The sequence below is a fragment of the Oryzias latipes genome, chromosome 15 (genome assembly GCF_053564925.1).
Source record: "Oryzias latipes strain Hd-rR chromosome 15, Olatipes_Hd-rR_3.1".
Taxonomy (NCBI): Eukaryota; Metazoa; Chordata; class Actinopteri; order Beloniformes; family Adrianichthyidae; genus Oryzias; species Oryzias latipes.
In genome coordinates, this window is record NC_136251.1 from 16,934,896 (window position 1) to 17,223,253 (window position 288,358).

At 38.4% G+C, this 288,358-nt stretch overlaps 5 protein-coding genes across 19 annotated transcripts in view; 2 read left to right on the plus strand and 3 right to left on the minus strand.

Moving 5' to 3' along the window:
• fgfbp3 (fibroblast growth factor binding protein 3) overlaps window positions 1-4,426 on the minus strand; it is a 7,104-nt gene extending 2,678 nt beyond the window's left edge. The window contains exon 1 of one of the 2 annotated variants that reach the window (XM_004084747.5): window positions 4,268-4,426. In XM_004084747.5, coding sequence (XP_004084795.2) covers window positions 4,268-4,406 — 139 coding nt within the window. In that variant the 5' untranslated portion in view covers window positions 4,407-4,426. Of the gene's footprint in view, window positions 1-4,094; window positions 4,184-4,267 lie in introns of those variants that run through there. The other variant, XM_078932507.1, reaches the window with a different exon arrangement.
• A 9,674-nt stretch (window positions 4,427-14,100) lies between these two features.
• LOC101167842 (uncharacterized) lies at window positions 14,101-14,953 on the plus strand. Its single transcript, XM_004084745.5, has 4 exons — window positions 14,101-14,256; window positions 14,337-14,395; window positions 14,464-14,841; window positions 14,908-14,953. The coding sequence occupies exons 1-3, from the start codon at window positions 14,234-14,236 to the stop codon at window positions 14,838-14,840; spliced, it is 459 nt and encodes a 152-aa protein (XP_004084793.1). The 5' UTR covers window positions 14,101-14,233; the 3' UTR covers window position 14,841; window positions 14,908-14,953.
• A 393-nt stretch (window positions 14,954-15,346) lies between these two features.
• LOC101168519 (D(1)-like dopamine receptor) lies at window positions 15,347-20,348 on the minus strand. Its single transcript, XM_020700177.3, has one exon. The coding sequence runs from the start codon at window positions 19,977-19,979 to the stop codon at window positions 18,501-18,503; it is 1,479 nt and encodes a 492-aa protein (XP_020555836.1). The 5' UTR covers window positions 19,980-20,348; the 3' UTR covers window positions 15,347-18,500.
• Window positions 20,349-24,651: 4,303 nt separating this feature from the next.
• Window positions 24,652-30,484, plus strand: LOC101167588 (uncharacterized). Of its 13 annotated transcripts, none has more exons than XM_078932419.1 (7): window positions 24,652-24,832; window positions 27,347-27,593; window positions 28,012-28,206; window positions 28,491-28,660; window positions 28,781-28,930; window positions 29,808-29,980; window positions 30,058-30,484. In XM_078932419.1, exons 2-7 carry the CDS (start codon window positions 27,408-27,410, stop codon window positions 30,423-30,425), a joined length of 1,242 nt encoding a protein of 413 aa, XP_078788545.1. In that variant the 5' UTR covers window positions 24,652-24,832; window positions 27,347-27,407; the 3' UTR covers window positions 30,426-30,484. The 13 variants fall into 13 exon arrangements, with proteins under 13 accessions (XP_078788545.1, XP_078788546.1, XP_020555833.1 ...); XM_078932420.1 differs by having other exon boundaries at window positions 27,389-27,593; XM_020700174.3 differs by having other exon boundaries at window positions 24,653-24,832; window positions 27,430-27,593.
• Window positions 30,485-65,503: 35,019 nt separating this feature from the next.
• slc8a1b (solute carrier family 8 member 1b) lies at window positions 65,504-193,948 on the minus strand. 2 transcript variants are annotated; one of them, XM_011484260.4, is made up of 11 exons: window positions 193,389-193,948; window positions 182,397-183,307; window positions 180,400-180,564; window positions 178,474-179,264; window positions 105,053-105,171; window positions 98,956-99,101; window positions 92,957-93,056; window positions 77,867-78,052; window positions 77,630-77,719; window positions 74,220-74,323; window positions 65,504-71,143 (listed from the first exon to the last, which is right to left on the minus strand). In XM_011484260.4, exons 2-11 carry the CDS (start codon window positions 183,270-183,272, stop codon window positions 70,871-70,873), a joined length of 2,850 nt encoding a protein of 949 aa, XP_011482562.1. In that variant the 5' UTR covers window positions 183,273-183,307; window positions 193,389-193,948; the 3' UTR covers window positions 65,504-70,870. The 2 variants fall into 2 exon arrangements, with proteins under 2 accessions (XP_011482562.1, XP_011482563.1); XM_011484261.4 differs by lacking the exon at window positions 105,053-105,171 and adding an exon at window positions 104,608-104,717 and having other exon boundaries at window positions 193,389-193,896.
• Between the last annotated feature and the right edge of the window lie 94,410 nt (window positions 193,949-288,358).

Sequence of the window (288,358 nt, forward strand, 5' to 3'; positions counted from 1 at the left end):
CTGAAATCGCGCTGCTACCAGACCTTTGCGCCGCACCCTTCTTTTAAATGGACCTCAGATTGCATCTGTACCACTGCCTTAACATTGGAACTGGCCGCCTCTACCGTGCGAATCGCAATCGGTGTGAACGCACCTTAGCCTTAACCCGTAATCCTAAACTTAACCCTTCCTCCGGGTCCGTGTGGCACTGGCGCTATTTGGAAAATTACCTGCGAATAGTCACTTTCTTTGTGGCATTTCATTGTTTTTGCTGTTCATGTAAATGTCAACCACTTTCACAGTGTCGCCATTGAGTCAAGCTCTTCACTCATGCAAGACACAAATTGCAGAAAGAGTGGATTGAGGGTTGAGCTACTCAGCTTAGCACCAATGGCCACGCCAATCTAGAGGAGATTTTGGCAACAGAGGCTTCAGATAAAAATGAAATGTGGCTTTTTAAGACATTTATGTTGTGGGGTTTTGGTTAAAAACGTCATAATCATAACTAAAACACCACTGGAACCTTTTTATGAAAAAAAAAATCATAGGGGGACTTTCAGAAACAGCATCACATAGCAACTCCAGATAAATGTTCATGTTAGCTAACCAAACACAACAAACTAAAGGTCTGTTAAGCCATTGTTCTATTTCTCTTACTGATAGCTGTATAGATAGTGAGGGGTATTATATTTTTTTAAAATAAACCTGGTTTATTTAAATGTGATTTTCCAATGTTATTTGGGAAAAACTGGGGCTCTCATTTCCTCATGAAATAACTTTACATACTTAGACTCAAATAATAAGCTGCTTCTTTGTGCGGGAGTTAAAAACACTTAATATTATGGTGATTAAGAGAGATTAATGAAACCATATGCAACCAAGGCTACTCTTTGTGCTGCATGGAAAAAAACCTGTTAGTAGTTCAAGACTTATGGAGTTATGTGTGTTTTTCCAGATTCAATTAGTCTCCAATTAATTTAATGTGATTGGTTTGTGTTACAAACACAATCAATAAAGTATGCAAACAAATCAGCGGGATTATATATCTTAAATTCTCATCCATTAAATCTCTTCCTTCATTAACTATAGAAGCTTCTTAAAAGCATTAGTGGTTTAGGACCAACTGTGCACACAGCATGACACAAAAGTGTGCATTACACATACCCTGAGAAATGAATAAATGCTCTGAACTGTAATTAATGCGGATGTACTGACAAGCCGAATTCATGTAAGATACACACAAATATGTTCAATTTATGCTGATGATAGGTAACTTTAAGAGTCTGGTACTACCCATTGTGCCATTGGGGTTCATCCGTTAAACCTAAAGTTCAGTGAAAGCAGATAACTTTGACATATTTTTTAGGAATTACCTTGGTCATAATTGTACAAGAAGAAACAAATTTGATCACTGTGCTATATTATCAAATTTTGTTTACATCAAAAAACAAAACAGAAAAACATGTTAAGTCTCTAAAGCTGCATTCACACCATGCTTGGAAACGCGCATTCAAGCGATCACTTTCAATGGAAAGTCTGTGTAAACATGCGTAAACAGATAGAATTCCGCATTCCAAACTCTCACGTGTCCCTATAAAAGATTTTAAGTCCGTTTTCAGGCTCAACATACAAAGAGCGCAGCAATTGAACACGCATTGAAAGTTGAACCAGTTGAACTTTGGTCAATCAGGAACTCAGGTTTGGTAGTGACATGTGGGTAGCATACATTTTAATTCACCAAAGTGCCAACCGTTTGAAAATTGAACATGGAGGAGAACTTAATGGTTGCGGTTTGTGCCTGACCAGAATTCTATGACACAAAGTCTTTCACATATGGGAATAAAGCTGGGACAAAAAAAGTCTGGAGCAAAATTTGTCAGATTTGCACCGCTTCAACATTACAAATCATCCTCTTCCAACTGTAGGTACATGTGCTGGTATCGGGAAGCAACAGTCCAGTATGAACACCATATGCTAAAAGCGTGTTCAAGAATGCACCTAAGGCGCGCTCGTGAATGTGGCCGGTGTGAATGTAGCTAAACACTTTTACACAGAAGGCCATCATGGTGCAGTGGAAGAGCGGTCGACCTCTGAGCGGAAGATTGTAGGTTCAAGTCCTGCCTTGCCCGCCTATGTGTTGAAGTGTCCTTGGGCAAGTCACTGAACCCCATCTTGCCTCTGGTGGAAGGTTGGCACCAGTGTTCAGCAGTGGAGCCACAATCAGTGTGTGAATGGATGAATACCATAATGTAGCAGTTAAAGAGTAATCAATAGGATTCAGTTCAAGTCAACTGACACCTCTTTTGTAGAGCATTTTCACACTGCACTGAGTTCTAGTGGAGATTTGGTCATCTTTGGATCGTCTGCTGGTTCAGACAAGTGTAAAAACTCATCTCTGTCCATTCAAAATAATCCCACCAAACTTTATAAGCCCATTGTCTTCTGGTCTTAAAGTTTGAGAAGTCAGTGGATGATCTGATGATAACTGCAAAACAAGCCCCCTGGAAATAAATAAAACATTCTTAACATTATAAAAAAAAACAAAATCAGCCAATGGGGTAAGAAAAAAAGTCTTATCAAGAATTCATATTTCAATGTAAGAAAAAGATTTTAGTCACTAAGACAAGTTTTCTTAAACTTCTTAAACTGCTGTTGAAAAACTTTTTTGAAAAAGTTATTTTCCTTGAAAGACATAAAATAAGACAATTTCTTTTGAAACGATAGTCTTTCTTAAACTTCGGTTTTTACAGTGTAGCTAAATGTTTTCCACATTTGATCACACTGATTGGAATATAAAAAATATATCATAAAAGGAAAAAAAAAATCACCCCTATAGGAACATCTTTTTAACCTAAAAACAACCAAATTGCCAAAAATAGTCCATATTAAAAAAAGTGCAGCCACAGAAGCCACAATATTTTTCAGCGAGAATTTTAAAAGGAATATTGGTTAGCCCATTTATAATGTGTCTTTTAGTGTTAAGAATGTGCAAAATATATTATGTTTACCTAATTTATAGCAGTTTTTCCAATATATCGATCCTGTCATGAAATTTTGTGTCCTGATAAAACTTTTTACATTTCTAGAAAAGCGTAGATTTTCTAAACTTCTTGCTGTTGAAATGTTCTTATTACTTTATGTTTATTTACATTTACCCATGTCTGAGGTTCCTTCAGATGTGAGTACAAAAAGCTGGTGTGTGCAGGACATCCATTTTTGTCACACTGCAACCTTTACTTTTTCAACTTTCTCAGTAGATGTTATAGTATTATATGTATAGTATAGATGTTATGTTATAGTATAAACAGTATTTAACCCTAAGTAGTTCATGGTAACGATATAAAAGAAGCAACTTTGCGATAGCGGTTTTTTAACATTTTGTATACTTAAAGTTCTGTTTATGAAACAAGTAACTGGACTTCCTTTGTTAGTCTAATTTCACATTTCTCAGTCTTTTTTTACAAACTCTTTGTTAATCCACACTGTTGTGTTTTAAGTTATGGACCAAATATTTGACCCCTTCCTAAAACCTGACTTGAAAAATTTGGAAAAATAAAGGACTCTTGAAATGTTTTTTTTAATGAAATCCATTAAGAGTCTTCTCTGTATCTTCAATACATGAAAGTTAGACGGACTGAGAAGCGGTCAGGTGAAGGACATATTGAAAAGGAAGGACACCCCCCCACCACCCTAAAACACACTTACTATTCTGAGTACAGACAATGTCATTTTTCGAGAAGCAGTTTCCCCACACGATACAGCATGTCTCACTTCATTAAAAAAACTGTTTATTCCGTTTTTCCAAAGTGACTTAGGCTCAGCTGCACATAAATAAAACATCATGCTTCACCTTAAAAAAAAAAGTTAGGTGAAAGAAAAGGTTGAAAGTCCTCATCTGATTTCTTTTTAGCAGTGAGTTGTTGGGGTACAAAGTTTGCTCTTGTTTTTGCATCTTGGGAAACCAAGATAACCTCATAAATACTGATTACAGGAGCAGAAAATTCACCTCTCTACCAAAACATTTCACCCAGTTTTTTGGAACATGAACAACAAAGAAACACAAGGGGAGCAAAAAAAAATAATCCCCCCTCTACACACACACACAACCCCCCTACCTCTTTTCCCCCCTTGTCCTTCAAAACACCCTCATCAATAAATCATTGTAAAACACAAGACTTTCCTCACTGCCTCAGAAGATGCAGGATTTGGTTGCATGTGTTTGTGGAAAAGTGTAAATGCAGAGCAGAGAGAAGTTTGTTTGGTGTGAGCAAAGGTCCGGCGTTCTTACCCCGTGTCTCTCCTCTGAACGAGTCGCTGTGTGAATGTGGGGGCCACAATCGCTCAGAGAAAAGAGGGAGAAGGCAAGGATAAAGGAGGAGAAAGAGGAGGAGGGGGACTGTGGGGAATGAGGAGCAGCATACGAACATGTACCCACCAAAAGCTGAAGGATCCCCCCCCCCTTCTCTTCCCAACACACACAAACACTGAAAGTGTGTGAAAAAAGAACAAAGGACACACTTGCTGTATGACTGTGGAGAACACTGACATACTTTGTAAGCGTGGACGCTTCTGTGTCACGCACACTTACGATTATTGTACACTCTTGAAGCACTTGGGTTATTCATGTTGGAATATTATTTTGGGTTACTTTTGTGAGCAATAAATATTTTAGGTTATAGTGATTTAATTTTAAACCAAATTTGTTCCTTTTTTTAGGTTTTAAACAGTAACCCAGCAAAATTACCCCTTTTTTTAACATGAAATGGAGTTTTTAGTGACTACAGATCTCTTTAATGTAAAAGTATTTTATTATTTTCTTTGTTACTGTCTATTTGCTGTTATTTTATGTCAGATTTTTGCTTATCAGTTAGTGTTGCATGTTGTTTTCTAGATTGTTTACTCATGCATTTTATTCAATTAGTTGTTTTTATAAGTATTGAATTAATTAATGTATTATTAAATAAGAATCTCTTTAATGTTTTAATCAAAGTTATTATCATTTTGTACAGTGCAAAGAGTTCGATACTTGGAAGGATTTATAACCTTGTTTGTAGACATTTAAGATATACTCATTTGTTTTAAGGTGGTTTTAACTTAAACTTTAGTTATACATCTTTCCAAGCTTTTCTGAAAACTAGAGTGTTTTTTTGTCTCATTAGGAGCTAGAAATAAAGATATTATTAACAAAATGAGTCAAACACACTTTGCTTCATACTCTTGACAGCAGAAAAGCCTTGTTTAAAACTCTGACGGTTAAAGTTGCACTGTGATGTAATGTTCAATTTTTTGAGGATGTTTTTTTATGAAAGTTGAATAATGTTGACTTGCTTTCATTGTCATTATTTTTTAAACAAAATATAGATTTATGTTCTAAGAATGAGTGTTATTTTTAGATTTTTCTTTTGTGTTCACATGTTGTTCTATTATGAGTCATTTCTATTTATTACATTATTTTTTTGTCACTGCCATCAAAACAAACTACAATAAAAGCTCAAAAAATACAAACCAGTTGCTTAGAACTAGCAACTGAAATAATTCTATCTGAGAGTAACATTTTTAGATAATTTTTCCCTTTTTGAATTCTGTGTCAAACTCCTGTCTAGATGTTCATATGTTATTATAAGATTTCTTGCTGATTAAAAGTTGCTGCATGGACAGATAACTTCAAAACTTTCTTAGGAGTTCCTTCTTAGGATTAGTGTTCCTTTCCTTTAGGCTACCTCTTTTTGAAGGGTTCCTGCTTCAGACATATGCATTGAAATTATCCATGACCAAATTGTGAGTAATAACAAATGAAACTTCATGTCTTAAAATGTTTGCAAGTGAGATAAAGGTGATGTCAACAATAGTTATATTATGAACATTAGGAAAAGCGTGAGAACTGTGGCTATGATTTCTTACAAAAGCATTTCATTTAAAAAATTAGACTATTTTAATCAAAACAGTTTTTGCGGCACTTAGATAACAGACTGAAGGTTGAAGGTAAATTACATTTGCTTTTATCTGTAGTAGTATCTAGCCATCCTTACATGTGGGTCAATTTTTATTTATCTGCTATCATCTCATTAAATAATTAAATAAATAAACAAAACAAATAAAAAATAACTTTTGGTCAGCATGACGCCTCACAGGACAAAAAGCCTTCTGCCCTAAAACAAGCTGAGTTGAGCTTTTTAGGTTTACGTAAAAGTCCAGAATCAACTGGAACCTTTTTAAAATCTGCAACCTAAGTACATAGTTTAGACCAAATCACTGTGGGCCAAAATTACTGGGATCCCAAAAAAAGATTGAATGCTTTTTTTTCTTTCTATTTGCACACATTTTTTGCACATCATTATTAAATATTTGCACATGGAGTTTTTTCCCCTCATTTCTGGGTCCCTCACTGCTTGTAGCTTTATAATCAGTTAAATTTCCCCACAGCGGGATCAATAAATTATTTTTATTTCTGGATTTGTGAGTAATTAACTAACAATGATTATGCAATGAATGACTGGTTCGATGAGGAGCTTTGAAATTGGGATTAGGTGTGTGCTATGGTTCGTGCATGTTAAATCAATCCAATGGAGAGTGGAATATGTTCACTAGGGTAATGCTAGAATAAATGAGACTGTCTGCAGCTCTTCAACATGGTTGCACAGTGTTCTCTGTTACTCAAGTGCAAAGGTGGGTGCCCTGCACTGATAATGGAAAACAACACCCTTGCGGGGAGGAGGGTAGAATCAATGATGGGGTGCAGGCAGTGGTGAAGGCTCTTAACCCTAGCTGCCCCAGGGCATAGAAACTGAGGCCTAAAGAAAAAGGAGACCAGGAGAGATCCACACTGAGAGTGAAATCCACACAAATAAAAAAAAGAGGAACATAAAAAGTTTTAATTACTGTCTGTTTCATTGGTGGCTCCATATTAATTCTTTGCTCATCCAGAGGCTTCAATGCTGGATAGGTGATTTGTCTCAATAATATTTGCCTCTGGAATTTCTTTATTTAGTATTTACATGAGAAGAAAACATGCACTTTCTAAACAGCAGCCACAATCCTCTTGTTTGTGGTTCGAAAGAATACACCCAATACAGCAAGACATATTTGATGAATGATGGATAGATGATAGATGATATCCTCTTTTTGTCACGGTTTTAGGTTCCTTGCCTTTATGTTCTAGTTGTTTTATGTTCGGGCCTGTTTGAGTTACTTCCTGTTTTATTTTGTAGCATTTCCTGTTTTGTTGTTGTCTCAAGTTTTACCTTTCCCCATCAGTCCTGAGTGTTTCCACCTGTGTCTTGTTCCCTTGTATGTATTTAAGTCTTGTCTTTCCCTTCCTCCTGTGCTGGTCCATATTGTGCTGTTCCCTGGTTTCGAGCGTTGTGTATTTTCAAGTTTCGAGTTTCTAGCCTGCTAAGCAGTGGATTTTGTTTTTTTTGTAGTTTTTGTTATTAAACCCCCATTCCCTGCATCCTCCTGCCTCCTCTCCTCTCTGCGCCTGGGTACTCACTCTTCCTCTCCCCGTAACACTTTTTTTGCCAAAGACCAAACTCCCTCGTTACTGCCACTTCACCTTTGTTTTCCCTATGTCCTTGTAACCCACATGTCTGTTAAAGTTTCCTATAATCACCACCATAGGGGTGCCCGTAATCTCCTCATCCATCTCTCTTCAGAACTAGTCCTCCTCCTCCTCTTCCAGCTCAGTTTTTACCTGGGAGGCATAACCACTGTACTTCATCTTCAACTGTTCTCGTCAAAAAAAAAAAAAATCTTCACATATTAAAATATACATTTGTTCACATCTTCAGACTCGTCACCCATTCTGACACCCTTCACCTATAGAGCATTTTAACAAAATCTGCTCATCTTTCTGTTCGTGCCATGATAAAACAGCTTCAACCAGCTCTTAATCTACAAGCTTTGCTTCTTTTACATCTGGTCTCTTGAACACACAGGTTATAAATTTTTATTCTTTCCATCATGTTGGCCAACATTCTAGATTTTCCTGTCAAAGTCTGTTTTTTCAAAGTTCCTACGTGAGAATTAAAGCCTTCCTTCTCTCCTTCTTTGAGCAACAGTAGTCAAATTTCCACCAACATCCAGTCAATGGTCAACAGTCAATAGCATTGGAGGCCACAACTGATCCATTTGTGCAAGTTTGTTTGAGATTCAGATGATCGATATGGATCGGACGGCCTTCCTGCTCTTACCTAGACTTGGGACGAGCACACTAACCACATAGACTGTGTCCTCCTCTGGGCCACAAATTACTTTCCTCTTGTACAATAAACATCGTCAGTGAGTATGTGAACTTTTTACACTTTTTCTGTGTGTTGACTTAAACGATTATAATACGTTCAATTCTAGTTGATCTAGTAAAGTGATTGCACCCTATTTCAGAAAGTGTTCCTGTTATGAAATAAGAAATATTCAATTATTGCATGTAGCCATTATGATTTGCAAAAATTAAAAAATACCACAACAGTTCACTGTATCTCTATCTACAATACCAACGCACTATTACTTGGGTTGGCTTGTCTGGTGTTCATCGTTTTTCCACTGTATTTTTTCATCTATCCTGTCAAACCTCCGTTTGGGGTCACCAGAGCCTAGCCTGGTCACTCATGGATAGGGGCAGGGTACACACCCTGGACAGGTGGCCACAATCACACACACTTGCGCACAATCTGGAGTAACCAAGTAACCCTTGTGCTCTCCTACGCACTTTAACGTTGGGTCATCTAGACCCCCTAGACAGTGCTCTAAACCTTTTTTCTTTAATGATTTGTGAACCTCGCTGGTGTCCATGGATTACATGAAATCTTTCCACCTTTATCCACCTTTGTTATGGTAGGGAGAACACATCAATGGAAGGGTGAGGTAATCTAAGATAGCACAAGGGTTAACATGAAGCATGTTGCTGGACAGTGGGAAGAGAAAACCCATACATGCTTGGGGAAAACACACCAGGACTTGATCCAACAAAGCAGTCTGGAGATGCCGGGGTGTGAACCCAGGTCCCCATACATGCGAAGCATATGCTATGCCACTGAGCTACATCCCCTTTCTATGTCCATAGAGTTGTTATTGTAATGTTAGCCATGTTATTTAATCATCTTGACATTTTGTATTTTTTGTAAAACAGTGCACCTTCAAAAACACTGCTTTGAAAAAGCCCAGCTAAAACAGTACAAAGAAAAAATGATTTCTTCCTCATTCTCTTGAGCGGTAAAATTTTCTCTTAGGGCTATAGGTAAAAAGTGACATATTTTAAAATTATTATTATATTGTTTATTTATTTGTTCCTTTTTTGCACAACTTTTGTTTTTCATTTTTTTATCCACTGACTTGTTTCAAAAACCACAAACAAGGTTTTATAACACATTGTAAAAAATATGAGACAAAAAAATCAAGAACCTCCATCGTTGCCTTCAAAAGCACCTAAGTGCTGGATGAGATGAATAAGAGGAATCTTCACTCTCCTTTAGGACAAAGGCTCCAGCAGGAAATCTGGGTCACGGCTTAACCCCCCACTGACACTGCCGTCAGTGCCCAGCTCCTTCTCATTCAGCTCATGGCTTGGTGGAGTGTCAAACTCTTTCTCCCGTGGTCGCTGCCAAAAAATCTGCCCGGCAAAAAAAAAAAAAAGAAAAAAAAAAAAGAGGATTCTCCAGAAAACAAGTCAACTATAGAAAACGTTTCGTTCCACCAAGTCTGGACCGATCAGGAACAAACATGTTACTTTGTTTTTGCTCATTAAAGATCTTCAAACTATGCAACTTGACCTGAAAATGGATTTGTCAAAAGCAGATGAGTAGTAGCAACCTTATATTAATAGGTTTTACAGCTTTGGAGGGGGTAGTCATGTCGTACTTCCACTCCTTTAGAAACTGTACAAAATACAATTTAAATCTGTACAAATAATTAGTATTTTTAACAATTCTTTTATATGAAACTGAAAGAAACTCAAATGTGTTCTTTGGGAATGAATATCAAAGTTTCAAAATAACTATCAGCTCATTTAGATTTCCACATATTGCATACAAGTGGGGCTTTTTTGTGTTCATGTGTGCAGCATTGATTTTCTCCATTATGGTGACGCCAACCCCAACCCTGATCAGTTGAAACACCTTAGTTGGAACTCTGATACCTCCTAGTGGCAAAATGTAAACAGTCACTTAGTTTAAAGTTAGTTCGTAAGCAATATTAAAAATGGTAGAACAATATGTTTTATTTTTACAATTCAAATTTGAGAAGGAAAAAAGAAATCTTTTCAATTTACGATCAAGAATAGGTTTAAATATTCTATGATAAAATAGGAAAATTACCCATTTTTTTTCAAAACAATTAGTTAATTTATAAATGGACATCTTCTGCAGTATAGTATTGTATAATGGGCTCAGGGGCTACAACTGGCTGAAAAAAATATTTAAAAAATTCAATTTTAAGACCATCCAGAAACTATTTAAGTTATTTCATATCAGGCCTGAAACATCATTAACATTTGGCACATTGATACCTGGAAAATGGAAGAATACTAACCCTTCATCGTCTATATCAGAGAAAAAAATATGTTGTTTTCTTCGGCTTTCATTTTTTATAAAACAATTTTGTTCGGAATTCAGGTTTTACTTGCTGCATACATTTATACAACTGCTAATTACCTTTAGTCTTACAATACTCAAATATGGACATCATATAAGTGTTACATTTAATTACATTTTAGACATGTACTTGTGGAATGATACTTCATAACCAAATATATTTGAATATTTACTGTCAAAACACAAACAGTGTTCATGTACGTAGAGCTCTTCTAGTTTTTCAAAAGCCCGTAGAGCTCTAAAGTCACATTCACACAGTGATGACTGTGGAGCTGCCATGTTAGCCTCTAACAAGGCCACCTGGAGGTTCAATGTCTGAATATTTGATCTTCAGATAAGTGCATAAACCCTCTTCCTCTGAACCATGGCTCCCAAGAAGAAGCCCACATAAACTGATACACACCACGAGGAATAGGGATATTGTTAGATCAATTCAATTTACACAGTGTGATGTTAACAGGTTGTGTAAGCTAAGGTGGCAGCAAAAAAAAAACAAAAAAAAAAAATGACTACACTGCTTTTGGTTTGTTGCTTGATTTATCAAAGTTCTGCAAACTTACCAAGCCAGATTGGACACCTACTGTCTTAAAATACATTCTTTTGTTTCGTTTAACTGTGGTTTACTCCCCAATGCACAAGGATCCTGTCTGCCAATTGAACGAATTAGCTCTATTGTGAAATGTTCACGCATCATTTTAAATTTTGTTTGCATGCGTGTTTGGTTATTTTTATTATGTTTTCATTATTTTAAGATCTTGGCTTTAACACAATTACATTTCTTTAATTATTTTATAGCTTCACTTTCAAGATTGAGCATTTTTCCTTTGCCTTTTTTGGATGTTGAATATTTTGGGGATTTGAATTTGTACAACAGCTGTAATGAGCTATTTTTTAAATTTTTAATTAAAGCACTCCTATTAACCCCTATATAAGGGTTAAATCAGAAAGAGCAACATACTCTGCACTCTGAAAATGAGCTTCATAATTTATGGATTAAAGGAATAGTTACCGATATTCCACTGTGGTTGTTACTGAACAGGATGTGGTAAACTGAGAGAGGACACAATGCATTCATTCCGATAGAGCCATCTCCAAACTACAAGGGTTACTTGGTTTTTCACAAACTGATGTTGCAGGAAAGAGGTTATAAGTGAAAAGAAGCTGGCATTATGACAGTATTTTTTTTTTGTCTGGAGATCAGAATATTCATGTGATTGTGTGAGGCAAATGCAGTAAATTCTAAAGTGCAACATTGATGATGTTGCCAAGGATGATCTTAAATGATCTATGAAGTTCAAAGTGATCAGATCAAAACACTGTCTTAAACTTGGTTACACAATGGGCAGGATTTTCCTCAAACCAGCTCAGTTTGACCTGTAAGGAGATATGTTTTCAAGTTGTTGGAACAGTACATTTTAAGTCACAATTATTTGGGCATGGTTGTTTATTCACACACTAAGACAGTGCTCATGTTTATATTGCCTAAATGTATCAATTTAGCATGTTTGACAGCTTTTTTAAACTCTGCTAATTATTACATTGTTCAGCGGTAGTTCTCTGATGCCAAAAATTATCATCAGATGTGATTTTGTAATTTTGTTAAACAAAGAACAAAACATCCTTTTGTTTTGATATAGTGAATCCAGACATTGACATCTTTTACAGTGCTTTGCTTTAAAGCTGCATCTGGTTTTTATCACTGTGGTTTTCTCTGTTTCTTGACTGCAACGTTTTTGCTCCGGACTGAAAGCCAGATGGAGTGTCTGCATGGTCATTTTCTTGTATCCTCATCTCTGTAAATTGCGTATGTGTGTTCATGCGAGATGAACAGGTGATGACCCTCTGAGTCCTTCATCGCAACCAGAGGCGTCCACTTTCTACTTCTGAACAGTCGTTGAGAGGAGGCTGCAATCAGGGTTCTGCCGTCGCCTCCTCTGTTGTGATTACCGTCTGTGATTATGACACTACACTACGACCTCCTGTGTGTGTGTTGCAGTGACGCAGACCGCCACTGCAGAGGTTGAAGCTGGAGGAGAAAAAAAGAAGATGGCAAAGTGCTGTCTGACATTGAAAACCCATTGAGCTGGAGCTGTGAACAGTGTTTAAACAGCTAATAATGGAAATAATTGTCGAAGGAATGAGTTTTGCTGAAATGAGTTTATTTATTCATCTGTGGTTTAAACTCATGTAAACATATGGTGAACATATTTGGCTGTGTGTTTAACTAAATTATGACAGTTTTGAGGAAAACAATGACCAATTGGGTAATTTTGTGTTGAGGAATACTTTACAAAAAACACATTTAGCCTTTTTTTTAACAGTCTTTAAGTGTAGATAGTTAAGAACTATTAAAGACAAAAGCAAATATTTGTCATTATCACAAAATTAAATGGGATTGTTTTTATTTTTTTTATTTGCACATTGATGCTAACTTATCTTACACTTTTATATTTTCATTTATAGTCAAGCATTTGAAAGCAAAAAAAAAAAGTAAAACTTACCTTTTATAAATAGATGATTATTTGAATCCAGGGTTTCTGCAGTTCTTTTTTCTTAAAGCATGTTACCATGGCAGCATGGTGGAGGATAGATCATTATACCGTAAAGCACACAGATAACACAACTTGCGCAATGATTCTAATGAACTACGCAAGAAAATTGCATTGATTTACTGCATATTTTCTTCTTTACCCTTGACTTGTCTTGCGGCTAAAAAGTGACCCACCACCATGTTTAGTCATAGAAAAAATAACGTAACCTCTCCTTTTTTCAATTTGAAATGTTATAAATTTCCCTAAACTGACTCCATCATTAGAAAAAGACACACTTTGTCTTTGTTCATTTTTTACACGTGGGCTGTACACTATTAGTTTTGTGGGTCATTCTTGATCCGTGAATTATAAAAGCATTTGAACACAAAAAAAGGTCAAAGGCCACACACAAATGCTCTAAATCACAGATGCACACACCTACACACCAGATCCCCCCCAAGGCTTCAGCTGAGTTGGTCAGAAGGAAAAGAATCCAGTAGAAGAACCACAGGACAAAAATGTGTGTGCAGTACATGTCATAATTTTAAGATCAGTCTTTCCCTACAACAATAAAGCAAAGAAAATATGAAAATGTACTTGTTCTCAATCAAAACACTTTTATGAACAAAACTTTGTATGAAGCATGATTTGTCACAAAGTCGCTTTTTTTTTTTTTTTTTTTTTACATGAAATGTATTAACATTGCATCGGATTTACACTTAACAACGTAAGCATAGTTTCCCCCTGTCCCTGTAATGATCATAGGATGTGCAGAACTAACGCATTTCAGTCTAACACTGTTGAAATGTTCCCAGGCTGAAGAAAAACTTTAAGAAAAACAGTTGAATCCAATAATTTCCAATGAAACGGCAAACCAGTCAATGGCATCAGTCGTCAGGGTGTCTTCAAAATGTGTTGTTAAAAAGTATCTAAGGTTCTAAACTGAGGAGAACACAGCATGAGCCACGGGGCTGCTGGACAGCAGGTGACATGAATTAGACTAATGGGATCAGGTGGAATCCAAAGTGACATTAACAGAACCACTGAGCATTTATAAGATCAAATTGTGTGGAAGTTTTATCAAACAGCAGCTGCTGATCTGTTCTCTGGTTCTTTGTGCTGTTTGGTGCAGAAGTAGTCATGATGGCTCTATGTGTTATGAAGTAAGTCATCTTGTTAACTTCTTACTGGTAATACTTTGTGCTTTTATTCCTTTGTTTACTCATGTTTTCTATCTAAACAGGTCCTCCTGGATTGTCTTTCTTCTCTTCAGCCTTGGAGCTTGTATTCCAGTAAAACAGGGTAAGTAGATTTTTTTTTTTTTTTTTTTTTTTTTTAAAGTGAACTACAGTCTTTCCACTTTTCTTCAGGTCAAAGTGGAACAGGTTCACTTTCTGGATTTGGAACTGCTAGCTCTGGATATTCTGGTTCTGGATCCGACATGAATCTCTTTGACCAGCAGCTTGCCAGCATTGCTCACTTTGTTGCTGAAATCTTGCGCTTCATGCCCAACCGTCCTTTCCCACGTGATGCCTGGACCTCTGACCAGGTCCCTCTTGGCACAGTTGAGCAGCGCCCTCTGTACCCTTCTTCCCATGTGGTTAAGACCAGCAGTGGCTACCAAAGAGCTCGGGACTTCAACTCTGATGCCAAGTACACCGAAGACTTCTTCGATCACATTAATGTAGATGGAGGAAAACAAGAAGGCTCCTCAGAAACTGGATCTAAAGGACAGAAGGGCTACTGAGGTAACTTTCACTATTGCTGAAAACAAGAACTTAAATATTCTATCCACTAATTTTCATCTTTTGCAGGTACTATGGCATCAATCATTGTAGATGTAATAAATTTGTCGCACTTAAGTTGAGTTGTCTCTTTACTTAACCTATGGGTCTCTGTGGATTTCTTGCCAACTGTTAAAAAGCATAGGATCTTTATTAGTGGAAACATGGGGCTGCCATATGTTCAGTCACAACCTCCAGTACCATGCCTTCTGTGCCATTTAGGCTCAAACTCTTAACTGGAGAAAATACTTCAACTCAAAGTTACCTTAAGGAGATGGATATCTTGAGGGCCAGGGTTAGCCAGTGCTGAGACTTCTACAACCTTGGTGTAGAAAAGATGACCATGTCTTTCAAACCTGGACTTAAGTCTTTGAAAATACAGAAACTTTAGTGACCCTTAGATATTACAGCACTTGGCGTAGTCAAGTGGCTAATTTTTATTTTGAGCCAAGGCACACCAGCATCCAAAAATTTGGGGGGGGTGGGAGGAGAAACCCGGTCTGTATTGTACAGTCCCAATCTCACTAGCATTTTTGTGATTGTGACAAAGCTGGGAGTTGCAGCTGTTTTCTGTAATTTTTCAACTAAATTGCTATTTTAAATTTCTGAAAAAGAGCTAAAGCTGCAGCTAAATAGGTACCGCCATTATGTCAGACTCAAAGTGTACAATCTTTTTCTTCCCAATTACTCAGGGTTTTATCAAGGCCTGTTTGGATGAACATAGAGCTGATATCCTGGAGAAAATACATTTTTTTTTTTTTTTTTTTTTTTAGATCAGTGGAAGCACAGCAGTTGAAAAACATTGTAGTCAATGTTGCCAGATTTCTCCCAAAATATCTGGCAAATTGTGCACTTAAGGTGCATATGAAATGGCAAACATATAGCAATAAAGCTCTGACAAAAGCAGTGGATCTAGGATTTTACCTCGTTTGCATAGGAGTTCTGACCACATCTGCATGCAGGTTCAGCTGGAAGTCTGAGTTTTCCTAAATCCTGAAAACTGTTTTTGTGCTCCATCTCTGTTGTGAAAACTGCCATTTTGCTGTTCAAATGGGAAAATGTACAACTCTCATCCTATTTAAAATGTTTGCCTATCACTGTGTGGTCCATAAACCTCTTGGATTGGTTACAGTTTCTGATGTTTCATCAGCTCAAAAGTTGGCAGATAAATCACATTTAACATGGAGTGGTCTCTTAGAATGTACTGTTTGATGTGACTTTGTAATATCAACAGTTTAGAGATGCATTGTGTCACAATATTACATGAAGCTCCAAAATCTACAAGTATTTTTTTCTAGTTGGTCATTAATGTCATTGTTCTTTCTGTGATCTTCAATAGTAAACATCATTTAAAAGCTGGGAAATGTACTGATAGCCTCCTTTTTTGACTCTGAGACAAAAGCAGACAAGAAAAATGAGTTTCACAGACTAAAGCGGATGAGTAACCTGGATGTTGATTGTCAGAGCTCTAATTTGTTTACCATCTCGGCCTAAAATAATAATGAAAACAAGTCTGGCTTGGGGGCAATGTTGTCACTGCTGTATCTTGATTTCACTTCTGCTTTAAGAACTTGCATCACTGTGTACTTCACATCTTTCACCGTACAAGAGTTTGATGTGTTTTTAACTCTGTTCTTTTGTCTGTTTTTCAAATCATTCAAACTTTCAGATCACATGAAACTTTTTTGTCTTTAGTTTATTATAAAAACAAGATATCCCGCAAATGTACCAGAGCTGCAGCCTGAACAACCCCTTTTTCCAGACTGCTGTGATGATGCACTCTCTGAGATTGCAGTAGCGGACACCTGTAAGGTTCAGAGGTGTGGTCCACGTGTGGTCACTAGGTGCCTCAACTCCGTTTCATCTCCAGAGCTGACTGGAAATCAAAGTAACACAAAAGGATAGTGTAGAATGAACCAAAAACATCAGATCAAGAAAACAAGAATGACAAACACAACAGTGTTATAGTATTTAATCTAACAAATGAGTCTAATCTTTTCTTGCGATTAAGTTGTTTCTTGCCTCAGAAATAGGATTCTGTTTTAAAATTCATTTAACAGGATTTTTTTATAAACATGTTTAAAATACTTTCTGGGTCTTTTCATGTAATATAATTATAAATGATATAATTTATATTATATGGTATACATTTATATGATTTATATAGTTAATGTTGAGCAATGGTTTTTTTCTAGCTAATATTTATAAAACCCATGCATTCATTCAGTAATGTTAGAAGACAAAACTACAATAATAAAAATTGTTGAATGACAACCACATGAAATCAAACCAGGAAACTAGAATCACAAGAACAAATATGAGAAATGTTTTCACAGTAATGCACACAATGGGGCAAAAAGTATTTGACAGTCACCAATTCTGCAAGTTATCCCTCTTTAAAAAAATTGACAAGTCTGTATGTTCATTATACTTCATATGTGAGAAACAGAATGTAAAAAATAAATAAATAAGCTAATTTTTTTATTATATTTCAACATTTTTTTTGTAAAGGTGCATTAAAAAATGTTTGGTCTTTAACAAAACTTCTCAATACTTTGCAATAAAAGGTCAAATGTTTCCTATTGTTCAGGGGTGTAGAACTCCAACCCTCAATCGCCAAAGTGTCTCCATGTTTTTCAAGTATCATTGCTGATTACCTGGTTCAAGTGTGTCAGACAAATTTGAAACTGCCAGATACTGTGTATGTTGAAAATCAACCAGGAAAGCGGCCATCTGTACCAGGTTTGCAAACACTATTTTCACCCATTTTTCCGTGTAGATCTTCTTAAGACTTATGATGATTTAGGGCTGTTGCTGGCAACATAGACTTTCAACTCCCTCCACAGATTCTTAATTGGACTGGGGTCTAGAAACTGGCTAGGCCAGTCAAGAATATTGACTTTTTTTGGAAGCCACACCTTTGTTGGCAGGGGGATGAGTTTGGGATCATTATCGTGCTGGAAGATCCAGCCAAGTTTCATCCTGGATACACTCACTAATGGAAGTAGGAAATTGCCCCAAATCTCTTCATATATGGTCCCATTCAATCTTTTATCAATACTGTTCAGTCACTAAGGCCTTTGCAAAACAGCATTTTCTGCATCATTTTACCAATAAAATCTTTAAAAAAAACTTTCAATGTAATTTTCTTGATTCTTTTTAACATTCTGTCCCTTACAGTTGAAGTGTACCGATGATGACAACATTTTTAATTTGCAGAATCTGTAACTGTCACATGCTTTTTTGGCTCACTGTATGAACTTGGCAGGCTAATATGCCCTATTCTCACTCAATTATCAATTCATTAAATACAGTAAATATTGTTGCATTGCAACTTTACAGTATTTATAGCAATTAAATAAAACTGCCTATCAGAGAACTTCTACACATTGCTTTTATGAAGAGCAGGAAAATCTTGCAGGAGCACTGTTTGACCTTGTAATGTTTCTACTACAGTAAAAGAAAATCCCCAACAATACAGCCTACAAGACCACTGCAAAAAATCAGTAATGTCAATTTAAACCTTATGAGATAAAAAACACAATCGTCACATGATTTTTTTCCCCTCAGAAAGTTTTCATTCTCGAGAGACTAAGAGCTGATCTTGCTATTGGTCAGCTAAGTTATTCTCTGTCCAGTCCATCTTGGGGGACTTGTCCTGGTATTATAGCCTCACTCTCCAGGCCCCCTGCTGACGTGACTGGTGTGATTGTTTCCAGTGAAATATCAGTGTCGTCCTCCAGCTGCACAGCGGCAGGAAGCAGCAGCAGCCCATCATGGCTAGGTGAGCCATTTGAGATGATTGATTCCTCATCGAAATGCGCTCCCATATCTCCCAAGGGGTCAGAACCAACGCTGAGAGTGTGAGGGCCTTTCTGTGGCTGAGCAGGGACCAGCGCCTCCTTGTGGAATGTTGTGTCATGGTGGTAAGAAACCAGCTCGTTGCTGAAGTTTACAGCTTCCACTGTGTTGTTTGAACAGATGCGGTTGCAACCCAGAATGGTGGCAAAAGCTCTCCGGAAGTCGGCGTTGAAGGCGTAGATGACAGGATTGAGAGAGGAGTTGGCCCAGCCAAACCAGACGAACACGGTGAATGTGGTGTCACTGACACACGGTGGGTCGCAGAACGGGACAGTGCAATTCAGGACAAAGAATGGCAGCCAGCAAAACACAAACACGCCCATGATGATTGAAAGTGTCTTCAGAACTTTGGTTTCCTTCTTAAACGATGACTTTAGGCAGGCTTCGTCGTTGGGCCGGTGCTGCTGCTGCAGGTTCCTGCTCATGCCGTGACCCTGGTTTTGTGCCTGCTCGGCAGCCCGCTCCAGAGACGCAATCCGACGGATTTGGGTCTGAGCAATGCGGTAGATCCGGGTGTATGTGGCGATCATAATTACCACGGGGATGTAGAAGCTGATGAGAGAGGAGGAGATGGCGTAGGTTTTATTCAGGTTGGCCACGCAGCTCATGCCAATGATGGGAGTTGCATTGAAGTTGCTGGTATTTGTGAGGTTTTTCTCACTGGTTACCTTTAGAGCTCCCACATCCTCCATCACATCCTCCTCTCCAGCACGGTGCCAGTTCAGCTGCACTGGGATAAAGGAGATAAGAATTGACAATGTCCACGCAACTCCAATCATGACAAAAGCCACCCGGTGGGTCATCTTTCGCTCATACTTAAAGGGGCTTGCAATCGCCCAGTACCGGTCCACGCTGATGATACACAGGTTGAGGATCGAAGCTGTGGAACACATGATGTCAAAGGTGATCCAGACATCACAAAAGCGTCCAAACAACCAGGTGTTGGTCACCTCAGTGATGGCCTCCCACGGCATCACCAGGACAGCCACGAACAGGTCAGACACGGCCAGAGAGATCACAAAAAAGTTGGTGACTTTGGAGCGCAAGTGGCGGAACTTGATCACAGCTGCACACACGAGTGTGTTCCCGAGCAGCGTGGACACAATGAGGAGGAAAAGGATGCAGCCAACGAGGACGCGCAATCCGCGTCTCCCACCGCCGCTTTCCTCCTCCTCACCGCTTGTCCCGTCCAGCTCCGACAGGACCTCTGAGAAATTACTCCACGTGGTGTCGTTTTCCATGGCTTTCCACCACAAATATAATGATGGCTAATACAAACGTGAGGATTTTAATATCCGCACGTAAGGGGTCCTCTCCTTTTCCAAGCTGACACAAAACATTTTACGCAAAGAAAATGCGTATATATTCTTCGTTCCGGTCAGGTGCGTCTTTGGATCCTTGCTCCGGACTCCCTTTAACGCAATACAAAAAATACATGTTTAAAAAAAGGCTTTGCCCGGATATATTAAGAAAAAATTAACAAAAAGAAAATGAACTGATGTGAGTTTTTATCCCAACTGAACGCCTTGGGTGAAAAACCTGTGCCTGCGCTCTGAGGCTCCGCGTCCGCGTGACGCGCTCAGAAGAGAAGCTGCTGTTGCGCTCGCTTCTTGTTCTTCAGCGAATGGATCAGCCTCACGCAGATCAACATTTAAATATGGATTATCAACGTAAAAGGAGAATTAAAAACAGCAAAAAATAAATAAACAAATAAATAAAGGTCGTTCACAATGTATCCCACAAAAAAGAAACATTAGGAACAGAGGAGTAGAAAAGTACAAGCCAAATGCAAACTGTAAAATTACGCAGTGCAAACACAGTGAAGGACCGGAAGAAATATCATTTAATAAATACAAAGAAGACATCTTTATTTTACTACTTTCATCTTACTTCCTCACATATGCAAAAAGTGGACAACTAAATCGAGGAACCACAATAACATGACTTAAAATAAAAAGAACTTAATTTTTTTTTTTTAAATGGGCTAAACGAGCATTAAATGACAATAGTATTTTGCCGTTTATAGTATTTTTTTTGCTAATTCTGAAAGCTTATAACTTGCCCAATTTCTGTGCCTGATGTCTGCATCTTAATTTTGTGTATTTTATTCACCTTGTGTTATTCATTATTTTTTTTATTTATTTATTTATTTTCAGTTTTTTGCCAGGAGAAAAAAAACGTTGAATGAGTGCCAAGCAAGCATAAGATATTTGTTACTTGTAGAATGATTGCAACCAACTAAAGAAACAATGAATAAATAAATAATAAAGGCCAAAAAGAGGGAAGGAGGAGGACGCAATCTAAAATGACAAGAAGTTGGAAGTTTTCTCTTAAAGTTTGATTTTCACATGTTCTGCAGAACTCATTCAAAGGAAGCCATTGTGAATAATCCATACTAGATTTTTTTTAACACCACTAATAGGGGAAATACCACACTGTAGAATAAATAATTTTATCAAAGCAAAAGTTCAAACTTCTGGGTGTTGGAATTCAAATCATTCTTCAAATGAAATTAAATTTTCAAATTTTCCAAATTGTTTATAATGTATTGAAAAGTCAAATTGGAAACATCAGAAAACAGAATTAGCTGGTTTTGTGAAGCCCTCTGCTGGCCTAGTTCTGGTATTGCAAATAGTCAGAAGAAGATTATGGCGACCAAAGGATGAAGTTAGTCCACAATATTGTAGACTAAAGTTCTGTGGGTTCTTCTAAGCTGTAGAGGAACGGTTTGCTTTGGAAAAACAAAATGTATTACAAAACAATAAAGATATAAAAACAAGGGGATCTTTTTTTAACCACCTCTTTTTTTTACAATTCAATGCATTACCTGTTACATCATCATTTTTTAAGATGCTTCACATTCTTAAAAAGTGAAAACTTCTCTGTGTTTTCCACAAAGTTTTATACCCATAACACATTTGACCAGTTACATATACTGCATTTCATGTCCAATTAAGCAAGTTAAATGCAATTCTTATTCATTCATTCATCTTCTTCTGTTTATTCCCTTTCAGGGTCACGGGGCTGCTGGAGCCTATCCCGGTCACTTGTGGGCGAAGGCAGGGGGCACCATGGACAGGTCGCCAGTCTGTCGCAGGGAACTCTTATTCAATACTATTTAACTTTATATAGTGATAACCACGTGAGCACAAAGCGTTATAAAAGTTAAAAACTAATGAGAACTACAATTATCTTACTAGTTTCAAAAAAGAAGGATTAATAATAAAACAAGAAAACTAAAGATGTTACGGAAAGGAATCATCTTTACTTGTTGATACTTGCTTTTTATAGTGTTGGTTAACATGACCCGGAAAAAAAAGCATTGTTTGTTGGGGTAAAAGAAAATACAGGTATCTATCATGTCACACTCAGAAAATCCATCCATAAAATAAATAAATACATTTATTTTTGTTAGTTTGGCAAACAGGATCTCTCCATCTTGGTTCCGCCTTGCAAGGCCTCTCTTTGACCACTCCCCAAGCAGCTTTGTCCCCAACACACATGAAAAAATGTTATCTGACCTCCCACAAGTATTTTTGCCAGGTTATTGTCAACAGATAGCAGTTTATTTCAGTTCCCACTCAGTCAGCTTGGCTTTTTATGTTTGTTTGTTTTTTTACAAATCAGCCTTTCAATTGTCTTCTTTTCCTTCTTCTGTTCAATGACTGCTTCCTCCTCTGGATCAATCACAAGTTAAAGAGGATCGGAAACTTTCTTTTAAGTTTAATGAAAGCTAGAAAGGTCACACTAAATATCACTCCCTGTCTTTAAAGTCACATTTCTGCATACAAATATAAATATCATTATTCCCAAATAAATAGGCAGCTCATGCATAGGGATGTTAATCAATGGGGAAATTTTACTTATTCTTTGCTCCTCCTTGTTCATCCACAAAAGCTTGAGCTAATGATATCACATTGTTTTTGGCTCTCAGTAGTAAAGAGGGGAGCTTCTTGCACCCCAGTGTCATCTGTGAATGAAGATTAGCGGGGCCAAAGTTTTCCTCTGTTTTCCAGGCTTGTTGATGAGGTGACCTGCACTGAAGTGCACCATCTGCATAGTCAACACCTCCACTCAACCAGCTCTACATTTGCACAGGTTATGGCGGCAGAAGACCGACTTCCACGTTAGAGGAGACAAGCTCAGCTTCATCATCAGCCTTCACCTCTGTGTCCACAGAGGAGCAGCTTTCTCCAACAAGAAAATAAATATTTATCCACTTTTATAAGTATGAGACAACTTTTTTATGTAGACTTTGAGTTTAGTCTTTGAAGAAAACTGATAAAAGTGACAAATGAATCGTTGTAGTCTGTTTGCAGGAGCCAAGAGGCTTGTGTCTGCACACCTTCCATTCCTCCCCATCAGAAGAACATCATATTACCTGTGGCCAGATAAGGACATGACCTCATGACCTTCACAGAGAAGCAGAACTCTGGACATCCAGTTGAAGGCCACAGTTTTCCCTCTGCTGACAGTCAGGATGCTGATGGAGATCACTGCTGGCAGCTCTGGCACCCTGCATGAGCAGAGCCTTCAAATCCTCTTCACTCTTGTCTTCTGCTCCCAGCAGCTGCTGTGTAGCAGCCTCTTCTGCCCCCCAGTGGAGAAACCACAACCCTACAGATCAGTAGGGTGGTGGCTAAAATGCTCTAATATGAAGCACCTCACTTTTATAATTTCAGAGGACTAGCAAACTAAAGTCTCTGGACTTGGGCCCTTCTTGAATTTAACAGGGGTGCTGCCATATTGGATAACTAGTGCTGCCATCTATGGGATAAAGCCAAACCTATGCAAAAGAGGCCCAAGTCCAGGAATTTTGCACTTAATGCGTTTTTAATGTCAAGCATAGTCAATACATTACAACGGACTTGGGAATTTTTGTAAAAAAAATCAGATAGCTTTTACTTTGAAGACCATAGAACATATAATCATATAATCTTTATTTTGAAAAATTGTGGACTTGCGCCCCTTTTGAACTAACTTATTTATTTGTATCCACAACAGCTTCATCTTCACCCTGTTAAAAGGTTTTTCCAATACAAAAATTTCACCAATGGTATAGTCAGGGAAAATGCAACGTGCAAGTGGTGTTGAAATGATCAAAAAAATGAATTTCCAACTCAGAAAACACACGTGAACATTGGAAAATTAACAAATCTTCCGACAGCATATGAATGCAGGCTAACTTTCTGCACCTAAACAAAGGTTAATTTATTTGTAGTGCAACATCTATGGGTAGAGAACAGAAATACAGAGGAAATAAAACATTAAGGATTGTCCATATAATTTATTCCAGTTTCAGGGCTGTAGTTTGCCCAAACCCTGTTCTAAACCAACAGTAATGGCAACGTAGGCAATAATTATGTGCAAAAGCCAGGAAACTATGGTTTTAGGGCAAACTGGCAGAGATAGTATGATAGTGTGGGCTCTGAATCCAGACTTAGAATGGGATTTCCTCCAAAGCAAACTTTTGTTGTGCAATATTTCATGGAAACCCTTCCTCTAAATTCCACATTCCCTATTCAGGAATTTATTTGAGGGAGTCTGGATGACATACCCGAGTTTACGTACTCCCTCCAATACTTTTTTATTTATATCATCTTTTTCTCCTTCTTTGGATCATGTTTTCACATTTACTATATTTATTGTCATCCTAGCTTCTCCATCGGATGTAACTAAAAACTTTACAAGGAGAATGAAATACAGTACCAAGGTAGAGAAGAGAGATAGAATTGTGTTTTTTATGACTGTAAAATGAAAAAAGACCCTTTTTAAGTGCTGATGGATGGATTTGTGACATGTGCATGCTTCAATATTTATTTCTGTCGGGACAGTCTATTGAGAGTGTTCAGGGCTGAAAATTCAAAGTAAAACAAAGGGCAAAATATCCCAGCAACTGATCTCAGCTGATCAACCGCAATAAGCTGACAGGCAGTTGAAATCAACAACAGGGGAAGGAATTTGGAGGATGGTGAGGAAATCAGAAAGACCTGTGGAGAGAAGGAGAAGAAAATGAAATGATGAAACACATTGTGTCAGCTCCTGTATGATTGGTCTCATACATCACAGCTGAAGGGGTGGAATTCAATTACCGGTATGTTTCTTTGTCAAATTTACTGTGACTGCTCGTGATTTAAACTCTAAACAAAAGGCTCCTTTGTTACAGTGTTTAGATTTCAGGTAAGCAATGAATTACTGATGTCATATATTTGTCACAAACCAAACAAACAAAAAATAGTAAAATTCCATGCATGTGAACAAAGGTTATAAAAACATTTAGCGAAACAAATTTTTTTCAGGTAACACACGAATAGCTTGGAGAAGGAGTAACTGAGAGTTTTAAAGCTACAATGGAGTGTTTAGACCACCATTGAGAATGTAATGAATGAATGTATGAGAAGAAAGTTTTAAAATTAAGAGACACATTTCTAAATTGTATGCAAATACAATAATACTTTAATTAATTAATAATTAATAAATAATTAATAAATTTATATTAATTATTAATTAATTATTAATAAATTTATTAATAAATAATTAATAAATAATTTTCCAAAGACTCAAAGTGATTGCAAGAATTATATACGTATATATATATGTATATACATCATGGTTTTCTGCAAAAGAGACAGAAAAATTGTTTTGTACTGTGGAAAGGATAAATGGGGTCATGTATGGTGTGATTTTAGGCAAAAACTTAATTCAACAGTGAGAGTATTGAGGATAAAATGTGGTTGGATCTCCCAGACAGTGACGAACATTACATTCCTCCTTTTGTAAGTGGCACACTTGTAGAATCGGTGACAGACAAATCATTTTTTGGCCCTGCAGTTTTTAAAAGCAAAAGACAGCACTTGTTGTTGAATCATGCTAAGGGATTAGTCTAAATCAGCATTAATTAGTGACTGAAGTTATTGTACTGGGTCAGAGCACATATGCATTTTGAAGATCTTCAGTCAAACTTCAACAAAGTAACACATTTGCACATTGTGACAGCGCACAAAGTTTTTTAAGTGAGCATTCTCAGTTGTTTTTTTTCCCTCCTTTTTTTTAAAAGACACGGGGCAAAAACATTTTCTCACATTCATTTAAGCCAAATTGACTTTTTTTTGTTCTATTGAATGTTATCACCATATGTATGTAGCGTTGCCTACATTAGGACAAAGCACAATAAAAAGCAAAGCTTCTTTTACTGTAAGGTCAGAGGCTCAGTTTGTTTAAATATGTTTAGCAGGCAATAACAATACCGTCCACCCTAAAAAACCAAAACAAACCAAAAAAAAAAAGTAATAAATCCTGGATGAGCAAGCCCCCATTGATTTTTCTTCAGTTTCCTTTTTTGGTCTAGCTAAATGGTTCATTTTGGGTCTGACGGATCCTAATCTGAATTATATTTTGCAGAAACTCTGTGCCTGCTTACAGTTTTAGGCATTTTTTTTTTAGATTCGACCTTTAAGTCCTTCATCCAGTGATTTGTTTTGCAGCACTGAGTAATAAAACTTAACGATGTCTGACAGGCTTTCTTTCCACTCCATTTACAGCCGGCTTATGAAATGGTGTATGTTGCTACACTGCAAAATAATGCTGCGGGAATCACCTAACCTGGTAAATCATCTGCAACAGAGTGAGAGACAATCAATTCAACTTCAGCTGTTGCACACGTGCAGCTATGACCTCCCAGAGGAGAAGCTCTTGTTCCACTTAAAACAGAACATCCCCCAAACAGAAGATTCCCAAAACACTGCTCCGCATATTAAATCAAATTAAATCAAGCCTTTAAAGTCCCTTTCCAATTATCTTTTGATCTATTGTAAAAGCGTTTCCAGTGGTCTTTTAGTCATAACTAGAAAAAAGCTTAGACGAGGAATACAAAGACATACATGGATCTATTCATCTACAAGTGGATGCATCAGAATGGAGAGGAGCAGGGAGCTTGTTGTCTGCTGAAGTGGCTTCTATGCAAAGCCTACAAGGTTTTTCCAACTGCACTTTTTCCTCTGCTGCTGGTTCAATGATTTAAATAAAGCAATATTCTGAATTGCACTTTTAAACTTAATTTCCTTTTTTCTGTATATGTCCTCCATCATCAGAAAATGCCACAAGAACATGTTAAAACATCCAAAACACAATTTTCATCCATGTCTAGCTGTCTTGAAGAGTAATATCCTGTGACGTAAGACTAAAAAGATTAAAAAGCTCAAAGTTTAACTTAAAAAAACACGTAATGTTATAATAATACACTCAGTTTAAGATCACTAAACCATGGTATGAAACTATTTAGTCAAAGAGGCTCGTAAACCCTTCTCAGAATGGCAAAAAAATAAATGAAAAATAAATGTAATCTCTAAATTCCACCACTGGGGGGCGGTGTGGCTTAACAACTAAGCCGTGTTTCCGGTGCGGAGAAGAGGAAGAGTGGAGCCGGAAGCGCTAGAAGCGGCTGTGAGTGAGGAGGAAGCAGAAATGTTCATATCTCAGGTGTTTAGAAATGTTAATACATGTTGGTGTTTTTCACAGGCAGGTTGTTGGATATTTTTACTAATAGCATGCACTAAGTCTCTATGCTAAAGCTGCTAATTATTTTAATAATTATTATTTTTCTTTGTAGATGCTGCAATAAGCAAGGATTTTTTTCGATGTATTTTCTTAGCAAATAAACAAAAATCCTCATGGGCCAGCTCCTCTCATCAGCAGAAGAGCTCTCCCAGCTGAAGGATGCTCTAGCCTCCGTCCTCTATGAAGCCATGTTGGGAGCCGGCGCCGGACCTGACCTCAGAGTCGTCCATCCTCTCATGTTAGCCAATCAGGATGAGTGCTTTGCCTCCCAGGTTGGCCTCATGGAGCAGCTCCAACAGGTGAACAGGTTTTGTGAGACGCTGCGACTCCAGTGCGGATGCTGCTGCAGAGAGGGGAGGCAGGTCTTTGCAGAGAGAGGCAGAGTAGGGGGAAATCATCCTCCTGAAGTGCAGATGGAGATTATCAGGAGGGCTGGCAGGACACAGTTTCCTTGAATCAGTTAAGATAGGGCAGTTGTGGAAAATGAAGCACCACTTTGTGCTGAAAAATGGCGCTCTGTTGGGATCATGAAGAGGGAGGAAATCATTACAAGGGGCCAGGAGGGACCAGGACTGTGTGACGATAACAAAATGCTATCAACTGGGTTTCCTGTAAAGAAAAGTGATAGTTCTGTTCATCAAACTGTTTGAGTCAGAGAGAGGACAGGAAACCAACAATCCTGTCGTCAGCTAACACAAAAACTGCATCTTCACTTAGTTGCAGGGTACTGTTGAGCAGCGTGCTCCCACCTACCTAAAGGATCTAATTGGCCGACTGTCGACATTCTCTGATGAACCTCGCCTGGCGGGCTTGTTGGGATTAGTGATCGCCATGGTGATGGATATAGTCTACACGACTTCTAAACAGTCATCAGGAGGAAAAGGAAAGCCAGTGGGTTCCTCATCATCTCAGGTAAGACCACCTCATCTTCAAAGGGGGATTTAAAAAAAAGTGACTTTTTAAATGTTGATCAGATTGTTTTGATGTTAATCATAAATTGTCCTTTAAGATTGTTTAAAATGTAATTTTACAGCTGAACCTCCTGTTTAATAATCTCTAGGTTGCTCGTCCTTTCTCAAAAGTTTTTTTGGAGTGGTTTTTTTGTGGTATTCCCCCCCTTACAAGAACAATGTACACTGAGATTTAAAATTAATAAACTCTGTAAATAAACTCTCTGCATGAATTTTGCTCTTCAGCAGAGAATCTGGGAGCTTCAGGAGGTGATGGAGGAGCACCTGAAGCGTTGCAGGATCAACCTGACCGATAAGAACAGGCTGATCCAGGACTTCCTCAGACTCGAGGCCCAGTTCAGCCTCATCCTCACCCAGCTGAAGACCTGTCTTCTTGGGGGGGATTGCAGTTCAAGGTACAGATGCACAGGGGGAGGGGCCTCTCACTACAGTAACACGGAGTACAGTTTTGCGGTGTAATCATGTGGTTGTGGTCAAACTGTCTTCATCGTTTCCTTTACTCCACGTCCCACCAGTTCTCTGAGACACTGGGCCAGCGGAGCCATCTTTCACACCCAGATGTTGATCCATCTCGCCCGCCTTGAGGGCAAGGCTGAGCCATTCTCTGCAAGGGCAGCGCTGGAGCAGTACAGAGAGGACCTTGCGCAGATCATACCTGCCTACAGGTGAAACTGTCAGTCACCTGTATTACTCAGAGGAGATGGAGACCCTCAGTGCAGAATAAGGGTGTCACCTGCATGTTTATATTGGGAGAATGAATCCTGAGTTCTCCCCAAATTCTGCTTGTCTGTTCCATCAAAGAATCTCTTAAGTGGAGCTCCGTTTAGCATAACTCCATCTGCTTTTCAGAAATAATCGAGTGATTTAACTCATGGGCAGTGTGAAGGTGAACAGAAAAACAAACATGTGGCATTGTTCTGAAATGTTGGGCATCATCAAAACTTCAAAAATGATTTTGTATTCTCAGATTAAATAGAATTGGTATGCTTCTATTAAAGTCCCATCCACTTATATTTTGATTTATTTTAAAAGCATATCCAGTGGTCTTTTAATTATAATTATACTGTTTTTGACCAAAATAAAAATAAAAAGCTGTGTTGTTTTCTAGGACATATTTTCTACAGAGAGGCAGGAGTTCATTCAAAAAATCACCTCTGAGTCGTGTGTGGAACCATCATTGGGGTCTCTCCTCGTTGCAGAAAGCTTTCTGTTTACACTTCCACTAGCTTGAGGGAAAAAAAGGACCAGAAGGGATTATTTTTTAGTTGCAGAGATTTTCTTCTGGCGTCCTCCGTATCAGCGCCGTTGCTCTTTCTGTTCAGGATTGACCGGGGCTTAACAAAGCATAGCATTAAGGCTCCACAAGTTCATTTGATAATCTCCCAAAAACGGAATCAGAATATGTTCTAATAATTTCCGATTTCAATTTTATGCAAAAAAATATGAAGAGATTCATTTCTTAACTTTTTTTTCAGTTTTTTTTTCTTTTTTCATTTCACAATCTTCTTACCAAACGGCAATTCTTTAATGTTGATGTTTCAGGCGGTACAAGTCCAGAACAATCAGTGTAATCAAATGTAGAGGAGGACTTGTAGCCCAATCTGACTCCCCGTGTGAGGTGCCTGAAGAGGGAGCTATGACTGGACTCACTATGGTGGATAAAGAAACAGGAAGCAGCGTGACCATCCCTCTCTCCCTCTTGGAGGCGAAAACAGGTAGAGTTTGTTGTAAGACGTCAACGTTCTGCTCGGCACAACAGAGTTGTTTTCTGACTGAAATCCTCACTGAACAGGGCAAAGATCTTCACCTGATCAGATCTCCACAACTGCCTCTCCCCAAGTGAACCTGGACCTCATCACCTCAGATCAGTACGCTCAGGCATACCTGGACCGCCTGTTCTCGGCGGGGGGACCTGTGTCAGAGTTGGAAGACTTTTTTGCAAAAGCGTGTGCAAAGCTGCAGAGTACCGAGCTCGTGTGTAAACAAGCTGAGGGAGTTCCTCCTAAAGGGAATGCAGAGGGAAGAAGTGAGAAGCAACAAGTTAACGTGATGAAAGTGGAAAACACAGAGGAGTCCAGCCAGACTAATACAAGCTTGAAACTGAGTATTGTTGAGACCCAACCTCAGCAAAGCCTCCATCATGATTCAGCATGTGCGTAAAAATACAAAAATGACAGTTCTACACTAAAAACAATTAAAAAGATGCAGTAAAAATGTCACTGTTATTCATGATTTATTCAAATAAACGTGTTAACATTACGGTGGACTGGAGCCTCTGAAACTAAAAGATAGGTTTGCAAATGTGCGTTTCCGTTGGGATCTAATGACTCCATATGGAAATTACATTAAAACCTTCATTTGTGGGCAGATGTGCACAAAAGCAGAGGATTGTCCATACACCTCATTACCCATTCAGTTTTTTTTTTTTACATGTGAATAAATGCAGACAAACACTTTCCCCCTCAATGTCATGCGTAAAAGGAAGGTTTCAGGTGTGATGTGAGACAAGAGTGTCAAAGAAGGAAAGGAAAGGTGTTAGAGGACTGTAGAGAGAGCAGCCATGTTGCTGGTTTAGACAACGGCTAGAAACCGACAGAAGGCAGAGCTACAGTTTTATATTCACCCATCCAGACACTTTCTGCTAATGTTAGTTTATGTTTCATTTCCTTTTTCTGGTCTGTTTGTAACATTTGAAATCTATAGACAGGGGTGTATGCTACCATTTTTCCACAAGCGGTTTTGACTGTCAAGACAACACTGAGTTTAAAGTCCAGCTTAGACCCATGAAAATTCAGACTAAACAGATCCAGTTTTTGAAAATGTATGCTCTGAACTGGCAACGTGGTTATTGTTTTTGGTATGAAGCGGTTTGCTAAACTAAACACGCTTACCTGCCTTTGAGAAAAAAAGTTTTCAGGGATTTAAGTACCAGCTTTTTGTCAAACCCCCCGCTGATCAGTTAAGAACAGCGACCTGTCTGCTTCCTGCACACGGCGTGCATGTTAAAGCAGGCGCCAGGTCTAACGGGCCGCTTTTGAGTGACGTTCACAAGGAGAGACGGCCCTTTTTCTTAAGTGCTTTTCACTTACAAAGGTTGAAGAGACGCTTTCTTCCTTGGAGTTGTGGTCTGTGATGCAGCAGGTGGGCGAGCAGCACAAAGCTCTTATGAGGTGCTGTTGTTGGAATGTAAGAATGTCAGAGCAAAGGAGGGAGAGTGAGCATGGAAGTGAAAGACACAAGAAAGATGAGGAAGTGAAATGAGGAATGCACTAAGTACATCCCTCAGGATGTACTTTAATCATCTTTAGGATTATTAAACTTGACAGGGATTCTGCCTCATTTTTTTATTTATTTCTTTTAACAATTTATGTGAGTTACTTTGATTATAAGGGAAGTTATTACAGTACATGCTCAGAAGACTGATGCCTTTTCAGCATGGGCAGCTGCCATTAAGGCCGCCTTTACACTGCATGGTTCAAGTGACCCAATACCGATTTTTTCCTCTCATTTGGCACAGATCGGATATGACCGGTGAACGCGTAAGCAGGACAAAAGCGCATGGATTCCGTTTTTCTCAGATCGGATACAGGCCTCCCTCATATGTGGAAATAAATCGGAGACGAATCGGATACGTGCATTTGCGTGTGCCGTGTAAGCAGACAAATCGGATATTCCCCAGTAAATGCAAGTCGTACGTCAGTGACGTCAATTCAGGACACCACCGACTAAGATCACATGACTTATTAAGATGCTTTTTGTGCGCTGATTTTGCTGTCAGCGTGTTACATTTCTGCCTCAGGCTTCAGACCGTAGTCAGAAACCGCTGTTATGTCCGCTCCGGACGCAAACGGTAACTAATGAAGCGGGACACCGTTGCTATGGAACAGGTTAGAAGCCGTTTATGTCTTTGGGGGACGTGTATGATGGGGAACGTGTGTGTGTGCGAGCGCGCGCGCGTGCTTGCGTGTGTAAGGAGAGAAGAGTGGGTGTGAACGCGGAGCGGGTGAGTGTCGGAGAACCGTAAATTAAAAATAAGGTGTCTCCCCCAAAAGTTTTGGAGTCTTTCTTAACCCACTCTGGAGGCTGAGGGTTCAGAACGGAAAAGTGAACCCCGAGGAAATCTCCCGTGTGTTTCTCTGACTACGGTCGGAAAAGAGAAGTCATCGCGCAGGAAAGGTTCAACACTTGGATCAAACTGTTAGTACAGCACGTCTGCAAACACTTCCTCATTCAAAACTCAGAGAGAGCCGAGCAGCCCTCCTTTTACTCCCCCATGCATCCCCTCTGGAGCGCCCAAGGCAACGCCTCCTTCCGTCGCCGCCTTGCCTCCATGACAACCGCAATCACAAAAGACTGAAGGAGGTCAGCGGAATGCTGAAATGCTGCTACGTAGTCCTCAGAACGTCTACGTTTGATAGTTTCAGCATTGTATAGTCTAAATGCAAAAATCGGATACGGGTCACTTTTAAAAGATGATGTAAGCCGGTCGTCAAAAAAATCGGATATAGTCAGAAAATCGGATATGAGCATCAAGACCTGCAGTGTAAATGCGGCCTTAGACACATTCAAAACTGCTGTTACAGGACTCTGTGTTTCTGTTCATGCTGTCTGAGAAGCATTGGAGTTCCTTCCTTCATATCCAACACAGCTATCTTTGATTTTGTTTTCTGTTCAGCATTTGTTCTCATTTATCAGTCTTTGATGCATAAGACATAATTTTGTTTATGTACGAACTAAGTATATTTATTTGAAGGTGATTTTTCCAATTTTAAGGTCATCTGTCAATACTGTTAAATCTCCCAACAAGCTTATTTTTAGATAACAATAGGTACCATTTACTTAGAGAAAGTGTGTTGAAAATGAATGTTTATGAAAAATATCATTTTAAAAAGTATTGAGGTAAATGCCAATGTTTTGTCATTTTGAGCCTCCTGAGACTGTTTACATCTGACAGAATACACCTAAAAATGACCAGGTAAACTTTAACTGGGATGTTTTTTTTAAAATAATATTCAGTCAAAGAAACCTGATATTAAATTAGAAGATGTAACTTCAAAAAATGCAATTTTTGATTGAAGTCTTTTTTTTTTGTACCTGCATTTTCCTTTTATCTTCATAGACAAACAACCATTCTATACATTTTCTAAGTTTGTAGTTTCATGAAGACTTTGTTTCAGTTTTTCATAAAAATAAATAAATAAAATCAGGTTGTAAAAAAAGCTTTGGGATCAATGTCCTGTTTCCCTCTGGCCTCTCTGACAGGTGTCCTTCATCCTGATGAAAACAAGTCACTCTGTTCAATGGGTTTGTGAACTTTTTGTCACATCTGGATGTGGGATGACACTTTATTAGCCTTAGCTCATCAGTCAGAATCAACATTTGTATTTTTGTCTTAAAATGTGATTATTCAACAGAATCTTCAGGTTCATGCTTGTCTTTTATCCAGGATTCATGCTTTTTTTCCCCAAAAGAGAGTTTGTTGATAAAACTGTCTAGATTGAATCTTTCTGCATTTTGAGAACAGCTGGAAAAGTGAAAGTTGACAAGAAAATTCTAGTTTGCATAAATCCAATGACAGTATGTGTTTGTACCTTTTTGTTTTAAACTGATTCAATTTCATGCAAATATCTACAAGCCATTGTTTTAGATACACGTGTTAGTTTTTTTTTAGTTAGTAATCGTCATGTCTCGTCAGTCTTATTCTTATGTTTTGAGTTGTGACAGACATTTTGGTCAATGTCTGTCACCTGTGTTGTCTCGTGTTCCACTTCCTGTTTTATTTTGAAACATTAACTCTCCTTTCGTTTCAGGCCTTGTTACTTCCTGTCCTTGTCTGTCCCGTACAGGTGTGACTGTTTAATCTTCCCTGATTGTTTCCACCTGTGTTTCCCTTCCTCGTGTCTTAAATAGGCTGTGTCAGAACTCCTACCCTAATCCCTAACTACTAAAACCCTATATAGTGCACTATATAGGGGTTAGGGCGGTAATTCGGACACAGGGTCAGTCTCCCTTTGTCCTGTGCCAGTTTGTTTGGTTGTATCATGTGCCATAGCAATCAGATTAAAGCTCTTAAACACTGAGTCCTGATTTCTGTCCTGACAGTATTTTAAGATAAAAAATTCATTTCACCCTCTTTTTAAATGGATAACTGAGAGAAAACTTAATAACTATTTGAAATTTGAGAATAATGTTCATGAGAAATGTTAGAAATAAAAGACACCAAACACTGCATTTATTGAAAAAAATATACCGTAAATTCCGGACTACAAAGCGCACCCGATTACAAGTCGCACCCACCCATTTTCACGTGTAAAATTAGTTTTATACATACACAAGCCGCGGCAGAGTACAAGCCGCGCATGTGTTAGGCGATATTGTCGTCCCGGCCAGAATCCCAGAATGAGTGCAATTCATTAGCACATTGTGGGTGGTGCCAGCTTTGCCTCTGGGTCACGTATTTGAGTGTATCGACTTCTGTCAAACAGCATGGACCTCTATTCTGTTCCTCAGTTATGGTGTTTTTATTTCATTTTTTTTTTTTTTTACTTATTGACAATCTAGGTATCATACATAAAATTACAAACAGTAACCATATAATCAACATTACATCCCTCAGTTATGATGAGGAAATTTACATCCACGATTCCACATTTCCCATGAGTCTTAGGGGCTAAAGGCGGGGCCAACGCCCGGCTCGCCATACTGTTGTACGTGTTTAAGAATGAGTATCAGCAGTGCATGGAGGGGTGAACGGGTACAGCTCTCCTTCCGCTTGTGTCGCGGCAGCGTTATGGGAGTAACAGGACTGGTTAGAAAACACACCGGTAAAATACAGCAGCGGCGACTGAAAAGCGCGCGCCTCAGCGTGATACGCGCGCCTCAGTGCGGCGCGTGCGTCAGAATTCAGAAGCCTCTGCGCTCCGCTCCCGCCCCGCGTGCTCCTTGTCTCCCCTTCCTATCTATTTCGACACCTCTGGCCAGGGCTGCTTCAAGGAGGAGCACTTCGTCCCCGTTGCGCTGGTGGATGGAGCAAATCGTTTCTGTGCAAAGCAATCGGACTTAATACTGTACGTTTTGTGTATGAGGGGCGGATGCGTTGTTACGTGTGGGAGCCATCAGACTGCCATCGGCCCCGCAGCTCAATCAGCAGGAGAAGATGTCTCCAGCTCACACGGAGGCTGTGAGTTTTTCAAAGCAAAATTCCGCTTTTACGGTTTCCTTAGAAACCGTAAATGGAGTGTAAATTCACTCCATGCGCTGTTCTCTCCGTCACGCAGCAAACCGGCTTTTCCAAACCCGTTGGTGACGGTGGACTTTTTTACGCTGCTTTTAACGATTGCTTTTAACTTGAAAGCTTCATCATATTGTAGCGGCGATCACGTGCACGTTGGGTCTAATGGCCCCAAAGGATTCTGGGATGCGGCCGGGCATGCGTGTTTCATTTTGTTGAACCATGACTGAAGTGTCTAAGACCTGAAGTCAAGTCCATGCTGTTTGGCTGCTTAGAGGTGTGTTGATTATAAATGTCTTGTGCTTGGTGTTAGATAAAGAATACAAACTATTCACTGAATTCGAAAGTACGTACATAAATTAGCCGCGTCACTGAATAAGCCGCAGGGCTGTAAGCGCAGGATAAAAGTAGCGGCTTGTAGTCCGGAAAATACGGTAAATAAAATCCAGTCAACTGAACCAAGGATTTGTTAGTGTGAATGCTACTGCAGCCCTGACCTTCAGTGTTAAAAATCTACAGAAGGCTTTTACCTATTAAACCCGATAAATCCATTTGATTTAAATTAGTCCATTTTGTAAAACACCACCCTAACCAATCAATAGGAGCACTTGTACAATGGTTTGAAAATTACCATCAGTGATGAGGCTTCAAAACGGAAAATTACACCACATCAGCATTTCAATACAATTTTAATAGTTAGAACAAACTGATGAACACATTGATGAATTCAGACCGTGGAAGAGACGTAATTCAAATGGGATTACATTTGACAATGAAAGGCAGATCAGTGCAGCATCTACAGAAACCCATACAACAGCTGTGGTGATGAAGGAGCTCAGCCCAAAAGACAGAGCTCTTAACTTGAACTCTAGGTCAATTTTAGCTCTAGATCATGACAAAAGGGCAAGAGACTTAAAGTCCCACTCTATCCACAATTTTATGTTTGGGCGGCGGTTTAGCTCGGGGTAGAGCAGGTCGTCCAACAACCGAAGAGTTGGCAGATTGATCCCCGCTCTCCCCAGCCAGCCGTCGCCCCCCGAGTGCGGCTAGTCTGCAGCTCACCGCTCCCCCCAGGGGATGGGTCAAAATGCAGAGAAGAATTTCCCCATTGTGGGATGAATAAAGTATGAATTATTATTATTATTATATGTTGTTGGGCGGCCGTGGTGCAGCGGTAGGGCGGTCGTCCCATGATCGTAAGGTTGCAGGTTCAATTCCTGCCTTGCAAGCCCATGTGTCACAGTGTCCTTGGGCAAGACACTGAACCCCACCTTGCCTCTGGTGGTAGGCAGGCACCTGTGTTTGGCAGCAGAGCTGCCACCAGTGTATGAATGTGTGTGACTGGGTGAGGCGCTATATAAGTATACGCCATTTACCATGTTGTAAAAGCATTCCTGGTGATTATGCCCGGTTAAGGCAAAATGTTGTTTTTTTGGATAAAGTTTGTGCAGGAGTTCAGAAGAAATTCCCTCTGAGTGGTGGGGGGGACTGTTGGCACGAAAATAAGCCTCCACTGAGATCCCATCATTGCTTTTTGTACAGTCTCTCCTACAACCCAAAGATAACATTAGCGGTGCAAAAAAATGGCGAGTGGTATCGTAGTTTTCCAGTCATACAGTTTTGATGAAGACATAGATGGATCTATTTGTCTGCAAGTGGATGCATCAGAATGGAGCAGATCAGGGACACTTTGGCCCGAGCATTTCACTTGCTGCGTCACAAAAGAATTTTTCAAACTGCATTTTTGTCCTCCTGATTTGAATAAAGAATACTAATCTTACATTCTTTTATATGTATATATATATATATATATATATATATATATATATATATATATATATATATATATATATATATATATATATACACACTAGACAGTGCGCTGAACCTATTTTCTTTAATGATTTGTGATCTTCACTGGTGTCCATGGATTACATGAAATCCTCTCCACCTTTATCCACCTTTGTCATGGTAGGAAGAACACGTCAATGCAAGGGTGGGGTCATCTAAGATAGCACAAGGGTTAATAATGCAAGTCACCAAATATGAGTTTCTTTTTAGGAGTGGCTGGGCCGTCCCTTGTAGGATAAAAAGGTCCGTCACTTGGGAGGAGCTTTGAGTGGAGCCATTACTTAAAATGTCAGATGTTACATCCACACCGGGCATGTGTGACGCGTTTATGGACGGACTGAATGCGGGTTTTTGAACGCACTTGTAACCTATGGTGTTCACACTGGGCTGTTCCTACCTCATACTAACACATGTATTTACACTAAGCCCTTGTGCTATCTTAGATGACCCCACCCTTACATTGACGTGTTCACCCTACCAAGACAAAGGTGGATAAAGGTGGAAAGATTTCATGTGGAATTCATGGACACCAAGATTTCATGGACACCAGTGAGGTTCAGAAATCATTGAAGAAAAAAGGTTCAGAGCACTTTTTAGTGGGTTTAGATGACCCAACTCCCAAAGTTAAAGTGCCTAGGATAGCACAAGGGTAATAGGAAGTTTGGTTTGAAATGTCAAAGTGCTATTGCTTTATCTCCCTCAAATCTCTAAACAAATATATTTTGATTAAATTCAGAAAATTTACATTTTATTCTTGAAAAGTCTGCTTTACAGTTATCCATGAAAGCACCATCTTCATTGAGTATTACAAAAATAAATGATGTGAATACAAAGTGTTTTTTTTTCTGTCAAGGTATTTCTTAAACTTGTAAGTACAGAGACTGCAGCGGACAGCTCGTGTTGATGTGAGAGTGAACTCAAGAGCTTTTATGTCTGAAGCGATGCATATGTGGGTCTTGTAATTGTGAGCACTTTGACATGCCTTTTTTTTCCTTCCCCCCTCTTCAGACCTGAGTATGGATGCAAGTCAGAGTGTATGCGCTTGTATGTTTCATTTTGTTGTCAAGAAGTCGTTGCTGCGGCAACGGAGAATCGCCACAGTAACTCGACATCATCACATCGCCCACATCCACTCAGCAGAGAACAGTAACTGACACAGAGTAACCTTCTCTCAAGTGTGTGTGGGCGTTTGCAAGTCAAAAAGAGGAGGACTTGGTGATCAACTTCTGCCAGGCGAAACAGAGGAAGACAAGCAAGGGAAGAAGAAACAAGAAGAAAGACACGGAGGAAGATGAAAGAATAAACAGAATGGGGGAAGGACAGGAGTGACTCTTTTCTTCATGGATGGTTGTCACAAAGTACATTTTTTAACTTTTAGTTTTAGGAGGTTTAGTTTGTTGCCTTTCTTCCAGTTTAGATCCACTATTTAAATATTTTTGTCTGCTCTGTGATAAATATAAAGATTTTTTGTCTTTCCTATCACATTTCAAAGATTTCTTTTCTCTTTTATGAGAATAGATGAAATGGGTTTGTCTAAGTATCCCTTGTGCTATCCCAGGCACTTTAACATTGAGAGTGGGGTCATCTAGACCAGTGTTTTTTAACCAGTGTGCCACGGCACACTAGTGTGCCGTGGGAGATGGTCAAGTGTGCCGTGGGACATTGCCCTCATTAACTGATCTAAAAACATTTCCCATCTCCAGGAAGTCAGCTCTGTGTTCATCCAAACAGGCCCTGATAAAACACTGAGTAGTTAGGAGTATAAAAGATCAGAAAATTATTTTTCTTTGTGTTTATTTAATTCTATTTAAGACATTTTGATAAGAATGACGGTACTGCGATTTAACTGCAAATAAAGCATTTTGCGGCAAAGTCACGCCCCTTTAACTGTCTCCGCCAATCATTCTTGAAGGCTTAATCACATGTCAGCAGTCTGACCAATCAGAAGTGGTTAAAGTCTTAACTTCCTTGTTCCAATTTAGCTCAAAAAGTCTCTCAGTTCCAACAAAAATACCAGCTAAAGCTCGTTTTTAGCGGTGTAGCTTTCCAAAGAATCCGGTGTCAGACCGTGGAACAAGTGAACAAAAGAATAAAGTTCAGAGACGCGAGTCTGTCTGCCCTTTTGCGGCAGTTTTCACACGACATCTCCCATGATGCATTGGGTTAAAGCGTACAATGAGTCGCCCTTGTTAAACGTCTTGAAGCCACAACAAACACATATCAAACAGTTTTTATATTTTCTAACTTAACTTTTATTTCATCTTTTAGAAAAAACAGCTGCAACTTCCTGCTTTTTCTGCCACAATTATCACAAAAATGCACGTGAGATTGCGCGCGCGTGGGGGGGGGGGTGTAGATCAATACAGACTATGAGTTTCTGCTTTTTTTTTTGGATGCTGGTGTGCCGCGAGATTTTTGTCAAGGTTAAAGTGTGCCGTGGCTCAAAAAAGGTTGACAAAACACTGATCTAGACCCACTAGACAGTGTGCTGAACTTTTTTCTTCAATGATTTGTGATCTTCACTGGTGTCCATGGATTACATGAAATCCTCTCCACCTTTATCCATCTTTGTCCTGGTAGGGAGAACACGTCAGTGGTCATCTTGACCCCATAGGATAGCACAAGGGTTAATGGAACCAACAACACCCGAGAATCACAAGTAAACGAAAAAAAAAAGAGCAATCTTTTAACGTTTTTTTTGTTGTGTTTTTTAAAGAATTACTGCCATAGCTATAGCCTGCTGGCTTCAAATTTCTTGTACTTTGTAATGTTGGAGAGTCACAGACTTTGATTGATTTACCAGCTTTGAGGCAGCAATTGAATTGAACTCATTTCACTAAAAGCAAATTGAAATTCACCCACTTGGATACAGCATGAGCTACTTAAGCAATCGCAGTGAAAATGAATTTATCAAAGGTCCAATATTGTAAGCACTGAACAAGGACCAATTGTTGTGATTCTCAGAGCCACAGGTGGATATATCAGTCACTGAAGCCTTTCAAATCCGTGTATGAATCTAAATTCACTCGTGAAACCTTTTCCTGTTGGTGTTTTGTAAAGTAACTCTCAACATACTAAACATATTTCCACTTCCTAATTTGTCTGATAGTTCTTAAAATTAACAACTTTAACCCTTTTTTTTTTTCATTCACTTTCTTAACCGTTTTTCCCTTACGGGGTCACGGGGCTGCTGGAGCCTATCCTGGCCACTTGTGGGTGAAGGCAAGGGGGACATCCTGGACAGGGCACCAGTGTGTCGCAGGGTAGAATGTCCACAAACACACACCCATTCACTCTCACGCCTATGGACAATTTAAAGTGACCAATTAACCTTTGAAGTATGTTTTTGGATGGTAGGAGGAAGCTGGAGACCCCGAAAAGAACCCATGCCTGCATGGGGAGAACATGCAAACTCCACACAGAAAGGTCCCCTGTTGATGTAATGTTTTTCATGTCCCCCAGCTGGGACTTGAACCGGAGGCCTTCTTGCTGTGAGGCAAGAGCGCCAACCACTGCGCCACCATGCAGCCCTACAACCTACAACTTTAACCCTGTGCCGTGAAAATCACTAAGTAAACTCAACACTAAGGGCTGAATATCACTGGGAAACAAAATATGGTATGACTATGGAAGTTTCCAAAATGCATTTTTAATTCCCCAGTTTAGTTGCTTTTACTTTAATTATTCATCCCAAACTAATCCGAGTGTCATCTCAAACGGTATTCTCTCAGTTTTTGCGAGTTAAAGTGTAAGACTTTTCTGTCTGTGCAAAAGAATTGCAGGACAGATACAAAAAAAAGAAAATAAATTCAAACACATGTAACTCAAAATGTTATTTTAAAGAATTTTGTGTCCATATTTTTACAGGCTATTTTTTTACTGATATTGTCTAATATAAACTGAAGTGAAAATTGGGTTATTAGACTTTTAGTCTATATCTGAGTTATTTTGCTAAATTAAAAAATACAGAGCTGAGGATGGCTAAAGTGGTGGGGAAGAAGGCAATGTCCAGTAGAATATGACACTACTGTAAACCCCTCTTTCAAAGGTGTTTTTTTCCAAACAGATGAGAGCTAAAGGCCTCTTGTGTTGGACGTGTTTTACTTTAACAACAGGGGTTATGAATCTTCTGACAAACCAGAGGTATGTCTGAATAAACCCCTTTTGTAATTGAGACCAAACTTTATTCATTTTTATCACATTTGAGAATCTTTTGTGTTGGACCGGACGGAAAAGGAAATCAGGGAGGAAGAAAGAGGGATATTAGAGGGGGGTGGGGGGGTGGTGGTGGTGGGGGGGGGTAGGAAGGTGATTATAGAAAGGGGGGGGGTAAAACCATGAAGCAGCATAAAGCAACAAGTTTCTGAATGATTATACTCATTAAAGTGAGGTTCAGATGAAATACACCTCTATAAGGGTGGGGCCTGTCCAAACACACAATCAAATGTTATAAACACACCTGTTGGCTCCAAAAATGTTCACATGTCAACATATACACAATACAAATAAAGTTCACACATGCATACTTATGCCTTAAAACCAACTAGTGTGAGATATTTCATTCAATCACGCAAATTATTTATATAAAGGGGAGCAAACACCTGTGCTCTAGTGAGTGTTTATGTTCTTCTAAGATGGATGATGGAATGTGAAAAGAGGGAGAGTGCCCAGCCATCCCCTCACCAAGACCCCCGCCGCAGCAGTAACGGCAGCCAGAACCCCCCAACGCCCGCACGGCAGCAGATAGAAAACAACCGCCCCCCGGGCCACCACATCCGCCACCCAGGCCAGGGCCAGCAGGACCGCCACAGGGGCCCCCAGAGCCAGAGAGCAGGGAGGCATGGTCGAACAGAGAGCGCAGCCCTAGCCCAACCAGGAGAGCAGTCCCCCCCGCTGCAACGGGAGGGCCCAACGCAAGGCCCCGCCCCAGAGGAGTGCCCAAAACCCCGGACGACCACCTCATCACCAGTCGGGAGTTCTGGGCATCCCTCCGCTCCAGGTACGAGCCAGGACCCCCCAAGGGAGACCCGCTCCACACTCCAGACAGCCACCCACCTGGCCCATGGTTGGTCCAGGAAGGAGCAAGGCAGGGGCCAGCGTCCCTGCCCAGGAGGAGGGCACCCAGGAGAAAAGGGGGTCCACAAGAGGTGTTGTAAACATGGCCCGACCAGGATCGGCCACACTTGGAAATTTGGCGAGGTCCAGCGCTCAGGTGTGATGTGATCCCCGGCTCCTGGCCTTGCCAGAAAGCTCAGGGATGCCTCTCCCTGCGTGGAGAAGACCACCGGGCCCAGGAAACCAGTACCCAGGGAATACGGCCGCCATTGCCAAGGGCCCAGTACCCCTATAGTTTTTTTCTGCAATGCTCTGTTCTGTTTAGCCCTTGTGCTATCCTGTGACCCCACCCTTACATTGACGTGTTATCCCTACCATGACAAAGGAGGATAAATGTAAAGAGAACACCAGTGAAGATCACAAATCATTGAAAAAAAAAGGTTCAGCGCACTGTGTAGTGGGTCTAGATGACCCAACTTCCAATGTTAAAATGCCTAGGATAGCACATGTGTTAATAAGGTCAATGACTAATTTGGAATATACTGTACTAAAGAAACTACTCAGCATTAATATTCATGATAAATGATTGATAAGGTTATAAAAAATGTAATCTTGTAAAACCAAAAAAATACCCTGAAAGTTGTGAACAGGTTGCAAAGGAAAATACTGGTCCCACTCTGACATGAATAAAAGCCCAAAAATGGAAATGTTGGCCAAATACCATGAATTTTCCCACTTCTTCTTACTTGCTTTATTTGAATTTTTTTGTTTAATTTGATATGAAGCCCACAATACATGATCTGAGAATGCCCAAACATTATGTAACATGCATTTACAGATATTAGCTTTATGACATGACACCTTATCCTGCTGGAAGTAACCATCAGAAGATGGTACACTGTGGTGATAGAGTGTTATGTCTTGCTGCCGCTGCTTTGCTGCATCCCCTTTCATTCTGCTCACCTGGCAGGTGTGGCTAATGGATCTTGATCAGCACCTGCCAGGTATTTAAGTCAGAGGAGGCAACAACCAAGGAGAGGCATGCAGAGAGAGCAGAGCAGGAGGCTGAGGAGCAGTTGTGTTGAGCTGGAGCTGGAGCTGGAGCTGGAGCTGGAGCTGGAGCTGGAGCTGGAGCTGGAGCTGGAGCTGGAGCTGGAGCTGGAGCTGGAGCTGGAGCTGGAGCTGGAGCTGTGCTGATTGGTTTGTTTCCCTTTTGATTCCCTCTTGGTCCTCAGCAGTCTTATACTGCTAGGTTTTGTTATTTTAGTTTGGGGTTGGACCTTGGTAGTCCTTATTTAACTCATTTGGTGTCCATCGTCCATATGTTTTGGCCCCTTCGTGATTTTTCCCCTAGACTGGGACAGGTTTGCCTGTCAGGGCCGTAACATAGAGGGATGGACAAGGTCAGCAACAATACTCAGGTAGGCTGTGGAGGAGTAACCATGCTCAATTGGTTCTACGAAGTGTGCCAAGACAATGTCCTCACACACAATTACACAATTACAATTACTTCTACGTTAACAAGCAGAAGGACAGCTGTATCTCATCAAGTGGCCAGTGAGTGCAGTTTAGTATTAATATACCATTATTATAAAAGAGTATAATTTCAATTACAGTTTAATTTCATACCTAACAAAGGCTGGGTTTGACATGCCTTCAAATATAGGCACACACAGGTAACAGTCTTTCAAAATGACTAAACAAACAGATAGATAGATAGATAGATAGATAGATAGATAGATAGATAGATAGATAGATAGATAGATAGATATTTCCTCTCTCTGCCTTGCTTTAGCTCTGACATTTCTATCATACAAATGTCAGCTGATCTCCTGTACCGTATGTGGCACCGCACAGCTGGAGAGAGAAAAGTCGCTGGATTAGTGCTCAGATATGTCAAAGGATTAATTACTTTGGGGAAATGTCAGCGGCCTTAAGATTTAAAAGGAGCACTGTTTTACCTTAAAAAATGGTTAACCCTACTATAACAGGAGCTATGTTGATGCTCCTGACATAATAAAGAGAGGAGGCATCTGCTTTAAATGCTTAGGTCAATGAGTATTTGAAAAACAGATGACAGATTCTGTTCATTTTCAGAAAAATGAATAGAATCTGTGATGAACTTTTTCCTGTAACAAAATTGCCAAATAACATAAAAATTCACTATGTTGCCAAAAGTGTGGAAAGATGCCTAACATTCTGCAGAATCAATCACTACAGATCTCCAAACCTCATTTGGTCTTTAAATTACTTTAATATGCTTGCGTGGAGAGCTTTCTGGGCATGTTTCCATGGTTGAGAAAGGCATCCAAGCCATGCATCACCAAGTGCAGCACAGATCACCCAGAGAACTTAGCTTGAATTGTGCTGTTGTTGTTTAGCAGCTTGGCCCCATTAAATCCTAAATTTAACCACTAAGCTGCAGGTGGTAATTCATGAGTCACTTAGCACAGTAAGACAGCCTTAGAAAGATTGTAGTGGCCATCTACAACATAGATACTAGAGACGTTAATATCAGGCAAGATTCTTTACCTGATACAGTAGTAGCTTACAGGTGAAGCCCACATGCAGAATCTCACATGATTTCAAAACTGATCTATTCTGAGTTACTAACAAATCAGCCCTTCAAAGAGCTTTCAGTAATACTGTGTTCACACCAAACGCGATGCATGCGTATAAATTTCTTCCAACGCATGTCATATTAGCTGCTGGATGCTTGCCCAAAAATGTGCCCATAAACTTGACGCTCTTGACGCTTGTGGGAGAAGCTGCTCAATCTACGATCCTTTGATCAGGGGTTGACCACTCTACCTCTGCACCATGGTCAGAAGACCAAAACCCAAAATACAGAATGCTAACTATTAACAACAATTAAATATCAACATAATTCAACAAAACTACAACATAGGAAGATGGCCCTATGCAGCGAATCCCGATCATAGTGTTGTCTACACACAAAGAAAAAATACACAATCCAAACAACACAAGAAACTACACCAATGATCAGGTAATAAAGCAACAGTGACTTCATTCATATAACTAGACCAGGGGTCGGCAACCTTTTTTACTCAAAGAGCCATTTGGGACCGCCCCTAATAAAAGAGAAAGCACCCGGAGCCACAACCCGTTTTGACATCATTATATATATTATGCATGTATATATTATTCAAAGGTGCTCATTACGTCGATCGCGATCGACCGGTCGATCTTCAATGACATGAGTGTAGATCGCGGGCCAGAAAAGATTGAAAAAACAAAACAAAAGTACTTCTTTAAAATCCATCAAAGTCCTCACTGAGAAGTACGGGACTTGATTGACATGTAGATTGGCCAATCGGACATCGTCTGAAGCATACGTCGCTGCAAATGCACATTGTGTTCTTTAAAGGATGATACCGCGGCCGCGTGTGGGAGGAGCTACTGGTTTTGGTCTGATCGCTGCATGGAGCGATGTGTTCATCAATGCATGGTAGACAATGAGAATGTGGAGAGATCAGGTTTATTATTTTGAAGAGTTCTACTTGGTAATCATGTTTCCATGTTTGAGTTCATAAAATCATCCCAGGGAAAATGCTCGTACACACCGGGATGAATATTCGCCAGGCGTTATTCGCCAGCGTTTTTCGCCACGTTTTTGTGTTCACACCCAGGCGATTTTCGCTGACGATGAGCCGCGCGAACATGCAATTTCATTCCCTGACATTAGATGGCGCTTAATGTAAAACAGAAATACTCCTGTACACAAGGTGGCGCTGCGCAACTTTACGCTTCTTAAAGTCGCTTTTCACTCAGAAGAAGAGAGCAAGTATTTACGCGTTTGTCAGAATCATACAAAGAAAACATGAATATTTCAAGCACCAGTTGCTCCAACTGGTGCTTGAAATGGTGGTTCGGGGATATTTAAGAATGTCCGTCATTATTTCTTCGCGGCAGTGTAGACGCTACTTGGTGTCTATCTTCTTCGCTGGTAGATGTGCTCAGAAAGGCAGTTTTGTGTTTGAGCGCCCCCAAGTTGTGTTTTACTGTAACTTCAGAAGCTCCAGACACGTGTGCAAAAGCGCCTCTCTCAATGGTCGTATAGTTTTCGACGCGGCGCGTCAAACCAAAAAAACGAACCCGAGGCGTTTTTTAAAAAGTGACGCTTTGACGCGTGGCGTTTTTTCGCGTCGGTGTGCACACTCAAATTGGTGCCCTTCGTTTAGTCACGAGGCGTTAAACGTCGGCGAATATTTGCGCTCGAAATTCGTCCCGGTGTGTACGGGCCTAAAGTCCCTGCTTCAACTCCCGCAGGGAAAGCTGCGTCTCAATCTGACGCCCGTGTTTGCATCTCTCTGACAAAGTTTGAAGCCAAAGCCCCTCCTCCGCGTCTTTACCTGCTTTTCCTCTTTACCTGTTCACATCCTCTGCAGCTGAGAGCTATTTCTCCCGCGCTCCTCAGTGTGTCCTACACAGAGAGCGCAAAATACGATAGTCGGGGCGCTCCAGCGCAGCACAAGGATGAAAGAGCCGGACGCAGGTTATAGCGGGGATAGAGCGGGTTAAGAAAATGAATGGAAGAAGGCGGCCCGCTGAAGAAATATTCAGTATTGTACACATTTTATTATTAGTCTGAACTATCTTTTATTTAGAAAAATCTTTTATTTTATCAGTCCAGTACGAAAAAAAACATCAGCAAAAGTTGCGTTGGGTGGTTTTTGGCTGGGTCTGGCGGTTTTCAGATGACTTTTGGGCTGGAAACCTGTGACTCCATCTGGCAACGCTGGCGCAAACTCTCAGTCTGTCATCAGTCTCTGCCCCGCGGTACGTCAAGTTCCCGGCAGAAGATCGGAGTGTTTATTGAAGCCGCCCCGCGTGTCTCCTCCTGCTATCAGCTCTGCAGGTCTCGCCCGATAAATACGAGCTCATTACAAAGCTGTTTTTTACGTGGCTCGCGCTTCGTGCAGAGCCAGTAGCGCCTTTGAAATGCCATGAAAAATGAAAAAGCTAAAATAAAATTTAATTATTATAAAATAATCATTATTTTCCAAAGTCACAGGGAGCCACAACAGATGGATGAAAGAGCCACATGTGGCTCCGGAGCCATGGGTTGCCAACCCCTGAACTAGACCATACATGAAACAGAGTGAACTTCCAAAATGCATCTTATCCACTAAATACCCATGTTTTTCTTTTTAAATAGTCGTGAGGAACCAAGAGTTTTAACCCTTGTGCTATCTTAGATGACCCCACCATTGCATTGACGTGTAATTCCTACCATGACAAAGGTGGAAAGATTTTATGTAATCCATGGACACCAGTGAAAATCACAAATCATTGAAGAAAAAAGGTTCAGCGCACTGTCTAGTGCAGGGGTGGGCAATTCCAGGCCTCGAGGGCCGGTGTGTCTGCATGATTTCCAGATACTCTTGCCGTACTCATGGCTGATTACCTGGTTCAGGTGTGTCCAGCCAATCAGAACATGCCAGAGCAGGGTATGCTGGAAAACATGCAGGACTGCGGCCCTCAGTGCCCACCTCTGGTCTAGTGGGTCTAGATGACCCAACTCCCAACGTTAAAGTGCCTGGGATAGCACAATGGTTACACTAAACTGAAACAGCAGAAGCTTTTAAAACAAGTAAAGATTTTTAAAACATGACAACACAAATTTGATTGGCAAACATGCAATAATCTAACTGAAAAAGGGAGGATGAGAAATTATTTATGACAATATAGGATATGTTTAAACCAGAACAAGGAGACACGCACAGTGACTGAATGTGCTCCAAACTGTTGCACCATTACAGGGAACATGACATATAAATATAATTATAGACCACCTTCTCCTGCGAATGCTTTGGCCTTTGTGTAAAAGTTTAACATTTTTTGCAACTTGACTTTTGAATGTCTTGGCACTGCTCGAGCTCTGACAGCCAAGACAAAGCAGAGTGAGCAGTCTGAGGAGAAAAAGCCAGATGCTGCTGACACTGACTAAGAGGCACTGTGTAGTTTGACAGCCAATGCCGTCTCTGACAGTTGTAAGCTTTATTCAGCATTCAAGGAGGGACCATGCTCGCATTCAGACACAAGTTCACAATAAATTCATAGCATTCAAAGCTCTCAAGCTGAGGAGCAACAAAACAAACCCTCCTTGAATTCAAACCCTAACAGCCAAATGAGACTTTAGACAGTACGGGTTATGACAAGAGGCAAGGCAAACATTTGTACAGAACAGGGAACACAAAACAAGCAGTTTTTTTCTCCACCATACACACTAGTTCTGCTGGCACGAAAGACTTGAACATCCAATAAACGGCACATTGAACACTTTTGTGATTAAATGTGATCAAAATGTCACTGTAATTAAATTCTCAAAGTAGGTCCATAAAAAGGTAGCAGTGTAAACTTGTGTTTATTTTATCTTATTTTGAAGTTGGTCTACCTGGTTTGAAAAAAATCCTTTTTTAGTGCAATGCATACCTGTGAATCCAATTGCTTACAGAGGAAACAGGATTTTAAAGACATCCTCAATAGGATGTTGAGGACAATCTGACAATTGAGTTTGTTGAATCATAATACTCTGAATTTGCAAAAACTATAAGCAAACATTTTAAATACATATAGTCAACAGGAATAACAGGGCAGAAAAATGCTATTTTTTGCTATTGCTATTCTTATAATTTTATTAAGTTGTAAAAATGTAATGAGGCATTGAAACAATTCATTTTCCGTGTGGAGCGCTGTATAGATGTCAGGATCAGTTCATGCAAATGTTTCAAATTTTATTAGATGTGTTAAGCCTTTCTTGTGAGCCTTGCTGACTGTGTCCCGAGTTGCTGCTTGGCTCAATTCTAAGCCTTCTAACCTTTCTTTGGCTTTTAAATACATCACTGTGACTGGCTGGGATTTAAGTTCCTGATTGGGGGAAATGATGTAAAGAAAAGGCTTATTGAAATTATTCTTCCTAAAAACATTTTTCTTTGAAAGAAAATCTTTAATCTCTTGCTTTTTTAACTACTAAGATTCTCAAAATAAAGTGTTTGCAAAAATATAAAACATTTCCTGACAAAAAAGTAAGATATTAGTCATATTCCAATGTGTTTGCGCTTGCCAAAAGATAAGACTTTTATATCATAACCGATTACTTTAGTCAGTCATGATTCATAAAGCATCTTTACTTTGTCCATTGGCCAAATAGACCTGAAGAAAGAATAAAAAAAAACTCCTTAGTCCAAACCTTATTTAGGAGAAAAAAGCAAAAGAAGGATTTAGATTTAAAAAGTTCTTGTTTAGAGAAGCAGAACTAAATCCAACAGATAAATCCGAAAAGCAGAAAACATTAAGCTTTTTCTTTTATCTTTGAGACATTGTCTATAAACATCCAACTAATGACGGGCAGCCTTTTCAAACTAACAAATGTCCTTTTAAGTCATCATCAGACTGAATAACTTAATGACATAGCCTATATTTGTAGGCATGTAGACAGAGAAGAGAGAAATGCAACATTTTGTTTAAATTTGCACACCAATCAAGTGTTATTTGATGTTTTGTTAGTTACAAACTTGTTGCAATAGCCCTTGTGCTATCTTGGATGACCCCACCTTACATTGACGTGTTCTTCCTACCATGACAAAGGTGGATAAAGGTGGAAAGATTTCATGTAATCCATGGACACCAGTGAGGTTCACAAATTATTGAAGAAAAAAGGTTCAGCGCACTGTCTAGTGGGTCTAGATGACCCAACTCCCAACGTTAAAGTGCCTAGGATAGCACAAGGGTTACATGCTGACCATAGGCCCTTTTTTTTAAACCAAACCTGCCAAAAGAATAAAGTTAGACATACATAGATGTTTATTTTATCTAAATCAGCAAGATGCAACCGTCCTGTCAGGCATTAAACTGGAACCTTCATGATGAATTTTGGTACACTAACAGAAGAGCACTACTGTGATTCAGAGTTGCATTCATATTTCTTTTAGTTTGTTTAAAATGCAACAGCTGGTGACCTGAAAGGTAAATTAATGGGAGAATCGGAAAACACTGAATTTAGACCAAGAGATGTTGAAATACATAAACATTCTCGAGAACCCTTTCACGCTGTCTAATCCAGGCAGCCACAATGAGGTACAGTGTTTTTCAGTTTTTACCTACCAAACTGCCAGACGACCAACCAACTTTGTTTGAACAGCTCTTGTCATGTTAAAATTTATAACAGAAATGTCTTTCCAAAAATGTAAAACATGTAATAAAGCAAGAAATATATATGTTGTAAAAAAAAACAACATTTTGTGATACGGCAAAATTTAATAAAAAAGGCAGAAATAATTTTTTTTCCCCACTGGCTCATTACATTGCCTGCATGCAAGAAGCGTGTAGGTAGCGCATTGAATAACAATAAAAATCTTTGAAAGATTGGCAAAAAGAAATATTAATAGATTAGGGCTGCACGATGTGAGGAAAACTCGCGATATGCAATATTGGTGATTAATATTGCGATAACGATATAATTTGCGGTATATAAACAAATAGCAAAACAACCAAAAACATCATTTCCATTTCACTGCAACAGTTTAAAAATTATACTCCAAATGACCCTCGTCGACGTAGGAGGCAAACATCAAACATAAAAGGGCTCATCTGATTGATCAAAAACGTAAACGGGCCCTTCCGATTGGTTAAATGCATAAAGTGATTTATTTCATTTGTTCAATATTTCAAGCTGCCATGAGATTGTTTTAGCACATTTAAGGTAAACATTTATTGCAATTTTCGCCGTCTTTTGCGGTATGCATATTGCACAGCTTAATGTCGCAATAACGATAAATTTGCGGTATGTTGTGCATAATAAATGATATAATAGATCATATCAAAAGAAGAAATGCATATCAAAAAAGCATTTAATGGCGTTATAATTAAAAAAAAAGTATAGGAATCTAATAAAATAATATAGATAGATAGATAAATAGATAGATAGATAAGGGGGGGTCTAAGGGCAGGGATGCCAGTATAGCTTAGTCAGTTTGTTAGTTCATTTTAGTATTTTTCTATTGAACTCTTTGTATTCGTGATCCTTTTGATTTCATGTTTTACTTCGAAGCCCATCGAGACGACTGTTGTTGTGATTTTGGGCTATACAAATAAAATTGAATTGAATTGAATTGAATTGAATTGAATTGAATTGATAGATATCCCACAATGGGCAAATTTCATTTATCTGTGGCAGCAAAAACGACATTCAGAAATAATCTATATAATATAACATCAAAAAAGGACATCACAAATGACATTCATATTAAATAACAAAAAATTATTAAAATTGTTATCAAAAATAAGATTCTTATTAAATAAATATTGAATAAATACAGCTGCAAAAGTCTAAAAAACAAAACAACAATTTTTTTAGTTTTAAGTTTTAATTAATGAACAAAATAGGACACAGGACACGTGATGCTGTAGTATCGCGAGAGCCGACGAGAGGAGTGTGGTGAGTTTACTTGGCGGCGCGTAAGTTGTGAACAAACATTTTTGATTTATTTAATTACACCGCCATATTTAAATAATCCAGAAAGTTTAAAAAATAAAAATCTGAAAAAGTTTGTCAAGCATTTGCCAGCCTGGATGACCTGGAGGACCTGGAGGATCTGGAGAATTACATCGACGAGTGTTTCAATACCTGCCTCATGAAGAAATCCAACACCGCCACTCCGTCCACCAAACGCAACCGTCCCGAAGACTCCCCGGGGGCTGCCTCCTCCCCAGGCAGCAACATGAGTGATATCCTGGATTCAATTGATAAAAGGCTCTCCAGCCTTGATTGCCGTTTAAATCTGCTGGAGATCCTCCATAAGGAATTCCAAGGTCTGCGAGAGTCTCTGGAGTTCAGCCAACAGCAGGTGCAGGAGCTCGCAGCGGAGAACCAGGCCCTCAGAGAGACCGTGAAGACCTTGGGCCACGACACCGCCCGTCTCTCTGAGGAAAACCGATCCATTAAGGAAACCCTCCTGGATCTTCAGGCGAGGAGCATGAGGGACAATCTAGTGTTCGCAGGGATTCCAGAAGAGGCAGGGGAAGTCCCGGAGAACATTGTTAAGTCCTTTATAGAGGTCCACCTGAAACTCCCCAAGGAAGAAGTCCAGAAGATCTCCTTCCACAGGGTTCACCGGCTCGGAGGAAAAAGGCCGGACAATCAGCGTCCCCGTCCCATTGTTGCTAAATTTGAACATTATAAACAAAAGATGCAGGTAAAAAGCAGAGGACGAGAGCTGAAGGACACACATTACAGCGTGAATGATCAGTTTCCAGGCGAGATCCTCCGCCGGCGGAAAATCCTCTTCCCGCTGAGGAGGAAGCACCTGTCTGCTGGAGCACGCGCGGTGGTTGCTGTTGATAAACTTTTTGTGAATGGCAAGCTGTTCCGGGACCCAGAGGTAACACCCTGGCTGTGCTGAAGGCTTTCAGAGGTGCACTGACATCTGCGCTGCCCAGAAGAAACCCGCAAACTTATCTAACTAGGAAATAATCGGATCATCAATAATCCACACCTCTCAGGAAAAGTGTTTTTTCTTTCTCTCACATTCATGTTTCTGTTGTTGTTTCGTTGTTTTTGTTTTTTGTTCTTTCTCTTTCCCTCTCTCTTTTCTCTTGTCCCCCCCCCTTCCCATGTCCTCATATGTGAATCAGGTAAAGTCAACGCAACCACGGTGAGTATTTATTTATGCACGGAACGGGCGCGCGCGCATACTAGTGCGCATAAGAGCATGCACACGCGATCCCGCACACACACGTTGATAAACTGCAAAAACCTCACTTAGGCTCACACAGGACGCACGCAACATGCAGCTCACAGCCAAGACACGTTCACCCACAACGCATAGCGCTTGTCAGTGTAGCAGGTACGCACAGCGGGCACGCGCACACGGACGGGCACACGCACTATTTAGCCTTGCACTCTCCCGGTTAGAACAGCTATGAACAGTCTTAACATCGTTAGCTGGAATGTGTGTGGACTTGGTTCTGGGCCAAAGAGATTGAAAGTGTTAAATCACCTGGATGATCTTAAAGCAGATATAGCTCTGCTGCAGGAGACCCATTTATCTTTATCAGCTGGTCAACTCCTGTGCTGTTCCCAGTATCCAGCTATGTATTCTGCCAGTTTCAACTCCAAACAAAGAGGGGTTGCAGTTTTGATTAATAAAAATGTTACATTTACTCATAAGGATACAGTTACTGACCCAGAAGGCAGATTTGTAATCATTAATATATCCATTCAGAATAAAGACTTTTGCATCGCCAGTATCTATGGCCCGAATGTTGACGACTCTTCCTTCTTTCACAGATTTTTCACCTCACTCTCAGTTCACTCTGACTCCACAATCATTATAGGAGGAGACGTCAACCTTGTTTTGGACCCTGAACTTGACAGACTCAGCACAGCAGCAAACCAGCGTACATGGCAGTCTGCAAGTATTCTAAAGCAGTACATGAATGATTTGGGTCTCTGCGACGCTTGGCGCTCATGTCATCCAAGCACTAAGGGGTTCACCTTTTTTTCTCCAGTTCACCATTCACAATCTCGTTTAGATTATTTATTAGTCAGTAACTCCCTTTTGAAAGAAATTAAAAGTTCCAACATTCATCCAATTATTATCAGTGACCATGCACCAGTTTCTGTTACTATTTCAAGGGAAGTACCCAGACCCTCGGGTTCAACCTGGAGGTTTAATACGTCTCTGTTAAAAGACCAGGAATTTATTGAATTCTTTAAAAAAGAGTGGGCAACCTTCTTAGAATTCAACGATACTTCTGAAATATCACCAAGTATTCTTTGGGAAGCAGAAAAAGCAGTCATGAGAGGGAAAATCATCTCTTATTCAACGCATAAAAAACGCAAGGAGAAAGCAGATTTATTAGAATTAGGAAATAAAATAAAAACTCTGGAGACTGCTTATGCTGCTTCTGCACAGGAACACATACTGGGGGACCTGAAAAATTTAAAGCTGCAGTTAAATGACATCATCAATAAACAAACACAATTCCAGATACAAAGGCTTCGACTGGAAAGATATGAAAACTCAAATAAATCTGGCAAATTTCTAGCTAATCAGCTTAAAATTAATAAAGAAAAATCAACAATCACTTCGATTATGGACCAAACAGGGAATGTCACCCATGACCCGGTAAAAATTAATAATGCGTTTAAAGACTTTTATCAAAACTTATACACTCCACAGATCAATCCATCAGAACAAAGCATCAACTCATTTCTCAACAATATAAACCTGCCCAAGTTAAACGAAGATCAAATCACAAATTTAGACTCTCCGCTCTCGTTGTCTGAGCTTCATGAAGCTCTGTCACTTATGCCTAATGGTAAAGCACCAGGGCCTGACGGCTTTCCTGCAGAGTTTTATAAGGAATTCTGGGAACAACTGGCACCAACGTTTTATAAAACGGTAAAATTTATCAATGAAAGCCAATCTCTACCACCTAACATGAACTCTGCCAACATTATCCTTCTTCTAAAACCAGACAAAGACCCCACGAGTCCTTCAAGCTATCGCCCCATTTCTTTAATTAATGCAGATGTAAAAATTATCTGCAAAGCACTAGCACAGAGAATAGAAAAAGTCACTCCTCACATAATTGACTTTGATCAAACTGGATTCATCAAAGGCAGACACTCGGATGACAATGTCCGCAGACTCGTTAACATAATAGACTTTGCCACCATCAAAAACCAGGAAATGACTATACTATCACTGGACGCTGAAAAAGCCTTTGATAGAGTAAACTGGAAGTTCCTCATTGCTGCCCTCCATAAGTTTGGGTTTGGAGAATCATTCATCAATTGGATCAAAATATTATATCACAACCCCAATGCATCAGTTAGAACTAATAAACAGACTTCCAACAGGTTTTTTCTTGGAAGAGGAACTAGACAGGGTTGCCCACTCTCCCCCTCTCTTTTTGCAATATTTATCGAGCCTCTAGCTGCAGCAATAAGACAGAATGAGAGTATTAAAGGAATTAAAACCAAACACAGCCATCATAAAATTAGTCTCTATGCAGATGACATATTACTGTTTTTAAGTAATATACATTCTGTAAATGAAACGGCAAGAATCATTAATGAATTCTCTTCTATATCAGACTATTCCATTAATTGGAATAAATCTGTTTTATTACCACTGAACAGTAATGCGGAGCAAGGACTCACAATACCAGTTAAATCAGGCAATATAAAATATCTAGGTATTTATTTTTCCCCCAAAATATCAGAACTGGTGCTGCTAAACTACACCCCATTATTGAAAAACATACAGGACGATCTAACACGCTGGACCAACCTGCCTTTGTCCCTTATGGGCAAGGTAGCCACGGTTAAAATGAAAATCTTACCCAAAGTTAATTATCTCTTCTCAATGATTCCCACACAACCGCCATTAAAATGGTTCAAAACATTAGACTCATCCATATCAAGCTTTCTATGGAACAATAAACCTGCAAGAATTAGTCTAAAAACTTTAAAATCTGCAAAAAGCTGTGGAGGATTAGAATTACCTAACTTCCACAATTACTTTCTTGCAAATAGATTACAATACATCTTAAAATGGTTAAAAAATAATCCAGAAACCAACTCATGGTTAGACTTGGAACAGGCGTTATGTGGAAAGATCAACCTGTCAGATCTTCCATTTATTAGTCAAATAGTTAAAAGACAGGATTGTTTCAAAAGTATTAATATAAATGCCACTTTAACAGCCTGGTGGGAATTTCTCAAAATATCAAAATCATCAATTCAACCGTGCAAAATGACACCCATCTGGAACAACCCAGACATCCTCATAAACAAAAAAATTATCCACTTCCCAGCTTGGCAAGCAGGGGGCATAAAACAACTAGAGCACATAATTATTAATAGAAGATTCATAACTCCCCAGGAACTTCAAGACAAACACGGAATATATAACTTCTTGGAATATCAGCAACTTAAATCAATTATTACTAAAAAGTTTAAATACAGAGACAACGATTTAAAGCTACCAGATGTAGTTACCACTCTGATCAATTTCTCAATGAATAAAACTCTCTCCAAAATATACAAACTTTTATGTAATTTAGATAACAATATTTCACTTCCGACAACAAAATGGGATGCGGATTTGAGCATCAGCACAGATGAAAGTTTTTGGTCAGAACTTTGTCTAAACACCTTTAAAATGACAAAAAATCCAAATCTGCAGCTAATCCATTTCAAAACTCTTCACAGAATTTACTACACTGGACAGAGGATGTTCAAGATGGGTCTCAGTAACTCAGACATTTGTCAGCACTGTGACAGTAATCTACCCGACAATTACATGCATGCACTATGGTTCTGCACGCCTGTCCAGGCTCTCTGGCAGCAGGTATGTGCCGATCTATCAGTCTGGCTTAAGGTTTCAATCACAGCTTCACCGTCACTTTGTGTGCTTGGTGACATGAGTGCCATCGATGTAGAAGGAGGATTAGCATCTATCATTTTCATAACTCTTTGCATTGCTAAAAAAACTATTTTAATAAATTGGAAAAGCAAAAAAAATATAAATATAAGTCAACACAGAAATCTGCTGCTTGATCAAATCAGCTTGGAAAAAATGTCAGCCCAAAGTTCAAGTAACTATGAAAGAATTCGGTCTCTCTGGTCTCCCATAGCTAACTCCGTGACTTAGGGGGTGGGGGGGGCATGGTCGTCGCTGCTCCTTGCCCTTCTGCCGTGGGCCGGGGTGGGGGTCGGGGCCTCCGGTGCCTGGCAGGGGTGGTGGGGGCTCCGTTGGTCGGGGGGTCGGGTCCGGCGCCTGGGTGGGGCGGCCTGGGGCGCTGCGTGGTCCTCTGGGCTTGGGTGTGGGGGTGCGTGGTGGGGGGTGGGGTGGTGGTCTGGCTTGGCTTGGGGGGGTGGTCCCTTTGCCTGTGCTGGGGGGGGTTGGCGGGGGGCGCTGCTCGGGGGGGGGGGGGGCCCAGCGGCGCTGGATGGGCTTCCCGTCTACACCTGGGGCTGGGATCGGCCCTTCCCTGGCTCTGGGGCGGGACGGGACAACCCTCTTGGGGCCCCCGGTCGCTCTGGGTGTCATCCGCTTCGGCTGCGGGGTCTGGGGGTGGGGTGGGGTGGGGGTCTTGTCGGCCCTGTCCTGTGGGGGGGCATTCTGGGGGAGGGGGGGGGGCCACTATTGGTACGGGGCAGGGGGGGTTGACGGGTCGGGGTCTCCGCTGAGGCCATCGGCGGTTTCCCCGGCCGGTTGGCTGCCTCTGTCCCGTCGAGGCCTGACCAGAGCTCTTCTAGGGCCGGCGTTTGGGGGTGGGGGCCTGGGCTTGCTCCGGGGGGGGCCGGCGCTTTCTGGCTCCCCTCTCTCTGTGTGGGGGTGGTGGTGCTGGGCCTGGGGTGTCTGCGCCTCCGGGGGTGGGGCCCCGGGGCTGGGTGGGCCTGGCCCCCTTGCTGGGGGGGGGGCGGGGGACAGCTGTTTGACCACCGGGGGACAGTCTATCATCTGTCCCCAACTCACCCCCTTCCTCATATAACCTCATAATAGGGTGAGGGGGTGGGGGGCTTAGCCTGCGATGAGCCTTGGGGGGGGGGTTTACTAGGCAGTGACCCCCCTCCTGTGGTTGCCGTATGGAGTGGGCCCCCCCTCTTTCGGTTTTATTTGCACCTTAGACATGTAGGGCCCTTGGTAGGGGGGGTGCTTGGACATCACTGCCAGCAAGCAGCGGATGTCCTCCTAGCACCCTACCCGCCAATTTTAACCGCACCTTAGACATTTAGGGCCCCTTGGTGGGGAGGGTGAGGGGACGTCACTGTGAGTAATCAGGAGACGTCCCCTTAGTGCCCTACCCGCCAATTTTAACCGCACCCCCCTTAGTACACACACCCCTCCCCCCTCAATATATACATCCCAACATAAACACACACACATGCACACACACACTCTCTCAAACACACATACACGCACACACATTTTGCAAGGAAGGTGGGACCTAGGACCATCTGTCCCCTGCCTCTTCCCTGGTGGGGGGTACGGGCCCCTTTGCAACGGCGGCTGTGTCCCCGGGGTGCTGGCCTCCTGGGCCCGGCGGTGCTCTCTCCGCGCGGTGGGGGGGTTCACATTACATCTGAGCCGGGGGTGTTCGTGTCCCTGGGGGGTGGGTTCTGGTCCTTGCTCCTGAGTGCTGGGCCCCGCCAAATTTCCAACTGTGGCCGAGCCTGGTCGGGCCATATTTATAACACCCCTTGTGGGCCCTCTTTTTTCCCCGGGGTTCCCCCCTTCTGGGCGGGGGCGGCGGGCCCCTGCCTCGCTCCTCCCTGGACCAACCGTGGGCCGGGCGGGTGGCTGCCTGGAGTGCGGAGTGGGTCTCCCTTGGGGGGTCCTGGCTCGTACCTGGGGTTGGGGCGGGGGGATGCCCGGAACTCCTGGGTGGTGGTGGGGTGCTCGTCTGGGGCTGTGGGCGTCCTTCTCCGGTGGGGCCCTGCGTTGGGTTCTCCCGGCGCGGCGGGGGGGCTGCTCTCCTGGTTGGGCTGGGGCGGCGCCCTCTTTCCCTCCGTGCCTCCCTGCTCTCTGGCTCTGGGGGCCTTGCGGCGGCCCTGCTGGCCCTGGCCTGGGTGGCGGGCTTGGTCGCCCGGGCGGCGGTTGTTCCCTGCCGGTTCCTGTGTGGCGTTGGGGGGATTCCGGCTGCCGCTGCTGGTGCGGTGGGGGTCTTGGGGTGGGGATGGCTGGGCACTCTCCCTCCTTCTTTTCACGTTCCACCATCCATTTTAGAAGAACATAAACACTCACCTGAGCACAGGTGTTAGCTCAACAGACTGAATGACTGAAATATTTCACACTAGTTGGTTTTAAGGCATAAGTATGCGTGTGAACACTATCTGTTTTGTGTACATGTCGACAGGTGGACATTTTTGCAACTAACAGGTGTGTTTATAACATTTGAGTGTGTGTGTGGACAGGCTTTTTTGTTTTTTTTGTTTTTTTTTTCATTTGAACCTTACCATAATGATTAACAACCAGTAAACTTGCTGCTTTATGCTGCTTCATGGTCTTATCCCCCTTCCCCTCCTATTATCACCCCCTACCCCCCCTCTCTCTAACGTCCCTCTCTCTTCTTCCCCTCTTTCCTTTTCCGTCCGGTCCAACACCAAAGATTTTCAGACATGTTTGAAATTAATAAAGTTTGGCCTCAATTACAAAAGGGGTTTATTCAGACATACCTTTGGTTTGTCTGAAGATTAATAACCCCTCTTGTTAAAGTAAAATATGTCCAACCCAAGAGGCCCTCAGCTCTCATCTGTCTGCCTAGCTGTTGGACAGGACAAGTTAGAAAAAAAAAAAAAAAAAAAAAAAAAAAAAAAAAAAGTTTTAATTAATGAAGTTCACACCAAAAACAACTGTTCAGGAACAAAAACAATTGAAAATTGAAAAACAACAACTACAACAAAAGAAAATAAATAAATGAGTGAATGAAAAAAACACCTGCGGGACCGTAGTGTGTCACTGTAACAGTGTGTTGTACAGTCTGATGGCTGTGGGGAGGAATGACCTGCAGTAGCGCTGCTTCTTGCACTGTGGGTGTAACAGTCTTGTGCTGAAGGAGCTAGTCAGCGCCTCTACAGTTTGGTGTAGGGGGTGGGAGGGGTTATCCATGATGGATGTTAGCTTATCTAACATCCTCCTGTCCGCCACCTCCTCGATGGACTCAAGTGTGCAGCCCAGGACAGAGCCGGCCTTCCTAACCAGTTTGTTAAGCCTCTTCAAGTCTCTGCCTGCACTGCCCCCCGCCCAGCACACAACTCCATAAAGGACCACTGAGGCCACCACAGTGTCGTAAAAGGTCCTCAGCAGCTGTCTGCACACGCCAAAGGACCTCAGTCTCCTCAGCAGGTGAAGGCGACTCTGACCCCTCCTGTACAGAGCATCCGTGTTGTTGGACCAGTCCAGTCTGTTGTTCAGGTGAACACCCAGATATTTAAATGTGTCCACGACCTCAATGTCTGAACCCTGGATGTTCACCGGTGACTGTGGTGGTGAGGAGCTCCTGAAGTCAAGGACCAGCTCCTTTGTCTTGCTAGTGTTAAGCAGCAGGTGGTTAATTTTACACCAGCCAACAAAGTCAGAGATGACCCCCCTGTACTCCTGCTCGTCCCCCCCCTGATACACAGCCCACAATGGCACTGTCATCTGAGAACTTCTGCAGGTGAAAGTGGTGGGAGTCGTAGGTGATGTGTACAGGGTGAACAGGAATGGGGAGAGCAGAGAGAACACATCAGTATGAAATATTAAAAGGTTTTAAGCTAAGACTTTTCTCTTTTTATTTTGCTTAAACTGAAAGGCAGTCTGTGCCAAGGCCTACAAAATTGAAGCACTGTTGGCTCTCCTTCTGGATCCTGTTCAAAGCTGAGATTTAAACTAATGGGAGTTTTGTCTGAAAGACTAGAGAGGAGAGCATTACAGCAATCTGTCTACATAAAATAAAATGAGAATTTATGTTTTCACTGTACACCCTGAAACCCAGATTCCACAGCTGTGGCAACAATCTTGTATCTCCTGATGCCATCACTCTGTAATAAAAAAGGACAATTTACAAAGAGTAGGGCACTAAAATAGAACCTTGTTGTACACCATATGTCAGTCTATGTGGCTTGGAGAAGGAGTTGTAAGATTAAAGATTCCTAATAAATAGGATTTGAATAAACTGAATACAGCACTGGTGAAATGAGAAAATTAAACATGGCCATCCCACAATTTTAAGACCCCTTTTTGTAGAACTGCTGCTTTATGTCATGCAGGCTGGTTAAAACTATCTAGTCATCAACTGTGTCAGAGGCTTTGGTAAGATTTAGAAGGAAAAAAGGGCAAAAAATGGCCTCCTGGATACATTAAGTCAGATATATTTGACTACTGTAACCACTACTTTCTCTGGTTTATGATGTGACCTAATTTTTGGCTAAAACTTTTCAAAAAGACAATTATTACCAAAATATTATCAGCTGGTTAAGATCACACTTGTCCCATTTCTAAGGGCAAAGTGCAAGTGTTTTCCAACTCGTATGGGAAGATCAGCACTGAATAAAGAACCATGCTGGATATAAATAAAAAGGATATCTTTTTTGATTTGAAATTAGGTTAAATATGGGAATTTTCATGGGTGTTTAACATTTTTTTTTGGCACCCTTTAAACTTTTTACTATGTCCTGCCCAGTGGGCATTTTCAGAACATTGTTGTTAGATATAATTAAGCATTGATCGAGCATGTGTCCTTGGCCAGAAAAGGCATCAAAAACTAAACCAAATCACACAATGTGTTGACTCCTAAAAAAGACAGCTGAAAGGAAAAAAAAAAATTTTCATGGTCGCTGGTTCACTTGGATCTTCTTTCCACTGGTGTTCTACAGCTCTAAATTCTAATTTGAATTTCCTAATTGCTTTAGTTCTCCAGGGATTAAGTCTGAATTTTGTAGGCTCATTTTAATAGGCTTTTGTGGCACAATTTTGTCCAAAGTTATCCATAACTTAGTGTAACAGTATTCTACTAAAAGATTGCATGAATGGGGATGTCCTCTGTACATACTGGGTAAAAATTGTAATATCTCCTTTATAGTTATCCTAAAATACTTGAACTTAATGGAGGAATAAGATGAAATGCTCATCTGCCAAATAAAAAAATCTTGACTATAGGGATCTAATGAGCTACCCACATGTAAATTAACATCCCTTGAATAATGACCTTATGCATGACTTAAATTATATCTGTAAGTGTGTTATAAATTATGTAAATTGCTTAGGTGGTCTGTGAAGTATAATATACAAGAAAAATGTGGAGCTGTTAAAAATGATTGATATTCAAACGACTGGTGACTAACATGTAGTGTCTCTAAAACTAAGTGAGGCTGAAAGATTTATGGCCTTCCACCCCTTTGTCCACTTTGTCTATCATCAGGAAAATTAAAATTATAAAGAGTTGGTCTGGTAAAGTGATGGAGTCCTCAGTAGGGAGACATGATTCAGTAAAATCCTGCTTGAGAGTTTGTAGTCCACCTGCAGGGTATCAAGGGAAGGGAATGGGATTTTAGGGATTTCCTTAAAACAACATGTTATTGCATCAAAAAGTGGTTGTAAGCTTTTTACCAGTGTGATGGTATCTATGTGCCTTGGTCAGCCTGCTAAGGAAGAGGCCAAATGAAACCAACAGACGTATCAACTCAAGGTGAGCCAAGAAAGTCCTGCCTATTTAATGCATGGACAGAGCTGTTGCAGAGGAGAATTAATGGTAACCCAGCAGTTTTCTGTGTCAACACTTTGGCCCAGTAGCACTACTCCACTCCATACCAGTCCTGGTCAGGAGCAGTGGGCCAGTGCATTTAGTTTGGTCACAGGACCACTGCCATAGGTTTTGCGCAAGCACACTTGGGACTCTGAAAGACCTGTGTGGGTTGGCACCTAAGAATTCTCAAGCTACACACTTGAGGTTGTCCTAAGCAGCACCTGGAATACACCATCTCTTACTGTCTGCACTGAAGATATCAGACAAAAAGAACACAACACAGTCAAATATTGGGATAGAATTATCATGGTTTGGGCCTGTTTTGCTGCTATGCTGTGGTAACTAAAACTATAAATTCAGATTCATAACAAGAAGAAAAAAAATGTACTTTTCTATATAGAATTCCAGTCTGTTGTTCTAAAATGTTTCAAAATTTTATCAGTCCAAATAAATTAGTGTACCATGTAAAAAAAAAAGAAGTATTTTATTATTGTGAAAAACAAGTACTGTACATGTTGTTTGACAAGTGCTTGGGCTTTGTGTGTTTCACACAAGTGAAACTTGGTCATTCAGGGTTGAAGTAGGCACAAACTAAGAGGAATGCATAATGTAAACTGCAATGTCTGTAGAATAACAAGCACTTCACAATGGTTATCTAAAAAAAGTGCATTAAGAAAAAATATGAAACAAGTCTTGATGGTAATGGGGTGTAGTAAGGAGGTGCAGATGAATTTTTTAGCAGGATCTTGCGAGTACAAGCTCATTTTTTCTTCCTTTTCTGGTCAGATATTATTTTAGGTAATACCCTTGTCAAACACACACCTGTTGGAACTACAAATTCTAGGCGTTGTTGTTCACTTTAGACTTTGGTATGCAACTAACAATGCAGAATGTGAAACGAAGCCAAACCAGACGGGGAGGTAAACTTTAATTTTGCTTTCACTGCACAATCAAAATGGGTCAGGGGGACTTAAAAAACCTTCACTCAGATCCGGTGGAAACACTCCACCCCATGTAGGTTTTGATTTATCCTTATTCAAAATTAGAGGTGGGCAAATCTACAGATGGTTTCCAGTCCAAATGTACCAAGATGAACACTAATCCCAGCAATATCTGAACCACACAAGCAAAGAGGACACGGAGACACAGAATCTCAAACAGGGTATCCCAAACTTTATTTGAATGATTTCATGAGAAGTACCATGTTTCATGGCGAGCAGTCACAGTTAATGGCGACACACGTTTAACTTTCTGCCTATCAGTTTGTGTTCAACAAAAATTATTGTTAAAAGAAAACTGAGCACACGTAAATTGAGAAGACAAACAGCAACAACAAAAAAACCTAATAACAGACATTAATACAAACATATCTGCTGTGACTATTGTACATAAAAAAAGATTAAACCACATGTGAAAAGTATAAGAGTCAAAACAATAAAAGTGGAATTTAAGTAAGATGTCCTGCAGGAAGGGAGGATTACAAAACACAAGGATGAACAGAGAGGATTTGTCAGAGAAAAATAAGAGACGGTTTCAAATGAGACAGATGGTGACATAAATATAAATAAATGATCTATTTGGAGAGTAAGACAGATGACGACACATGCAGAAAAACTGCTTGTAACCAGATCTCCATGACAGAAAGCAGGTCGTTATAGGTACTGTGGGCATGAATTTTACAATTCAATTAGTTAAAAAAAAAAAAAAAAAGCAGATAAAACTTCTTAAAAACCTAATTTCAAGAGAATTGTAAAAATTAACAAAGAAGTCAGAGGAAAAAAGTTCACAAAAAAGACAAGCAAGGCAGATCAATAGAGACATGTTTAAAACTTCTCCAAAAAGGCAATATATGTCATTCTTGAGTGTAGTGAGGGTTCATTTTTAGTTTAAATAAATATGTAGAATAATTTCTCTATAGTTAGCATGATGGCTATGTGGTCCACCTCACTGTTAATACTGTACAGTATATACACAATATTATTATTTATTTAATGACAAAATAACCTTTAGATGTACATATTCCTCAACCTCTGTTTGAGAAAACAGCCACGTATAAGAAGTAGTAGCAAGCAGTGTCTTTTTTATTTTGTACAATTACCCCATGCAACTCCCATACATTATAGATTATTTGTTTTAGATACACAACTCTTTAAAGATCTCATCCTTCATTCAATAACAGCAGATATTGCCTTTTCAACAAAAGGAAAAAAAAAACAATATTGATGAGCAATTACTCAAAACAGAACGTTTTGTCACTTTGCTTAGATTGAAAAACAAAGTCTTTTGGTAAGATTTACACTCAAAATGCAACGGAAAACTGAAACAGAAGAAAACGGAAAACCCAAATCTGTACAACATTCTTTTTTTTTGTTTGTTTTTGTTTTGTCAACACCATGGGAATGGGATACGATTCTCTATAACTATATACAGACTTGTTATCATTCATGCACAGTGTCAACAAGTAGCACATTGACATTCCAAAATGTGGAAAATGTGGCATTGGGAAAGATGGGTTAAAAACTGCTTTGGGGGGAAAAGAAAAACAACTACTGCCTATTTACTATGGCAGCAGAAGAGACAGACAGACAGACAGACAGGGGAAAAAAGGAAGATGAAAGACAAAGGGACACAAAAGACACCATAACAACAGACATGCTGGGCAGCAGGAGGAGTACATTTAATCTCACTGACCAAGAAATCAATTTATGGCTGTAATTTTTTTTTTTAATATTTGTCCTTCTAGGATCTTCGTTTACCATCTTCTCTCATCTCTTTTTACAGGATTCTTGTAAGGTGTTCCTTTGAGATTTGTAAAGATCTCTTTCGGTCCAGGACATTTTTGTTTGGTTTCTAGTAGGCTGGTTGGGGCAGGGATTGTCCTTACATTTTTCTACTTTAATTGCTTGTGTTTCAGTTATTTATACCTCAGTTGGATATACACACAGATAATAAGGGAGACAGAGACTTTTCAAAAGCCTTTACATTGGAAGCAACATCCTTTAAAAATCAGAACTGACTTGACGGCACTGGATTATTATCGCTTTTCTCTAGGAACGTCTGTCCTAAAAAAGAAGTTTGTCAATTTTATTTTCGTTAACATTGTAGCCTTTTTAAAAAACAGTGAAAACCAGTGCAATGTCTTCTCATTCATTTCAAAACCTACTGAAGATAAAGAACAAACATAACAAACAAAAAGATAAACAAAACCAAAAAAACAAACTAATGCCATCGACAGCTTGTTTGTGTACTTTGTGGTTATGGGCAGCGGTGGACTGGGTAACCTTGTGGCGCGTCTTTACTTCATAGCACAGGTTGACTTGTTGGTTTTCAAACAGGCATGGAAACGGGAGCTCCAAACTTGTTTTTTAATTGTTTTTTTCTTTTTTCTTATTAGTTTCGTCTTTGTGACCATAGCAACCACAATTCAAGCATCAAACACAATCCACCTTCCACATAACCTGGCTCTGTTTATGCTGCATCAAAATGATGTCTTAAGAGGTTGAAAGTTGCAACACTTCAAAAACAAAACAAAAACATCTTCCCTACACCAGCACAGTAACTTACCTTACGTGAAAAAAAAGTCCATCTACCCGTACCTAGACTTGCCAAACAGCAGCATGCTATGCTCTACTATGAGCTTTATTTTAAACCTCAGCGCTCAAATGTCACAGCCAAGGCAGGAAGCTAAATTCAAGTGTCAGTATGTTTTTTTTCAATGGCCCAATTTGGCTAACGAAGGAGCCAAGTTGGTATTTACAATCATGAGGGGTTAAGCAAGAACAGGTGGTTAGCGCATTAGCATGCTATATTGTGTTGTCATGCATAGCACTTTTTCTTGCAAGTCAGATTTGCCTAATTCTAGGCTAGAAATCTATGCAGAAAAGCTGTCTGAATTCAGATTTCTATTACAAAAAGTTAAAGAGAGACCACCATTTTGATATAGAAAATCAATATGGCTACTATATAGATCAACAAATAAAAAAAACAAAACAGCATATTTTAGTATTTTTCTACGATTTATAACAGTGCTTAATATACTTAAGTTAAGTTAAACATATACACAGTAATTATCCCTTTTTGATCAATAAAAGTTGTATTCTGCTGTTTTTATTAAAATACAGCATGCACTGTTGCTGAATGTTTTGCCAAATAATCTGTTGAAGTGGTCATGGCAAAATTAAATACCTTCTTTTTAACAAGCTCTTGTCTTCTCAGGGAGCCCATTTAATTTAGAGTGACATCATTTTAACGTCCCAATTCATCAATAAATGAAATGCACCACCTCAGCCATTATTGTTCTGCAATTAGCCTTATGTATGATCAAGATAATCAAAGTAGATACATGGGGTACACTGATTTAAAGTCAGGTGTAGCAAAAACGCTATGGTACCTTTGAAAATTATATTACTGCAACCACATAATCCCATTTTAAAATAATCCATATCTTGTTGTATGCACAGTTTAAGCAAATCTAACCAAATTTAGCAATATATAAGATAATTTATTCACTGTTGAATTTATTTAAAAAAGGTATGCGCACTACTTTCATAAAACTTTTTTTTGCACAAGCAAGGATTAGCTTTCTTGTTTTTACAGTGCAAGAGTTTTCAACTTCATGCCAATGAAGAGAAGGACATACAGTTTGTATTTGACTCAAGAGTAAATAGCATCAAGGCTTTTTCTATTTTTTAAACACATGACATATTGTTTTTGACATATGAATATTTATAGTTTTCAGAATTTTATAAAAAAAAAAAAAAAGGGTTCACAAATGTTGGTACAAAGATTTCCCTTTGGCAAAAGAGGGGTAAACTGCACTTTGTAGAACAGCTACTTTTCTGTAAAGCGTCGTCCATTGGTGAGTCGAAAAAATGCAGTGAACGCAGAATCTGTTTCCTAATTTTTCCTTTTAAAGCTGGCAAAATATTTGAGCATTTGTGTCACACCAGTTAAATGTCTGCTGAAACAATGAACTTTAGCTGTTGTGACCCATGTTTTTGGTACACATTGTTTTATCTAATTTAGTTTAATTATTCCTTTATTAAAGTCTATGACCTTAAACCTAGATTAATCAGATCCCATTCCATTTTTATATTTCCGCCAGATAAACAATCCGATTCAATCCAATCTAATCCAGAGTCTATCTTTACTCTTGGTTGAAAGCTGTCTATGACAACAGTACAGAAAAATCAACAATGGATTATCTCTAGATTAGACAACCTGCTTTACAGATGACATTATGTATATTGTACATTGGTTAAAAGAAAAAGCATCAGCAGGGAATTTGTATCCAAATTAATTGCATACTGTTGTGTTGTAAAATGTCAACATAGCAAGTTAGTGTACACTGAGATCTCTGTGTTTTAAGTTCAGCAAATAAAATAGTTAACAGTCTCAAGTCTAGACTTTTCTCACAGTTAAAACAGGCTTTAAGGTTTTTATCTTTTATTTAGGCTCTTCTTTTCCTGCATATGAATGTAAGTTCGTCAGTCTTGTGTTTTGAAAGGGAAATCTCAACAAAATCTTACTGAAAAACTTGGTGTTCTAGCGGATGGGTTTTTTCAGAAGCCTATGAGTATTACAGCTGTGCACAGAGACAGCTCACAGAGTGATTTTACAACCTCTACTGACCTTTTCAGTGCCAGATTTCTTGTAAATGGCAGCAACTGCTGTCAGTTTTTCTTTGCACCACGCACACACTGAGAGGGAAAATTCAAGCTCCAAAGTAAGTCATGATTGGGTGTTGAATTAAAATATCTTCGTAGTTTGAAAGGAATTTACGGCACAACCTTATTTGGCCCTGTATCAAATAGACAGTGGATGTTCCAGTATTTTAACAGGTTGCCCCTAGAATAGATCACAGTGTCACAGCTAAAGAGCATCAACTCACTACGCCAATATCCATCCCACACAATCTTTTTTCTGAGGAATTTTGTCAAACGGTTCCCAACAGAACTTCTGATAGAAGTTTTATTTAACCTTATTCATAATTTTAAATCCCAGCTGAAGTCACATCAGTGATTAATACTGCCACTTTCTGACACCAAAGATGACCTTTTACTTCCACTGGGTTCATTCAAAAATCCCTTCATTTTGTTTAGAACAGAGCACTTTTGATCTGTTCATATTACACATTTGACTGCCTTTTTGGAGCTGCCAAATTATCCATGTTTAAGGACATGACTGTTTCATGAACTCACTTTTGAAAAACGGCTTTTTATGGATTCCAGCAGCAACCCAAATACACAAGCTTTCTGAATTTCTGAAACCTCCTGTGATATGCTTTTCTCTCCATACCTCTGTAATTTAACTGAGCAGAGGATGGTTGTATTTTTTAAGATCAAATAACCTTTTTTTGTTCCAATACAGTCTTTATCTTCAACAGAAATACTGTACAACAGTTTCTCTAATGGCTTTTATTTTATGAATAAATATTAGCTGATGAATTTAAAAAAACACATATTTCCTACCTATAAATGTTTTTTAATACAGATGAGTGGTCTCTAAGGTTTGACAAAAGAAAAAAAAAGATTTCTATAATTTAAAAATCTTCCAATCCAACTACAACAAAAGTAAACAAATATGCGTTACAATGGATTGAAAATCTGTGGCTAGATTTTTGTAATAAACTGAAACAAAGGCTCCCTCCAGGGGAGGTTAAAAACAGAACTGATTGGAAAAATAGGAATAGCAAGCTATATTTTCATCAATATTTATTTCCTTTTAGATAATTGGTCTTGCACTATAATTAATATCACTGTTAGGTTTATGTAGTTTTTAATGCGATTGCAAAGAGTCAGAAAACTTAGATTAAGGTCCTGGCTTTAGCATTTCAAAACCCTGTTAAGATGCTTCTTAATGACTCATTCTGGTAATTGAAAAGCAATTTTCAGAGTCAGGAGTTCATGGTTGTTTCTTTGACAAAGCCCTTAAGGATGTTGATCCACAGACCAGCCAGCAGAAGATGTCAAGAGACACCATTTAATTTTTTAAGCTAATAGGTGAACCAAGATGTGTCCAAATCAGTTACTGGCAGGGGAAAAATTTTTTTTTCCCCAAATGATAATGCACTTTTATGTAAAAAAAAAAAAAAAAAACAACTAAAAACTAAACATGGTATTCATCTGGATGTTAATGCAATGAATTGAGTTGTTCTAACAGTTTTGAACGGTAAAGTGGCCAGATTAATGGCCACATTAAAGGTAAGAGCACACTATCCCCTTATACGTTTAAATAAGAAGTTGAAAATCATTTACATCTACAGTTTAAAGCAACAGAACGAGGTCCCGTTCAGAAGAGCATGGCGTAACCAAGACATTCAGGAGGAATTCTGATGAGCTATATTGTACACTTACCTCTTATTTACAAATTAATTTAACCTCAATGGACTTTTCACTTCACTTTATCTCTCTTCCCAGAAATAGAGTCCAACCTGACGTTTCTACAATCTGGGAGAGCAAGAGTTAAGAATACCTTGAATACGAAAACATTTAGTTTTACGCTGTGACAGTAAAAACAAGAGGCATATATATATATTTTTTTTCACAGTACTTGACCATCTTCCCACAGCACACAAGCACAGAAACGAACCATCATATACCAGCACGCACACCGTTTGTTGTCGTTATACAGTTATGGCAATGACTCCCATTTTTTTCTGATTGCATTGTCAGTGTTTTCTAACCATGCACATACACACTGACGTTTTAGTCACTTGACACAGAAACTGTCCCAGAGCTCTGATAGTGTCTTATGGACTTCCTGTCATTTGGATATTTGATTTCCTTGAACCACTTATGACATATTTTTTATTCAGTGTCATCTATATTTTTTAATCATTGGTTGGGGTTAGATCAACTAGATAGGTATAGATTGGTTGAGTTAGGCAAAAAAACACATTTATTTGTAATCCCTTTTCCAATAAATCTCGATTTCTTGAGAGTTCTCCAGGTGCTATGCTTCTTCTGCTTATTGTCGTCTTTCCATGCATCCTTATTTTCTTCCATTGTGTTTTCATTGCTTTAGTGCATCTTCAAGTCGTTCATCTGTACATCCGTCCATTCACTTGTCATTCGATTTGTTGCAAACAGGTAGGGATTGAACAGATCAATGAGACAGCCTTAAATTTCAAAATCTGCCGCATGGCTTCTATTGTCTCACCGTCTCGCTTCCCCATCATTCTTTACCCTTCATCAACAACACCTTAAAAACCTTGGATGTGGCAGTAGGCCTCCAGTGAGGAGAAGAGAATGTAGAGGAGCCACAGGCTGATGAACAGCATGGTGGTCAGGATCTTCGCAGTCCGGGGCCCACCCAGCTCTCCACCGATCTCTGGTCGCCGTCGGTACATCAGAGTAGCAACACAGATAAAGGCAAATATGGTGAAGAGTGTGACGGAAAAAGCAAGCGTGCCAGGATCTACTCTGAACTCATCCCCTTTACTCTGATGATAGATAGCAGCGATGGACCATGCCACCTGTTGATCAGAAACAGATTAAATATTCATGAGAAAAAAATAAAGACACCTCCTGTCACATGGCAATTAAGTTTGATAAAAAGAGAAACACATACAAGAAAAAAACATTTATAATTGAAATATTAGAGTCAGTTTGTAAAAACATTTAGAGCTCAAAATGACTTAAGTTTTACAACATATTATCCCATTTAAAAAATACATATATTCTTTTTTTTTCAGAAATAGGTAATGATAATAATGGATTTTCATACATTATTATTTGATTTATCTGCGCTTTTCCAGACTCTCAAAGCGCTTACAATGTGTCCATTTTTCATTCACCCTTTTTTCATTCTTGGTGATGGTAGAGGCGTGGCTGGCAGTTCGCGCCTACGGTTCCTCTGACCATCAGTGGGAGCATTCATGCACATTCATGCTGGTAGGCAGTAGCGTTAAGGGTCTTGCCCAAAGGCCCTCACTGGATGATGTTAATTGCTTACCATTGATATGGTAATTGCCATTGTTCATCCGGGAATCAAACCCTAGTTTCCTGGGAGGTAGTCTCTCACCTAACCAACCAAGGTAAGGCCTTATCCCATGAACGTATGCATTGTTCTTTAAAAGTTTTACCTTCATTTTACCCAGTCTGAGATCTAAACTTTTAACAGACCATAACACATAAATTCACCTAACTTTCAGTGTTTTTAATGCTGATTAACTACAGTTGATATTTACCCATTTTTGAATTGTCTTTCAAGCTCTTGAAAGCTGGAATTAAACATCGTTTGAGATTGTTGAGCTAGTTATATCATTACTTTTGCTTTACTTCCTAGTTTTTGTGTTAATGCTGAATATTGCAATACCGAATTTTTCCGATGTGACACTGAAGAATGTATTAATAGTAGACGTGTGCAGTGTGCAAAGGGTGTGGCATGTACTACATTATCTAAGACAGTACAGACTTGCAACTTATGTGTAACATTGTTACATTCATGGAGCCGTGAGGCTGTATTCTAAACTGACAGCAGTGAACCCTATAGACAGACATTTCACAGATCTTTAACGCATCGCTGTACTGTTCTTTGTTCCACCACACCTTAAGTCAACAGTTGTTTCTCTGCTAGAAAAGACCACCAACAGTGGCGCTGATGATAGCAATAATAATTCATAAATACCATATTTTCTGCACTATAGGATGCTCTATGTTATAAGGTGCACTGTCAATGAATGGTCTATTTTTGTACTTATGTCATAAGCACATCAAACTATAAAGCTACGTTCACACCACTCTCTGCAATGCACATCAAGCGACCACTATGTAAACATGCATGAATGCGCTTTGGGCAACTGTGTTCAAAACTCACATGTTCTGTTGTCTCTAAGCAAGTTTCTATTAACATTTTCAGGCTCTACACACAAAACGCTAGCCCAGTGAACAGGCATGAAAGTTTGACCAATCAGGGACTCAGATTTGGTAGTGACGTATAGACAGTGCCTTTTTTAACTCACAACCCTGTCAATAATTTAAACATTGATCACAAAGGAGAAATAAATAATTAATTTTATTTTTCATATATCAGAATAGAGCAGTGAAAGAAAAAGTCAGGAGCAAGATTTGAGAGATTTGCACCACTTCAACACAGGTGCCAATAGGTCCCTAACCTTGTTGTGAAAAAAAAAAAAGCCATTTTGACAGAGCACCATGTACTTCTTAAAATCACTTTGGAATAAATAAGCACAACCACAATGAACGCACTGTCATTAAAAAAAAGGCTTCTAAGTGTGAAAAATACGGTATGTGGTTTGAGAAACGGGTCCGAAGTTCTATCTTGCCTCTCTTCCACACTTCAATTTAAAGCCAGAACCAACAGATCCAAAAAGGAGATGGATGTCAGATAGACGACATGCTGAGCTGCTATTTGTTAACTTCAGCTCCACCTTCAAAAAAATACTTCCAGATAGACCAGTGGGGCCGATGGGGTAGTGTGTTAAAAATAACCGGGTTTTTGACACTTCTAAGACAAAAGGAAAAGATCATGGCCTTCAGGAAGAGAAGGCTGCTAACTTTTTAATTCTTATGAGTCTATACAGATGTAAACCTACAGTGGAACTCCAGCTCCTCAAATGCTGTGAAGCTGGCCCAAAAGCATCTTCCCTTTTTGAGGATCCTTGGTACAATTAAGCTAAAGAGAGCTGCTGACTCCCTTCTTAAGAGCATGTTTGCATACTGTTTCTCCTCATGGCTATCAAGCTGCACCACAGCACATGAGAAGGCACTACAGAGGGATGTTCACAACTCTCAGAAAGGCACTGGCCCTCCCTGATAGAGCTCTACAGTCTTCACTGTCTCAACAGCATTTTGAAGGGCTACACAAATCCCTGACAACACATGTTCAAGCTGCTGCCCTCTGGCTGGAGCTCACACAAAAAAACACACCAGAAATATATTTAAACAGTAATCGCATCAGCTGCCCTTAAGTGCAATAAACGACACACCGCAGTAATACTTGCACATTAAATTAGCGTTTTTTTTTTTTTTTTTTTAATAATATAATATTAAAACATATATTATTTTATGTTTTTAGTTATTTTGCAGACTTTGCAGACTGTTAAGTAACTGTATTGTAAATGTATACATTTTTATATACATACTTGCACATATGCATTGTATTGCTTGTTGCTTTATGTAGCACCGATTTAGAGGAGCATTCTCAATTTCATTATTTAATTTGTATGATCTGCATTGATGATATAACTGTATATTTTATCATACTTTGCTTTAAAATTAATTGTAATTTATTTATAATATAGAAGGAACAGTTTTTCATGTTAGTCTCAGGTTGATTTTTTTTTTTACATTTCAACTAATAACCAGAAATGTTTATTTTTTCACCTTTTAGGTCTAAGGCCAAAGCTGAAAACATATGGAGGCTGCCTTGTCTTTCTGTTTGAACACCTAACTGTAACAATCACAGTCGTTCATGCACAACTGAACGGTGCCGTCATGGCTGCATGTGCGAGATAATTACTACTACAGCATGACAAGAACCACTGACATGTCAGTCATTCAAACACTAATTAAGTAAGCTGGACTCACCCCAATGCCCAGGAAAACATTGACAGCGTTGGAGCCTGTCACATTGCCAATGGAGGCGTCGGCATACTGATCTTGGGTGGCAGCTACCTTACTGGCAAATGTATCTGGTTGGAAACAAAAAGCAAGGAAGAACATAGTTAGGCAATCAGCTCTTGCTTTTAGGAAGTAATACTTACAAAGAAGCTTTTCTAAGTTTCACCAGTTTCTTCCAACAAATATTTTTTTGGATGTTCAAAGTAGGCTGATGCACCAAAATGATCTTTTAAGTAAAAAAAAGATGGGAGCTAACTAACAAAACCTAAATGTGGAGCTGTGTGCTGACTTGGGTCTAAAGTTCAGTCTGTTCTGTTTAGTAACATTGACATCTGCTTTCTGACAGAAAGAAAAGTGCAAATTGAATAAACAAAAACACTCTTAAATTCTAAATGGTTAAGATATCCAAACTAATTTGATAAAAAAAGACTTATTATACTGCCCTATCATTTGATAATGACAGATAAACCCAATTTCACAGTCAAGCATTAAATTAGAAAGCTGTGCTTTTATTAATTGTGTAAATTAGTGACCTTTTGTCTACTGGCACAAACACACACATTTGAATCAAGCCTGAGCTGTGATAATATGACGAACAAGAGGGATTATTCAACTAACCTTGTTGAATTTCTAAACAACTAAAGATAGCACAATTGTACATTTTTTCATTGAAATAAACAGAACTTCTTCAACCTTAAATCTGTAGGAAAAAAATGTAACTTATGTGTTAAACAGCATTTTTCAGAGAATCCCAAATTGAAAACCTCATTCATTTTTTGTTGTTGTTGCTTTGTGGGAGGCTGTGTGTCCAGGATTTCATCCAAAGTTTACTATTGTTTTGAGATTGATTCCCTGTTTGCTCAGACAAACTAGTCTTGGGCTCACTTCTAAGCAGCTCCCTCTAAGCAGTCCCTTCTTCTAAGCAGTCCCTCTCAAATTTCTCCTGGTTATTTTATTGCCAAACAGCACCTGCTCCTGGGATGTTCTTCATTATGATCTATGCAGTAAAGACCATGGCAAATATGAACAGGCTCTTCCGCAAACAGGTAGACAAATGGTTGGCATTCTTCTCTCCCTTTAACATGCAATCGGTCCTGTTTTTTTAGGTGATTTCATTGTGTTTGAATTTTGGCAGGTAGACTAAAAAAGAAACAAAGTTATTTGGAATTTAAAGGAAATCCCTCCCACACCCTACAGCCCTTTGGAGCTTCTCCAATGGGCAGAGCCCTTTGCACTTTTGTCCAAGCTGGGATTGTTTTTTTTCTTTCCTGTAAGCCTTTGTGAGTTTGTTTTTGAAGAGCCAACATCCGCGCTGTCTGTGTATTTGTTAATGCCACCTGGGTTCAGTCTGATGCCATGCTTCCACCAGCTGGCAAAGGCGCCTGTGTCTGTGTTCCAGTTACTGGTTGAGAGCCTGTGAGTCTGATGGAGTGGGAGAGTGCGTGGGCGCCTGCATGTTCAGCAGCGGCTTTCGTGTTTGTGTCAAACAGGTTCCAGCGCAGCTTCTTCTGTGACAGGCTCCCTCGAGAGCTCCATGCCCTTTTCTCGTCAATCTCCTGTCAATCTGTTTTCTCTCCCGACCTCGTCCTTCAACGTTCCCCTCTGCCACTTAAAATGCAGGGATGTATTGTTGCAAATCTCTGATGTGAGCAAATTTCTGTATAATTGCAAGGTGATAATACATTAAGTAAGGCTGAGACCACCTCAAGAAACCATTTTTTGGGTTTTGTGGTCAGAGACACAAAAAGTGTACCAAAATTTTCCATGGAAAATCATGTTCTTGATTCATGAATATGTGTTTAACAATAGTACAATACTGTGGCAAATAAGTCAGAATGCCAGGTCTTCAAGCAAATAAAAGGCACCTGGTGTGCCGTTCTTTACCTGTTTAGCATGGCTTAATGAGATATCTGGTTAAGATTTCTGTGTCTGTGTCTCGGGACTTGACACCAGGAGTTGCCCATCCTGGTCTAGTTAAACATTTAGAATTGTGCTGATTTAACTTCTGATGTAAAAAATGCTAAATAAAACCACTCTTCATATTTATCATTATCATAGCCACTCTTAACTCAGGCAGAGATGTTTTTAAAAATATGTTTAAATTGAACCTTCTTTACAAATGTAATTTTAATTCTCAGGTTTCTCCTCTTTTCTCCATCTGTTTATTTCATTTCCAAATATCTCATACACTATATGTATGTGTGTATATTTGTGTGTGTGTGTGCAGCCGTTTAGAGAGGCTAACCATGATAAATGAGGTTAATCACAATGGAGCTGCGGCACAGGATGGGTTTTATTAACTGTAATGCGACAGTGCTAGGGCTGGGCTGTCTTGTGGGAGCGTGTTCTTGTTTGTGTGTGAACGCTTCCAGGGAGGCTCAGCTAATAAGACGGAGAAGCTCTGAAAGGCTCAAGCACTTTCTTCCTATTTGGTAGGTCTTCCCATTGTGTGCAGTATTTGTCCATGCGCACGTTTTGTGTTTTCCCAAGCAGAAGCATTTTGGGCATTTTTTTCCTTAAATTCAGCTGTTGCCAGTCATGTAATTGTTTATGTCTGTGTACAATTTTGTGGATGTGTGTGTGAAATACTGGAGCATGTTCTGTTTATCCCTAAGCTCTCTAAAAAGGAGGTTAAAGACCACCTGAGCCTGACATAACAGACTTGTGCTAATGGAACACAGAAGCATGTATGACTCTTTTTTAGTCTTATTCCAATACATCTAGCATGTTAAGACAAAGTGTCTTTGGCAGATGTTTGCGTACATGCAAAGAAAAGAGGTTTTACCCATTAAAATCCACACTGATCGTCAAAAAGTGAAATGACTGAAGAAATAGAAGACAACAGTAATGTCATAGAAAGCCACCAGAACGATAGCCAGAAAATGCAGAGATCCTCGTAAGAATTTGCTTTTTTACGCTAAGATTCACCAAACATGACGCGCTACGTTTTTAAACCTGAAAGAAAAGACACTCTACAAATGTGTAAAGGTAATTATTGAATTACCTTTACACATTTGAATTAATACCTATTCCTTTGTTCATCACAGAATCCACAAAATCCTATTCTGCCCAATTTCCCGATAATGATACTACCACCACCATGACACCAGTCAAGATGAAATTCTTTTGAATGTTGGGTGTGCACCACATAGTGTTTTCCTAGAGGTTTAAAACTCATTTTTCTTATAAAAAAACCCAAAAACAAAATAAAAGAAGGTAGGTAACTTTTTTAGCTTCTGGAGGATTTTTTTTCAATCTAAATATTATTCTCTGTTTTGTTGACCTTTTTTTAATAAAATATATTGAGGAGCAGCTGAGATTCTTTTTTTGTTTTTTCACATAGAGATAACTGTTACAGCAGAGGCTGAAATGCTCACCTGGCACAGACGTTCCTAATGCAACAAATACAACCGCTGTGACAGAGTCCTTCAGGCCAACTGTGCAGCCAAAATGAGAGGCCAGGTCACCTGTGATCATATCAAAGTAAACATCACCATCATCGGTCCTTATAGTTAGCATATACAGAAGTTCTACATATTTTTATACAGGTTATGAATAAAAATACAATTTTTATTTGCCCGTATAATTTGTTTGTTTTGCGACGTTGTGCTCACCAATGACAGCAGTGAGCAGTCCAATCATGCAGATAGAGACCACAAAACAGGCCCAGCCACTCCAGTAATCAGTGGGAGGGACGAAGGCAAACAGAACTTTCCAGAAGACGGTGAGAAAGTGCATGACGTAGTCGAAACAGGACGGCAGTTTCTCCTCACCACACTCCTCATCATCGTCATCTTCACCTGGAAAAAGAAAGGAAAACTTTAGGGTATTCTGTATTCTGCCACTGTACATATAAGGCTGCAGGAATCCAGCACTGGCACTTCCACCAAAATACCTCAAGTGAAAAAAAGGATATTATTGCGAAAAAACTGGGCATCAATGTAACATTCCTAACCTCTGACCGGTTGCAGAATGTGACTGTGAACAGAATGTCAGTTACAGAGTTTAATTCTCGCCAAAGGGCATGAACTACAGCCTTTGCTGGTGGACTTTCACTTGTTTAATCCGACTGTGTGTTATCTGTCAGGTGGAATGAGCGAGTCTTAGAAACATGGAATTCAAATGACTTTTCCCGCTCCAAACACACGCAGCAGTCGCTGTTGTTCTGCTCCATTAATCAATGAGAAAATGAGAAGACCTACTACTTCATTCAAACATGCTGACTGGGTAAATCCCACGGAGAGGCAGGTTTCCCTGTCATTTCTTTTAACAATGTCAGTTATTCAGTATACACCACAATATGCAAAAGCAGAAAATTTAGTCATTAAAACTGTGAAAACATCAAACACTAAGGGTGCAGAGGTTGGAGATCTTTTTGCTCTCATTAGGCCTACAAAACCTACAAAGTAGTTGCACATTTATAGTTATTTAAATGATTCAAACCAGCAATAGCACGGAAATGCTTTTGATTTATATCATCATTTAGCCAAGCTCCTTTTAGAGTTTTATGTACACACTGACCACAGAGGTAACTTGAAGCCATTTTGTCTGTAGTTACATATTAACTTAGTATTTCCAGGAACCGTCTGCTTTGAAGAAATGTTTAATATTCAAAAAAAGAAATTCCTTCTTTCAATAATCTACAAAATATTCAGTTTTCAATAGATTTGAGCTATTTACAAAAGAGACTATTATTTTAAGAGTGATGTTTTTTTTTTTTTCTGTACCCCAGAATCTTGATTCTATGAAATTACTTAAACTTAAAATATTACACCATTTAAAACCAATCTATGCCGAAACTACGGTTAAGTAAAAAAACAATACAAAAACATAACACATTTAACTGCACATGTTTTTGGCTATATTCAAAGGCAAAAAAAAAAAAATATATATATCTCAGACATCTATTCATGTTATATTACAAAGATGTACATCTCAAAATTTGAATATTGTAAAAAGAAAAATTCTATATAAACTCAATATTCAATTTAATCTTGAAGTAAAATTCCCACTTTGTAAAGAATCATACGTTGTTTCTCTTTTGGCTTTTCCCATCAGGGGTCGCCACAGCGAACGAGTCGCATGGTAAACTTGGCAATGTTTTACGCCGGATGCCCTCCCTGATGCAACCCTCTCAAAGCAACCGGGCTTGGGACCGGCACAGAAGTGGAGAAGGGAACAGGGAGCAGCCCGGAGTCGAACCCTGGTTTCACGGACAGAAGGCGCTGCAAACCAGCACGAGCTAAACCGGCTCCACTTTGTAAAGAATCATATATAGTGTCAAATGTCTATTTTATTTAACTTTTTGTATTTATTTGAAGCTATAGGTAATGTAAATATTAGATTCCTCAGTGAATTGTAGTACAGTTTTCTTTTGCTGTATCGTGGTCATGTTTTATTTGCAGATTTTTCTCAGCGCAACTTGGCATGCTGTTTTTTTGAGGATTTCACATATTGTGAGTTATTTATGGAATGTATTCCCAATGATAAACGATGGAACACTATACTGGGAAGGAATTCAATGTTGGAACGCTTAGATGAATACCTCAACAAATTAACTCAAATCTCAAATTAAATGGTCTCTCTGACTGGGACAGTAAGCTACACAATCATGAGGAAGCTGAGAACTAGACAAATTTACAGAAGATAAACATAAACATATTTATAAGAATGGCAAGCCACAAAAGGCTGTTCCAAAAGTGCGGTTTGCCAGCATTTTAACAGAAGACTTGATGCAAGGTAGACTGTTAAGCAAAGTCCATTCAATAACTTTGAGGACCAAAACAAGAAGTGGACTGAGGCTGGAGTCAGTTCATCAAGAGCTATCGCACACAGACAAATAACTAAACATGGGCTACAACTGTCACATTCTTTGTGTCAAGCCACTTTCCAGCTAGATCCTTTCTCAGAAGTACTGTATCTATTCTAGGATAAGGAGAACAAGAATTAGACTGGTACTCCTTTGTCCAATGTCTTCTATTGAGATGAAAGTTCATTTTATATTTCATTTGAAAATTAAGGCCATTGAGTTTGGAAGAAGAGTAAAGTAGGACACAGAACTTTACTTGAAGTCAACTGTGAAGTTCCCACTATAATTGATGGCTTGAATTATGTCAATTCAAGCCAACATCCTCTTCTCCTCTTTAACAGTAAAGGTTTAGAAGGTGAACAGACTGAATTATGAAGCACATCCTTCTACCTGAGCAAGCCGTTTTTCTGCTGTTGGTAGCTCTCCTTCCTTCAGCACAGTCGGCAATGGTTCAACGGAGACCTTTCTTTATCATTTCTTTTCAGCTTCTCCTAATCCATGCACCCTCTTGTCACAGCATTGAGGCGTTCTTTAATGTTCACATACTTGTCGGCTTTACATTTTTCTCACTGTGGAAATTCTACAACCAGAATGCTGAGTAGAATTGTATTAATTGAATCATGTCTATGAAAATGTCATACGTTATAATAAAATGTACCTAAAATGACAATGTCAAAACCGTATATTTACATAAAAGTTTAAAAGTAACACACATCTTCTTATATTGTACTTGAAAAATTTAAATATTTGACATTTTCACACATACTTCCCATTCTGTCCCTTAGAGGTGGTAGACTGTGATCTCTACTCACTGAATGTGCCCAGAAGCTGCATTCTCACAGGACTGACAGATGATAGACTGCAACTCTTCTCCACGGACTGCTGGCTAAGGGAGGTGTGTGTCCATGAGTGTCTCTACATGTGAGCATTTTGTACTTGAAGCGTTAATGTTTCTCTACTGGAGAATCGTAGGAATCATTCATGTTGATATGGAGAAAACTCAGGATAATTTACGTGTCTCAAACCACTGCTATCTGCAGTGCCGGTTCTACACTGAATTATTACACGGGCAAGGCTCTCCCTAGGCAACCCCCCAACCCCATTAGAATCCCAACTGCATTTTGTTCATCCATGTCAACTTGATCCAAAAAACGTATAACAATATATGATATGTAATATATCAATCTTTACTTTAACTCGTGTTTACTGTTTTCAATCCTATCAGCACATTTTTTAGTTATGACTGGTTAAATAAGGTTTTGTTACTACTGAGTTATAGTAAATGGTAAATATTCATCTTTAAAACTACCAACCGATTTAGGAACATTACATGGAGTAATTATATAATCCAACATGATGGAAATAAATTTAAAAAAGTTTAACCTTTTCCCTCCATCCTTCCCCTTTTTTTACACACCTTTCCAGTGCCTTCTCAGTCCACAGCGTGCAGCTGCAAGTGCTCCTATAGGCTGAGTACGAGCAGCTGTGCGTCACAGGAGCGCAAGCAGCTGTAGAGGGCGTTGATTTGCTGGTTTCAGGCCATTCCAAACACCATGATATAACAGAAAATAGAAAACCATTGTGGCACATATATTTTTCTCCAAGTGCTGAGTTGGAACCCTATTTGAATTGGCGCCCTGGGCAAACGCCCGTACTGCCCGTACTACCCATACCACTCGTACATAAAACCACTAGTGGCTATAGAGGTGGTATGATCAAAAGAAAAAAAATAGGATATCCTATTGGAAGCAGTACATCATTAGAAGGCTGAGGGGAAATTTTGCCTGTGAAAAGACATAAATACATGCAGACATGAATGATGCAAGAGAATTTTTGCAAATGCAATAGAGCAGATAACATTCAGAGCTTTGCAGCCATTGTTACCCATCTGTCATTTGTCTGTGCATTTTGGAAAGCACTCCTTTAATATTTTTCCCTCTCATTGACGTTTCCTCCACATTGAAGCACTTTGAATCCCAGAAATGTGTCTCAGCTGTTTTCGTATATAAATGAAAGTCACTTCTTTGACAAGCCCTTTGGTCTTTTAACAAACCACACAGTTAATCTGGTGACATTTCCAAAGACTTCAAAGCTGCTGTTGATAGAAAAAAAAAATGCTTTCTCAATTTTTATAGAAGACAAACACGTTAATGTTACAGGCATCACTGCCTACAACTTTACAGAATGACAGTTGTGCTGCTAATTGCGTGTATGTGGGATGTCTGTCAGAACACATGCTGACATGCCTATATTCATGTTCCACTGGTCTCATCATTCTGCCTATCTAAGGCACACACTGTAGCAAACACAGTGTCTGGCTGCCAAGCACCAAAGTCACCGGAGAGCTTCTAACAGACATTTGAATATAGCATTGCTAACCTAAAGAATTTGTTTTCAATTAAAAAAAAAAGAAAAACCTTTTCATCCATAAGAAGCTTTATTTAATTTCTTCAGATGTTCTCAATTTTGGTCAAAGAGTTTATTAGTAAAGGATCCAGCCCGATCACATTTGACAAGACAGTTTACGGATTCAAAAAATCTGTAAAATAACCACTCATCCATGAGTCATCATCATTCATCATCTTCAAAATGCAAAAGACAGAGCAGACAGCTGCTGGCGCTCAGAATTAATTCAGGGTATTTGATTTTATTAGTGTCTATAAATCAATACCTTTAGGAAGAAAAAGTGACCTCTACTTGTTCTCAGTCTGTGTACTCTTTGTTGACGAAGATCCCTTGGCTACAAAGCCCCAGTCTTTCTACATTTGTTTTGTCTCAATGATTTTTCCTGAAAGCCACATTACCTACATTTCCCTTGGGTTAGAACACAAAGATATACCTCCGTAAATAACTCACCCACTCAGAGGAGTAGGTGATTGAACAACATGGTGTGGAGTTAGTAATTAGAGGGCAGTGGAGTGTGGAATGGTTGGACATTAATCTTTTTCTTTCTTTCACTTTCCTCACTCATTCTTTGCCCTAACAGTCCACTTGATTTCCTTTCCATTGATTCCTCTTCTTTTTTTCTGTCCTTGGCCTGTGCCTTTCAGACAGTCCTGTTCATCATTTTTAGTAAAGTAAAAAATGTGTTTTTATCATTCACAGAACATCAATGGGGGACCTTTTTGTGTAGAGTTTGCATGTTCTCCCCGCGCATGCGTGGGTTTTCTCCGGGCTCTCCGGCTTCCTCCCACCATCCAAAAACATGCTTCATAGGTCAATTGGCAGCACTAAATTGTCCATAGGTGTTGTGGTTTATTGTTATCATTATTTACGATTGAAAATAACTGATTATTTTCCTAAAACATTTCTCTAAGAAAATCTTTCACTTTGAAAACATCCTACCTCAAACTGTCCCTGTTCTCAACTTCTTTTCTTCTTCATTTCTTTAATATCTCACAGAGATGAGTCAGCTCTAAAGCAAGTCAAGACACTTAAATCTGTAACAAATATGACTGTGAAAACAAATTTTTCTTGACATTTTGGTCGACTTCCCTTTTTATTACTTACACTTAACAGTAAAAATCCAATCAAAATATATATTTTTTCATTTTAAGACAACCTTCATTTAAGTTTCGGCAACATGATTGTACACTGCAATATATACAATATCTGCTTAATTTTTAAAGTTGTTCTTGATACACAAATTTTATGGACAGATCTTTTACTAAGTTCATCCGTTCAACATTCAGAACCCGCTAAATCCCTTTCGGGGTCATATGCCTGGTGCAGCCTATCCCAGCAACTGCTGGGCAAAGGCGGGATACACCCTGAACAGGTTGCCAGTCTGTTGCAGGGCTACACACTATCATACACATATGCACACCTAAGGGCAAATTATAGAGATACCATGGGTTTAGACTGTGAGAATAAGCTGGAGTGTCCAGAGAAAACATGCACACTCTACACAAAAGGGTCCCAGCTAGGATACAAACTGGGGCCTTCCATTGTAAAGCGAGAGAGCTAACCACTGCATGTGAATGCTCTTCCTAGTTGTTGTGAGGCATACAGACAGGACAGTGAAATGAACAAATGAGGAAGATATGAGTGTGCGGGCAGATCCAGTGACACGAGGAGGTCAGTGAGGTGGGCAAGGTTGTGAATGACCTAACAGATAAAAAAAAATATTTTGTTGTATTGGATGTTATATTGGATTGGGAGCCAGAAGAGCTAATGGAGAATAGACGTGGACATGTGATTGGAGTTCTTGTTATCATGTGTGGTGCTGAGTTTTGAACAAGTTGGAGTTTGTGGACTTTTCTGGGGGAGAAAAACAGTAAAGAGTTGGACTGGCGGAGTTGAGAGGAGAACAGACAGCAAGCCAGATTGGCAAAATTGCGGATGATGGATGGAAATAGGTGGAAGGGGTGATGCTATGTGAAAGGAAAGAAAAGTGTACTGTCAAGGATGATTCGTAACATGAGGGGAGGGAGATGTGGAGGAGTATCAACAAATACTGATAAAGTAGGAACTGGAATTGGGGCCAACAAGTAGCATTTCCATTCTATAACCATTTAGTTCCAGAAAATTGCATATAAACCAGGATTTTATTTCATGGAGGCAGTCAATGAGGTGTGAAGGAGGGAAGGGTGGCGATGCAGAGCTGGGTGTCATCAGCATAAAAGTGAAAATAAAAAAAAAATTTCTATTAGCCTTTCAACAAAAACTGAAATACACACACAAGGAAAAACAAGTCTATATACCCATTCCACACCAGAACACTGACATTTAAGGCAACTTTGAGGGATTGCCAAATGCATTTATTTATTTATGGCTTTGTGATGAATGTCGTAGTCCCAATCATTTTCTTTGCTTGCAAGACCCAGATTGATGTTATGATGTAGTGACCTCAAGGTCAGGCCTTAGCAGGTTTTTAAATGTCTTTTCAAAGCTGAAGTCTTTAAAGAAAGGCTGCTTGAAGTCTGCACTCTTCCCCAGAGTTTTAGCCAAAATAGGAGCACACGATTTAGATATCACACTACAGACCTGGGGATCAGAAAGACAATAGGTCGTTTCAGTCCAGATCAAAGCATATTTCAGCTTCTCTAAAATGATTAATCTTCATTTCGATCTAATTCTTCTGAGAGGCGATACGGGAATGGGAGCTTGGATAAAAAGGAAGATAAGGCACAGAAAAAAAAGAGATTAGATAAAGCTTATTGCTGCATGTATTAAATCCACCATAGTCTCAGTGGCAGACTCTCTGGACTTTTTTTAACCTTTAACCTATCAGCAGGTCCTAAACGATGATCCAGCAAGTGCAGCATGTGGAGATGTTGGCTGTTGCATAAAAGTGTTGGTGGTGATCGTATGTGCTACTGCTGTAACAGATTTACTTCTTTCTCAACAAAAACAGTCAAATGGAAGGGTTAAACTGGACTTGTTACATGCTGAAAAAAGGATTCACCCAAATTAGTTTGTAGAGACAAAATTCAAATGATTTCTGCTTTTGGTCTTGCAATAAACATAAAGCACCACAGAAAAAACAACTGCACATTGTTTCCCCTTTTTTTACTTGTTTGTAAAATTTACCATAACCCAATTTGTATCCTAGCCCTTTTAAGTTTTTAAGACTATACTCAGTACATACGTGGCATTGGATTGTTGCTACCCAATACTAGCCCATGTCCACCACCTACAGTTGGGAAAGGCTTGATGTGAAATGTCAAAGGAGTGCAAATCTTGTAGATCTTGCTCCAGGCTTTTTTCACAGTTATTACGATAAATTAAAGACTTGGTGTCATGTAATTGCGACGGCCCACAAACTGCAATTATTAATTAATCCTTCCTGATCAGTTTGCAAACAGTTGTGTTGTGTATTCAATTGCCCTTTCATGTAAAGAAAGGACTGTCAAAGTTTCACGCCCCAGCCAGAGTGATGAAGAAGGCAGGTGAGAGTTCGTATGTGCTGGAGTATGGACACACATGGAATGCTTCTCACCTGTCTCTGGTTCCAGAAAGTGCACAAGACACAGCCACAGGCCCTGCAGATGCAATGCCTGGACCAGAGGTCAGACCCCCGCTGGGTGATAGGATACCCAGACCCACAAGGGTTAGAAAAAAACCTGCATGGCTTAATGATTATGAACATTAGTCATGGCTCATGATTAGTGTAAAAAAAAGTAGGGGTGAGAAGAAGTGTTACTTAATGCAGATTTCTTGAGATATTGTCATTTAAATGTTGTTAGAGAGTATCCGAGTTAGAGGTTATGTGGGGACGCACACAAAAAAATATATACCGGTATATATTTTACTTGAAAGTTTCAGTGTTTCCATTACAGGTCTGTTAAGCTCTTAAATAAGGGGGGAAATATGTTGTGTATTCAATTGCTGCACCACGACACTAGAGGGCGCATTGCATGACTGACTGTGAGTTCTGTATGTTACGTTGTGAAAAAGAAGCATTAAAAAAGAAGAGAGTGGGAAAAGCCTTATGAGTTACGTCCTGATTTCTGTCAAAAGCACTTCCCTGAATTAAAAGAGACTCCATCCATACAACACTCCCAAATCTAAATGCCAGATTTGTCAAAGTTTGACCTGGTTTAACTTTAAATGCGTGTTCAATGGATGCACGTTTTGTACGCAGAGCCCAGAAACTGACTTGAAAATGTGTGTCGTGACACATGAATGCAAGAATTTTGAAGACATGAATTTACATAGACTTTTAATTAAAAGTGGTTGCTTAAAAGCATGTTGCCAAGGGCAATGTGAACTAAGCTTATTGGTTAAAATTACAGAAGAAATGAAAGAACACACCTAACGTGCGCTTGGATTTTTTTTTATTTTTAAAAAGCATGTTGTCAGGATATTAACATCCAAAAAGGTTGGGAATGCCAACTTGTGTATTGTTTTTTTCTTTTTTTTGGAGTAAACAAACCTTCGCCTCACCTAAGATCATCTCACTTAATTTTCTTTCTTGTATTGAATTACAAATCACTCTGTGTTAACACAATTTCTTCTTCAGTCTTGTATTTTTTCAATCCACTTATTTCTTAGTCTCAATCTCACTTTTCCCTTAACTTTTAAACTTTAAATTCAATTATTTAAAGATTATGCTTTTCCACCTTTCATTAATTCAATAATCCATCAATAGCTGGACCTAAGAGAGGTGACCTGGCATGCTTTTATGCCCCAGTCAGTGGTCACCCCCCCCCCCCCCCCCCCCCAGCCGGCATCATGGATTTGCGTTTCTTTGAGTAGGAGAAGTAATTAATCTTTGACCTTTTTCCCCTGTAAAATACTTCAAGTGCTAAAGTCGAGTTGTGAACTGAATGAATCAGGATCAGGAATACTTTATTGATCCCACACGTGGGAAATTTGGAATGACGAATGATCTTAAAAATGTAAATATACAAATAGTAAATGAAAGTCATTTTTTAGGGTATTTTTAACATAACCAATTAAATATTAAAAAATGAAGACATTTATGTAAGAGCTTATAAAAAATGTTTTCTTACTACAGCACCATAGGCTGATCCATCAGTTTTACATCTAAAATCCTACTCCAATCACCTTTTGATCTATTTCAATGCATTCCCAGCAATCTTTTAGCTTATAATAATGAAATAAATAAATATATATGTAGTTGGCTAGGACATAGTTTCTGCAGAGCAGCAGGAGTTCATTAGAAATTTCCCTCTGAGTTTGGGCAAAAGTTGTGGGCATGTTGTGGCCCACCCAGCGTGTTTTCTGACACAAATAAACTCTTTTTCAAACAGCAACTTCCTACTTGTTACTAATCTTTACTCTTTTAATTTTATACATTGCTGTAACACCTTTCTAATTTTAAGAAACATTTTTGCATCATTGGATCTTTTGTACAACCGCATATTAGCACGCTGTAACTACCTCCTATCTTTGCACAAATGATGCCCTGTTTTTTTGAGCTGCTTGAATCTTGTTACAGTTTACAATTGTAATGACAATAAATTATTCTGATTCAGATTTTTTACTCTGCCTCTGATTTACCACAGTTTGAATGAAGAAATACTCAGAAATGCAATCTTAAGCTTAATTTTCAGAAAATTGCCACAAGAACATGTTAAAAACATCAAAAACAAAATTTGTGGCAAAGTGGGTGTCATGTTTAAGGAACTCAATTGTTGGTGTTCTAAACTGCGGCTTCGAGAATTCTTTAAATTTCCTACATCTGAAGGTTTTTTTTTTGAAAAAATGATGGCAGTACAGTAATAATGCTACTTTCGTGACAGAATGATCACTCATTTCTATATCTGTAAATATTAACTCTGCACAATAATCCTACTCATCAATTCCACACACTGTTAAGAGTTTATTACTTTCTGAAGCCTTACGTGAAAATGGATTTATCTGTATTTTTCTATAATTGGTTTTAACTGCATCAGCATGATCTTAATTTGTCTCATCAGTTTATTTAGCTTCCTCCTGTTCAGTGCCCTCTCTTCAGTTTTTCTTTTATGCCATTTCACAGCTGGATGTAAACCACCTCTTTGATCCACAAGCATCCAATCAGCCCCTAATCTCCAACACTTTTAGCTCTCACATTTCAATCAGGCTTAAAGAGCAACCAAAGGAGAGGAATCCTTCAATATTCAGTAAGTGAATAAATATAAAAAGTATTGTATTAAAAAGACACACAGGTTAATATTAGAACAGCAAAAGTGGGTCAAAACATACGACAAAATTATTGTTTTTACACCATAGTGCAACAATGCAATATTGACATTAGCAGAAGATTATATTTTTCTAGTGTATTCTGATGTTGTCAGTGATGTCATTTTTAAATCTCTACATGTTTAACTGCTTTGAGAAGCAGGGAAACAGAGAAAAAAAGTTTTTTTTTTCTGCAAACATTAACATTTGCAAAAAGAGAAATTAAGTTTGCCTAAACTAACATCCACATGGAATTCTTTTTTTTTACTACCCAAATTTAAGATCCATCGAATAAACTGCTTTGTTGATGCAAGAAATAATGGAGAGCTTAGATGGCTGATAGCATCCAAAGAGAACAACAAGTACCACTACTATAAAGTCCCGTTCTGATCGTCTTTTGATCTATTGCAAAAGTGTTCCCAGTGGTCTTTTAATCATGATTATGCCATTTTAGCCAAAAAAAAAAAAGTCTGTGTCTTTTTCTTGGACATAGTTTCTGCAGAGCGACAGGAGTTAATAATAATTCACCTCTAAGTTGTGGGCGGGACTGTTGGCACGTAGTAGGCCTACCCTCTTCCCATCATCCATATGTTTATACTCTCTCCCTAGTTTACAGCCAGCCCCTCACAACCCTAACCTAACATTACCACTACAACAAAAAGGACAAGCAATATTAAAGCTATCAAGACGTACAGTTTTGAACAAAATACCAGCTTGGATGAGGCAAACAAAGACGTACATAGATCTAGTCATCTACAAGAGGATGCATCAGAATGGAACAGAGCAGGGAGCTTGTGGATTTTCGTAATACCTTGTACGTCACAAACAGCTTTTTCCAAGTGCATTTTTGTGTCTATTTCTCAATATAATTTGAGAAATATTTTAAGCTTAATTGTCTTCATATACTTTCTCCATCATGAGACAAATTCCACAGGAAGGTGAAAATATTGGAATATCAGTTTTTGCTCTTCATTTTATTAGTTAAAAGTACCACACTTCCCTTTTAACCACATCTTTCTCTTTTCCCTCTTCTGACCTGTGTTCTCTTTGATCTCTGCTGTTGCTTTGTTCGTTTCTTGAGGCGCATCTTCACTTCATGTATCATTGTTTTCCACGTCGAGCGTGTTTCTCCGAGGCATTTTCACACTGCTGGGCTGCTCTCTCTCTCTCTGTCACTTTCCGTTTGCTTGACATATTCTCTGCTGCTCTCTTCTTTCTCCGTCTTCACGTGACATTAAATATTATCCTGGCTTAAAGCAGATTTTGACAAGGAGGGTGACATTACTTTAAAATCTTCTTGTCTTTAAGGATCGACATCAGTACGTGCTTTATTTATATCCTTGTTTAAACTGTGCACTTTAGCAACAATAAGGGAATAGGGAGCATTAAAACCAAAGGTAGCTCTCAAAGAACCATTGTTAAAATGGCATTTTTGCTCAACTAAAGCCTTAAATACTGAGATAACATTTGTTAGAGTTACCAGACAACAGGGATTTTCATACAAGATTTATTTATGTAACCAGAAAAAGAGTTTAAATAAACGTCATTGTAATCATTTCATCATCATAAATGGTTTTTCTATCACATGTTACTTCCATCAATTGCATCACCTCCCATCTGGTCTGTCCAAACAACCAAAGGAGGTCCATCATTTATCACCACACACATGCACACCTACACATCTCAGTGTGGCCTTTAAATCTCCTTTTTTCATGTATAAGAGTTCTAATATTTTAAATCTAATGATCACTAAAGTTTTTCCAGAGGAAAACACATCACAATAAAAATAAATAAAATCCGGCTGTTTACTCCAAAATGTGCAAATTTTGCAAAAGTGATTAAAGGTTTATTGGTTAATAATTAAATGTTTTAAAAGTAAAATCAGCATATTCTATTGAATATTTGCAATTAACCACTTTCATCAACAATGAAAGATTTTAAATACTAAGTCAAATAAATAGTATCAACTATATTTTTGTTACTGTTTTAGCAACAATATTTCCACTACAGTAGTAGTAAATGTCAAACAATATAATCAAAGCAAATGGAAAAGTAGGCTGTTACATTATTTGCCCTCATTAATGCTTTATCTTGTGAGCTATAAAATTAAATTGCCCACAGGATTGTAAGCCACAGTCACAACAATGTATTGTCTGTGTAACATTAATGTTCTGAACAAGTAGCCAAAACATTACAGTTTTTGAACAGGGAGCAGAGTAATACTATTTTCCTTTTACGGTTAAGTTGTCCATGCACATATTATCTCAGTGATTCACTGTTAACTCTGAGGTTATTCTAGTTTCCCATCAGTGGCCAAAAATCTCCAGTGAGAGCAGCAGATGGTGCACGTTGTGCTGCTGTCACTTCTGTAATTGTCTCTTTCATACGCCTCCTGTCTCCTTCTTGTAATAGTGGGACTTAAGGGAGCATCTCCTGTGCCATCATTTGCTGCAAATTTATGAGCTTCCCTCTAAATGACACCATTTAATACCAATTGTTCTGCAATCGGCTGCCATCCAATCCAAGTTATCTTGTCTTGCTTTTATTTATCTACACTTCCTCCATTTGCTATATCTATATAGTATACAGTGGCCTAACTCCATTGTTTGTTTAACAGAAATATTTTTGTGAACATATTTTTCTCTGAAAAGGGAGTAGCAAAGGATTACATCTAAGAGAGGTGGGAGGAGCACACGAGTTAATTAAATCTTGCGCTGACATTCTATTCTGAGAGTGGCCACTGGAAAGTTGTGGCTGGGGAATGTGTGACAGCATAGGATGGGGGGGTGTAAGATGACTCTGGTGGTGAGGAAGGTGAAGAGGACAAAGGCAGAGCAAAGGACTATGTGGTGACAGGAAGACTTAGTTGTGTGTGGCTTTTGGGGAGGAAATGAAGTAGACAGATGATCAGGAAGTTCTTCCAGATGACTGGACTGCTACAGCTAAAGTGATCAGGGAGACTGAGAGGAAGGTGTGTCATCTAGAATAAGCAATGAATATAAGGAGACTTAGTGATGGAACAAGTGAGTTATGAGGAAAATGCTGGCAAAGAAAATGTTGGACACTTAGAGGACAGAAGACAAGAGTACAGGGAGACGCTGCAAAAGATAGAGGTAACAAAGGCCAAAACAAAAAGAATTTGAGGACTTGGATGAAAACTTAGCCACAAAGGAGGCAAAGGTGGATGTGTACAGATTAGCAACAAAGAGAGAGAGTGATGTTAATTGTTAATTCGTAGACAGGTTCCACAAACATGAAGGCAGGGCCAAGGTTCAGCTTTGAGTCCCTACTTTGCTGTGGTAATAGACTGACAGACAAGGATCTCTGTGGGTCATGATGTTTGCAGATGACATTGTGATCTATAATGAGAGCAGGAAGCAACTGAAAAGCATCTAGAGAGGTGGGTGTTGTTTTGGAAATGGGGGAATGAAGGTCAGCTTCAGCAAGTCAAAGAATCTGTGTGTAAATGTGACTCAAGTGGAACGGTGAGGTTACATGAAACAAAGACCTAAGAAGGTGGAGGACTTTATGTATGTATGTATGTATGTATGTAGGATCAACAGCCAGAGTAAGAGAGAGTGTGGGAATGATGTAAGGAAGTGTGTGCAAACTGGTTAAAATGGGTGGAGGTGGGTTAATTGACTAAAACTTTTCATCAAAAATTAAAAGAAATGTGTAGAAGATGGTAGTGAGAGCAACCACAGTGTTGGTTTAGAGACTCTGAGAAAGAGACAGAACGCAGAGCTGAAGATGTTGAAGTTCTATTTGGGAGTGAAAAGGATGGATAGAATCAGGAATAAAAACATCAAAAGAACAGATCCTGTTAGATGTTTTGGAGATAAATGCAGGGAAGTCTATAGATTGAGATAGTTTAGAAATATTGAGGGAACTGAAAATAGAGTAAGACCAAAGAAGATAATCATGGACATAGTAAAGAAAGGACATGAGGTTGCTTAGGGTGAGCGATGAGGATAAAGAGTATAGAATTAGACAGAGGTGGATGATTCAATGTAGTGACCCCTAAAGGCAGCAGCCAAAAGTCAAACAAGTCAAACTGCAATCTCTGGAGGTAGTTTTAAAATAAAATTGTTGTGTAAAAGATCAATTAATTCTCCACGTTGTTTCTCACTTCTTGAGAGTGTGGCATTGGCTTCAGTATACCCGATATAGGCTAACTGAGAACATTCCATGTAGTAATAGAGAAGTAGAGAGCGTCCAGACTGACGCATTAGCCATGCAAAATGTATGCTTGCATTAGCCTTACCTGCGCTCACAGTGATGGCTTCTATGAACTGATCTCTCCAACTGTTGGTTCCTACCAGCAGAGCCAGGTTGGTCTTCTTTATGAGCTTGTCTACTGTGTTCTGCCAAAGAAAAACAAAAGGACATTTGCTTAATAGACGATGGCAAAAAGAGAAAAGTCGTATTATCAACCTTTATTTAGTCAATTCAATTCAATTTCATTTACAGTATATAACCAAATATTACAACAAGAGTCGTCTCAATGGGCTTCATACAGGTAATTGTATAATAAACATGAAATCATAAAGAACATGAAGACATAGAATTCAATAGGTATTTGCTAAACAGACTAAGCCAAACTGGCCATCCCTGCCCTTAGACCCTCCTTCCTATTAAGGAAAAACTCTTAAAAAAAGGGATTCCGGAAAAAAAGAAGAAACCTCAGGGATGTCCACATGAAGGAGGGATCGTCTCCCCAGACGAATAGGTGATGTACCAGAACTCTTAGAGAAGAATGAGCTTATGTAACTATGTAACTGCCACTACATGTTTACATAGCCCAGCAGATGGGCTTCATCCAGAAGGAGTTGGTGGACGGCCGGGGCCACGAGACGAGCCAGAGGCAGGGTTCAGGACCAAGTGCGAAAGAATGAATTAAATCTTAAGCAACAAAGACCTAAATGTTTGCTGTAAGATATTCTTTCAAGGAAACACTTAAGATTAAGAGAAAATCCCAGCAAATTATACAATGGACCAGCTTCAGCATTCCATCCTTCGTTTTAACTTCAATCTCCTTAAAATTTCCATTTCATCCGTCTTTGTTTGTCTGTTGTCTGTTGAAGATTAAGACTACATAGGCAGCATTATAGCCTTTACACACACACACACACACACACACACACACACACACACACACACACACACACACTAATATGTAAAGCAGTAGGGGATTGCTGTTACTCTATTTCAGTACACTATAGAAAGAAACTGGGGTGTTAATTGTGCTAAAAAGAGCTTAGGGATCTTAATAGTGACTTGCCGTTGCAGTGGACCCAACACACACACAGCTTTATTCTGCCTTTTGAATGTGTAGCATTTGTTTAATCGCTCACAGCTGGGTTTTTAGAAAACTGCCTTTTCTTTTCTGTGCTTCACCACTATTTTCTATCTTGTTTGTGTTCATTCTCTTAAGTTCCTTCATGTTAATACTTAAGACTCAGCATGAATATGCATGTTTGTAGCATTCTATTACCAGGATATGGTGCTTCAAACCTTCAAAGCATCAATAGTCGGAGCCACATTGGCAGATAGTTGTCCTGTTTGGTCTTGTTTTTTCCCAACATATTGATATGTGTGTTCATCTTGTCAGGAAATCATTTGGAACACATTAATTATACATGTTTGTAATCTAAAAACTTAAATGCACAGTCATGGAATTTTAAAACAGTTGTACAATCTTTACCCTACATTCACCTTGCACTCTCACTGGCTTGTGTCCAGACATCACATCCACTGGCAGCTGAGGAGACTTAATGTAATAATACTGCAGGTTCAAAATGGTTTTTGAGTCGGACTACTGAAATCCTCTGCAGACCACTTGAATTATTATCCCGAGTTAGGAAACAAATCCTTTGCTGTCTGAAACGGTGTTCAAACCGTTTCCCCAACACAAGAATGTGTTCCACCCAGATAACAGACATGATGTCTGATGATGGCTTTTTCGCTCCACTCTAAGCATCCTCTTGACCACACACTGATCTCCCCTGAAGGGATGACACCCCATTGTAATAGATCATTTTACAGATCTAAAGAGGCATGACTGAGCATCACACACTGCATTGTGATGCCCTAACATTTCTTTATTTTATATTATAAAACCTGGTCTTGTTTTCTTGTCAGTCACATACAGTTTCTCGGCCTACAAATACAAAGTTGTGTATATTGCCCAACAGTCATTGACATAAACTGTCTATTTTTAAAGAGACAAAAAAAAGTTAATAAATGTGTGTTGGGGGACATTTAAGGGGCAAAAAAATGCAATCGTTTTTGCCATCTCAGCAGAAAGACTTGTTCTACGATTGTATGCTCTGCTAAAAGTTTCTCTGTGTAGAAGGTGTCATGTGCAAGAACTATCAAATGATATATCAGCCAAAAAATGAAGCACATCTTTAAGGAACTGTATGGAGATTCTGTTCCTTGGTTCCTTGGAATTTTATCTATTGTAAAAACATACCTTTTTGTGGTGTAACCAGGACAGGGACTGAGCTGCTGCTTAATCTCATTCTAAAACCACTATGTGCTACAATGTTTTTTTTATGTTTCTTTTAAGTAATTTACCTAAGTGTCAGACATCTTGTGTCATCAGCTTCCTCCATTACTGCTTGCAGATTTACAAAGTCCCCATCTGCTGCTACCTTTGAGGTTGCTATAGAGGTGTCACAAAGGCCGAATATTAAATTGCTGTGACAATTCAGTTCAATCAACACACCACAGCAGAAAAAGGGGATTGGCCAAAATTTGCGTTCAGTTGCTCTGACATCACGCGTCATGAAAATCACTTTCACCTGTAAGAAAACCAGCAGGCACCTTTCAGGACCTGCTAGCGTTAAGGTGTTGAGATAAGGTTGAAATCATTTGCTTGCTTCAGAGAAGTGACTTTCATATAAGGTGATCAGGAGCACAGGAGAACCTCAAAGCATTGTACTCCACACCCCATTTATTTTGTTCTTGGTTTTTAGACATTACAAATATTGTCACATAATTCTGCAGGTTCTGTGTATGACCAGTCATTTTATTTCAATTACCCAACCACAAAAGATGTTGGCATGTTTTAGGAAATGTTTTGGAATGATCACAAATATTTTTATCCTGGAACAACAGCAAGAGATGGAAGAAATAAATACATTGTAGCTGAAAATGTGGAAAAGCTAAACTGAAAATGCAACACAAAAACAACTGTTTACAAAAACGATACAGCAAAAAGTACCTCTAAAGACTTTCGATGTGTAAAACAAAATGTTGTTCTACCCGCGAGGTAGAGTGAAGCTGTGTAGTGTCAGCTATTGGGACATCAACTTCAGAACAAAGGACTGAACAAATTGACAGAAAAGGCTGTTTTTGTGTTGACGATTAGTCTAGTCCTGGAGATATTTTTGTCACATATGGTGCACCATAAAACAAAAAACACTGCACACCATCTGAAACAACCGTGTTTTTAAGGACCGGTTTAGAACCAATTAATAATTAGAAAAATGTATTTTTCCTTCAGGGATGAATGACACATATTTTTAATTACATTTTTATTGAAAAAACGATTTAAATGTATATTTTAGGAGAGTAGGAGCTCTATTTTTATCAAGCCTATTAAATAATAAAGCGTAGACAAAATGAAAATGGCAGTTATGTATTTCTTACAGTCCTAAAAAAACTATATGTCCTTAAGAACATGATCAACTTCATGCTGCTTTAATACGAGAGAAGAAGACAAATTAATCTTTCGTTTATCATTCTGTCTTTCTTTCACTGAGGGCTCCGTTATCTGCTGCCCGATCTAAATCTCATCTCGGACTGAAATGGAGCTTTTCCTTCTCTAAGTAAACTCTCCACTTCCTCTAAGTTTACACCTTTTCTTTCCTCTCCTTTTAATGTCAAACACTTTGGCACTCCATTGCTTACCAATGGGCAGTGCTTCAGATAACCATAGGCTCCCATTCCACTCAGACACACACAAAAGGATAATTTCATGCACTGAAGCTCTTTAAAAAGTATGGGATCCTGTCAAGTGGCAAGCTATTACTGGGAGCTATTCATTGTCTGTCTAGAATGAGCGTGTAGGTGGAGTGGCGGCAAAGAACATGCATTAGCACACACAGAGACATGCAATACGTAACATGAGTGGTAATTACATTTAAGTTTGTCTTAAGAGTATGCGTGGGAGGAAGATAGCAAGGATGCAACCCGGACCCATTACACAATTATTTCCTGGATGTGTTAGGAAGGTTTGTGAGCATACAATACATGTGGGAGGTATAGCTTTGTGCAGTTTTTGTGAGTATATGTGTTTTTTGTGTGGCACTATATCAGGATTTTCAATGCGGGACTAACCAGAAAATTATTCTATATTATTTAATGCTTCACTTTGAGGCAACTGCTTCCATATGCGACCAATTCAACAAAGCCTTGTCTGCAGCATCTGCCGTCCAAACCTTTTCTAAAAAATTTGAAATACGGTCAGGAAGGCAGAAGAACAAATTGTTTCATTTGAAGAATTTATTAATGAAACATTTTGCTGGAATAGAGGATAGATTGAATTGATGCATTATGAGGTCTTAAATATGTTTAAGACTTTTTATTCAATTCAATAAACTTTTTTAGTCCCCATGGGGGGCAAGTTAAAAGGCAAAATGGAGCACCATGACCAAAACCTTAAAGAATAGTGCAAAATACAGCTAAACAAGTAATAAACTTTTGAGTACAAACAAAATGAGAAAAAAACAAAAGCAAAAAAATGAAAACATTAAAAGACTGTCATTTTTGGAGGCCGGTAATTTAATTGGTTTTCCCACAAATAAGCCACGAATGCAAACATTCCATTGTCTCATCATATTCCAATTAACTCATGGGATAACTGGGTTATGTCGATTTTATTATATTAGTTCGTTTATTTATTTTTGCATTACGTAGTAAAATCATAGAGGAACTCAGTCTACCTTTAAAATTAACATAAATGCATGTATTGGGCTTCCTTGTTCATAATTGTCATGTTCACATGTAGCTACGCACAAATTTAAAACCGTTTTTGTGTGGCCTTGTACAGGCGTTGCCACTTAAACCAGGTCGAACTTTGGGGACTCTGATTTGGTAGTGGTGCAATGAAAATTCCCAAACTCAGAGCGTGGCTGGCTTATCTGTGAGACCAGACATTGCCACGAGCCTGATGGCATCTATGTTTGTTTTTTCAAATAAAAATAAACCAAGGCCGATCTCCTGGCATGATGGTAATCCATATGCGCTATTGCAAAGACACTAGCAATGAACTACACCATTTTGTGCCCAAACTGCATGATTTGCACCACTTCGACATTTCAAACTAAGCTTATTCCAACTGTAAGTTGTGGACATGTGCTAATAAAAAGCACAAAAGAAAAAGAAAAAGAAGCCTAACCCTACTTGTCCAGTGTGAACACCATGGGCTAAATGCACATTAAAGAATGCTTGTTTAGCTCCGTAAATGTCAGATTTCACTGGATCTTTATGGATTTTCTCGCAGGCTACCTTTAAATATGATTTCCCTTTGATTTTGATTATAAATTCTATAACAAAAAACACAAACTCTCCATTAGTCATTTTTTCCGGTAATGATGAGATTTGCAAATGGGAATGAATGCATTAGAGTTTATTAGCCTTCCCCAGATCTAAAGTAACTGAAGCTGTTTATACAAATTGCTTTAAAAACGATGCCTCTATTTTGTCAATTCAGGGACATCTTTTTTCCTCCCCTTTTAACATCTCCTGTAGAAATGATATAATAGTCATAACAAAAACCCCTTTGCCTTGTGGTTTATATTAATGGTGAATTGGTCTTATTTGACACATTCATTCAGTCTGGTACAAATACTCTATAAACTAGCTGTCAATGTGAAATTTATGGAATGAATCAACTTCTATACAAGGATGTGTGTTGCATCATAAGAAATACATGTTTATGTTTCCAGGCGTAATGTATAACTATAAAATTATAATAAAAACACAGACAGTTAGTTCAGAAAATAAAAAATAAATAAATAAACGGGAAAGACAATGCTTCGCTGTTCCAGTATTTCTTTGTCTGTTTGTTTTGTTCTGGAGGGTTTTTTAGGATTATACTAAGCATGCCAGTATAACACTGACAGGTTTCATAGAGTTTCTGTCAGGAGAATTACATACTCGTTTGACAAATGCAGACATAAATGAGTTCAGTCAGACAGAGTACCAAACTGGTACAATGTTTTGGTGACCAGATAAACAAATGAAGTGCCACACCTTGAATTCATACGATTCCTCGATGACCACCTCCAGCTTGACATGATCTCCCAGCATAGGACGGCCCATCTCTGCTATACGCCGTTTCTCTTCATCGTTTCCTGTCAGCGGCTCCTCTTCCTCCTCATTTTCCTCCTGCTTTTCCTCTAAAAAAGTTTCAAGACAACAATCTCTGTTAGCATAAACAACAACAACCTAAAGGATTTTAAGCAGCATGAGAAATTCTTTATCTTTAAAGCCTCGGGGGAGTAAAAATCAGTGGCTTTTGTAGGTAAAGAAGCCATTTAAAAAGTGCTGAAATGTTTTTTTTTTTTCTTTTTTAGTGGATGTGTTTAAGGTCATTTTGTCTGTATGAAATTTGCTTGGTTAAAATGTGAACGGAACCAGCAGCCTGAACGAAACTATCAGTTTCCATTATCTGTGACATTTCCTTATGTAAGAGATTCTTAAATTCCCTCAGAGAACCAGCATTTCTGTTAAAATTAAATGTCTGAGTTTGTTTTTTCCATGTAACTCAGTTTACAGTTACACGTCATTTTTGGGTCTCAATAAATTAATCTTCAGCACTCCTCATTGACCACTTCTCTCCTCCGTCCTAATCTTCTGCCTCTGTAATTGAGATTCTCTATGGAGCCAGAACTCTCTGCTGGGATCAAACAGAAGCACAGAGAACAGGCAGTGATCAAAATTTCCATGGGGAACAGTTATCCATACCATTGGCATCTATTATCACTCAGAGCATTGCGGGTCCACAGAAACTCCTCAGTCAGTTCCCTTGGGCTAAATTACAGCATGGAGTGCATATGTGAAATCACACAACTGCAACGCAATGTTGGTCATGATTATCAAAAATATGTTTGCTACACTCCATTTTTGCCAAATGTGGTGCTAGTTTAGCTATGACCTAAGTATTTCTTAAATTTTTTCTGTTTGTATTTGCAGCTAAAAAAAACAGAAAAAAGCTGTGTATTTGTTTTATTATTTTGATTAATTCAAATAATTATCTTAGGCAGTTATTTGTTAATGGGGTTTTCCTTTGTGTTAATGATTTATTTGTGGAGATTATTTTTATTCATTTTTTTTAATTATTTACTTTCTCATAAAGAAACAGCATACATTTTTTTTAAATAACATTTTTAACCAACATTTCATGTAGTCAACAGAAATTAGATTTTTGTTTCTATATAGCAGTGTTTTTCAACCAGTTTGCTGTGCCGCAGGGGATGGTCAGGTGTGCCGTGGGAAATTGCCCTCATTAACTGATCTAAAAACATTTCCCATCTCCAGGATATCAGCTCTGTGTTCATCCAAACAGGCCCTGATAAAACACTGACTAGTTAGGGATATGAAAGATCATAAAATACTTTTTTTGTGTGTTTATTTGATTCTATTAAAGACATTTTGATAAGAATGACGGTGCCGCGATTTAGCCGTAGCTTCAGACGTTTTCGGAAAAGTCCCGCCCCTTTAAGTGTCTACACCAATCATTCTTGGAGGCTTAATCACACGTCATCAGTCTGACCAATCCAAAGTAGTTAAAGTCTTCACTTCCTTGTTCTGATTCTGCTCATAACGTCTCTCAGTTCTAACAAAATACCAGCTAAAGCTCGTCTTTAGCGGTGTAGATTTCCACAGAATCCGGTATCAGACCGTGGAACAAGTGAACAAAACAATGAAGATCAGAGAAGCGAGTCCATCTCCAGTTCATCATCCAGTTCGGCGGCTGTTTGCACTACATCTCCCATGATGCATTGGGTTAAAGTGACAGCATCTCAGCGCACAATGATTCTTCGTTTTTAAACGTCTTAAAATGACAACGAACACACATCAAACAATTTTTAAATCTTCTAACTTAACTTTTATTACATCTTTTAGAAAAAACAGCTGCAACTTCCAGCTTTTTCTGCCAGAATTATCACACAAATGCATGTGAGATTGCGGAGGGGCTGTAGATCAATACAGACTATGAGTTTCTCCTTTTTTTTTTGGATGCTGGTGTGCCGCAGGGTTTTTGTCAAGTTTAAAGTGTGCCGTGGCTCAAAAAAGGTTGAAAAACACTGCTATATAGTACTCGCTGCCATTGCTTGTCAGATAATTAATTAAAGCAACTGCATTGGTTTCCATTGCTCATTGGAATCGTAATGGTTATGGATTACAAGATAACTAATGCAAAAGACAAATTGATTCATGTGTCTACCTCTTTGTTCAAAAATAATCCAGAGCAGATCTAATTTATCAAAAAAAAAAAAACTCTCCAAATATGCAAACTAATAATGGAAACTGATTTGGGGAATCTGATGAAGACGACCACATCACAGACAGCTTGGAGACTTTAATTACTTGCTAATATTTTGACACCATCTTCAGTTCTGGGGTTAATTATGATGTAGCGTAGCAACCCATAATTAAAAACTTACAGATAAATAAACAAGAGTTCGTAATATTTTGCTTCCCAAATTAACCTTAAAAAAATAATTTAATCATGGCTTTAAAGTCTATGTTACTGTTTTTCTTTTTCAAATGTACATTTTGCCCTTTCACATGCTTTAATGGAGGATGAACACAATGCGGTTAGGAGTATGTCGTTACAGCGGAGTGAGTCTGGGCAACTATGACCTTACTGAGTGTGTCCATGCATGCCTGGCTCCGTGTGTGCATGTGGGATTGTTCGGACATGGGGTCACCACCCTCCACTGGGTGCTTGTGTTTTCAGCTGTTCTCACTCTGGGCACTGCTCTGTCCTAATGCTGTGCTTTCTTTGCAGCCGGATGACTGACGGAGGTTCAGCGCACTCGGCCTCCTGCTGTCCGGAGGCTCTGCCGGTCCAAATCAAAAACCAAAAGAAATGCTGGAAAGTTCAGAAGCTTTGAAGAAAAAGTTGGATGTTACCCCTGATTTTTGAAGAACTTTACGTTTCTGGGCTTCTTTATACTGATTTTTTTCTGTTAAATTTGAGAATTATTGGTAGTGATTTTAGTATGACTGCTTCCTTCACAAGCAGAACAGAAATTAGTTTTAAACCTCGACTTCTTACTGGATGTTTTTGCAACAAAAAAAGTCACCATAGTTTAAAAACGAACATGTAAACATTAAAAATTAAAGTTGCAGTTTCTTTTATTGTTTTATTTGTAATAAATGAAAAGAGTTACTGGAAGACATATTTTGAAATATTTAATTAAAAAAAACTGAAGCCACAGACAGGGAATACTGGACGCGTTTCAAATTGTATTTTAGGGCTTAATTTGGTAGTTCAATTCAATTCTATTGAATTCACAGCAAATCCCTATTTACTTTATCTTCATGTTCATAAACTGTTTAATGATTCACAAACCCTAGATTTTAACGAGACTTTCTAAAAAAGAAAAAAGAAAAAACTTTCAAACTAAAAGCATAAAAAATAACAATTAGATTGTAAAAAATAAATCTAAATATTATTGGCAGCAAAAGTAAAAAATGCAAAAAACACACAACAAAATTATTCTGTGAATAGAAAAAGCCGACATAAACGTGCTTGACAGAGCCACAAACATGAGCTGGTAATAATGACTACATGCACAACATAGTCAAATGCACAGTCACACAAACACAAATGGGTCAAGGCCATAATGCATTAAGCATGGCTCATTTAGCACTGAGAAGAACCACATCAGTTCATAAGTACACTCATTAAACACACTAACTGCAGTGTGTGCGTGCGTGTTTGGATCCCCGAGGTGTTTGATCTCCTGACTGACATAATGTGATTTACAGCCTTTGATCACTATGAGCACTGCTGAAGGCTCATAAACACACACTGCCTTTAAAACAGTGATGGAAAACCCTAGTGTGTGGGAAAGTAAATGATAAATGTGAGGGTTGCAAAAAGGGCAAGTGTCCTAAAATGACTACATTATTTCTACAAGATATTAGTTATGAACTCCTTTTATTCTGTATTTGCTTCCATGGTTTTTGATTCTGGATCACCAATCATAAACGGTATCATTATTATCATTATTATTATTATTATTGTTGTTGTTGTTGTTTTTATTATTATCTATTTATTTATTTTTCATTTAGTTAGGATTGATACCAATCACATCCAAAAACTGAATTCTCAGGACTGTAGGGGGCGCTGCACTGGGTCTCTTTATGCCTGAGTCATATTTTATCCCAGAAATATAATTGAATCTGTTACACATTCAATTAATCATGCTAATATTTTATAAATATTGTTTTTTTATGCAAACAAAAGGCATTTTTAAAACAAATTGTACATGAATTAACTACATTTATCTTTTAATAAGGTGGCTTGTTGCATATGAATTGGTATTTACATGACCTATGAAAACTGCAGCCTATCAAGCCCTAGCAAAAACAGATAGCAGCGAACCAAAAGCAAATAAAAAAAAAGCTGAAATAAGAAAAAAAAAGTAAATAGAGGATAGGAGGGGAACAAAAGTAATCCCCCCTTTTGCAAACCCCTGGAAAATATAACTTAAAAAATAAGAATAAGAGAGAAAAGAGTGGAGCTGGAGCAGAGCTCTTGAGTGTTTAACAGAACTCCCAGATCAACAGGCCTGCAGAACAAAAGTGATCACGACGGAAGGGTTCTGCATTTTGTCACTCAGGAAATTCCTTGCATGTGTTTTGATAAGGTTTATTTTGTCATTTAGATGTGAAGATCTTTATTCATTTCTCTGATATTATCTTTTTATTGACAACTGGGTAAATCAACAAAAGGCCAGATAAATTATTCTGAAGTTGCTTCAAAAGATTCATTTTGATTTGATTTGCTCCAGAAACTTACAAATTACTGCGCACTGTGACTTTACACAACTAACTATGCTATCTGTGTCATGTGCATTTACAAAACAGCTACGATCTAAAAGTTTGTCTGTGGATAAAAAAGGAACTTTAAATTAAAAATCAGAAAAAAGGACATTAGTCACTAAGCTCTTGCATGTAAAAAATAATTTAGTTTAATTTAATTAATGATTAAGATAAATACATTTTACCTACTGTGAGCAGCATATGTCATTGTGATCTTTTAGCATCACATAAACATTATTTAGTTTTTATAAAACATTTATACCTTTAGCCAAATAAATAAAAAAAAATGTCAAAGGTACATTTTAGGAAACAAAAGTGTGTTTGTTTATCTTTTGAAACCTTTTCATTCCTGCTGCATTTAAGAAAATTTGAACTTTCCACAGTTACAAATGTTTGCAAAAACATTAATATTTATTATGATCAAATGTAAGAAAATGAGCCCAGATGTAATTCTACTGTTAATGTTACCCATGGTAAAAAAAAAAAAAAAGGTTGGATAAAATAGTTGAAGTCCTGCTTAACCATTCCTGAAGTTACTCCAAGCATGATTTATGGTTTCAGATTAGTGCAGTAACAAAAGTGTCATTTATCATGCGATGCTCTATAAAAGTCAAACTATGAATGCAGCTCACATTAACGGTTATAAATGGATGCAGAGACACTAGACTTTGCAATAGATCCCACATAAATCTACACAAGTGGGACTTGTAAAGCATTTTTTACCAACCTAATTAAAGTTGTTTTAAATGAATGCATGAGAGATGATGTTTTGTTTTGTTAGTAACCCGAATATTTCACTAACAACCCATGACGTGCATTCTTTGTGGTGATTGGCTGTCACACCTGTCTGGTTCTTCCTGCTGCGTCTCCATTGGGGGGTTTCAAGCACAATGTAGAAGGAGGATTGCTTATTGTACTCCTCCCGGTCTAAGATCCTAATGGTTATGGTCTTCCTGTATGGGACAACACACATACACACACACAGAGGGAGGTGGTAAATGCATGCATGATGAACGAAAAGCATGACAAACTTAATACTGAAGATGCGCACGCAAGCACACTCACACACACACACACACACAGAAGGTGGAGTCATGGATGCAGTGAGATGAGGTGGCCCACAGCTTGCTGCATGTTCGCTGTCGGAACACATCAGGAGGAGAGCAGCGGGAGCTCAAAGACGATTTTTCCAGAAAAAAGTCTCCTCCGGTGTGTTGTTGTTGAAAACATGCAGCCTCTGCAGTGTGGCGGACACTCGGGGGGGGGTTTAACATTCACAGGTGCTCACCCTCTTCCTGAACTTTGTTGTCACTCCCCTCCACCAGACGAGGCTCTCCAAGCTCTACATAGAAGGTTTTGTTCTTCTCGTATTCCTCGTCGTCAATTATTTTCACCTTGATGGTTTTACTGAAGGCGGGAGGAAGGGAAGGGGTGGAGAAAGGGACAACAGAGAAGGTAGAACAGTAAGAAAAGAACAGCCCGGAAACCAGAAAATAGCAGAGAAACAGAAGAAAAAGCTGCATTTCCCACAAGCACCTATAAGGATCTTGAGCTGATGTCACCTCTGATGTCAACCTAATCTTTGATGTTATCAGAGCAGCTCACATCGGAGAGAAAGGATTAATCTGATAACTCTGCTGCCAGGTTGTAGGCTAATCAAGGCTTGATTCACTTTAAAGCCTCAGTTTCATATCAGGTTCATTTTTATAATTGAAAAGATAGAACTTAATGATTTTGACCAAATGAAATCTGGCAGCAACTGCGGAGTCCATCAACTCATCTATTCACTTGATAAGTCCAATTATGTTACATCTTTTATCAAAACGGTCTACTAATTCTAACATGCATCTAGATGAAACACCAACAGTTAATGTCCATAAGTACAGTATACACTGTGTTTTCTTTTAGTAAGAATAATGCATTTTTCCTTTATCAAAACACCAGTTTATTTTGCAGATTTGGCAAATTCCATGATACTTATACAGATGGGATCATGGCTGCATAAATGTAAACAAGGATGCAGTTTCTAACTTGGTCCAGATTAGGTTCTGGTACATGGGTTGGCATTGGACCTACTCACTCCATTAAAAAAAAGAAAAACAACTAATGAGAAATGGTTGAAAAATACAAATTTGACAATAACCACAAACTCAATCAGATCTAATCTGACGGATTATCTGTAAATTTCAGGAAAATTGAGCAAATCCAAAGAGTGCCCATCCAATTTCTCACAAAGGCAACTAAAGCTGCACATTCCCCTATTGGCAGCACTCAACAGAGGATGGATGCTTTCTCCTAATATGTATAAAACAACAGTGTTGGGCATTACAATGCACCTCCTATAGCTCAATGTGATTTGTGATAAATAATCTCACGCCATAAAACATGGGGGGAGGGAGTCTGCTCCACGCCAACAGTCCAGCCTGTAACTCCTGCCCCAATTTTCAGAGAACCACTGCCGCTCTGCAGAGACTATGTCCTAGCATCCTAAATAAATAACAACTTTGAACGCTTTGAAAGCAAAACAAAATATGATCGGAGTGGGACTTCGAGAATTTTTAAGCAAATTCTATATGATGATTGTTTCTTTTGGGAGTATTATGTTAAACAACACATTGCCATAATCTCTGTTTTCATCAGGTCTTCGTCCTACATGTGCAAAACCAAGTTAATAAAAAAAAAAAAAAACTACATAAAACAGTCTGGCACAATTTTTAAAAGTTCCACTATATGGATTCTTTGCAGCCAAGTGAGATGCTGCATCCAACTTTTTCTTACTTCATCTCAAGTTCTTGTCAAATATTCTTTACTTGTCTATTCAGTGCCAGCATTTTCAAACCAGCCAGTTTATCACTTCAGGAGAGTCGAGTATAAAAGAGAAAGGATGTCGGCTGCTGAAGTGAATCATGTTACAAAAAAATTGGCACTGATGAGGTTTAGTCCATTCAAAATAGATCTGTAATCAGAGAAAAATGCACTGAAAACTGTTACTTCTACAGCAAAGAAACCATGCCAACAAAAATGTGTTCTGTAACCTGCTGGAATAAACATCAATGATCCAAATGAAACCATTTATCACTTCAAAAATACACAACAAGAACTGTACGGCATGTGATTCCAATTAATAACTTGGCTCACTTTGCCCTTCATCTGAACCTGATATGACAAAAAGGCAACAACATATCTTTAATATCTTATCTTTACTGAAACTGCACATAATCGATAAAACATCAGACGACCAACTTTTCACCAATAAGTGTAGCAGCAAGTAATCAAAGGGGCCTCTCAGAGAGCCGACCAACTAACTGACTATTTATTGCAGCAGTTAGTCTTTGTAATATTTGCCAGGGCAGTTCCCATTCCAGGTCATGGCAGCGACAGAGCGGGATGGAGTGTCCATAATGTGAGTGTGTGTGAGTGAATGAGAGCCCGCAGACATGCGTGTTTATCTTCTGTTTCCAGTCTGGAACAAAGCCCCCATCCTCATCCAAATTCCCTACAGGCAATCACAAAGGCAGCTGAGAGAATGCTTGTAATCTGTCCTTGAGGGCTTCAAATGGGAACACGGCATACACACACCTTACATAAGCATTATCTCTAATCACAGGCTTGCAACTTGTGTCAAATCATCTTTCCACCATTGCATTAGCATCATCACGCTTTCATAGTGGCTATTTATGCGCTTTTTCATGCAACACATCAGTCTGGACCAAAGTGTTTCCACTGGTGGGAGTCACTAATACTAAGTTAAAAGTGGAACAATTTAATTATAATCATTTTCCGAAAGGTCGGTCTGTTGACTGGATCATGGAAGCAAAGTTAATGCGTTCAAATCCAACCTCAAATGTTAGGGGTTATCCCATTACCCTGGAGATTTTGCCACATAGCTGTGTCCTGCAGTAACAGATGGGAAGCAGATTTCCCCTTTTGGCTGCAGAGATGCTCGTGGCCACCAGGCCGGGGCTAACACAGCAGCTGAGGAGCAGTTAAGGTAGAGCTGCTGCAGATGGTACCTTCCAGCTGGTAGAAGGGTTAGGTTATGCTTTACCTTGGTTACTAAAAGGCATGTGCATTAATAATAATCGGCTGTTTTAAATGATATATTCTCAAAGCCCATTAAATATTTTTTCAAATCAATTTAAGTGCAAATTTTTAAAAAGAATCCACTTTACACAGAAATATGAAACAGCATAATTTCCATGTGACAAGGGTTTAGTTTTTTTTGTTTTTTACGTCAATCAAAATCCATTTTCACCCATTTGAGGTGCCTTCGTGTTGCAATATTTTTAAAATGTAAAGATTCATTGCAATAATGATGGGGTTCAGAGAAGCGGGGTTCCAAAGACGAGCATCTAAGTGTTAAAAAGGCCAAATAATTTGCCAAGTTAAATGCTAGATTTATTAGCAGATGATGATTTAAATTGATATAAAATGTGGCGCTCTGTTCTGCACTTTGTTTGAGAGAGCAGCCAAGGAATAAGCAGAAAAAAATGTGGTATTTCTAGAAGAAAATAGGATAAAAGTTCACTTTTAAAGTTTTGAAATGATTTTAAGTTCTTTCAACTCATTGACAATAAAATATCGTAAATATACCTGAATCTTCAGTAGCTTTACTTTATGCCAAACAATAAATAGAAAAAAAAAGCATTTTTTTCATTAAAGTTTCATACCTGGAGCAATAACGTCAGAAGAATGCCTTCAGAAGCTCTTTGCACAGATCCCACCCAAAGATTAAGAGTTACTGTAAACCCCAAAGATGACTGCCATGCAGGGAAACACGCATTCACTCCCATTTATTTCATTAAACCAGCATATCCAGACAGCACATCAGCAGACACACACAAATAATGGTCTGGATTTATCATCCAGATCTGCACTCTGAACTCTCACTCACCCGAGAACACTCAGAAAATGCACACATACGGTCTTCCTGCATGACAAACATGCAGGCATACGACGCCCCGTCTGGTTGCTATGGAAACACTTTGTTTGAGTAACCAACAGTGGTAAGGAAGATTGTTTCCAGAGCTGTGATGTGTGTTTAGGGGACAGATGCTGCGCAAACTCAGTCCCATTTGTATCCATCAATGTGTGGGTGTAATAAAGTGCGTGAGAAATTGATATTGCTCTGTAATATTAGAGGGAGGTGGTTTCTTTTACTGCATCTGCGCTTCATCAACTATATTTAGATTTAATCAAGTTACAATAAGAAAAAGAATGCATGAAGCTGTATTTCTGCCTATTTTAAAGCAGTTGCTTCATTAAAAAAGTGTAAAAATCTTGACGTACCGCTTTCTTTAGACCTTTACCTTAATCACCAGCGAGCTTCACTCGCACCTTTTCCTTCCTTGTGAAGACAAGCGTGACTTCGAAGCCAAGCAGCAGGCTCTCAAACAGAGGTGGTATCACACTTGCATGGCAAGCATTCACAGATTTTTCACACTGAAGTGCTTTTCCGCCCACAGATGAGCACAAATGCATTTTGGCAAGATCAATCCAAAAAGGCTTACACACACACACACACACACACACACACACATTTTACTTTAGAAACCACAGTTCTGTCCTTACACAGAGATGCCCTCCATCTGACTTTGCTTCAAAGCATAAAAAAACAAGCAAGTGTCTGAGCAGCTGTGACAAATTTCCTACTTTGGAGAATCTTCATCACATGCATCGCATTTGTTCTCTCCATTCATCAGAGGTTTGTCTCACTCTTCTTTTAATGTGAAAGGCCTTAGTCAAGATTTGGAAAATGTTTTACTGGAACTGCCTGAGGAAACTCCTCAGACTAATAAGAAATGGAAAAAAATGACACAATTTTCACATTTTCTCTTGGTTGGTTACATTTAGTTCAAAAGGCAAACAGTTTTCGTGGGTTCTTGCTCATCCTGTGATTTGGATGACAAATATGTGGTTTCATGCAAGATCAGATGTTTATTAACTGTTCAGATTTGTGTGCTAACTGAAAGTGATGACAATTGTGTTGTTAACATGCTCTTGTGGCTTTTTTGTCATAATGGAGTACATAATAAGGATATAATCTTAAAATTGCATTTTTGAGTATTTCTTTATTCAAATCGTGTGAATTTGTTTTCCTCATCCGAGTTGGCATCTGGCTTAAAACTGTACAGCCGAAGGACTCCAAAATTGCCCGCCGTTTTTGTTGCATCACTAATGCTAGGTTGGGTTTTTGAGGTGCTGTAAGCTAGTGGACGAACACGGAAACAAATGGATGACAAGAAGGTGGGAAGGCTTATTCTGCACCAAAGATCCCGCCCACAACTTAGAGGGAAATTTCTAATGAACTACTGCAACTCTGCAAACTATGTCCTAGAAAATGAAAAATGAAAGGTTTTTTATTTTTGGCTTAAAAAACCCAATCAAAATTAAAAGATTACTTTTACACTATATCAATAGATTATTAGAGAGGGACTTTAAATACACAAAAAAACCAAAGACAAAAATCACTTAATTCTAACTGATTTCGATAGAAATCTGATTGCAGCTTTGGTTATCTGCATTTGTATTTTAAAACCCATTAAAAATACAATAAATCGATTATGCAAATACTAATTTCCTTTTAATGTTTACATACTTTGAACAACTTTTTTACATCTCTTTCAAAAGAAAATTCGAATAACTAAAATATACATGTCTATAATATATGTACTTTTTTTTTAATAACTAATGCATTATTAATTACTTGACGGGCGCTGTTAATGACTTAACATATATTGTGGAACTTCAAAGTAAAAGTTTTCCCAATTGCTGATTTTGACTTTACGGTGAGTGAAAACCTAAATGAAACAGCCACTTTGGGTTTTCCACAGAGCGTGTTCCATGGCATCAGCTCTTTCCCTTACTTGAAACACGGAACAAGCTCACACAGGAAGTTGCAGAGCAGTCACTCCCTCTCTCCTCAGCAACCTGCCTTCCTGCCACAGCTGCGTATTTGGATCGGAAAGTTTGAGTTTGGAATCACCCCTTTCTTGTGAAAAAGGAAAATGCAGCTTCTGTGTGTGTGTGTGTGTGTGCGTGCGTGGGGGTGTGCGTGTGTGTGTGTGTGTGTGTCTGTGGGAGGAATAAAAGCAGTGGACATCACTATAATGGAACAAACCTTCATGTTTGTCGTTTTTTATGGCTGTTGCTGTGATACAAACCCAACGTAACATTAGAAAATCCTCTTAAAATGACATTTACATGCCCAATGTCAAAATACGAGTGGATTTTTTTTTCTGCTTCTGCGCGTGTTTGTATGCCCTAATTCAACCCGATTGGTAAAGTGGGAGTTGTTTGTGTGCGTTTGTGTAAAGTTCTGCCCTCTCAGTCTGTGAACTGCTTTATTTGTGTGAAACAGATTGCTGGTGGGTGGATTTTTGGTCACAGACTACAAAAGAAATGTGTGTGTAGAAAAACTCAACAGTGAATAGTCCAGTCATCAGGGATTGCTTGTTTGTAAGTTTATCAATTTACATTTAAATGAAAAGTCTCTAAAAAAGCAGGCAGAGAGTTGAGTGTACTGTTACACAGATTTCTATGAGGGAGCTGCGAGGTTTTTAAGTGAACCACTATGCTGTTTCATATGGCAAAGCTGATAATAAGGCAGGGCAAGTTGGAAACCGCAACAACAGGCCTCCACTAACAAGAACAAGTCGACTCACTATTGCACACCACATTGACTTCACAGCAGACACACACACCTGGAGTACAGCTGCTGTCACTCACATAGATCAGTCTATTTCAAATAGACCCTTTGTGTATCAAATCCACCTATCATACTTTTTTTGTGGACTTGTTTTCTTTTCTTTTTATTACAATCTATTTTTTATTGTTTCATTCATATTCAGTTTAAATTTTAAATTTAGATAAACCGGATGATGTAAAACATAAAATTAGATGGTCTTGAGTTGGATTTGTAATCTAGACAGAAACATTCTTGAAAAAAAGAGGATTGCAGATTAGATTACAATTGACCAATTTAGAGGATTTAAATGACACTTTTTGTCTTTAATTGTTAAATATTTTTATTGCTCAACAATATGAAGTTTGGTTGATAAAACATTAAAACAAACGTGTTAAGTTTTAGAAATGCATCTAAAAATATAGGAAAGACCGTCTAATGTTTGGGGTCTAGATGTTACATGTCACTACCACTGCAACCACAGGGGGCGCCACATGAGTGTTGAATGGTGGAACTGTATCAGTTCCAACAAAAAGTGTGGGCATTTTTTTTTACCCATAATTCAAAGTAATATGCAATTCTCAATCAACAATTTAATATGCAATTCAGGCTTGCAATCTAAAAAAAAACATTTTAGAATTAGAATTCAATCTGAAAACTTACCTCAGTTTGACAATTTTAAAAATAAAACCAGTTGAATTTTAAATTGTCATGAATTATGGGTCTACAACAGTGGATGTGTTGTTCACACGTCAAGGCAAGGCTGCTGTATTTCTACTCCCACAATGCATCTGCTTTTAAACAAAATTAAGTAGTGAAATACATAAAACAGCAAACAATGACTGGGGAAACTCAGGTCCTTTATTGTTTGCAAAAAATAGAAAATAAAGGTGTGATTCATATTAGTATATCTACAGGTTATTTTCTTCTTTTAAATTTAGTGGGGGAAAAAAGAAAACTAAACTTTTCTATTTCACACATTCAACACTTTGTTTTTGGGACCAATATAAGGTGCTTTCTAATAGCCGGCTGTCATCCATATTGGCAAAAATTTATAACATAAAAACATTATTCAAATCTTTTTTTAAACCGTTTTTTTGTTTTGTTTTTTTGCTATTTAAATTTCCTGAAAACATAAGCAAAGTGAAAGACTGTGGTGAATCAGGAAATGTATCTCTGCTCCTTTAAGCTTGTGCAAGTTAGGTTTCCATTCGACAATAGCATGACATCAGAGCTGGCAGGGGAGATGGGAAAATCAATTTTAAACCTTTAAAAATAAGCCAAGTAAGTGTCCAAGGATGGTTCCTTAAAATGTGCACAGAACAAGTGCCCTAATCAGCTTCTGTTTACTTTGAGAAACACTTACAGCTCTCCAGAAGTTTGGCCAGGAACCACAGTGACTGTTTTAATCTGCTCATACATACAGATAGTACTGAACGGAGCTGTAAAAATCCTGTTTATAATGACGGTCCTTACTGAACAGTACAAAACAGAGCGGCTGAAAAAGTAACTCTCCATTTTTGTCAAACCAGTGAAAGTGTGTGCGTGTGTCAAGTCTTGCATCATGTCCTTTCCTGTCTTATTTAAACAATTTTCTATCAAAGGGAGTTTCCCTATCATCTATTTGACTCCCCATATCTCGTTGAGCTGTCTTGCTCTCCCATCATTCCTCTTTGCAGTAGCTTATATCTTGTTAACCAAATAAGGAGTCTGGAAAATCCATGGGACTCCCTCACAATCGCACACAGCTTTACACAGGAAATGTCTCTCAGGAGCTTGTAAACTTTATCGAAAAAACACAAATGAGCATATGCCCGTGTATGGACTCGTGCTGTCAGGAACCTAAATCTGTCCGACCAGTCAGTTGCCTCACTTCTGCAAATTAAAAGCAGGAGCATCAATTATTGAAGTCACCGGTAAAAGGCCCACTGTCATGGTGGGAGAGACATTGTAAGTATTTCTAGTTCAGGCAAAGTCCTTTAAGAAAACCTGTTGATTTTACTCCCTTCAAACCATTTCCTCACTTTCAAAACACTTTTGTTTGGTTATTTCAGTCTGGATAAAGTGAGAGGGTGCAAAGCTCAGCATCTTTATAGTATAAGACAAAGTCACACTCAATCTGCAGCCTCCAGACAAACTCAATGGAGCTTATTGACAAAGACGAAGAGGAGTGACAGATGGCGAAGCCACAAAAAAAAAGTGTATATCTTAAATATATATATATATATATTTAGCACATGTATCGTGTTCTGCATGTTCAAACCGAACTCTACATAATGAGACAGGAGTGAAAGAGTGCAGGAAAGGAGCAGCAGAGGATATGAATGCTAATAGGCTGATGCTGCCAACACCGCTGCAATGCTTCATCCTTTCCAGGATATCTATGAGATCTAAACGGCGTGATGGGAGCAGGGCGTGCGGAAAATGACGCAGGGTCAAATGGACTAAGTGGCCCCTGGAGCTGCGAGCCAAACTGCGGCACAGAGAGCTCCTACTCTCTACCGAGACTTGATGAAATTCCAGAAGACCACCAAAGAAGAAAATTAGGCTTTCAGTGCAGCAGGCACTGCAGTGTTGTTTGATATCATCATCTTTTGGGCTGTTTTATTCTTAGATTCAAGTCTTATTTTCTGGCTGTAAAAGACATAAATGCTATAAATTTGCCATAAATCTGTTTTCCTTGTTTCTTTAAATAAAGTTATTTGAACATAAAGCAGTTTAAGTAAATGTAACTTAACAATCATCTTATATAGGAAAGTTAGAGATACATCAAATTGACATCACCATTATCCTGTTTTTAACTTAGTTATTTACCTAAATAGTTTTGTACTTTTGTATTTGATTGTAGTTGTCCTCATCAATTCTATTCAGATTCTCATTAAATCTTTTTTTTATTCTGATTTAATCTGTATTGGGATTTTTCAATAATACTGTATTATTTAATTTTGTCTTTCAAAACAATTTTTTCCTTATTATAATATACAAATGAATTACATATATATTCTATTCCAAAATACAAGAGTTGTCACAAAAAGAAAGATAAATACATTGAATAACCATTTTACATGGTTAAAATCAGGTTTTCTAACTTTCTATTTTTCTAGTTCACCTTATCAGGATTGTTTTCCTAATTTGAAAAACTATAACAGAACATGTCTTTGCTTTCAATAAAGTATATACAAAAGATAAAATAAAATAAAATTACAAAAACTCTCATGAATGTGTATGTTAAAGCTTATTCTACGAAATGGACTTTTGTATTGGGATTTCTTCACTGCACAAGTGTCATTTCTGATCAGTACTGATATGTACCAAAACAGTTTCTCCTCTATTTTCCTCCCTAAATTACTTTAAATGGAAGACACAATTCAGTACGATTTGATTTTCTAATGTATTAAAAATTAAGTGTTTTGTTTTAATCACTGTGCACCAATAAGCAGGGAACACGTGCAGCAGTATTGAAAGCTTGAGTCATTTTCCTTGTAAAAGCAATTTAAGGTTTTAATATTGTCGTTCAACTGTTCCCGTTTCAGTTCATTAGTTTCTCATGAAGTCTAATTACAAATGATTCTTTGTGGCTTTATTATTTTACTGACTCTGGCTTTTTAATGAGTTTCATCGAGATCTGTGCACAAGTATTTCCCCACTTGCACCTCTTCCCCTTTTTTTAATAGCCTGTAATTTTGATTCATTCTCATACGTGAGAATGGATGAATGTGCATGAATATGCTGCTTAGTAAGGCACAGCAGGGGCCAAATACCAAACAAAGTGCAGAGGATTAGCTGTCATAAAGGAGGTTGAAACAAAATGTGGTAAAATAAAGAAGACAACATTTCCCAGATTAATATTAAGCGTTTCCTTATTTTTTGTCTTTTTTCCAATACTTGTTTTGCTTTAACAAGGTGCAATAAACTTTTTATCTGTCTCCAGACTCTATCTGTAAAAAAAAAAAAAAAGGCCACAAAAGGTAAGAAAAGTTATCTCTGTATGTCAACACCTGAATACTTTCATTGAAGACCTCTTTAAACTAACAGGACCACCCGTGCGGCCTGATTGAATATCTACCTCTTCAAACACCAGGAGAGCAGATTTAAAAAGACTACAGGCAAAAAAAAAGGCAAACTAACCTCATAGTTTATACTCACATTTTAACAGGTTTGAAGATGTCAAAAATAACACATAATGCAGACTAAAAATGAAGGTCTGCTTGTATTTCAAGATTAAATAGCATCTGGCTTAATCTCACTGAGGATGAAAAATCCTGGTTACATAAACACAGAGACAATGCATATTAGCAAATAAAGAAGCAGCGGTGGTTAAACAGGACTGTTTACTAAAATCTGCATTGGAAAGCTTAAAGCCAGAGATGTACCTCCTTATGCAGCATTTGTCTCTGATTTAAACATAGCATATTTGGTGAGAACACTGGACCAATTTCTTTTTTTTGTTTTTTTTTTTTGCGCATGTTTATAGCTGATCTCCAATTTGGAATTCACTTGTTTGCCAAAATAGATCTCCCACCAGCGACAGTTTCTTTTCAGAGCACGATTTAAACCATGGCCCTCCTACAGTACCAACCGCCTCTGTTACTGTTCTGTTTAGCATTTTACATCTTGAAGGAAAAAAACACTTCCTCAACTACGTAGCAAAAAACTTTGTTTCCAACAGCATGTTTTTATTTGCTTCTGATCCACAACAATTTGAAAAAGAAGTACTAAGAAATGCAATTTTAAGCAGAATTTTCTTCATATATGTCCTCCATCATCGGGAAAATGCCACAAAAACATGCTAAAAACACCAAAAACACAATTTTCATTGGAGTGGGTCTTTAAAACCTGCAGTCTTACAATTAACACAGAGGGGAAGGAAATTGTGTGGGGAGAACAGTCAGAAGTTCTTTTTCAAAAATTGGTTTTAGAAGAAACACTTAAGAGCGGCAGAGCAAAAAGTCCTAATCGCCAATAAAACTTTACTGGCAGCTGAATTTTTTTCAAAAGCAAACTACAGAGAACTACGGAGAAAGTAAATAACCATGTGTTGTAGTATGCAGAGAAAAAAATGATTCACTGGAAAAAGTACTTTTGCTTTTGTGTTATATCATAACATTGTGTAAGCAAATACAAGAACAGAAAAACACTTCTGTAACAAAACAACAGATAATCCCCAGTTCCTCAAATTAGCCATTTCAAATTTCCTCTGCGACATATGCTGTACAAATAAAGTTGAAAGGGCAATGGACTTGTAGACATAATTTTCAAAAAGCAAGTGTCTATTGTCTTACTTACTGTTTGAACCTCTTTTTGCCATTAAGGTTGTAAAGATAAAACCTATTTTTTTTTCCCTTAGTGCAGGCTGCATGTGGTACAACAATTATTTTGTCCTCCAGCACTCAGCTACACACTTAAACCTTGCAGTTCCTCAATTGACCACTAAAGGCTGGTTGCAAAATGGTAAAAACCTGACTTTACACCCAAACTAATATATGTATGGTATGGTTGCAACAAATAAATGTTTCTTACTTAATTTTTGGTTTATGAAACCTGAGATGAGTTTTTTTTTTAAGTAACTATGTATTTATGAAGCACGTGGGTGAAAGGATGGTTGGACTCAAAAAAGTGACTTTACTTTGTCCTGCTCAATTGGTAAATTTAGTTACATTATTGAGGTGGCATGAGGAAACTCCTGGAAACAAAATCGTCATTTTCACTATTTTGTACCCTAAGGGTTAAAGTGAGAGATTATTGGTCCAGTTTGTATATACGTCTATAGTATCCTTTCACCACCTCTCCCTTGAGGTCGTCATGATTTCCTCTATTGATCTTTGAAGCTGTAAAACACTAAGACACCATTTCACCACTCGGCCTCCATGTGATTCAACCCGTGCCTCGGAAGTGTTTGCAACATACTCCATTTAATCCCTTCTTTTCCTGTGATTAAATGCTTAAACTCAGCGAGTCAACACAATGGATGTATGAGTGTGCATGAGAGAAAGTGCAGTGTAGACCATGAAAGTGTCGGAAAATTAAAAGAAAACCACTGCTCTGATATCAATTGTAAGAAGCGAATACAAGCATCCTTTGAAATGTACTGAAAACTGAGACATTTGTATCTGGAGGTGAATTATTTTTTTTCAATTTTGGATTGTCAGAATTATATATATATTGTTGTTGTGTACCTTAACCTGATATCAGTTTTTTCAACAAATTGTTTATAAAATTCTTTATTTCCCTCCAAATTTGATGCATTTCACCACAATAAAGTGCTGTAATTTCAAAGTAAAAGTCAATTTTCTTTGAGTTTGAAGATTACTTCAAAATTTGCAGATGGAAAGTACCCCGTGGAGTTTTAAATTACCCCGCAATGTGGAAAAACAAACATTGAGAGAAGCCCAGTTGTTAACACTTTGAAAAAACAGTTTAATTAAAGACTATAAAATGTGCAGCATTGAGCTATGTAGCATTGAATCAGCAATTGAAATGTTTTACAGCTTGACCACACAAAGGCATCATGGGGAAATGTAGCAAAAGCAGGCCACTCCAGACAGCTGGAAACCATACAATAGAGCGCATGAAATCTCTATTCATCACTTCCTCTTTGCCATTTCCTATTAAAACTTTTTCAATAGTTAAAACTGTACAAAAACCTTTTGCCCTCCTTCCTCCTGATGACATTTCCTCTCAATCTACATCTTCTGACAGCTTCTGCGGTGACTCTCCCTCCTTCTCCTTATTCTCTTTTCCTTCCTGTTGTTGTCGGATTACATTTAGCAGAGGAGCATGGCTCCGGTTGGCACTGTCAGCCTCTCTTGTGTGCCACTTATGCACCAAACTCAAATCTCTTTCATTTTCTCTCCAACTTTCTAATGAGTTTAACTGGCAGGAAGCAAAAAAGCCCATTCAACTCTCCAGTCAGCTGCTCTGTGGTTCCGTTTTGTGTTCATTTCATGGCAATTTTTTGATCTATCAGTCACAATTATTGTATATGTCTCCTTTTTTATGCTTTTATGCCGTTCTTTAACAATGGAAATAGTATTTTTGTGGGTTTTTTGACATAATCTTTAGACTCATCTATAACCTATACACATTTGAAAATGTGACAAATATGCTGTTTTTTCTACTCTTTTGTGTATAACTTCAACTACCAATATTTAAATCTTTAATTCTTTTTTTTATCTACCAGTAGCACAAACAATTTGTACATAAAAGCCACTATGTGATAGAAAGGCGTCCATTCAGTTAAACACAGCAAGTTTACTGCTCTCCTTTGCATCCTGCAGTGATAGATAGTTACCATGACAACATGAAGCCAGCTCAGCATAGTTTCTGAGGTCCTGTATTAGCCATCCTTCCATTTTTTTTTTAATAGCTTAGCCTGCGGATACCCTCAGGCAGGACAGGATATTTAGAAAGGGGTTGGAAGAAGAGACGCAGAGAAAAGAAAAGATAACACCATGAAAAAAAACTGCACCAACTCTTGTTTCCATTTCCTGCTCTTGATTAGATCAAGAGTCATTTGGGCGAACTGTGGTCAGGTGTTGGTCCCGGTGGAAAAGTGATATTTAATGTTCAAGGGGGAAGCACAAACAGTTATAATTTGCTTTTTCCTTCATCCACTTTGCAAAGTGATCTTGTTAGCCAGTCTTGATCAACAGTGACAAGAGAAAGTGCCTCAGAATTAAATAATTCCTGTTTTTGTTTCTTTCTATGTCTAGATAGAGAAGCATTTTTAGAAAGATATGAAATCCTCATTTCTGCATCTTTCAGTTTGCATCTTAAATATTCACAAACATATTCCACAACAATCAACATCCAGGAAAAGACAGATATGTTATGCAGTCAATACTAAGAGAATAAGAACTGCCTTTTAGTGAAGTATATATTTTTGTGTGTCTGCCATGCTTCTAATTATCTACCACTATCTGTCTCCTTTATTCCAGTAAAAGCAGCCTAATCTTAGTCAAAGGATCAAATAGTTTCAGGAATTTGAAGGAAATAGTGTCGGCAGTTTTCGACTCATTCATGCTTAAAACAAGGAGCAACATTCTGTTTTCTGTGCAACAGAACCGTGCAGCAACTGTTGATTCAAACACACACGTTGCTATCTCTGTATTTGTTTTCCATTGACACAATTTTCCAGACCCTAAGTCTAACTAACCATGACACATAAGGGTAACCTGACACCAACCATAATTTTATTTTAACTCTAACCATGAAGCTAAACTTTGGCCATTACAGGTTATACTTTATGTCAGGGGTTGGTCCTCACAGTTATAGAAGAGCATACAAATACACACTCAGTGTAACAAAATAATACTAATAATTAGGACTCATTCGAGGTCAGTTTTTGAAGAAACACTGATGAAAATTGCGTTGTTGGTGTTTTTAACATGTTTTTTTGTGGCATTTGATTATGGACGACTTGTTTAGAGAAAATTAAGATTAAAATAGCATTTTGGGGTATTTCTTTCAATAAATTGTTGTAAATCAGGAGCAAAAGATTTTTTGATTTTGTCTAAAAAACAGCATAATGATAATTTAAAGACCATTGGGAAAGCTTTTAAATGAGATCAAAAGATGACCAGAGTGAGACTTTAAAATGTCACAAAAACAAATGTCATGCTTCTATGGAACTATTCATCTTCAAATATGTTGGTGTCCTTCACATTTGTTTTCGCTCTAATCTTAATTGAATCCATTCCTAAACCTATAGCCAGGAGCCTAGAAATAAAATTTATTTGAATCAAGACTTTCAAAATGTGTCGTTAAGGACGACTGGTCTCCTAAAGGTCAATGATTACAACATAAATAGTCCTAAAAAAGCAGTTGAAACAACACACACACAACCACCCGCACACATCTTGTACTGTAAAATATGAGAGACATCTGACACATAAGACGTGTCAGGCACTTGGCAGCAGTCCTTTCTGAATGTGAATACACACTGTCTCAATGTCAAGACTTTAGTGAGACTTTAGAAGAGAAACCAGGCTACGCACTAACACACTATTTGGAAAGTGCACATACACACACATTTATGAGTAAAACCCGCAGGAAGAATTATAAACAGTAGATGACAAAGGCTGGTATTGTAAATGCTGTGAGGGAGTGCAGCTGCTCTCAGCTACTAAAACATATAAAACACTTTGACAAGTGCAGCGGAAAAACTCCAACCTACAGAAATTCAACCGACAAAGACAACAGGACATAAATCAATTTTGCTGAGGTGAAAGAAGACTGAGAGCTTAAGTTCTTCTTTTTCCTAGGTTGAAGCTGTACCATCAGTAAATCTGATGGTATGTTCACACCACCCTTGGCAACGCGCATTCAAGTGACTACTTCCAATGAAAAGTCTATGTAAATGCATGTAAATGCGCATTCTGTGTTCATCCGTCCCGACGCAAGTTTTGAAGTCCATTTAGGTACAAAATGTGTGGCCATTGAACGCACGTTGAAAGTTAAACCAGTTAAACTTCGACCAATCAGGGACTCAGATTGTATGGATGGCATCCTCTATAATTCACAGAAAATTAACCATGGAGGAGAATTATATGACACCAAGTCTTTCATGTATTGGAATAGAGCTGTGGAAGAAAAAGCCTGGACCATGATTTGCAAGATTTGCAGTGCTACGGCATTTCGCGCCAAGCCTCTTCCAACTGTGAGTACATATCGGGTAGCGACAGTGTGAACATGGTATGCTTAAGTGCGTTCAAGAACGCAGGTTCGTTGAACACATGCATTATTACATTATTTTAGATGTAATGTTGTCACTTGTTGGGATTTGTATGGCTCAACGGATTTAAAAGAGTGTGAATAACAAAGAAAAGCTGTTGTATCTATTTCTGAGCTGGTAGTAATAAGAGGAAGATATATTAAAACAATTAACTGATATGAAGCAACTTCAGATTTTCCAGACCACCCACCCTCTTCTGTTCAAAAGCGTTCCTTATCCCAGAAATGAAAGAATAAATAGAAAAAAAAGGAATAACTACTTATTAAAAATTTTCAACATGTGTCATGATTTTATGCATGTTTTATAACTGACTGGATATGACGAAACAGCAAACCCAACAGTTTAAACATTCACGTTTCAGAAGGTACTCCTAGCCTGCTTGGCATTTAGGAGCTCAAAGTCTGTTATCTCTCAGACCCCATTGCATAGGCGCTTTGCTTTTACAGGATGAAATATTTACTGCACAGAATACAAATAGGACACTGCGGTCTTTCCATTTACAGGGCCGTGCAGATTTAACCCACGTTGTAAGGAAGAGGACAATGAAGTCTTTGGAGAAAAAAAAACAGTAAAGAGGAAGCTTAAAAGCACAAATAAAGTGCAGCACGTATACATCAATAGAAATTAATTACTGCAGCTATTGTAGAGCATTGAAACTCAGTCAAATCAAACACAGTGGGTGGAAAACTGAACCCTACCAACAAGAAACACGGCTGCTATCAGCTCTGAAAACTCCCTGCGCTCATAACTGCAGGGTGAATCTAATGTTCAGAGGTCATTTTAAGCAGAAAGTGGTTGCAGTAATGCAGGACACAATCACCTCTCTATATAACACAACTCTCATCTACTTCTGTGCTTTTCCTTGGCTGAACGAGCATGGGAGACTGAGAAACGACAGGGTCTGTCATTATCTTTAGATGGATCAATATTAGAACAAGAGGGAAGCAACCAAAGGCTTTTTTCCACTCTGCTTCCCATGCCTGTTTCATCTTAGCATTATTATCATTTTTACAGAAAAGTGAAAAAACTAAAATAACAATTCGACTTCTATCTCTACGGTTCAAGATTCAACATAACTACAGAAAAAGTCCAACCAAACAGCACTGAAGACAAGCGCAGGAAATAAAAGCCTCCCTTAAACAATACCATCTATTGATATTGTAAAAAAAGAAAAGACAAATAGCTGTATTGTGTTGAATGTTGCACTTTTTACACAAGATTTATTTAAGACAATCGCACAATCCAAAACTAAACAGTGTTTTCTTAAATTAAAGTGTATCATAAAGGATGACAATGTTAAGAAGAGCTGATGGGATTTATGGCTTTTGAAATGAATAAAACTTTTAATTGATTGTGATGCAGTTAAAATTCACAGTGTTGTGTGTTTCGAACTATAAGACTCACAGGATAATAAGGAGCAAAATCAACAAATTCAGAAGGTACGCTTACAGTATATAGGGGTTATGGAGCGCAAAGTAAAACAAACCAGTCAGATAATGTTACATGAATATACTGCCCAGAATGCCCAGAGGGGTCAAGAGGTAGCAGCTGATTAATCAGAGCTGTGGATGGGAAGTTCTGTATGTTTTCTGGCCAACTGTGTTGATATTCATGTGTGCCTCTATTATCTAGAATAACTAGGCATTCATAGGGTTGCACGGTGGCGCAGTGGTTAGCGCTCTTGCCTCACAGCAAGAAGGCCCCCAGTTCAAGTCATGAAAAACACAACATCAATGGGGGACCTTTCTGTGTGGAGTTTGCATGTTCTCCCCGTGTATGCGTGGGTTTTCTCCAGGATCTCCGGCTTCCTCCCACAGACCAAAAACATGCTACATAGGTTGATGGGCAACTCTAAACTGTCCATAGGTGTGAGTGTGAGAGTGAATGGATGTGTGATTGATGATATTCTACCCTGCGACAGACTGGCGACCAGTCCAGGGTATCCCTTGCCTACGCCCAAGTGGCCGGGATAGGCTCCGGCAACCCCGTGACCCCGAAAGGGAATAAACGGTAAAGAAGATGAATGAATGAACTAGGCATTCTCATAAGAATGCCATACAACTGAAAAGTCAAACTTTATTCACAATACCTCAATATTGTTCAGTTATAGCATATTAAGTTCAAAACAACCCGTGATATTATCTTGAAGCACAGTACGTTTCACTCGTTGAGGCTCTTGACATATTAGCCGTAATGTTTGGACAGACCATTAAGCCGTGCGGCTAACCCAAATTATAATAATATATTTTGACATACTTTTGAGTGTTGTGTACTGTATAAAATCAAGTAAAGGTCAGTAAGCGCAACCAAAATCCATATGCACACAGGACACACCAGGTTATAAGAAGAACAAGACTTTTCTCACAGGACTTTCAACAGTAGTGCCTGGTTGTGGTTGCTTTAATTTTTTTTCTATTTAAATTATTAAATGAAGTAAACCAATGAAGTAAACCAGGGCAAAAAGATAGTTCTTTCTTCTGGAGGGCAACAACATAGTCAAGATTGTGACCAACTCACAAACTGGTTGAAATTGTCAACACCGTCGCCATTTTCATCCAGCATTTTGGAAGAAATAAAGTCAAATTCTGCTTGGTTATAAGAGCTACTGTTATTTTTTGAGAAAATAAAGGGAATATGTGCCCTGCAGTCTGAAGAAGATGGTATATAGTGCTTTGATGTCTCTACAAGAATACTCCTGCTCTAAAGAAAAGTATTAATTATTAAAAAGTATTTTGTCTTCACAGGTTGGCATCTCACAGAGGCTGATAAAAAATAAGTAATACATTTTATGCTTCAATTTAACATTTTTATTTAAAAACAAAAGTGTAAAAAATACTAATGACTCCATAGCTGAAGCTGTGAACAAACAAGAAACTAAAAACATTTTTTTTATATTAAGTGAAAAGCAATAACAGACATCTAGAGCCCAAATTGACTCTTTCTTCATTCTGTTTCGCCTTTTCTGCCTTTCTTAAGCTTGTTTGACCGACAGAGATGCCTCTTTTCTCATACAGACACACACTCATAAACACACCCAGAGCTGACCTGCAGTCATTTCCCTCGAGGCAGAATTGAGTGAGATGGCACACAGACTCCAGACTTCACGTGCTGCAGATGGCAGGCAAATCATATCAAGGAATTGACACAAGGAACCGCAACAGCAAATGGAGTTAAATCAAAATCAAATGAGTGCTTATGGTAATAATAGTAACAGCTCAGCCCAAGATGACATTCTGATGTTCCATAAGTTAAATGAACTGTTAAATGTATAAAAATAGCAGGACTGCATCAACTACTGCCTAATGGCAAAATAAAACAATTTGGATCAAAGTAAAGATGGAAGTCAGGCGTGTGTTTGCCATTTTATGTGTGAATTCTAAATGGAAAAAAATTTATATATACATTAAAAAAAAAAAAAAAAAAACATTGTTGTGTTTTAAAATGTTCTTGGGTAATTTTGTTAAGCAGACATATGGAAAAATCCCTGAAAAATTATGCTGCCTATTAAACAAGTCAAGTGATTTGATTTGATTTTAAGGGACAATCTTTTTCAGTTTAGGACATGTTTAAAAACCCAAAAGCCAAGACAGCTCACTAAACAACCACTAGGGGATTTTTTTTATGTATTATTTTTTACACAATCAATCTATTCTATTGTAAAATCTCTCAATTTTAAAATAGAAAAGTGTACCACCTCTATATTTTGCAATTTATAGTTAAATCTAGTTCACCTTAGAACCAATGGGTCATGTGACTAGCATCATCCATTTCTTTCTACAGTCATTCATTCATATTTACAGAGATCTACCACTAGGCTGAACAAGTGTTTGGTAAATACTGCAACTTCAAAGACTTTTAAAATGAAAAACTGATTGTTATTTGACTTTTCTCAAAGTCTTATTAGTCAAAGGCCAAGAATTTAAATGTATAGTGTGTATGTAGGTTAGAGTATATGGGTCCAGTTAAGCCTGCATGTTTTCCATACAGAGTCTAGCTCACGCCACGTGCTTGGTAAATGTGTATAAGTCAAAGTTCGTGTGCCTGTGCATCAAAGTCCGTTCAAAATGCTGGCTCAGCATATGGGCATCAACAAAAGTGATCAATAAAAGTGAATTCCAGCTTTCTAGTCATCACTAAATGTCAGTCCTGACAGGGAGTTAATTTCTTTTTGCTGCCTCTGCTAATAGATTCCACTCTTGCATTGATCAGGGGAAGCTCTATTGATTAGGTTTACTGGGCTTTCCTATATGGAATACTATTGATAAAAAGAAGAAGAATCATCTCTATTTATTTAAGTCTGTCTTTTTAAAGAACCATTGCTTACATTCCCCTTATGGCATTTTTTTTAATAAAAATGTTTCCAGTTTTGTTTTAATTGTTATTATGAAGTTTTTTGCCTTAACATGGATGACGGTCTACAGTTGAGCTGCGTTCTCACCGAACGAGATTCACGTGTCAGCAACGGCACAGCTGGAACTTTAATTTAAATACGAGCAGCAAACAACAAAATCCAGCCTTGGACGCACTTAAAACTTGTGCGGGTAATGCAGCAATGTGCCATCTTTTCCTCTACGACACCTGAGCTGATGTGCTCGCTGGACGGGGCAATTCAAGGAGCATGCGCATGAGCTAACTCAATTATCCAAACAGCGTCTTTGCGACAGTTTGATTTGACGGCCATTTAAAAGGAGAAAAACTCAGAAAAATGAAATTATTTCTTATAGCATTTGTTCTGTTTCATAAGAAAAGTGCCACACGTACATGTTTCACCGGAGGGGTACTTCAAATTTGTATGTGAATCTACAGTACATGAAGGCAGAAAATACATACCATCAGATTTAATACATTTCTTTATGACACACTCCCTCTGTCACAGTTTACAGTTTTTAAAGTTAAAATCCCATTAGTTGTCATTCACCTCGGTGTGTGAAATGTGTTCTCAGCATTTGACACGCCCCCTGGGGGAGCGGTGAACTGCAGACACAGGAACCACACGCTGGAACCATTTGGTGGTTTAACCCTCTAATCCAACCCCTTAAAATGGATAGCGGGGATTGAGTGTCAAGCTTGTCGATTTGAATGAGTTACCTAAAGGATGATCTTAATCTTTAGGTCAAAGTGTCAGATCAGTGCAGTTACATCTATGAGACTCATACACCTCATCATATTTCCTTCACCTCATGTGACCAAAGTCCTTAGAAGGTAATGAGGCCACAATGGCATGAACCTACAATGTATTTTTATTGAAGGTTCTTTTTCAACAGAGATTTATGTACCGGTAAGCATTTGCCATAGAAAACAAAAACATTAAACAAATCTGACCTGAGAAATTTTGTACAATTTTCTGTTGAAATCCATCCTTCCTTGTTTGCGTAGCATACAACCTTACATGAAAACAACAACAAAAAAGCTTATATTTGGAAGTCCTCTACACACAATTATGTAACATCCGTGTGCTTTACTGTGAAATAGGGGCACTGACCTTGCCCTGAAGGTAAACAGCTCGTGACTTGGCACCTTCTATTTTCCACAAAAGGTGTAAACGCACACACATATTTGCCTCTCCCACTGCTTGCTTTGTGTGTTCTACCTAGAAACACACATGCTACTACCTGACTGAAGGAAAACAATGCCTCTTTAAGTGAGTTAAACACTCAAAAAAGGACAACATAGTGGATTTAAATAGGGACCCTTTTCTTCTCTAACCAGACAGGGTTTTATTTTTATGATTTTTGTAGATTCTGTTTATCACCTCCAGGATATATGATGATTAGCTGACAGATTTCCACTATGATGTATTTGGTAATGTTCATATTAAAATAAAAAATATTTTTTGTTTTTTTAGTACAGCAACAAATTGAAATTGTTTCATATAATTAAGTGTATAGGTTTTGTAATTGCACTGCAGGCTCTGCCTGTTTATGCAGCTGTGCAACCAACTGAGAAATTGTTTCCTCTTTGCAAAGTTTCATCAGTCATGCAGCCTCCGACCCATCTGCTCACAGACTTGTCTCCTAATTTTACTTTTGATCCACTTTTTCAAATACAAAAAACTGTCACAGTAAAGGATTAGCCAAATCAACTGATTTGAGTCTAAGAGTTTAAAAGTCTTCTTAAAACATGTGGTTTTAGTCAAATATATTATTAAATGTGCAGATGAAGAAAAACTTTATTGAGTCATTCATGCCTGTCTTTTATTTGAACCTATTTTTTAGATAGGATTCTCTAAGACAAACTATTCAAGACTGACTTGGACGAAATGCATTTGCATGACGAAATAATGGAAAACCAACAACAAGATTGGAGTCTAATGCAAAGAGTGCAGGTTGATAAGAGCAAGCGGATTCTTAGTGGGACGAAAGCGTAGCATTCCACTTATTTTTCAGAAAAGTCAGACTCTGAGTGGGCTTGAAAATTAACAATGCAATGTTACTAATTGCCTGTTAAATTACATTTGGAGCAAAGCATCATCCTGCTGTGCATATGTAAAATGGGTTTGTATGCGTGAAAACTCAGCAGGACTGGCAGCAAGACATCATTGGCATTAAGATCTCAGAATAGAAGTGCTGACATTTCAGAAGTGAAACCCGAGAGGTGTAGCAGACTGATGGACTTGTGTGGCTTCAAGTGTAAACGGAGTACCAACATGACAAAATTCACATGGAGACAAGTTTTAACAAGTCTTGCTTCTATTCTGGCATGGAATTCAATGGTGGTGAACAGCTTGGGAAAAAAACACATACAATGACAAAACCTGCGTTTAAAAAAAAACAAAAAAAACAAAACACTTAAGTATAACCACCATCAAAATGGTTCACCCATTGATCATATATGAGAACTGGACTGAGTGAGTGTGACGTCACCCATAGAAATGGACTTACTTCCGGTCTGAGTCAGTCTGAGTCAACGTTTCTATGGCAACCACTTTTGCCAATCAGGAGTGAGCAAACTTGGAAGTTTAGACCCCTATCACATGAAAGTGGGGTCACAAGAACGTGTCAAAAGATAATTTTGTAGGTTTGTAATGAAACCACATTTCAATGAATTGAATTAATGAATTTGAAAAACTTGCATGACAACAAAAAATATTGTGAAAAAAAAGGATTAGCAAGAACCTTAAAAAAATGGATCAGAATGGTTATTCTGACAAATATAATGACTGAGTTATAGATTTTTATTTCTTAATAAAAGTCTATGGGATTTTGGCTTTTTGGGACCAGCAGGTACTTCCTACTTTGAAAGCGAGGAGGTTAACAGTTAACATATACAGTTAATGGTTTCACCACAAAATAGATACAAGCAGGTTTTCAAACATCCATGTCCAGATTGGTCTGGAACAGGTGTCACCTACTGGAATTATAGTGATTATCCCCCTCCCCAACTCTGAAATTCTCTTGGCATCTGTGTGTGTCTGAAAAACAGTTTCCTGTTACCATTTACAACTTGCACAGCTGGTGTGTCAGTAATCATTGCCGGAAGCAAAATGAAAAGAAGGGCTCTTGATCAGTTTGTGACGAGCAGGGAAAGAAAATAGGCTGAACTGATACGCTTTTTCCTTAACATGAAAGGAGATGTACAAACAAGGATAGAGAACACATTTTTCCTAGAAACCACTTTAACTTAACACATTGTGCATTAACTCTTTTTTGTTATTGTTGAAAAGTAGAAGAATCTTTCAGTTTTTCAAGTCTCCAAAGCCAACATCTCGATCCAGTTTGCATTTTGTCATGTTTTCATCCAAAATCTGAAGCTTTGTTACAACATGTTGCTCATGACGGCTACCTGCTGTAATTGAAAACGCAAAAACTCCAGTGTGCGTCTAAGCGCAGCTGTTTCCCTGGTAACCCTTTGTTTTGATATGACTCGATAGTTTGGGGGAATTATTGCCGCTTCCACAGAATTATGGTGTCTCATGAGACTGCAAAGTGTTCCACAAAGGGCAGATCTCAACACATGCACTATATTGCACTGCAGCATCAAAAGAAAAATAACCAATCAAAGCAACAGGTTTAACGAGGCTTTGCTATCATTTCCCGACAGTCTTAAACATATTGCCCAAATCTCACCAATGGGCCTGCCAGGTAAAATAGCTGCTGACATCATCACTTCATTTGGAGTTTACAGATATCCCCCGGCCTCAAAGGGACATAAAGCGAGTCAAGAGAATAAAGGAATGCCCTTTAGGATAGGTTACAGCCTTCATGCGCTACAAAGCCAATGAGTTATTTCATCTGCATTATGTCTCTTTGGCACTGCTGCCAAAATTTAAATAACTTCTGGTTCCACTAATCACAGTTGTGTTGGTTAGGGTAGAAATCCTGGAGGACACAGTTTTAAGTGCAAATGCGATGTGCTTTGCTATGAGGAAATGGTATGAAACTGCCATTACGGTTACAGAAAATAATGCAAAATACATTGTTATAACATTTCTTTTTAGGGAAAGATGCTATAATAACAGCATTAATCATTGCTATTATAAATATTATAATGGCGTAAACAGGCTACAAATGTATTTTATGCTGTGAACAAATCAGAAACTATTGCCACTATAACAATGCTGATCAAAACAAGAGATGAACACAAAAAATGACCTGTAGTCCTCCGACTGTCATGTAATACTTATTATGTTTGCCAGTAATATTTTCGTACCATTATGTAATTTGTTTTTCTTTAGATTGTGGCACTGCTGTTACTTTTCTACTTTGTAACTTTTACTATTGACTCTCCTCCACTCTTAGATCGTCCTTCTGCTTTCACATAGTGGCTTAACTGACTTGTTTGGTTAATATTTGAGCTTTTATTTTAAGCTGCAGGTTTCATTCTTGGAAAATGAAATAAAACCAACTCTACTGTGGACTAAAGCAGTTTGAAAGTGTCCCAAACTTTCTTGGAACATGTAACAATTATCCCTGCTAATAAACTGGAAGTCCTTTTTTTAGTCCGTACCGGATAGTCTTTTGAAGGTTCTGTAGGTCGTGTCGTGATGATGTGTACCAGCTCACTAAAACAAGAGTGCAAGTGTTTCTACAGGGATCTGTAATCTGACCCTGATTGTGAGTATCAGTCATGAAAGTGCTCAGGTCCAACCAGATGCGGCTAAAAAGTAGAATCTCTGCTGACAATCGATAGTGTCTTGTGTGACCCTGACTGCTGAGTCGTTTTTGTTGAAGGATCAATGAAGTTCAGGCTGGACTTACTGGATCATATGAGATCATCTAACACAAGCACACATCTGAAGACATATTTACTTTTTAAGGTCTGTTAGATTTCTAAAAAGTCCACTTGAACTAGTCTACTAGACTAATTCAGGTAATTTACAAAGATCTTACATATCTATTGTTAAGGGTCAATTCTGAATCCTTGTTACATGATGATACAATTAACGGTTGAGTAAAGGTGTTGAACATTAATCACTGATGGATTCCAGTAAAGGAGAAACTCATGGTAGTCCACACTTACAGCAGTGAACATTGTAGATGGGCTATTAGAGCCTACATGGAGGTTATCAGACTCAAAAAGCCTGAGGTGGTAAAAGTACAAAATCCAGCTAAAAGCTTCTTCAGATTAAAGTCATCAGGTTGGAATGGTGACTTCTGGTGGAACTATGGGGGTTGTACAAACAGCGAGATCGACTGTTTTCTACGATGACCCCAGCTGTGCTTGACCTTTTGATGAACGACAGCCAGTATTTACACCACAGCAAGACCTATAGCCTCTACTTTCTTTGACATTTACGGCACCAGGCTTCAGGTTGCCTCAAGCTAAAGACTCATGGAGTCAGAGGGTGAAGAACAAGAGAAATGGCTGGAAACTTATGAAAGGTTCATTCCTGCTAAGACCTGCAGTCACATGGCTGAATGCTTCATTAAGATTGAATTTTCGAGCTGGATGCTGGTTTATTTTGTGTTTAAGCTGGCAGTAGATGACAGATTCACAGAATCTATGAAAATAAAGAAAAAGTACCACTTTTAATAGGTGAAATGAGAACTTTTTAAATGTTGTCATCATTTTTCTGTGATTTTATTTAAATGTCTGTAACCTGTTTGGTTTAAAATACAAAAGATGAACAGTTTAGAGGGTCCTTCCAAGGCTGTTTACATCTGGTTTTAGAAAGCCCTGGCATAATTTGTGAGGCGTGTCTACATGAAAATCAGTGTTTCATCTTTGCCCATACCAACTTGTGCGTTACAATAAACAAAGCATAACGTGAATCAGGGAGGAGATGAAGTGAAGCTTCATAAATCTAATCTCATCTGGGACTGTGATGTTGCAGAATCCACCTAATCTGAGCCGCTCAGTAAATAACAGATTTTCAGATTTAAGATTAACAGGGAAGTAAGACCGGAAACAACTATGTAATCATCCTCTGGTGAGCCGCTCTTGTTTCTACCATTATGATATGCTGTGTGGCTAACACTGAAGTGTCGCCTCTGTACGTGGAGCCTAAATCCTGGGTTAGTTCTTGGTTCACGTACATCTTGGATGCTTTTTTAAAATATTTTTTATACTTTATGTCTCACAAAGCTGTGCTGGAAGCACCTTTCTCATTAATAATCTGAACTTTTTATTTATTTATCAATCATATTTTTTTTAATAAAGATGAAAATCCTTCAAGGGTTTGATTTTATCTCAATTTCTGCATGAGAGAAATTGATCATTTCATCATAAATGAATTTTTTATCCTATAGCCCTATTTGTCACCAATGCTGAGGGTTCATTTCTTGTGTTTTACCTGTGAATTCAAACGTCTTTACTTGTTTGCAAATGTAGGAGTGAATGCATTTTTTATTATCCTCCTGTTTTCTCTTCTGTTTACTGCTTGATTATGAAACTACTGACCTTTGTGCCAGGCTTGCAATCTAAACAAGAGTCTTTTCTTCATTTGTTTGTCTTGCTTCTTCCCTCTCTGATCCTAACCGGCCACGGCAGACGATCAGCTTTACTGTGAATCCGGTTCTGCTGGAGGGTATTTACTACTCATCCATTTCTAAAAGTGCCTTTCTTCTTCACAGCTGAATGCTTAGATTTATGCAAAAAAAAGTATTCCATGCAAACTGCTGGTATTTATACAAAAATAGAATTTAGGTTTATAAGAATAATCAGAATAAAATTGCAATACATTCATCCTGAGTTAGGCATATTTAAAATGTATAGATATTGACAGGTTTCAATAGTTTGGTGTATGTCTTGCACTTTAATTAAAAAATTCTCAGCAGTTAAAATGTTGTTACTGTCTGTAATGTCCAAGTGCTTGAAAAGTTTGTAGTTCATCAATTACTTTGAAGAAGCATCTTATTTTTTATTTTAATTAACAATTAAGGTTTTCTACAATTTACATTTTTGATATGCATTTATCATTTTGGAACTAAATGTTATTTTAACACATTTTTTATGGCCATTTTCTCTGCAAAGCTGCTTTTTGATATCGTTGTTCTGAGAAGTAAACTTTTCCCCTGTGTTTGTGTTTTTAAAGGTTAGCAATTTAAATTTCCAACTTAAATGTAAAATCCCATTGTTTAGCAGAAAACAAAGAATTAATTATTTTAGGTAAAAGTAAAAGATGTATTTATTTTTATTCTATTTTGCCTCGGCAATGAAGTCTTTAAGTAATTTACTTCTTTCATGGCAACTTTATGGCAGAAAGAAGGAAGACTAAAAGAAGAAATTGCTATTTCTAAAGGACAAAAAAAATCATTTTTGAAAATCTTTATTTTTGATTTTAGCTTTGTGTTATGGCAGCAAAACATTTCAATATATTTCTTCGCCCTTTTCCTTTTCAAAAGCAAAAAAAAAAAACTTTTCAAAATAGATCCCAATCGACAGATACAGCCTGGAGAATAAAGACTTTCAATCGTATTCTTGTTCTCCACAATGTCTGCCATCTTCCTCTAAGCATCTTTGATTTTTTTCAAAAAAAGACTTTGTAACATGCAAACACTGAGAAAGATAAAATTCTTTACCTTCTCAGCACAATGATTTGGACTTGTATGGATCAAAATAAAATAAAAAAAGAATGAAAACACTGAGATACACCAATAAGTTTCCTTTCTTTAGTTTTCTTCTTCCTCTCAGGTGCAGGTATATGTGCAAGATCCAATTTATGAAAGAACCACTAGATATATCCTCTCTGGGGTTCTGATGGTCAAGGCCCATGTCTGTGATGCAATCTGGGAGAAACGCTCAAAAAGGGTTGAATGAAGAAACGATGAAAGGCAATCTATGAGCTAAAGTAAATCATCTTCCTAAAAAGACAAAAAGTTTCCTAACATTAAGCTAAGTCAAAATAATCACATTCATCATTTTTAAAGGACCCCGATGAATTCTAATATATCTACAAAATTCCTTATATTTTTCTTTGAAACCTCAAGTTGAACAGGATTGTTGTGGCTCATATGGCTCAGCTCCACATTCTGACCAATGCACCAAGTTCATGCTGAGAAGCATTATTTGCATTTCAATTCAGCCATAACATCTTGTGATTCACAAACCCCACATAGTGATGCAACACGAATACCAAAGCAGACTTCCACAGACAACACCTCCAGCTGCAGTGGCAGCAGAGATAATTTAGCTCCTGCATTAAAGGTTTCTTGGCTCTGTGTGCACTTTGTCTGACTGAATGTGTTTGTTGACTTGCACAGTTATCCTCAGGGACCTTCAGACACAATATCTGTTTACTGCCACTGAATATGCTAATTTGAGCTCTGCCTCAGAGTGCATTTAAACATTTGAGCCTTCCGGTTGAAGCAGGAAGCTGCCTTTTTTTTATTTATTTTTTCCTGTTTCAGCTGCTTTAGTTCGAAGCATCCTTAAGGAAAGCCTTAACCTCAATCTGTCGTAGCAAATCTGGTGCAGTTTTACCGTGGAGAATGTTTTAGTCAGCATCAATGATGCCTCAGGGCTCTAGATGAACTTTTTGCACTGGTTGCATCGGTGCACCCGACTTCTTTTCACCAGTTCAAATGTTAGGTTTCAATTGCATAACGTACATTTAAAAGCACAGTTTAACAGGGTCACTTTTTGTTCAATTGCTGCTGCCTGCCACTGAAAGGAAGAGGGGACAGCATGAAATGTGTTTCATAAATACTTTGAGCCTTTTATCAGTGTCTCCACTAAAAATGAATTAGAATTAATCACAAATGTTCTATCAAGCCATCATCTTCCCACGGTCTTCACAATAAATGCAGTACATTCTATCATGAGTATAACTGTATCGGAGTCAGGGAAACTGCCCACGTTGATGTGACACTGGAGGTCATTTTAGGCATCCCTCCCCCCCAGTACTCCAAGGATTCCAAATACTTCTCTTTTGTAGAAGTAAAAACTTAGAATTTGGTTTAATCATCATCCTCACAACATTTGTTTTGAAACTTTTTGGCTCTCTGCACTGAAATTTGCATTAAAAACAGCTATGACTAATTTAAATAGAGAAAAATAATGCAAACACATCATTTATTACATCATAAATTCGATTTTCCAGACCATCAAAATGCCTTGTCAGCTGCTTCATTCTCTTCTCTCTTTATTTCTCTTTTTGTGCTGTCAAAAGAAGAACTGTCACTAGATATAATATTAGCCCACAATGCAATGGTTGTTATTTTTTCAAACCATTCAATCTTTTTTTACTGGAACTTGTTTTCAAAAAAAAAATAATCATTTGAGAGTAGGCCTGCACGATAAATCGCAAATTTATCGTTATCGCGATACCAAGCTGTGCAATACGGATATCGCAAATGTCATCAAAAATTGTAATCTCTAGAACATTTGGGCACATTTGTGCGGCCTTAGATTTTAATTGATCGCAGCCTTGAGATATAAGGTCCTTCATCCAATCAAATGAGGTACACTGTAGAACAGTGGTAGCATCCAGAAGGTGGCATGTCTGCTTGTCATCCAGCAAACCTTGTTCTGGCATGTTCTGATATACTGGGCACACCATGTCAGTCACCTGTGAGTATCAGGAAAACATATACACACACCGGCCCATTGAAGCCTGGAGGTGATCATCCAAGGCACTTTAACATTGGGAGTTGGGTCATATAGACCCACTAGACAGTGCGCTGAACCTTTTTTTCTTCAATGATTTGTGATCTTCACTGGTGTCCATGGATTACATGAAATCCTCTTCACCTTTATCCACCATTGTCATGGTAGGGGTAACACGTCAATGTAAAGGTGGGGTCATCTGGATCCCATAGGATAGCACAAGGGCTAGAGCCATGCAGCTATTTCTGCATGCGCTTGCTGTAAAGCTTCAGCAAAACTACAATGTGCAAGTCACAGTGTTCAATAAAGTCAATAAAAGTGTACAAGGAGTCTGAAGATCTCCTTCCAACCAATCATGTTGGGCCAGCATGGTTTTTGACTAAAATATGCTTTGAACTTTTTTGTATTCATTTTATAGACTTAAAATTTTATAGCTCATCAGAAAAAAAGATCCATAACACTTAAAAAATTCATGGATTTTTGATGCACTTGCAAAGATACAAAATAAGGATGAACTGTGTTGAAAGCTCTGAAAAAATTGACCACCAGTGGGATAATCCTTTGTTCATATATGTGTAAATCTAACCTTAAACATATATGAAAGATGGTGTATGCATCTTTTTATGCGCAGTATTCTCAAAAGTCAAAAACGTCTATCGTGCGCATACGTGTGTGTGCTTAGAGGAACATAGAAAGCTCCAGCAACAATCAGTGTTTGTCATGCTCAAGCTAAACATGGAAACTTTTCACTCTGTTGTGTGTCTGTGCATGTGTGTGCGTCTCATATGGAAGTACTTAACCCCTAATACGGCACACACTTAAACACATCGACATAGAATATGCAAGAAGAGATTGGCTTCACATGTGGTTTTGTTTTATTTGAGTTTGCGAGGGATTCCCTCTGTTTTAACACCCAAGCCACCTAATGTATTCCTGCTGCTCTCTTTGCTCCTTTAGGTTTAAAAAAAGTAGGAGAAAACAATCGGATCTGGTCTAAGTTAAAGAGTAAACACGCCTTATTCATCATATTTAACCTAGCGGCTTTAAATAGCCCCAACCAGGCTACTGAATTTTTAATGAACATGGACAAAAAAATAAGAAAAGGAGAACAGAAAGAGAGAAAAAGAGGGGCGGTCAAAGATAAGGAGTTAAAGGATGACAGATGGTAAAGAAAAGAAAAAAAAAGGGAATGGTTTCACTGATTTGCATTAAAGTAAGTATTTTTCCAACATTCAGAATTCACACACTGTATTCTAACAAAATGAGAGACAACTTATGTAGCTGTAAGGGGAGCTGCCAAGACAATTCTCTATCCAAAGCTTACCAACTTGCCACAGAAAAATAGAATTGCATTAATTTTATTACAGCATAACAGTTATAATGGTCATAAGTCAGAAGGTAATGGGATGGACATGCGCAGTAGCCTCTCTGCTGCAGTGAACTGATGCAGACTCAGCACGCAGCAGGGAAATGGTCTGCATGTTCGCGAGCGTGCTGCTTAGTCTCCTCACAGGCAAGTGTGTGCGTGAGAGCAGCTTGATATAATATTAATGCTCCCTGATGTGGTGTTGCACCAGTCCCACATCAAAGGGAGGCGGAGTGGAGAAACAGCTGGATACAAGCTCCCAAAGAGCACAACAAACCACTCGCAGGAACAAGATGCAAGTCTGAGTGGTGTGGGAATCATCAAGTGCTTTAAAATTTGCATGACTTAATTAAAACTACATTAAATGTACTGGTGGATAACCTATGAAAAACATTTCAAAAGGGTTTTGAGTCACTGGAACTTAGTGATTAAAGGGGCATTTTTGTTGGTATGTTACAGTCTTACAGTAAGTCATTACCATTAGCTCCAATGATTTATTTTTATTCTTTGGCTGTATGGATTTTAGCATTTATTAAAAAAACACTGCTAAACAGTAACAGGTGAATCATGGTCAATTCAGTAGAAGGGCTACTACTCTAAACTAAACTCTCTAGCCACTTTATTAGGTACACCTGTCCACTAACGCACATTTCTAAAAAGCCGATCACATGGCAGCAATTTGATGCATTTGCAACTGATCTGCTACAGTTCAGACCGAGCATCAGAATGGTAAAGAAGGGTGATGTAAGTGACTTTGAATGTGGCATAGTTGTTAGATACATAGTTGTTTGTCAGACTGGCTGGTCTGAGTATTTCAGAAACTGCTGATCTACTAGTATTTTCACCCACAACCATCTCTAGGGTTTACAGAGAATGGTCTGAAAAAAAACAAAATATCCACTGAGCAGCAGTTCTGTGGGCGGAAATGCCTTGTTGATGCCAGAGGTCAGGGGAGAATGGCCAGACTGGTTCCAGCTGATAGAAAGGCAAGAGTAACTCAAATAACCACTGGTTACGACTAAGGTCTGCAGAGGAGCATCTCTGAATGCACAACATGTCCAACCTTGAGGGAGATGAGCTACAGCAACAGAACACCACACCAGGTGCTACTCCTGTCAGCTAAGAACATAAAACTGAGGCTACAATTCACACAGGCTCACCAAAATTAGACATGCCCATCCCTCTATCACCACAGTGTACCATCTTCTGATGGTTACTTCCAGCAGGACAAGGCACCATTTCATAATGCTGGAATCATGTCAGACTGATTTCTTGAACGTGGCTATGAATTCACTGACTCAAATGGCCTCCACAGTTACCAGATCTCAACCCAATAGAGAACCTTTGAGATGTGGTGGAACGGGAGATTGCCATCATGGATGCGCAGCCGACAAATCTGCAGCATCTGTGTGATGCTTTCATGTCAACAATGGACCAAACTCTCTGAGGAATGTTTCCAGTACCTTGTCGAATCTATGCCACAAAGGATAAAAGCAGTTCTTAAGGTAAAAAGGAGCTTTAACCACCAGCGCTGAAATGCTTCACTTAGTATTCCTCACTTTTCAGGAGGGTAAAAAACAAACAATATCATCACCTACAAAGCAATGTTTGTCCACTGACAAGGACCATGTGTATGTTTACTGCAGGATGGCAGGTACAGTTTTTACTGTGTCTTACTCCATTTATTGTGATTGACTCTGTTTTTGTGTTCAAAGATACAATTAGAATTGTGTATATCCAGTGTGCAGGCTAGTGTGGCAGGCTGTTCTGCAGCGAGAGTTTGAAGTCATGGAAAGTATGCAGCTAGTTTACCCTGCTTCTTTAAACAATGAGAGGCTGTGTGTGTGTGTAGGTGTGTGTGTACATATGTGGGAGAAGCAGTGTGTGTGAAGCAAAGTAAAAAAAAAGTCAGAGGAAAATAAGCCACAGCAATTACAAATTACTTAATGGATACCCGTGAAAACAAACACAATTTTGGGTAAATTCTTATTTCTACACACTAAATGTGACCTCAATGCACATCTGGTTCCATAACAGCTAAGCAAATGTTGTTTTGGTTATTTTATTAAAAAAAAAAAAAAAACTCCCCTCAATACACTGCTACTGTCAAATCTGAAAAAATAAAAAGGTGATGCAATAGATGTGCAATAATCCTCAGTCTATGACAAATGTCTAAAACTACATGAAACAAAAGCTTTCTAGACATCCATGATGAAAGACACAATACAACACAACTTGTGGAAATAGAAATGTTCAAAGATCCACTTCGATCATCTCTTGATCTATTTGTAAAGAGTTCCCAAAAGGTCTTTTGATTAGGATTCAGCTGGTTTTAGGAAACCTAAAAAAAAAAGCTGTTTTGCTTACAGCTCCTCACAACCCCAACCAAACATTACTGGTGCAACAAAATAGTGAGCAATAACGCAGCTATCCAGCCGTACAGTTTTGAGCGAGATACCAGCTCAGATAAGGAAAATGAAAATGTACATGAATCGATTTGTATGCAAGTGGATGCATCCGAATGGAGTGGAGCAGGGAGCTTGTAGCTCCCTGACGTAGTTTTACGTCACTGTGACAATCTTTTTCCGACGACATTTATTTTCTGCAACTGAATCACTATGATTTGAAAAAAGAAAAACTCACAAATGCAATTTTAAGCTTCATTTTCTTTAAATTGGTCTTTCATCATCAGAAAAATGCCACAAAGACCAAAAACACAATTTTCATCAAAGTGGGTCTTTAAACGTTTAACTTGATGAAACATAACAGACTTACCTCTCAACCAATTTTAAAAAACAGAAAAAAATTGTAAATAGGAGGAATACATAAACACATCAACACACAATTTCCTCTAAAACCTATTTTAATCTAGTGAAGACACTTGGTTAAATTCTAAATCTGATCTTTGGGAACTTTTACAAACATAGGTTGACTGTAACAGTCTTCTACTCATTTATATCATCCTATTTAAACTTTTTTTTTTTTTGTAATTGGCCTGTTTTGTCTGTTGTTGTCAAAAAAAGCTGTGAATTCAATTGGATCTGAACACCAGATGGTTTCAACAACAAATAAAGTTATTCCTTTTTTCAATATACAATATTAAGAAATATTTTAACATATAAAAAACATTTTAGACTGATGATAACACTCTTATATGAATAATTTTGTAGCACATAGAGGAAATTGCTCAACTATAAACCAGATAGTGCTGATCTGTTGAATCACTGACAGCCACATGAACAAGGGTTGCAATGGTAAACCTCCATCATGTTTCAGGTGTGGATTGACAATAATAAATACAGATGTAAGTTGTGTAAAGAAATGTTCTTTTTTCTGCTATTTAAAATAGTCTACAGATGAAACAAACAGTTGAAGGACCCCATCCGGGGCTGTCCAGTCCAGCTGCCTGTCTGCATGAACAAGTTTCTCTGACAACAGCTGCCAATCATCTTCCCAGGCCAACGGCCAATTAGGATGCGGTTACTATAGTTACAGGCACACACTCTCACTCTCTTTTCACACCTCCAACAGTGTCCGCCTACTCATAGCATGGAGAGAGATATAGAAGAAAGACGAAAGGAGTGAGTGTGAAAGAGAGGGAGATGCAGACATGAAGTCTTCTGAATACGTCTGCAGATGACAGCAGAATGAGACTCAGGCATTGGTGCCATTTACTTCAGTGAGGAAAAATGTGCTAAGAAAGCAAAGCTGTGAGGCTGACCAACATCACTTTTTTGTAATGATAATTGATCTTTTAACCAGATTTATAAACGCTTACATATTGATTACCTTCCTTGTTAGAAACAGAGTAAAAATATCCTAAAAAGAATAGACAGAAGACTGTTTTATCAACAGGTAAGACCAAAATATTAAACAACAGAATGTCAGAAAGTTACTTCATTAAAATTGACTTGATCAACAGATGGAAATGGTTGATAAATTCAAAACATTTACCAGTGATAAGGTATTCAACCTGGAAACAGAACTCTTTTTTGGGCTGATCTTTCTAATAATGGCAGTGTTGACACCTCTTGTTACTGCAGTTTTAAGCTATTACAGAGCAATTTAAAGAGGCCATGTCACACTGTTTTAAGTCTACCTAATCTTAATCATACATACCAAAATACCAGCATTAATAGTGTGTTTGATTAAAAGGCTTTATGAAGCCTTTTAACCAAACACAATAGACTAACTACACACTATTCCTCTTGCATTGATTGTTAGAGAGAAGCAACACACACAAAAAATGACCCCTTTTTTCAGCAGACTCTTGGCATGTGATTTTAAGAAGAAGGTTTATGGCAAGTCCAAGATTCTATTGAGTTCCATTCTCCAAGCTGTCTTTAGGTAAATTAACTGATTTGTTGTTAAACGCCTCCACAAAGTAATGAAACAAAATGCAAATGTCTGATTAAAATGCAGAGATGATTGCCACTGCTGCATGTTGCAGTGCACTCCTGTAGGCCTACTTGGCTTATCATCCTTCAAGCAGTTCAGACATCAGGGGTTTCAAAAAGAAAAGGAGGATCATTAAAATGAGATCATTTCAGCGGGGCAATAGAACTCTCATAAAGGCATACCAAGAAAAAATAGCCAGTTTTTTTATGAATATTTATCAATTTAGCAGGAAATAAAAATAGTATCCAACAAGTAGATTATACCAAAACGGCAGATCCTTAACACTAGAGTCATATCGGATGTGAGTGAACTGCTTTCTGTTTTAATCAGTTCAACAACTGACACTTGGAATGTCATACACACACCTCAAGAATGGCTCACTGCAAGACAATTCACAATTTAGATCAAAGTTTTATATTTTCAGCAACCCTCCTTTGACATGCTGAGCTACTCAGGAAACAAGTTCCAAGCTTCAAAATAAACTCGGTCTGCATAAATCAAAAAAAAAAAAAAACAATTACATTATTTATCTATTAAAGAAGTCAGCAAAAACTCAGATGTCTGTGATTTAAATTGATGCATTTGATTCCAAAGTAAAACTGAGTTAAGAAGTATGTATATGTCTAAAAAAATAGTCTTCAACTAAAAAAGTGAATAACTTATTGCTTATTTTTCCGACCGGTGACTAAGGAATTGCACTTTAATTTGATTGAAAAACAGCTTGCACAACAAGCAGCCAACGTCACTGCTTCAATGTGCGGTCTTTTCTGACCACAGTTCTTCTGAATGTTAATCCTTACTTTTCCTTGAGCTTAGGATGTTTTCCATTCAGGACAGTGAACATGTTTCGGTTTAATTTGAAGTCTGGTTTTTTTCAGATGTTCACCATGTTACCCAGAAGTCTGTTATCAAGGTGAAATGAATCTTTTATATGATGCCTCCAAGTTGGTGCTTTCAATGTAATGTAAAGGCCTGTTCACACCGGGACGAATTTCGCCGGCGATTTTCGCCGACGTTTAACGCCTCGTGACTAAACAAAGGGCACCAATGTGAGTGTGCACACCGACGCGAAAAAACGCCACACGCCAAAGCGTCAAAAAAAAAAAACGCCTCGGGTTCGTTTTTTTTTTTCGACGCGTCGCGTCGAAATCTATTCGACCAATGAGAATGGCGCTTTTGAACACGTGTCTGGAGCTTCTGAAGTTACAGTAAAACACAACTTGGGGGCGCTCAAACACAAAACTGCCTTGCTGAGCACACATACCAGCGAAGAAGATAGACGCCAAGTAGCATCTACACTGCCGCGAAGAAATAATGACGGACATTCTTAAATATCCCCTTACCAAGTACCAGTTGGAGCTACTGATGCTTGAAATATTCATGTTTTCTTTGTATGATTCTGACAAGCGCGTAAATACTTGCTCTCTTCTTCTGCGTGAAAAGCGAGTTTAAGAAGCGTAAAGTTGCGCAGCGCCACCTTGTGTACAGGAGTATTTCTGTTTACATTAAGCGCCATCTAATGTCAGGGAAGGAAATTGCATGTTCGCTCGGCTCATCGTCAGCGAAAATCGCCTGGGTGTGAACACAAAAGACGTGGCGACAAACGCTGGCGAATAACGCCTGGCGAATATTCGTCCTGGTGTGTACGGGCCTTAACACTGCTGCAATGTGATGTTAGGTTGGGGGTGTCAGGGGCTGAAAGCTAACAGGAGTGCAAACAAAGGGATGATGGGAAATGAAGGTAAGCTCACTCCACGCCAACATTCCCACCCACAACCCAAAGGGGAGTTTCTGATGAACTCCTCCCACTTTGCAGAAATAATCTCCAAAAAAGCAAAACATTTCAACAAGAATGGCCTAATAATAATAATGAAAAGGCTACCGGCAACGCTTTGAACAAAAGATCAACAGATGATAGGATTGGGACTTTGAACAAAGACTGCTGACATTTTTGCGTCACTTTTTTACAGTGAAAACCATTTCTTTCACATCTTCATGGAATTCAGTTGTTTTTATACCAATGTATCCAAAAGGAAAATTAAAAGTTTGCCTTTGGTTTATAATGTTTGTTTTTTTTTATTGTTAAATGGAAAACACTTTCCACTGCAAGGACACACAGGTTCACACTCATGCGGCTTCGCATATCATCAGTAAAATGTGAACACAACCAAGTAGCAGAATCTGCTCACAAACACACACAAGCACACCCACTCTCCCTCCTTCAAATGCTGCCTTGAGGGACAATCAATAAAATGCTTCTTAAATTCCTCCGTCTCTCAGAGAGCAAGTCAGAGAGATAGAGACCTCGTCTGACAGCTCTTCCCACTCCCCCTTCATCCGATCTTTGATCAGCATAGAGGAAAGGTGTGAGGTAAGATAATAAAGAGAGGAGACAGATAAGACGATGAGGAGTCTGTAGGAGGTGTTGAGGTGAAAATGGGGGGAGAGAAAGTAAAACAGGGAATGGAGTCACTATTTACTTTGAGTATTGTAAAGTTAAAAAAAATGGGTGGGGGATGATCACTGCACTGATGATAAGAAAGAGACACAAGAAGAAGGAGTAGATAAGGAAGTGACAAACCTTTAAATCAAAAATGACTGAAGGAACGGAGTAAAAGGCAGAATCTGAAACAAAACAGGAGTGAAACAGATATCTAAAACCCATGGAGTGATGAGGGACAACCGAGAAGAGTTAAGGCTGGAGAAAGATGAAGAAAAGAACTGCTGGATGGAACTAAGACATTTTGAGAAGAGAAGCAATAAAGAAAAAAGACAGAAAAGAAAAAGCCAGTAAATTTCAGAAGTATTGAAGTACTGCATTGAACTAATTAATTCATATATTAGGTACTCCGGATTATAAGGCGCATTATTGTTTAAAAAAAAAAAAAACAAGCTTTTAGGAGTGCCTCATAGTGTGGAAAATACAGTAAATAGGAGCACAACTGAGTAACAGAACCAACGAATTAGGTCGAAATGATAAAAGAAAGGAAAAAAAGAAAAAAGATGAGGCAGAGACAAAACAAAAAAAATAAACTGAGCACAATGACAGAAATAGTTCAGGGGTTGAAGAAAACAGTAGAACTGGTGTGAAGAATAAAAAATGAATAGGCAGGGATCCCAAAAAGACATTAATGATAAATTATCTAAAGCTCAGAAGGGGAAAAAAAGGGATGGTAATCAGTGTGATGGAGGAAGATGAAGGAAACTCTGAGGGCTTACACATAAAACCTGAGATATCCAAGTAAGGGAGGAGGAGAAGGAGAGGACAGAAGAGCATAAAAGGATCAAAGGAAATTAAATTTGGGGTCATTCCTCACTTTATTGGCTGTCAACTTTAGCCCTTTAGTTCATCATACTTTGTTCAGCCGCTAACACCTATTTCTTACACTTGTACAAAGTTGCTGTGACCTTGCAAAAAAAAAAAAAAGTTTAATAAGTTTGACATAAATCCACATTTAGTGAGTATCGTGCATGTAATGGGAACCAAGTGGTGCTTTTGTCTTTGAGGGCAGATCAACCTATCAAAGCGCCACAAATCAAGCTAACAAATAGAACTGTAGCTGCTTTGCTTTCCCAAATTCCCCCTGGTGTTTTACTGCTGTCAGAGAGGTAAGAGCTCAGCATTCCACCTCCGATTTTCAGTAATTGAAGGCATCTGAGATTGATTGTACACACTTGCGGGGAAACTGGGATTAAAACCCACAGCGGATTCTGTAGATTGAGGTAATGATTATAGTATATGGTTTAGAGATTGCTAGACATGCAGAGAGATAATAAATGGCTTTAGACTAACTACTTCTCAACTGCAAACATTGTAAACAGCATCCGAAGAAAATAAAGCAAAAAAAAACCATTACATCCACTTCAGTTCCCACTGATTTCAGTCTGAGCCATCAATCACAGAAAGCTGGAAACGGCAGCACATTGTGAAGATAGATGTGTCAATTTGACTGAATTACAGAGCGCTTCAGAGGCATGTGGGCCTTTTTTCAGAGACAGGAGAAGTCTGAACTCAAACATAGGTGATCATGACAGACGGCAAAACCTGTTTTAGGTGATCAGGAAAATAATAACTTGAAGTGTTTCCTCGATAGGGCGCCCAGTTGACAGAAGGTCGAGCAAATGCTCTCCTTTGTCAGAGGACTACGAAATGAGTGGCGAACATGAGGCAATTTTAACTGTCAATCAAGTCGTCAGTGTTCCGCTTTCCAAAAGTAGCCCTAGCCTCATTTAAACACACCCTTTCTGCAGTGCTCACATGGACATGCTTGACAGCTGAGCTAGTTTAGAGTTAATTGGTTCTCCATTGATTGCTGGGGTTGGTCACTAAACGAAACCACCCAGCCTAAGTGATTAGCGCTGCTTCATGGTCATTTGTCTCAGCCCCCGCACTGATGAACATCAAAAGCCATGACGCTGCATGACATCGTTCTGTGTTTGATTTAACACGTTTTGAATCGTGAAATTACTCGATGAGGTTAACACGAGGGAGAAATGCTGCAAACATTTGGGTTAAAAAAATGAAACCTGGGAAAACTCTGTTGGCCCTGAACACACCGTCTGAGCGGCACATTTACCCACAGTTTGCCGCAGCTTAGGGACATTCTGCAGGAGATGTATGCAGAAGTACCCATCATGAACCTTTAGCTTCCTGATACAGTGCAGCTGTAAGCCTTCTCGCCTCCAAATCTGTCCATGCGTTTCCACACAAAAACACGCCATGGTGGATATAAAAAATAAATTTGCAGAGTGGCAGATGAATAAAAGATGACAGCAGAGGCAGTGTCAAGGGACCTGTACTGTCACACCTTGGTAAAATCAAATCTTAGCCAGGATTTTCCTCTTTTTTTCTCTTCGTGTTTTATGGGCAAATGTCAGAGGCGATCCATCCTTAGTCATAAGCCCTCTGCTCCAGCCTGCCTGGCTGACACCTAACAAACCTAGATCCAACTGACAAGAATCTAAAAATGCCAGAGGGGAGCTTGGACTTTTTGTGCGCCTTCTTGCTCACCATTCACCTCACCAGCATGAAAAATCTGCAAATCCGATAAGCTATTTCGTTGCCAGGAGCAAAATCTCCCAGTCTTCTTTCCCAGTTTTCATCTCCGAAGAGATCAATTGAATGTTCTTACTTTGAGAACATCTCTTTCTGGATTATGGTAATGCCTCATATACAATGGTGTGTGTTGTGTTTCCTAAATACAATTTGTCAAAGTCACCTAGTTAATGTGGCATTTACAGTGATGGCAGATGCCTGAGCTTAGGGCCTTCCTGCTCTCAGTACAGTCATGTTCAGTAATCCTGTGCAGCTAAGTGTTGAGAAGAAAACACAATGTATGGCTCATATCCTGCACAGAGAAACAATGACTAATAAAGTAATTCCTTTTTTTTTTTGCCTTTATATTTGATTTTTGAAAGATTTACCTAGAGAAACCATATAAAAAAAGGGAAAAGTTAGGAAAAAATGCATAAAAAAGAGAATTGACGGACAGGCCTTTTTGCTGTTCAGCCAGATGGCCCCATCTGGTCCCGTAAAAGCAACTACAGAGTCCTCTTTTTAATGATCAGTATCCTGACAGCCTGACAATAAATGCATCCAATACTTTTCTTACAGAAAAACTAGTTGCTACAAAAGCTATCCTGTGGAGCAATTTTGAACGAAACTTATTTTATAAAGAAAAAAAAAATCCTTTAATCCGAACTGTAAGGGGCACTTTATTGTAGTCCACCTTGATAGCTCTATTGTATTTGAAAGAGCCAGAGGCATGTTACCAACACTGCATTACATAACTGGACCAATTCATGTTTCCCTGTAGAGACTTAAATTTTATTGGATAGACCAATGAACTGATTCATATGAATACTTTAATTTGATCAGGAGAATGAGGTGAGTTATTGATTACTTTTAACAGCAGAATCTGTTGCAAAATTATTGTGAAGTTTAGGACAGTTATTATTATTAATATTATTTTTTTGTTAGCAGGCACAGCAGAACTATGTTAGATCTTATTTTGAATGATTTGCAGTAGAAGGGCTTTTCATGTGTATCTTGCCAATCCAGATCTGTCATCCTATAAAATATTGCAGATATTAAAAAATAAACCCTGAAGACAAGCGTTACTAACAAACCTGGAATCATTTGTACCTATTTCAACATGTTGGATTTTTTTTCTTATAAAATGAAATACAATGAAAAGTATTTATTAGTTTTCACTGACATTTCAGAAACAGGGTTTTCAAATTCGTTGAGTCAAGATTTCCCCAGCTTGTTCATTGAGAGTCAAATTTGAGCAGCTGCAGAGCACAACCGATTCTACAGACTTATAAATTCTCTTTAGCATTTTCCTCATACTAAATGGATTTTTATGAGCTTTTATGGGAAATATTCAAGCAGTTGTTTTGGAAAGTTTGCTGGGTAGCTCAGACTATAGCAGTTTCTATCTTCTTTGCCAGAAACTAAAATATGCTCTTTAAATTTTCTGCTGTTTTATGTAAATCATTTTAATTTTCCCAAACAATGGTAACCCGCTTGAGCAAAGTCCTTGATTGAGGAAGCGCTGGGGGTCAGTTCTAACTATGGGAGGAATCAGTGAGTCAAAACTATGGGTCTTCCACGTCACTGCATGTATGTGCATTTTTGGCTTATCCGGCAGCCTACACAGTCATCTACTTAGTCTAGACTTGGCTATTTATGTCCATGCATTCATCCATGTATGTAAATTGCATATACACACAGACTCTTTCAGGCTCCACAATAACAAAAATGACTTTCCTTTAGTTATGGTCTGTTAACTTTCACCATGAGGACATGACGTATGTTTGCAAACATGCCAACCACTGCACATATACACCGGTGCTCTTGCACATACGCACAACGGCAAGGGAGGCATCTGGTCCACTGGCTTACATCTACATTATGACCTCATGTAAATAAATAAATAAATAAATAAATAAATAAATAAATAAATAAAGCACACCTCATTTCAGTTGTGCGCCTGCATTGATACATCGAAATCTCAACACTGGAGACTTTTCAAGACATTTGAGAGAAAGATTCCCAGGATGCAACAGCATATAGGAATCAGATGAAACCAAAAAGGTGAGGACTTTTCCATATTTTCCTCTGGTTTTATAGCGACATATTCTTTTCATTCTACAATAATCTATATTAATAAATTAAATGTATGTCCTCATCCTTTGATAAACCAAAACACAGCTGCATCACTTACTCCTGTTTCTTTTATCATTATTTTACACTTGAAAGTTACCAACAAACTGCATGCAATGCTGCAGTGAAAGATCATTCAACAAACCATTGCGTAAGCCTGCATTCAGCGATAATTGCCCTTGAAGCTGTTAGCCTGATAGAGTGAAACAAGAGAATAGAGGAGATTAGACTTGGATTATCAGTGCATCAGATGGAAGCATGATAATGTCAGCACAAACAGTTTCAGGACTTTCAACGTCTTACATTTTTGCTGTCCTGTAAGGATTGAATCTTTGTATTACTTTAGGTACTGGTTTATTATCAAAAGTAAGGTAGCATATCTTCAAAAATAAATTTCAATTATTTTGCTTCTCTAAGGAAGGAAAAAATCTATCCAATACTAACAAGACCATCTATAGCTGATGCTTTTTGTGCATTTACACTGAGATGTATTAAATAGGGCAGTTTTTGATTTTTCCAGCAGCTGTTGGTTTAGTGAAGAAAATGAGAGAAACGTGGGAATGTACACAAACACACGTCATAAGGCAGGTTTATGCTGAGCATCATCTCTTCTCCTGATTAATATCTGCACTCTGTTAGTTTGTATTTGTGTTTCTCAAATGTGTTTGTGTGTGTGTGAGTCTGCTCCTCACCCACTGCACCCTGTGAATTTGCATTTTAGAGGTCAAATCCATACACACAGGCTGTGTTCCAGAGATTAATGCCTCCAGCACACTGCATCTGTGTGCAGCCATGATGCAGGATTCTGTGTTGATGATACCCCTATTGCATCAGATGTTCACACAATTGCAAAAAAAAAAAATGTACACAAAAGCACACATTGCAAACCACAGTCGAAAAAAGACGGTGTCCCTGTGGAATTCCTAACAGCTGATAAAAGTAACATCATGAAACTACAGTCAAATAAATGTTAGTTAGCTTGTTTGCTAAAATTAGTCACAATTTCTCTGAGGACTGCTTGCAATTTTGAGCATCAGATCAAGTTTAGTTCTTTTAATGAGGCTTAGATCAAACATGTTTAAATCAAAAACAGTTTAGCTTGAACAAAAGATTTGGCACATTATCCATAGAATTTACTGATTTGACAGAAAAATAATTTTCTTTGAATGAAACCTACCATGACTTTCTTTTTTTATGAACAAGCATTCTTTTTTTCCAACAAGCATTCTCTTTTCAACAAGGATTGTAGTGTATATGTAAATATTTATAATCATATTTACAATATTATCTATAAGTAGATATTTACAATTGTCTATGAGGCAAAATCCAAATTTCTCCTGTTTCTGAGTGCAATTGTGTAATAGGTTCACACTGCCCCCCTGCATTTTTTCAAACTTCACACAATCCATGCACTTATTTGACAAATATCTGACAATGCCAAGCAGAGACGACAATAGGAGAGAGAAACAGCACACAGTATAATTGGTCATCCCTCAACTGTTACACAATAAAGTCCATATGTGCCTGCTGTGCTCCTTAGAAGCAACTTTTAAGATGTTTTGGCTGACATTCTTTTTTAGTGGAACTGGTTGTTAAAATAATTGTTCATTTTGTGGTACAAGCATTAAATCTGGCATGGATGTAGCTTAGGATCCCCTCTTTCAGAAAAGCATGTTTGCCATATTATATAAAATACATAATAGTATGTTGTGGGTACCCCTGAAGTTAAAAGATTGCATTTATATTGTTGAGACCAGGCAATTAGAAATTGAATAGTTTTGTAACAATTGAATGTATGGTTGCCATCTCTAAAAATGGCAGCCACTTTGGATTTTTCTGTGGCAAACATGCTTTTCTGATAGAGGGGATCCTAAAGTCTATTCATAGCAAATTTCGTGCTTGTACTTCAAAATGCACAATTTGTCTGAAATATCAACCTAACCGGCTCTGCTATTTCTCTGTGCCAAACATGCAGAGTGCTTACACCAAGTTGCAGTGGATGCAGTTAATTTATTTCAATAATCGGGATTTGTTGGTCTTACAATGGATCACAAGGCAAACAAAACATAGTGAGAAGCTAAATTTGCTACAATCCTGCTTTTTATTATTTCAAGTCTCTTGAAGGAAAGCAGGGAGAGTGCATGTGTTACAACTCTGTAACAAATTGCAGTTATACTTCTAAATGTAATGAAAGTGTGGTGAGGGATCAGTGTTTTTATGTCCTTCCATAATTACCTAGGATGGAAGATAAACACCAATAACTTTATATTGATGTGTTGAAAATAGCTGCTGTCCAACACAAAAGAATTTCAAAACAATTAAAATGAATACAGTTTGGCCTCGATTACAAAAAGGGTTTATTCAGACATACCTCTGGTTTGTCAGAAGATTCATAACCCCTGTTGTAAAAGTAAAATATGTCCAACACAAAAGGCCTTCAGCTCTCATCTGTCTGCCCAGCTGTTGGACAGGACAAGTTAAAAAAAAAGAAAATAGCTGCTGAAATAGTGATCACCCTAGTCTTTCTGTTTATGAACACCCCTCCCCCGTTTCAGGATGAAAGAGACATTCAGTTGTCGTTTCATTGATCCAGGCCTATATTTAGCATTGTAAGAACTGAAAATGCACATTTCAGGAAGACAGTAGTACAATTTGATGCACTCCATGAAACTATTCAAGCGTGTACATTAGCTATTAAATCATCCATACATACATACATCCATCCATACATTCATACATCAATCCATTTTCTTATCCCGCTGTATCCCTTTCGGTATCCTGGGGTTGCCGGAGCCTGTTCCAGCTACTGTTGGGCGAAAAGGTACACTGGACAGGTTGCAAGTGCTATTAAATAATGTAGGAAAAATCTAAAAAAAAATGCACTTAAATGTTTCCTATTGCTCCACTTAAAAGTACATGTGATCTAGCTTGCAAAATTAATGACAAAACACAAATCAAATAATAGGCTTTTTTATGATAAAAAAAAATGTTTTACTTTTATGATTGCAAGGTTACAACTTTTTTTTTTTTCATTCTAGTCCACAGTCAGTGATTGGTTTAATTAGGTGGCCAGACACACAGAGACATCACTGGAGGTAGATGCTATTATTATGTGGCTGAACCAGGACAGTGGAAGTAGGGAATGGAAGCAGGCCAATGGTGTCCACTGGGAAACAGATCGCTTCCCCCGTTTTTAGCCAAAATACTGCTGGGATTGTCAGTGGGAATAACGTGTGGGAATAACAGACCGGAAAGCTGTGAGGAAATCTGTGATCCAGACGTAGAAGACAAGGTATATGCTAATCTTACTCACTGTGATGGAACTTAACAGTTACCCACAGCAAGAACAATAACCATCAAACAGCTCAACAACCTAGAGTGTTCAAGCTAAGTCATGTAATACACTAGCCACACACATGATACTTAAAAAAATAATCTTAAAATAATTTGAAATTTTTGCTTATTGAGTCTGTAAGCATAAAAAAATTACAAAGAAGGCAATGGAGAGAAGAAAAAAAAACATTCGACACACTGGACAAGAGGCGAGTTGCTCTGTTAAAGCGATCCTGAAAATATCGTTTGTCCTTGCTGTAATGGACATGTTGAAGGCTCATTATGGCACCATTTGAAGCCTTTCTGTTACATTTTTTTGGAAAGTGAGCCTTTTGTTCAGAAAAATACCACTATAATTTTCAGATCTTTGTGTAAAGCTGAAAGAGCTACCTTTGACAGAGAGGATACTGGCAGGGCAAAGATTCCAGAAAAGCCATTCCAGAATTCAAAAAATGTTGTATTTACTCTAAATACTTTTGTAGGTTTACAACATTTTATAAACCACATTAACGTCTTCCAAAAATTAGCTCATAGTTTTAAGGACAGTTTTAGTTTTCAGATGTAGAGATAGTTTAAAGACTCGGAGTAAGCCTCCCCTCATTTCCCATCATCCCTTTGTTTATTCAATCTTCAGCAAGTTTACAGACCCTCACACCACCAAACCAACCTTACTGGTGCAACAAAAATGACAAGCAATATTGGAGCATTCCAGCTGGTTTAAGCCTGGAATGGGTTTCCAGGGAATCTCAAGAAAATAGCCGACTTGTGCAATTTTTCCTAAGCTGCCAAAAAATAGATTCTGGAGCATCAATGTATGTTTCTTTTGTAATTTTTTTTAACTTCTTTTAAATTGATAAACATGTTTATAATGTTTAACCATAATGTTTTTGTAAAGGGACCAAAGATGGAAATTAGCCATTAATCTACAATCTGGTGCAAGAACCTTTGCTTTTTAAACTGTATGTATTTGTACTCTGTAAACTAGAAAACTAAAAGATGCAGCTCAGACAAAGTAAACAAAGACGTACCTGGATCTATTTGTCTACAAGTGGTTGCATCGAAATGGATTATAACAGGATTATAACAGGTAGCTTGTGGCCCACTGATTGTAGCTTCTACATCTCAGCTACAGGCTTTTTCAAACTGAAAATTTTCATCTGTTTCTGATTCACAATGATTTGAATAAAAAAAATAGTCAAATACATTTTCAAGCTTAATTCCCATTAAATATCTTCCCCATCATGAGAAAAATGCCACAAGAACATGTTAAAAACACAGAAAAACACATTGTTCATGGGAGTGGGTCTTTAGAAAATGATAATAAAAAATAATGTGTAAACTGAAGCAAAGTATGAAAGTCAAAAGTGGAAAAAAAATGAATTTTATAGAACAAAGGGGTGCAATAGAAAAGTCGGCTGCCCTGCTCTTTCTGTCTCCTTATGTGTGCATGATATGTGTCATGGTGTTTGTTATAACAGATGTTGTACCACGCTGCTTCACAGCAGAGAATAGGATTAAAGTTCATTAGAAAGGCCACTTGACATTCAGCTTCTGATACAAGATACTTTTAAAACACTGGGGACTGCTGCTAGAATAATAAATACCAACCCAACACATGTGTTTGTGATCTAGTTTGCGAGCTTGTTAAGTGTCACTTTAAGAGAACAGATGAGTGCCGATCTGTTAATTATTTTAGGCTGTAAATGTGTGCCTCAAAACAAATCAAATAAATGATAATGGTGAATGATATTGCATTATTACAGAGTGAAAAAGCATTAACTGGGTTAAACCAGATCACAAAGTCCATTTATTTACACTAGTTCAGCTGACCTGCAGAAAAAAAAGGCAAAAGCAACTGCGTGTTTAAGGTTGAACTCTATTGTATATAATGTCAGTCTAATTCATTTTAAAACCACTTGAGAGGCCAGACGGGACCTTTTGACTAAGCATCATAATGAGCCAAACCATTGTGGTACATGCACATTAGAAGCAGAGCAGAAATTTACGTTGATATCACGAGATGTGACCCCTATAAAGTGCAAGTCAGGTTTACAGGAAAGCAGAACCTTTAGTTTTGAGACTATACCCGACCGACTAATCAAGTTTCTGAAAGTGTACTGAAAGTCATCTGTACAGTCAGGAAACATGGGGTTAGCGGAGCTGGCAAAACATTTCAACCTTCTGTCACGTCCCTTGTTCTCGTAGGGATTAAACATCTGCTTCTTCCATAAACAAGTAATGAAAAAAACTGCACAGTTAATGGTAAACACTAAAGCAGAATGGATTTGTTTATCAATGTCATAATTTGATTTGAAACACACTCCTCTGTGTATTTATGTAGTTAATATGTTCTCTGCAACGCGTCTATCTTTCTCAAATAACACATTTGCACTTCAAATTTTATACTGCAATAATTCCACTTCCCTATTCTGCTTTATTGTGTACTGTACTAAAACACAAAGTATCTGCCAGATGAAGAAAAAAAATTGGTCTGAAATCAATCATTACTGCTCAATCATACAGTAAAGCCAGACTTTAGGAGTCCCTACCAATCACCAGGCCGTAAAGAACCTACAAAGCAATTCGGGCCATCTTTGCCGTCTCACTTAGCTTTAGTCTTCAAAGAGTCCACTTAAGGGTAGGCATTTAGCTCGTGCCACCTGAATTACAACCATGTGTAGCATCTAGAGGTCTTTTCAACTCCTGCCTGCCATCTACAAAGAGTTCTAAGTAGAACTTTCAGCAATCATAACGAAGCTAGTGTGCCATTCTTTCTACACATTTTCTTTATTATGTGTTTCATTGTTTTCTTCTTATACATAGAAACACTTTTTTCATCTTAACATATTCATTAAAAAGTTATACTTTTTTTTAATGGTCATTTGAGTTGAAAATGCAGCTTCTTGTATTGTGAAGTTAGAGTTTCTCTGACATTATTGTTGTGCACAATGCCTCCCAAGATTCATCATGTCTTAAAAGCATCACGCTAGCCAAGAAGCAGTGCCTAGTGTTATTTCTATACTTTTTCATTAGTATGAAAACATTTTCCTAGTAATGTAACGTTTAATAGTCACAAGCTTTGTATGTAGGAAATAGGCTTTACATCGACTTTTCATTAGAAGTGGTCGCTTAAATACTTTTACCAAGGCCGGTGTGAATGTAGCATCAGAGAGAAGGACCACCTTCAAAACCTTATCTGGGATTCTTGTTACCCGATGCGTTACCTTTCAGGGTGGACAAATGTTCACGCTGTATCAGCATGTCCACACTCATTTTAAATTTGGGCTTATATCCCTGCAAAGTCAACCGAATACAAAAGATTTAATTTCATAAAAAATATTGGATGCTTTTATCAGAAAATCCATGTTCTGTTGGACCATTTTTAAATGACAGAGGATAGGTTTTGTTTAGCATCTTTTTAGAATGCCATTCCATGGTTTCCCTCATGTTTGTCTGAGTTTCCCTCACTGCCATTTCAACAGAAGCACAATGTGTGTAGCTTTCCATCTAAAAATCACCAGGGGTGAGTGCAGAGGAATGCTCCAGCCTGTCATTGATTTCCTCTTTAGAACAACTTCATATCTTCAGCAGAATATGAAGGGCTAAGTCAAAGAGCCAGACTGACATTAGGGCCAAATGGGAAAATAGAACAAAATTGATCGCAAACAAATTCTGTTTGAAAGGATGCTACAGATAGTTCTGATCATGAACTATCCCAAAGGGTATAACGCCTGAACATCTTCTCTTTTCTCGGGATCCAATCAAGTAGATTTAGATGTTTGATTTAGCTTTTATTTGAATAAAGTGTGTTTTGTTTAAGGGAAATCTCTCCACAAAAACACGCACACACACACTGAGAAAGCCATTCTGCATGTGTGGACACTGATCTATGTGAAGCAGTGTGCGGGGCCTGCTGCCTTCCGTGATAACCAATGATGGAGGAGAGCCCTGATCGATAACACACACACACACACAAACTCTTTCACCATTCTTCTTTACAGACAGGAATAGTTCAGACAAGCAGAAAAACACACACACACACAGACACACACACACATTGACCCTTGCCACTTCGTCTTTTTTTGAAAGCTTGGGAATGGAAACATTCTTCTGAGAGTCCCTTGAGACAGAAGGAAAGCAGGAATGAAAGGCAAAAGGAAAAGGAGAGTAGGGTGGCAATCATGATCCAGGGTAGCCCAAGTCATGGGATTTACGGAACAAACGCATCTTGTCTCAGACCTCCATGTCAGTGACTTTGGAAATATGTAATTGCTACCCAACCTCCTCCATGTTTCCCCTCATGTCATCCAATACAATTGCATCAGTGTGTCACTTCTCTTTCTGCAGTATCTTTTATTTTCCTTTCATGTCAACACTGGGCTTAAAATAGACCTGGAATTGTGGAAACTACGTGCATGCAAACAGTATTAAAGCATACATCCATGCACAAACATCTCACACAAACAAGTGCCCCAAGTGCCAGTGGAAATTATAAGTAAAGCCTTTTTATGTTTTTTTTGTTTTGTTTTGTTTTTTCCCAGCAGTTGTTATGGGTTGTACTACTAAAATATTAATTGAAGCAGATGCTTTGCTGTCTTTTGTGCACTATGAGCACCTTTTCTGAGAGCAGGCCATGAAAGAAGATAATTGCCAACCCTGCTCTTTTTTTGAGGAATAGCAGACTGTGGCCAAATATAAAAGGGTTGACGAAAGGAATTATTTAAGGATATAGGGGAACAAAAGAATGGAGTAGCGAAGAAACACTGAAAAGTTGGTAGTGATAACATTAGCTAAGGCTATAGCAAGAACAGAAACAGACACATTATGTTTGCTAAAATAGCATTAATGTTTCATTGTACATGTGACAACAAAAACAATAAATTTAATCTAATCTATTAGGAATTTTAACACAATGAAAATTACTTTATGTAGAAAATTAAACAAGAAATGTTTCTGGAAGCTACATAGTGTTTAGCCAGTATTTTAGGCGACTGTACAGTATTTCAAGAAAATGTGACTTCTCTTTTTTTATGTTCATTGCTTTATTTCCATTTTACATTTGAGGAAATGCACAAGTCTAATTAAGTTTTTTTTTCTTTTTTTAAATTCCCTTTTGGCTTCTCCATCAGAGATCACTACATGCAATTCACACGTTTTTTGGCTATAGTTGGCACCGGATGCCCTTCCTTACCCAGCCCTCTGCTTTCCCAGTCTTGGGACAAGCACATGGACAAACTGGAAAAGCCCCTAATGTAGTCGTAGTCTCCAAGGACGAAATAAACCCAACCCAGTTTAGCATCTGCAATCAGATTAGATCAGGCATGGTCAGGCCTGTGCTACTGTACCGTTCAATGTAAAATATCTAATTCTTGGCAAAACAACAAAGTTTACATGAACATTTTCTGCAGAGATACAGTGCCTTTATTTAACAGGCAATAGGCTGATTCTACCTAATCAACCAAAAACTTAAAAAATGTGTTTAGCCATAGCTGTATTTACGTCACAACTGAACAGATCAATACTGAAAAGCGACATTCTGTTCAGCAGAAATAGCCAAGCCATGAACTCACTGATCTTATATCAATACACAGAACTATCAGGGACTAAATGGCACTTTGACTCACATCAACAGCTATTGCTGAGTTTATTCTTTTTTTCCTTCTTTTCTTTCTTTCCAAGCCATTTCTATAGAACAACAATGAATGGTAGCAATGGAGGAAAATGAGGAATGTATGTTTGATACAATCTAAACACTGTTTAACAAAACCCTATACAGGAATACATACCAACTCACAAATAATCTCTCATCCACTCAATGAAGTAGCTGATGTCATTACAGTTTCCAGGGATGCAGAAGATGCCAAATCCAATAGAACCAACTGGGAGAAATGATTTCAGACCCCAGTAATCACAGATTGTATTCTCTATTCTGCACTCCCTCATAGTCTCTCACTCTTGCTTCATTTCTTCCTCTTCAGAGCCCTCTCCTTTTGGCTTCAGTTTATGGCCAGACGTTTGTCACTTTGCCATCTTCCTTATGGCTTCCTCTCCTTCTCTCACTGTGAAGCAATGGAAACAGGATTTTTCTGTTCCGTCTTTCTTTCCATCTCCTTTTCCTTCCACTTCTTTATTTAACATACCTTGTTCACCTTCTCCTCCAAGTCGGGAATAATTCATACATCACTGTAAATTAGATTTTTGCACAGAACAGTGTAAGGATGTCCGTGTGTGAGGTTCTCTCATCACAACATGAATTTATCTAATGGGAGATTAAGTATTTGGATTAGCGATTAGCCTTTCTTAAAATATGAAGACTAAGTTTATATTCAAAACTGACAATGTTTTATGTTTTACTACATTTTTTTAAACACTTGCAAAGCAAATCATAGAATTGCTCTTTAAATAAAATATACTTCGTTTAGTGTTTTTAAAAGAACATCTAATATCCTGAAAAAATTTGGCTACTTGAAATTACCTAGATTTTTGATGCATTGTCAAAAACAAAAATTTTCAAGGGATCACACATCTTAAATGCCTGCTCTTGCTAGTTTATGTTCATTAGCAAAATGTTCACTATGACCTCGTACTATGACCTCGTCCCTTAGCATTTGACTATTAGAAGGTCTAAGGATTTCAGATCCTTGGGAAAATAAAAAGCTGGGTCCTGGCAGTATAAAAGTGTGGGATGCTAAAGAGGAAGGTTGCTGTTTTTGCACAAAACAGAGGAGGCAGAGGAAAGTGTGTAAAAAGGTTTTTTGAAGACTTGAAAGTCATGAAGAGATCAACACACACTGCCATAAGACTTTAGAGACTTTCCATTAGATGCAAACAAAAAAAGAGACACAATAAATCACATTTTAAATGCAGATAAACAGACTTGGCAAACAGCATGAATATAACTGCTAGTCAGATCTCTGTGCAAACAGCAGGGCATGGCTAGTGTCTACATGTCCCTGTTTGTTTTCGGTGAGACATGCAACAGACAGAAGGGCAACTGTGGGCCAATCACTGTGTGTATTTGTACATGCGTGCATTTGTGTGTGTTGCAGAGTAAGTTAATAAAACAATGTCCATCCAATGCTACCTGCTGACCGTCTGTCACATGCTGTTTAGCTTGACAGCATCTCTGATCAATTAAAACTGAACAGCAAAACAGGGCGGCACTTTCCTAAAATCTGTAACAGAAGATGACTTATTTAAGCTTTAATAATCCTGTTTAATACCAGGCTCCTCATGTTTTGTGAAAGTGTGCTTTCAAAAATGATATTTGCATGCCACAACGCCACTTTCTGAACTAAAATTAGCATTTATTTTACATTTCTTGTTTCTCCAGAAAGTCAGCAGGCCCACTGGAAGATCCCGCATTCCTTTTTATTTCATACAGCACTGGTTGCTTTATCCTTTTTTTCTGATGCAGTGCTATTGATTGTCATTTACTCCCACCTGCACCAAGTGGTGCCAGTGATCCTAACTGCCTCAGGCTGCCTCCTTTTTGAATCAAATGTAATCAAAATTCTCATGCAGCAAATAAAAACATGAACAAGACTCCCACAAACCTCCTACACTGATCCATGGAGGACAGTGGCCAACTGACACATAGATATCTGATACAAATAAAATATCCAGCAGTGAAATTCATAAAAAGTGTGAACATGATCATTAAAACTTTTAAATCCACGTGGTTGTGATTTGACAAGCATCTCCTGGATCTGTTTAATTTTCCTTGCAAGCCTTGGAAAAAAGGAATTCATTCCATGTGCTACTTTAAAAGAAAAACTGCAGGGATTTTCACTAATCACTTAGTTTCCTGTTTCCATAAACCTACCCAGAACTCTACAAGAAAAAAGGACCTTTTAACAACTTTTTTTGTGCTGCTTTTATTAAGATTAATCAGCATCATGGGAGAGAAATCCAATTTTTGTTCTGCACCATAGGGCACACAAGATCATAAGGCGCACCGTCAATGAATGGTCTATTTATGAACTTATGTCAAAAAGAAATGTGAATGGGACTGTGACTGTACAGCACATTGGCTTTTCGGGGAAAGTAGAAAAGCACAGTACAAGTTTACGCCATTTACCATTTTACAAAGACTATTTATCATTTACTGTGTTTAAAAAACTTTAATGATTTATTAAAAACTAAATGTAAATACGTTTTTTAACATGAAAAATCATTTAAATTTGATGCATTGTGGTCCATATTCGCCAATCTAGTGAACATCAGTGCACATTGTTCTTTTGCAGAGATTTCCTTGAGCACTGGATTTTGAAATTGAAGATTTGGACAGCTCTACAAAATGATGAACACTATAATACATTAAGTAGTGAGTAGTGAAGGAATTCAGACACAGCCTAGAACTTGTTTGTGACACGGTATACATTAGCCACATCAGAATCGTTACCTGCATTAAAATACCATTCACAATAGGCCTATGTGTAACTCCCACATTGTTTGCAACACATACAAAAACAGACTAAATACCACTAAAACAGACGTAAGTGTGGACACCTAGGGTGGGACCCCATAGCAAGATTAAAGGAGGTACAGGAAAGGGATGGATGAATAGATCATGACTGAAGCCTCCTGTGTACACTTGATCTACATCCTTCCTTTCTTCTCAAGTTTGGCTGCTTTAGGTCTACAAAGCCAGGGCATAATTAAGGCAGCTTCCGACTCTTATTTCACATCTGTAAATGCATTTGTTACTCTGTAAACTGTTAGCATTGCTTTTGAGGTTTGGCCCCAATCAAATCTGGTTCCATTGGAGTTTTTATTTTGTCTTATTTATTTATTTATTTATTTATTTATTTATTTATTTATTTATTTATTTATTTAATTTATGGGGGTGGTATTGGTGGTTTAAATGAGCCATTATTAAAATGTAGTGGAAAAACATGGACTTTTCTGAATAATGAAGACCTCTCTGGATAATATCCTTGAATCATTTGAAACAATTTTTTTTTTACAAACAAAACTAATAATAGCTCTACTTGGTTTAAATGGTTTTCCTGCATTCTGCCTTGAAATGGCAGCAGCTGGGAATGTTCCCATTACAAATAAACAAAATTGAAAATCGAAATGGATACAATACTTCATATTTTTTCTTTTCTTTTTTTGCAATGCTCAGGGGACAAAACCAGACTTGGACTCATGGATAAAGGTAGAACCTTGAATAAAACTGGGACACTAATACCACAGGTTTACAGAGCTCACAGAGACATGCAACTTTTTTATGTCTGATATAAAAGGTTAAATAGTTGTAAATTGCATTATCTGGAGTTCAAAGTTGAGTTTCTGAATGATATAGTCATTAAAACACAAAAAAGTTTGTTTTACCATTAAAGCAATACCTTCTTTCTAGTGTATCATTGTGTGTGAGCATCTCTTTCCATGTGTGCAATTTTGTTCTTCATGAGATAATCTGAAAACTATTGAAATGTATGAAGCATGAACAGCAATAAGTATATAGAACATACTGTAGGTTGGAATGAACGTGAATTTGTGAAAGGGGCACAAAATTAAACGAAAAAAGAAAGAAGAAGAGCCTGAGGCTTTCATCACTCCCCTTTCTTGTTCTCCACAGCATCATGGGAGTCAGTGTGCTACATTGGAAACAAGATCAGCTGATATCCCTCATTCAGAGAGAGCCAGACTAACAGTGTCACAGCTTAGATCCTGTTTATTAAATCAATAATCTAATCTTCTGATGGGAATGTTTAAGTAATGGAAAGGCTAACATGTGTGACTCCTGGACAAACCAAACACATAATTCAGCACACAACATAATCAAATGATTAACCCCTCACTCTGAGATGTTTGCTTCAAAGACAACACCAAACTTTTGTTGCTATGATGGCCATATTGCACTATTGATATGACAGTCAATATCTGATAAATAGGGGAACTTTGAATGTTCTTTTTTTTAATTTAGCAATAGATAATGCATTTCCCACTATTGAGTATTGGGAGATTGTTGCAATGATGTTCCAACTGTAGTAGAATATGTGTCCCAAACATATTATGTTGCCCCGGAGTATAAGTCGCAGGAGCCAAAAAATGCATACTAAAGAAGAAAATATATATATCGAAATTGCTTCAGTGTATAAGTCGCACTTTTAAGAGAAAAGTCCAACATTTATGAACACATTTGCCAAGTTCGGCGTTATGCTGCGTTCACACCAAATGGGATTCATGTGTCAACTTTAGGTCTGCTGCCTCTTTTGAATGCACCACAGCTTTCCTTTCTAAAAATCAATACATGTATAACAGTGTATGGGTGTGTATTTGCAGGTACATGTGTTTCCAAATCCCCCCTCTATACAGTCTGTGAACAGCACCTCAACAGCACCATTTGGACCAAAAGACAGTTTATCATTGATAGGAAGTACCAAACCCCAACATTTACTGATATCCTGTGAGATTTAGTTAGCTAATGGTATTCACAAGCATTCAAAAAACAGATAATAAAACATTCCCAATGTTTAGTTTCAGGAACCTATTTTGCCATCTTCAGAATCACAATTTTGGAAGAATTTGTGAAAATGATTGGAATTTTACACTGCTAATATGTGAAATCGCATAGCGTTCTGAAAGAGCACACAATATCACACAGTGCCTCTCCTCACTGACAGTCCATTCAATCACGGTTCACTGGGGAGATGCTTGTCACCACGGAGACAAGCAGCAGGGCCACCAGGGCTCTGTGGGACAGTGTGGTCCTCCAGCATATAAGGAACCTGACACTTTGTTTTCCCTCTCCTTCTCTGACTCTCTCTTTTTGTATGCATATTTTCCAACTGCCCTCTGAAATGCTGTTATTTTAAAATGACTTATATTTTGAATTCATTTGAGGATCATGGTTAAACTTAACATAAGAATTATTAGACATTTGCATAATTTCTTATGAGCTTGATCGTTGAATTAATCTTGATATGTTCCAAAGCTACAAAAAGGAACAAGCAAATTCATTAAACATTTACAGTGTCGTAATGTTTCTGATATAGAGTAACATCAATAATAAAATAATGTTTTAAATTAAGTTTATTGACTCTTTTTCATTTTCGAAATTGTTTACTGAAAAAATATTGTTAATATTGCTAGAACATATATAACTGTACTTTGTTCATTTTAGTTTGCTGACGTAATTAGGCAGCTGTCAATTGTATGACTATGTGGTCAACTGAGATGCAAGTGAATGAAATTGCGTGTTTTATCTGTAAGTTAGGTTAGATACCAAAATGTGATTATTGCTTCTCAATTTAAAATCACCCGGAAATGGAGTTTACATATGAGCTTATGTGCCTTCATAGGTATAATCAGCACTTCAACCGAGACAAGTAACGTTTAGAAGTGAATGAGGATTCTACAACTGAATACAGTTACCAGTAATGTGCATCAATATGATGTGTTATATGAGCTACAGGGTGCTAATCCAGAGAGAATCTTTTCTTTTTTATATAATCCAACACTATATGATCCCAATAGTGGAGTCAAATGGAGGAATCTAAAGCCCTACCAGATGTCCTATCAATTGGCTAAAGAAAGACCTTTCCTTGTTTAAGACGTACCACAATTTGGGCCAAAACTATGTATTTTTTAAGGCTATAGTTGAGGTTTTCAAGCAATAAATCAAACTCTACTTATACCTCAGTTAATTATCACTGTATTTAATTAAGCATATATGATTTAAGTGACATTTTTGTTTTTGTTTCTGTCTTTTTAATCTATGCATTTCATCATTTCTGTAATGAGTTTGATAAATATGTGTAAATTCTTTGTTGCTTTGACTACAATGCTTGAAATAAATCAATAAATCAAATCAAAAAATCAGGTTTGGGCTCAAACAATTTAGTAAAGATGTTGTCACAAAATATTATTTTACCCATAAAAGCTGTTTATGCATTGACTAAACTAATACTAGTTTCTTCTCGTATGGCTACCATATTTGAAATTCATTGTCTGGTGACATGAGAGCAGGAAGGTAATTCTCTCACACAGAAAACCCCTCTCCTGGGTCTCTACCAGTACATCCATAAGGGAATTCCCTCACTGCTTTTCTGTTCCTGGAATTGGATGGAGAGAGAGAAACAGAGAGTGGGGTTGGATCCCAATGGGTCCAGAACTGACAAAGATTTATGTCTGCCTTATCTGCTGCATTAGTGTGAACAAATGTTAAACGGGCTGCATTTATATGGAGATTTTTTTATTTTTTTGGGGTGTAGCGTATCATTTAAAGCATTAAATTTAAAGTCTAATTCAATTTTCATTGGTTCTATTAAGAATTGACCTGCCAACTTTTCAAAAAACTAACGAATGCTCTTTAACCACCTTCAATATAATGCATGAGAAGAAGAAATGTCAATTTTAAACACATTAGAGTTTTAATTATTTAATATAGATATTGCCCTAAAAAAATAGATACAAATATTCAATTAAATGACATCTTCTAAATATAATTCATTTCAAATTATCATTTTTTTTAACATCCTGTTTGACATCAAAGTTTTTGACCTAAAAAAATATAACTACACATTTAATAGACTGAGATAACATTTATTTTAAATCATGGCATGATGAATATTTGAAGCAATGCAGAAGACATTAGTTAAAGTAATAGGTCAAAAGAGTTTGAGCTTTCGTGCAAACTGTTACTTTTGCACAAATTCTCAAAAACTGAGATGATGACAGAAAAAAACATGCTCACTTTTGAGTTTCTTACACTGGATGAATCTGACTGCTCACCTGTTAGCACAAATTCACTGACTTGACTGAATTTTTTGACCTTCAATACATATGTCCCAAAAAACGAATAAATATAAAGCAAGCTTTTTCACCTTGCCACACAATTTTGCTTCGACCATGTTTGCTTAAATGTAAAATAGTGGTATTTCCAAAAGCTCCTGTTTCTTTACAAGGCATCTTTAAAATCCAGAAGATAAAAAGTCGAGGATTTGGTGCCTTCAACACACAAAATGTGTTGTGGAAAATGAGGTAAACTAAAAAAAATTGATAAAGTACAGTATGCCCACTATTGTGGAGAAAAAAAGACCTAACCCTGTCCCAGCTGGTGAGGAAAGATACAGAAAAGGATCAGTGAGTATTTTAATTAACGATATATAAAATATTACTAATATTGATTCAGTAATGTGGTTTTATGTTTAGGGGTTTAGTATACTCTAAACAAATTTGCATTGGTAAAACATATACAAACAGTTAGTGACAGTTTGCATGTCTGGCGCAAATTTCAATGAAATACATTCCGAAATTTCTTTAATCTGAAGTTAAAAATTTCAATGAGTGAGTGTAAAACTACAAACTGGATAAATAATAAAGTAAACTAAGCCATGTGTAGTAAATCCAGATTTTGATTGCACAGATAACCTGTTTTTAAAAAGGAGAAGGATTTATATTTACATATTTGATGAACGAAACTTGCTTAACCGAAGCACTTTTTGCAACAATATGAAGGAAATGCTCTGCTGCGTTTTACTAGGTGAAGCTTTAAATCTTAAAGTGTACCACCATTTCTTAGTAAATCTGAGATTTTGTGTTCTTGCAGCTTTGAAAATCTCCAGGCTTTACCCACCCCTTTACCCAAATTCCCCTAAAGACTTGAGAGGATTTAATAGGTGAAATCTAATACAGATCAGGGCCTGTATTCTTCTTATCAGCTGCTTTCCATGAGGGAGCATATGGGATATAATATTTACAGCTTAGGATACTACAGAAAGAGAGACAAGGAGGGGAGATGAAAGAGACTGGTGAATTGGAATCAGATCTCAGTAAGCCCAGGATTTTGCAGAGGAGTTTGCATAGATTAGCTCTTACTGCAGCCACTGCAGTGTGTGTTTGTGCTCTTGTGTGTGTGTGTGTTGTGTTCAGCTCAGCAGTTGACCGGGCGGCATGATGCGTCTTTCTTTTTTGCTCATGCAGCAAGTCATGCAGCTATCACAGGACCAGGAACTACTGTCAGTGACATTGCTATCAGATACATTTATTCCAGCTAATACGTCCAGAGAAGACATCCTCCTCTGCATCAAGTCCAGCACTGTGATATGAGCTAGAAGCCCCACAAATCAGTTTAACTTCCCCTGGAAAGCCAAAGCTCTCAGCTTATCTTGCTGCTCATCTACAAACAGCCTTTGTTCACCTGTAGCAGTCAAAGCACAAGTGTTCAACAGACCGTTAGTATCTTTTCACACTTCAGCTGCGGTGGCAGTCTTGGTGCAGAACGTCAAGGGACTTACGATTCACATGGCAGAATGTTGGGCTCAAGATTGTAAAAAGGAGGACACGTAGACATAAAAAGATGAAGAACACATACAAATTTAATAACAACAGATACCTTGTTACTAAATAATAACCAGCAAATACAACTCATCCCTTCCTAATTAAAATTGATCGAATACATTTAAACAATTTAAGGTGAGGTTTCCTCTTACAGAGCTAATCTGATAAATGTTGGTTGGAGAAGATGGATGGTGATAAATTTGGCTTTTTTTTGTCATTTGATATCAAGTGTTGCAATGCATATTTGTTTTGTCATGGGTTATGTATTTTTATAATAGTAACATTTTTTGTAAGCTTTTTAATGTTTTTCATATGCTTTCACAGGTCCCACTCTGATCATATTTTGATCTATTGTAAAATAATTTCCAGCTGTCTCTTATTTATGAATATGTCATTCTTAGCCAAAAAAAAAAAACCTGTGTTGCTTTTTAGAACATAGTTTCTGCAGAGCCGCATGAGTTCACAAGAAATGTGCCTCTGAGTTGAGGGCGGGACCTTTGGCGCAAAGTAAGCCTGTCCCATGTCCCTTTGTTTACACTCCCTCAAAACACCTACCTAACATTAACGGCGCAAATAAAATGGTGAACATTTGGTGAGCAATCCTTGAGCCAGATGCCAATTCAGATGAGGAAAATGAAGACATACATGGATGTATTTGTCTACAAGTAGATGCATCAGAATGGAGCAGAGAAGGAAGCTTGTGGCTTGTCATTTGAGGACCTGTCACATCAACAAGATGTTTTTCCAACAGCATTCAGGAGGAATCTGCTCCTGATTCGAAACAACTTGAATAAAGAAATCCTAAGAAATGCTACTTTGAGTTCATATTTTTTTATCCCTTGTGCTATCCTATGGGGTCCAGATGACCCGATCCTTACATTGAGGTGTTATCCGCACCATGACAAAGGTGGATAAAGGTTTAGCGCACTGTCTTGTGGGGTCTAGATGACCCCACTTCCAATGTTAAAGTGCCTAGAATGGCACAAGGGTTATAAATGTCCTCCAGAACGAGAAAAATTGTCACGGTGCCTGTGTCAGCCACCTCCCCCTCCAAGCTCACCTGCTCCTGCTCTGCTGATTGGAACCAGCTGTCCTGCATCTCCTCATCTCCTGCCTGCCTTCATAAGGGTTCTTCTCTTCAGTATCCAGCGCCAGTTTGTTATACTCACTCCGGTGCATACGTCTGGCCTTTTAAACTTCGCTAACCAAGCTAAGTTGTTTTTGCTCACGACTCTTGTGCTCACCCTCAGGTCCACTTACCATTGGTCACGCTGGTTCCTTCATCCAGAGCTTCTCTTCACCCTGGTCTCGCTGTCCTCAGCGCTCACGTCCTTCCTCAAGTTGGTTTCGCCGTCCTCGGCGCCCACGCCTTCCTCAAGTTGGTTTTGCCGTCCTCGACGTTCACGTCGCTGGATCCACGGATCACCTCGCTCGTGGGAAATACTCCACCAGTTCTCGTCGTCCACATCTCCGGTGACGTCAGACCTTCACCCGAGGATTACTCCACGCACCTTGAAACTGTTTATTCTCCTCTAAGAAAATAAACCACCTTCAAGCTAATCCTGTCCGAGAGTTACTTCCGGGTTACAGCTTCTGGGTCTGCCGCGTCCACGACGCCATGACAAAAATGTCAAAGAACATGTTAAAAAAATCAAAAACACAAGAGGCCACATGATTTTTTTAATACTTCCATTCTTTTAAAGGTTATCTGTAAAGCATTACAAAATGGCTCACAATCACTCTAAAGCCAAAATTAGCAATGGCTTGATATGGCCACACTCAAGCTCATCCTTTTTTGGAAGAATTCTTAGCTGCATTCAGGCTGAAATTGAACTGGCCGTGTTTACATGCTGTAAACAGAAAATAGTCGCAGCACATGAAAGAGCAGGAGATAAAAAAAGACAGGAAAAAAAAGCTTTCAGGCAGTCAACGAATGAGCAATGCTGTACAGTCGTGTCGATGCGGCCAGGAGTCAAAGTTAGCCTTAGCAGAACTGTAGCCACAGTAAGTGGTCCCATCCATGATTCATCATCTACGATTACATTCTAGAGGATGTGTTAGTACTGCTGGATCTCTGCAAAAGCGCCTGGCTCCATTTATCACAATGAAAGACAAGGATGGAGGGAGTTAAATAGAACGAACAGCCCATGGTTCATCTCTAAGGAGGCCTCAACTGTTTAAGTCCAATGCTAATACATCAGATAGTTGTTTCTTCGCATTAATGCATTTATATTAGCTACTTATTAGCTACTGTAACTCCCGCATGTGAGCTAAGAATATCAATTTAAAATAAAAAAAGGGACAAAATGAAAGTACACGTAGTTTAGATTTATTTTTGCACTTTTCCTACTTGTATGTTGGAAAACCGTCTCTGGGCTTACACTGCATCCATGACACTGAAGCCACAAACGTTCATTACTTTCTTGCTTTTATAAAATTAGGGAAATAGCAGTAGCATGATCATATGATGTCTAAATGCTTCAACAGGCTCTGCAGATAAATGGATGATTGGATGCTATGTAAAATAGATGGTGGGTGGAGGAGAACAGAAAGGTAACATCGATTAGAAAAAAAACATGTTCCATTATGGAAAATGCAGATCAGTCAGATGCTTCTCTAATTAGGTTTATCTAACCATGTTATCTTTTATACAAAGCCCTCTGCTGTCTCCCCCCTTACTGCCCTTCATGCACTCTTATAAGCCAACTTTTTCTTTACATCAGTTGATTTCTAGTTTTTTTTTTCCTCTTCAAACTTCTCTCCCTTTCTTGCTTTTTCCTGTCCAAACAGCACAATAGGCGGAGGAGAAAAGGAGAGAGGCCCATCTGAGCGTGAAATAGTCTGAGCTTTTACTACTACTGGCAGTGTTTGACCGCATACTGCACCAGCCATGGCTGCGGTTACCCGCAGCAACAGCGCACTAATAGAAGGGCATTTTTAAGGAAGAGGAGAAAAAAAAACTCAGAAGAAAGGAGAAGTCAAGCCAGAGTCCTCAGCTGGTGGGGTAATGAGTTAATTAGAAACGCGAACAAATTATCGCAAACACACACAAGAGATGTGGACTTGACTCTGTAAGAACACAAATATGATTTGTCTGTGCCTCATAACTAAATTACATCCCCTGTTGCACACTTGCACAAATGGATACAGACCAGAATGTGCGCCAACCCCAGATTTAATCTCTAAACTGCAGGACTAAGGGAGTTTTTTTAAATGGAGACAAGTGTGCTGAAGCAACTTTTAATTAAAAAATGACTTCCAGTTCTAATAAGCACCCTCTATAGGTGCAAATAATTTAAAGGTTTTTATTTTCTATGTATTCATTAAGAGGTCAAAACTTCCATGGCGGGTCAGGGAATTTTTTATAACATTCTTTGTAAACAAAACAAAAAGAAAACACCCCATCAAACTTAAAACAAAGGCTAAATGCCACATCCATCAGCTAAAGGTGGCTGTAGTCTGGTGACTGAGAAGACGTCTGCCTATCAGTTAGTTTGCGAGTCACTGTGCCCCCAACACTAAAAGCAAGCTCTAAATTGCTTTCAAAAAAGTGTCTGTTAAATGCTGTGGGGTGTCATCACATCATCTTTTGGATGAGTCCCAGTCCAGGCTGAGTGTTTCACAGCGCTCCCCTGGGGAGTTCTGCATTTTTGAATGTTTAAACCGCAGAAAAATGCTATAAAATAAACGTGTGGTGTTACAGCCGCAGCCTAACACACACAGCTGAAATGATGCAGAATATAAACTACAACGATCTGTTTCTCCTAACCTGTCAGTTTTGCATACACAGACACAAATCTGGCAGTTCTTCAGCCTCCGTGGAGCCTCTGCGACAAACTGAGAGGACAAACGGCAGATGAGTCCAGTTTTAATACCACATATCAGGTCTACAAAAAAGAAAATCTCACATTGAAAAGCATGTTGTCAGATTTCAACTGAATGAAGGGCAGAAAGTCATTCGGACCAAGACACCAACGGTCTGATCAGGGCTTACAAAGCCGTATCCATTTATGTAATTTGATAAGTCTGTTAATATTCACAAACGTCAAAGAAAGAGGGAGAACTGAAAACAAGAGTGTGATAGTGAGACTTGATTTTTGGGAGTTCCTCAATCCTAAATCAGGGGTCAATTGCTTAATTGGCTAAAACAGGGGTCCTCAAATCCAGTGTCCTGCTGGTTTTCCAGAAACCTTGCCTTATTTGCTGCTGATTACCTGGATCAGGGGTGTTTAGCCAATAAGGGGCTTCAATGGCAGATTGGTTAGAAAACATGTAGGAAACCGGCCCTCGAGGCCTGGATTTGGAGACCCCTGGACTAAGAAATGCTTCATTGAAGCTGATGAGTAATATATATTTAGGAGCAAGGCTCTAGAAGCCTTTTGTCAACACTTAAAACCAATCTGAGACTAACAAGAAACTCTTGGGATTTACTACAAGATTTGAATGAAGCTGATGTGACAGATTTCCAGTAAAGGTCAGAAAAAAATATAATGCTGCAAGGAATGCAAATATTCTGATTAATGGAGAATTCTTCATAGATTAAAGTTATAAATAAAAACCGGAGTATCACCTTTTGGTATTTGCAGCTTGAACTGATTTTCCTTTATCTTTAAACAATCAGTGTTTGATAAATCCCAAGATTCATCTTTAAACAAAAAGTAAGAAGCTTTTATTTGAACCATTTTTTTTGTTTCCACTCAACGTAGACCCAAGTGCTCTATCAGGTTGGCGACATTACTATTTTATACTGTCACTAATCTCAGTGTTTTCTTAAAATTTTTTTTTTTTTAAAAACATGAAAGAAATAGGGGTTACAAAAATAAGTGGTCGTTACCCAAATCATATTGTGATTACTTTAACAAACAAAAATATTCTAGGACATAGTTTCTGCAGAGATGCAGAATTATATCAGAAATTTGCCTCTGAGTTGTGAGCGGGACCTTCGGTGCAGAGTAGGCCTGTCCCCATCTATCTGTTTACACTTTCTCCCGCTAGCTTACAACCCCTCCCAACTACAACCTAACAGAAGCGCTGCAACAAAAATGGCAATATTGAAGCTATCCAGGCTATCCAAGCTTTTACCAACAGCACTTTTTCATCTGCTCCTGTTTCACAACGATTTCAATAAAGATGTATTCAGAACTGCAATTTTAAGCTATATTTTCTTTATTTATGTCGACAAAAAATGCCACTAGAACATATTAAAAACACAGAAAACACATTTTTCACTGGAATGGATCTTTAGAGGCAAACAGCTGAATCTGAAGATATGGTGGATGCTTTAGGCACAGTCTGTTCCCTTACAGAACAAACTGAAGCAGTGACTGATGGAAGCTGTCATTTTAGCATCTGTCATTTGAAATATGTGAGGTGGGGCAAACACATTTATAGTCACAGATTTAGAAAGTTTCCCCACTTAAAAATGGTGGGGTAAGTCTGTAATGTTTTTAATAGATACACTTCAACTGTCAGAGATAGAATGTAAAAAAATGCATGATTTATGAAGGATTTACTTGTATAAAGGTGCAGATAATAAGGAGGAGAACTGATTAAATGTCATCTGGTCAGATGGGACCAAAGTAATTGCTGCAAATGATCATGTTCAGATAATTTTGGACTAGAAAAATAGTGAGCTTCATCCAAAATCATTTTAAGATATAAAAAAAGAATTGGATTTTTTATGTTCGATGTTCACTTTATGTTCAAAAGACAAAAAGGAGGTAAAAGAAAGACCATTCCCTCAGAGTGATTCAGATGTGATTGACTTTCCATTGTTATTAAGCTTCCCTGCAAAATAAAAACAAGGCTTTTAACGTAATCCAAATGAGTGTCTCAGTTCCCTTGCGATGGAATATAAAAGGTTTTAAAAAAAAAAGGAACCAAAGCTGAAATGGAGAAATGTCAGCACAGAAAATGGAATCGCCCATTTTCAGGGTTCTTCACCAAAGTGTCATCCAATTCATCAACTCTGTTTGGTGCATCAGCAGCAGGAAGCAAGCGTGTTATTTTTTGCAGATGAATTTATTTCACTGAATCCAACCTCACATCTGGCAGCAGTAGCAGCAGGTATGAATATTTAGTCTCTGACTGTCTGCTCAGCCTCTTTTCATTCTGCGATTCTCACTTACATCTAATCACTTGCATACCTGAGAGTCTCTGAGTGACTCTTTCCAGCAGTTACCAGGGCAGTTGTGTGTTGTGAAGGCAGCTGGGTAAGGCTCATCTGTCAGGCAACTGACCAGCCCTAACTACTAATTCATTCTGTGTGCTGATTTTTCTAATTCCCCCTTTTTTTTCAATTCTTAAGAAAGACTAGTGGGATCATAAAAAGGCACCTTTGAGTTATTTTGTTCCTTCTTCTGTGCATTGCCATAATTTAATTTTCCTAAGTGGAGTCTAAAAAATGGTTACTGGATTAGTAAAGGCTTCATAAAGACATCAGAGTCCGATCTCATCTGTCAAGCATTTCAGTTGTATAAGCAGAAACACAGTTGCTCCTCTGCTCACCCACAAACACAAGCTCAGTAACAGGTGTGAGTCTTTCTACCAAGAGAGGCGGCATTACAACGTTCTCTGTAACATGAGAACGTAACCTTCACACCCCAGGAAGCACAGCCAGCCTGTGTGTGCCTATGCAGGCAGATATTGTTCAGCGGACCCACAAAATGGACTAAAAACAAAAGCAGAGCAGCACAAAGCCCAGTCGAGTGCACAAACCGTTTCAATTAACCGTGCTCAGTTAGTGATAAATGCGGCTCTCCCATAAGACTTGTTGTCCTCCTCTGCTAATTATTTCTTCAGTTTCCAGCAATGATACTGCTGTCACAGATGATGGGTGTATTGGAGCCGGATTTGCAGCTAACCCTAATATGAAATGAGTGAACTTTATTGCATCTGTTTGCTCCTGTGGAAATCTAGGCAACAGAGTATTACAAATCAAGGTGATTGGGAACTGTTCTAAAAAGATGAGGGCACACATTTCTCTTTTTGGTCCTGCTGTTTGCTCGTTTTTCAAAAATCAATTCTTTTTTCCATTTTTCCACTTTTTGTTATTCTTCAATGCCTCAACTGAGACTATAAAATCCTTCCTTCATACAGCTATGCTTTTGGATTTAGGGCAGCTACTTTTGGCAATTTGTGTAACTTGAGACAAACAATTTGACATACACACCTGCTTCGTGTGGTCATTTATAAAGAATGAAATGGTGTTTTTTGATGTTTATTTCTTGCTGTTGTGGCATTTTGTTTCTGATATTCAGACATATAAAGAAAGTTAAGCTGAATATTTTATTTCTGAGTTTTATTTATTCAAATTTTTTTGAATCAGGAGCAGTTGTAAAAAGCTCGTGGGTGTGACAGAAGCTACTACAGCAAGCCACAGGCTTCTTGCTCCGCTCCATTCCGATGCATCCACTTGCTGACAAAAAGATCCACAAACAGTACGTCTTCGTTTTCCTTGTTTGAGCAGGCATCTGGCTCAAAACTGTACGACCGAGTAGCTCCAATTTTTCCTGTTATTTTTGTTGCACAGGTATGTGGTCAAACGGCTGTAGGCTAGCGGAAAATATAAAGGGGCGGGCTTACTTCGCACCAATGGTCCCTCCTACAACTCAGGCAAATTTCAAATGAAATACTACCGCTCTGCAAAAATTGTCTTAGAAAACAACACCGTGTTTTGTTTTTTTTTGCCTTAAAACTGAGTAATCATAATTAAAAGACCAGTGGGAACGCTTTTAAAATCGATCAAATATTGATTAGAGTGGGACCTTAAGCAGATCAAATCTGAAAAGATGCCTGTTCTTACATCCAAACTATATACAATTTAAACAGTTTTTTCCCCTTTATGTTGTACAGGAAACCTAGTTTAAAAAAAGGTACATTTCAAGAAACAAAAAGAAATAAACACGTGCAAACACATCCTCGTATTCCTACATTTTTAATGAAATCTCTCAACTGGCCAATCTGTGCTGGTTATTGAAGTATGAAGTCCCAATCTGCTCGCTGTGTGTGCCTGTGCATGTAGGAGGAAGCCTGATTTCATTTCCCAGCCGTACAAAGTTTCTCCACTTAAAAAACAACCTCAGACGGTCTCAAATTCACTCAGAGCATATCCGAGTTGATGCATGAGTTATGTCCAAATGTCAACATGCACCCGGGTACTTGCCTTCGAACACCTGTGTCGGTGTGCATCCACATTCCTTTTTACTTCATTCACTTTTCCCACCACTGAGTCACTTCATTCTCAGCGGAAGTGCCTGCTCCATGCTCCATTCATAAGTAATAAAGCATGTGTGCAATATTTTACTTTTTGCTCTGTTTATTTTAGCAGATAACATCTCACCTGTCTGTTCTTTCCCAGTCTAGAAATCATGTTCCAACTCGACAGCTTGGGGGGAAAAAGGCACCGAAAAGCTTGGCCCATTTTGCATTAAGTGGTCTGCTAATTCCATCTGGACTGTCTACAACAAAAATAGAGCCACTTAAGGGGGGTAGTAAGGGCTCTGGACAAAATCACACACAGAAGGGCAAATAGGATGACAATTGTTTGTTATTGTAATTCTGTAATAGCAAGGAACTGAGAAAGTGCATTAACTCGTAAAACATTTGGCGCAGTCTTAGGTTCAGCTGTAAAACTTAAAGCAGGTTTAGATGGAAAAATGTGTTAAACAGGTCATCTACACTTCAGCTGCTCTTTCTTTTGGTTTGTTTTTAATGCTTTCAGTTGTATTTTTGTCTCTTTGATTGGTCCTGTATGGTCTCAGGCTAATACTCTACTAAAAGCCTTTACAACAGAAAACTGTCTTTCCATGTTTATTTCATGCTTGTGTTTCCTTTCGATCATGAGTGGCAGTTTTTAACCAGTGTTTTGTGGGAAAAAAAAAAAAAATCAAGACATGTTTATTTTAAAAAGCTTGGTCCAAAATGCAACACTAACATTAAGGACAGCTCATGAAATGCCAATTTAAGTTTATTTCATACAAACTCCAACGGCCCTGCTGCACTATTGAAGAAACAGTGATAATCATGCATGCGTTTCATTGAAGTTTGATTTGTTTTGTCACCTGCAATATTGTTAGAAATCAACTGTTACGTTAGCTTTGGTTAATCAGATTCTTTTACAGGCCAGCAGTGACAGTAGAAATAATAATTACAATTTAATAAGGTAAAGCTTTATTGCAGTGAATCCCTGCAGCACTGGCATTATTAGTTTGAACATTTTGGAAGAAACAGAAATCACAGAATGCTAACCTTGATCACTTCAAAAGCTGAAAACATGTAAAAGGTCTTTGTTTGGGAGTGACATTAATAAAAGGTCAGAGAGCAAGAAAACAACAGTCAAAACAACAAAAAGCAAACAAATAATAAAAACTGTCTAATAGTGATTAATCACTTTAACATCTATAGTAACAACATCAAAATCCACACAAATAAGGTAGGACAGGCGTATTTAGTGAAGGGGCTACAAACTGCATCCATCAGCAATGTTCTCCTCATTTTCCTGGTCTAAAACAGAAACACCTTTCTGGATTTGTTTCAACAGCAGTTATTTTTATCTTAAGGGAGTGAAGTCAGTATGGAATGCTCCTTTTATGTGCACCAGCTCTCGGAAGAGTGTGTAATATTCTACATTTCAAATAAGCCACCCATGCACACATTTTTTTTCTAAATCGGCTCACTCCTGTTTGGGGTCACAAGATTGTTGGAGCCTACCCAGCTACTGTCTAATGAAGGCGGGGTACACCCTTGATACTTTACCAGTCAATTTCAGGGCCAAATTTCAAATGATTCAACATAAGAGTTCCTGAAGAGTGATTTAAAGGACACAAAATTATCTTTGACTTTTCAGAGGCTACTGATGCTGCCTGCTACCAACAGAAAAACATAAAAACTTGTCTTTGTCTTATCTTCCTTGGACCACTTTCACATTGAGGAAAACACACACCGAGAAGGCAGACATCTGATTTATTTATACTTTTGGAAATAAAACCAGTTTCCCCACTTTGCATCAGTGAGTTTGCAGTTACTGATCCCTGCAAGAAAAAAGTGGAAATAAAAAATAAAAAGTCTGCAAAATAAAAGTTTGAACAAAGATTGTGTGCTGGCTGGTATCTTGAACGCAACACTTCAGGTTAGATTCCAACTTGGATATGTTAAGACGAAAAGAGAGGTAGAACATATTGGCAGCAACGCAAACCCAAAATAATTAGGCTGTTGTCTTAAAACAAATTGTTTCTATAATTAGCTTTGTGAAAGTCCTAATATGCAGCCTTGCTGTGGACATCCATTAGGTAGATATTCACTGCCGGAGAGGAAAGCAGAGAACATTGGGCTGATGCTCCCACAGGGGGGACAATGGGTTTGGGAACACAATATCCCATGCATCTCCACCTGTTGTATTTTATATCATCCATTAAGTGTTTGCTAATGTAAACGCTGACATTTTGTCCTATGATGTAACCTCACTGTGCCTTCCCACATTAGTGATTTGAAGGAAACTGTGAAGATCACACTCTCTTGGTCACAAAATGGCCCCTTCCACTCACAGCACCATGACTAAAGTGACATCTCTTTGGGCTGCATCATCACCACCACTGAGAAGCACCTTTCTTCACATAACCACACACACACACACACACACACACACCCACACCCACACACACACACGGACCGTATGCAGGTAAAGTACTTTATTTAGTTGGACAACATATTAAAACCTAATTTACCTAGACTAAAAGGCTGTGGAAGCGAGAACTGCAGATATGTGATTCTGTGTCACACTTCTGATTAAATCAAAAACAGTGGAAAAAAATAATATGAATAAACATTGTTTTTTGTTTTTTTTCAGTCATCCCAATTTGAATTCAGAAGTACTCAGAAATGCAATTTTAATTCCAATAAAAAAAATGTCCTCCAACCTCCATCATTAAAAGTGGTTCAACAACATTTTAAAAACACCAGAAACATGATTTCCATTGGCGTGTGTCTTAAAATTGCAGTTAACAGTTTTTTAAGGATTCATAAATGTGCCTTGTTAATTGGTAAGAGATAATGAAGCTGATGGTAGTACATTTTTTATTAAGTATTATGTAATAGTTTGTATATGTTACTGGGCCATTATTGTAAAGTTGCAACTATTCCTCATTTATACCTGTTAGCAAATGAGGAACATTTCCAACATTCTAGATTGATCAACTTTATACTTCAGCACTGTTATTCATTTTATGCTTGAAAGCAACGTCCCCGCCCTACCAATTTCAAAGAATTGCATACAATCTGACAGTCTTTTGACTCCTTGAATGTTCTGCACCAAAAGAGCAATCAGGATGTTTAGAGCAAAAACTGTGAAGTATGAATGCACCATCAGCCACTGTTGCTAAGACAACACCCCTTTACAAACATGATCACAGACAGCTTGTGCCATGTCATCACAATGCCTCCTCCAAATATCTCCAAACAGAATGCAAAAAGGCCAAACTACTACTACACTACCAGCCAATACAGCATTTGTGATATCATTGCTAAAAATACGAGATTAGCAAGCCATGAGTAGAGGACTTCAGCAAAAGCAATAATTTAGCTTGACACTGGGCACACCCACTGCGTGTGTGGAGAAAGACAAAAGTATGAGCGGAACCAGCAGCCAACCTTGTTGGGTGGAAAACAATGATTTTGCACAAAGCAATCTGCTCCACCTCAACGAGGGCATTGAAACTCATCAGGAGGGTGTCATCTGTCAAAGTCTGCACCGCTTGAAAACCCACCTGCATGATGACATCACGGTACCAAACAATCCAACTAAAGCTTCATAGTTAACCATCATTTCAATTGCTACAATATATAATAGTCTGAAAGTTCATAACAGTGTTATGTACAAGCAGTTCTTTCCAAGCATCGCTATGACAACTGGAGTGAACTTTTTGCTCTGTGTGAAGGTCAGCGAGATTTAAGCGGTTTTATGTTAGTGAAATCATTAGTGTTGAGGAGGCCTCCTGAAATGTGGTCAAACAGCAATCAGAACCCTTACCATGAGTCACTATTAAACAAGATTGTGGCTAAGCTGAGCTTTGAGCTGCTGCTGCATCATTTCACAGCAGGGATACTTCAACAGAGCCGCAAGCCCTTTACGTGAACAAAACAGAACAAAAAGCCTCCAGCTGAAAGCGACTGGTTGCTCTGGGATGTTCTCACACTCCATGAAGTAGGCTAAAAGGGCAACTAGATTTCCCCTTTGAAGCAGCTTTTGTGCAACCAAATTAAGTTGACTGAATAGATGTTCTTCACATTTTCCTGATCTCCTGCTACTTAAATTCTTGAACTGTCTCCAGCGACAAGCATTTTCCATTACATGTTTTATTTAGGGAGATCTAAATGGCTGTCCCTAAGTTTCCACAACTAGTTAAAATTCAAACCGTGGATCATCCAACCACTGACTCAGTTTTCCGAGGCAAAAAGTATATATATGATAAAACAATATCTCAACAGACTCAAACAGCAGCTTGTCAGGACAATGACAGAAAGGGTCAGAACACAGGTTAAAGTAGAAAATGGAGAGAAGGTAAAAAGCATAAAGAGATGGGGGATTGCTGATTTTGCCAGATGTTCTGTGAGCAGTCCACCACACTGCTCATTGTACTCACCACATCCCACCAACACTTCTGCTTTCTCACACCATCAACAGCAAGACGTTGATAAGTACTGTACTATATCATTTCAGGCAATATTAATTTTTAATGATCAAATTTACTCACAAGATTTCATCATTTTGAAATTCAAGGACGCCGTGGGTGTCTTCAAAGTCCTCTCCACCTCCCCGAGCAGTTCCCTCCACCGTCTTGTATGGCAGCATGACCACGCCGCGAGCTCCAGATGTTCTCAGCACCTTCACCTCCATGGTGCCGACACTTTCACTGACGTGGAAAACAGGCTCTTCAAATGTAAAGATACCAGCGTGGTCGTCATCAAATATGGTCACGGTTGCTGTAGCCGGCAAGCCGAGGCAGGCCACAGAGTCCACGTGGTTAGCTGATTCGCCCTCTTGCGGTTCTTCACCTTCTGGTGGCAACACTTTGACATTGGAAAGGTGAATGAGGAAGTTTTCATCTTCTTCAAAAATGTCGTCATCAATGATCCCCACGCGGATTTCCTTCATTGTCTCGCCGGATTTGAACACCACGACGCCCTCCGTGAACTCATAGTCAGAACCGGCGTTTGCGGTGCCGTCTTCCGTCCGGTACTCCACAGAAACAGTTTTGCCAAGGTCGCCGCCCCGCCTCACCACGTTCACAGCCACTGTGCCACAGTTCTCAAGACACTGGTAGGACCCAGGCTCAAAAAAAATCTTAGAGATAGGATCGTTATCATCATTCTCAGAGCGGACCTCGTGCATGCTGACAGCCTTTCGTGCTTGATCGGCAGCATGTTTTTTCAGGATGTTGCCAGCACCCGTCATCAGTCGGGTGGCCTGGCAACGGTAGAAAGCTCGGCTCTTCTGCTGCTGGCTCAGGACTTGATAGTTGGCAAGTTCAATGAGTTGTTCCACCTGGTAGGAAAAAAAACATGTTATGACACAAGTATTAAAAATATTGATTTATGTTATACATTAAAGCTGCTGTTCCCTTACTAGAATCCATAATTAGCAGCAAAATAATGTTGTATAAGCATCTTCAATTTGTAAATATCATAACGACCACATAGCAGCTGGGCCATGGCCATGGTCTTTCAAACAGATATAACCGTGACATTAGTACAACCATAAGTGAGCTAAATTATTGTGTTCAATAAATAGTTAAAATATATGTATGAATAAGGTTTTGTGTTGCAGAGGCAAGAGAATAGTAAATACAATTCCTTGTATTTCTCATACATTATTATTATTCTCAAATGTTTCTGTCGATATCCTGTGTGGGATTGTTCAAACTAGGATAGTTACATGTAGAATGATCAAAGATTTTACACATTTATATGGTTGTGTTTGCCACACATTTACAACACAAGGTTGTCTGGAATCAGAATATCCAAAACACACTTCAATCAAAACATAAAAAATAACTCATAGTCCATAGTCGTCTCCTCTCTGGCATCTACATCTATGAAAAAGCATTCATTGGTTGATTCACCTGTCTTTGAATTCATGCTCTACTCTTTATTTTAAACTCAAAAGGCAAAGTGCTTACACCAATTTGCCCTCTTGGCTTACTTCTTTTCTGTTTTTTCTTGATAGCTTAATAGAGCTTAGATTGTAATACATTGCACTCTAGTTGAAATGCAAGCAGACCAACATGTGGTTTTTAGGGTTTTTAGCAAACTCTAGTCTCAAAGAGACAATGTTAGTGGATGAGTCCAGATAAAACTATTCCTGACAGTGACCACATGAGCAAATTATTTCACAACACGCTGAGGTTTTATATGTAATCTAGAGTTTAACCATTTAAATAACTGCTTATGATAGAGTGGCATCCAATAGAAAAAGGTTAATTTGGTTCCTGTATTACGCCTAGGAAGCTTAAAAATTCCTACAGTTGCTACAATTGCTACAGATCTCACAATTTATAGTAAGTTGTTTGCGTCATTTAAAGTTGCAGCATTTGTTCAACCCGTTGAGAATGTGGTAACTTTTGTCATCCTCATTACTGAGTAGATAGAAAAAAAAATTCATAAAGGAAAACTTCACCAACCTCCTTGTCTGGGTGCTTCTGTTTAAGCTCCTTCAGGATCTTTGCCATGTCTCTACGGGTCTCCTCTTCATCCAGATCCTTCTCATCTATATCCATGCCCAGTGGACCATCCAGGAAGTCAACACCGTGAGAGTTCAACATCTTTCCATCCATCTCGATGTCCACCTTGAAATTTAAATGAGTAACAGTAATATTACTGCTACTGATCAACATCTTTGGAACAAAGACAAAGATTTTTTTCCCCCACTGTCAGAAGGCTTTTTTTAATGCTTTTATTGTGTAAAATTCTCCTGGGATTTTTAAAAAAGAAAGAAATCCACTATGAGATTGTAACATGCATTTAAACATAAGTAGTAATAGTATTTAGTATTATTACTAAAAAGAAGCATATTGACAGCTAGGCTAATTTGCATTATTTTATATTGAAATAAAGCATTAATCTTAAACCATAATCTATTTTTATCTATTCTTCTTCTACCCTAATGAAAATAATTATGAAGTTCATTTTTTAATTAAACACTTTTGATATTTCTACCAATATGTTACTAATAGCCTACATACTATTATCATCAAAACCTTTACATGCAGTAGCATCACAAACTGTGAATTAGGAAAAAGCACAGGAGTCACTGACTTACACAAACACCCTCTTGTTTTCCTAATGAAATTGTCATTTGCTGTGCTGCACTGCATCATCACTCAAAGCATCAGATAACAGTAAAAACAGGAAATTAAATGAAGAAAATATACCTAATGACATTTGTGCTGTTAGTGATTTCCGTGTTGCCATCTCTTAACCTTGATCATTACAGTCTGTTATTGCACATATGTGTTATAAATATGAGCAGTTATTGGCTCATTATAGTCTGTGACAACTATTACAACAATTGTTACAGATTGGATAGATTATAAATCTCTGCAACTAAAGCCATGCAAATTTATATAAAAAGCTTGACAATCAAGAAAAACAAATGAATTTTTGTAAAAAATATCAGTTTCTGCTTCCATGTAATTCTCCTTTTCTGTTTTATAATTGGTAAGGATATTTTTTCCTGGCATTTTTTACCCTAGCTCTCTTATCAGATTCTTGACATTTTGTTTGCACTTCTGTCACCAATCCTCTATGTGGCACACAGTTTTGAGACGTTAGTTTCCATCGATTTTAGAGTCTTTTGATTGACAGCTCAGTGACTTGCGCATTGCTCTGAGCAGCAGGCAAGAATCCTGTCATTATTCACCCTTATATTTTAGATATGTTAGTTTTTACTGTATGAAAGAAAGGTTCGTTCTTTGTGCCTTTTTTCAAATAAATAATAGCTACATGTAGCCCATGATCTACTTTGAACTGGCCTAGTCTTATTTGACATCATAATATTTCAATTAAAATAATGTTTCATTTCACTTGATTTTCATTTAAAAGCCAAGTATCTGCCCTACTTTTTTTCTTTTTTTTTACTTTTTTAACATTCAAACACAGCTATATATTGGGTAATTTTGAACTATTGATTGCATTAAAACTTGAATTAATCTTGGTAGAATAAATGCTACAATTGAAATAATGTTATTATTATTAACTATTAACTATATTATTATTGTTTTAAATTCCATTAATATTTTCATATATTGCTGCAATGAAGAAACTAGGAATAGTTTAAGTTTCATGATTGTACCAAGGCACTGACTTTTAAAGGCCGGTAAAAGGAATTTGCTTCAGAAAATGTGCAAATCTGTTTGCAAAATATTAAATAGCTTTTTAGAACTTTTAATGTTAATTTGCAATTCAACTTTCATACTTCAGTTTAATTCAAATGAGCCAGCGCTGTAACCTTGATGTAAAAAAAAGAGGACAATTCAGTGGAGTGAAGGCAAAAACTGCACACTGATTTAACACTGCTTTAATAAACTATAATGGAAAGATTTTTTTTTCATTGAAATTAATCATGTTAGTGGATATTACACAAACTGTACGAAAAAGCTGTTATTTCCTGTGACTTTACCTTTGAGGGGAGTGGTCTGTCGCCTTCGGTCTCAATGATCATTCCGCGCTGCTTTCCAGTGCGGTAGCGCTTGTACACATACTTATAAAACAGCAGGCGTCGATCAGCCACCCAGGCAAACACCACACAGACGGGGAAGAAGAGGAACGTGAGCAGACCCTCCCACACTTGCACGACCCCAGGAGAGATCACTGACAGGATCAGGTACAGCCAGATGTAGGCAAAGATACTCCAGGTGGCTGTGACGAAGAAGACTCGTAGATGCTTGACTTTCCTCGTCTCGCCATCAGGCACGACGTAGACGCAGATCCCGATGATGACAAACATGTTGAATGCTGCAGAACCAACTATAGTGGAAGGGCCCAGTGTGCCGGCATGAAACCCATGACCCACAACCTCGATGACGGACAGAAGGATTTCAGGAGCAGAGGAGCCCAGAGCCATGAGGGTGAGGTTGGAGACAGTCTCGTTCCAGATCCGAACAGTAGTTTTGGTTGTTTCTCCATTGGGCTTCTTAATGGTGATCTCTTTCTCTTGTGATGTGATGACCTCTATTGACGCCATGAAGCGGTCTGCAATGATTGAAACGCCAAGAAACATGTATGCCAGAGCCACAAAGTAAACTGTTGCCCGGGCAACCTTGTCGCCAAAAGATGGGTTCTGGGGTTCCCAAATAGGCAAGATCACCCCATTTGAACATTTTTCTGGTTTGCTGCATTCGCTTTTGTTTGTGGCAATCGCCAGAACGGACCCATCCAAGCTCGGCTCAGGGGGGGCGCCACCCAGCGAGGGGTGGAGCTTTAGGAGAAGAATCACCGCGACAACCGCCAGCCTCAGAGTAGGGGACAGGAAGGACGAGCGCTCCCAACAGCCCATGTTGATCAGATTGACAAGTGATGAGGATTTAAACCCTAAAAGAGAAGAAAAGAGAAAAAAGTTTGATTTTTAATAGACATAAACCAAAAAATAAAAGGATAATCGTGAAGGATTAAACTTGTTTTCTCTTTTTTAAATATTCCCTTAAAAAAAGACTGACTTTGAGAACTTAAAAATGTTGTATAACCAGTTAGGCAGTTCAGTTATTCAGGCTTCTGTAACTTTCCACAAAGACTAAAGCAGATCAGATTAGAGGGGAAAACAATTCTATTTATGTAAACTTTTAAGAGCCAGAAGGACAACACCAATGAAAATAGCAGCCCAGCTCACCTAAAAAATCAACCACATCATCGAAATAGGAAAACATGAAAGTATTTTTTAAGAGGCTGCATGTTCATTAAACCAAACTAAAGAATTGAGTCTCAGCTCAAGTCACCATTGAGAATTTCCTAAAAGTTAGCTCCAAATCTATTTACTTCCAAGCTTGCAAGAATACTTTCATGCTCCGAGTAAAATATTGAAACAAGATGTATCCTGTATTTCATCAGACTGTCGAACATTCAACACCCCCAGACACACACACGCGCACACAAACACCTAGGGACAATTTAGAGTGACCAATAAAACTATGAAGCATGTTTTTGGACTGTGGGAGGGTTAGAGTTTATTATGTTTTTCTGCAAAGCAAGGAAAAGCTGCACACTGATTGTTTTTAGACTGGAACTGGCCAGGTTTTAACTGGAAAGAAACAGAGACCAGAAAACATCTCTTTTTTCACAGGTCAAATGAAGACATCATGCAAAAACCAGTTTGTTGACTCTCATCTTTGTCCAGTGTGGAAGTTTTCAGTGCAAGACATCACTCATAACTAATTTCTGTTAACCAAAGTGTAAAGAAAATCAAAATAAAAGCAGCAACACAAGTTAAAAGATTTAATTTTTTCCGTTTTTTTTTTTTCTTTTTTCTTTTTACAATATGGACAGTTTTCTATAAACGGCAGTAAAACAGACAACACTTTGAACTCCAGCTGTTTACAACTCATAAAGATTTTATTGTCTGAAGGTGGCTATTTGCCTTAAATGCATTTCCAAGCACTTGATTTTACTTTAGGAGAAAGTGTCTTTCCCATTTCCATGTGCTTAAACTGCAGGTTTCTATCATTTAGTGCTGGTTCTCCAACTTTATCTCTTTAATGGTGACACAGAAAAACATAAAATTTGCTTTAGAAAATTGACAGATTTTACAACTACACAATTTAGCAGAACAGCAGTTTTTTAGGGAAAAACATTTAACTAATCCCTAAAAGTTACGTTTTGAGTCAAGATGATAACCAACCCTACAAATCCTATGCAGTTTTTTTGTGTTTCATCTTCGAGAAAAACTACATCGCCAAAAAAATGTAAAGTAGGAATTGGAATCATTACATAAATTTAGCATTGTGAGCGTAGTTAAAACCAAATTGTTTTCACTACAGTTACCAAAGCAATAAGCAAACCGCTCTACGCTGGGTCATTTCCCCACAGGGAATACAATCCATCTGTACTAGCTTTATGTGCTAATGAGTCTGGACTAGTATGCACAATGATTCAAGTCTGAAACAAACAAAAACTAGGTTTAGAATGCCATACTCACTAAAAATATATATTTGTCAGGAAAAAAAAAATCAAACACAGCAATGAAATCCATTTTTATTAACATACTTTAAACAACATTTTGGTGAGTTTTGTGGTTTAAAAAGACAAATAAATGTGATGGCTGGACTTGCAGCTTAACAAACTTGAAGAAATGTGCTTGACTTCAACAACAAAAATCAAATAAAATCATAAAAAACAATTATTGTTTAAATATAAAGAAAAACTTTAAAGTATGTTATAGAAGGCAAAATAAATTGAATAAACTATATATCATGAGACAGATTTCTGCAGTGTTTCACTTTAACATTTAGAAACGTTTTTGTTCCTTTATAGCTGGAGGAAAACTTTATCTAAAATTATGTTTCATTTTCAGACTTTGAAGTCTGCAGAAGTCAATTGTTTAAACTCGATCACTGTATTCTTTTCCTAATTAAAAAAATGTTTTGACTTACTTTTTGCCTTTCCTACAGCTCGTTTAGAGCAAAGTATCTCTGCCCTCGATGGCAAATTCAAAAATAATTCAACTCAAGATGTGTCACACACTGCCACTGCCAGACTGCAGTCAAATGTGTCAAAGCAGTTGGGAAACAGTTCCTAATGCAAAATAAATCCTAAATGAATGCAGCTGCATGTGTGTACTTGCCCATTGATGACGGAATGCAAACTTGTAACCAGTTAGACATAATGGGTAAAGACTTAACCACGATCTTAAAATCAATTCCTAAATAAAGCTATACATCAAAATGATTGGTAATGCAGACCTCATGTTGTGTTAACCAGATGCACAGCAGTGAATTTACATTTGCAAACAGAAAATAATCAATCAAAGGGTCCTAAAGCTCTAATCTGACAACAAATCACCTTTACATAAAATTATATAGAAATGTGAGTGACTTCACAGCATTAGAAATAAAGAGTCAGGTTTATGAAAGGGCTCGAGGTCGGAGATGCTCCCGGAGAGTCTGCATGATTCTGAAAGTGAGCTTCTTGAATTTTTTTTCAAAATGCATAACCAGAATATTTCCATGGCAACCAAAGCAGTCTACTATTAGAAACCCTGATTAGTATGCATTTTAAAACTAATGCTCATCGACATAAAAACCTTTTCTAAAGACTTTTACTTGAATTTCATGTATTTCAATTTTATCTCCCAATAAGAATGCCATTTTTTTAAGGGCTGCTCATTTTGACTGAAAAAAGCATTAATTAAAATGATTAAAAGGAATTCTCAAAAGTAAACCTGCCTGTAATAAAATAAAAGATTTTGTTTTCTAAAAAAACAATTTTCTTTTGTTTTGGCATTTTCTGGGTTCAATTTTATTCAATGATTTCTTCACACGTACAGATCCAGATGCAAAAAACAATGCATTACTCTTTCTGTACCTGCACTGAGCATATAGCAATTACATTTGAATTTTTAATAAAACGCAGGCAGCTCCTTTAATATGATCATTAAACTGTATGCATCTTCATCAAACTTGGATCTCCTGGTACTTTAATGCATATCACCAAAAACCATCTAAAAGAGGACTGAAATGAAGAAACTTCAACTTAGATTTATAAAATATATAGCCAGCACACACAAAGAAACTGACCAAAACAAGGGTTTATCCCTTAAGGCATAAACAAAAATCACAAAATATAAACTTCAGGAAACTAACTATGTGCAGCAATGAGACAAGCTGTTCCCTGAGTTGCAGTGTTGTCACATCCAAAAGTCTCTGAGGGCAAAAGCCCAAGGTGAGAAAATCAAGCCCAATTAGACCAAGATCTCACAAAGAAAGGCAAATATCCAACCTGATGTAGAGTCTACAAAAAAGGAACATGACTTTATGTGAAATTGAGTCATATGTCAGCATTCTCATCACTGGCTGTAATCCAATCTTTATATTTTAAAAAAGGCAAAAAGAAGTCTGGTGGTGGGAGTTATCAATGTGATACAGAGCACAAAGACATGTCTCAGCCTGCTGCTCTGATGATCAGTCACTCTGCAATGTCCAAATGCGCTTCAATGCAGGGAGCGGTGGAGATGGAAAGAGAACAAAGGCAGCAAGGGAGAAATCACACTAAAGTAGAGGGATGCAAATGTAGGAATCATTATGGCTGAAGGTGGGAGAAAAGAACCCACATAACAATCCTTCACCTCTGAATGAATTCAAACCTTAGGCACACTCCAGTGTGTGCCCTTGTGGAAACCCAGCATAAAAAAGAAACACATTTACAGCAGCCCCTGCTTACAACTCAGGAATAATGGTCCAAATGTTCCATCACAACAATGACTTGGAGCTATTTCAGCCCGATTCTGCACTGCAGCCATTTCTCAAGCCAAGATGTCTTCTCCTATTAAAGCACTTAAAGGACATTATCAAACAGTAACACTCATGCTCATATTGATGTCCCAGTGCCTGGCATGGTGTCTTTGCCTCTATTGACATTATCTGTATGAGTGTCAATCCGGAATCTAAAAAGGTGCAGGATGACGTGGGAAGACAGTGATGAGCAAACAATGGGAGAGAAAATCAATAGGAGCAGAGTGGTCAAATCACTTCCCTTAGCTCCTGTTCACTTGCCATTCAAAGGAAAGCTTTTTTCAAGGTAAACATTCAGCTCCACTGCTGTACGCTACAGGCCCAAGTGTTGGTTAAAAGAATTTAATCTAATAGAAATTATTTAGAACATTTCATAGAAACTTTTTCAGCTATGATATTGATCTTGTTTTTTAATATTTCCATTTTATTTATTTATTTCTGCTCAAACAGAATTAATTCTGAAACATGTTTATTCTGTCACAGTCAGCCAACTTCCAGAGAAAAAACTGATGCAAACCTTTCAGATTTACAAAATGTCCTGAAGCTGAAGAAGTTTTTTTGGACTAAAATTGGGCTAAACAATTCAATGTCAGGTCAAACTGGTCTCCTTGGGCAAGACACTAAACCCCATATTGCTCCTGGTGGTTATTGGTTGGAGTCTGTGTTAGGCAGCAGAGCCCCCACCAATGTGTGAATGTGTGTATGAATGGGTGAATGGGACTGACTGGAATGCACTTTGGGACTTATAAGAAGGCAATAAATTGTTTTATGAGTATACCTCATTTACAATTTTTGACAAGTTTTTAACTTACAAATAAATCTGCTTCTAGTAGAGATGCTCTGATAAATCAGTTGTGATAAACAGTTTTGATAAGATTGATAAAAAATGCTTAAAATAGGAGGTTGTCCTCAGTTTGTGTATCACAACTGAACCATTTTAGCCAAAAACTAAACCTATTTTGAGATAAATAAGGGCAAACTCTCATCAGTCAATCTGTATCGCCAATTGCTACACTTTTACGAACCTTATACCAGGGGTTAGCAACCTGCAGCTCCGGAGCCGCATGTGGCTCTTTCATTCCTGTGCTGCGACTCTCTGTGGTTTTGTAAAATAACTACTATGTTCTAAGATTGTCGTGGTACCTTTAACACAGTCAGGGTGTGCGAGCGGGAAGGAGGAAAGAAAGCAACGTGAACATGCAAAGGGGCCGTGTCTGTGAACGCGGACCAGAGTCTGTTATGGGATGGAAGGTTCTTCTAAAAAGACAGTACATGTTGAATGAGGTTGAATGAGAAGTGAAAAAAAGCCTCTTCGTGCAGAACCTTTCCGGGTCGTCTGTCGACCAGCTGTTGTATTTTTGTGAGCAGCTCTGAACCAGGAGCGGGTCGGAACCAGGCGAACTGTTCGTCGCAGGAGCGGCTCCCCTGTGCTGACGACAACTGTCGGCAAGCAGTAAACAGGAAAGGTTCATAAAAAGAATCGTAAAAAACAAAACAGAAAAAATTAACGGCCTGAGTATTAAGTTTAAAAGAAATTCTATATGTGGACATTTTCTAAGTTAAGTTCTATGTGACTATGGACCTGCGTCACCGCCACAACTCCCGCCGGTGAGTAATCCCAACAATGTTTCGACCCAGGTAGGACAACGATGAAGAATTTAGAGAAAATTGAAGTTCCTAAAGAAAACAGTACATTTAATAGCACCTGGGCAGATTTGTTTGCTTTCAACGACTTCACCAGTATTAATAATATGTAATGAGGAATTGGCAAACAACAAAGTCTCAAATGTGGCAAGACATCCCAGAATAATCATGCAGCTTTTGCCCAAAAACATACTGATCGAGATGAGAAAAAAAGTTGTTTGTTGACAAAAATCTATTGGAGGAGCAGATTAACTGCTATTTACCGATAATTACGACATATTTGCTATTTTTTTGGCCTCTTGGGAAATAGCTCTCATCAGAACCCATTAAATAACACAGGATACAAAAAAAGAACATCTCTTCACGAACTTTAAAAACGAGTGAAATTATGTCATTTACTGGAAACACTGGGTTTTCCAAAGGGTGTTGCGGCTCCCTGTGTTTTAATTTCTGCAGGAAACTGATCCAAATGGCTCTTTGAGTGGTAAAGGTTGCCAACCCCTGCCCTTTACAGAAGGTGATGGTATAAACTATTTCTACAAGGGGTGCATTTTTACAAAAGGCTTAAAGCTAAATGCACATTTGATTATTTCATCGTCTAGTAGATCACATGTGGTTTGAAATTTACGCTGTGACCTGACATTTACAGCAACTGACTGAAGCACAGGTTGTCACATAACTGACATGACAAAATCTCTTCACTATGTTTGATATATCAATGTGTACATATATATTTCTTTGATTGTTTGTCTCCTTTTCTTTGTTTCTTTGTTTTTGATTGTTTAAATTAAACCAATTCCTACAGTCTTGGAAATTTTTGTCCCAGCATGTTTAGCAATCATCCATCCCCTAATCCCTTTCAGAGCTAGGGGAATGCTGGAGCCTATCCTAACCACTAGTGGGCGAAGGCTGGGCATACCCTGCAGGGTTCGCCAGTTCATCACAGGGCTGTTTAGGAGTCAAACCCAATTCCAACTGCACCAGTCAATTGATCATGACCCAAAACAAAAAAGAAAAGGCAACAGAGGTTGCCACCTGTTTTAATGTCACAGCAGGTTTTTGATAGTAGACTGACAAGTTGACATTCACATCCTTAGGTCTGGCAACCAGTCAGCTTTATTGCTGCCGGCCAGCAGTGCTCTTCACTTAAAAAAAATTCTTGACTGCAGAAGGATGTTCTCTGTGATCTGGAAGTGTTTGACCAGCACAGTGGAGAGAACACACAGCTTCTTTGACTCTCTCTGGAGCATTTAGTCTTGAACACACAGCTTTGTTGTCAATGTTTTCTACCAAAAGCCTTATGTACAACAGGGAGGACCTCATGTGTTACAGCTGATGAGGGTCTTTTTGTCAAAATCCAATACGTCAAAATCTGCATAAAACCTGTCTAATAAAACTCTGTGACAATTTATTGAAGCTGGGAGATATAGAACGAGGAAAAACAGCACAACCCCACAATAGTTTTTGTAATTTTATGGTTTTAGTAGTGGGTTTGTTCAACATAAAGAAGACATGCTGGTGTTTTTTTTAGCTCGGTTTCTTATAATGTCTTGCATTTACCATTGAGAAAAAGAAACGTTTATTAAAGGCTTTATTTAATTTCGTCTTGAGGTTGATTTACTAATTTAAACTGAGAGTGTTTTGTTTAGCAGCCAATACCATTTGTATAAAGAAATAAATTAATTGCTTGCAGTATTCATAAGGTGCTCCCTTTTCATTTAGTAAAATTTTTTAGAAGCACTTAATGAAAAATATTGATGTATATTTCTAGTGAGACTGTTTTAATGATACTCAGTTGCTTCTCTTTCATATTTTTAATCATGTAAATCCATCATTATGCAGATTCACCTTTAAAAGTGGCAGAGATGTTTGACCCAAGGGTTGCTGGTTCAGATCTGGGTATCAAAGCTGGAACAGATGCCCAGAAGTGTTTGTGCCACTTTGATCAATTGTAGTGCATTTGACCCTAATGGGCTCCATGGAGCAACTCAAGATCTGTAGCTGTCCAGGCAGCTTTCATGTCCAAATGTTGAAATTATTACTATCACAGATAAAAAAGGTCAATAAGAAACCAAACAGGATTTACATATTTTAGTATCACTTGTCAAATTCTTTGACTACCATATGTCTTCAACTATTTAAGCAAAAGCGGCTTTGTGTTGTTATGCAACACTTTACTACAGTCATATAGTGTTGCATCTCTGTGCAAAGCCGATACGAAAAGCTGCTTTTCTTTGCATCAGAACCAGCTGATTCACGTTGATCACGTAAACAGTCGCTGATTTACAGTATGTCAAAGAGTGTGGATTATTTAGGTGTCATCCTCAGTGTTAAAGAGTTAAATATTGATACCTGTGTCTAAAGAATAACATCTGCACATCTGCCACTAACACTGACACTGACACTGAGTGTTGGTACAAAGCCCAAATGTGCTCCAGCTTTTCCTCTAACTGGCTAATAAGTTCATTCTTTTTTCTTACATATAAAAATATAGAGATCTATTCTGCATTTTAAATCTAATGCAGGTAGCTGCAACAATTAGAGAGAACTGATTTTATATCACTTTTCTAATTTCCCCCAATACAGTATTTTTTTTTGGACATAATTGTTTAAGCACTTGAAGTTCATATAGGTCAGTTTGGTCTAGTTTGGAAGGGCTTTTGTGCTGGGGTTATTATGCAATCTCCCATCCATCTGTACAGTCTGTGCTGAGGGTGACAACATAGGGATCGCACACAATCAACTTTATATAGTTGGTAAATGGTGGTGGATGGGGAGTCCACGGCAACCACACAAATACACAAGTCTTTTGCAGAAGAACTTTACCTTAAAGGTACTTATTGCCACACAACGTCAGCATAAAAGGCTTGATGACAAACAGCATGTGTGGTCAGCTTCCACTTTTATTCTCTTGTTTTGATTATTAGGGATTTAACATTAGTATTTGTGCATACTTATACTGTGACATTTTAACATTTACTATTTAAATATGTGAAAATAGATGATATATAGTCAGATTTAGAGGAGATTTGCATAATTGATGTGTGCCAGGATATTATGAGCCATTTTCCTCAGTATTGGCTGAACCAAACCTGTCCATGTTGTTGGACACGACTACTTGCTGTGAGCAGTAATCCCCTTTAGAGTGGTACGCATCTTGGATTTGCATAAAATGTGCCTTTATAGAAAGTTTTTTAGTAATAAAACGGAAGAAGTGTGTTAAAACAAGTGCACCTCAGAATGGTAACTAAACGTCGAGTAATCATGTAGGTGTTCAGAAAAATTACAGAAATAAAAAAAAAATTAGTGTTTGATTTCATCGTCCATCTTATCCGCCTACTCTGACTTCTTATGTAATGCCATAGCTTGCCACCATTGCACTGCAGTGACTATCATGCTAGAAAAGTTGTGTACATTGCATCGACTTTCAAAACAGTGAGTGACCCCCCCAAAAGATAAACCCACATTAAGGGAAAATACAGTTAATTTAGTACAGATTCTCAGAACATTGATGCTTAAGCATCACTACTGGAAACAAACACAAGAACCCTTAAATTTGTTTTTTCTTTAATTATTTTCCTGAATGAACATTTCATTCATTGTGTTTCAGACTTTCATGTGATGACTGTCAAACAAGGATTAAGATGAGCTGGAGAAGACAGGGCTGCAAATCCAAGCTCTTATTTGGTTTCACATGAAGCCCTTTCTGTGTCAACCCTGATTTAGTGACACCTTTAAAATCTGGCGTGTGTGCTTCTGTCATTAAACGGCTCAACATGTGACAGGCGATTGGGTTTTTACAGAGAAGAATATTGATGCGTAAAGTCCACTAAGGTATGCATTTTTATTTTTATGAATATTATTATTATTTCCGAGCATCTCGCTCATTACTTAAGACACTGCGGTTCTCTTCACCATCCCAATTGAACTGCACAGTTTGGCGCAAAGGATGAGGGGCCTGCAAAAAATGCGCAAATGTGTCGCCTTAATGCATGCTCCTTGCTTTGGACAGCCACAGGCGCTGCGCACCCTGGACAACTTTCCCACTCAATGCCAAAGAAACCGTAGGAGCGCGGTTATCTGGACGTGATCCGAATCTGTAAGTCACTCCTCTATAAATAGGTGAGGCTGCTCTTAAACATGCGAGGAGCAAAGTAGTAAAAGGGGAGCAGATCGGAAGGAAACAAGGGGGAAAGCCCCCGGAGCGTAAAACATCAGTCTCTCACTTTTTTTTAAACCTGCTGTTCAGGTTTTTGTTTTTCGAAAAAAATTGTGACTGCAGTTGAAAGCTCCCTCTGTGAACATCACAAAATCGTAAAATATGAAAAGCGCGCGCAGCGCGCCGGGCGAGGACTGCCTCCACAAACGCATCGGACGCCTGGTGCCTCCGGAGCTCCTTGGGGCTCCTAGATCAGAGAGTCTTCCTCACCCTGGCATCCCACTCAGCCCGCCTTCAGAACTTGCTTGCCCCAAACAATTCACGGATCCCCGCATTCATGGAGCACCCAGGAAGCCGCATCATGTCCTACCTTTATGATCGTGTCCTCGATCCACAGACGACCAGTCAGGAACAGCTCAAATCAGTGTTTTTCAGCTCTTCTTGTTGTGGTCCAAGCAGGCAGAAGGAGTGCCGGGAGGAGGAGGAGTGGTAGTCGAGGTAAAAGCCAGCAGTTTGGGAACGGTAATGGAGACGCAGGGAGGTCTTATACGCCAGCCAAGACGGCGTTTCCACCAACCGAGACGCACAAAGGGAGGGCAGAGTGGTCCGGATTCCCATGCACAGACAGTTTTTTATCTGCTATTATGCTCTGCCCTTGCCTACTCCTCTTTTCCATTAAGACCTGTGTGACCTGTATGATCGAATGACCGGAGCGGTGCTTCATCAGCAGACCCGCATTCGCTGGATCGAGGCGCGCAGCGCAGCGGACTTCTTCCTCATTCTTCCCTTGTGCCCTGTCCCCCCCTCGCTCCGCGCAGAGAAAGAGAGTGAGTGTGTGTGTGAGAGAGCAGGTCTCTCCTTTCGTCTGTTTCCCTCACACACACCAACCGAGGATCAACTCACCCTCTTCCTCCGACTCCACCCCTCCTTGAGCGCGCGTCTCCTTTGGTGCGTGTCCACTCACAAAACCCTCATCATCATACTTTACTTGTCTGCACACCTCTAACACCTTTTCTACAATGGAATGGTACCACAATGTCTCCATTCAACTACCCTGTTTATGGTGACTGGCAGAACTGAAGGTTGGTTAATGTGAAAATAAATATGATATATGGTTGGCATATATAAAGAAAGTTAGGCTTACATTTGCGTTTCCAAGTATTTCTTTATTCATATAGCTGTGAATCAGGAGCAGAAGAAAAGAAAAACGCTCCATACCGATGCATCCACTTGGAGACAATTAAATCCATGTATGTCTTTGTTTCCCTCATCCAAGCTGGCATCTGACTCAAAACTCCATGACTGCATTGTTCCAATATTGCTCGCCTTTTTTTGCTGCGCCAGTAATGTTAGGTTGGGGTTGTGAGGGGCTGTAAGCCTACGAGAGAGTACATACACAAAAGGAAAATGGGAAATGAAATGGGCTTACTCTGGGCTAATGATCAACTCAGAGGCGAAATTTGTGATGAAATACTGCTGCTCTGCTGAAACGGTCCTAAAAAAACTTTTTTTTTTTTGCCTAAAAACGTCAAACATAATTTCGAAAACACTTTGAACGCTTTTACAATAGATCAAAAGATGATTGGACTGGTATTTCAATGCCCTTTCTGCCCAAAGCCACAATTGTCTAATTTTAACTAAGTTGCACATCATAACATTGGAGTTACCTCAAAAATCTTGTTTTAATCATTATTGCAAACTATTTCTCGACTTTTAACAATATTCAGGTAGTAGGTTTCCTCTTAGACAGAAGCCTTCAGTCAAAGTTCACTTCTTATTGCGTTTTATGACAGGTGTCACTTTTTCCCTTCTGGGTTTATTACTGAGGTGTTGTGACAGGGCCAAATGGATTTATTTATGGCAACAACAACAAAATAATAATAAAAACATCACAAAGACCTTTAAGCCCTGGGGTGTCTAAACAGATCAAACATGTAAGGAAAACGTGTATTATTGTCAGAACCTAAAATATGTCAAAACTTTAATTTTTTATGCAGTTGGCAGAATTGGATGTTGGAATATTTATTAATTTCCTGCACTTCCACTAGATATGATAGAGAGATTTCTTTTTTAACTTTTTGTCTTAATAATCAAGCAGGTACAAAAATCAGATGTAGAAAAAAAGATGACTTATTTAGACTGAGTCGTAGTTGTCTCTGAACTTTTATGCAGTAGCCCTCATATCTGTGTTACACTAAACTTGTGATTTTCCTAAACATTTAACCCGAAATGCAAGAATGACCTCAGTTTTCCCCAAGTGTGTCAAAAAAAAACATGTAAAAAATGATTGTATTGTTGTGCAATTGTTTTTAGTTTGGGTAGATTAAATCTTTTTGGTGTTTTCTTTCAGGAAAATAAACAATAATTTCAATATTTTTGTGTTTTCTGAATGAAATAAAAACTAATCTTTGAATCCTGAACATTTCTGACCATTTGAAGAACAGTTGGAAGTTATTTGGACAACAGACTTTTTTTTAAATCCGAGTTGAAATCAAGCTATATTTGCATTTATGACACATCTATGTTTTTTTAATCATTACATGTTATTTGCTTAGACAAATCTCACACTAAAGAGGTTGTTTTATTGGACTTTTTTTTTATGACTCTATTGTGTTACTGAGTTGTGGTTTTTTCCACTCTTCTTTCCAACACTTCAAAAATTAGGTTTGTTGTTGGAAGAAAGCTTGTATTTGACCCCTCATGGTTATCAAGACCACTAAAGCAGTTCTTGCTAAATCTCTGTATTTCACGTGTTTAATATTCAAATGACTTTACTCAGATTTAACTTTGTTCCAGCCAAGGTAACCACAAAACACATTTAGATGTCTTATTCAAGAGATGAATTTATCTGGGACGAGCATTGTGACATCTCTCAGGAATTTGCAGTTTTGATTACTAAAAAAAACAAGGAGTAATGGCCAGAATATGGTCCACCACAGGTCTGTTTATTACCTCATGTGAAGATTTTATTACATATACCTTAACACCATTCCACTGTTCTTTCTGTTGCAAACGAGGCACAAACATTTCTTAGAGAGGAAGAAAAACATAAATACAATGGAACGCACAGCTAAGATGTAACGGTTCCGTGTGATGCCTAAAAGTTTGTAAATCACAATTTAAAAGAATCCAATTGAAATTCCACAGGAAATGGAGACAGATTATATTTGACTCATATGGTAGTTATAGTTACAATTAAAAAAATACAATGTAAAACGTTTTCAAAAGTATTTAAATGATTTTTTTTAATCAATTGTTTGTTTTGTTTCAGTCATTCCTGAAATATTAAGTATGACATAATTAACATAATGGAGTAAATACTTTTTTCTTGCATCTCATTCAAACAGGCAATGGGCTTTACAAGTCCTTTTATTCTGAAAGGTACATTAATTTTTTTAAACACATTGTCTGATCTGACACAAGAATGTATTTCCTGGTTTTACCCATTTGCTTGCACAGTGCTATTTTTGTTTTTGAGTATTTACACACACAAAAAAAAGAGAAACAGGTTAAATTAAACTGAATAATATGTGGAACTTTTTGGCTGTTTACCAAAGGGGAAAAAGAAAAGAATAAAAAAAAGTGACAAAAAAGACATACACATAAGAGAAGAAAACATCACCTTCCAGCTCATACTAAAGAACTAGCACGTTACGAACGACAAAAGGCTAATTTGTAAAGATTGAGAAACTCAGTCAGGCTAATCAATAATTATCTCAACTCATATAATTGCTTGAAAATTGCGTCTAATTTTCTGTATGTGTTGGGGGTTGTGACTTTAAAAGGTTGGGAGTGGTGGAAAAGGCCTTCTGCATCGTTTGCATGCATGCACACGTACAGATTACCTGCAGTTATCTCACATCTGGTGACTGCCGCATTTTATTTCTTCCATAGACGACCGCTTTGCCAGACTTCTTCAGATACAAACGCCTGTAGCAAACAGATGGATGGTCCATGGTTCCCAAAAAGTGATCAGCACAGTCATTTCATTCATTTCAGAATAAACACATGGACAGAGACAAAATTCTACCCTGATTATTTGTATCTCTATAATAATCTATTTATAAGGGGGAGGGACAAATGTAAAAGTGTCGTATTTTTTTATGTATTAATTTTTTTGTTCATTTTCTCTAAACTGTAATATTTAAGAACCTGTGCAAAATTGAATATAATTAACTGAATTTGACAGTTAAGCAGTAGAAAATCAATAATGACAACAATGAGAGCAATCATTAAAACGATGACCTCATTTAGGGAAAGAATCATATAAAAATCACATAAAAGTGTAACGCTAAGCTCTGTATAGAATTATATTCAGCCAGCACAAGAAAATCGTTTTTTAGTTGCTGGCAGTCCAGTACCTTAGACTGGTGACTACATTGACTTCAAGGGTCAGTTTGTCCCCTTTGAGTTATGCCACAAAATTAATATCTTTCTGTTTTTCCCAGATTATGATAATAGTACCGCATGGCTTACCAAAAACCTTGTTACCTCTGGCATTAATGGGAGATGTGGGGTAAGTCAGTTTAGGCAGAATTTTTTTAATTTTATTTTTTAGTCATCATTCACCAACCTAAAAAAAAAAATAATCAATGGAAACTATTCTGTAAAAATGATGCTGGATTAATAACAAAACAGTTCTAAAAATGGAATTTAGCAGTCTTAATTTATTTATTTTTTATTCTCTTAATTGTATTCTTAGTGTTTTCTAATGTTTAATACAATATATATATATATATATATATATATATATATATATATATATATATATATATATATATATATATATATATATAAGATTAGAATGCTGTATTTCAGTAAAGCTCAGATGAACAAATTCAATACTTTTTTTACTACATAAAAACTACACCCAATATCAAGTTTTCAGTTCTGGTTTTAGAATTTTACAATGCAGCAAAAGTTTTCATAAAAACATGCTAAATTGAACACATGGATTCTCAGCTGTGATTATAAATAATATGACTTTAAATTTACCAAGACTTTGCTGACTAGAACATAAATGTCCAGTGGATTCAAATGATAGTTTTAACCAAAACTGAATAAATATCAATGAAAGAAAAATAGCAGAAATAGATTAAGTTGGCACACAAAAGGACAGACCTCACAGACTGTTCCTTTTTAACTGAATTAAAAATTAGCAACAGCCGACTCAACAGCTAATAAGTGTCTAACTCCTTGCAACAATGTTCTAGGCAAGTTAATAGGAATATGTATAACTTTATTACCTCAACTTTTTGACAAATTGACTGAATTACTGAACTAATTTCAGTAAGTCTGGGGAAATCTTATGTTTTTACAGCAGTTTGTTGCGTCCTGAAACTGAAACATTGAGATATGCTTGTTTTTTGTGACTATTATAATATATTTATATTTATATATTTTTTATTTTATTTGTAATTTTTTAAGATAAACTGGTACTGAATCTGTCTATAATTACATTAGCTACAAAATCTCATTTTTAACTTAACTTTCCCTTATCTGAGAATTTGCTTTTCTTTCCTTTTTTAATCCTTTAAGGATCACTTTGAGTGAGCCTGTTGCACTGAATTCTGATAGGCATTTAGCTTCAGTGGAATCACTGCTTAGCAGACAGCTCAACAACAACCTTTGAGAAAATCACAGGTTGGAAGCACATTTAATCTCTCTAAATCAGGGGTCTACAACCTTAACCTTAACACTTAAGAGCCATTTGGGCCAGTTTCTTATATATACTGACCAAAAAGAGCCATACAGTCTCATTTCAATGTTTAATTTTTTTTGTATATATTTTTGCGGTCATTGACACATTTATTTTAACAAATTTAGTTAGCTTTTAAATATTTACAATAATTGAATTATATAGTCACTTTATATTAATCTATGTATAAATAATTTTGATTTATTTTATTACATATGGCAGCACATCTTCAGTTTCTTTCAAAATAAAATACATACAATGTAAAACAACTAACCAATTTATTATTTTAGCATTTCTTTTTAAAGCCAAAGAGCAACAACGGAGATAAAAAAAAAGAGCCACATGTAGATCCAGAGCGTTAGGTTGTAGCCCCCTGGTCTAAATAAACCTTTTTCTGCACTTTTAATTTTTTCCTTTGATTTTCAGACCACAAAACCTAGGTGAGGTTTCTATCAATGGGACTAAAGTTCATCTGAAAATTCTTTAAATTAACTTTTTCTGACTCATAAAGGTTTAGTAAATTAGTAAATGAAAGGTCACCAACATTATGCCATTGCTTTATGCATTTTTTTAGCTTTATAGCTTCTTTGTCCTTTGCTTTTTTTTTTTTTTTTACCATTTTCTTTAACTTTTTTTTTCCTGCCTCTTCATCCCAACCACAGCAGGTTTGAGTTTGTAATTATCACAGCTGCTGCTGTTTGAGTTAATGAGTGTCCTCAGTGCTGTTTACAGTATGGTTTCAGTCATTTCATGTTAGTACTTGTGCCTTTAAACCTTTCTGTTCGTGTGTCGATGAAGACTCATTCATCCACGTTGATGCCATCATCGGAGTATAACTCGTTTGTCAATTCAGAATTCACAAAGCCTTTTGGATAAGAGGTAAAACATCTTCCAACTTTAAAAACTAAGTCCAGATGACAGCCCCTACTTTGTGTTCATGACTTTCTTCAGGTCTTGTCACACATTTGCCATGTTTGCAAACTATTGCGAAAAAAATAAAAAAATAAATGAGGCTTACAAGATAGACAAACACTAATCAGAATCATCACTGTAGGGTTAAAGGTTATTAGGAAAATGTAGTCAATATTGGGAAAAAAAAAAGGGTGAGGATTTAGTTTAATTAATGCATTGGAAGCAATGTAAGATTTTTAATTGCCTATCAAATGAAAAGAAAAAGACAGGGTTTGAACAGTTAAAAAATTTTTTTGAATTCCATACTATTTAGCCTTTAAACGTTTTACCCCAAAGCATCTATTAAACTACTGGAGAAGTCAGTATTTGAAATGTACCCAGCAATTGTTTCAATAAATAAGCTGAAACTTTATCAGTCTTGGCATTGATATAGGGCTCTTTATCTATCAGCTGTTGTACGGTTTTATGTAAGTATTATTTTAGTTGAATCGGTTCACAAAATCCTCTTTGCACCTCAAGCTGCTTCCAAATCAGAATTTGGACCAATTTGTCTTCTGTGTTTTGACAGTACATTTTACTGAACTGACAATTCTGTTCACTCCAAGCATGCTTCCAGCAAAATCCTATTTTCACTCGTTTTGTTCCCCTTAAAAGCTACAAGTGAACATTTAAACACTACAGAAAGTTGATTATGTCATGCCATATAGAAACCAAATCCATAGATTGAGAGTAAAGGCAGGTAAAACTCTACATCTGGTGGGTTTTCATTATGCTAATGTGCCTAGTTGGCTCCCTCAGTGGCATTTACCTCCTTATTATGCTCCTGCAAGAGAGTAATGAGAGGAAGGAAATGCCTCACTTCAGCTCCTCCAGCCTCGAGAGGCTCCACCTTTGCATGCTGTGAAAGAGGAATGAATTTTGGATTGCGAGAGGACAGGCAAAGCAAGGATTCATGGACCGCAGCTGAAAAAATGCAGTTCTCTTTTTGGAACTTCTTTTTAATGTTTTTGATCGATTACAAGCAAATTAAATCGATTATAATGGCAACTGTTCCCGTTCCTACCTAACAAGTTTGGATGCGAGCTGGTAATGGTATACTTCTTAATTTGTTAACAAAGGTTGTTAAAAAATCTTATTAAGCTTATTAACACTGACACATTTGTTAGGCACCTATAATATCAGTAAATGCATCATTAGCATCTTGAAAACATCCTAATAATAATGCTTGTATATGTGTTAACTAAGTAATTTAATAAACCTTGTTAGACTTATTGTACTAATAAATGTCTTACTAACACCCTATAAATTCATTTATAATGCTTGCTAATGTGTTAACAAAGCTTGTTAAGGAATCTTAATATAAAGTGTTACCAAGACGGTTAATTTTAAGCAGTGCTTCTCAATTATTTTTTGCCAGGCCCCCCCTTGGAAAAAGAAAATGTCCCCCCCCCCAGTATCTAAAAAAATGTGTAAGCATACCGAAAATTGTATCTTTTAATATTAATAAAAGAAAAAAGAAATATAAGTCCACTTATAACAGATATTACCTTTATTTTGCTGCACAGAAACCCTGTTATAGTCTAAAACAGAAAAGTAGCTTTTAGTGCCGGAAATAAAAAAAATCTGTCAGTCCTTATTTAAACTAGAGACATTTTGACCAACTGAACCATTTGATGCTGAGAAAAATAATTCAATCAATAAATAATATTAAATCTAAATTGATCTGAAACATTAACACAACAGCACCAATATATTAAACTTTTTTTTCTTCTTCAGAAATAGGTAAAAAAACATTTTTTTTCTGAATGACCGATTATTTATGATCTCAAAAAGTGCAGCTGTTTTCCTGCATTACCTGCTGTCTTTATGTCAAATACTGACACCAACTAAACGACAGACAAAGAATACATTCATGGAAAATAAAGACACCTCATCAAAATGTCTACAATAGTTCATAAAGAATAACATTATTAGCATGAGCTGAGTCATCTAAAGGCACGTGATAATCCTGGTGTTGCGCAATCTAGCGCTCAGCGTGCGCTGTTCCACCTGGCAGCTTGAGCCCACTACCCCTCCCTTCTCCTTCTCACACACGCAGCCATGTGTGACAGGAAACGGGAGCAGCTGCCACGGACGGCAGTTCACAGGTTTCAGGCTGTTACAAACGCACTCATATAACAGATAATAGGAAACAAATAGAGGCGCAGATTTTTTTCCAAGCACTGAGCACGTTGTCACCACCACCCCCCACTCCCACCCGTTAATTTTGCGCCCCGGACAATTGCCCGTATTACCTTTGCCTAAAACTGCCACTACTAGGCGCCCCCCCTGGCATCACATCGCCCCACTATTTGAGAAGCACTGCTTTAAAGGAATGCTGGGATGGAAATTTCCGGTGTCTAACAGTCTGGTGTTTTTTGGGTTTAGGACATATCAACACAGAAGCTCCTTCCATGCTGTTTTAAACATAGATGGCTAAGTTTCTGACCTGTCAGTATTATGAGAAGCAGCCCAACAATCCAATGATCTTGAACACACATGCAGGGCATGATGATAAACAGTATAGGGTTTCCAGAAAAAATTGAGGAGGAAACTTGCATTATTTCATCCTGTGGAAGTTTGATGAAGCTGAAAATCTCCGGCTGGCAAAAATCCCCATAAACTGGGCTGTCAGCATGTAGGACAGGTAACAGACAGGCTGTGTCGTCACACAGGATATAACAAGGAGCCCCAATTCGGGGACTGTAGCTCTGACTTCTAATTTGTGGAAGAAAAGTTATTTTAGTCGTCCAACCAAACTGATTTATAGGACAATGAGAAAAGAGAAGGGCTAAAAGACATGCTTTTTTTCCTCCTTAAAATAAAGAAAATAAACAAACAGAACACTGCAAAACATCACAAATTTTCAAACTGTTTTATTCATAAATATATATATATATAGAAACATTTCCTCTCACCCTCCGCGGGTGGTTTCTCCTCCAAGCTCGGGTCCTCTACCAGAGGCCTGGGAGCTTGAGGGTCCTACGCAGTATCTTAGCTGTTCCTAGCACTGCGCTTTTCTGGATAGATAGTGTCATGGTCCCGTGGGGATTCGAAAGGACCCAGGCGCTGGAACCCGGAAGAAACTCGGAAACGAGGTGTAAGTATAAGAAAGATTTAATTTCTCTGAAGGAGAGTCTGTGACCAAGTCTTTGTTGCTGCGTGGCGGCTGACTGGAGGGTGGAGGCAGACGGAGCTCGAGACTGAGGCTTGCTGGATCCGAAGGGAAGACGTAGAGGGGAACTGGAGAACTGTAGCCCGAGGAGCACACTCGTGAGGATGATTCCTGAGAGCAGAACGGAGAAGCAAAATCAGCGTGATCAAGCCAAGGTAAGGCACAAGACATGCGAGAGCCAGACTATGCACCGTGGTAAGAACAACGGACTGGCGTTGACGTCAGGTCCTGGATCTCCTGAAGTAGGCGGTTTAACGAGGTGATGATTGGAACCAGCTGGTCGCGTCCAGAGCCGAGCAGGAGAGGGAGGGGGGAAGGTGACTGACAGAGGCGCCATGACAGTACCCCCCCCTCAACGACCGCCTCCAGGCGGTCCAGGACGACGGTCCGGATGGGCGCGGAAAAAGTCGTCGATGAGGGAACGGTCCAGGATGAGGGAGCGGGAGATCCAGGAGCGCTCCTCCGGACCGTAACCCTCCCAGTCCACGAGAAACTGAAAACCCCGACCCCGGCGCCGGACGTCCAACACCCGGCTGGCGGCGAAGGCCGGCGCGCCGTCAATGATACGGGCGGGCGGAGGGGAAGCGGACGGCGGGCACAACGGGCTTTCGTGGACAGGCTTGATTTGAGAAATATGGAATGCGGGATGTACCTTCAAAGCAGCAGGTAGGCGCAGCCGGACGCAGGAGGGGTTGATGATGTGGTCGATCTCGTAAGGGCCGATGTATCTGGGTGCCAGCTTACGAGAGGACGCCTGAACAGGAATATTGCGGGATGACAGCCATACCCTCTGCCCCGGTAGATAGACGGGTCCCACCACCCTGCGACGATTAGCGATCTGGCAGTTGCTCTCCTTGGTGCGGAGGAGAGCCGCCCTGGCCTGCCGCCAAATGTCCTGACACCGTTGAAGATGGAGCTGGACCGAGGGCACTGCCAGATCGAGTTCCTGAGAGGGAAACAGAGGGGGTGAGAACCCTAAGGAGGCTTCAAAGGGGGACATGCCAGTAGCGGTAGAGGAGTGAGTGTTGTGAGCATACTCCACCCAGATGAGGTATTTGGACCAGTCTGCTTCATTTTGCGCCACCAAGCATCGAAGAGCTGCTTCCAACTCTTGGTTTGCCCTCTCAGCTTGCCCGTTGGACTGCGGATGGTAACCAGAACTAAGACTGACCGTGGCCCCGAGGGCGGAGCAGAACGACCTCCAAACTTGAGACGTGAATTGGGGTCCGCGGTCGGACACGATATCACTAGGAATTCCATGGTAACGAAACACATGATGGACCAGGATATCCGCAGTTTCGGAGGCAGAGGGGAGTTGTGCTAGTGGAATGAAATGGACAGCCTTGGAAAAGCGATCAATGACCGTTAGAATTACAGTGTGCCCTTGGGACGGAGGCAGACCGGTAACAAAATCTAGTGCAATGTGTGACCAAGGGCGACTAGGTGTGGGCAGAGGCAACAGATGTCCGGAGGGGGGTGAATTAGAGTTCTTAGAGCGAGCACAAACTGAGCAAGCTGCCACGTACTCACGGACGTCTTTCTCCAAGGAAGGCCAGAAAAACCGTCGACGTAGCAGGTTGGTGGTTCTACGAACCCCCCCATGACAGGCAATCTTAGAGGCGTGCCCCCACGTCAACACCTCAGATCTCAGAGAGTCGGGTACATACAAAGTTCCAGGAGGACAGGTAGCATGATCAGGTATCTCACCTTGGGCTTGTTGGACTTTGTTCTCGATCTCCCAGGTGAGATTACCTATAAAACAGGAGGTGGGGATGATAGTGGATTCAGAGGTAGGTTCCGTAACTGAGTATTTTCTGGATAAGGCGTCTGGCTTGATGTTACGACTGCCGGGTCGATAAGTGATGTTGAAATTGAATCGATCGAAGAACAGACACCAGCGGGCTTGACGGGAGTTTAGGCGTTTTGCACTGCGTAAGTATGCGAGGTTCTTATGATCAGTCCAAACAATAAAGGGTTGTTCTGCCCCCTCCAGCCAGTGACGCCACTCTTCCAGAGCCAGTTTAATTGCCAGAAGCTCTCGGTTGCCCACGTCATAATTCCGCTCGGCTGGGCTCAGTTTACGAGAAAAATAAGCGCATGGTTTTAATTTGTTGGAGGTTCCTTCGCGCTGAGATAGCACGGCTCCCACACCGGAATCGGAGGCGTCTACTTCAACAATGAATTGTTTCTTGCCATCAGGTTGTATCAGAATGGGTGCCGTGACAAAAAGTCCTTTGAGTCTTTTAAAAGCCATGTCGGCAGCAGGGGTCCAAACAAAGGGCTTATTAACAGAAGTGAGCTGAGTGAGTGGAGCCGCGATGCTGCTGTAATTTCGGATGAACCTTCTGTAGAAATTTGCGAAGCCCAGAAATTGCTGTAACTTTTTGCGGGTTTGTGGGACCTCCCATTGAGTGACGGCGTCTATCTTTGCCGGATCGGGCCGAATGTTACCGGCTTCAATAATATACCCCAAAAAGGGGATAGAAGAAGTATGGAATTCGCATTTTTCCGCTTTTACAAATAGTTGGTTCTCCAGTAGTCTTTCCAGAACCAAGCGAACGTGATGCTCATGCTGGGTTTGACTGGACGAATAAATTAAGATATCGTCCAGATAAACGAAAACAAACCAATTTAGGAAATCACGAAGTACGTCATTCACGAGCCGTTGGAAAACAGCAGGGGCGTTCGTGAGGCCGAATGGCATGACCTGGTATTCATAGTGACCCCAAGGGGTGTTGAAAGCGGTTTTCCATTCATCACCCTCACGGACGCGGACCAGATGGTAGGCATTACGGAGATCAAGTTTGGAAAATATTTTAGCCTCCTGGACAGAATCAAAAACAGAATTAATGAGTGGAAGTGAATACTTGTCCTTAACAGTAATCTGATTTAACTCACGGTAGTCGATGCAGGGTCTCAGGGTTTTGTCCTTTTTCTGCACGAAGAAAAATCCTGCACCGACTGGAGATGTAGAGGGACGGATGTGGTGGAGGGAAAGGGCTTCCTGAATGTAGTTTTCCATGGCCTCCTTTTCAGGACCGGAAAGATTGAACAGTCTTCCCTTAGGGAGTGGGGCGCCGTTGAGCAGTTCTATGGCACAGTCATATGGTCTATGGGGTGGTAGTGTACTGGCTTTGGATTTACAAAAAACAGTTCTGAGGTCGTGATAGCAGGAAGGAACGTTGGACAGGTCGATATTCATTTCGGACTCCGAGGTGATGGAAACAGAGGAGGGAATGGCGGAATGAAGACAGTTTGCCATGCAATAAGTACTCCAGTTGGTGATGCGAGGAACGGCCCAATCGATGCGTGGATTATGAGTTTGGAGCCAGGAGAAACCCAGGATGATGGGGGTCTGAGGGCATTGTGTGATAAAAAACTGGTGGTATTCTCGATGGTTGCCGGAGGTGAGAATGAGGACCGGTTTGGTACGAGACGTGATGCGAAAAAGTTGTTTACCACCTAATCCGGCAGCGTTAATAGGGGACTCGAGAGGTTCGAAAGGCAACGAGAGGTGGTTAACGAGCTGTGAGTCGATAAGACTATGTTCAGCGCCAGAATCGATGAGAGCACTAAATTCACTGACTTGACCCTGATGAGTAATTTTGACAGGTACATACAAAAACCTGATTTCTTTGACGTGAACGTTTTCGACCCCCCGTGGCCTGTCATCTAACGAGGGGCTCTGGAGTTTAAACGTTTTCCACATTGGGAAATTACATGACCGGGACGCCCGCAATAGAAGCACAAACCTTCGTTGCGACGTTTCTGACGTTCCTCTGCCGTTAGTTTTGAATGGCCTATCTGCATGGGCTCCTCCAAAACATGTGTGGGGGACTCGTGTGCGGGAAAAGAAAAAACCTGACCCGGAGCTCCGGGGTTCCGAGGGAAACTGGTTGGTTTGTGGCTCCGTTCGGCTTGACGTTCACGCAGCCGCACATCAGATCGGAGGGCTGCTGAGACTAGCTCCTCAAAAGAGTCAGGTTCGGGTTGTGAACATAAATGATCCTTAATTTTCTCATTAAGGGACTGGTAGAAAATACCCTTGAGTGCGGGGTCAGGCCAGCCGGCCTCCACCGCTAAAATGCGAAAATCGATCAAATGTTCACTCACCGAGCGATTGCCTTGTTTTAAGCTAAGCAACCGTCGGGTGGCTTCCTCTTGTTTGCGAGGCTGATCAAACACGAGGCGAAATTCTCCGATGAAACGATCGAATGGCAGATGAGAAATGGGATTAGAAGCCAAAAAAGCCTGGGCCCACTGGAGTGCTTTGTTACGGAGGGCGTTTACAATTAATGATATTCTGCTGTGGTCTGACTGGTAGAATCTGGGGGCCTGCTGAAAGATAAGCTGACACTGTAGGAGGAATCCTCCGCAGGCTGCAACATCGCCGCTGAATGGTTCCGGCTGCAGGCGGAAGTTTTCGGGGGTCATGGCGTCAGCGGAAGTCGGGTTGTTGCCGGAAGCAGCAGTTTGAGCTGAGACTGTGGGATTCGAGGGTTGCCTTGTTAATTCTGCGAGAGTATGAGTAATACTGTCGAGTCTGCGGAAAAGGTCCTGTTGAACTGCGGACAGTTGAGTAAGGGCGTCTGCTTGACGACTAAGGAGAGTACCTTGAACAGATATGGCGTGGCGGAGTCCTTCCGGGTCAGCTGGGTCCGGAGTATGGCCAGTCCGTTCTGTCATGGTCCCGTGGGGATTCGAAAGGACCCAGGCGCTGGAACCCGGAAGAAACTCGGAAACGAGGTGTAAGTATAAGAAAGATTTAATTTCTCTGAAGGAGAGTCTGTGACCAAGTCTTTGTTGCTGCGTGGCGGCTGACTGGAGGGTGGAGGCAGACGGAGCTCGAGACTGAGGCTTGCTGGATCCGAAGGGAAGACGTAGAGGGGAACTGGAGAACTGTAGCCCGAGGAGCACACTCGTGAGGATGATTCCTGAGAGCAGAACGGAGAAGCAAAATCAGCGTGATCAAGCCAAGGTAAGGCACAAGACATGCGAGAGCCAGACTATGCACCGTGGTAAGAACAACGGACTGGCGTTGACGTCAGGTCCTGGATCTCCTGAAGTAGGCGGTTTAACGAGGTGATGATTGGAACCAGCTGGTCGCGTCCAGAGCCGAGCAGGAGAGGGAGGGGGGAAGGTGACTGACAGAGGCGCCATGACAGATAGATAGATAGATAGATAGATAGATAGATAGATAGATAGATAGATAGATAGATAGATAGATAGATAGATAGATAGATAGATAGATAGATAGATAGATAGATAGATAGATAGATAGATAGATATACAACTTTATTTATCCATTTGGGAGGTTCCCGCATGGAAATTGACATCTCCATCACATACAGCACTGGTTCACATACATATAGGAAAAAGGAAAAAGCAGCACAGTGACTAGAAAATTAGAACAGTAGGAAACAATTTAAATATCTGAAAAACAGCATATACAAAAACAAAAAAAATAATAAAAAAAGGTCATTCAGGCCCTTTCCCTTTCCTTTTCCGTCTTCCTCCCCCCTCCTGAGTGGAGGTTAAAGAGTTTGATGGCACGGGGGACAAAGGAGATTCTGAATTGAGATGTCTGAGATCTTTCCAGGTATCTGTTGTAGCCACTCCTCCAGCTTGGGGGTTACTGCCCCGAGTGCTCCAATAACCACAGGCACCACTGTCACCTTAATTTTCCAGGCTTTCTCCAGTTCTACTCTGAGTCCCTGGTATTTCTCCAGTTTCTCATGTTCCTTCTTCCTGATGTTCCCATCGCTTGGCACTGCCACATCCACCACAACGGCTTTCCTCTGTTCTTTATCCACCACTACAATGTCTGGTTGGTTCGCCATTACCATCCTATCAGTCTGGATCTGGAAGTCCCACAGGATTTTTGCCCTTTCATTCTCTACCACCTTCGGGGGTGTTTCCCATTTTGACCTTGGGGTTTCCAGTCCATATTCTGCACACATGTTCCTGTATATTATTCCAGCCGCTTGATTGTGGCGCTCCATGTATGATTTACCTGCCAGCATCTTACACCCTGCAGTTATGTGCTGGATTGTTTCAGGTGCCCCTTTGCACAGCCTACACCTTGGGTCTTGTCTGGTGTGGTAGATCTGAGCCTCTATTGCTCTGGTGCTCAGGGCTTGTTCCTGAGCTGCCAGGATGAGTGCCTCAGTGCTGTCCTGTAGGCCAGCCCTCTCTAGCCATTGGTAGGACTTCTTGATATCAGCCACTTCAGTTATGGTCCGGTGGTACATCCCATGCAGGGGTTTGTCCTCCCATGAGGATCTGTCCTCCAGCACTGTATCCTCTGCTCTCCATTGCCTGAGACATTCACTGAGCACACTGTCAGTTGGGGCCTTGAGCTTGATGTACTCATGCATCTTGGATGTTTCATCCTGGATAGTGGCTTCTACGCTCACTAGTCCTCGGCCTCCTTCCTTGCGGCTAGCATACAGTCTCAGGGTGCTGGATTTGGGATGGAACCCTCCATGCATGGTGAGGAGCTTTCGTGTCTTAACATCCGTGGTCTGTACCTCTTCCTTTGGCCATCTTATTATTCCTGCAGGGTATCTGATAACTGGCAGTGCGTAGCTGTTTATTGCCCGGGTGTTATTTTTGCCATTGAGCTGGCAGGACTTGCCTTACCCGTTGGAGGTATTTAGCTGTTGCAGCTTTCCTTGTTGCCTGCTCCAGGTTGCCATTTGCCTGTGGAATTCCGAGGTACTTGTAACTGTCCTCGATGTCTGCTATTGTTCCTTCTGGGAGTAAGACCCCTCCTGTGTGGACTACCTTGCCTCTCTTTGTCACCATCCGGCTGCATTTCTCGAGCCCGAATGACATCCCAATGTCAGTACTGTAGATCCTGGTGGTGTGGATCAGGGAGTCAATGTCACGCTCGCTCTTAGCATATAGCTTGATGTCATCCATGTAGAGGAGGTGACTGATGTTGGCCCCATTTCTGAGTCGGTATCCATAGCCAGTCTTGTTGATTATTTGGCTGAGGGGGTTCAGACCTATGCAGAACAGCAGTGGGGACAGAGCATCACCTTGGTATATCCCACATTTGATGGACACTTGTGCAAGTGGCTTCCCATTGGCTTCAAGGGTGGTTTTCCACAGCTTCATTGAGTTTCCTATGAAGGCTCTTAGAGTCCTGTTTATGTTGTACAGCTCCAAGCATTCAGTGATCCACGTGTGTGGCATTGAGTCATAGGCTTTCTTGTAACCAATCTAGGCTGTGCACAGGTTGGTGTGTCGTGACTTGCAGTCTTGAGCGACTGTTCTGTCAACCAGGAGTTGGTGTTTCGCTCCTCTGGAGTCTCTACCAATGCCTTTCTGTGTGTTACTCATGAATTAATCCATGTGCCTATTTATCTTGGTTGCAATGATGCCTGACATGAGCTTCCATGTTGTGGAGAGAGACAGGTTATTGGCCGGTAGTTGGATGGGACTGCACCCTTTGAGGGATCCTTCTGGATCAGGATCGTTCGGCCTTCTGTTAGCCATTCGGGATGAGTCCCATCTCTTAGCAGCTGGTTCATTTGTGCTGCCAGGTGCTCGTGGAGTGCTGTGAGCTTCTTTAGCCAGTAGGCATGTATCATGTCAGGGCCCGGTGCTGTCCAGTTCTTCATACCTGAGACTCTTTCTTGGATGTCTGCCACTGTGATGGTTACTGGATTCTGTTCAGGGAGGTTGCTATGTTCTTCTCTCAGAGAGACCAGCCACTGGGCATTGCTGTTATGTGCTGTTATGTGTTGTACCGCCTGAAAGTCTACTGGACATATATATATATATATATATATATATATATATATATATATATATATATATATATATATATATATATATATATATATATTAATATATTAATAAAAGTTATGTACAATATATGTTGAAGTAAAAGTTGTTCGATTACACTTAAACACAGTGTGCCACAGTTTAAGTCCCTTTGTTTTTCTTACTGTCCAAGCCTAGATTTAATTTTATACAAGAAAATATTATTCTGTTATGTCTCCTGCTTGTTCCCTCCATTTAACCCAACTCTCAACCCATCACATTTTAGACGTGTCTGTGTTTAGTCAGAGCAGTCTCCAGAGCTTGGAAAGTCATTGACAGAGCAGCAGGTGTAAATCTAAAGAAGAGTCAGTGCTACCAATTGAGGGACATTTGGTGGCCTTGATGTCAGTCACATGAAAAAAAGACAGAGTAGAAAAGCACAGAAACAGAAAAGCAGGTTGACTGAAGTTGACTTATAGTTAATGAGGTTAGCAAGTCTGTGCTTTCAAATGGAGACATGAGGCTGACAGAAGCTATGGGGCCTGTCAATCGATGGCATTGTTAGATCATGGGTCAGCTTCTCTACAGGGTCGCAGGTGGATACAGGTGCTGACGTTGAGGCTCTGTGCTTTTAAAAATTCAAAATTTGACAAATCTCACTTTTTTAGAGTGAGTTTGTCTGTTCCTCTGTAAATTAAGAATGCAGCCTTTGTGTTTTTTCAAACGTTCTGTAAAATGGTAGATTTATTTACCAACTTTAATTTCTGTGATGGCAATTTAACTGCTGCTGATACCACAGAAGTAAGATTGACACAGAATAAGCCAAGAAGCATGAAAACCCAACTTTACGGCTTTAAATATTTACTGTTGAAAAAACTCGGAACGAACAAATGAATATTATTTGACTTGGCAGGCTTTTCACACCCAGAAGAAGAAAGGCGTGCAGACTACAGAGGCGTGCAGCATCTCTGTGGGGATTTGTTCCATGTTCCACTGTACTCATAATTATAGTAATGACAGACTGCTGTTAAAAAAAAAAGAAAAGATCACTTTCATTACAGTGTAATTTGGTTGTCAAAGTTTAATTTATGCTCCTAAAGATAGAAATTTATCACACAATGACAAAACAGGGCTTATATTTGTGCACAAATACAAAAACGTAGCAGTATTGGGTACAGGAAAGGCAACAGGGTGCAGCCCTTAATTTCTTTAATCTGAACTCTTCTAGACTATGCTTGAAATTCTTTACTTTAGCAACTCAAATTGCCATATACGAATGGGGTATGAGCTTAATATTCTTACATTTCTGCACCTGTAAAATAAGGTTTGCATTTGGAAACTATAGTGTAACTGACACATTTTTCCACTATCGATTGTCGACTGGGTTTTTCAAATGAAAAATAGAAATATAGATAATATAGAAATATAATAAATGCACTGAGAAGACTACAAGCTCCCTGCTCCGCTCCATTCTGATGCATCCACTTGAAGGCAAATGGATACATGTACGCCGTTGTTTTCCTTGTCTGAGCTGGAATCTGACTCAAAGCTGCACAAGTGGATAGCTTCAATATTGCTCACCATTTTTGTTGCACCAGTAATGTTAGTTGGGGATGTGAGGGCTATAAGTTAGTAAGAGAGAGTGTAAACAGATGGATGAGGGGAATTGGTGACAGGCTTACTCTGCTCCAACACTCCCGCCTGCAACTCAAAGACGATTTTTTGATAAATTACTGCCGCCGTGCATCAACTATGTCCTTGGCAATTCAGAGGCGTTCAGAGTGTTATCAGGAAGAACACAGTCTTAGTTTTTAATATCCATTCAATGATTTGCGAGGAAAGGATCAAGAAAAAAAAGATTTCTGGTTTAGAATCAACAACTTAAATACTATATAATGATTGCAGGGGCAATTAAACCGTTTAATATTAAGCATTAATTACAAGAAAACAAATTTGAAAGAGTCTGACACACAACTGGTCTTAGTTAAAAAAATAAAAAATAGAAAAAATAAAAATAAAAAGTTTTCCAAGTTATCAGTGAAAGTCAAGTTGGAGGGAAAAACAAAAGTGGTGAGTTTGGTGAAGAGATGACTTTCATTTCATTAAGGGAAGAAATCATATTTTTAATTTACAAAGGAATACCTGTCAGTTAAGACCATTTTTGCAAGAATCTTGTCTAAAACTAGGCTCTTGGCATTTTTTTTTCTTTGTCCAGTTTAAATTTTGAGTAGTTTAAATTTACTAAATTGAAACTTTTCTATCTCCACACGAAATTTAGACTCTAGGTTTTTTTCAGAATAGCCACGGATTACCCATCCATTAAAAAGTGGCAAGGTTTGCATTTTTGTTCAGGTAAAATGAAGAATGCAAATTATGAAAAAACCCAAACATTTTAATGAAAGAAAAAACAGACATATATGCCTCATGCATCAACCAGTTTTACATACACAAAGGATTATGACCAGGGAAAGTAAAGAAGAAAAGCAGTCCTCCAAAGCTTGGTTAAAAACACATCAAATGTTCTGTCGGAGTAGGTTACAGTGAGATTTTTAGACTGTGGCCAAAATGAACCCAAAATACTTCCACTCACTCCACTATGCACACTCAAACACACTTGTTAACAGCCTTAAGCTGCACAGTGATGCACAAAAAGCCCTGAGGGAAAATACTTTGTCTGGATAACACTGTACTCCAAGTGCAGATTATACCTTTATGCTTTCATTTTTTCTTTATACCCAAAGTAAGAAGCCACTAATGGTTTGTTTGTGTTACAGGACACAAACTATTAAAGTGTTTATTAGGAGAGCGGTTAAACTTAAACTCTGTTGACAGCAGAAGCAGAAAGTTTCATTACACTTTATGCAAAGTGACAGTTGTTTTTGTTTACATAAGTTACTTTTCATTCAAAGTCACGTTTGGTTCCATGCTGTTTTACATTGTGCCAGGGTGTAGCCAGAAATATAACACATTTTCTGTCTTTTTAGCAAAGCTAGAAGCTGTTTTTGATGTCACATGTGCATGGGGTAATCACATTTGGCCTCATACTCTCCCATTACATATGGTTTGGCTCAGATATAGAATTGAAGGACCTAATCTTGCTAAGAACACTGGTACCCACATACACAGGCACACAGAAACAGGCCAAAAGTAATCTTTTTAATAGTGCTCTCCCTTACACCACTGTAGTGGGGTTTTAAATGAACCAATTTCAAGCTTTTAAATACAATCTTCATTAATTAAGTGCACAAATGAGGCAAAGTTGCAGTGTGTACTTTGGAACTTTAGAAACAATGTTACTTCTTTTAGGCCATCATTGAATAAAGTGATCGGCTGCACAGGGTGTTAAGAGTTGAACACACCAAGTGCCCTTCAGCTTAAAATGTTATTAGATACCCATTGTTAGATTATGACAACACTTATCCAACTGGACCATATAAATAAATGAGCCTATTGGTTTATTTGACATATTCAGTAAACATTAAAAAAATCAAGACAAATATCAATTGTGAGTAAAACAAGGGCAAATGAACCAGTTTATTCTTTAACATCAACTATGTCCCTGAGACCTGGATAACACAGATTATTTAGATGTCAAAGAGTTATGGCATTTAATAACTCTTTGAGTGTAATGCGATCAACGTGAATCAGCTGATTCTGACGCAGAGATGAGCGGGAAACTTGCCTTTCGTTGTGACGAAATCAGCTGTTTTACATGGATTGTGCATGCACTACCCTACTGTAAAGTCTTGCATATCAGCGCAAAGTTGCTTTTCTCAGCGTCAGAATCCACTTGAATTACTTTAAATGTTTTTGGCTGAGGAAAGAATGAAATAACACTTCACCTTTAACCCCTTAACAACGGAGCTTAAGGGTTAAGCTGATTGAAAGGGTTAACAGTGGACCATCATCATGCAGTGATCTATGTTTGCCTTAGCTGCCTGTGCTCCCACAGGGTTGTGTCCCTGACTACAGCATAAGATAATTGTTAAAGCCATTGGGCTGTCAATATTCCCTATATAACTCATTTACGAAAAAGAAAATTTAGCTCATTTGGAATTCTGGATTTCAACAGTTACGTCTAAAAGCTTACCAAAATAGTAACAAATGCTACAGAAGGTAATAAAAAGGGTTACAAATTTTAAAATTGTAGAATATTGACGAATGACAAAATTTAAAAAATAGGACAGTGATTTGATCAAGACAGCTGAACAGAGGTAACTTAACATAATGTACATTACACTGGTATGCTGGCATGCATAGCCATTTGAACAGCAATTACAGCATAATTAGTGAGAAACCGTCTCTTCTTTGTCTGAATACTTTAACTTGTTGTGTCTTGTGTATTGGTGTAAGTTATAATCTATTCTTTATTAAAGTAATTTTGTTTGCATTTAAAAAAAACGTTTTCCTAAACATGTTTAACACATCTTAAACATTGTGTAGGATAAAAACAAAGCAAGGTAAAAATAAAAGAAGTCCACGAGAAGTTTAAGTTGAAATGTTTGGAGGTTTTCCTTGTGGAGTCCTGAGGTTTCTGGGGGCAGTAATGATCTACCGGCCTTCCCAGCTGGATTAGTCGGAGATGTCAGGAGGGAAAAACGGTGACAGAAGTCAAATAAAAGAGGAAAAAAAATCTGAATATGAAGAGATCAGCCTACAGTCAGTCGGCTGTTTCCTTTAAAAGCAGAAACCAACGTATCTAAACACACGACTGCATGCCATGTCTGCTCATCTTTACTTCCTTAGCTAAAGCGATGCCAAGCTATTCCAATGCTCAACTGTCATCCAACCATAGTTTTGTGGCCAGACATAAAAGCACATCTGCTATGTGACTCACCAGTCTGAGTCTCGAGGCTGGCAAGGCTTTAATCTAGGTCATGTTAGTGTACACTGTAGCTCAGGTTTAAACTATGATGCTGCACGTTAATGCAGAAACGCAAACAAGGCTTCCTGGTTAAGACATCATTTGATCTGGGTTAAAATTATGTTAACAAACAGAATTTCAAAGGCTCCAATGTATTTTATAACTTTAATGGTTTCCTTGGTGACGCAATGACCAAAACTCAGCCTAATTAGGGTTGTAAAAAAATAGTTACTTTTCCCCCCAATAATACCTGTTTTCTTCAAATATTTGTGTTAATGATGGCTTAAAAAAAAGGTGTAGTATATTATTAAGTATATTATTACGTTAGAGCAGTGCCTCTTAAATAGTGGGGCAGAAAGGTCAGAAACTTGGCCATCTATGTTTAAAACAGCATGGAAGGAGCTTCTGTGTTGATATGTCCTAAACCCAAAAAACACTAGACTGTCAGACACCTGAAAATTCCATCCCAGCATTCCTTTATAGTGCTTCTCAAATAGTGGGGCGATGTGATGCCAGGGTGGGCGCGCAGTAGCAGCGGTTTTAGGCACAGGTAATACGGGCAATTGTCCGGGACGCGGTGGTGACAGCGGCTTAGTGCCTGGAAAAAAAATCTGCGCCACTATTGATTTACTCCCCTGTTTTATGACAGAGTTTGTAACAGCCTGAAACTTATGAACTGCCGTCCCTGCAGCTACTCCTGTCACACGCGGCTGCGTGTGAGAAGGAAAAGGGAGGGGTAGTGGGCTCAGACTGCAGGTGGAACGTGCACGTGGAGCGCTAGATTGCGCAACACCAGGATAGTCACGTGCCTTCAGATTACTCAGCTCATGCTAATAATGTCATTCTTTATGAACTATTGTAGACATTTTGATGACGTGTCTTTATTTTCCATAAATGTATTCTTTGTCTGCCTGTCGTTTAGTTGGTGTCAGTATTTGACATAAAGACAGCAGGTAATGCAGGAAAACAGCTGCACTTTATGAAATCATAAAAATAGAATAGATCATTCAGAAAAAAAATCAGCACAATGTTTTTTACTTATTTCTTCAGACTAAAAACGTTAAATATATTGGTGCTGTTGTGTTAATGTTTCAGATCAATTTAGAATTAATAATATTTATTGATTGAATTATTTTTATTAGCATCAAATGGTTCAGTTGGTCAAAAATGTTTCTAGTTTAAATAAGGACTGACAGATTTTTTTATTTCAGGCATTTTGAGCTACTTTCCTGTTTTAGACTATAACAGGGTTTCTGTGCCTAAATAACGTTAATATTAGTTGACAGTGGATTTATATTGCTTTTTTCTTTTGTTAATGTTAAGAGTTACAATTTTAGGTTTCTTACACAATTTTTATAGATACTAACCTATATCTTGTCACCGCAAGAGTGTGTGTGTGTGTGTGTGTGTGTGTGTGTGTGTGTGTGTGGGGGGGGGTTATGGGGGGCACGAAACATTGGGGGGGCCTTGCAATAAATAATTGAGAAACACAGCGTTAGAGTGAAGATTTATGCTATATTTATTATAATGATATAGAGTCATAAACACAATGTTACTCTTGTAATAAAAAATGCATTCATTTTTCTTTGACTACTCAACATTTGCAGTTACCCAGAGCATCCTCGTCATCGGTTCTCTGGCTCACACCTGCAGCCATCATACGGTTATTGGGGACACCTTAAAATAAAGCAACTATTTTTGGGGATGGGAAGAAGTTGTGCTGAAAACTACAGCCTCAGGCTCTTTTTTTCTTTCCTTTGTCCTTGTTTTCTCCTCTTCTTTATGACAAAAAAAAGAAAGAAGGAAGGCATTAAAAGGAGAAAACATGTAAAAACATCCACAAAGGGAAAGTATTCCAACCTAAAAACTATAGTAATTGCATACTATATGGGATTGATGGGAAATATTAAGACTTAAACACCAAAAAAGTTAGAAATAAACTGTAAAAATATTTCATATATTTCTAAAACAAAAAATATTTTCAACAACAAACTTTCATCAAACATACAATGATTTAAATGGTATCACATCCTCAGCAGTTCTGAACACATTAAGCATGATTTTGGGGAAAAAAAGTGTGAATTAAAAAAAATTATCATTTGAATGCTCAATCAAATCTAAAACTAAAAGGAATACAGTGATCCCTTGCTATAACGCGGTTTACTTTTCACGGTTTCGCCACTTCACGGATTTGCATCGTGCATTGTGTTCTGCATTCTGATTGGCTAAAAATTCACTCCGCTTCTTCTCTACCTGTGCGTCAATAACGTTGCAGTTTAATATGTACACGTACTTAGAACAGCTTGCCAAATTTAAATTACATACATGCAAATTCTCTAGCAATTTCGAGTTTCTCTAAAACCCAAAGGAAAAAGAGCGACAACAACTGCCAATCACTATGTTCTTCCCCCGAACAAACACAGCTGCACCGCGGGCTTCAAAAGAAGAAAACACTGCAGAGCGGAGTCAGGATGCAGCGACTCAGTCTGAAGAGCAGTGAAATCCACCCGAGTCACTATTAGTCCGACTGTACTGTATTTTTTTAATAATCATTTTAAATTTTCTCCCGTTTAATCCAAATACTCGGGTCGTGGTGGGCGGGGCTAATCTCCGCAATTTGAAGCCTTCTGTTCACATTCATTAAAATTATTATTTGACAGTACAGTACAGAAGTTATTTGTTGAAAAAAAAAACGTTTTTAAAGTACTTTGATTTCTGAAACAAATGCTTGAGCCTGTAAAATGGTTTGTTCTTTCTTTTCAATGCATAATAGAGTATTTAATTGTATAATAATTGTAAAAAAAAAAAAGGATTCTACTTCACGGATTTTGTCTATCACGGGTTCTTTTTGGAACGTAACCCCCGCGAAAAACAAGGGTTTACTGTACATAAAACAAAGACAGTTGTTCGCATATGGCAAACTTAAGGCAGGGTCTAAAATCCCTTTCATCTTTCCACAAAGAAAACTCAAGATGTTTGAGAAGCTGGATGTTTTCTTAGATTTTTCTTAGTCTTTAATAAAGCAAAGACAACATGGTGTAATCTGTGCAGCATAAAACAAAATAGCTTTTTGTATTGCATTATTGCTCCTGCCTGATTGACACAGTGAAAAAAAGGAAGTTTACCCCAAATTGTGAGCATTGGATGGTATCACTTTTTTTGTTCTTTTTAATATGATTTCTATTAGGCCATAAGCTGCGTGATAAAAAAAAAAATATTCATTTAAAATAAACAGAATAACACAGAAAAGCAATAGCAGCCTTTTGCGACTGTCAGAGGAGCAGAATACGGAAAAGAGAAGAATTGGTAGAAAATAGGATGCAGGGCAGGTGCAGTGTAGCCCAATTAAGAAGAGCTGGCTCAGGAGGGCGGGTAGAGAGGAAACATGCCTGAGCTACAAGCACAGCTCACTGGCATCTTTACTGTCACCGAACAGGAGGAGAGCAGAAGGAAGAAAGAGCCAGTACTCTGAGGAGAGAAACTTCTGGGAGGAAGAGAAGAAGAAATGTCAGGCAACTGCTGAAGAAAGCTGCATAAAGGAAGGCTGAGAAAAGCAGCAACACACAATTTTATGACTGTTTATTGGAATAAAAAACGTTATTTTAAGCCTGGAGCCCATTTTATTCATTTTTTCAACAATCGTGTTTTCCATACTATAGGATGCACCTACTGCATCATATGTTTTACTTTCCCTCGTCTTTATCAACCTCTGTAACTATTTTGTTTTCTTCAACCCTTTCACTTTTACATCACACTTTATCACTTTTCTCCTCTTCATTTCCAAGCCATCTTCTTTCTTCTTGTCTGATTTTGCTTCGCCCTCCTGCTTCCCCTTCCTGACACCATCTTGCACTCTTACAATCTAATCTCTTCTCATCTCTCCAATCTTTAATATTCTCCTGTGTAACATGTTATTTTTCATTTCCCCCTTATCTGGCGCCTATCTTTTTATTTTCCCTTTCTTCCCTCTCCTAAATCTTTCTGTTCACAGCTTTGTTCATTACCCGCACTACAAACAAGGTTGACATTTAAACAAGTGCTAATCACACTGGACGTGTCTCTGGAAAATTTTCCAGGCAGTCTGAAAGCACACACTCGTACACATGTGCCATGTTTGTGAGAACATTTCAATGTGTTACAAGATACAATCCATTTTAAGCCTTTCTCTTAAATATATTTATCAAAAGTAGGCCACAATTGCTAACTTTGTTTTGTCTCCAACTTAAATTCATCTATTTAAAAAAACACATTTCTTTTAATTTGTTTCATAAATCCAGAGATTTCCATTAAAAACACTTGACACCCTCTGTAAAACTACAAGTTCACAAGTGTTTTGATAAAAGATTATGGGAGTTTAATTCTCATGCAGCTTTTTCTGCTTGTATGTAAATCCATGTAGAAATTATTAACATCATTTAGCAAAAACAAGGATTTTGTAAAATAAAATAAAATACAATAAAAAACATGTAAGGAATAACTTCTCAAAAGTAAAAATGGTATTTGCATTAAAATGCGTCTGTGTGAATGATTTTCTTTTCTAACAAATATAACAGCTTTGCCCTGTTACAGCGCTTGAAATATACGACAGGACACAGCCGCCCTGCTGTGAACTTAAAGTGTGGGTGACATGGCCTATTTTAATAAGCCAAAATATAGTAAATAGTTTCTATTTCATGTTGCGATTGTTTTTAATATTTTTCGAAAAAGAATAAATAGCGAAAAACGCAATATAAACAACGAGGACGGCCGCCGGCTTCACGCATTCCGCCGAATTCGCGCCGCCCTGTTTGTGACGTAACGAAAGGAAGACAAGGCAGACAACATGGCTAGCACCGATAGCGAAGCACAGAGTGATGCTACCGTCTCTATTAGCGATTTATCATCAGATGAACAGAAAGATGAAGAGGAAAGTTGCGGAGATTATCATGATGATGAGTCACTTTTGCAACCGTATCGATTCGAACCCTTTTGCGAAAGTGAGGAGGATATAGCAGAAAGTAGTAGGTCTAGTGATCATGCCGATCATGACGATAGCCAGCATGAAGATTCGGCTAGACTCCAGTAAGTCTAAAAAATGTATAAAATTAAATTACTCCACTTACCCTAAAATATACTCAAAATGTCCCCTTTTGGCCTAATCTAAACAAAGGTAAACACTGGTTTTCAACCCAATTTACAAAATAAATGTCACAAAATAAAAGTTTCCCAGATGGTACTACTCTTTAGTTAACAAAGTCACTGTATACCATTAACAACTGTGGAACATTAACAGTTTTACCCGTTTGAACCCGTTTGAAACCTTTTCTCGTGCGCGCGCGCGCGCTCACACACACACAGTTCAGTTTACTCACGGTACCGGCACCTCAAAAGCAAAAGAAAAAAAACGTTGCAGGCCTGTTGCTTCTCTTGCAAAACATTGAGTGCGTTGAAATACTCCAGTTGGATCCAAGGACAACAGAAAACACGACTACTTCGCCTCAATGTGATCCATCGTGATGCACACTAGCTTAGCAGCCTCCGCTCCCGACTCCAGCGCCGTCCTCTCCGACCCAGAAAACGGCTCGCTCGCTTCCAGCTCACCCGCCTTTCCTCGACTCAGAAGCCAAGATCCTCCTCCCAACTCTCCGTTCAAAATTCTTCGTTTGTGTCCCGGTTTTTGTCCCTTCGAAAACGCAGACTTCTCTCCTGCAGATCTGGAGGGAAAAATCCTTCGCCGTCCACCTTCTTGAACTTTCCCCTTTTCAGCAGCGTTTCTTGTTTGGGAATTTTATACACAGATACACTTTCAGTAGATGTATTGCTACATCCAGCTGCCACACAACGACTTGGCATGTTGATGATTAACAGATTTAAACACGAGAGAAACGAAGACTACCGGTTTTGTTTACATGCTGTCCGAAGCGGAACTGCGAAAATCAACGCCTTTCATGACGTCACAGGTCATATCGGGTTCACTTCCAGCCTGCGCTCTAGCGGCAGATCCAAATCTCTGATTCCTTCGAAAGATGTCTATTATTCATATGCTTCGGATTTTTTTCGACGCGAACTATTGGTATCAATAGAATCAGCGTTTAAAGGGCTTTTTTATTTGACAAAGTTGTTCAAAGCATGGCATCCACACTTTAATGTTGCTTTCACTCCAGTTTAGTTCAGTGGACTAGGTTCACATGGGCAGAGAATGCTGAGATATTTCACATCTTCAATTTGTCTGGATTAAACCAAAGACTGAAATGGACCAGACCATCTAAAAAAATCATTCAGTTCTAACTCAGTTGAGAATTGACCGGAAAAATATTAAGAAAAAATTGCAGCTTGTCCAACTAGCTCTGATTTGTGCAAGATAATAATTCCTGCGCTGACACTTACCACACATTTTAAAATGTTATTATTTAAGTTCTCACTTCACACAGTTTCATGGTGTAATTTAGTCCCCCTTGGTTCGCTATTATTCTCTGACATATATTCACATTAAAGTCAAACACTTTAATTCATTTGCAAGTAAACTGAAACCCTGGTTCTCAAGTTGACCGGATCTCTTCTGGGTTTTCTTCTTTTTCATCACTGTGTTTAAAAAAAAGCTTGTTCTCCCCTTTCCTTTGGTGCATTGACAAATCTGAAATAAACCAGGTCTCTTAGCAAACACAACTGGTTTTAGATGAAGAGTACAAGCTCACCAAGTCTCGGAAAAATTAATTTACTGATCAGAAAGTGGGTGGTGTTACAAAGTTCACGATATTCATATGCAAAAAGCTGGGAGGAGACATTAAATCCAGACTTTAGTACCTCCTCCTTTAAATTATCATCTCTGGCCCAGACACAGCATTCTTTATGGAGGATAGTCGCCAAGTCAAGGTCATATAGCATCTCCTTTGGTTACTATGCAGGTTGAAATTGTGAAAATTAACCATAAAATATATGAAAAAAAGGAATAATGATCCAGGCCTGAACATGTCTGAGATGTTGTAATAAAAACAACAACAACATACAATAGGAACATGGACAGCTAAGGCAGTGATTCATGATACAATCATCATCAACTTAATTCAACCCTTGTCAGAAATATGTGTTCTTGATTTATCCTCAATTTTCCTACTTGGTTGAAAATAACAATTATAGCAAAAGGGTTCATAGAAAGTGATGCACACATTAGGACTTTGTAAACTATTGTGGGTCCTTCAAGGTGTTGATTCAGGAGTAACAAAGTTTTCAACTATATCTGATCATGTTAAGTACTATCACTTGGTTTTTAACATTAGCATTTTTCAAAAGCAACTTCACAGAAAAAAATTAACAGCTGAAACATGGCATAAAAATGTTTTGCAAATCTATTGATTGCACTTTGCAAACTTTGTTGCAGCTTGAACATTAAAGATACATCTTTCATAATTCATTTTCTCCCCTCTTCACATGTCTGCATACATATCTGATTAAATTCTTTACTGGTAGCTCGTAGGGCTTCTCTACTTCTTAACTGCATTACTGGTCACATTAAAAGTAATTCAATAGAATGTATTAATATGAACTGGGAATTTGAATCGCAACTTGGGATTTTTAAGTCTTAGAGTAAAAAAAACAAACTAATAAAGATTAGTTTTGTTTGGGAAACTGTCCTTCAGGGCACTTGAAAATACTGTACGTAAACACAATTCAGAAGGTTATACTTAAATATAAAGCTTTAAGTAGAAACAAACACCAAAGAATGAATCCTTGAGCTTAACCCAGATATCAGTAGCTGAGCAAACGTCACACATTTTCTCTTGTGACTGTTGAGCCAGCTCTTGTTGTTTGAACCTGCCAGGCTCCTTTGCATGATGAGGCCCAGGAAAAGAGCTGGAAATAAGCTGCTTTATTCAGCTGCCAGGATAGGTTTTCTAAAAGACAGAGGGTCCACATGTTCTTCTTACTCAGTCAAGCAACTAAATTACTCACTGATCGTGAAATGCTTCAAATGCAAAAGGGAAATGCATAAAGGGATTTATTTGAGTCGTGAAATACTTCAAGCTGCCAAGATCGTTTTAGCATATTTAAGGTTACCATATATTGTAATTTTCACTGACTTTTGCAATGAGCACATTGCACCGCTTGATATTGCGATAACAATAAATTTGCGATTTATTGTGCAAGCCTAGTGATGAGTCAAACTTTGCGAGCTGCCTGTGTATCTCTGACCTTTGTTTTTCAGTGTGACCTCTGTGACAACAGCCTTCTGGGGTTCTTTCAATGGCAGCTGATCTACTGAAAAATATAAACACATGTAATAAATAATAAATAAAAAGTGACAGAAAAAAAAAACACAAGTAAGCACTTTAAATCAAACTTTGGTAATCTTTAGCTTTGGCAGAATAAGTTAAAACTTTAGCTGCACTCAGACTTTTTTGATGCTAAAAAGGAGGGCATTGCAGGTGTGCTGGCAAGATAAAGAATGGGCAGTAGTGTTTGCAGTTTGTGCTTGTTAAGAACAAAGTAAAGGGTGTTGCGATGGGTAAACTCACTTCAATGTGCAGAACTCATTTAATCTAAAAGCCATGCAGCTGCTGACACATTTCCCCAACACTTTTCTAAATTCTTTTGTTTAAATTTCAACAAGTTTTCCACCAAGGTAATAATTGAATGAGTTTTTTTATGCCTTTCATTTTTCATCTGCTGTGTATTCAGGCTCTTTACTGCTCTTTTCTCTTTCGCTGTCTGCAGCTTGTTTGCTGTTGCTGAGGAGCCAGAAAGCAACCAATGCTTCATCAATTCCACCTCATTACTGTAACAGGCGCCACAAACCGTAAAAACACGAGAATCATAAAGGGAAGACAGCTGAAACAGGAGTAGAAGACAATGAGGTTTTTTTCTGAAGCCAAATGAAGAGTAAAATAAATAAAGAACAGCCAGAAGTAAAAAAAAATTAGGCAGAGGTAGATTTGCTGGGATTTTATAACTGTTATAGTGTTTTGAAATGTATTCTTTTCAAAGTTAGTTGCCAGGGAAATTCATGATTTACTGTACAGACTGATCAGTGTATCTTGCTAGAACTTGCAAGAAAGTCGTGCTCTAGTTTTCACCTTGATGTTCAAAATGACTTAAAAAGAAATGATGCCAAAATGCAAATTAAGTAAGCCAAATAAAATAACTGATTATTTAAGCAAGGTTTTAAACAATGTGATCCACAAATAGTCTTTAAAGGTGGATTTAGACTGGAAAAATCATTTGCTCTGGATTGCGTCCTCTTAATTTGGTTCAGATTTAGTCCCGAACCAGTCTGAACCTGTATTCAGACTGGCATCAAGCGGCCCATTCTGTTACAGACCAAAGCTTGTAAACAAAACCATGTGACTAAAGATCATGTCAGTCATTGGCCAATAACTACAAGGATGGGTCAAAACAACAAGAGAATAGAAAAACTGATGTGCTGTGCTTTCCAATTATTATTGGGACAGTTAACTTATTGAAACGCTTTATTTCGATTACCAGTTTTAAACGTCAGGAACAACACTTTTTACCTTGGTACAGCGGAGGCAGTGCAAGGCGGTTACTGGCAAGAAGACATTCCGTGTGTACTTTATATCAAAGGATGCTAAGAACTGCAGCGCTGAGGAGATGTTGGGTGTAAAGGTACGCTGATAAGTATTTGTGACATTTAGAAAAAACCATGTCAGAAAAACCATCAGAAGCGATGTGTGTCACGTTAAAAGTTGTTTTAATGAGCCTGCATTTATCCGACCACTTTTCAATGAGTTACTGTGCCTCATTGTTCTTGTCTTATGGCTCTACACTCTATTTTTATCAAGATTATTATTAGAGATGTAAAATGATTGCGTTAATCACGATTTATGGATTACAGATAAATTAGTTTGTTTTCTTTATTGCGTTAATCTATAACTATTGTCATGTTCTCAAATTTTAAAAACAAAGGTACAACTGTTTAGTTGCACAAATGTTTTATCTGAGAGCACTTATTCTTACTCTTTTGTTAAATATATTTGCTCATCTGGTAAATTAAAATTATGTTCGGTTTTCAGGCTTTGTTTTTTTTTTTTCCGTCACGCTCACTCTTGGTTTAAGAGCAGGCTATTATGTAAAGATGATTGTATAAATCTCCAGTGATTTTTTATTCATATATATTTTTTAGATTTTTTTCTTCCCTGCTTTGTTTTATGGTTCAGGTTCGGGGTTTGACATATTTCATTTAATTGATTAATTACCTGACATTTGTCAATGTCTCTCAAAATCCCTAACATGAATTTCTGTGAGTAAGTAAGTATTATTATTATGTAAAAGCAGTAAAGAACAAGAGATTGTTTCCTTCAGTTGTATATGTGCTGATGCAATCAACCTGACAGTACCAGGTTGATTAATATTCAAAGCACAATGGCTCTTTACAGTGGCTGCAATGTATATATTGACTAACTCAGCCAACTGCTTAAATTTTATTTCCCTCTAGGATTACAGCAAAATTCTGAATCTGAGTTAAATAACTTCAAACTTTAAAAAAAATGTAACTTTAAACAAATGTCTGCATAAATTATTACAATTTTATTAGAAGCTCAGCAGTCTGCTATGCCATTGAGAGTAGTAGGAAGGAAGCACTCCTAGCCATTCCTGTCTTTCGTAATGCAGTGTGTATGTGCATGATTGTTCTCCTTCCTCATCTGTGATAATTCTGTGTTACACTAACCCTTGTGGGTGTAAGGGCACAGAAAGGTCACTGAGGTTTTCTTGCTGACATTCTTTGAAGAATCTGTCTTCTGTGTGAGTGACTTTTCCTTTTCAGTCAAATTAAATTCGAGAGTAAAGCACCTAGGTCATCTGCTTTTGATCCTCAAAAATAATCACTAAAACAACAAGAATATATCTTTCTTATTTTTAACCAAATTGGTCAACAAAAACAGAAAGTTAAGTGTATTTAATGCTCATTGTTTAAACAAAAAATGTAATCAATTCTTTTTTTTTTTGATACTACAACTGAATTCCATCAGTTTTCCTCTTTCAGTGACTGTTTCTTTTTCAGTGTGTCATATAAACAATCAAAAAGGTCCTTTCTTATAATTATTATAAACATTAACCTAACCTCCAATTTTGTCAATTCAGTTTTTTCTCATTTTTGCAGAGGACAATATTCATTTTGTTTGTTATCTCAACAAATATACTTTAGTTGCAAATATAGTCAAACATTTAATAAACAATTGGAGGATGAGCCCCTTGAGATGGCACACACACACACACACACACATATATATATATATATATATATATATATATATATATATATATATATATATATATATATATATATATATATATATATATATATATATATATATTATATTATATTATATTATATATTTTTTTAATGTTTTTACAGAACTGTCTGTAAAAATAAAAACGTATTTTGAAATTACTTTACAGATATTCTATCCTGTGTAAGTCTATGAAGACTCTCATTCATCCAGGTTGATTCCATCATAGTAGTAAGTTTAGGGGCTGTCATTTAGACTTAGTTTTTAAGTTAGATTACATTTCACCTCTTATCCAAAAGGCTTTGTCAAGTCTAAATTAGCTGGTAAAAGAGCTGGTTATATGCGCTCATGGGGGAGGAGTCAGACCTGAAACTGGATGGTATTGTCAACTTAGCCTACATGGTTTCGGGTCGTTAAGAGTCCTTTGTCCTCAGCTGGGGGTTGGGGAGCCAGTGACTCCCTCCCCAAACTGGTCATCTCTTTCAGCTGTTTACGACCCAGGTGGAACTGGTTCGGTTTGTTTGGGTTTCAGAACACTGGCGTAGATGGATAGAAGAATAAACCTGAAACCACCATTCTTATTAAGAGAAGGTTTATCCTTCATGACAAAGATTGGTTCTTTCACTCCTCGCTCAAACCATCCTTTCTCTCTGGCTAGAATTCAGACTTCACTGTCCTTGAACAAGGTGGAGGTGCACTGCAGACTCAGGTCCAGTTGGGTTGGCTCTGCGATGTTGGTAAAGCCGTTTGTGTAGAGGTTGTTTGGTTTCTCCTATATCCTGTTCATTGCAGTTCTCTTTGCAGTGGATAGAGTACACAACAGTACTCTGTTTGTAGCTAGGGATTTTGTCCTTTGTATGAACCAGTCTGAGAGTATTAACTGGTTTGACATGAACTGGGATGTTATGTTGTCTGAAAATCCTTTTTTGTTTTTCAGACAGGCCTGAGATAGAAGGAATTGAAATACTGTTCCCTTTCGGCTTGTTTTCTTGTATGTTGGGATCTGGTGAATGCCCAGTTGGGATATCCACACGTATATGTTGCTCTTCTTTCCTATGTAAGGTTTTTTTTTTTTTTTTTTGCCAGACCTGGAGGAAATCCCAGCTAGTGGTGGACATACACAACAACTGTGGTCAATAGCTTTTCTTGTATTGAACTGGCCTTGGTCCAAGCACTTAAACCCAGAAAGTTTAGTAATCAGCTGAAAAGCACAAGTCAGATCAGAGCAGCTCCAAGGACAAATAAATTAAATATGTGAAGAGATGTCACCCCACAAAGATCCTCCCCGGTTACAAATTCTACTGAGAAGATATAGATCCTTACACAAATAATGTTAGGAAAGCTATTTTTTCTGGTTTAGCTTTAATGTTGGAACAAAAGTCACATTTAGGATTATTCTCTAAATAAGATTAACCTCAACATCAGAAAACTAATGACCCTAACTTTTTGACAAAGTTATTAAAGTCTGTTGACTGATCTTCTCCAGATGTCTTTCGTCCTGTCTATTTTTGTTTAGTGTTGAGACCACCTTATATATTTATAGTACTTTGATCAATGGTCAAAACATTTGAGTTTCCTTAAAATGTTTTTTCTACACAGTTGCGAATAAAAAATCTGCTAAATCAACTGCTTTTCACTGCCAAACCTGTTGTCAGATTTTAGGTGTTTTACATAATAGGTGTGTTTCTTTCTTGTGATGGCATTTGCAAATGAGACTTGTTGAAAATTTGACATTTTTAATTAACAAACTTCTAATTATGCTCTCTTAAAGGTAAATGTTAAGGCATTTTGCTCCATGCCTTGATGAGCATCTCTGCTGGTTTGAGTAAAACTAAGTTGAAATAGATAAATAAATAAAATAAAACGAAGCATTTGTGGAGATGTTCAACTAATATCTGATTGTGGAAAAAAGCACATATTTCTTTTTTGTTGGCTTTGTAAAGTGTAATTATATTCATCAAAACATGAGTAGGAACAATATTTCAACCCACATAAGACATCTAAAGGGGAAAAGAGGATAACTGAAGGAGATGCATGTCTGCTTTTGGCCACACTGATATCTTAGCTTAATTTTAAGAAGATACAATAAATTCATACCTGCTTTTGTTTGGATTTGCATTCACCGAAATATCTGAGAGTAAAGTGTTTCTGATAAAAAGTTTCATCACTTAAAAACCCAACTGACATATCCATTACGCTTGACCGTAATGTGGAAACTGGCAGAGAAATCCTGCTGCAAACATAGCAGTGTTTGCCGCAGGGCGGTTTATTAGAGTTGATCTATCCATCAAATGCACAACTGAACATTACATTTTTTTGCAAATTAAACTGTCATCTAACCTCATTTCTGGAGACCAGCTCACTGAAGGAGTGAAATTGGGTAAATCTTGCTGCTGCAGCAGTGTACGGTTAGAACATGGCAGAAACGTTAAGCCTGAACAACTAAACCATCTGCATCTCTGTAGTAAATCTATTTATGTGTCACCAGGATTCCTGTTAAGCAGCACTCTACTCAGGTGCTGGACAAATTCAAATTAATCACTCAAAAGGTTATATAATCATAATGTGAATGAAAAGTTGTTTGTTTTCTGCGACCAATTGGTATACAAAGACACGTTTTGAAGATGAATCTAGATTTTTTAAGGTTTTCTCTGACATTTGTGTTCAGTTCAGTCAGTTAAAAAGCACAGCATGACTGTCACTATTCAATTTTAATATAATATACATTAGTAACATCTTAAATAAGGTTACTAATTGACGGACTCCCTCTTTTTAAATGTAGTTCTCTTAAAAATATGTAACAATGTCTCTCTTTAGTCATTTATTTTTGGTGGCATCATTTAGATTTTTTGTAATACAGTTTAATCAGTGTACAGTAAGTGTCAATCTGAACTCATGAACAAATCACAAATTTATATATTCAACCTTTTAACATCGGCAGCAATGGAAAAAAAAGATTTTAGTTTTCAACACAGAAAAATAAAAGTAAAAGCAATAAAAGCAGCTCCTCCAACCCCCAATCTAACAATACTGGTGCAATAAAAAAGGCGAGCAATGTTGAAGCTATGCAATTGTACAGCTTTGTGCCAGAAGAAGGAAGAAAAAGACATACATGATCTATAAGTCTGCAAGTGGATTCTTTGTAGCAACTCTGTCACTACAGGCTTTTTCAAACTGCATTCTTTAGTCTGCTCCTGATTCACAATGATTTGAATAAAAAGGCTCACCAAAATTCTGATTTAATCTTATTTTTTTTATATATGTGTTCCATAATTAGAAAAGTGTGACTAGAACTTATAAAAACACAATTTTCATTGGAGTGGGTCTTTAATAATTTATCCATTATTCCAGTATCCAAGTCAAATTCCCTGTACATTCACTGTACTTGGCAAATAAAGTGATTCTGATTCTGATTCTGATCCATCTTTTAAATGAATCAAATACCTGTCCTGACCATTAGGAAGGTAAAGAGCTGGCAAAATGTTGTTGTCCTTTAGTTACAAAAAGATATCCCCATAATTACACATTTAAAATTTGAGGTTTTTTTCTATATAAAACCCCTTTAATATATTCACTGGTTACAGTTGAAGGAGAATAGAAAATCAAGCCCCTGGCTTTATTTTTGTCATATGTGATGTACTTCCTATCTCTCGCTAAAAAAGTTGTCACAAGCTTTTAATGTGAGAAAAGAACTGGGTTAGAAAAAAGTGAGTGGGGAGAAGGTCATTTCCAAAGAGTGAAAACTTTTTTGTGCTACATCTATTTATAACTTTGTGTGGTCAGAAGTAAGAGCTCTGTCTCCCCTCTGGTCACGGGCAGGAGCTGTCCCCAGAGTTCTAGCCATGTAACAACTCCCAGCAACCCCCATCGCACACTTCCTGGATGCCGCACACCATATTTAAACTCTGCACTGAGTGAAGCTTGGTGTGAAGTATTGTTTGTGCCACTCTGCCTTCATTACTGAGCGTTGCATTTGGACCTGATCTTCTGTCTCCTGACCCTGTTTCTGACTCAGTTTGCCTGCCCCCCCGCCCCCGACTCTCGCCTGGATTTTGACCACTCTGTCTCTCGTCCGATGAGCTCATGCCTGTTATCGACTCCTGTCTGACCCTGATTTAACTTTGTGGACTTTAAGCTGAGCTAATAAACCTGCTGCATTTGGATCCAGCCGTCTGCCTGTTCTTGTGACAGTGGTGTTGAAGTCAGGACTGGCTTTTCTCTTTTAGGACTTCTTTTTTTTTCCACTGCAGATTTATAATCTAAGATTAGCATTTTCTTGTGTAACATGTAGATTGAACCTCCAATGCAAGCAAATGAGCTTTAAAAACCGAACAGAGAATCAGAACAGAAAATAGTTTTGCTGTTCATGGTAATAGTTAAATTAGACCATTTAGTTAAGTTTAAGCTAAATGATCATAAGGCATGGGTGTCTGATTTGAGTAAGTTATCTATTTGCCAGCATTCGACCATAGTTTTAGTCCATTTTAAGACGGTTAACTCCAATTTAATATTATTGGTTTAAATAATAACCATAAATTAAATAAATCATATAACAAATAATATCATATAATTAAATTAAAAGATTTTTTTTAATTGCTCAAAACTATAAAGAATCTAAATTAGAACTTACTGAAACTCCCTACCTCTAAAGATATAGAAAACAATCATAAAACTTTGATGTGTCTTTGTCCTGTCATCGAGTGTAATTTTTATTCAAAACACCATCATTAGACCTTATAGTAAAGGAAAAAGGTACATATTTTTTATACCATTTAAAATATATCTTATTTTTCTGATGCTGTTTTAAAAGTGAGAATAAAAAATGTTTTTTGAACCATAAATTTGATTTCCATTTTTTTATTTATTAAGGAGGTAAATATTGTTTAACCAGGAAAGCAAAAAAATAGAAAATTAGACTGTTTATTTTTGTTGACGTAAGTATGTTTTAGGGATAATATGGTTATAATAAGTGACAGCTGGGTTTTCAGGTGCACATTTTTGGAAGCGTTTTGTCATTCGTTTCAGTTGTGTTCAAGCTTTTTTACTGCTGTTGTCAGTTCTAGTTGATATCAGACCAAAGTTAGCCTTCATCCAAATGTAGAGATGGACAGTCGTGCAGAATCGCCAACGTGCGAGAAACAATTCTGCTGTTTCAGGCGTCGTCTTCCTCCCAGGTCAGATCATTGTGAGGGCGGCAACACAAACAAAATATACAAACAGTCTTCAAGTTTAAAGAATTTTGTGCTGCAGCTCGGACGATGTCTGTTAGCACTTGTCTTCTGATGCACTGCAGAATGTTTGAAGAAAACATGTTTTAAGATCTCCTTTGTTTCACTTATTAAAAGTGGTCTTCTTTTAAAAATATTGTTAATACAAACAATTAGAAAATTATTGAAAAAGGGGGAACAAGTAGAAGTCTTCTTGATGCAAAACTTTGCTAGTGTTCTTTTTTTTAATTGATGCTGGAACTTTTTTTTGAATTTTTTTAAGTTTTCAGCTTTACAGTACAAAACAGTACAATATGCATAGAATTTCTTAATACAAACATTGAAAAAAAGTTTCTTTTTTTTTTTACAAAATATATATAACATTGAACTATTGTGAGTGACCAATATTTATCCATTTGTTTGTATTTTTGAAATAATATGTGACGTGTAAATGAGCATATTGGACCCACTTTTTGATGCTAGAACATTTTATTTAATTATTTTGATTTTTAACTGAGACAAAAGTAGTTCATGGCATGAAAATGCACACATACTGTACAGTTTAGCTATAGCTGAAAGTTTGACAGCTCTTACCTTAATGTAACAGCTTTTGATTATTCGAAATCTAATCGTGAATTTAAAACAGAAAACAAAGGTTTTGTAGCTTTTAACTTTCATAAATTTAAAACATTAATTGAATTTGTGCAGACATAATCCAATTTTCTTATATCTCAGTGGGTTAAAGAAATTTACAAATTTCCAACTGTGGGCAAGCCTGGTCGGGCCATGTTTACAACACTTCTTGTGGACCCCCTCTTCCCCTGGGTGTCCTCCTTCTGGGTGGGGATGGCTGACCCCTGCCTTGCTTTATCCAGGACCAACTGTGGGCCGGGTGGGTGGCTGCCTGGAGCGCAGGGTGGGTCTCCCTAGGGGGGTCCTGGCTCGAACCTGGGGTTTGGGCGGGGGGATGCCCAGAACTCCTAGGCGGTGGTGGGGTGCTCGTCTGGGGCTGTGGGCACTCTTCTGGGGCAGGAGCCTGCTTTGGGCCTTCCCAGCGCGGCGGGGGGGCTGCTCTCCTAGTTGGGCTGGAGCTTGCACTCTCTGTCCCCCCATGCCTCCCTGCTCTCTGGCTCTGGGGGCCCTGTGACGGACCTGCTGACCCTGGCCTGGGTGGCGGATGGGATCACCTGGGGGGCGGTTTTTCTCTATCTGCTACCGTGCGGGTGTTGGAGGGTTCTAGCTGCTGCTGCTGTAGGTGTGTGGATGGCTGGGCACTCTCCCTACGTCTTTTTGCATTACATCATCTATTTTAGAAGAACATAAACACTCACTTGAGCACAGGTGTTGGTTCACCTTTGCACAAACACTTTGCGTGATTGAATGATATATTTGACACTAGTTGCTTAGAATTCATAAGTATGCGTGTGTGAACATTATCTGTATTGTGTACATGTTAACATGTGAACATTTTTGGAGCCAACAGGTGTGTTTATAACATTTGAGTGTGTGTGTGTGGACAGGCACAGCCCTTATTAACGTGTATTACATCTGAACCTCACCTTAATGAGTATAACCATCCAGAAACTTGTTGCTTTATGCTTTTTCATGGTTTTACCCCCCCCCCCCCTTCTATAATCACCCTCCTATCCCCCCTCTCTAACACCCCTCTCTCTTCTTCCCTCCTTTCCTTTTCCGTCCGGTCCAACCCAAAAAGATTTTCAAATATGATTACCACCAAGATTTTACTGATGAAAATGTCATGTACCGCTACACCTCCACCACACTGTTGGTTATTTCAGTGATCTAAAATGGCAATGGGCACCTGAAGATCTAAGCTAAACCAAACTCAGTATAGCATGATGTGATTACAGTGGTTCCCCCATTTTCATTTGTAAAGCCCTAATTAACAAATCTGACAGTGGAAATATGGTTGTATTGTTCCACCCCATTACAGTCCAAGATGTGTTGTGACAGTTGATGGCATCTGTAAGGTCTTCACAAGGTGACCTTTGGGTTTAATGTTCTTATGCAAACATGCTCATACACTACAAAGCACCGGTCCCAGTGAGCATGCTTTGACTGGATGTGCAGTGGCACGGATTAAAAGCAGCAGTGCTTCAATTATAAAAGGTTGTAATCAGTGAAAGCAGTGGTCTGAAGGTCTGATGTGCACCGTCAGATATGCAGTTAGGTTCGGTTTTCCCAGCATGCTACACAGGCATGCACATACAAAAAGAAAGGAGATGCTGTTTTCTCCTTTATATTAGAACTGTCAAACTGATCACATTTTTCAAAGATGAACTCAAATTGTCTGTAATGTTTTATATTTATGTACATTCTTCATTTAAAAAAACAGAGGAACAAAGGAGAGCTTTTCATGAAAAAAAAGTTAAAATTCAAATCCTAAACAAAGACTATTTACCTTTCTTTTTTAAAGTTAAGGGTATCTAACACTTTCTTTCTTCTATCACTATTAAAAACAATAACATGCAATTCCATCCATGCATCCACATACAAGTCTGTAAAATAAAAATATAAAAACAAACATTTCTTGTTGGTACAAGGCACATATATACCGTTTGTTTAATCAAATTTCAGAATTTGCCTCCAGCTCTTTCTTCAAAACCATCTTAAATTCATGTCTCAGGTCTGCTCACCTCATCTTCTTGGAATAATCCAGACTGATGGTGAGTATTCAAAATGCTTAAAAACCACAGACCGGATGAACAACTGTGGGTTCAGGTTACTGAGCTATTAATATACATCCAACCAAGTTATTTTTGTTGTTTCGTTATTTTTTCCTCTTCTTTGTTCAACAGCTGTGCAGCCATTATAAATGGGCACATATGGAGAGGAGCATTTAAACACAGGGGGTTCACATGAACTTTCCAAAACATAATTGAGCCTTTTTTCCATGACAGCAATATCAGAGACTAAAAGACAAGCAACACTTGTCTTTTAGTCTGTGTAGTAACACAAACTTTCTATTCAAATCAGTTTTTAAAATCCAATTTGAATTTTCTTTCATGTTTAAAATTTAAAATTAGTACAATTTTGATTTCTCCTGTGAGTCTAAAATATGATCATTTTGTTTCATTTATGTAGTACTAAATATGGAAACTACAGTTACCAAGTTTCTTTTGCCAAAAATATCAGATTATCACTGCAACGTGTATTTTGTGTAATTTAAGCTTGATGTGGCATTATGTCTGCATTTCTCATGCAATTCAAAATAGTCGATGATGGAAGCAAAGGGTTTCCTTCCTACATGTCGCATAGGCCCCTTCACTTTGTGAGTGTTTGGTGTTGTTTTAGGATGCAGATTGTCCCATGACATTAATGCTTATTGTGAGATTTCAAAGTAGGTCAAGCACCACTGATCACCTCAGGCTGCAGTAAAACGGCGTCACTGCATGTGCATTTGATCTATTGTTAGTCCTTAGGCTCTGATGCCAACCAGGCAAGATCTCTCTGGAACAAATGAGAAAAACGGCAATTTAGGGACAAACATAATGGACGCTAGCCACAACGCTCCATGTTGCACTTTCCCTCCTGGGCAAGCAGAGGAGCTACACCCAGATTTGTGGATTATAGCTCACCATTTAATGCCATTCTTCCCACCAGACTGATGGATAAACACTGGGAGCTTGGATACGCCACCTGCATGTAAATTCATAGCTTTCTGTCTAATCGTACTCAAAGGGTTAGTCAGCTGACACACCTCATATCTGTCTCAGCACTGACTACCCAAACTGTGCCACCTGCTGTACCTTCTTTGCTCCCACACACCATACCAACACCATAAAGAACAACTTGGACATGATACTCCAGTGGATACATTTTAAGGATTGGGTGAGTCAGTTTTCAGGGATGTGGTGGAGCAGCCCTCAAGGTGGTGTAAGTCACACAACATCCTCCTCAACACCAAAAAGAGCAAAAAACTGGTTACTTATGGCAGGGGAAAAAAAGCAGACATTATTCTACTGCCCATCATCCATGTAGAGAGAAAACGTTACTTTGGCTTTCTTGGAGTCCAGATAGAGGAGGACGTGACATGGGGCACAAACATGTCTGAGCTTCATGAAAAGGCTCATAGATGCGATCTCCTTAGAACGTTGAAGATCAATGTCGCTCAGAAACCATCCATCCAACAATCGATTTTCATTCTTCTATTTACTAAGTGCATGCATATAATAATACATTTATGTATGATTGCCTTTCCAAGACTAGTTGGCACTCTTTTTGATTATGCTGTATTATGGTACAATGACAAATTCTAGTCTATTAAAATTTCTTTTAGATTATACCGTCAACAAAAAACTACTTTGTAAAGTTTTTCTTCCTTTAGTACAGTTTCACACCTAGTTTTATTTGTCAACTTTTTCCATCATCTTAAAATGACTCACAGATTTCATAATACATCAGAAAGTTCTCTACATCAAGTCACCCAGCTAACTTCAAAACGCAGTTTTAGCATTGATTGAACTATATCCTTTCCATCCTCCGAGGTCACTGGAGCAGTCAGAACCATTTAACTCCCCAGCGTACAATTCCAGCCCCAGGCCAGAGCAAGGAAATCAAGGCTCACAGGGTGAACCAAGTCGAGAGGATGAAGTTCACGAAAGAATAAAAAATGGTACTTACGAAAACACAAAAGGCAGAGGAAGCAAAAAAAAAAGCTAATGGAAAACTGAAGGATATGTGATATATTTATTTTAGTGTGGTGTTGCTTTTGGGAAGGACTGTCAACAGTCAGTTGTCAGTATTCGACAAGCTCCAGGCTCCTCAGGGGCCTGTGTCACCAACCCCAAACCCCTCGGAGGAACACTGCAGGACAGAAAGAAGGAATGGGAGTGAGACAGAAATGGAGGAAGAAAGAGAAAGGGCTTTGCTTGCATCCTGTCATTGATTGTAATCAGCCTCTAGTATATGTGTGTGTGTGCATGTGTGTGAGCATGACAGCAGATGTGAAAGTGCCTTGGCTTGCGTTGGGCGAAACTGTCACTAACCCAAAGTGCTAAGGGCTCTTGTCTGTGGAAGCTGTCAAAGACGCTGGGGTCTGTGTGTGTCCTTGTACATTTACCCTTGTGATAGCTTTACCACATCAAATATACAGTACAGGCTCTTTTTCCAGACTTCTCTTTCACTCCCTCTCATAACTTCTGCATAAACAGACGGCCTTGACTGATCAATAAACCAGCACCATCTCAATCCCTACAAGTTGGATTTACATGGAAGAATGTTCTGTTCAGACAAGTTTTTCTTTCTGCAAAGATGATCACTTTGCAGTAAAAATGCAACATTTTTGGCGATTTGAATTTTGCGGCCATAGTTTTAATTTTAGGTCCTCTACAAAGCATTTCTCATGATCTGCTGACATTGTGATCCACTATATCAAATGGTGGGAAAACACAACTTGGATTAAAATCCGGTATTAAGATGAAAATGTACACACTTTGGAACACCCCTTTGTACTGTGAGATAAAGAAAGCATTTTGCTTTTACACTTTAGAGCTTTGCATGGACAAACTCCTGCTTACATTATTGCTGATCTTTTAACCCCTTAGTCTTCAGCCCAGTCCCTGGGATCTTTAAACCAAAAACTTTTACAGACCTGCAAATCTTTTGAACACTCACCCTATGTCATGACAACAGATTACCGTAATTCCATTGAGTGTTTTAAAAGTCAGGTAAAGAAGTTTTTATTCAGAAGAGCTTTCAGTTGATCTAATTTTCTCTGTGTTTTACATTGTTTATAGTGTCTTTTACCCTGTTTAGTCTGTGATGCGTTTATGATGAATGGTTGTAATTTTACAAGTTTTTACCATTGTGAATCACTTTGTGATTTTTATCTGAGAAAATAGCTACAGAAATAAACTTTTACTTATATTAAAATGCACAGAACGGTGTGCTTAAGGGTTATCATTTTCAACATATTCACACAGTATACATGTGTGACGATGTGATAGTGTGACTTTCTTGAGAAGGCCAGTTGGCGTAGTGATGCCCTTATGACTCATTTGCAGAGAACCTGGTGTGTTCAACATCTTAGATTCCAGGACAAATCTCACCGTGTTTTCCCTGAACCCACATGGAATGTGTGACGAGCTAGACTTTGATGTGTTTCAGAGATGTGCATTTAATAAATGCAGCAGAGTGGAAATTACACACGCAGGGGACAACAGATGTGCTGTGTAACCCGAAAATAATGATTTGAAGTTGTCTCTGCAGTAGTGTTGTGTTTTTTGTGCCTTATATTTGTGAAGCAGAAACTACATGAAGTGAGTTGTGGTTACACTGTCTAATTCCCTGAAGGGGGACAAAAAAAAAACTTAAGTTTCTAAATATTTTAACTCATTTCTATTGTCAATGTTGATCAGTGAGATTATTGAAAGTTTTCAGTGGCTATAGGAGGCAAAAAAGAAAAATAATTAATATATTACTCTATATTTAAAACAAACCGCTCATGTATCAGGTAACATTTTTAATATTTAGAAATATAAATGCAAATTTTCTTTTTAAATGAACACAGTCAGACATTGTGCTTAAAAAGGCAGCAACTAAAAGAAAAACAAGCAGAGCACATCCACTGCCTGAAGAATTTTGTTAAAATCAATCATTAAGTTTAGAGTTTAGAGTCTAGTTTAGAATCTCCATTGCCAAATAACTAAACACTAACATTATTTACTATAGTTAGAGTGTTTTTCCACTAATCATCATCAGTGTTGTACCTGAAAGCAAGACTAGTCTCATGATAGTGTTTGGTTCCTTTACCCCTTTTTTTGCCATCTGGACTGCTTTTCATGAATTTTTATATTAAATAAGGCTAAAAAAAAACATATGTTGGTATTTTAACATGATTTAATCTTTTAACCCCCCTGTTATGTTACGGGTCAATTTGACCCATTTTAAAATTGGAACATTTAGGAAAAATAGTTAAAATATTTTTTTTTCAGTATGAAACTTTCTCTGCTTGCCTTTATTAATGTAATCAACATATAATATGAAAATGGTTCATCTCACATATTTGCATCCACCCCCTGCATGTTTATGTCTCTTACTGCCTAGTTCAATTTCACACAGCAGTCAAACTAGAGGTACAAGGGTGTCAGAAATATTGGAGTATTTCTTTCTTTGCAGCTGTGAGACATATTTCACCCCAATCACACACATACACACATTTCTGGTTCACAATGCATGTATGTAAGACAAAATTTCAATTTTATGTTTCAATGTTATGTAAAACTATTGTATTTTATATGGTAGCCTTTCAAAAGTAATAAAGTAGTGAAACATGAAAAAAAAAATTGTAAATGAATATTTTTTTTGAAAAACGAGTGAATTATTGAACAATTGAACCATTAACTGTTAGAAGTAAGGAACACCATTGCAGTAAATATTGATAAACATGTATCGGGTCAAATTGACCCGGGGACACCATTTCTGTTCTTCACAAATAAATAAATATTCACATTCATTCTTTTTTATAATGCTCAACTCTACAATTAAAGTTGAATGCAATACACAAAATGTAGGAAAACAAATCAGTCCAACCATAAAATTCATGACGGTATGTTTTGATCCAGTTCAGACCCAACCATTCAAAAAAACAAACAAACAAAAAAAAAAACGCCACATTGTCCGAACTGTATGTAACTATAACTGTAACTGTAACTGTGAGTGATCAACAGATCATGAGCTACCAAAGTGTGACAGTAGATAGGAAAAGTTTCTAAATGGAAGAAATTTCCAGAAAAACAAACTCAATGGGACAACTATCTGCCTGGATGAGGTAGAATATAAAAAAGGAACAAAAAGACAAACAACAAAATACTGGAACATCTGGTTTATTGGAAAAAAAAACAAAAAATTTTAGAATGACCTAGCAAAATAAAAATAAAAAAGACTCACAAAAGCAAAAAACAGGAGCAAAAATAAGAAAAACAAAACAAACAAACAAAATTAATAAAGGCATCAGATCAAGTACTGTGACTCAATCACCCCTGCTGTCTGCTGTTTCAACCAACTGTTTGTGGCTGGAGCAATTGTCTCTTCCTTCTTTTCATTATTATGATTAACAAACAGTGTAACTGTCGCTCAAACATCTTTTTGCAATCAGACAAAGTGTGGAAATGAGCCACAAACTGATTGTAAACACCCAAACCATGGAGGAGATGGAGTCCAAATGATTAAAGACACGTTCACAGTGGAAACTGCCAGAAAAGTGTGGAACAATGTGATCCAGACTCGCGTCGTATTTGCCCTTCATGCAAGGCTGCTTGCAGCTCCATACTGTTGTGTCACAGCTGCAAATGCAAAAGGAGAGAGCAGGGGGTAACAGCTGTGTGCAATGCATGAAAGACATGATGCATGAAAAAAAAGGAAAAAATTTGAACTTAATGCAATGATCTTTGTAATTGTCTGATGTATGTAGCAGCCCTAACAAGTGACTGGAAAACATCACAGTACTGAGAACAGCTCAGATGACAACACAGTCAAATACATGTTATATCAATGCCTGTCAACTGCACTGTATGAAAATTCTTCTTCTTCAAAAAAAAAGTATAATACCTCAAAAATGCTTCACAAGTAGCCAAAGAGAGAATCACATTTTTCTATCTTTAGAAAGATAACAAGGTTACAAATTTTCCCCAAATACCAAGGTTGTACAAAAGGTTCAGCTGATGGAGCATTAGATTGTTAAAGGGGTTAAGCAAAGAGATTATCAGATTCTAACCTATCTAGTTATTTAAAGTAACATAATTAGACAACACAATTATATGAAAAAACACACTTTTTTTGTTCTGAAAATGGGTGCAGCAAAGTACAACGTGTTTCCAGTTATCAGATAAAAATTGACTTCAAAAACGTTTTCTCACAAGCATGGCTTAGGTTGGCTGCTGTTTTGTGGAGCACATGCTGATATGTGTCTTGAGTGTAATGAGCTTGTAAAATCTTCCTCAGTCTGCTGACCTCCGAGCGATACCGCTATTGATGACAAGAGAGCGTATCTGTCACAAAGAGGGAAAGATGAAAAGATGATAGCTCAGTTAGAGCTGGCAGCTGCAGGGGGGAAACAATCAATGGGGAAAGAAAAAAAGACTGTTTGGATGGTCTGTTATGTTTTAAAATGGCGAGAAAGGTGAGGAGGAGATTGTGGTTCATCAATATTCATTTCAGAACAGTGACAGATTTGGTTTAGAGAAAAAAAAAGGGTTTCAGAATGCTGTTTCCGCCAAATTATGTTATATTTCATACATTTTTTTTGGAATGGTTTATAGCAACTCAGTGTTTTAGTGTTAGGACTTTGTACATAACGCTTACTTTTATCTCCACCACTTTTGTCTCCAACAATTAATTTGAAACATTGATATTGTGGCGCGGGCTTTTTTTTATTGTCCAAACAATAAAACAGATCTACACCCAATGACATCCACACAAAATGTAAGCATAAAGAAAAAAAAAGTAACAAAAAAACAATTTAGCCTTAATATAGAACATGACGGATTCATACAGAAAAGTCATAAATAACTCAACTGCATGAAAGCAGGGACTTAATTGTATACCCAACATGTCCTCTGTGTTCAGCCTCAGGAAACTGTACACAGCAAGTGATAGTGTGTTGTTCTTGTTTTTTTGTGTGTTGACTTGTCAGTACATAGCAGTCACTGCTGTGCTCCAAGCCCTGTGTTTGTTTTCTGATGGGGATAAGAGCCGCATATGTAGTGCTGTGGAGAAGGTAGCCTTTCATAATCAAGCTGACACCATGACGCTTGTGTTGCTGCTCCTTCGCCACAAGATGCAAGTTTCACTCCCAGCGGCTTCACTGCACATGGGCTCCCTGATTAGGAAAAACGATTTTCTCTTTGCCACACACACATAATTTCAGACTTTGCTCGTTACATATTTCACGGGATATTTTCTTCATGTCATGGGTTTCACCAACAGCATTTGACCTGTAAACCTATTAATGACTAATAATCTTCAGAAATTGTTGAGCATTAAACCATTTCGTTTGCTTGAATAACCTGCTTAATGTCCCCTAAGAAGATGTCATCATATGACTTTGTAGAGCAGATCTGCTTGATAACATTTTCAGAATTATTACATTAGGAAAACTGTGTGTCAAATTATGAGTTGAACTGCAATTACTTTAAATGGCCTCACAGTCATTCAGCGAGCACACAGTCTCTGGAAAGTCTTGACACATTTGCCATGGTTCTCAATTTCCATAGGTCAGATGAAGAGCCCCATGCATGGGTAGTATGTGTTATAACTGAACTCTGAAGCAAAATCAGGCAGGGGGATGACTGTTGTGACACATGATGCGTTGTAACAATGACACGTGTGAGTGTTGCACGAATGTTGATATGTAGCTGTGATTTCACAACATCGTGCATTCTCTTGATGGGGCATGTCCTGCTAATCCAGAATGTACATGAGTTTAGTGCAACCCGCTAATTACTGGCGCCATGAAAACTGCAGTACAGATTTCAGGTAAGTAGAAATAATTTGAAGATCACTGTGATTTCTTTGGTACCATATGATTGTAGATGTATGCAACTGTTTGGGTTTTCCATGATTACACATTCCATTCATGCAAGTCCTAAGTTTGTCTCCCTATAACATACATTGTCACATATTTCTGTCAAGGCTTGTTAGAAGTGCAATCAAGTCCAGCACTAGCTAGGCAGCGTGTAAACAGAGAGCTCTCAGCCATGAGGAAGGTAAGTGGGGTGAGGTTGTTCCATGCCAACGGTTCTGCGCACAACTTAGAGGCAAAAAAAACAAACAGTAGTGGTCAAGAGTTTGATCATGTTTTGAAATAAAGAGAAATAATCTGACAAAGGCAGCATCCACGATTTAGGCTGTAATGTTCTAAACTCTGGTACTTGAATCGAAGTGTTTCCACTTTATCTGGGATCCATAAGTAAGTAATAAAACATAACTGTTGATTCTTGTCAATGATTTTGCCAAAGCTTCATTTAGTTTGAACCTGGAAGTCATCGAGGCAAAACAACAGCAGTGAAGTTTGTCATCTTTATTTGCACAAAGGAGTGGAATTGCACACTAGGCATGTGCGACTGTGCGCACATGTCTGCTGCTATCTCAGTCAAACAGAGGGATGGGGCTGCACTGTCACACATAAATTAGGTTTGTTATCCTGCATTGGTATGTTCAATGCTTTTAATAGGTATGAGATCACACGGCTGGTATTGTTGGTGATTTCGACAAAGTGGTGCAATGCCATAAAGATGCTGGTAAAATAAAATATACTGCCATAAAAAGCTGCATACTACTCATGCTGTCTAACATTAGGCAAGTAACAGCAATAACATTTGTCTTTTATCTAAAGGATGATAGTTTACTTTGATTTAAGGGTATCCAATCTAAATCATACTTTTATACCACTGTTAATTGTTGTGTTTGTTTAAATGGTCCATTTATTAATAACCAATCCTGGTTGCTCTCCTTGCATTCTCCCCATCTAACACAAGTATTTTGTTCTAGCTGTTTTTTTCAGTAGAGGTGGAACATGGCATGTTCTGTTTACAAAAACACAGTGGGGGTGATAGAATTGGAAGCCAATTTATGGATTTTTAGGTTAAACTATTTTACTGATCTGTTTTGCTCATTTTTCTTATCTCCATGAGCTTATGTGTACTTACCATTGGTTTTTGTAAATGTTAAAAACCCCACTCAATTGATCCCATTTGCTTACAACACATACTTAGAAAAATACTTTTGGAAAACAAGTTTACCTTATTTATCTTTACCTGTTTTTAGGCAGACTCCGGGCCAGCAAAAAACACTCCATTTCTTAAAAGCAACTTCATGTAAATTTAGTTTTATAATCAGTTTTGCTCATAATGTTGACCTAAAATCGTGATAACAAATGCTGCACAAGGCATTCCTAAATGTAATTCCATTTTTTTCTTTCAAAGTCACATAAAAGAAAATAAAACAATGGCAGACATGGATTTTTTGCCTTTAAATTGTGGTTCTTTTTGATCAGACATGTTGGGGTATTTAGTTAAAACATAACAAAAAAACGTGAGTCTCCTTTTGGAAATTTACAGGATTGAAGCAGTGGAAGAGACTTGTGCTGACTTCTAACATGTGCAATAATTAAGAAGTTGGTCAGTTGTTTTAACCTGTAAAATACTCAGGAGAGATTGTTTTCAACATTTTCAATGACTTTCTGATTACACACATATGCATTGGAATAGATAGTGCATGATACTATATCTAATGAAAAAATAGAATATCTTACTAATGGGCTAACTGTAGCAAATTTAAATTGTTACTTTGTGAATAAAAAGAACAAAGAAAAACAACAGCAAATTGACTTAACATGGCAGGGAGTTGGTCTTAAAAAACACAAGCTTCAAGTTTTATTGATTTGATTCTGACAGGTGGCAGTTCTAGGATAGATTAAAAAAAAGTCAATTACTTCAAAAAGTATCACCATTTAAAAAATACATGGGTTTTTGTTTTAGGATTTTTGTTCAAAAGTGATTTTTTAAAGCTGAGGAAAAATACCTTTTAGCAAACACTTCTATTGTTTTGTGAGCTTCACAGATTCACAAGGCATTCCTACAGTTTAGTGATTATGAATGGCGGTGGAGATCAGGCTTGAGCATTTTTCTGTACAATCATATCTGTAAAAAACATGCATGTGCTGCCTTTATAATGCTGATTCTTGGAATAAAAGAATGAAAATGCAATTTTATTCTTTGTTTAACACTCTTCATGTGAAACTATTATTTTTCTGATTAATGCCATCAACTTCAAACATACTAGTTTAATTACTTATCCTTCATCCTTAATTAGAAAAAAAAGATCAAATATTAGGGTAATTTTCCAGGTTGTCAATCAGTAAAGTGGTTTAATAAAGTTTAAAGTTAAAGCATTTTAATTTAAGCTTGCAAACCCATTTCATCTAGAGATGATTTTGAAATCTGGATTGGACAGTCACAGTGCACAGAAGCAGATGTGTCAGTGATGACAAAAAGCCTAACTAGGTGCTGCTGAAATGGAAAAAAAAAGTGAACCTGACAAATTGGCTTTTCCCTGGGGAACAAGAGAAACATTTACACACATGCTCCTGCAGGTATGCACATCTGTAATATGGAGAACAAGTCTGACATTGTCCAGGCCACATTTGTTATCCAAACAGTGCTGCTTTTTCAGAACTCATGCATCCTTTTGAAATAGGAACTGTAATACATTGAGCTGCCTCATGAAGCTTGAGAAAGTAAAAAAAAAAAGTAGGTTACTTTATAAGAAAAAAAAGCAAATGACAATTAAGATCACAAGGTACTAACTAACTAGTATAAAATAAATCTTGCTGGAAAATGCAACTCAATATTTGTGTAGAATCACCTACCTGCATTGTGTTGTTTTTCTGTATCAGGCTTTGAAGTCCAAACAAGACCGGCCTGCTGCTCCATGCCAGTGAACCGTATCTCTAAGCAGAGCAGCCGGACTCGTAGCTTCGTGTTTGCGGACAGGGGAGGATGAGCTCCGGGGTTCGTTCGGCCAAGAAGAAAGCACTGGCCAGACATATTTAGAAACTAATGAGCAACAGGCACTTAATAATAATCATACCAATAATTAAAACACTTTTAGAAGCCAAAGCTTTGTTTTTTACAATGGTACTCGCCATTCCTTATACGGCAGTTTCTGGTAATTTAAATAGTTCTGCGCATTTTAAAATGAAAGTGTGGCGAATGTAAACGTTCGTTATAATCAGAAGAAATTTTTCTGGGCCAATGTACACAGTTAAATAATAATGCAATCTTTGATCCAATCAAAGACATTTTGCACATGTAACCGCAGCTACTGCAAAATAATAGTAATTCTGCATAGCCAACCGCTGAGGTAGACAAAAGCCCTGCAGAAAGAGGGCCGCACAGCCTTCAGTGCAATCAAACAAGCAGAATGTTGACTGTTCTTGAGGTCGGCAGCAAACATGCAGCAAAGGACCTTCAGACGTAACCAGTTCTCTCACCTCGATGCATCCGACCAGTTCCTGACGGTGTGTGATTGACTGCTTTGGGGGGTTTTAAGTTACCAAACCTGAATCTGAAACACGTGAGGATTTTTTTTTCTGGTTTTGTAATTTCAGAGGAAAAAAAAACATTAGTTTGAAGCATTTCTTCCAATATTACATTGGACTGGAATGTGGAGAAAAAAAAGAAAAACTTTTTCACACCTGTAAGTCGTTCGAGTTTGTTCATCTGTTTGTAGTTGTAAAAACGGTTTTTCAAAGCTCTTCCAGGATTTGAGAAACTATGTTCTCTACATTCATTTGTTTCTTATTTTTATTGCTCAACCTGTAATTTATTTATTTTACAGCAGCATTCTGGAGGTAATTTTAGCCTTTCCTGTTGGTCCATTTAATGCAATAAGCTCCAAATATTTAAAAGAAAGCAAAAAAAAAAAAACAGAATAAGTAATGGGGAAGATTAATGAAACGTACACACTTGTCCTCCTACCAAACAAGCAGGCCCCTTTGCACTTGAGAACAAGTTTGTAAATGAACGCTTTTGCAGTTCAACTCAAGGTAAAAACATACAAACCCTTTGTGATGACTACTGAAAACAGCAAGAAGAAAAAAAAGAAGACCCCAACATGAATATGATGAAGTGCAATGCACCACAAAGTTTGGAAATCGCTCTTTGAGAAAGCATTGTTAAGAAAGTGCAGACACTTTTTAATGCATGAAAGTCAGAAGAGAAGCTGGATTTGATCTGGCTTTGTGCTTTTATTTATTTCTTGATTTAGGGACAATACTGCCCTAAGTGAGCTTTTGTTGATTTTGATTTTGGTGAACTCAACCCATTTTAGTTTGTTTCTGAGAGTGGGGTGTGATAATGAACTAAATGAATGTAATGTATGCTCACACACACACAAAAAAAACACTAAATTCTGCTGGATCCAAGTGTTATCCCAACAGTTTGATAAGACCTTAAAGGAAAGATCTACTTTAGCACAGTTGAAACATTGATCTCCATTTCCTATCCATCAAAAACACTTCTATGAAAACAGTGTTTTCAATTTTCTAAAAGGAAAAGTTTCAGTGACTTTATATGAAACCACTTAGACCACCCTATTAAACCACCTTTTGTTGCACATAAGAGTTGTTTGTCAGAAAAAAAAAATCTAATTTTTGAAGTCCTCAATGCGTCCTAACACAGCCACCTTCTTTTAAAAAAGTAAGCAGGAAATTTAAATGAAACTGTCACATAACAATAAGATAACGACAGATAATGTGACATCAGCTGTTTATTGTTGTGGTAAATTACTCAGGTTCTGGATTCCCCTACAAAAAAAGGGCTTTTTAGAAACAGAGAAAATGAGCAATTTGAGGGATGTAGTTTATAAAATGGTGATTGTAAACATGAAGATGTGAGGCATGTGTGCAGCTGCTTGGTCATGCAAATAAAACCCACTTTTGAATATTAGGTCCAAATAGAATTACATCTCTTTTTTATTGTAAATGGAGACTTGGTCCATAGTTCATTTATTTCAGTAATGTGGTCTACTTCTAAAATAAATCCCACAGACATAAGACGTAACATTTTTTCATAAAGGGTACTTTAAAAAGCATGTTAAAATGTCGTGCTGCAGTAGAGAAACCACTAGAAATTGAATTTGTCATGGCAGTTTTTATCAAAATATCAGTATAATTTAATCTTCAAATGGTCCACAGATCCAATGCTGCTTCTTTTGGTTCATTATGATTTCATTTGTAGAGCCTTATTTAATTAGCTAGGAGTGTGGCCTCTTTTGGTTTCTGGTACTATTTGGATTATCCTTTGTCAACTTTGTGGATAAGGACCGAAGAAAAAGGTGCTATCACTATTCTGCTGACAAAACAATAAAATAAGGAAATGGAAAAACATTCCCCTGAACCTATAGTGCTTTTATAGACGAGGGACCCTTGTCGACGTGTTTTAAGAAACTGTAAAATGTTGGAAATTGTGGACTGCAATTTTTTTCTTTAAGTCCCTCTGGTAACTTCCCAAAAATAATTAGTCATCAAGTCACAATCCATACAAAGAAAAAGAAAAAAGATATCTCAACATAAAAGTTAATGATGCGCTTAGTGCAGAAACCTAAACTTAAAGCAATGAAGTTAAGGTTTTATGTGTTTGAGATTAGGAATGCATCAGCACATTGGTGTTCTCTGATCTCTGTAAGGCACTTGCTACTTCATCAGAAATTGATAAAATGCATTATGGAAATATGAAATAAAGTCATTCATCCAAGGGTTTTTTTTTTCCTCTGATCCAAACTTTAATGTAATTACATCTCAGCTTGTAAGTGTCAAAGCAACAATTTACAAGGACATCACTGTGAGAACCAGATATTACCTTCATTGTTAGATTATCTGAGGTCATTTGTTTTGGCTAAAATATCTTCTCAAACAGTGAAGAAATATTGTAAATTGAAGAATAGCTTTAATAAGTTGAATGTGTAGGCCAATTATAGGGGCAATTACGTTATAACTTGAGAGTCTACAATTTAGTAAATAATTACCAAATATTTACAATTTCATCCTATTGGTGCCTCTTCCAGCTGTGTGTGTGTGTGACGTGGGTACAAATCCCAGAGGAAAAACACCAAAAAATTAAAAATAAAACCTTGCTCGTGGTGGTTCTCTAACTTTGACTGACAAAAATTAGTCAAAATTAATTTAAACAGGTATGTTTTGAGTCTGGATTTAAAAATTTAAAAGGAGTCATTGAAAAGCAACTAAAGCATTTATTTCAAAAAAGGTACAACACTATGCAGTTTTGATGCAATCTATTTTTGCAACTAATTGGGATTAGTTCTAGATACTTTTCTGCCATTAACAAATGTACCTAATTAAATAAAATAAAAAGACCATTGGACATATTACAACATAAAAATAAGCTGAGCTTTTTACCTTTACGGGTTAATGAGGCCTGACACCAGATGGTTACCTGCTCTGGCAAAACCCTCCAAAGTCCAGAGACACAAATACTTTGAGTTTGAAGTGTGACCCCAGCTGGTTATCTGGGATTTAGCTCTTAAACTTAGGTTTTATTGGACATTGTTGCAAGACTGGTAGAAGAAAAGACCTCAGACGCAGGAGGAGGGCTGAATAATTGAGCAGCCTCCCAAGGTCATCCTTGTGTTATCCCTCTCGAGACTTAAACCTGAAGGATAAGTAAAGGCAATCACAACCTCTTATGTGACGGCATAATAGGGAGAGGGAAAAATAATTAAATGAAAGCGCTCGTGTGTAAAAAGATTATCCACTTGGTCTGGCTCAGAAAAAAAAAAAAAAAAACATGAGTGACGACAACAGAGTTATTATGAATGGCATATTTATGCTTAATTGTGATTTTTTTTTCTGACAGTTCCTGAGTCTGATCACGTATTTTACTTTATTTTTTTTACTTTTTTTAGTCACTTGAATGACAATAAATTTAACCCTTTTCATAACCAAAATGTTTATTAGGCACAGATGGCAAATACAATTTTTAATTAAAAATCTTTTTTCAGATTGAATTGGCCTTCATAAATAACCCTTAACTACCCAATTCTTTTACATCATCTTCATAAAATAAATGTTTAATATTCAAAATTGTAAATTCATGCTAAGATGATTTTAAAGATTTGTGAGTATTGAACAATTATATTGAAAGACATAGGTATTCAGACAAAAATCGACAAAAGAATCCATTGGGATGACCAAATGCAAGAGCATCTAACAAAGAAAGATCCGTCCTGTCGCAGAGGGCAGACACTAAAGTCATACATCTGTAATGATCAAGAATGAAAGCCTCATAAAATAAAATAAAAATGTGAACAGCAGTTCCATTTATGAATGAATAACAACAATCAGCAGCAGTTTAATTGCCTAAACACCACAAAATTTTATTCTGCTTCCCACATTGACACAAATCCATTGAATATTTAAGCTGCATGGTTTCTGGGAGCAATTCACTACTTTTCCGTACTTCCAGTCAGTTTTAAACAGTATTTCAAAGTCAGAAATAGAAGTCACAGAGCAAAAGTTTGAATCTTTAGAATTGTAAATAATGCATGATGGCTGGGAAAATAAATAATGATAAATCTATAATTATTGGAGTTAAAAAAAAGGTCAGATGTCTCTACAGCAGACAGACAATCCTGAATTCTGAAGTTAGAGAGATGAATGAAGAAGCACAGCACATGTGCAGTGCGCTAAGAAAATGTTTAGATAGAATTTCTAAAAAGGGTTTTTTTTCTTCTTATTGTAAAAAAAATGCTCTGGATTTTCTCTTTTGTTTGTTTTTTTAAATTCACATTTCTTTATAATTTATTTCAGCAATCTTTGTATTGCCTAATGGTAACTCAACTTTGGCTCAGCAAAGAACGGTGGCTTTTGAAAGAAAAAACTGACTGCATACTTATTTTGAACCCTGTTTTTGTACAGCTTAATGTAGCACAGATTAATTTCCACTCTAAAATGATTTACTTCTCCTGCCTGAAAAACTGCATCATCTTTGCTCACTTTTCTGGATCAGATTTTTGAAATCCCAGTGTTATGGATGGCCTGACACACTAAACCATCACAGTTACTGACTGTTGACAAGTCAACCTGCGGATCAAAGCAGGCCATAGCTGAAAAAGCAGCACTCTTATGCAGGATTTAGGATCCCGCTCTGGTTTGCATGTGACATCACAACCTGTCAGCGTCTCCGTGATATCATGCCCATGCAGACAAATCAAACGTGGTTGAGGAAGTGTTGCCTTACAATCCAAACTGAGGACTTCTAGGTTTATTGATTTCGGATATTAGTTCAAGGCAACAAGGTTGAGTGAAAAAAAACTGAAAAAGGAAGATTCAGTTTTTTTCTGGTTTTATTGTGCTAGTATAAACACACACACACACACACAAAAAACAGTATTATTCTGTGGAAAAAAAGCCTTTAAATCTAAACATACATGAATTATAAAGGGTAATTTTTAAAGGGTTCTAAAATGGTATTTGAAAATGTTCCTGAAACAAATATTTGATTTCCTGGTGCTAGAAAAAAAGCAACTTTAATACACAGTTGTCCCTTTGTTAAAAAACAGGTTTTTCCTTAGAATTTCTCTTGATAGTCCACCTTAAAACAGTGGAAATAATCCAAGTAAACAATACTTCATTACGAGCCCAAAGTATGACCTAATGTTTGCTCTTTTTTTTAAAGTAAAATGAGCTAAAAAAAATAACAAGGTGATAGGGGACTGAGGGTTGCAGCAGTCAACATGCAGGCGTAAATGCATGCTAGAAGTCCTGCATGTCGCCTGCATATCCACTGGTTTTCCCCATGATAAAGCATTTTCTCCAATCCAGCAATCTAACACAAAAACATGCCTTTTTTGAAATATCTGCTGTTAAGAAAAATGTAACAAACAACAAAATTAAAACAAATTTTTGTTGATTACTTCTACTATGGAGCAAAACAGCTATATCTTATTTATACTTGGAAGGAGGACAGAGCATTTTCTGCTATGTTTTTAATAGTTTTCATAAAAGTAACAGAAATCTGGGCAGAAAAGAAGCGAACATAGTGACAAACCAAAGGTTTTGTTGTTAAGGTTAACGTTTACTTATATCTTGTTTACACAGGTTAAAGTTTACTTAACAATAACTTGTGCAAACTAAGTTAAAGTTTTTAAAATCAAACTTTTGTTTTAACTTGCTGCATAGCAATGCATATTATTTCACATTGACTTTTGTTGATAGACAAGTCCAGTAATGTTCTATTAAATCATTTGATTTATTCCAGGTTTTAATCCAGACATTTTACCCCATTAGGTCCACTTTTGAGACTTTTGCAAAATAATTCTTGATTAACATATAGTAAAAATAGACTTCAGGCTTTTCCATTTGTGAGGATAGTAATTTTAAAATAAAAGCTAGTGGGCACTGACATGTACTAAAGATGACTTTATAAATAGGAAAAAATAAGAGTTACACAAAAATTAGAAACCATGTATGAATAGTCATAATGGTAAAACTGTTACCACATGACTGCAACTCTCTAAAAAATCGAATTATTACATTCTACTAACAATTCCATTTCATGTAAAATAACATCTTCAATGTAAATGTGATGACCTCTTTTCTTTCTGCACTTCATTGCATGCCCCTGACTTCAGCTAACTGCTTTTACTAAGGCCGTGGTCAATATTTAATCGTTTTTAATGGTCCTAAAAACCTAACAAATATCAATTTTACTACAAGCAGCAGCCACCTGGGTGTGTCAGAGTTTAAGATCCCAACCATTAATATGTAAGGGTTGCAGATGAAACCACAAAACTTTTGAGAAGGAACAAGCCGACTGACTGACAGAAGCAACACATGTTTATTTAGTCAAAACTATTTGCATTTATGCTTTAATCTGGCATTTGGAGTGCATTAATGGCTCGCTGTCTCTCATGACTGTGGGGTGACCTTTAATAAATTCAGTACAACTTCATTACCTGACATGTTGATGTCATCTAAGCAAACAATTGAAATGCCGAGCAGAGGCCTGGTATGCTTGTTTAATAAGGATGCGGATTATCAGAAAAAAAAGAAAAAAAAGAAAATGTGTTTTTGCCCTTCCACAAGTGAACACACATGTTTGTGTTGTGTAGAAAGATATTAGCAGCTCCAGGAGATTAACTGGATTACTGCGACAGTTTCATTTTAGTTCCCTTCCATGTTCCTGTGGGGCATCAAAGGAGCCCCTGCCCTGAACAAAATTGGGGTTAAATTACCTACAAATCAGGATACAAGGAGGTATACTAAGGATGGATGACCTTGGAAAGTACCCATCATCAGGAGCTTTGAAATGGGGGCAGATACTAAGGAGGCATTGGCGGCCAGGGCTTTGCACAGGGGGTTAACACAGGTAGTGATCATATCTACCCTGGAGATGTTGCAGTACACGTTTCGACCGAGTAAACAGGAATATAAGATAAATTATTGCACCTTTGTCCCATCAGTGCTTGCAATTTCTCTCTTTTATGTGACTAAGTTAAACACAAAAAAATACTTCTTATTCTACCTATACAGAAAAAATACATGTAAATGACAACTGGTCAATACTAAGAGGCAACAAGAGGTGATAAATGCATAGTAGCATCAATAGAAATTAAAGATCACTGCTTTGACCAGGAACAATTAAAGTGAAAATACATTTGAGCTCATGTTAACAAGGAATATTATCAGAGCATCACACAAGAAAAGCTAGTACATTATTCTGTGTTTCTGATAAAAACATTTTTGCGTGATGAAATTGTATGTATAGAAACCATGGGAATGGGACTTAGAATTTTTTTTTTTTTTACTATTTTCCTTCCTCATCTGTCATGGAGACGGGTGTCAGAAACACAGTCAGTGCAATCTGTAAAACACAGCCTTTTTTCCTTATTTTGATCTCAACAATGCCTGAGTTTTATGACCCATTTAAGATATTCCAAATGTGGTACGTACAGAGGATAGTAGTTTATATATATATATAAAAATGTATATGTATATATCAACTGGGAAATAGAAGATAATAGGGCATTTAGAATGTAAAGTCTTGCTAAATCAGTTCATTATCTGACCTGATCAAAAATATTCCTTCCTTTGTGTCATCAGAAAGAAAAAAAAAGAAAAAGCTGAATAAATAGTGTGTTACAATGATCTTCTATAACAGCATCAGCCATGGTTCATTAATGAACTCATACAGAACTAAAATCAACTCGTTATTTTTCTGATCCTCTTGTCCTCAGTGGTAAAATGATTCTTTTCACGCTGTCTGACTGCTGAATATTTTATTTTTCTTATTCATTTAAATAGCAAAAAGCAGGATACAATACGACAGCCTTTCACTCTGTTATGCACAAAAGGCTGCAACTAAAATCTTTTCACTCCCTGTTCCATCTCTTTTCAGAGAAATTATTGTGTTTGTCATCACTGCTTGCCTGTTTGTCAGCACCAGCAGGCTTTTGAACTGCACTGATTTTGTCTGAATGTGTTCATCACAACTAAACAACTGAGGACGGCACATGTCTGCATCAATAGATACTAAAAGTGTGAACAGGAGTTTATGATGTGTGGGCTTCACATTTAACCTGATTTTGTTCTTACTCCAAAGCACTAAAATACTCCCATTTATTATTGGATGAGAACATTTGAAACATTTTTTTTGATAAGTGAGCAAAAATATAGATTTGTGTATTTTCAAATGAGTCCTGGATAGTTTAAATATCTTCATACTGTAGTGGCAGTCACATGCACATTGGGTCTGCGGTCGGAGCTGGAAGCACTGGGAATTGTGGGATACAATCCCCTTTGCCTGCTCTGGTTGAATTTGGGTTAAGCATGGGTTTCCTTTTGCCTATGTGTCCTGTCATCTGGCTTGGTTTTACGTTGTTTCACCCTTACTTATTTCATCCTTCTGTGGTTTGCACCATGAGCGCCGGGGTGCGTGTGTGTGTGTGTGTGTGTGTGTGTGTGACTCCAATCCAATGCACAACGTTATGCGTTCCAAAATACAAGCCTAAAGTTGCTTCTATCTCGTCTCCCCGTCTCTTTCATTATAGCGTTGCTACAATATTTATAGTGGAAATTAGTGCTCCAAGGAGTATCATCAATCCAGCGAATGCTTTTATTTTCATGCTTTCATGTTAAAAGCGTTTTATAGATCAGTCAAGAAAATGAACACTTAATTTCTGGAGTCGTCAAGAACTTGTCTAACTCCAAAATTTTCCCTATTTTCTAAATCATACAAAAAAAAACAAAGTGCAGTTGGTTGACTTTTACATGGCAAGAATGGCAAACTTCAATAAACTCAAAAAACGTTAAGAAAGGTAGGACCACTAAAGGTGATAAAGCAGATGACCTGTAAAACCAGACACTCTGATACACTGAAGGTCATTGACCTAAATGAAGACAGCTGTGGATGATTAGCAATGTGACCCTGGTGTGACTGTGACATGGACACACACAAAGCCTGATAACAGAACGCGGCAAGAACCAAGAAAACACAAACCAAACTGAAACAATCTTCACAATAAAAGGACAACAGACTAGACAGGATGAATTCAGTTTTGAAATACAGTCACTGCTATTCAGAATGAAAAACAGTGTATTTAAATAAAGTGTGTAAATGTGTGCTCAACAATCTTTTTTTTGGGTTTGTTTTATGAAAATTTATCAAAAAAGTTAAGTAAAGTAAAATGTTTCAGCCTAAGCTTCTGCATTCTCTAAACTTTATGTCAATCAATTTCATAAATCGATTTATTTTTGGTAACACGCACTTTCTAATCCTTGATCCACAAACTAATTCTGGACCCCGTCCCCCTCATATTCACTTCAAGACTTGATAAAAAATAGGTAAGATGAATAGGTTTTGCAACTTACAGTTATATAAAGTTTTATATTTTACATTTTTTTTATATTTTATATATTTACATTTGAAAATACATGTTTGTTATTAAAATGACATTTATTAAAACTGTGGCAATAGAACCGGCCTGAGTGACAGCCAAAGAAAAGAGACTTGAGGACCGGTGAGAGAAAATGGGGCTAAATGTAATCCTTTTTTCTTTTATTATTTTTCACTTCTAAACCAATTATCGTAGGGTGTATTCAGACTGAAAAAATCTGTTGGCCCGGATGTCGTGTAACGAGACACAGAAAAGCATGTAAAAAAGCATTTTTAGCTGTGTTAAAATAAACATTCCAACAAGTAAGGAATTGGACCCTTTTTTCCTCTTTGATGACATGACAATCGTTGCTTTATATTTATTCGCGGGTCCGATACTGTTTCTGGTCCCGGACCACGGTCCGCTTGGGTGTAGTCGGAGTGAAGGTTTGTTCCAGATTATCAAGGGAAATAAACTCTGGTTCACTTTAAGCAGACCAAAATTGTCCAGTCTGAATACACCCTCAGAGTTCCATGACTTTTCATGTTGTGGTATATAAGTTACTTTACATTTCTTTAGATCTATCAGTTCAGCCAAGTATTAAATACAGAAATGTATGTACTATGAAAACTACATCTCTTTTTCACTCTATATTTGATATATATATATATATATATATATTTGCTGATTCCTTTTTTTTAATATGACATTTTGAGAGCCAAATTGTCTTAAAATTTAGCTTTGTGTCATCTTAATCAAACTTGTTTTTAAAAACTTCAGCGTTTAGAATGTTCAGAAAACAAAATCAATCTTTCTTCTCCAGGTCACTTTTTGACATGGATCATGTCTGTACTTTAGAACAATCAAATAAAGTTGTTTGTCATTGAACTTGCAATATTGGTCTTAATCTCTAAAATAGGCAACTCAATGATGATGTTATTTTGCATCTTAATGTATGTTTACTGTATGCAAAAACAAAAAAAAGATAAATTGCAGGCAGCAAGAAGTGTTTGCATTGTTTTTCATTTTAATTAAGTTGTGTGAAATGAAGTGTATAGACAGAAAATGTTGACAAAGTGGAAACTGTAGATGTCAGAACTAAAACATCCTGCTGACAAGGCAAACATCCATTGTGTCATTTAATGATGATGAAGCGGAAAAAAGTTAGGAACGCTTGTTTTGGGTTGGTTTGCCAGCATAAAGATGGGTTGGTGAGATTAATAAACAATTACGGTGCTGGAAACCTGCAGGATTAGTGTTGACTCTGCTAACTAAGAGGTATGAGATCACTATACATTCAACAAGATCTGTCAGTAAATGTTCAGGCCAAAGCCAGTGCGGGTAAAGGGTTGTAAAGATAGTGATTAAAAAAAAAGGGGGGGGGGTCACAAATATTACATGGGTGTAAAACCTCATAGCATATTTTGTCAGGATGAAAGGATTTTCCGTGTTTTGTGCAGTTCCTTACCTTCCAGCTTAACTTGCACAGCTGACATTTTCCAAAGGTATCTCTAGCTGTTTCTGACTAACCCGGACCCTTGAGCCGCAAGAGAACAACGCCGAAATTAAGCTTGTTTCCTCTCGTTTATTTCTCTTAGGCTGCAGTGTCAAACTGCATGTTTATTTTCAAGGTCACAGCAAGGCTTTCAAGGGATTTTCACGAATCAGATTGCATTGAGAAAGTTATGATGACATGTTTGTCTTATTGGTAACCCAAGAGAAAACCTCATCTGACAAAACATTTTATGAATACATTAATTATTTCTCTTGTATAAAAAAAGAGTGACACAATCAGCAAAGGATCCACACTGCTTGAACCAGAGAACAGAAAACCAGATGTTTAGACATTGTAGGTTTGGTTCTCGCCTTGCCCGCCCATGTGTCGAAGTGTCCCTGACCAAGACACTAAACCCCACATTTCTCCTGGTGGTTATAGGTTGGCGCCAGTCCTCAGCAGCGGAGCCGCCATCATTGTGTGAATGTGTGTGTGCCGGGCGAATGGGTCTGTGACTGTATAAAGACTTTGGGCCTTTTAAGAAGGTAGAAACAGGCTATATATGCCATCATCTATTTGGATTCTTTAAAAGGAAAACCGGTAAAGCAATAAGTGTAGAATAGAGCAAGGTTTTATAGGGGTGGACTATCAACAAATAAGGCAGTATATTTTACTCTAAATTCTAGTACGGCACGGTTTAAATCTTACTACTATATAAATTGACATTTTTTAAGGAAAATGGTGCAATCCCATTCCATCTGTAACTCTTGTTTAAGGACCTGTTGATGGGATTGTTGTGTGGGCTACAGTGGCTGTACTGGCACTGTGCGCTTTCTGTACTGACGCTGTATACTACAGTGTCAGTACAGCAAGCGCACAGAAAGTATTCTTCCAAAAAGGATCCAGATTACTGGTCTTTCTGACTGCAGCCTGTTTCCATTCATTCCTGATGAAACTGGTTGGTTGCATAGGGCTTACTTCTTTCATTTATGTTTTGCAGTAAAAGTCTTAGTTGTTTCTAGTATGGCAATGACCTCGCAAATTAAATTCAACTGTGCATAAAATAATATGGGCCCTGCGACCTGTCCAGGGTGTCCCCTGCCTTCGCCCACAAGTAGGCTCCGGCAGCCCCGTGACCCCGAAAGGGATAAAACGGCAGAAGGTAAATGAATGAATAATAAGTACTTACAACAACAGTAATAGCAATATACAGTATACATTTATAAAGCAAAATTTTACAAAAACTGAAATTCGATTAACCTTTTTCTTTCATCTTTTGGGGAAAATGTGTTTTAGTTTCATAGAACAACTCATTTTGAAGTTAAAAAATTGTTTCTAATATTTTTTTTCTTTTTGCGTGACTTCCAGAATCTTGAGGGACTCAAGGCAGATCCATCCACCCCTTCTGGCTTGCCATTAAAGAACTCTTTGACTACTTTGGTGAGTTCACCTTGGATGATCGACAAAGTGGGCCTTTTTTTTTACATTTCCATACGGAGTATTTGAACTAGTCTGTTTTGTCATCTAGGACCTTACTGCTGTTGGAGACCCTACCAGGGGCCCTTGCCCAGGCAACATATTTCAATGGAATCTATCTGTTTTAAAGGGTTGATTTTGCATAGTAATGTGGGCTTCGGTAAATATTTTAGATGCATTCATCCATCCATTGCCCATTCGGCGTGACAGGAATGCCAAAACCTACTCAAATACTGAAGGGCAGTGGGAGGGCACACCCAGTCTATCAAATCTATCATTCAGTGACTTTTAATTATATTTATATATATATATATATATATATATATATATATATATATATATATATATATATATATATATATTATGATTAGAATTCAAAATAATGTCTTCCAAACAAAATGTAACATTTTCCTGTCACCAATTAGAAAATGCCTAAAATGATAATATAGCAAATCATCAAAGTAATTATGTCAAAAGGTAATATTTTATGGGAAGATCCTCATCCTGCTAAACCCTCTGCTATGGGTAAAATTTTAACTGTAATAAGCTTGTGAGCAATGAAGTCAATGAACTAGTGAATCTAGCTTTTGTCTGCTTCTGGGTGTATTTTCTGTGTGTCTGTATTTTGTGTGTCCACGTGTGTGTGTGATTGTGTAACAGAGCTACAAAGGCGTCAGGGGATTTGAGCAGTCTTGAAGATTAGGCCGGCTCTTGTCACAGTTTTATCTTTACAACACGGCTCGACCATGAAAGAAAGGACTGTTTCATTTGAACCACTCTGCTTTCAGTGGTTAATCCATCCTACCTTACCATCCCACCATCCATGCTTTACATGCAGGGCTTTATTGTTTGTCCTATTCATCATTTAGTTCACTCATCCATCCGTGCATCAACCTATCTCCTCTATAATCCCTTTAAGAAAATAACGAAAACCTTTCGGACCATTTCCACCAACTGCATTTATCTTTTTCTGTTTGTATTTTGTGATTTAAGATCTTTGGACTGAATATCTCCCCATGAATAATGGTGTACACTTCGATTATTCAATCTTTTTAAAAGAGCTACAAATACTTTATATGTTCCTAAAAAATCCTTATAGAGCAATTAATAGATTAGTTTATTTAAATGGGATAACGCAATGCCATGATAGCATGATAAACATCAGCAAAAAAGCCAGAATCACTCATAAGTATTTTTTTTATTAGTAGCCCCCTTGTCTTGAGATTAAGAAAGCAAGAAAATACTTTAAGGATTCTGTGGTTTTGTTTTGTTCTTGGTCATGTTTTTGGTTTTCTTTTTGTCGGTCACTCCAGTTTCAGGGTTCATGATCCACAGCTGTCTTCAGTTCAGTTAATTACCCTCAGCCAATTTGAGTGTCTTGGTTTCTGTTCATCCAATGTAAAAGATTTTACATTGATCTAACTTAATTATTTGCTTTAGTTAAGATAAATCATTTTTTGGAGTTCAGTCAACTTAAAAATAACACAAAATTATCAGACAGTTATTTTACTTAAGTAGGTGTAACTTTGGTGCTGATGTTAGATCGGCAGTTGCTAGGAATTGTGGGATACCCTTCCCTTTCCCTGTTTGGACGGATTTGGGTTTAAGTGTGGATTTTTGACCAAATGTGTTTAGTTGTTTAGCCGTTTTACTGTGTTTTGCTGAGTTATTTTATCCTGTTATGTTTAATTCTTTCGGTGCTATGAGTGAGAGGGAGGGAGAGGATAATGAGATTATTTAACACCCATAGTACTGCTGGATGTTGTAAGTACTGAAGTTAAAGTTAGTCATGATAATATTTCATGCTTCAAACTTCAATTTCACTTTACATTTTTCATTTTAATGTTATAAAATGAGAATATCTGTGGCCTCAAATTTAGACATATGAGTGTTAAAGAAGTACAATAAATTAAGATGGAAACACATTTAATTGAATTGGAGTAATGCCTTTTAGTTAGATAAATATGTCAATTTGAGTTGTATAAACAATTATTGAGTTGGATAGACATAATAAATTAGGTTGAAGAAATTTAACTCAACTACTTGTTACCAACTAAAGTAATTCATTTAATTTGGATAAGTTATATATATATAAAACGCCCCTCTCACCCTTCCGTGGGTGGTTCCTCACACAAGCTCGGGTCCTCTACCAGAGGGCTGAGAGATGCGCAGGGTCCTGCGCAGTATTTTAGCTGTTCCTAGCACTGCGCTTTTCTAGACTGAGAGGTCCGAGGTCTTTCCAGGTATCTGTTGTAGCCACTCCTCCAGCTTGGGGCTTACCGCCCTGAGTGCTCCAATTACCACAGGCACCACTGTCACCTTCATTTTCCAGGCTTTCTCCAGTTCTTCTCTGAGTCCCTGGTATTTCTCCAGTTTCTCATGTTCCTTCTTCCTGATGTTCCCATCGCTTGGCACTGCCACATCCACCACAACGGCTTTCCTCTGTTCTTTATCCACCACAACAATGTCTGGTTGGTTCGCCATTACCATCCTATCAGTCTGGATCTGGAAGTCCCACAGGATCTTTGCCCTCTCATTCTCTATCACCTTCAGAGGTGTTTCCCATTTTGATCTTGGGGTTTCCAGTTCATATTCTGCACACATGTTCCTGTATATTATTCCAGCCACTTGATTGTGGCGCTCCATGTATGCTTTACCTGCCAGCATCTTACACCCTGCAGTTATGTGCTGGATTGTTTCAGGTGCCCCTTTGCACAGCCTACACCTTGGGTCTTGTCTGGTGTGGTAGATCTGAGCCTCTATTGCTCTGGTGCTCAGGGCTTGTTCCTGGGCTGCCAGGATGAGCGCTTCGGTGCTGTCCTGTAGGCCAGCCCTTTCTAGCCATTGGTAGGACTTCTTGATATCAGCTACTTCAGTTATGGTCCGGTGGTACATCCCATGGAAGGGTTTGTCCTCCCATGAGGATCTGTTCTCCAGCACTGTATCCTGTGCTCTCCATTGCCTGAGACATCACTGAGCACACTGTCATTTGCCTTGAGCTTGATGTACCCATGCATCTTGGATGCTTCATCCTGGATGGTGGCTTCTATGCTCACTAGTCCTCGGCCTCCTTCCTTGCGGCTAGTCTACAGTCTCAGGGTGCTGGATTTGGGATGGAACCCTCCATGCATGGTGAACAGCTTTCGTGTTTTAACATCCGTGGTCTGTATCTCTTCCTTTGGCCTTCTTATTATTCCTGCAGGGTATCTGATAACTGGCAGTACGTAGCTGTTTATTGCCTGGGTCTTATTTCTGCCATTAAGCTGGCTTCTCAGGACTTGCCTTACTCGTTGAGGGTATTTAGTTGTTGCAGCTTTCCTTGTTGCCTGCTCCAGGTTGCCATTTGCCAGCGGATTTCCAAGGTATTGTGACTGTCCTCAATGTCTGCTATTGTTCCTTCTGGGAGTGAGATCCCTCCTGTGTGGACTACCTTGCCTCTCTTTGTCACCATCCGGCTGCATTTCTCGAGCCCGAATGACATCCCAATGCCAGTACTGTAGATCCTGGTGGTGTGGATCAGGGAGTCAATGTCACGCTCGCTCTTAGCATATAGCTTGATGTCATCAGTGTAGAGGAGGTGACTGATGTTGGCCCCATTTGTGAGTCGGTATCCATAGCCAGTCTTGTTGATTATTTGGCTGAGGGGGTTCACACCTATGCAGAACAACAGTGGGGACAGAGCATCACCTTGATATATCCCACATTTGATGGACACTTGTGCATTGGCTTCAAGGGTGGTTTTCCACAGCTTCATTGAGTTTCCTATGAAGGCTCTTAGAGTCCTGTTGATGTTGTAGAGCTCCAAGCATTCAGTGATCCATGTGTGTGGCATTGTGTCATAAGCTTTCTTACAATCAATCCAGGCTGTGCACAGGTTGGTGTGTCGTGACCTGCAGTCTTGAGCGACTGTTCTGTCAACCAGGAGTTGGTGTTTGGGTCCTCTGGAGTCTCTACCAATGCCCTTCTGTGTGTTGCTCATGTATTGATCCATGTGCCTATTTATCTTGGATGCAATGATGCCTGACATGCAATGATGCCTGACATGAGCTTTCATGATGTGGAGAGACAGGTTAATGGCCAGTAGTTGAATGGGACTGCGCCTTTTGAGGGATCCTTCTGGATCAGGATCGTTCGCCCTTCCGGTAGCCGTTCGGGGTGAGTCCCATCTCTTAGCAGCTGGTTCATTACGCTGCCAGGCGCTCGTGGAGTGTGGTGAGTTTCTTTAGTAAAGTAGGCATGTATCAAGCTGTCCGTATATATATATATACATATTTGGAACCGACATACCCAGAGTAAGCAAGTTCAGGCGGATTTCACCCAGAGTTCAGGGTTAAAGTCAGGGTAGTTTAAACGTGCCTTCTGGAATACCCCCCTGCTCTGCTGTGTCACAGTTTTCTTTCTCCCCATAGTTTTGTTATGTTTCAGTTTGTTAATTGTTTTAGTTTCTGTCACCAAGCCCGGTTTTATGCATTTTGGATCCTCCACCACCAGTTCATGACAAATACATAAGATAGCACAGGAATACAAATAAATTAGAGATACAAAATAAAGTTTCTGACCTGTTACAAACAAAACAGCAATAGACAAACATATAGTTAACACTGACTATGATGCATGAAGACAAAAGGCCATATAAAAAAATTCAAAATAAAACTACCCAAATTAACACAACAGGTTCTGGTTTAGTCCTGGTAGGTGCATGTGTTCTTGAGGTATTGTTTTAAGTGTTTTTAAATGGCATGAAAATTAGGACTGCTATTTGCAGATAAACCATGAACTCACTTAGACGTCAACAAGTTTAATTGAACTGCACAAAAATTGCTTAATAAAAATATTTCAGCCTCTGTGGCCGTTTAGCGGTTGAGGTGCATTGTTGCATTTCAATTTTTTAGTGTCACTTTTCTATACTAGTTCCATTTAAGGTTGTTTGAGATGGATAAAATTAGTTTGAGTTGTGTGTTTGAAGATAGAATAAAGGCATGGACAGGGCTCTGTACGAGACAGACTTGTCAACTTTTAAAATCAACAATAAATATGTAGACTTGATTTGAATGAAAGATGTATGTCGTTGAAAAACCTTAATCAAAATTTTGCCTATTGAAACATTTGTACAGTATCAAAACTTACCTGCAATCCAAGTTTTTCTCAGTCACCTTCAGGAGTAGATTGTAACAGCAAGGAGTCACCATCCATCACAAAACAATGGGGGCTTTATTTTGAGATTGAAAAGATGTCCACAATGACCAAAATAGAAATTTAATAACAGAGGTGTGGGAATATCAATAGTAGATGTCGGGGAAAAGAGGTTGTCTCTTGTAACACTCTGCACCCTGGGGGACCATCGTAGGGACTTGAATGCAACTTACAATTGCATGGCTTGGACATCTTTTTGCACAGGGGGCAGTTTAAATTTTAAATTGGCAGGAGTGATTAAGAAGGTGGTATTTTCTTTAACATTCCATAACTCCCAAGCCCTGTTATTATCTTACATAAGCTATTTTAAATTGTTTTATTATTAAAAATAAATGTCATTATCCATCAATATCATTTTTAAAGACTTGATCAACTTTTTTCCTGAATGTTGTTTATTATCCTTTTTGTACTGTTTAAAGGCTATACATGTAAGACATGGCTGTTTTAAAATACTAAATTGACTGAATGAACATACACTTTTTGGGAAAACAGTATTTGCTGTGGGTCACTAACCATGACTGCTCGCTACTGCATGAAATCAATCATCAAATAAACATGAAAAAGCAAAGTATGCCTTGATGTGAGCTCATCCTGGCTTTGGTTGCACTGACCATAAAGAAGCACAATTACCTCTATACCATTACTGTCATTCTTAGTGGCATGTATAGCTGAACATTGTGCAAATCATGAAAAAAAAAAGGATGTCAGATTAGTGAATTGTAAATTTACCGTAGATATACTACCATTTAGAATAAATATGTTACCTGTACCTGAAATGTATGATCTCATTCTAAAACATATAGAAGTAGTCACGTCATCACCATAGACATATTTTTATTTAGAAAGGTGTATAAATTTAAAAGTAAGTACAGTATTAAATACCCCAGTTCCTGGTAATAGTAATGTTTAAGAGGGTTGAAATGATCAATAAATGTGCAGATGTCAATAAAAAAACTGTTTTTCAGATCACTGGTTCGGAGTAATCAGATGTGCAAATAGGCAAGAAAGATAGCAACAATTTTAGGAAAACAGTTGTTACAGTTGTTGCAACACACAAACAAAGAACAGCATTAAGGCAATAACCAAAATGTAAAAAAATAAAAATAAAAAAAAGAAGTCCACTGTTGTACGGAAAGTTGGATTTTTTTTATAAGCATCTACCTTTCTTCTTCTACAGGGTTTCTCATGAGTACCAATCTCAACCATTTTGCTCCAATATTAGCTTTCTGTTCGGAGAATTAAAAAAAAAGAAGCAACCACATCTCAAAGTCAACAGAGCATTATTGTTAGAGTTAAAAATTGCAGTCAATAACAGCACATGGCAGAAACAACAACAAAACAAGTAGCATTTGTTTTAAGGGTTACCATGTAGACATGCCAATAATTCAATTTTTTCAACCTACTTAAACTCTTTCTGGGTCATGGGGTTGTTGGAGCCTGCACAAATTATTAGTCAATTTGTCAAGGTGCTAATATACTGTTGCTTTTTTGCATTAGATTTAGGAAGTATGATGGTCCGGTTGCAACTACTCTGGGGGTCTGTTTGATCAAAATGACCCAAAAATGCTGAAGGCCAAGCAGGGAGGCTATATTTTTATTATATAAATGAAAAATCAGCATGTAAGGAGAATGAAATGCAGGATTTAGGAGATAAAGTCTGGACTTTTATGAGAAAAAAATACAACTCTCTAAGCTGGTGCTTTCGTTATAAAAGTATCTTATGTAATGCTGGCTTCAAGGCTCACACCCTGCATCATCACATGATGTTATACTCTGTGACTCTCTCCCTGTTGGTAGCCCTGAAACTAACACTATCGCCAAAAGAGGTTTGCCTAAAAGAGACAGTGCCTTAGGTTGGCCCAATTACAGAATGTGATTCATGATTTTAATAATTAATTGTCCTCAAAGACGCCAAAACTCTGAAGCAGTGATGATTTCAGAGCTACTCTGAAGGAATCTTGGCAAAATGTGTCATTCTCTACGTAAGAGTCACAAGAGGACACTATTTTCTTCAGAGTTTAAGAAAGATCTTTCTGTCAAGTGGCTGTTAGTTTAGGCTCCAATTATGCCCAAAGTGAGCTGTGTTTGCATGGTGCCATGTTTCCTTTGTGGCTGAGGGACTGTAGTGGGATTTTAGGGAAAAAGAAAAGAAAGTAAACTGAAGAAGCAGAGTGAAACCTATTTTCTAACGCTCATTAAATCTGAACTTTAGTCATCCACCATTTTCCTCTCATTTTGAGTACTTTATCTAACCTTCTTTAGCAAAGCTACCACATAATCACAGATCACACTAGAGTGGCGAATAAAAATAAAAAAGATTGCCTTAAAGAAAAACAGGGAATGAAATATAAAAATTAAAGAAAAAAGGACTGTGTTACTCCTTTGTTTTTTGTCAGTATGTATACCCTAACACTAAAGATGTCACCAGAGACACCTAAAAAACACACGCTCTTTGATATACCATTGAAATTAACGTGAATATGCTGATTTTGACTTAAAGAAAGTCGGCTTTTCATTTCGGTTTTTCGCCGTTATGCAACACTTTATGTTAATAGAACATTAGTAAAGCATTTATAAATGTAAAGGTGTATAGAGACTTTTTACAACAGCAGAGTCAGCTGATTTACATGATTGCCTACACACTTCACTACGGTGTTGCATATCAGCATAAGGCTGCTTTACATTTCAAATTCTGATGGCATAATGTTAATCTCATGAAGATTTATGGTAATCGAAAAAAAAAAAAGTAAACACTGGAGCTAAAGCTCAGGTGTCGAAAGGTTCAGTGAACAAAAATCCTTTAGGTCGGGGGTGCTAATTACATCAATCACAATCAACAATATGACAGTAGATTGCAGGCCATCAGATATAAATAAACAATCATCTCAAAATTAACTTCCATGCCAAAAAAGTTTGAGCACCTCTGCTTTAGGTCCAAAAAGCAAATGTACAGTCCAAATCCTTTGCAACAAATCTAAAGAATCAGATCAGTAAAAAAACAGAAAGTCAGAGTCGTTGCTCCGCCAGAAATGACATCCACCGCAGTTTAAAAAACCTGGCTGGAGGGGATTATAGAGAATAGAACTCCTCATAACAAACCTCAGGTCCAGCAGTCTGAGATTTACCCTGAGCAGATGGAGGGAGGCTCCGGATTATAAAGTGCCAAAGCCAGTATCAAGGATAAAACAAGCAGCCTACAGGAGTGTATTAGGAAGACAGCCTTCTGTGATGAACTAGGAAGTGATCGCCTCAGGCAGTTAACACACACATGTAGTAAGTGGAAAGAGGAGGAACTATTGCTGAAGAACAAGGATGCACCAATTACTGCAAGCCATGGCACAAAGTTGGAGGTACAACTTTTTAAACCAAGGATTACAAAACAATTTTCATTAAAAAGGCACAAGGCTTTAAGTTGGTCACGAAACTTCCTTTTGATGTGGAGAAAGAGCCGAACAAGAATTCTCATTAAACAAAACAAAAACAAAAAAAATACTTGAGTATGATCAGCACTGACACACAGACAGCAATCAGTCATAGACAGTCATGGACCTAGAATTTACCACTGCCTTTTATTTGAGAGAGGATAATCATTTCCACCTTTTTTCTGGATCTCCATTAGTAAAAAAATTCACACCATGTTGGAATGTTGCCGATAAAGTAACCATGATGGTGGCTGAAGCGGTGGATAAACAAACTTAGAGGAGAGGTTTCCCTCAGTGTCACAGATTTTGGACAGTAATAAATGTGCAAAAATACAACAGACTGGCAAATGGTTCAGGCTATTCCTTGCATCCGCCCCACAGTTGCAGAGTTGGCTCCAACCCCATAACCCTGAAAAGGATTCAGGGGATTCAGAAAATGGATTGATGGATGGATGGATAGAAATTTTTCTAAAAGCACTTTAATTGTGTTATCTTTCAAAAAAACAAAAATTGAGGTGATGTGTAACAAAAAAAACAACTTTGAAAATATCACACAGGATTTTTATTAGATTATATGACAATTTGAAATGCACACTCTTTTAAAGGACCTGTATCATGCAAAAATCAATTGTTGAACTTTTAATTGTATTTTAATGTTCATTCCTTTAAAAAAGCAACCCTGAAGCCATATTTTGATCCTTTCACGCATTTCTAAGTATTCCTCTAAAACCCTGTTCTTTAAGTACAAAAACACATCAATTAAGGGTAAACCTTCTGGGTAAAACACTCTGTGACAACCACCACACTTTTGGATTTTAAAGAAATTTTAAAATAAAATAAGAAATAAACTAAACTGTTAATTAATGCAAAATACTATTGTTTTTTGTTTGTTTGTTTTTTGGTAATTATTCAAGCAAATAGAATTTTTTTTTTTGTTGTTTTTGTCAGAGAGTGCAAAATTCAAATTATACTTTCAGATTAAATAACATTCACACACAAAAGAAATACAATGAAAAATACTACGGAAAAATACTAGGTCAACAAACTTTGCAGAGTGATGCAACCTGATATGCAAGGGAACAAACAAATGTGAAGACTATGACATACCACCATAACATTACCTCAACTGTTTGCTGTGAGCTGACAGAACATGAAATTCAACTTTATCACCTGCTTCTTATGTTTTTTTCTTCTTTCTATACTTCTTCTCTCTTACCATTGTTTTTTTCTTAATTCCACTCATCTCAAGGAGTGGAAATGTTGTAAATGGCAAATGTAAAATTATCCAAAAACTAATCTACCAACTATGGAAAGTCATAGATTCTCTCATGCACACCATTTAAAAAAATACACGTATGGGACAGCTTTCCTTCTATGTTATATCCACTGTTCCAGATTAGGATTATGTAAACATCAGTATTAGAATATAATTTCTCTCCTTAACTGTCAGTCAGAAGCAGAAGCAGGCAGCTTTGATATGCAGAGAAAGCTGAAGACATTTTACATTCTCAATGTGCCATGTGGTACAAGAAGCGGCCACTTTAATCACTGTCATGTGTAAAGCTGCTGATATGAGATAACAGCAAATTTTAAATGTATTCATATTCAGACGCTGTAAGCCTTACATGGGCTCACTGGATCGGATGCATTCGTGTTGAGAGGCTTTTTAAAGGAGAAAATCTTGGGCTCGGAGCAGCCAGCATGTCCTTGACTCACCTCTACGGCTGAAATAAATAATGTATCTCCTGTTTCAGGCAATTAACCCCACTGTGACTGGAAACGGATTTTATTATGACTAAGTGTGGGGTGAGACAGGATAGGCTGCATGCATGGTGCAGTTAAGAGCATGCTTTATTGAAAACTTGGCACAGAAAATGTCCTGCAGGACTGCAATGTCAGATTCTGAAGATCCTGCTTGTGCTTAGCTGTGAGGAACACTTGAAAAAGATGAAAAATTAAAACAAAAGGAGCATTATTCATCACTGGTCATTTCTGAGTGTGCTTGGTCGTGAAGGAGAAAACCAAAGAAACAAAGCGCTGCAGCAATTTCCTCTGTAGTTGAGCAGATTTGGTTGCAGCTGTTGTTTGGTGCTGCTCATCAGTAACAGAGACACGTACGAGCAGAAACCCAGGATTTGTGAATGAATCCACATTCTTGCTGAGCACAGCAAAAGGGTGGCGAGTCATCAGAGAATTGAATGAATTCCGGGGTTACAAGTGGAAAGAAAGAGAAGTGAGAACTAAAATTGCAGAAATAAGCAAGCTGGAATTCATGGATGCCACAAAGATTTAGCAGGGGGAAGGGAAAACACGACTTGACGTTGCATTAAGGCTTTTTGTCTAGGCTTTGCAGCTAAAACACAAGTTAGATGTGTCTCTTAATAGGATTCCTTCCCATCAAACAAAACCAAACAGCTTCTTTTTTTCAGTTTTGAATTTTTTATTGTAAAAACAAAAGGAAATTATTTTAAAGACATTTTTAAAAGAAATGATCAAATTAAGCAATTATTGATTGTTTTTGTTGTTTCCAAAGAAGTTCCGCAAATAATATATTTTAAAAATGTATACCAAACTTTGCTATGGTTTAAATAATTATCGGTAAAAATAGATACTTGCCAATAGCTGACAACCAATTTTCAATTTGAAAAAAATGCTGCTGTGGTGTTGAATGATATTTATACAGAAAAATACTTCAATTGATCTTCACAGACCTCATAATTAATTCAAATCTAAGTTTCTCCATGAATTGGCTTTTTAATAAAATTGTTCTGAGCAGAGATGTTTTTTGTTGCTGTTGTTGTTGTGGGGTGGGTTGCTGTATGATATGGAAGTAAGATTGATGGATTTACCTTTGAATCCCATTTTCCCAAATCTTTTTTTTTATTCATTACATTTTCCTGTTTTCTTTTTTTTCTTTTTATGTTTATTCCTTAATCAAAGCTAAAATAAACAAATTACATCATTCTTAAACCCAGGTGAGACTGGATGTGTCCAGACACTTATGTGTGATGAGTTTCTGTTATAATAAATAGGGTTAAACCAACTTTTATGTTAACTTTTCCTTTGTTTTTCTTCATCAAAATCATGTATTGGTACTAAATCAAACTATATAAGATCTTTAAATATGAATGGAAAGTCGCAGTGCTGTGATCTTTGTGCATGTCTGACTTCAGACCGGCTCCATGTTCCTCATTAGCTCAGTTCTGTTCAGCAGAGCACACAGTCATTAGCCAAAGCATCATGTCCACACACACCCCCGAAACCCACCTCACCCCAGTGTGGCTCAACACCAATTAAAGTGTCACTTCTGAAATTAGCTTTGTGCATGTGGGTTTGTGTCAGGGCTAACTTCCCAAAAGTGAGACGGAAATGTTCCATTACAAAAAACAGATAATAAGTAATATAACACATTTTAAAGTGTTGTGTAGAAAAGCGAAAGTGTGAGGATTACTGAATGTTTTTTTTCTCTAATATGACAAGTTTTTAAAGCCCCCTTACAATTAATTTACAATAATAAATTAGTGAAAAAGAAACCGTTTTTGGTAGCGATATTTTAGCTTTGCTTCTTTATTTATGCATTTTGAATGATATATTATAAAACAGGAAGACGTTAATGTTTGTAGATGGAGTCTAAGTGAAACATCTACACAATGATAGATTCAAAGGAGTCTCATATCACTTTTTTATGAACGGAAGTGTTTACTACATTTGTATGTTCTACTTTATTTCTGCTTTTCCTCTTACTTTGCATGCTGTGCATCCAAAACACAAATGCTTGTTTTGATGTCAACCGAGTGTCAGTAATGGATTAAAACAGAAAGGTGTGCAGGCCTGAAAGCTATTGATCTGGTAAAGCTTTTCTCAGCTCAGCAACAAACCCATGCTTGTGTCAAGTGAAAGAGTGAGTTTACGATTGTGTATGCATTTCTTTAGAAGATTAAAAATATATTTGGAACCACAATTTCATATTTGTTTGGAATTACGGTTCCTTCATTTTTTGCAAGATACATAAAAAAAACACTTGAGTGTTTTTTTTTTTTGTAGTTTTACTATGTTGTTTCTTTAAGTAAAAATTGAAAGTATTTTATTAATGTAGTCAACTATTTCCCCACTAAATCCCCTGATTAATCTTTGCTTTCTCCATCAATAAAATATGCACAAATTCAATGCAAACTGAGGTACTGTGATGTATACTGACTTAAATAGGGATCTTAATAAATCAACTTGCTTTGGGTTACTTCTCTTTTTGTTATTCATAATTTTTCCAAATTATCCCACGGCACGCTGAATGCTTCCATCCACTGATATTTTTTTATGTTTTATTTTTAGCATGTTCAAATGGGAAAATACGAGTGTCCTTTCTTTCAAAATTAACCAGAGAGATCATGGTACAAAAGAGTGATCAAAACTTTTTTTTTGTTTTTCCATCCTTATTTACAATGGCTGTCACACTCTGGAATGTGTTGCCCTCTCGTTTGCAGCTGTTGAACAGTTCCCAGTTACTTTATGCTGCTTCATCCTGTACAGCTCTTCTGTTTTTGCTGCAACCACATTTTCAGTTTGGTTGTAGAATCTTTGCAGCCTGTCAAAAGGGCTGTTCTACGGGATTTTGACCTTCTGAATAAACTTTGGAGATTATGGCTACCAATCAAAACTTGCACCTCTGTAGTTTTTATTGCTGGTTGATCTGAACACCACAAACTCTCTGGTCTTCTGTCAAATGTCTTCTATGAATTGGATTTAACTGAACAATCAGACAAAGTGCAAGGGTAAAACAGAAAACAAGGCGGAGGCTCAGCAGCTGAGTCATGTTGCCAATTTCAAAGTGTGTCCGTCAAAATTGCTGCTGTTAATTTCCTTTTTACAAAAACCACAAGCTTTTTAATTATTTTGGTAATTAGACAGACTAATGTCTGCATCTGATAGACAACGAGACTTTTGTGGGCTTTTGTAGTTTACTCCAAACCCTGTTAATCAGTTAAGAGGCTCAGTATACTTGGCACCACTAAAACAAGTGTTTATTACTTAATATATTAGAGTGACATGACACAGAGTTTAGAATATTGATTGTTTTATATTGTAAAAGATCAACAATTCAAAGACTCACATAAGTTTTGCATGCCATCTTTGTGGCTCAGGGTCGTGGGTTTGATTATGTCAAGATAATGAGGTGTCAGTCAGTCAGCCACCCATTATGGCTGACAAGTCCTGAAGCAAAACACCAAAGCCTTTACCCCTCCACTGGACATATATTGGAACTGTATTAAATTAGGAAATTTAAAAAAAATATATATATATTTCAAAAAAGAAATAAAAGGGGACAAAAAGACTTATCAGCCAATGGACGCAGGAAAGTCTACCATTTTTTAAACCCAATTTCTTTGATAAAAAACATATTTTTAATTTGTTTAAGTGATAGTTTTCAAATTCATGAAAAAAGGTGGCATTACATTAAAATGCACTGTTTACATGAGGTTTAACATATTCTCTGGCTCTTTAGTCTGTGTCTGACTGTCCAATATTTCTGTCCAAAAGCTGTTTTCTCATTTACTTCACAAACAAAACTTCAATAAAAGTCACATGAAAATATTGGACAGCTGTGACTTTAAATAACCACAGTGGATTAGGTTGTTTAGACATCTTCTCACAACAGCACGGTAGAACGGGTAGCCCAGTGCATGAACTCCTAAAGCCCAAATCATATGATAGTGAAGCTATCTGGCTGTACTTATTGAAACCTGAGTTTAAGTAGTGAACTCCAACTGTGAGTCTTCACACTCAGACCCCTGCTAAATGTCTGAGTGTTCAAGGACGTCTGACTGTTAAATCATCATGTACATTAGGGCTCAGAGGCAGAGATGTTCATGCTATGTAACCTCTGTGTAAGTCATTCAGAACGTTTATGTCTGTATTTGTGCATAGCTTGTTACAAAACAGACGAGCTGGCCCACAGTCTATTACAGGGGTGGGCTCTGAAGGCCACCTTCTTGTTTGTTTTCCAGCATACCCTGCTCTGGCAGGTTCTAATAGTCTGGACACACCTGCTACAGGTTATCAGCTGTGAATAGGACAAAAGTATCATGAAACAAAACCATAAAGATGCCCACCCTTGGTCCAAAACAATACAAATAACGGACACTTGGATAGCAAAAATCTAAATGCAGCAACACTGATCTCCAACTTATGCAAAGAAACCTAATTTATATTGGCTTCCAAATGTCTACAAAGTAAAATCTTCTTCTGGCAAGGGGAGGTCTAATATTTCCCACAAGCTCCTTTAACATGATAAACTGATCCCTATCAGACCAACTTGGGGCCTCAGGAGGCCACAGCAAGAGCAAAAAGCCTTTCTCAATCAAAGCCTCAAAAATGATGACTCTGATAACTGGCTTCTAATCCTGCAGAACAGTAAACATCAACCAGCAACATGTTGCCCTTTGAAGACATGTCCAGCAACTAAAGAGAGCACAAAAGCCATTATCTTAAACGCTATGCCAAACACAGTCACCTGGACAGTCACCTGGACAAGCTCCAGCAACCCCCTGACCCCTTGTGGGGTCAAGGGGTTGCTGGAGCTTGTCCAAGCTACTGTTTGGCAAAGGCTGGGTACCGGTCACCATGTCTGTCGGAGGGAACAAAATAACTCTTATAAAATCTCAAAAGTGAAAATATTTTTAATTGTTATCATTCAAAACATAATTGACTAAGGCATTTGCTGCTTTGATCTCTGCTCCAACAATCTGCAATTGTTACTTTTCCTTAACATTCTGTCCAAAAACAAAATCAGCCAGTAGAAATTGTAAATTTTATGTACCTGTTACCATTCATGAATTTGCTTCCCTGGGAGGATTACCTGCAGCCCCCTGCTAAGATGCACATCTGGGAGGATGTTAACCATCACAGCTGTCAGCTTTTAAATTGAGTGTTCTTAAAAATTTCCATGATGACACACCAGAAGCATGATGCAGTGTGTTTTTGTTCAAAACAATTACACCAGGCCAGTCAGTTCATCCTTTCAGCAAATGAAAAGACAATAGATGTGTCATTTTTGTGTGCACGTGAACACATTTCGTTGTTTTTCAGCTTCCTTATCTATTTGATTAGTCAACATCAACCTTTCCAGAGCGGTTACTGTCAGAGTCCCCAACTGCACATATTGTTCATCTTAGCCTCTCTGTAACTTGCTTTACTTTCAGGTGAAAACATGCAGATCTGTGTTGGTTCTGACTGCTGCCAGGATGAAAAGACTCAAAAATAGTCAAACACTTTCAGCGGCTTTAGGCAGCCCAATCAAAAAACAATCAAAAACAACATTTGGGGAATAATTCTACCAAAGTTTCCCTGAGTGTTTTTCTCAGGGAATCTAAACCGCAATCAGCTGAATTCATCTCTTTGCTTTGTACACATAAAAGTCCTGACTCAGCATTAAAAGTTAGGGGAGTAAAACTTGTTCCTTGCATTTTTACAGCCAGTATTTCCAACTTTAAAATAGTTTGAACTTACCAAGCCTTAAAATACTTACAGCTACAAAAGGTTTCATAAAGTTCCTATTTTACCTTTTTCTTTATTTTGGATAAAAGTGCCCTTTCACACCATCATAAAGGAGAAAATAGAAGACCAGTCACAGGGCACACTGACAATAAAGCTTCCAAATATCATGCAATAAAAAATATTAAAACTAATAGGTCCATAGAACTCATTTTTCTGCAAGAATAAGATTACAAGCACGAATAAAGTTTCTGTGACCTTTTTAGACTCATGTCAGTGTCACTGCATGCCCTAGGGGATTTTAAAGTTTTTCCAAAAGCAGTGATATTCAAACAGAAATAAAGTTACCGCAAAAGGGCAAATGTTTTCCTGAAGTTGGGCAATGTGAAGAAATCCCCACAGCAGCAGAAATTTCACTGAATCAATATCATTTTATACAAACCACAGGAGATTGTTTTGGAAGACTTTTGGCCACTTTTTGCTTTGATTACTGCTTTGCACACTCTTGGCATTCTCTTGATGAGCTTCAAAAGGTAGTCACTTGAAATGGTCTTGAAAGAGTTCCCAGAGATGATTAGCACTTGTTTGCACTAGCCCTAGCACTAGCCCTTTTGCCTTCACTCTGCGGTCCAGCTCACCCCAAACCATTTTAATTGGGTTCAGGTCGGGTGACTGTGGAGGCCAGGTCGTCTGGCGCAGCACCCCATCACTCTCCTTCTTGGTCAAATAGCTCTTACACAGCTTGGAGGTGTGTTGGGGTCATTGTCCTGTTGAAAAACAAATGATGGTCCAACTAAACGCAAACCGGATGGAATAGCATGCCGCTGCAAGATGCTGTGGTAGCCATGCCAGGTTCAGTATGCCTTCAATTTGGAATAAATTCCCAACAGTGTCACCTGCATAGCACCCCCACACCATCACACCTCCTCTTCAATGCGTCACGGTGGGAACTAGGCATGTAGAGTCCATCCTTTCACCTTTTCTGCGTCGCACAAAGACACGGTGGGTGGAACCAAAAATCTCCAATTTGGACTCATCAGACCAAAGCACAGATTTCCACTGGTCTAATGTCCATTCCTTGTGTTCTTTAGCCCAAACAAGTCTCTTCTGCTTGTTGCCTTTCTTTATAAGTGGTTTCCTAGCAGATATTCCACCATGAAGGCCTGATTCACACAGTCTCCTTTTAACAGTTGTTGTAGAGATGTGTCTGCTGCTAGAACTCTGTGTGCCACTGACCTGCTCTCTAATCTGAGCTGCTGTTAACCTGCCATTTCTGAGGCTGGTGACTCGGATGAACTTTTCCTCCACAGCAGAGGTGACTCTTGGTCTTCTTTTCCTGGGGCGGTCCGCATGTGAACCAGTTTCTTTGTAGCGCTCGATGGTCTTTGTGACTGGACTTGGGGACACTTTCAAAGTTTTCCCAATTTTTCGGACTGACTGACCTTCATTTCTTAAAGTAATGATGGCCAATCGTTTTTCTGTACTTAGCTCCTTTTTTCTTGCCCTAATAATACAATTTCCAACAGTCTATTCAGTAGGGCTAACACGACTGATGGTCCCAACCCCATTTGTAAGGCAAGAAATCACAATAATTCACACCTGACAGGGCACGCCTGTGAAGTGAAAAACATTTCAGGTGACTACCTCTTGAAGCTCATCAAGAGATTGCCAAGAGTGTGCAAAGCAGTAATCAAATCAATAGGTTTTGATGCCTTCAATGTGAATCTACAATTTTCATAGTCATGAAAATAAAGAAAACTCTTTGAATGAGAAGGTGTGTCCAAACCTTTGGTCTGTATTGTGTTTATATATATATATATATATATATATATATATATATATATATATATATATATATATATATATATATATATATATATACATTAAAAAAAAAAAAAACGCCCCTCTCACCCTCCGCGGGTGGTTTCTCCTCTAAGCTTGGGTCCTCTACCAGAGGCCTGGGAGCTTGAGGGTCCTGCGCAGTATCTTAGCTGTTCCTAGCACTGCGCTTTTCTGGACTGAGAGGTCTGAGGTCTTTCCAGGTATCTGTTGAAGCCACTCCTCCAGCTTGGGGGTTACTGCCCCGAGTGCTCCAATTACCACAGGCACCACTGTCACCTTCACTTTCCAGGCTTTCTCCAGTTCTTCTCTGAGTCCCTGGTATTTCTCCAGTTTCTCATGTTCCTTCTTCCTGATGTTCCCATCGCTTGGCACTGCCACATCCACCACAACGGCTTTCCTCTGTTCTTTATCCACCACAACAATGTCTGGTTGGTTCGCCATTACCATCCTATCAGTCTGGATCTGGAAGTCCCACAGGATCTTTGCCCTCTCATTCTCTATCACCTTCGGAGGTGTTTCCCATTTTGATCTTGGGGTTTCCAGTTCATATTCTGCACACATGTTCCTGTATATTATTCCAGCCGCTTGATTGTGGCGCTCCATGTATGCTTTCCCTGCCAGCATCTTACACCCTGCAGTTATGTGCTGGATTGTTTCAGGTGCTTCTTTGCACAGCCTACACCTTGGGTCTTGTCTGGTGTGGTAGATCTGAGCCTCTATTGCTCTGGTGCTCAGGGCTTGTTCCTGGGCTGCCAGGATGAGCGCTTCTGTGCTGTCCTGTAGGCCAGCCCTTTCTAGCCATTGGTAGGACTTCTTGATATCAGCCACTTCAGTTATGGTCCGGTGCTACATCCCATGCAGGGGTTTGTCCTCCCATGAAGATCTGTCCTCCAGCACTGTATCCTCTGCTCTCCATTGCCTGAGACATTCACTGAGCACACTGTCAGTTGGGGCCTTGAGCTTGATGTACTCATGGATCTTGGATGGTTCATCCTGGATAGTGGCTTCTATGCTTACTAGTCCTCGGCCTCCTTCCTTGCGGCTAGTATACAGTCTCAGGGTACTGGATTTGGGATGGAACCCTCCATGCATGGTGAGGAGCTTTCGTGTTTTAACATCCGTGGTCTGTATCTCTTCCTTTGGCCATCTTATTATTCCTGCAGGGTATCTGATAACTGGCAGTGTGTAGCTGTTTATTGCCCGGGTCTTATTTTTGCCATTGAGCTGGCTCCTCAGGACTTGCCTTACTCGTTGGAGGTATTTAGCTGTTGCAGCTTTCCTTGTTGCCTGCTCCAGGTTGCCATTTTCCTGTGGAATTCCAAGGTATTGGGTTGCTCGGTTGGTAAGGTGCAGGACTGTCATGCAGGAAACCCGGGTTCGATTCCCAGGGCGGAATGAACAATTAATGGCAATGAAAAATGGGGCAATTACCATGACAATGGAAATGGGGCAATTACCATAACAATGACGGGCAATTAACATCACCCAGTGAGGGTCCTTGGGCAAGACCTTTAACGCTACCGCCTACCTCACAACATGAGAGACAATGAACCACATGTCATGCCGGCTCAGACGTCGCCCGGCCAAACAAGGTCTGCGTCAAGTGCTGAGGGACCAGAGCACCCTGATGGAAAGTGGGCTACTGGAACAAGACGGAAATGGACTAGATGTGAGAACAAGGTTCTGTTAGAATGCTACTACTCAAGTAATCCCACCCAGAGGGGCTACATGCAGAGAATGTGGAATAAATGGATGCTTCGACACAATCAGGGCTAACTGCCAAACAACTGGTAGCCCAGTGCTCTAACATCCACAAACAGCAACTCCTATCACAACTTGAGATTGAAGCAATACAATACAATGCCACGGGAGAGCCAGAACAACAGGTCAGAGAGGAGGTTATACCACACTCCCACCCTGAGATTGGGTACACAGCCCCAACAACCACAATTACACTGAGCGAGGCAGCAACTGACCTGAAAGACAAGATCATGTCTACAATGAACACTAGGCAACCCCGACACCAGCTACAACAGTTAAGTGATGGACCGCCTGAAAGTCTACTGGAAACTGTGAATGAAGCATTGAGGGCAATTCCTACCACAACCATCACAGAAACCAATGAACTGGTTTACACTTCAGCAGCAGTGATCCTTGACATGCTTGGCTATAAGAGCAACCATGGAAGAAAACAGTACCCACCATGGAAGCAACGGTTAGAGGCCAAAATCAAGGCAACTCGGAAGGATGTGAGTAAGCTGACAGAGGCTCAAAGAGGTACAATGAGAAAGCAAGTACCTAAGAGATACAGCCAGATGTCCATACCTGAAGCACTGGAAACTGCCAAACAAAGGCTCCTAGCCTTGAGCAGCCGCCTAAAGAGGTACACAAGAGACAATGAAGCCAGACGAATAAACAGGCTCTTCGCAACTCAACCTGCAAAAGTGTACGCTCAGTGGCAGGGTCAAAACAGCCGAGCAGACCCACCAAGGCTGGAAACTGAACAGTACTGGAAAAGTATATGGGAGAAAGAGACAGCACATAACAGCAATGCCCAGTGGCTGGTCTCTCTGAGAAAAGAACATAGCAACCTCCCTGAACAGAATCCAGTAACCATCACAGTGGCTGACATCCAAGAAAGAGTCTCAGGTATGAAGAACTGGACAGCACCGGGCCCTGACATGATACATGCCTACTGGCTAAAGAAGCTTACCGCACTCCACGAGCGCCTGGCAGCACAAATGAACCAGCTGCTTAGGGATTGGACTCACCCCGAATGGCTAACGGAAAGGCGAACGATCCTGATCCAGAAGGATTCCTCAAAGGGTGCAATCCCATCCAACTACCGGCCAATAACCTGTCTGTCCACACCATGGAAGCTCATGTCAGGCATCATTGCAACCAAGATAAACTTCATGAGTAACACAAAGAAGGGCATTGGTAGAGACTCCAGAGGACACAAACATCAACTTCTGGTGGACAGAACAGTCGCCCAAGACTGCAAGTCACGACACACCAACCTGTGCACAGCCTGGATTGATTACAAGAAGGCCTATGACTCAATGCCACACACATGGATCACTGAATGCTTGGAGCTCTACAACATCAACAGGACTCTAAGAGCCTTCATAGGAAACTCGATGAAGCTGTGGAAAACCACCCTTGAAGCCAATGGGAAGCCACTTGCACAAGTGTCCATCAAATGTGGGATATACCAAGGTGATGCTCTGTCCCCACTGCTGTTCTGCATAGGTCTGAACCCCCTCAGCCAAATAATCAACAAGACTGGCTATGGATACCGACTCAGAAATGGGGCCAACATCAGTCACTTCCTCTACATGGATGACATCAAGCTATATGCTAATAGCGAGCGTGACATTGACTCCCTGATCCACACCACCAGGATCTACAGTACTGACATTGGGATGTCATTCGGGCTCGAGAAATGCAGCCGGATGGTGACAAAGAGAGGCAAGGTAGTCCACACAGGAGGGGTCTCACTCCTAGAAGGAACAATAACAGACATCGAGGACAGTTACAAGTACCTTGGAATTCCCCAGGCAAATGGCATACATATATATATACATATATATATATATATACATATATATATACATATATATATACATATATATATATATACATATATATATACATATATATATACATATATATATATATATATATATATATATATATATATATATATATATATATATATATATATTCTTCCCTTTGAGTTATTATGAAACAACTTTCTCAATGTGTGCATTCAGAGAAAAATATATATTGTTTCATGTTATCTGTTCAAATTAAATCCACAAGAAAAAAAGTGGTCAAAATGAAATCCTACATTTCTGGCTCTGAGACAAAAACAATATGTGTAAAACAAACGTTTTTTTTTTTCAACAGACTGATAAGATCTTTTTGGGGCTATCTACCGGTCTATCTGTGAGCAAATAGAGGTTCTGATACTGTTACTTGTTAGACAACTTGCAGCTTCTGACTGTAAGACTTTATAACTTGAGTGGAATTAAACATTTTTTATATAATTAAAAGAAACATTTCTTTGGATTTAATAGTATGCACACTTTAAATATATGATTTTCATCTTACTGTCAAATGATTCGTCTTTTAGCTCCGTAAGCTACAGAATTGGAGATAAGAGATGAAACTTACTTCACTACACTGACTCCTTAAAATTGTCGATAGCCATTTGCTAAGTTTTTTATTTGCTAGTATACCAAAAGACTGAAAATGTGTTTCTTTTTAGTCCAAAAGTATGATGCAACAAACGGTGCATGATTCTTATTTAGTTATTTAAAAGTAGTTACTAATTTTAAATAAAAATCACATATAATATGAGAAACACATGTCATAAAAGGTTATTCTTGCTAAGTTTCTTCTGACTTTTACAAACACTGCTACTTAAAGTTAGTTCAGTGACTTTTATAGTATCTAAAAAGTAGGTCAAATGGCTTTGAGCCTGGCGGCTCTGCAAAGTCTTTGGATAGAGAATAATAGACCCTCAATATCCAGACATTAAAACAATATGAGGATGTATTGAAGTAGGAACATTTACACATTCTAATGGTACTTGAAGGTGTTTTGAAAGCACACTCCTTCCTCTAAAGACTGGTAATTCTAATAAAGATGTGAGTGAGTGGTAGTTCATTGAAGTGACTGTCTATTGTGACTGCAGGGCAGCCTTTCTGAGCTCATATTTAATCCTCTTCTTCTTACTTATTCTCCATGAGTGAAAGCAATCTCCTCTTATTTAATTCCTCCAAGTGTTCTAAATTATTGGTTAAGGCAGCAAAACGGAAACTATGTGATACACAACCACAAAATTTACAAGTGGAAGAAGATGCTGGCAGCGAGGAAAGGAGTGACAGATTCGTTTGTGGAGTGTCAAATCACTAAGAAATCCCGTCCCCTTAGCTTCTGTTGTCTGATAAATTTGGATTATTTCACCCAGCTTGCTCCCTTTGTCTCTTCTACTTTCACTCCCTGTCACAGTTTTCTCCCTTCCCTTCCACTCTTGGGCCAGACCTTCCTAAGCAGTCAAGTTTCCCCTTTGACATGCTGACAGTTCAAACTTTTGAAGTGCATGCCTTAATATGACAAGGAAACCTTAAAGATCCACTCCAATCATCTTTCTATCTCTTTATTTTAAAAGCACTCCCAGTGATCTTTTAATCATGATTATGCCATTTTTAGGCGAAAATGTTGTTTTTCTAGGACATAGTTTCTGTAGAGCACCAGTAAGAATTGTTGGTGGGGAGTAACCCCGCCTTCCCAATCATCTCCCGTAGCAGAGCAGAGCGGAGCAGGGAGCTTGTGGCCCACCCAGCACATTTTCTGAGTCAAAAATACATTATTTTTCAAACAAATTTTTGTTCTTCAGTTCCTGATTCGCAACAATTTGAATATACCCAGAAATGCAGTGTTGAGCCTAATTTTCTTAATAAATGTACACCATCATAAAAAAAAAAATTCTGCAAGAACATGATAAAAGCAGCAAAAACACAACTTTCATCAGTGAGTTTTCATGAATAGTTGTATTGACTTCAAAAAGACTCATCAAAGCAAGTTCTGAGCTCAGATCTCAGAGGAAGTTACCAAAAAGTCCAAATTTTGCATACAGTTAGAAAGCCATCTTTAGGATGATTTTGACATTATATAAGCAAAAGATAGGAAAAACATAACAATGTCAAACTATGACATACTTCTATGAAGTCAACATAAAGGGACTTTTTTCGTGTTATTTATTCAAGTTTTATAGAATGAATATGGCCAAATATAATACAAACTTATGGTTATCCACTGATATGCCCTTTTTCCTGTTTGACTTAATCAATTTCTTCAGTTTTCTTATTTTAAATGATATTTTTGCATTTTTCCTTTCCCTTTAATGCACAACTCCTCAACAAATAAGTTAATACTGGGAAAAAACAGTTTCTCTTTTACATGTTGGCAGAGCACAGACAGATGCGTTATACATCGTGATGACTGTTTTCAACAAGTGTAACGTTATGGACAAGTGGGGCATACGTTATTTCACTGATCAAGCAGAAAAGCTCTTGAGAAAACTTAGACTTTTGAAATAAACAAAGATGAACTTTGTGGAAAACTGAGTTTCAAATTGTTTTCAATCTCCTAAATAATTATGTTGCACTTAGTAAAAAATAATCAATGATTTTGAAGACTAAGCTCACCTTAAGTAAAGTCGTTTTCTTTTTTTTAATAGACTTTTGAAGAACATTTTGTGCTGCAGCACTGGTTCAAAACACTACATTGCAAACTGGTTTCTTCTGTTACTGTGGAACAAAGGAGCTGTAACTGCAAAAAAAACAAAATAAACAAATACATTTTATCTCACATCCATCCTCACAAGCACACAGACTTTCTAAAATCCAACATGATAAATGCAACTCGCAGAAAAATAGCATCTGTCAGTTGTGCTTTAGAGCAGTGTTTTTCAACCTTTTTTGAGCCACGGCACACTTTAACCCTGAAAGCATCCAAAAAAAAAAAAAAGCAGAAATTCATTGTCTGTATTGATCGACAGCGCCCCCCCCCCCCCCCCCCCCCCGCAATCTCACGTGAATTTTTGTGATAATTGTGGCAGAAAAAGCAGGAAGTTGCGGCTGTTTTTTTCTAAGAGATGAACCACCAGCTAAAGCTCATCTTTAGCTGGAATATTTGTTAGAACTGAGCGACTTTATCAGCAGAATTAAGAACAAGGAAGTGAAGACTTTAAGCACTTCTGATTGGTCAGACTGATGACATGTGATTAAGCCTTCAAGAATGATTGGCGGAGACAGTAAAAGGGGCGGGACTTTTCCTTACACAGTTATAGCTGCAGCTAAATCGCGGTACCGTGATTTTTATCAAAATGTCTTTAATAGGATTAAATAAACACAAAGAAAAAGTAATTTTAAGATCTTTTATATTCCTAACTACTCAGTGTTTTATCAGGGCCTGTTTGGATGAACAAAGAGCTGATTTCCTGGAGATGGAAAATGTTTTTAGATCAGTTAATGAGGGCAATGTCCCACGGCACACTTGACCATCTCCCACGGCACACTAGTGTGCCGCGGCACACTGGTTGAAAAACACTGCTTTAGAGGATCACAGCATAAAACGATTTTATAGTTGGAGGATCGACCAAAGGAGTTTTCACATTACATGTTTTTTTTCCCTATAAAAATGAAAGCAAGTTCAGGTTGGTTGTGAGTTTTTCATTGCTTATTTTGATTGTATTTGTATGTATTCAGAGAATAAGTTATTAATGATATTGGAACAAAGTCTGAGGCTAAAAGAAGTACATGTTTGTGTCTGAACATTCATCGCATTTTCGCCTTTTATCTTTTCTTCCCGCTTCATAGTGTGTGGTTTTCGCCCTGAATTATGGCATGCCACCAATGTCCAAGCTTAGTATTAGTTAGATGTTCATCATTTGATACTGAGCTTTTGTCCTTTTTTGGCCTTTACAACCACTTAGGTGTTATCTTACTGTGAATGCACGGATGAATCTTCCTCTGCTTTCCGTCTGTTGTTTTAAAAGCATCCCAAGATAAAAGTGAAACGACATTTATCAAAGGGGACAGTACGAGCTGAAAGAACACAGGAGTAAAGGATAAACTAGGAAAGAAAAAGGCAACTGTAGATATAACATTTTTTATGTCTTCTTTCACTGTCTATGCCCATCTAAAATGCGTCTGACTGCATTATTGTTTCCCCTTTCATATCCTGCTGTTGCTTGATTAAGCATCATCCTCAGAAACCTTCTGTTTCTGACAGCTCAAACACAGTGAAAGCCTTTTTTTCCTTCGGACCTGCTTACATATCTTTGAGGATGATTGGATAAACAGGAACATCTGAAACCTACAGGCCATGTGATAAGAGTAGCCATCTGTTGGCTATGGTTGTTAAGCACACGGAAACTGTTCTCATTAAAATGACAAGTTTATATGTCTTTTAGAAACTTGCTAAAAGTTCATGCTAAATGAGCCATGACACAAATGTTTAAAGCACACATGCTATTTTCAGAGGCCCTATGGTGTGAATGTGTGGCTTCATCATTCAGTCATACGATTGTCATGTAATTTTGGCTTCACCTTTGTTCACTGAAGTCCTAGGCATTCATGTAAGTAGTTATTTTTAGATTTAGCTTAAACTTTCAAGGTTTTTAATCTGACCAATTTGTTTTAGGATTTGTTTTTTTTTTGTTTTGTTGTTGTATATTTTTCTGCTTTTGTTTCATGACCCAGATTTCTCAAAGTGCTAAACAAATGTCATTTGCCCCAAAAATGCTATTTAGGCCAGGGGTCTCCAGCCTCAGGCTTTCCATTGACTCTATGGCTTTGAAGAAAAATGCTAATGATTTGTATAAATAATAGATTTGTTGGCATTTATGTTTAGATTTTCAAACTACGGGTGATCCTATCTTAGCAAAACGTAGAAGCCTTTGTGCTTTTCCACCCATTAAAAAGCACACATCAGAGCTATCCATCTTCTTAACCTGCCTTATCCCTTCTGGGGTCATGGGGTTGCTGAAGCCTGGCCTACTGTTGGGCAAAGGCTGGGTACACCCTGGAAAAGTAAACAGCCAGGGCACACCAATTAACCTATGAGGCATGTTTTTGGACTGTGGGAGGAAGCTGGAGTGTATGAAGAAAACGCATGGGGAGAATATTGCAAATTCCACACAGAAAGGTTCCAGCCAGGATTTCAACCAGAGCCTTTTTGCTGCGCTAACCACTAGCTTTGTAAGAAAGCAATGCAAAATGATGGGTTAAGGTTTAATCTATTGTTAAAGCTGTTCTAGAAAAAACCTTAAAGCACAACTTATTATTTTCAACAGTGTCTATTTGCTGGTCAGATACATCCCTGAAGAGGTCTATAATTGCAAGTAAATCTGCAACAGAAAGATCACATTTTATTTTTAAGAAATTCTATGGGCTGCTTTCAGAGATAGAAGTTTAGGTTCTTGTCTTTGAAAAAAAAATTAACACTTAGAAGCTGTATATTATAAATGAATGGCTCACAAAAAAAGTGTACGGTATTTTTTGAACGGTGAAGTGGGACTTTGAGCCACAAAGGAACTGGCCCAAATGGCTCTTTTAGTAGACTGGTCATTGGATGAAGCTTGCCCTCAACTCTCAAGTAGTGAAGTTGTTTTATGAATCTTGTGATTTTCTTTTCTTTTTTACTTAGGATTTGTTTTACCAAAATTCCAAAATTGTATGGATGTGGCTGTAGATTGTATGAAGTATTTAAAGGGCATGGTGTTTCCTGCAACACCAGCTCTTATGTGGAATACTAGGGCCATTCCATCGCACAACTGGTAGCAGGTCAGGGCTGCATCTGGGCTGCTGATGGGCAGTAATGCCCTCAGGAAGCAGCAGCTCAGACCTGGGGCCTCATTTATAAACGTTGCGTACGCACAAAAGAAGGCGTACGCCACTCTCTACGCAATAGTTGAGATTTATAAAAAGCAAACTTGACGGGAAAATGTGCGGTCCTTCACGCAAGCTCTGACCCAGGCGTACGCACAAAAACGGGTGAAATGAGAAACGGCGACGCCGTCGGCAGATGGAAGAAACACGTGAAAGTGAAAATGACAATACTGCCTCTCATAAATAACATGAAGACTTCACAAAGCAAGTCTTACAATTAACAGCCTACACGAACACCCGTTTGATCGATCAGCAGTGAAACAAACAAAAAAAAAATCAAACGAAAATTACAACAGAAATTCAAATGAACACATATTTGCAAAAAGAAAAGTGAAATATTTTCTGCAATATTGGCATGTTGTGCAATTCATCCTCATAAATAATATATTTAACAGAACGAAATAATGTACAAAACTGACATTCCCGTCAATGTGTCCGTCTGGCGGAGCAGATATAGGTGCAATTAGACAGACAGATGGATAGATAGATAGAGATGCATTAATTGTCCACTGGGGAAAGTTGTTTTCATAGTAAAACATTTCTTCATAAGCTACAGAATTATGGTATTCATGCATATGCCTTTAGTTTGTTTTATTTTTGATAAAACAATGTATGGCGTATGTCTCGACCATTCAGAAAGCAACAAGAAATTACATTTGCGCTGATCAATTTCCCATTTCCACGTCGATTATTCCCGACATCTGCAGCTTGTCAGATGTAATTAAATGGAGGGAAATAAAATGCCCCATCACAATGCGTAATGACGCACAATGGCTGATCTTGCGCTCTTAGAAGATGTGGCAAATGGAAGAATTCGGAGTGAACGCATCTTTAGACAGCAAGGAGACTTGTTGGCAAACGAGGACGAGTGGCTTATGAGCCGGTTCCGACTTCCTCTGCGGGCTTTTGGGGGTGTGTCACCCGGTGCATCTGGCGCGTCGGTGTCCCCCTGCGCCTCAGTCACCACTCCACTTAAAAGGGATTCCCCAATTATTGCCGCCAGTCTCTCATCAGGAGGGGTCAGCTCCGGTGCCCCCCCCCCCCCCCCCCCCACACACACACACCCGTGGCAGACACGGGTGTGTGTGGGGGGGTGGGGGGGTGGGGGTCAGCGCTAGACGTTTTTTTGCCTTGACTTTGATGTCCGACCTTTTCTTTTTTATTTCGGCCACGGTCCAAGGTTGTGAGGCTGCAGTATTTACAGCGTCTGCCGCCGTCTGCCACTCACGTGCCTTTTTGGCATTAGTAAGGCCACACTGTGCCCTCCAAACAACATTATTCTCCTCTTTTCCACCTCGCCAACGATAACTTCTACTTCACATTGAGTGAAGTTACGTTTTTTTTGATTTTCTCTCCGTGTTTGGCATGGTTTCGCAATCTATGAATATTCATTTGTGGGCGTTTCACGGACTATTTATGGGCAACTATAGGCGTGTGATGAGGCCGCAAAAGCTGCGCAGCATTTAGAATTGGTTGTGATTTATTAAGAGAAAGATGCGTAGGATGTGCGTGCGCACGGTTTTATAACTCCGAATATTTCTGTGCGTACGCACATCCTATGTTTCATCCGTACGCCACTTCTGACGCAAATCCTACGCAAAGTTTTATAAATGAGGCCCCTGGAGTCGGAGAAGAGCTCAGCACAAGAGAGTTGCATACAGGAGGAAGGAAGCAGACTGTCTCTTCACGGTTTCACGGTTGGAAGGCGCCGCAAACCAGCACGAGCTAAACCGCCTCCCTAAGGAAGCAGACTGTCTATATCCACATAAAGGACGCATCCAAATATAAAAGGTAGCATTGGAAACAAGGAGGATAAATAAATAATCATTCGTGTCAACTCTGATTACCAGAACCAATCAACCCTTTAACCAGAAGTTAGAAAATGGTAAAATTGAACAGGATATTTGTATGAATAATCTTTGCCTCTGGCAATCCACAAATATTTACAAAACCAAACACACGTTCCTTACCTGTCACCTTTCATGATATCTCCCCTAAACAATAGTAGCAGCTTTTTGTGTCAGTTTGGAGGCTACTAAGTTCCGTGCACACGTAAGCTAAACACTCTAAATGATTTGGCGTTACTTTTTTGCCCATTTATTAGACTAAGCTTTTTGAGTCATTCGTACAAGAAATTTGTCTGAATGACATGCTAACAAATTTGCACATGAATCAATAATCAACTTTAAGAAATACATTCAGGGGAAATTTTGCAAGATCAAGCCAAGAATAAATATATTTGCCTGAAAGCTTAATTAAAAGGAGTCAGTAAAAACACACAAATTATAACATATAAAAAATATGCAATTATCATGAACATGATTTTTCTGAAATTAAGCACACATATATATTTTTTATAGTAAGCAATCTCTACATACACACAATGTGCATAACATCTCTTATATTATGCACTATTTGCACCGCATAGATCATCCTGGCCAATTTTGCTGCTCACTTTATGTATGACAGGAAAACGGAACAAACCTTTCATTTATTTTCCCAGCCGACGGAATTGCTGCTGCTCTCATACATCAAACAGAAACAGTCAGACAGCCTGTCAGCGTCTTTGATCAACACACGGGCAATGAAAAAGGAAATGCACAAAACCTTTTTTAGTAATCTCCTCATTGCAATATACCACAAAAAGCCCAT

Coding starts and splice junctions, on each gene's coding strand:
- LOC101167842 (XM_004084745.5), top strand. CDS start 14,234: ATGATGGCTCTATGTGTTATGAA. Junction 14,257..14,336: donor ATGGCTCTATGTGTTATGAA/GTAAGTCATCTT, acceptor CTATCTAAACAG/GTCCTCCTGGATTGTCTTTC. Junction 14,396..14,463: donor TTGTATTCCAGTAAAACAGG/GTAAGTAGATTT, acceptor ACTTTTCTTCAG/GTCAAAGTGGAACAGGTTCA.
- LOC101168519 (XM_020700177.3), bottom strand. CDS start 19,979: ATGGAAAACGACACCACGTGGAGTAATTTCTCAGAGGTCCTGTCGGAG.
- LOC101167588 (XM_078932419.1), top strand. CDS start 27,408: ATGGGCCAGCTCCTCTCATCAGCAGAAGAGCTCTCCCAGCTGAAGGAT. Junction 28,207..28,490: donor TGGGTTCCTCATCATCTCAG/GTAAGACCACCT, acceptor TTTGCTCTTCAG/CAGAGAATCTGGGAGCTTCA. Junction 28,661..28,780: donor GGGGGGGATTGCAGTTCAAG/GTACAGATGCAC, acceptor ACGTCCCACCAG/TTCTCTGAGACACTGGGCCA.
- slc8a1b (XM_011484260.4), bottom strand. CDS start 183,272: ATGGGCTGTTGGGAGCGCTCGTCCTTCCTGTCCCCTACTCTGAGGCTG. Junction 179,265..180,399: donor AGAAGCACCCAGACAAGGAG/GTTGGTGAAGTT, acceptor TTTTCCTACCAG/GTGGAACAACTCATTGAACT. Junction 74,324..77,629: donor ATTAGGAACGTCTGTGCCAG/GTGAGCATTTCA, acceptor GTTTCCAACCAG/ATACATTTGCCAGTAAGGTA.